The sequence below is a fragment of the Colias philodice genome, chromosome 28 (assembly GCF_061535455.1).
Source record: "Colias philodice isolate Cphi_HAF_F1 chromosome 28, ilColPhil1 Martin Lab GWU primary, whole genome shotgun sequence".
Taxonomy (NCBI): Eukaryota; Metazoa; Arthropoda; class Insecta; order Lepidoptera; family Pieridae; genus Colias; species Colias philodice.
Genome location: NC_143113.1, coordinates 489,687 through 757,675, shown reverse-complemented (window position 1 = coordinate 757,675; position 267,989 = coordinate 489,687). Strand labels below are relative to the sequence as shown.

Below are 267,989 nucleotides of genomic sequence, written 5' to 3'. Positions count from 1 at the left end.
AGCAATTAGTCGTAAAATCTAAAAACCTCGTTAGAACCAGAACTCAATAATCAAAACTTGGTTATTGTTCAAGTTTCGATTTCAACCCTTTATATTGTACCCTTGCGCTGTGTATTGCGATTTTATAAGACTAGACTACGCCCCGGTGTTGACTGAAAATCGTCACTATATGGCTTAGCTTAATCCTATGTAAGATATTTCTGAAAAGGGTTTAGTAGTTTCGGGGTTCATAGATTAAAACATATATGAATGAAATCTTTAGGTACATATTAAAGTATGATAAAAATTTGAAAAAAAAGCTACATTACTAAGGAATAAATAACTAAATATAGGTAGTTGCAAAGAAAAAGTGAATGTATGAAACGTACCTATGTTTAAATTACGACCTTTTTCACGCGTTTTTTGTCAGAGAGCATATCAAATTCTCTTCCGTTTACAGATAAATTATTAAATATTTTACATTGTTGAAGATGGAGAAACGTCCTGTCTCACACATGGGATACTTAATTGTAACTAAAACACCGGTTAAGTTACGTTCTGATTAGGCATATGAGTGACGTCTAGATAATTAATGGTCTTGTCCCGGGGGACTGGGGTATGGGGCAGAGCTTAAAAGATTTTGAATATTCTGAATTATGTTATGTATATATTATGTTATGTAAGGTGTAGTGTTTGTAATATAATGGTTAAGTTATCTATACTAATATTATAAAGCTGAAGAGTTTGTTTGTTTGAACGCGCTAATCTCAGGAACTACTGGTCCGATTTGAAAAATTCTTTCGGTATTAGATAGCCCATTTATCGAGGAAGGCTGTACTTCGCGGTTTCTCCCGCATTGCTCTGCTTTTGTTGGTCTTAGCGTGATGATATAATATAGCCTATAGCCTTCATCGATAAATGGGCTATCCAACACCGGAAGAATTTTTCAAATCGGACGAGTAGTTTCTGAGATTAGCGCGTTCAAACAAACAAACTCTTTAGCTTTATAATATTAGTATAGATGTATAACTATTTGAAGGAGGGTAGATATAGTAATATAGCCTATAAAACATAATATTTAAACAAATTACAAACTGCTCATGAATTAATCTCTAAAGATGGCTGTGGGATTAAAATAATCCGCTTTGCTATTCCATTCTTTGAGGGATTTTATAGAGCAAATTTTGTTATTTACTTTTAGGGTTCCGTGGCTATAAAATAAATATACCTAGTGCTTTATATTTTCTATAATCTATATCTGTATTATAGGTACTTATGTAAGTACATTAGTTTTAAAAAGAACCTCTCCTTCCAATTTTTATGATTTCATGGCTGAAATGTATCAATAATTAAAATAGCAATACATAGTCAATTACCGCTATTGAAATCCATACAAATATTATAAATGCGAAAGTAACTCTGTCTGTCTGTCTGTTACTCAATCACGCCTAAACTACTGAACCAATTTGCATGAAATTTGGTATGGAGATATTTTGATACCCGAGAAAGGACATAGGCTACCTTTTATTGCGAAATATGTACCACGGGCGAAGCCGGGGCGAGCCTCTAGTATCTTAATAAAATATTCGTTTATTGTTATCATTTTATTTCGAAACGAAGTAAAATTAGAGATAAGTATTTAAAATATGTAATTCAATTTATATTTTTTATTGTTTAAACTAAAATATAGAACACACAATACAAAACGAATCGTGTAGTTTTAAATTGGTAAAATTATTTTTAAAAGCGATTACAAAATAAACTTACTTATCTACAATTATTATTATTAAAGTACCTACCTACTATTTTAACAAAATATTAATCGACTACATATCAACTTTATACATGTTTTTAATAATACAATACAATGTACAAATATCCACAAATATTTTACTTCTAACTTACTATTTATAAATGTATTCAAACCATCTGGATATATCCGGTTTCAACCGGGTTAGTCGTAGGTATCAAACGGTAAAATGCGGTTTTGTTCGCGAATTCTGTTTGAGGTTAATATTTCAAGATAATTGAAATAATTTTCTGTAATATGTTCAGTAAAAATAACTCGTTGGTACAGAGGTTAGAATCCCGAGGTCTTGGATTCGATACCCGATTGAAAAATGTAGTCAGTATACTTTTACAGGTTTTCTCAAACTTTTAATTGGAATTTACTACGTAAAATATTGTAAAATGTAAATGTAAAAATAATATTTACAACATCGTTAATTAATAAATATCACATTGATTCATGAACACTTAAAATCTAGGTTTCGACTTTCGAGCTATCTCTATTTCTTTACCTGAATACGATAGGGTTCCTATAAAGACTAGAGATTCAGTAATTACAATATAATAAAAATATAAAATGAATGAGACTTGGTTTTTAATACACAACTAGCGGTCCGCCCTGGCTTCGCCCGTGGTACATATTTCGCAATAAATGGTAGCCTATGTTCTTTCTCAGGGTCTAAAGATTATCTGTGCCAAATTTCATCAAAATCGGTCCAGTAGTTTATGCGTGAATACCATACATACATAATTACAAACCTTTCTTCTTTATAATTAGTATAGTTAGATCATCAAATAAAAAGAAACACTATATGTATATAATATATAAAACATATGGAAACAGAAAAATGTAGCACAATTGGCGGCCTTATCACTAAGCAGATATCTCTGCCAGGCAACCACGGGGAGGAAGGTAAAAAAGCGAAACATTTACTCAGAAAAATTTCCTTTTTACATAAAAAATATTGGTAAACTTAGGATGTCTTAGTACTATTGATAACCTCGCACTATTTCAAATAAGATTTGAATATCTTAGAAACGTCTGTTATTAAATCAGACTCGACAAATTTTTTTCACATCAATAAATCCGCATATTTTTCATATTTTTCACAATTAATTCTGCGTACTTTTTAATAATTCACCTTCCCACAATCCAGCATAGCAGAATATTCTCTCACCGAGGAATATTCTAAAAAATAAACTTCCCACCTTGTTACGCCGCAAAAAATATATACTCCATAAAAAACAATATCGCCCGGCGCTCGGGAAAAAAACCAAACAGATATCATCATTAAAACTACAAATTAAAAGAAAACCTCGATAATTAAACATTCATTTTTGCCGCGTTTCATTATTTTAAACACAGACTAAAAATAACGTTGATTAAAAGAGGTAGCATAATGAAAAACAACCTCTTTTAAGCGTGGAGCGTCATTGACAGTTCGGGGCCGGATATAGCTGGTTGAAACCGGATAGCTGGCCGGATAAAACCGGTTCCCTTTGTTGGAATTTGCAAAGGTAATGTCGAATGTAAATGTGGATTTTAATCTTGGTTGTTTAAGGTACATTCGCGGGTTTTGCGTACATTTTCATAAATCTCAATTTGAATTGTGGATAGTGCGCGGTTTGTGCTATTTTATATGCATTTTGTAAAATAATATACCTAATATATGATGATTCATTTCGTTACTAAATGATATGGGGTTATTTATATAGGGATTGTTTTATTACTAAGAAAGAAAATACAAAAGAGTTCGCTTTAAAGTATTTTAGATTTCAGATTGAATAATATAATATTTTTATTACATTGAAAAGTGGTAAAATATTAGTATTATTCAGTATTCACATAGAGTGTGAACTGTGGTCTGTGAAGTATCTAAGATAATTTCTTATCTGTTACTAATGATTGTTTTTATTTATTTCAGGTACTGACCACCTGATCAAAATTGAAACGCAAGGTAAGTCTGCAACATATTTTTAATCTATATTGTCTAGATACCGAGTTTATTCTTCTAAGGACAAATATTACCTTTTGAATTTTCTAGGCTACAAAATATAGTGCTATTTTCTACGTAGGTAACATACTTATATTTTGCAATTTCAGGACTTTCTATGAAGATAATTTCACCCAAATTGATTCAATATTTTTTGCTTCAAATAACATAAGTTACATAATATTAACATCGATAAAAACTAAGATTTATTATATTAGTAAGTGTGTATGGTAGAATAAACTTACGTAAAAAGGAATTAAGGGTCTTGTATGTTTGAATGTATCCAAATGAATCAAAGGGAAAATTATATGCTTTATTTGGCTCGTTTATTTTTAGTGTCGTAATATTCTCGGCAATATCATAGTTATTTTTAACACCATTTCTCATAGAAAGGAAGCTTACCTACTTGGTAAAGAATAATAAAAAAAATCTGTTGGGTTTTATTCTCAACGTTCAGAAATTAAATATATTCTATAAATAGCTTTGAATATGTTTTATTCATTCTATACTATTATATTAATTACATTAAAAAGCTGAAGAGTTTGTTTGTTTGTTTAAACGCGCTAATCTCAGGAACTACTTGTCTGATTTGAGTTATTTCGGTGTTAGATAGCCCATTTATCGAGGAAAGCTATAGGCTATATATCATCACGCTAAGGCCAAAAGGAGCGAAGCACTGCGAGTAAAACTGCGGGGCACAGCCAGTTTACAATAAGATAGCAAATAGGTATAGATACTAGAGGAATACGAACCAAAAAGTTCCCTTTGCCAACTAACTAATACCTAACCACAACACATAGGTAAATACTAAAATAATCTACGAACCCACAAAATCGTATACACCCAATAAAACCCGTTTAAAATCAGTTAAAGCCACAATTTACTTAACGGCGACCATTGTTAAGCCGGAAGGGCCTATCCGCACGGGGCGTTTATAACCGGTATCTTCCTGCGTAATGTGGTCCGACCCTTATTAGTTTAAGCATTTATGGTTGAGATAAAATGAACATTGATTTTGTGTTTCTGTTTAATTTGATAATGGATACTGGATGATAAGGAAATTTCTCGTTTGTTTATAAAACTAGGCTTTTTACGTTATAAAAATAGGTGGTTGATTAAACGACTGGTTTTTCTATTTTACTGCGACATACGAATAAAATTTATGAAACGTACCTCTTTGTTGTGTATATTATTTGACAGCAAGAGGACTTTTTGAAATATTTTTCACGGAAATAAGAAAATTGTGGAAAACTTAACAGCCATTGTAGGCTTGTAATTTATTGATAAAAAGAAAGAAAATGGCTTAATTCAGGGAAAATGAAAAGTTTATTACGATTTAACTCAAAAACATATCCAATTTTTTAAATTCTCTCACCATTACAAAACCTCTCAACCGCATTACATATTTTTTTCTATAAGCAGCTAGTATCCACTAAAACAATACTTCCCTCAACGTAATAGGTAAAATTCCATCCATACTAATATTATAAATGCGAAAGTAACTCTGTCTGTCTGTCTGTTACTCAATCACGCCTAAACTACTGAACCAATTTGCATGAAATTTGATATGGAGATATTTTGATTCCCGAGAAAGGACATAGGCTACCTTTTATTGCGAAATATGTACCACGGGCAAAGCCGGGGCGGACCTCTAGTAACCAATAAAAACTAAAATACGCAAGATGGTTTCATACAAAGGTGGAATTTCATTATGCCTGTCTGCACTCTCGAGGCAAGAGGCCTTTGTTGGCTAATTAGTTAATTACATGGTAGTTATTTTAGCTATTTGTCTTCTTATTTTGGTGTGTAGACTTCCTCTGTCAATACTGTATGAATTATGAAGAAATTATGTTATTAAATCGAATGCTCTGTTGCCTCTGCTCCTGTTGGTCTTAGCGTGATGATAAATAGCCTATAGCCTTCCTCGATAAATGGGCTATGTAACACCGGAAGAATTTTTCAAATCGGACCAGTAGTTCCTGAGATTAGCGCGTTCAAACAAACAAACTCTTCAGATTTATAATAAGTATACATAGATTACTGAACATTTACACTGTAACCAAGCTCGTATACGCTAAAGCCTGTTTTAAGTCTTTATTCCTAGATTTAATGCTATTAAAAAATTCATAATACAAAATGGCGCCTTTTTTTTTCGCCACCAATGTAGATCCGCCTTTATTATCAAAATACAGGTATTTTAATATAACAGCTAGAAGTTAAATTAAATTTTCTCTGTAGGTGTAATGTGGCTTTTCACGAAAATGCTTTTAAACGCGGTTTCATATTATCGCTGTTATGTTATGTTTTTAACCGACTATAAAAAAGGAGGTGCTCAAATTTATAATATTACTTTTTATTTTAATTAATAAATCTGTCATGTGTTTGGAAAATTATCTTTCTCATTTGCGAGGTGTAGTAATTAATGTATTCACGTCACACGTGTAGGATAAAGAAGTTACCTTCCATACAAATTTTATCAAAAAAGGTAGAGCAGTTTTGTTGAAAGATGCGAAAGCAATTAGATCAGAATACAACAACTAGAAAAAATACTTTTCGTCGCGTAAAAACATCAAAGAAAATTATATATTATGCTCCTTCGTATTATAAAGTACAAGCGAAGCCATAGACAGAAAGCTAGTTTAAACGATAATATAGAAAAACCAAAAAACGTTAAAAATTACAAGGATAAATTTCCTACTATATTCCTCGTTCCCAGACGCGTCTGTCTTGCAGCATGCAGCTGAGATTTGCAATAAACGCATAACTCTTAGCCTATGCACAAATACCTAGCCTTTGATGTAAGCATATTGGCCGAACAATTACTGTACCACAGACTAAATAATATCTACATAGTCTGTGGCGCATAGATTAAATTGTCATAATGTTTTATACTCTGTACCCGTTATGATACAGGAGCCGATCGTCAATCTGTTATCTAATTGGAAATTGGTTCGGATTTAATTAAATATCTTGAATCAACTGCTTGTCTTTGGGGGATACAATATAATTGTATATTATTGTATAACTCACATATAGGTTTAATTAGGTTTTATTAATTGTAATTTAACACTTTAAAACTGTCAGATAATAACAATATTTAGTTTCATAAAGATACTCAAATATGTACTTGTAAAACCTTAAGGGAATATAATGTTCTCTGGCATATTATGATAATATACAGTTACATATTTTGTAAAATTAAATTGTAAAACTGAAATGATTTAAAAGAGCAACTATGGAGTTTCTTGCCGGTTCTTCTCCATAGATACTGCTTTTCGAATCGGTGGTAAATGTAAAAAATATGTATTGTATTGACGTTTCAAAAGTGCTTCTCCAAGAAGTCTAATTGAATAAATAAATGTTTGAGTTTTGAGTTTAATGTTTGACAAATTGATATCAAATAACTTTAATATAAATATAGACTTTATCCACTATAATAGATAATGATATTATACTTTTGTTACATCTCAGATCTCAGGCATGTATACAAGAAGTAGTATTATATCTGTGGCTAGGCAAAAGGCGTGGTTATGGAATAATAATAAATATAGTAAAAAACTCGATTTAATTAGATGAAAATTTTGTACAATCAGTGAGGCTGATCCTTCATAAGTGCAGCTTGAATTAAATCTGTCTGTAAGTGAATCGAAATCGAGTCAAGAAGTCGATTACATACAAACATGCAGGTAATGCTTATATATAACCGTGTAGAAAGGGCTTAAACGGTATATAGGACAGACCATAAACTAAAGAGTCATCACACCACTTCTATTTTAAATCTAGAACGTTTAAGCGTGCCATCAAATCAATAGACAAGCAATATCTAGAGTGGATACAGATTATAAACGATCTGAACATTATACTTTTACTCATCCATCGCTCCAGAAAACCTCTAAAGGTGCATTAATCCCCACACGGCACATTTGCGGAGACAAAGCTACTGTTAAAAGATCATATTCATTGTGGGGAAAGTAGGTCGAGCTGTGTACTCGGCTTAAAATGCTTTTTGTGATATGAGATAGGTACCGATTTTTATGTATACCAGATTCCTTTTAATGACGTTTCGTACTAGAAATGTGGGGCGCTTTGAATGGAGTAAATTAGAACGAGTTTTAGTTGTGCAGTTTAATTTATGGGGATATACTAGCATAGATTGTGACATGATGAAATGTATTAATTTTACTTCTACTTAGGGAAATAACCTTTTTAACTTCAAATCAGCAATACATTTACCATAGTATCACAGAATACTACCTATATAGTTGTATACTGATCGAATCTTCAAATCTACTTATACTATACTATCGTTTGTTTGAACGCGCTAATCTCAGGAACTACTAGTTAGTCCGATTTGAAAAATTTTTTCAGTGTTAGATAGCCCATTTATCGCGGAAGGCTATAGGCTATATATCATCACGCTAGGACGAACAGGAGCGAAGCACTGTGGGTAAAACCGCGGGGCACTGCTAGTTAGTAATACATTTACCATGTTTTACACATATATAATATGTTGGAAATAGCAAATTAAATACTTGATACTTGCTCAGATGGTCAGCTTTCCGCATCGCTCGTGCTACGGGCCCAAGAGCGTAATTACTACCTTTTAGCCGACACAGTATTTACATTACGCTGAGCATTGCGAACGCTGAAAATTTTTCACTTTACGCTGCGTTGGGTTTGGTTAATTATTTTTTTAATGCCGCTAGTTTTGATAATATGGGGATAAATAATGTTATGTAATTTTTCGCGGGCTCTCGTACTATAATGATATTAATGTATTTAATTGGATGCAATGTAGCGTGATGATTGATTTGATTAATATGGTGGTTTTTGATAATGGATGGGAAAACAAAATGAAGGATACACAGTCATATAAAATTATCGTTGCTTACATTAGAGTAGACAAATAATTAGTACCTATTTAATTTCGTGTTTCTAATAATCTAATAATATGTGAATTTATATTTGACTAGCTTTCCGCCCGCGGCTTTGCCCACTTTGCCTAATACCCAATAAATAGACTAAAACTTTCCTCTTGAAACAAAAAACTGCGTCAAAATCCATTTCGTAGTTTTAAACATTTAAGCATACAAAGGGATACAGGGACAGAGAAAGCGACTTTGTTTTATACTATGTATAGTGATAACATATAACATTAATAATTCAATTTTGAAAAATGTAACTCTATAAATTAGAACTAGAATAATTTCGAAGTATGGGTTATGTTGGGTGTTGAAATGTAAAGAAATTAACTGTTATTAATTTTATTTAGATTAAAAACTGTTCGATAAGGAAGCCGCGAAAAAAGTTCAAACAACTAGAGAGTAGAGTGAAACCTTTTCCTTGTTCCATGGGGCATTTGAAAGTGTTTCTATGTTCAACTTCCAAAAGTTTTCTGTGCTGGCAACCCCGTTTGTAATTTCGCGAATGTTGCCACTGTATACAATTTATTTCGAATTTAATGTAAAGGAAATGTTAGTGAATGTTAATTTGTATTGTGTTCTGATTATTTTTTGATGGATTTTTTATTTCGAAATCAATTTTTTATGAAAAATCACACAATCATTGTAGGGCTAGTAACCTACTATTCTATTTACTTACTGGTTATTATTCTGTGTTGTAGGTAACTATATGTATAAACGACACATTTACAATCACATATCGAGTCCCATTTTCCATTTATTTTACAATTATATAAGACTAGCTTTCCGCCCGCGGCTTCGCCCACGTTTTGAAAGAAAAACCCGCATAGTTCCCGTTACCGTGGGATTTCCGGGATGAAACCTATCCTATGTATTAATCCAAGTTACCCTCTATATGTGTGATAAATTTCATTGTAATCGGTTCAGTAGTATTTGCGTGAAAGAGTAACAAACACACACACACACACACACACACACATCCTCACAAACTTTCGCATTTATAATATTAGTAGGATAGGATGGGAAATGAGATTTTATTGAGGTAGGTAGGTATGTACATTGTACACTACTACATAAGGAATAGATAATAAATAAGTTAATATCACTGTTAATAATTATGAAAAAAACAACATACCTACTACTTACCGCTATAATACCGATCTTGAATGTGGCAAAAACAAAACTTTTTAAAAATTAACAAAAAAATATTGTTGGTATTGGTAACATAAATTGATAAAAATTCCATCTATCTCTCGGTCTATAATTTCCGAAACACATTATAAATTTCAAAATTCAAACAAGCACGTCTAACAAAATACGTCAACATGACAGAAGTATTTCAAAAATTTATTCAAAGACAAAACAATATGGCGGCTCGTTTTACACAGATTAAATATTATATTCGTTGGTATTTTACACATAAATTATTGTAATATTTTCCTATACACGTGTTGAAAGGATAATATTATGTAGGTAGGTAACTATTTTAAAATATAAATTATCATTTTTTATTTCGTTACAATTGTAAAAAAATAAGCTAATACAACTAAATATGTAGATAGCTATGAAACAAAGTCCTACTTTGTGTTCTGTTATTTTAATATTCAATAACTAAATTTAAAAATTTTCAAATAAATGTACCTAACACAGTAACACCCCTCCTGACAGCTGTTTTAGTGAAAATTATTTCAACAGACAGTCATGAAAATATGAACCGAACCAGACTAGTAAATTTCATATAATAGCTGTGTTTTACCTGAAAATAAAACACATATTAAATACTTACCTATATTTGAAGCTTACTTCATTGAGAAGGTACCTAGCTTTTTCCGCCTATTCTTCCCTCTCTTTCCGTTGTATGTATGCTATCTCTCTCGCACACCTCTCCACCAGGTGGCGGGGCGCACGATAATGTCGGGCGCTGGATGTTTTTCATTGAGTCGAAATCCACAACAGGTGGACGTTAAGTGTAAGCTTCAAATATAGGTAAGTATTTAATATGTGTTTTATTTTCAGGTAAAACACAGCTATTAAACACTTGACCGTAATTTGAAGCTTACTTCATTGAGACCTGCTTGTTACCCACCTGGTGTACAATATATGGACGCCAATGTGAATTTGAATACATATAAGTAATTACTTATTTCTTTATTTGAAAGAGTAAGGTGTGCAGATAGTATACCTACCAATAAATCACACAAATTTTTATATTATATAATATATTAACAATCCCAGATGAAAAGTTAATCAAATAAGAACCAAAAAGTTAATCATAATGATTAAAAGTATTAGAACTTATGAGATTGGTTCAAGCGTACCTTAGTTAACCTTTTGGGCTTGAAAAGTTAAAGTTACTACAATTTTCACTATCTTTAGCGTAAATCTGCGAAAGCGCCAGTAACGACTTTCAATTACGCATTTAGATGTTACTTACAAAATGAAGCAACAGCTGATCCCGACGAGGCAAAAATACCTCAAACTCAAACCTTTATTTATTCAATTAGAACTCTGTAGAAGCACAATTGAATCATCTTAACATAGAATTACCACCTGTCTCAACTCACACAGTTTTAACCCAACCTGCTACAAGCGGACAAGAAGAGAACTTGGTCCTTACTTTTGGGGTCAGAAATAAATTTAAAAGGTCACCCCTTGAATAAGGCAATAAAATATCAAAACAGGTAAACGGTTTTAATTATAATACAGATTTTTAACATCCAACCAAACCGTGCGGTATCTATTAATGTTTAGAGCCAACGCCACCAATCATAATCTAAACATGGCTAGTACTTTCAGTACAATGCATGAATTATTTATTTAAAACTGATAGGTCATAAACTCTGTACTGGAAACAAATATACTGAACTTAAGAGACTAAAATGATAAGGAGCTTATCTGTGTCCCAAAACTGCAATTACTACAGCCAAGTACGTTACTTTTAATCAATTCGGTTTTAAGATATAATTATGATTTACATCAGAACTTATATACCGAAAGCCTCGGGACTACATAACGTGACTTATCTTCTTATTCTTATACTTATATAAAAATGAATCGCAAAATGTGTTGGTAAGCGCATAACTCGAGAACGGCTGAACCGATTTCGATAATTCTTTTTATATTCCTTGAAGTACGAGGATGGTTTTTATGTAGAGAAAACGTAAGTACCACGAGCGAAGCCTGGGCGGACCGCTAGTTTATAATAATAGTGTTTGTGCACAACACTAGGCAGTCAACAGCTATATGAACGTCAGATAGGAAAAGAGCCAAATTTATCCAGTCAGTAACAAAGGATTTTAACTATAGTTACTTTATTCTAATTCAACCAACTACTACTAGCTACTCCGTATGTCTTTTGGATAGACGGAGGCAAATAGGATTTTTATTCCAACTATATCATTTGATATTTTGAAAATGTACTCCACATTTTCATACCGTCAGAGTCATTTTGCAGATTATAGTGGTGCAGCACTGAACACTGTCTATTAGGTGGCTGATGCTGCTGACCGGGCCTTCAGCTCCGCTTTCCAGAATACCTTCACCCTTCTAGGTGTTACTACTACTGAAATAGCGGTACTCTATCGCGTCGTTCAGGTCTAACTGACTAGGATTTCTCATATTATCGTAACAACCCTCGCTCGTTCTAACGAGGATAAATTATCGCCAAGGAATTCTGCTGCAGGATAATGGCAAGAGAGATTATAAGCTTAACTATGCATTATTATGTTAAGGAATATGGTGGGTTTTGAATACTATCGTCGTCTGAAAGTATCTCCTTTCGATTAACTGCATTAAGGATGCAGATCTGATCCCATCTTTGTTCCGTAGGAATGCTACGACAGTCTAAACGTTACACTGAACAAAGAAAATTGCCCTGAATATAGTCGGTTGTTCCAACATCCGTAATATGGCTAGCCTAAGGTTAGTTATCCCTTGATTGTAACTGCTACCAATGGAGGCATTGCTCTTGTGTTGTCCACAGTTGTGCGAGTGCAAAAATGAAGAACAGAGCTCGTGGGGAGCTATGTCCAATGAATCTGTGTTAAGATTATGACAGTATAGGACAGTTAGCTGTGGATGCGAAGACAGGACATTACTTTATTCATCCGTAAACACGCGAGGCAGCCACGGACAGCGATATAGCAAGAACTAAACTAGCAAAGTTTAGTTCGCTTACCAGACTTTGCCATGTTTTAAATGCAGTATATCCTCTGAATAGCATTGCATTTATGACTATTGATAAACTTAATTCACCCGTAAACACGAGAAGCAGGCACGGATAGCGATATAGCAAGAACTAAACCAGCAAAGTTTAGTTCGCTTACCAGACTTATATTTTAAAAGCCGTATAGCCTGTACATTTCATTTATTGCCCCCCCCCCCCCCCCCTTCAAAGCAAAGAAATGAGAAGTCATTTGGCAGAGCTTTCTCGTTAAGGGTAGGGGTTCCAAGTAATATCTAATAATAAGAGGCTTTTGTTTGGAAAGATTGACTTTCCGTTATTTATCCTCTATCCTATGTAAGTGTAACTCAACAGTCAGTATTCTCAGCATTCGTTGAGTACTTAAACGTTTTACGTTAATAGTTGTATATAACTTTATTATACAATATAATAATCCTGGTGGGATGACAAAAAACTTGTCTAACAAACGATTAACCTAATCCCTCAGCGATTTATTGTTTGAGCCCCGAAGAAAAATCTCATGGGTGCAATAATGAGGTCAAATGGGTTGAAAAACGAGTCAAATAAATTGCCTACAAGACCGGGCAACTAAAATAGGCCTATGAGAGGTCAACTATACGTAATCAATCGTCATTTGTTACATTCAATCGCTTTGCGATTAAAAAATCTCTTCCGATATTTGTATATGAAAATTGGTCGGCTAGTGCCATTTAATTACGATACCAAACATACCGTTGACACAAGGCTTGGTGACAATCCTCGAAACCACCGCCACAAATCATCTGCGAGATGATATTTGATCCGACTCGCCTTCCTTTGTTGTGATTAGGCTTTGCATTGGTAAATACAATTTGTTAAATTCCGATTTCCATAATTGGTAAACCAATGGTGGTTTCCTGATTCCTGAAGCGTAAACTTTTAGGATACGAAGTATCAATTTCATGCGCCCATTATTTGACGTATCTAACCTTTATTGTATTTATTAGGTCATTTACTATACTGCCCACTGTGAAGTAGATTTCAAAACCTTTTTCTACCTACCTTAGAAGAGTGAAGATCCGATACGGTCATATCCAAAACTTCTTTCGTGGGTCCTCGTTGACAAAAACAAATATCTATGATCATTTTAATGATCAATCCTTTGTATATTTGCACCAATCGCCATTAAAGCCCCGCGAGGGCTGATATATATTTGCACCATTTCCCCGTGGGGACGGTTGTTATCAAAGCCCCGCGAAGGCTGATATATATTTGCACCATGTCTCCGTGAGGTACTGTTGTAATCAAAGCCCCGCGAGGGCTGATATATATTTGCACCATTTCTCCATGAGGGACGGTTGTAATCAAAGCCCCGCGAGGGCTGATATATATTCGCACCATCTTTTCCGTGAGGGACGATTGTAATCAAAGCCCCGCGAGGGCCGATATATATTTGCACCATTTCCCTGCGAGCGACAGCTGCGCGAGGGATGTTTGTAACTAGAAATAAGTAGGGCCTGCCAAAAAAATGCTTAAGAGACACCCTGCGAGGGTGAATTTGACCTGGCTAACCCCTGCGAGGAGTAGTGGCCACATTTATGTATTCTGCTTCGAGCAAGAATACACCTTAGTGCTAATATAAAAATAGCAGTAAATAATCATTTAAATAATATAGCAATTAACAAGGTCCTTTAACTTATTTTCCAATGTTAGCGACATTTAATAAATTCATAATTCAAATCAATTCACTAAATTTTAAAATGAACTTCGATTCATATTTATTTTTGTTCATGCAATCGATGTAACATTTAGTTGCTTTATATCCGTTAACATTCCTTACGAACGCAACCATACCGTCGTAGGACGTTATATTTAATTGCACAAAATAATCTCCACTCACCCGCAATTTTTTACTTTTTGTCAAGGTGTACAAGTTTATAATATTATTCTAAAACGTTAGAAGTGAATTGTAAATCCTTTGAAATAAGTGTATCTAAATCTAATTTATATTAAGATATCTCGATAATTATTATACGATAACCCTTTCAGCACAAGTTCAGTAAACCAAAGAATTTAATTGTAAAATTTTTGGTACTTACTCGTTTTAACAAAAAAGTTGCATCATTTGAACATAGGAAACGTAATTTTCAATCAAATTAGCCGTGTGTAATATGTCTATTTTCACATAAAAACGGATCAGAATAATACTCATAAAAGGACACGTATAGACTACGGATAGTTTTGAATGTGTGGAACATTCATGGTACGTATCTACTATACATGAGCGAATTCCATCATTATTCAGTTGAGCGGTAACTCCCGTACGATTTATAAAATAATATCACAACGTGTTCTGACATGTCGTGACTTCTTGGAGCTGACTCATCTCGTTCGATAATTTTTAGTAATAAACTATGATAGGAATTCCGAACCGTTCCTAGCGATAACGACAATGTAATAAAGTCGTAGCAATGGATTGTATGCCTGTAAAGCTTTGAGTTGGCTCATATCCATACTAAGTATTAATTGTAATTTTTCCACGAAAAATTCACTTGTACCCTTGTAATAAAAACACATTATTAAAAATGAAATAAAATATTAAAAATATCTATATACAAGAGAGGGTATTTGATATATCTAGTAATATCAAATAATCACAAAAGTAATATTAACGATTCGAGTAAAGCCGAACGGTAACACCGTTAAAATATAGCTTTACTCACAGTATTAAAAATTCAAATATTAATTAGTACATATTGCATAATGAAATATTTCAAAAGAAAAGTTACTATTTCAAGTAAAATGTAACGGTTGTATCGTTAATTTTAAATATCTTTATTCATGCTATTAAGTATTTAAGCATATTGAAAAATAAATTATTGCTGAAGGATTAATTAAAAACCTCAGCATTTTAAATAAAGTCCAACGATTATACCGTTGACTTTAAAGATTTTTACTCAGTTTTAAGTAAAATATTATTAGAATAGATGTAAAAATAACTCACTGTACCGATCCGACGGGATACACTTTTTAACACTTTTAGCACTTGCTTTAAGCAATACTTAATACTTAATAGCACCAAGGTTGTAGTCTTGTAGACAACCTTCTCGCGGCGGAAGCTAGACGCCAATGAAAAACATCCAGCGCCCGACATTATCGTGCGCCCCGCCACCTGGTGGAGAGGTGTGCGAGAGAGATAGCATACATACAACGGAAAGAGAGGGAAGAATAGGCGGAAAAAGCTAGGTACCTTCTCAATGAAGTAAGCTTCAAATTACGGTCAAGTGTTTAATAGGTATTCTACTGATTTAAATTTATATCTAGTAAGCTTAGATTATGGATTGGTCTCCGCGCGCGCGCTACGACTAGATGCCGCTTGCGTACTTGAAAAATGCGGCAACTTTTAGTACGCCGAATTCGGCGTACCCGAGCCAGTCGTGTCACAAGCATTGTGTGGAGAGGGCATACCGATAGTTTTTGAAGATTTTGGACAAAACCCGAAGTAAAATGCCTGTTTGTGCCATAAAACTGTTTAAAAAAAATATAACAAAAAATAAGTGAGACACTGGGATCACGTACGATCAGGAATAATCGTATTATTCGAAATTTCACCTGTACTTTAAAAATGTTGTTTACGAAAAAACGACGCCATTCAGTGTTGCCGTACTGCATATCCCAAAAAATACACATGGTTAAGGAAATCTTTTAGCAATAATTTGAACTTTTCATAATGTTTTTTTCAATACTATTACTAACGCATATATAAAAAAGGATAATTATAACAATAATTTATTTCTGTTTAACCATGTTTAACTGACTCATATGTTATTTTTTTTATTACCACTGTTTACTTTTAAGTTTTAAACAACCTTTGTGGCATCGCAAGTGGATTTGAGTCGCATGTTCATGGGTTCGATTCCCGGCAAGGCCAAGATGAAAAAAAAATATTTTTCAAACTTCAGCCCATTACCCATTTATGAGGTAAAATTTATGCAGCTGGCAGTACAATTCTTCACACACACTAGCGTCCTTACAAATTGCCTTACACACACTACAGAACTGAGTTGCCGCACTCACGGAGCTATTGTTTTTAGGTGAGGCGGTATCTAGTCGTAGCGCGCGCGCGGAGACCAATCCTTAATCTATGCTAGTAAGCTAGGTAGGTACTAGGTAAAATGTTAGATATTCCCGTAAACTTGTAAACTGTAATGTTACCTAAGTAAGTAAGTAGGTATATAAAACTACTCATACAATATTACAATAGAAAACTACACATCCATAAAAACTCAAACGAACAATTCATCTAAAACCGAGAAACAATATTTCAGCTAATAAATTCCTATCGAAAGTCATGGCCGACACCTAGTTAATAATAAAAACATTACGTAATATCGTTCATAAAACACACGACGGCCATTGGTCGGACAGATATCGTAATCATTTCGGCGGGTAGCGCTTCAGCGCTTGCTAAATAAACTTTTTTAATGACGTGACCAAAGAGGTTTTGAACAAAAAGTTTTCACTGTGGATTTTTTGTGAAAAATATCTCACTCAATAATGTGACTTTTATTAATTGTGCTCTAATTAATATAATTTGGGTTGGTAGGTTTGTAATTCATTACGTAATAAGCGCAAATAATTCCAATTGTAACGCGCTGTACCTAATGTTCAAGCGTAGCCCGGGGTGGGCCCCTTCTCCTTCCCCCCCCCGCCTCAGCACCGCGCACCCCGCTCGCCGCAGGTAGCCCGGGGTGGGTCCCTTCTCCTTCCCCCCCCCGCCTCAGCACCGCGCACCCCGCTCGCCGCAGTGGCCGGCGCGGGCCAGAGAGTTATCTAGAAGGTTCCCTTGCGTAGTCGCCGCAGCGCGCACGCTGTTTGTTAATCGTATATTTCAGTATTTGTAAGACAATGTTATAATATTATGTCTTTGTTAATTTATATTCTTAATAACATATTGTGTTAAAGTGAATAAAGTACGTTTAACCAAAATAATGTTATAAGTGGCGTCCCAACTTGCGGCCGCGAACCAGTTTAAACAAGTTCGTGCCGGTCGACCGCTAACGGTTTTTTTGTTCCTTTGTTCCTGTTCTCTGGTACCTACGTATAGAGCGAAGATGCCTCCACGTAAAGTACGAACGGACACAAAGGCAAGTGACGCTGACGCGCAGTCCAGCTCGGATGAAGAAACCACTAGACCTTCGCCAGTGCTCATGTCTGGTGACCAGCTGACTTCATTTCTTACCGCCTTCGCGAAGACTCAGGCGGAAGCAAATCGGCAGCTCGTCGAATCCCTCATGGCATCGCACGCGGCAGGTGGGTTTTCCGCGCCGACGCCCTCACCGACACCGTCGTCGATTAACAAAACAGGGAACATGTCCAAGTGTACGGCACGCTTCGATGGTTCGAACCGTGATCCGGAAATCGTAGAAGCCTTCATCGACTCCGTCGAGATGTACAAAGAGTGTGCAGTGGTTACCGATGACCTTGCGCTTCGTGGTCTCCCGATGCTGCTCCATGGCGAGGCTGCAGTATGGTGGAGAGGGATCCGGACGGAAGTGTCCTCGTGGTCCGAAGCCGTCAGACGACTACGAAGTATGTATGGTACTCCGTGTCCTGCTCATAAGCTATATCGGAAGATATTCGCTAACGAACAAAGTGAAGAACTCGCAGACTCCTTCATCATACGTATACGAGGCATGATTGCTAAGTTTCCTTACGTATTACCCGAAGAAGCTAAGATAGATATGATATACGGATTATTACATAAACGCATTCGTAAGCGATTACCTCGAGGTACGGTTAGCAGTATTGAGTCGTTAATCGACAAAGCCCGAGATATAGAAGAATCCATTACGGAAAGTTCCAGTGCAAGTACTTCATCGCAGCCGGCGCCGGCGGGATCGACGCGCGAGCGGCACGTGCGGGAGGCCGGTACGCGGCCGCCGCGCGCCGCCGTTGCGGTCGCCGCCTCGGGCGTCAATTTGGCGGGAAACGGTGTGACGTCCCCGTCGCTCAGTGGTGCTCAGCAATCGGTCGCGCGTTCGCAAGTTCAATCCGTACGTAATAATATGTGTAACGAAGTGCAAAGTGTCGCTAAAAATAATAATATCGCGAGTGAAAAGTTATTCTGTGTATATTGCAGGGGTCGAGGGCATACGCGGGATTTGTGCCCAAAGAAAGACTCTAAATATAAATATAATCTATCGTCTAGTGATAATAAGTCCAGCCTGGTTTGTTATGGTTGTGGTGAAAGGGGATATGTGCGAGCAAGTTGTCCGACATGTAAAAATAATATTGTATCAAGTTTGACTTGTGACGTTAATAGTAATTCAAATGAACCACAACGTAATATGTTCTATTCAATAACTGAGACGCGGGATTGTTTTAATGTTAGTACATCGAATAATACCATCATGCGGGACCGCCCTATTTTGAATATTGAGATTTTTGGTTTTTGCGGATCAGCGCTTATAGATACTGCCGCCCGACGTAGTATCGCGGGTTCATCACTGTATGCACTACTTTTACGTTTAAATGTTAAATTTAAATCGCAGACTATGTCGATTAGATTGGCTGATGGTAGTATTCGTACGAATAATGTATTGTTAACATGTGTTAATGTGAATTGTATGTCTTTGTGTATTCCTGTTGAATTCGTTGTGTTTCCCGATGCGTCAAATAACGAAACGCTATTAGGGATAGATTTTATTACTAAATCTAAGTTGGTCTTGAATTTTTCTTCCATGACATGGTATACAGCTGATCGGCCTCAGTTCATTCACCCCCTACTGACGGAGAGTTCTCGCGAGGTGGTGGATTGTGCCTCTCTCAACCCACTGAGGGAAGATGAGGGCGCTTTGTTGACTGAGGAGGAGCGTGGTGGTTTGCAGAATCTTTTATGTGAGTACTCAGATATTTTCGATATAGTCGGAGAGCCGACTCCATTTGCGGAACATCACATCGATACCGGCGACCACCCGCCTATTGCTTTGCCCCCGTATCGCGTTACGCCTGCCAAGAAGGAGATCATGCGCGCCGAGTTGGACAAGATGTTGGCGGAGGACGTGATCGAAGAATGTGAATCCGCCTGGGCAGCACCATGTGTCTTGGTACCAAAACGTAATGGTACGTATAGGTTTTGTGTCGACTACCGAAAGTGAACGCGGTCACCAAGACGGACGCCTACCCTATGCCGCGTATTGACGAGCTCTTACAGTCAACCAAGAAGGGTTGTGTAATGAGTTCCCTGGATCTTCGCAGTGGGTACTGGCAGGTGAGCACCGCCGATCGTGACAAAACGGCGTTCGTCACGCCTTTCGGTACGTACCGCTTCAAACGTATGCCGTTTGGTCTTAAGAATTCGCCAGCGACGTTTCAGAGGCTTATAGATCGTTTCCGATCAGGGTCTACTCTTGGCGGTAAGACTATTTTAGGTTATTTGGATGACCTTTTGGTGATTTCGGAAGACCTGGAGTCCCACCTAGCAGATCTGCGTGCTGTATTCGAGCGTCTCCGTGTGTTCAAGCTTCGAGCAAACCGAGAGAAGTGTGTGTTTGCCAGAGACCGACTCAAATACCTTGGGCACGTGATATCTCGTGATGGTATATCACCAGACCAAGAGAAGGTAAGTGCTGTTATAGGAATGAAGGAACCGACAAACCTGCAGCAACTTCGCACCTTTCTCCAAACCTGCTCATGGTTCCGTAAGTTTATCCCAGAGTTCGCCAAGGTGGCTGAACCACTTACTCGCTTAACAAAAAAGTCTCAGGCGTGGGTATGGAATTTGGAGCAAGTTAAGTCTTTTGAAACTCTTAAGAAACTCCTGACCACGGCCCCGATTCTTGTTCAAGCAGATTATACGAAACCATTCGTATTGCGGACTGACGCCAGTAATTATGCACTCGGCGCAGCCTTACTCCAGGGGGAGTCACCGAATCAGGAACATCCAATTGAATATGCCAGCCGTCTGCTCACTCCGGCCGAGCAGAATTATTCCACCACGGAGAGGGAGGCTCTCGCAGTGGTGTGGGCAGTAGAACGATTCCGAGGTTACATCGATGGTCATCAGGTCAACGTGATAACAGATCACCAACCTTTGAAATGGCTCTTCACCCTCAAGTCCCCAAGTGGCAGATTAGTACGTTGGGCCTTGAAGTTGCAATCTTTCGACCTGCATATCGACTATGCCCCAGGTAAGGTTAATGTACTTGCCGATACGCTCAGCCGTCCCGTGACATCAGATGGTTCTGCATCTGAATCGGCTATCTGTCCTGTTGTTGTCGATGTACCGCGCTGGAATGCAACCTCCACTCGTGATGCGCAACTAGCCGATCCGGAAGTTGCAAAGATCATCCAAGACCTCGAAGGTAAGGATGAACTTAATATAAATCGCTGGTCTGAGAGAGGCTATCTCCTGAATCAAAGTGTTCTGTATCGGTATGTACCTGATACTGATTCCGAGGAGCCTCAACTCGTCGTACCGGAGAGCCTGCGGAAAGAAGTCATGATAGAAAGTCATGACTCGCCTACCGCCGCTCATGGTGGTATTGATAGAACAATACACCGTATCTCGCAACGTTTCTATTTTCCTGGGATGAGACGGTTTGTGACCGAGTATCTGAAGACCTGCATCGAGTGTCAACGCTACAAGCCATCAACACTCAAACCAGCCGGCTTGCTTCAAACTCCTGTCCCGTCTCAAAGGTTTGAAACTATCGCAACTGATCTTTTTGGTCCGTTGCCTAAAGGACCCCAAGGTGAGAGATGGATCCTCATAGTGGAGGACACCGCTAGTAAGTGGGTGGAAGTCTTCGCTCTCACCGAAGCCACAGCAGAGATGTGTGCTAAAACTCTGGTCAATGAGGTATTTATGAGATTTGGTCTTCCTAGACGGATGATTTCTGATAACGGAGTGCAATTTGTGGCAGACGTTATGCAGAAGGCGATGTTTGTTCTAGGTGTCAAACAGAGTCTGGTGCCGCTGTATCATCCCGAGGCGAATCCCGTTGAGCGGAAAAATAGGGATCTAAAGGCTCAGCTCGCCATCTTAGTGGAAGGTCGCCATCAAACTTGGCCAGAGGTACTACCGTTTGTACGGTTTGCTTTCAATAGCTCAGTAACTAAGTCTACGGATCATACTCCAGCTTACCTGACTTTCGGTCGTGAGCTACGGTCTCCCATTACTGCTCAGGCAGACCTCAGAGCAGTCGTGGAATCCGAGAACTTTGTTCCCCAAATTACGCCTTACCTGCTCAAGCTCGCAGATAGCGTCTCAGCAGCCAAAGAGACTCTAGAGCGGCAACAAGATGTCCGTAAGACATATGCCGATAAGGGTCGGACGTCTACCCATGAATACCTGGAAGGAGACTTAGTCCTAATGCGGACCCACACGCTTAGTAATGCCGCAAAGGGAGTCACCTCGAAGTTTAATCCAAAACAAGATGGACCGTACGTCGTTTCTAAAAAGGTGAGTCCTACTACCTACCTCCTAGCTCATGATAAGACGGGAGAAATCTTCGGTAAGTATCATGTGTCAGATTTGCGTCCTTACCATGCTAGGGAGGGTGAATGTCCTGAGCCGATTATGCCTAAACGTAATAGAGGTCGCCCACGGAAGGTGACCTAACTGCAGTGCGCTTGTCATTTTGTTTGACCTCTCGGGAGACCCTTCCCTGGTCAAAAGGGGGAGAGTGTAACGCGCTGTACCTAATGTTCAAGCGTAGCCCGGGGTGGGCCCCTTCTCCTTCCCCCCCCCGCCTCAGCACCGCGCACCCCGCTCGCCGCAGGTAGCCCGGGGTGGGTCCCTTCTCCTTCCCCCCCCCGCCTCAGCACCGCGCACCCCGCTCGCCGCAGTGGCCGGCGCGGGCCAGAGAGTTATCTAGAAGGTTCCCTTGCGTAGTCGCCGCAGCGCGCACGCTGTTTGTTAATCGTATATTTCAGTATTTGTAAGACAATGTTATAATATTATGTCTTTGTTAATTTATATTCTTAATAACATATTGTGTTAAAGTGAATAAAGTACGTTTAACCAAAATAATGTTATACAATTAGAATTTTCTATTTTGTGCAAACTGGAATTCTCTTAATAAGAACAATAATTAAGACTCGGTATTAAAATTTAGAACATTAAACTATTAGAGATCTATGACTTATGGTAGCATTTTTTTTTTATTTGTTGTTTGTTTGCTGTATTTACATTATGATCAAACATAAACCGTGATACAATTTATTCAAATATGTAATTTTTATCACAATTTGTAAAAAGTAGATAAAACTATCTACAGTCTATACAATTAAGCGTAACCTTATAATATTTAAACAGAAGAATTCGTCATGTAGGTAACAATTTTATCCTAAAAAGACCCTGCTCTTTTTTCATTGATGTAAAATTTAAAATTTGATAAATCTTACAGCGCTTAAATCGCTGCACGATACGTCCGCCATAACTCCCCTCGTTCTATTCTATTTTTATAATCTGTCAGTCATTGCGCGTACTTCATTGAGACGAGAAATTTTTCAGGCAAACGCTTTAAATTCACATTGTTACATGTTTTTTAGTGTTTATTTTGCGTTGTAAGCGTTTAAAATGAATATCGGTGATGATATTTTGTTGAAACAAGAACAGTGAAAAAATTTTGGCGGGAGGATCATGGCGCGTTGTTTTTTCGTACATTTTTTCGCGATTGAGGAAACGGTATGTGCTTTTAATTATGTAATTTGAAATCTATTTGTAGGGTTTGTGAGCTGTGTTATGTACTTTCGTAATAATTATCAGTTATCATGTTGTAAAACATACATAATGTACCTAACTACACTAAGTTGGTTCTGAATCTGTAGGTACCCATAATTCATATAATAGTACTCGCTATAGGTAGGTATGTATTGATTTTTCATCCTAAAAAAAATAGAAATAATCCTATAATCCTAACAACTGTAAGTAATAAGCTCCATGTTTAAAAAATCTTGTAGTTAGGTACCTCACTACCTAGTTACTAGGTATATCGCCAAAATGGCTTGGCAAAATTTGACGTGATTTTTACTCGTAGATAGGTTCACATGTACTTATGACAACGTTAATTTAATTTTCTACATTTTTAAGAAATGAATTAGGGTTCCTTCTTTACGAAAGTTTTTAAAAACATGGACAAAGACATGAGTTTAATATTATACCTACCTATCTTAACGTATACTCAGCATGCCCTTATCACTTATTGACTCTAGTTTTATCAACTTAATTATATTATTTATATTATTTCGTAATAACATGATAACATTGTACCTACGCGATCGAAAATTCGTTATTATATGAATGCGTTCAAATATTTCATAATAATGATGGTAGGTACAGCTACACCTAGTTGAATCTCACGCAAGAGAGTAGTTACATAAATGAATAAATATGATTAGAAATAACGATAAAATATATGAACAATAGTCAATCAACTTCATCAACTTCTCGAAAATTTGTTTTCAATGAAAGTGTGTTAAAAAATCCTTATATAAGTAGGTAGGTTATCCATAATGTTGCCAAGCGTAAACCTCGAGAACTGCTCAACCAATTCTGCAATTTTTTTAATAACGTTTTTGTTAATTCACATACTATCTAAGAGTCACATGGAAGGTTCTTATGCAGAGAAAACACGTAAAAAAGGCAAATAGGGCAGAACAGCGTCTACTAAAATTCAAGAATCGTGGATGTACAGTACTAGATAAACTCAATGTTATTGAAAAAATATACGTCACGTTAATTTTGAACCGACAACTTCTACAAATCGCTACGCCATTCGAATCAAACGCAAGCTAAATTATTGTAATCATGAACATATTTACATTGTCCCCAATTACGAACCTGTGACGTCACAATCCAAGATGGCCGCCAAGCGCTTAATTAGCATTGTTCTGTATTATACAGCACTAGAAACGTTAATTTAAATAATACTTTTTCGGTAGCGACGTGTAAGTGGCCACTTGGTTGTGAAAATGAAAAAAAAAACTCGGTCTTTGTTATATTATTGCTTCATAATTATTACTAGACTAGATTTCCGCCCGCGGCTTCGCCCGCGTTTGCAAAGGAAAACCCGCATAGTTCCCGTTCCCGTGGGATTTCCGGGATAAAAACTATCATATGTGTTAATCCAAGTTACCCTCTATATGTGTGCTAAATTTCATTGTAATCGGTTTAGTAGTTTTTACGTGAAAGAGTAACAAACATCCATACATCCATACATCCTTACAAACTTTCGCCTTTATAATATATTATATTATATTATTATATTAGATTAGATGTGATACGTGGTTTTGCTCGCTCTCTAGACGTAGGTATAGGTACTTAGGCTCGATATGAAAAGTTGCATTTAATAATAATCTATCTGTCTTTTAATTTTATTCCAAATCGGTTCAGTATTTTTGAGTGATAGAGTAAGAAACATCTTAAATATATTAAATCCATGCTGTGTTTTTTGAAGTGATCTGGTGGATCTAAATTCAAAATATAGAAATTAATAATTATTAATTATACTAAATATAGAATCGGTTCATGATAATGATGAAATTAGAACAGTTTAAAGTAATATAATAAACTTCTTCTAAGCTGATGAAGAAATGGCTTCTAAATTAATTAGTAGGAATTACAATAATTATAGTATTTATGGCCAATTTTAAATCAAATATCATCACATCTTTACAAACCCCCCCAGCAATACGTATTAATTTGTATGTATGTAATTGTAAAGACCGTGTATGAATGTGCCCGGATGGACTTACGTCTATCCGATTGGAATGGTGTTCGGCATGTTTGGAAAAGGGTGACACCGTTTCGGAGGTTTGTGGGACAGTCTCACAGATTGTTTTATTATGAGCATGATATTGCGATAAGATAGGCTGATTGAAAGGAATATATTAACTAATTAACTATGGTGTACTATTTTTCATCTTTAATTAAAATTAATAAATTATAAAACAATCGTTTATCTAGGTATATTAAAAAAATATAGTCACAACGTTTTTCTTCCACAACATCCACATCATCTCAGAGTATTCTATGCTTACTAATATTATGAATCTTAATAATATGTAGTTTGTTTGTTTGCTTTAATTGTTTGAATATCTCAGGAATTACTTACTGGCTTGAATTTATCGTCGTGTACTTGATTATTAAGATCACGCAGCAATGAAAAATGTTGTAAAACTTATTTTCAAGCATACTTATTTGCGTAGACAATATAAAACTAGTCCCGTTTATCCTACAACATCCACAAAGCTATACACTCGTGCACATCTGCTAACCACGTGCCCGAGAGACGTGGGAATCGGGGCCCCGACGGTTTTGGGGCGGGCCACGGGCGTGTATGTGTACTGTATAGGGTACATATTGTGTACGTGTGTGAGTACAGCTGGGTATAGTTGGGTAAAGTAGTCGAGAGATGTTGGTTTCGTAGTATTGTCCTAGGCCCTAGGCTAAATCTAAGATGTTTTTCATTAAAAAATTCAAGTATAAATTGCATATTGTGCTCTATGAATAAACAATTAAAAAATATTTAGTGTACCTAGTATCAATACACAGATGATTAACAAATAAAAAAAATTCAAAAGTCGTAATGAGTGAAGACATGGTGAAAAAGAAGCTATTTTTTACATTTTACGTGTACTATGCGCAGGCAGATTATAGTATCCACTCTAAATTCAATTAATAACAAATACTTTAACAACAATAAATTAATTTTCTGATTACATTTTTAGTCTTTTAGTCACATGAGCAGAGATAAATTCACTCAACTTGTGAGGGTACAAAGTCGGTTATCATACTTTATAGATATACCAACGCATGATATTCTAATTTGTGGTTGATAAAACAATGCAAAAAACGCACTTTATTGTGTTAAACTTCTTTGCTATGTGCACAAAGTTTGAACTAAATCTGTCCGTTTCAAGCGGGTCAAAATCGAGTCAAGAGTCTGTTGCATACAAACATACAGATGAAGCTAATAATATAAGCACAGTATTACAATATTATTTCCTACTAGAGGTCCGCCCCGGCTTCGCCCGTGGTACATATTTCGCAATAAAAGGTAGCCTATGTCCTTTCTCGGGTATCAAAATATTATCTCTATGCCAAATTTCATGCAAATTGGTTCAGTAGTTTAGGCGTGATTGAGTAACAGACAGACAGACAGAGTTACTTTCGCATTTATAATATTAGTATGGATAAGCGTGCTAAAGTATAATTCACTAGGAAAATCCTTGATGTTTCTACATCTTGACGTTACAACAAAAGGTTGGTAGCAAGGGCGGCCGTACACGGACCGCTTCAAGTGGTTGGGCTTGAAGCTGCAACCGCGCGCAGTGAACATTCATTCACTGCTCGAGCCGTGACCGCTTCAAGCCGTCAACTGCACGGTTTGAAGCGACAGGTCGAGCAGTCAAAGACCGACCGCTCGAGCAGTCCGTGTACGTCGCTCAAGCCGCCCGTGTACGGCCGCTCTAAGATCAACGGCCCTACTCTCGTCAGCTGTTATCAGCTACTATCGTTATCAGTAGGTTATCATATCAAGGTTGTGCCACGCGTGCAACGGAATGGGCACAGCCAGCAATTATTGTAGTTAGGTCCTGAAATTACTGTACATACTAATAATATCCAATCCTACGTCTGTGAGGATGGATGTGTATATGTATGTATGTTTGTTACGAAAATACTACTGAACCGATAGCAATGAAATTTAGCACACATATATATGTAGATCTTGGATTAATGGTTGGATTGGATAGGTTTTATACCGGAAATCCTACGGGAACGGGAACTATGCGGATTTTTCTTTGAAAACGTGGGTGAAGCCGCAGGTAGAAAGCTAGTTATAAATATGCGAAAGTTTGTATGTTTGTTTGTTCGTACTTTACGCAAAAACTGCAACTTCCAATAAGACTGGACTATATTTATGATGTTTCCTTCTATTTCCGTTGAATATTACAGAAAAAACATAAAAGTTCCATTGAACTTTATAATCTTTCTAGCTACATAATCTCAGTTAAATTCTAGTAGAAAAGCAGCAAATATCGGTCGTCAGAACATGAGCTATCTGCCACTGAATGTCATGTCAATAGTGGCTCTATCGTTTCGGAGATAAGCACGTGCAAGCAACAAAAAACATGTGTGTGATTGACATAGTTTTTTGTGTACATCCTGTTTGAAACAAGTAGTTAGTCATAGGGACAGACGATAGAAGCATCTTTATGCTATGATAGAAGTGAATTTAACTGACAAATCTATCTTCTTATACATATATAAAAATGAATCGCAAAATGTGTTGGTAAGCGCATAACTCGAGAACGGCTGAACCGATTTCGATAATTCTTTTTTTATTATATTCCTTGGAGTACGAGGATGGTTTTTATGTAGAGAAAACCTAAATATGTACCACGGGCGAAGCCGGGGCGGACCGCTAGTTTAGCATAAAAATGAATCGCCAAATGTGTTGCTAAGCGCAAAACTCGAAAACGGCTGAACCGATTTCGTTATATTTTATTATTTAATATTCCTTGAAGTACGAGGATGGTTCTTATGGAGAGAAAACGTAAACATGTACCACGGGCGATCCTGGGGCGGACCGCTAGTTTTACCATACAATTTTTTAATTTGATTGCATGTTGGTGACCCCATAACATTTTGTCGTACCAAAAAGTGCTCGACTAAAGTTTTTATCTTCAATACAATATTACATGTTTTTCATCAAACTTTAATTACAATTCTTTTCAACCGACTTTAAAAAAGAAGGAGATTGTCAATTTCACAGTATTTTTATGTGTTTGCTAAGAAGTATCGACTGGATGGAACGATTTTGATGAAATATATTTGATCTAATGCTGCCCATAAAAGGCGGTTAAGTTTTTTGTTACAATATTAATACATTTGTATTACTTACCTATTAGTTATTACTAGCTTACCGCCCGCGGCTTCGCCCGCTTTGTCTAAAACCTAATAAATTATATACTAAAACCTTCCTCTTGAATCACTCTATCTATTTAAAAAAATCGCGTCAAAATCCGTTGCGTAGTTTTAAAGATTTAAGCATACAAAGGGACATAGGGACAGAGAAAGCGACTTTGTTTTTAACCGACTTCAAAAAAAAGGAGGAGGTTATCAATTCGGCCGGTATGTTTTTTTTTTATGTATGTACACCGATTACTCCGAGGTTTCTGAACCGATTTACGTGATTCTTTTTTTGTTCGATGCGGGATGATGTCGAATTGGTCCCATAAAAATATTATTCGCATAGGCCCAGTAGTTTTTATTTTATGAGCATTTTTGTCTGTAATTGTAAATGTTGCAAGTGCAAGTTTGAAGTCGGTTGTTTTTAACGCAGTTATCACTTGTATACTATGTAGTGATACTACAACATTGTTAGGTACATCCTAAGGGCGTATTCAGAAAGAAAGCTTGAAACTTATAAGCGCTTATAAACGCTTATCGGCGCTTGTCAGTGCTGGTAACCCGCGCAGGAAAATATATGAACATGACAAGCGCCGATAAGCGCTTATAAGTTTCAAGCTTTCTTTCTGAATACGCCCTATGTTTATAATTTAAGATATCAATTAGCTTACGCAGCGACATTAGATACGGTCTCTCGTCACCTCTCGTGTTGATAGAATTCCTAGAAAGGCATGACGGAATGTGTAATGTGTATGTATGTTTGTGGACAGCTAGCGATAGCCATAACATAATTCTATAGTGTTTATTCTATTATATTATGTCTGCCATAATAAATAGAGTACAATTTTGTATGCAGTATGTTTGGTTTGATACGCTTTTACAACCTAATGCTATAAAACGATTTGTATTTTTTAATGTGTAGGTATGTATGTATCGTAAGGGCGCGTTCCCACTATGTCGTAACGACTAATTTATCGTTCGACGACTGTCGTCTCTACCTGTTCCCATTATAACGATTGTTTGTCGTCAACATTTTTTATCGTTTAGCGACTGTCGTATCTAGCTGTTCCCATTGGATCGCGACGACATTTTATCGTTTCCTGGCAGTCGCTTTGTCGTTTACACATCATCAGCAAGCTACAAATCTAGTCGCCTCTGCCTTCGCTTGGTGATTACTAGTGCGTTTACTCTCCTGAGTTCAATGGACGTCATAGAGTTGCCGTCCACGATTTTTTTATCGTTTTACGACTGTCGTGCTTGCCGTTCCCACTGTCACGACAAAGTGTCGTCACTGCAATAACTGTCGTAGACGACAGTAAATTGTGTCGTTCTAAATGTGAACACCTCCATTTAAACATATAAGCCACGACACATAAAACTACACGATTATCTGTCGTCACGACACAGTGGGAACGCGCCCTAACTCAAAAAATACTCATTCGATTCGTCGTTCTATAAGGTTTTTTATTAATAAATAGGTTTAAACTTTAAACCAAATTGGAATTGTATAATAATTAGAGAATAATACGTGTCTCATCTTCTCTTATATATAAAAATGAATCGCAAAATGTGTTGGTAAGCGCATAACTCGAGAACGGCTGAACCGATTTCGATAATTCTTTTTTTATTATATTCCTTGAAGTACGAGGATGGTTTTTATGTAGAGAAAACGTAAATATGTACCACGGGCGAAGCCGGGGCGGACCGCTAGTATGTATATAAAAATGAATCGCAAAATGTGTTGGTAAGCGCATAACTCGAGAACGGCTGAACCGATTTCGATAATTCTTTTTTTATTATATTCCTTGAAGTACCGCTAGTTTTTTCAATAAATTGAAGACGACAGTAACAATAAGGTGAAGCTATATTGTACCTAGGACGTTTAGAAGCAAAAATAATTTGCCTTTACACAGCGTGTTCTGCAAGCAATCATTATTTGCCATTTCACAAACGTGTAACCCTCTAGAAATCGATAATTTAGACGCTTTTTTGTTGTACACTGCATTGTTGTACACTACAGCTGCTGTAGCACTATTGTGATGGTTTCTAATAATAATTCCGTTGCTAGGCAACGCGGGATGGTCGGTTTGAATCCCGCCTGTGCTTCAGTACAGAAATGTGTGATTTCTTGCGATTTTATGGGTAGTGCGATGTAATTTTTTTTAAGGGATAAATGTGTTTTTTTTTTGTATTGATAAAGCGGTTATGAGGTAACGATTACGTTGGTAGTTTATTCAATAATTTATGATATTACCATTTGGCATGTTACCAAAATACGTGACAAAATAATAATATAATATGAAGGAGACTTTTAAATTATTTAACTTAATTTACAAGTAAGCCTAAATTGAAATCTAAATAACAAAAAATAGGTACCTAATTAATAAAAAAATATATTGTATATATTCTTATGTCACTCGGGCGCATACTCTCAATGGAATTCATTTTCAATAGCTATTGCTCGAAAGATTACTTGGGTCAATCAATTTTTAAAGGTCCCGATCATAATTTTCTCGTATTTTTTTTTTTTACTTAATTTTCAGCATTTTACTATTTCATTTAGAAGATAATTCTTCGTAGATTAAGATTATATAAGCAGCAGTGCAGTTGATTTAATACATTTGTGGATTTACCTTCACGAACCGATCTATTCACGGGAAATAATGTCCTTTGGACAACTTACACAATAGTACTTTTTTAAATGTTAAATTCCCTTAAGAATTAAAACAAATTCTTCTAATATTAAATAATAAATAATATTTTGATATTTGTTCTATTTACACCCAAAATACGAAATATTTTTATTAAAATTGAAACGAATGATGTCTTTTGAACAACCAAATAATGTTTCATATATAAAAAAGTTTCAGTAAAGCGGAAATAGTGATATTTTTTACAAAAAAACTATTAAGGCGAGGTTGTTACGTATCGCATTATTGATTTTACTTAATTAAAATGAACTGATTCTCGATATAACTAAATGAATGAAGTATAATGTGATTTTCATATGGGGACATCTTAGTTGTAGTAGTAGCGTCTTGATTTTTGAAATGTTAAAATTACAATTAAACTAGACATAAAATCGCGTAATAAAAATGTGTTCCCGAAACAGCCGAGTAATAAACAAAACATGAACTATTTAACTGTTAAAGTATAAGTTTTATATAATTATTGTCCTAGGTACAACCAAATTGTCCATGGTACAACCACTTTGGTTGGCCCAGTGACTGGTTGTCCGCGGGACATTTTTAACGTTTTGAGCCGCCAAGCAAATACTATTGTTATTTTATATATTAATCTCAGCTCACACTAAATTATAGACGAAAGCGCATCTCGTGTAGTATAATTGATAACAATGCATCAAGTACTTATGCTTTAATCACAGTTGTCTGACGGACTGACAATAAAGCCACCCCACACTCACCAACATCGCTCGGACGACTGTTGCCGTGATTTTATACAAATCAAAATGGCGTTTGAGCCCGACAGTTAATTGTTGTGTTTAGCTTGTTGTTTAGGAATCTACCGCGCCATTTGTGTTTTGTTTCCATAACTAAATTACGGTTGTCTGTGAGACCTGTGCCATGTAGATGATTTATGGGGACAAAAGTAAAATGCCCGAAAAACGTATTATATCCAATAAAAAAAAAATATTTGTATGTTTTTATGTCAATAATCATGAACTGAATCAAGAAGTCTATTTGGTATTTATGGTCGTGATAGTATGTGTTCGTGATGCGAAGTTTGTTTATGCATAGTAGCTTGGGGACAAATGTGATAGTACTGGAAAATTGCATTTAGTCTCTGGACAACCATGAAACTACGCACAAATTAATAAAGCAAGTAAAATATTGTTCACAATAATGTTAGAAAATAATAAATATTAAGAGGAATATAATTAAAACCAATTTAACTCTTTCTGATTTCATGTTTATTAATTATCGTTCAGGGACATGATGCGTGTACCGTCGGACCATTAAAAGTTGATCGACCCACTTCCTAAGTTCCTACATACTCAATTACTATAAAGTCAATCTCTTAATACACTTAAAACTACAAATATTATATAGCCCACCCGTATCAGCAATGTCGAGATACCCACGCTACTTCCTCGCTGATAACATATTGGCCCGCTCTTATCTGTGTAATTTAGGCTGCCTGTCATAATAGTACAAATGTGACAAAAAATATTTTTTGTGATTTTTCTGTTAACTAGCTTGAACGCTGTTTCACTCGAGTCCCGGGTATTATTCTAATCACGAATTTACCGCCATACATGACCATAGACAACATTTTCAAAACAAAATCCTTTTTTGCGTGGATTAGTGTACTAAATTAAATCTAACAAAGTAACTTCGTATCATTGATATCAACTATGGAAATTCCATTCAAAATCAGTCCATCATTTCCGGAGATAAGCCAAACAAATTGTATAGAATATAAAAAAAGTGAAGTCCCGTGTCCCCTAGTGGGGTAAGCATAAGGGGCAGATGCATTATTCATACATCTGTCTCACTGATCGATTTTCTTTAGGGACAAGTAGGTGATCAGCCTTCTGTGTCCTGCCAGACCGAGACATTTTTTTTTCTTCGTCTCCACCGGGAATCGAACCCAGGACCCCTCGGTTCTACGCTCACGCGTCAACCACTGTACCAAGGAGGCGGTCAAAATTAATTACGCAAATATAATCATTTATTTCAATTAACGACTAACGCCTGATATTCGCAAATAATTTGGAAAATCCAAAAGTGCACGCCTCATAATTTTTTTTAATAAATATTTATTAATTATTATTTTTGTTTATTTAATAACAATTAAACCACATCGAATCAGACCCTGAAAAATGAAAGGGTTCTATTCCTAAGCATACTCAAGCGTAAGAGAAAAAAAAAGACTCGATTAGTAAAGTATTTCGGTCGCTATCGTGTTAACAAGAAAAAGGATCCGCACATACAGACACACGGACGTCCAAGACAGAACTTTTTTAAACTGTTTTTTAACTAGTTTAAATAACAAAAATGACATCAAAAATATCATGAACGTTAAAAATAGTGTTTTTTCTTAATATGTGTGTGTATGTATTATCTTACAAGTGCAATGTATGATACATAAAGACATTTTAAGTTTGAAAAATCAGATGTTTTGCGCGAAGTGACAGTAGTACCCACCTCAACGCTTCGCTTATGAGGCGTGCAATATATAATTAATTTATTGAATGATATTCTCGTTTTGGAATGTTATTTAACTTGCTGTTAATCCGATTTCAGTATTATCATTTATCGATATAAAGATTAGTTTCCTAAACATTAAAACATGGCATTGTATCTGCAATTTATATTGAATCTAAATCTGTGCAAACGGCTGCAATATATTTCAATACATTTAATCAAATCTATTTATACTTATATCCTTATGGCTTATACACATTAATTTTAACAAAAACAGGACATGAGATGCAAAATATTCCTTAGTTATCTGTTAACTAAAGAGTAAAGACCTACTTTTATATCTTCAGGCTTTTTTCATGGCGATCAAACTAAGTCCTAAGTATAACAAAATAATAAGTTATGTTATCCTTTAAAATGTACACATTTTTTGACACCCCTCTCATCTATATCGAACCATGGATCTATTGAATTTGAATTTGATTTGAAAATCGTTTCCCGCGCGAATCGCGTTCCATTCGCGGCCATAACCGAATAATTTCAAAGATGGCCGTAACGAGGCAATGGGCAAACAACAATTGACCCCAATTCGTGGCTAATGGCGCCCCTAGTGGTGCTAGGGTTGCCACTTCGATGGCACAAGAGAAAAGTATATCCAGTAAGGTTTTCAAGCGGGAAATGCATTGAAATACTTGCATTTGGAACTTCGATACATTGCATATTTCCAGTGAGGTTTTAATGCGTGCAATATGTCTATACTAATATTATAAAGAGGAAAGGTTTGTATGTATGTATGTATGGGTTTCACGCATAAACTACTGGACCAATTTTGATGAAATTTGGCACAGACAATCTTTAGACCCTGAGAAAGAACATAGGCTACTTTTTATTGCGAAATATGTACCACGGGTGAAGCCGGGGCGGACCGCTAGTAGGTACATAAAAAGTTTTCATTTTCTAAAGTTTTCTCTTAGAATTATAGTAAAAATTGTCGCTTGAACACACTTCACTGACTTGTTGAATAAAATACGATGGCTACAACATACAAGGGTTATTTTGTAGTGTAATAATTCAATTTGTCTAGGACAAGGGAAAAAATATCGTTAAAATTATAGGTAACAATCAAATGTCTGAAACATCTGTACTTGTAGAGAAATCTTCATATTACATAATTTCAATAAAACGTTAGTAAATAATTAACACACGTAATAAAATTCCTGCAATAAACATGCGTATTAAAAATTATAATTGAAAAATTCAAAAAAAAATATGTATTCAAAAATGAGCATTTGCCAACCCTAGCCAATACACTGACATTGATACTGTAGATGGAACAACAAGAGTCCGTTGTAATATTATATTTCATGTCAAGCGAGATAACGAGCGGTCACATTTCGGATGGGTCGTCAAAACGTATGGTGCCATGATTTAGAATTGCCATGGTTATATGGAAAACATGGAATTACTTTTTACGATGGTGCGATTTGATAAATCTTATTTCTACTAATATAATAAACGTGAAATTGTGTATGTTTGTTACTATTTCACGCAAAATAGCGGATCAGATTTGTATGGAATTTGCTACGGAGATAGATTACCAGCAATACAGGGTGTCCCACTATCGGTATACTAAGCGCGAAGGGACGTAGTTTCGCATACATTGATCACGTAAAAAATACTTACCAAAAAAATTACATCAACATTTTTTTGCTAAAATTTTCCTTTAAATCCATGGTTTCTGCTCAAACTTCGCGCAGCCGGCATATACCGCTTCGCTAATGTGAGCATTTTGTCTATGAAAACATCTTTAAAGAAAGCTCACGTGCAAAGTTGGACGGGTTGCTTGTTATGGGTGTAGGTACTTTAAGAATTAATCTATTTGAAAAAAAAATGCTTCTGGAATTTTATAAGTATTTTTTACTCAGCGTATGCAAAACTATAACCTCCTTTGAGCTTAGTATACCCGGTAGTCTGCGGACGCGGTTCTACCGAATACCCGCGGCCCCGTCAATAAAGCGGCACGGCGGAACACAGTGGAGTTTAGTCGGTAGGACCCTGCACTCAGCAGGGTGAGTCCGACATAACCCAGGGCTCTTCCCCCGAGTGCCCTGGGTATGCCTAAATGCATTCTCTACTATAAAAAAAAAATAGTATACCCGGTATAGTCTTTATTGTCACATAGACCACTTTGTTCCCGAATACCACGCGTTGACGCCGCAGAATCCATCTAGTTATGAATATCTTTAATTACTATAATAAGATGACGAAGTATCCTACTATTACATACCTATTCTGTTTTATTAAATGTTATTTATCTTTGGTTTCAGATAACACATACACAGTAGAGTAGATGTTATGAACACAACTATGGAAACATATTCATGGTAAGTACCTACATTTAATTAAACGGTTAGTAATAGGTAATGAATAAGTAAAATGGTCGAAATTAAAAAATCTATATGAAACATTTCATCTCAGAAACTTTTTAAATAGCTACAAGCTACTTTACTATCTGACCATTGTAATATCCTTATCTAACGATACAATAAAACTACAATATAAAGAAATAACTCAAAGCCATGTTCGATACGGATTCAAAATGGCGGCCTGTCAAAAGCAAGCGGCTAATATCTAGACTCAGTTTTATATCTAGATATTGCGATCGACATGATGCGATATCTTTAATTTCGAGTTAATGGTTGGTAAGGAATCGGTTTTTTGTTTGTTTGAAATGTGTTATGGGGGAGATATGGCATTCAATACAACTATTATAATATCTTAATAGTAAAACTAATCAAAATTGATTCACCAGTTTCGACGTGAAAGGACAAATAAACAGACAGACTGTAATAGTTGATATTCGAATATACTTTGCAGTTATTGTATGTAGAATGGATTTTCATTAATACAGACACCATAAATTATTCAAATAATTTGGTTTAAAAACTATAAATTACTTCCTCGCACAATCTGATATTATAAGTAAATGTAAATATATTTACCCACATCTAATATAGAGCCCATACAATCAATCGATATTCAAAAAGGTTCATTAAAAAAAATGGACTCCGTCAATATGGCCGATGTCAACGGTCATCAGATTAGAACTGTGACCTTTTTAACGACGTTTTTCAAATTTCGAAATTCGCGGAATCGCTTTTGGTAGGGCTGGCACTTGATTGAAAATAAATATTTATTATTTGTGACAATATTTTAATTTAGGTTAGTTTTTGTTGCTATGTTAATATTATGACGTATTGATGAATGTTTAAAAATATTTTACAAAGATAATAATTGTTCATTACCTATGTAGTTATTATAATTACAAAATATTTGGTCCATTTGAGCTATAAGGAAATTATGATAGTGTTAATAATTAATTTTTAACAATATCCTATTCAGATAAGATATTTGGGTTAATATTTATTGTGGAATATAATACAACAATAGTAAACACTACAAATTATAAATGGATCAACATTTTAGATAACGTCACACAAATTTCTGTACTTCAAAGTTAAACTTTCATATGCAATTGACGATTTTGGTATATCTGAATCTTGCCAAAGAAGTTTCACTTCTGACACGTATGCTCGGCACACACGCTCTTTTTTTGAACATAATTCTACACAAGCACATTGCGACAGCATCCAATACCTATTCTATAATACAGTAGCAACCCTAACAAATATCGAACACGAAAAAAAAGAAACAAATTCAATATTTCACATCGTACGGGAAGTGACAACGATAAGTGCGGCCGCGGCGATAGGAAACGGTGACCCCGCGCGGCTCGATAGCGGTTAAAGCGGCCGTACACGGGCGGCTCCAGCAGTTAACGGCTGCTTCTGGAAGAAGTCTAATTGAATAAATAAATGTTTGAGTTTGAGTTTGAATGTTTGAGTTTGAGTTTGAGCGACATACACGGACTGCTCGAGCGGTCGGTTGTTGACTTCTCGAGCTGTCGCTACAAACCGCGCAGATGACGGCTTGAAGCGGTCGCGACGACTCGAGCAGTCATGTGTACGGCGGTGAATGAATCTCTATAGTTCAGTGCGGTCGCGGCTTTAAGCAGTCGGACTCAACTGCTTGAAGCGGTCCGTGTACGGCCGCCCTTAGTGTTGTGTGTGCGAGCGACGAGCGCCATCTTTGTTTGTCATCTGTGTTTTGGCGGGGATTTTTTGAATTTGGAATTTTACAAAAAATTTAGGATGTGGAATTAATAATAATTGTAAACTATATGATCCATTGAAATGTTACATTTTTTGGGCCTGACCTTGAGTTTTTTAGAGGACGCAATTTTATGTTTTTGATGTGTAGGGGGGGTCAGTGTGAAGCTAAAACCAAGTTTGTGGGGTCGCCACCCTTGTCCCATGGCCGCCATCTTGAAAATAGCGGTTGAAATGGTTTTAACGATATATCTCTTAAACTATTTATCTGATAATAAAACAATTTTAACATTATTTATTGCAAATTAAATTCTCTACAACTTTGATTCAGTAACTTTTTGTCGTAGAACTATAAATAAAAAAGTTATAAGCGAAAATGTTCAGAAATTAGAGCTATTTATATTTTTCAATAAAACTTTTTTTTATCATTTTACGAAGAAATGATATAAGACTATTTTTGTAGATTGTTTTTCGAGGAACAACTTTTATATACAACATTTTTTCATTACGTCAATAGCTAAGGTTTTACAGCGCTCAGAAGTGAGTACTATTTTTCAGTAGTAACTATACATAATAAATTGGCTATTGGCTCTTTTCCCAGACTCCACAACAATGGAAGCACACTGCAGAACATTTCAGCCCTGCCTTTCGACGTAAAAAAAAACGCACTTCCAGACTCTACCTCCTGGGTTGTGGGGATAAGATTCAATAATTAATTATTAATAATATTGTAAAATTAATTATTAAAAATATTATTATAACAAAAATAAAATAATTGCTGGTGACAAATTATTATTAGTACACACATAATATATCGTATTCTGTATAGTAAAGAGTACTTAAAATAGTACTCACTTCGGATGGCTGTAAAACCTTAGCTATTTACTTAATGAAAAAATGTTGTAAATAAAAGTTGTTCTACGAAAAACAATCTACAAAAATGGTCTGATATAATTTCTTCGTAAACTTATAAAAAAAAGTTTTATTGAAAAATATAAACATCTCTAATTTCTGAACATTTTCGCTTATAACTTTTTTTGTTTATAGTTCTACGACAAAAAGTTACTGAACCTAAGTTGTAGAGAATTTAATTTGCAACGAATAATGTTAACATTGTTTTATTATCAGATAAATAGTTTAAGAGATATATCGTAAAAACCATTTCAACCGCTATTTTCAAGATGGCGGCCGTGGGACAAGGGTGGCGACCCCACAAACTTGGTGATAGCTTCACACTGACCCCCCCTACACATCAAAAAAATAAAATTGCGTCCTCTAAAAAATACGACCCCAAATGTAACTTTTCAATGGACCAATAGTTTATTTGCGTAGTAGCTGTAATGTAGCATAATATCTACTTAAGGTTGATGTTCCGACCGTCCCTCCATACATTTTTGATTACCTCTAAACACTTAACACAGACACTATTTCTTTAAAACTAATCATTTTATCACTTCTCTATAATGAAATGTGTGCGCGTTCGACCTTTTTAATCAATAATTTACAATATTTACTTAGAAAAACAACAGTAAAATACCGGAAAAATTTGACACTTCTACAGTAGTGTGCGTGACTTTTGCCAAGCGAAACACGACATAAAGCACGACATCTAGCGCATAGACTATATACTTATTACAGATCTAGCGCGTCAATGTCTAAACGAAAGGCGATGTTTAGACATTGACGCGCTAGATGTCGTGCATTCGCGTTCGTTATCTTATGCATAATGAGCATAATTCTAATAAATCAAAGTTCTGTGTAAAAATTGAGTAATTTCATTTCCAATCGTTGAAAGAAAATAACAATAAAATAAAATAAAACTAATGACCTTAGAAACTATGTTTTTTTTTATTTATTACTCATTATTGTTCGTCCGTCGTAGGTCTGTAAACTGTATTGTACACTGAAGGTAAATGGTACTGTAGGTACTTTAGTTCGGCGTCGTCGCTCGTCGGCTTGATATAAAATTACATTCTTGATTTCATTGACACGCGCTATGATTTGCGCGCGGAATTTCTTGTGTTGTGAATTTATTTTTGTATGCTATGCATTTTAATTGATTCAAATTGCAATGTTTCTCTAGTATGCATTTGAGACTATATTGTAAATTGTAATAATTGATCGTGGGTATAGTAATTAATTATTCTAATAACGCAATTAGTAATATATGTATTTTCGGTGGGATTCAAAACAAAAAATTGGCCCGTGATTTTTATGAAATTTCACCACATTGCAAATCACATCAATCATAGTTCATACACATGTATGACGAAAGTGATTAGTATTGTGGCTAACATTGACTCATCAGTTCATCACTGAAACCAGTGATAAATCAGTACCTATATCATATTGTGTTTGAATATTTTTAAACAATGATATAAGTATACAATTATTATAAATCGGTAAACTATCAAAGTAATCACAAACTTGCAAACATTGGTAAAATGTCCAGTAGTTTATGAGCCTATTCATTACAATCAAACAAACAAACAAAGTTTTCCTCTTTATAATATTAGTGTAGACAAACACTATGAATACGATCACGAATGCAAATTCGGGGATTTTCTAATTATTGCTAAATAATAATTGAATTCGTTTTGAAATACTCTATAATTTTTAGTGTATAAATAGACATTTATAATTTGGTGCTCATTTTTTTTGTACTGCTAACGCTATTGTAGGTACCTATTTTCGTTGTTTTATTTCAAGTGAACACGGCCATACAATTTTGTCACGAGCCGCCTATGATTGTAGGTACTTTTGTTAGGCTCCTTCGTCGTCCGCGTCGGCTCGAAAGTTCTTGATTTCATTGTCACGCGCTATGATTTGCGCGCGGATTTTCTTGTGTTGTGAATTTATTTTTGTATTATTATTATTTTTTATTTTTTATTTTATTTTATTGATTCAAATAAAATATTTCACTAGTATGCATTTGAGACTATATTGTATTATGTATAATTTATCGTAGGTATAGTTATTCTTATAACGCAGTTATATTTTCGGTGGGACAATTTGACCCGTGATTTTTCTGAAATATCACCACGTTGCAAATCACATCAATCATACACACGTATGACGAAAGTATAGTGGCTATAATTGACTCATCAGTTCATCACTGAAACCAGTGATAAATCAGTACATATATCATATTTTATTGTGTTTGAATATTTTTTAAACAACGATATATACAATATTATTATAAATCGGTAAACTACCAAAGTACTTCCGAATTTTCAGACAGACAAACAAGTAGTTTGAACACGCAGTTTTCTTATACTAGTAGCAAAAATCAAAAATCAATCAAATCAATATGCTTTTCCGAATTTTCAGACAGACACACAATTTTATTAGTTTGTTTTAGCAAAGTAGGTACCTATACCTATACGCTTACGTCGCGCGTCGCGTCGTCGAAAACGGTGCGCCCAGAAACAAACATACCTAATTCAGTTACAATCCTTTTTTTGTTCCGTAATTTATTGTATTTATTCTAATACGATTTTTTTTATTCGTCGGCCAGTTCTACTAGGTATAAAAAGATAAAATTGAAATATAATTATTGTAGCGACAGCCATATTATGTTACTATGTTTTCGTAAATATGTTTTTCACCTTCCTGGTTATTTTCACATAATCTTATCTTATATATAAAAATGAATCGCAAAATGTGTTGGTAAGCGCATAACTCGAGAACGGCTGAACCGATTTCGATCATTCTTTTTTTATTATATTCCTTGAAGTACGAGGATGGTTTTTATGTAGAGAAAACGTAAATATTATGTACCACGGGCGAAGCCGGGGCGGACCGCTAGTCTTATATATAAAAATGAATCGCAAAATGTGTTGGTAAGCGCATAACTCGAGAACGGCTGAACCGATTTCGATAATTCTTTTTTCATTATATTCCTTGAAGTACGAGGATGGTTTTTATGTAGATAAAACGTAAATATGTACCACGGGCGAAGTCGGGGCGGACCGCTAGTCTTATATATAAAAATGAATCGCAAAATGTGTTGGTAAGCGCATAACTCGAGAACGGCTGAACCGATTTCGATAATTCTTTTTTTATTATATATCCCTTGAAGTACGAGGATGGTTCTTATAGCTAGAGAGCTAGTTAGTTTAGTTTTAGTGCAGTGGCAGTGTAAATGTTGTTGTTGAGGTTATGTAAATTTAACACTTTAGTTAACTACCAAGATATAAAGAAATGAGGATAGGACACAATAACTATTGGTTGAGGTATTTATAAACTCATAATATACTTTTAAAAAAATCACGTTTTAATAAATTTCTAGAATTAAATTAGAACAGCTGATTCAAAATAGCCTAAAAAATCTTAATAATAATAATTACGCTTCACAGCAAGAAGAAATGTACCATATGTACCCGCACAAAGTCGATATTGTGTTGCCTACCGTTCGACTCAATGGCTAGGGTTGTAACTACCTTTAATAATTATTACCAAACTAATAAACCGAGTGATGCGAAATAACCATAATTCTTTTAGAGTTTGATAAAATGATCAGGCAGGTATTTTCTTTAATCCTCTGAATTCTCGGTTACTAAATTGTATCGTTGAAATTATTCTTAATCGCGTAAATTTAATAAATAATCATATGGAAAACACTTTTCATTTGTTTTTTTACTTTCACGCCCAACTACTATACAATAATTACGTTGTTTCGGTATTTTGACGAGAAAACGCAGGAAACATCCGTTGTATCATTTTAGATAGATTGTATATTTTGTATCTGTAGAATTGAAATCAAAGCTATGTATATGTTGTCTCCATTCTTTTCTTATCGGATTGTTGATCCCAATGCGAATGCGTCACTTAAATTTTATAAAAGACAATTAAGAACATCAAAAATAAAGTGATACGTAAATATTTCACAGTGCAATATATTATGTAATTAATAATAATTATATATTTATGAAAAAATAATTACATCAGATTTAATAATAGCAATTGTTTTGAATGTACATAATATGAATAAATGATTACATCATAATAGTAATAATCACAATTGTTTTATTTCCCATTTGTTGCAACCCTAGCATATTTTCATGTAGCAGCAGAAGTACCTACACTGGCGGCGCGGCGGCATCGTGCGACATCAAAGGCATTGCCTTACTAGGTAAGTTTATAATGACTCATTTCTTTTATTATATAATTTACGTTTTACTTTTACAGAATCCGATTCAATGGATTATGAAGACGAGTCACACAACGCCATACGATAGTGATGATGAATGAACATTTCAATAAATGCATGCGTGTTTTTTTATGTTGTTTTGTAATTATTGTTAATTGTTTCTTAAATAAAGAAATAAACTAAATATTTAAATGATGATTTGTTATTTGCAACACAACTTTATATTTGAGATTCTTTACAAATGTATATTTAGTTTTGTATCATCAAATTTATAAATTTTATTCCATAGTTTTCAAAATTAAATGTAAATGACCATAAAAACATTAATAAAGTAAATCATTGATGTAAGGTCAGGGAACGTAATACATATATACATCTGACCATGTAGAAGCTAAGTCTTGTTGACTGCTGAAGTCTGTAAAGTTTTGTTGTCTGCTGAAGTCTGTACGCAATGAAAATGTCTGCCGTTTCGAAAATAAGTTTTTAAGACCCTAAAAATAAAATATATGAATGGCAGATCTGGTCAAATACTTTCAAAATTGTATTTTTTTCAGCACTTTCATAAGTGTCTGCCAGAATGTTATCCGCGTGATAATGGTCTGCCATTGTTATTTTCCGATAGTAATAATAATCTATTTTCAAATATCAAAATGGCAGACGTGGTCAAATGGTTTCAAAGTTCGCCAAAAATTTCCACCTGTCTTACCTAAGCGCGCGCCCCGTCCACCACTCTGGGCTTAGTGACTCCTCATCTCATGTATAGTAGGTATAGGGGAATCAACACACAAAAATCCAGGTCTGGTCAAATACATACAGGTAGCTTTGCGCTAGCTCTCTAGCTATTACTTCTTATGGAGAGAAAACGTAAACATGTACCACGGGCGAAGCCGGGGCGGACCGCTAGTAAATAATAAAATAATAAATAGTGTATTAGATTTGTTATTGTATCTTGTATACCTACGAATAATTATTCTTACGTCTTGTTGGGAAATGTTCAAATACCTACCTATTGAAATAATTTACTGTTATGCCGGGTCCAGACTGGTGAAACGTAACATGCAATGTAACATGCAATGAAAGAATTCACCGTCCACATTGCTGCAATGTATCATGAAAGGTAACACACTTTGTAACAATTTCTCATAGTTTGGACGTCTTGCGCGCGCGAATTGTGCATTACACGCGCATGCTACGAGCATTACAAGCCGCGCGCGGAGCGATCCGAAATTTGTCGGTTTTTCGACGAACACAAAGGGGCAAGGAACACGACTACGGGAGGTTCGTAGTGAATGCGCGTTATGAGCGCGCTATGCGTCCACACCAGCAGCGAACATGCAATGAAAGGCAGAATGTTACATTGCATGTTACGTTTCACCAGTCTGGACCCGGTATTACAAATCATTAGTGTTATTAGTTTTGAGTGAATAGGCATGGATCAGAAATTCAGAATATAATATGCTACTAACTACTCAAATACATACATGTTTACACAACAAACACCACTGACTTCTATAACTTATAGTTAGTCAGTGACAAACACTATGGATACCTACGCTCGCGAATGCAAATTCGGTGATTTACTAATTATTGATACCTAGTCATTGAATTCGTTTTGAAATAGCCTGTACTTTGTAATTTTTAGTGTTATAGACATTTATAAAATGTGGTGCTCATTTTTTTGTAATAAATCATCCCGAACGCTATTGTATTTTCGTTGTTTTATTTCAAGTGAACACCTATACAATTTTGTCACGAGCCGCCTCTGGCCTCTGGGTGAAATAAACAAGTCAAATGATTTTTGTTCTAATTGTATTTTGGTAGTAGTTTGTTTAGAATTTACATTACCATTGTTTAATTTTTATTTTGTATTTGCAGTAAAATAAAAAGATGAAAAACTTCATTAGGTATATTGTACGACACCTCACTCTGAATCGCGCTAGCGAAATTTTTTCGTTACAGAGCACATATACAACTTTCGGACAATCTTCATTGAGGCCGGCCGGCAAATCGAGTACCTATGTCGAGAAACTTCTCTTATTCGATGGAGGTATTCTACCTTCCTTCCTCCACAGTTGTGGGACCCCGACGTGCATTGAACACGCAGCTTTCTGATACTAGTAGCTAAAATCAAAACCACAGATATGTCTGTGATCAAAACCATAATAATATTTTTACCTATTATTTTACTAAAAGTCGAGTGCATCGAAATCGTAAATATGTTTTTCACCTTCCTGGTTTTTTTTCCATAGTAAATAGTGTTTTTGATTTGTTGTTGTATGAATAATTATTCTTACTTGTTGGTTATGAAATGTATTTTGAAATAATTTACTTTTACAAATCATTAGTGATATTAGTTTTGAGTGAAAATGCTTGGATCAGCATAATATCATATTTGCTACTTCAAATACATGTTTTGATAAAAAAAAAACAATAGTGTAATGTAGGTAATAAAATAAAACTGCGTTTTATTGTAGGTAATCAATTTTGACATTATTTATTTCCCAAAATTACAATAAAATAGTTTACGCCAACAAATATAACTTTTATTTTTATAACAATCCTACTTCCTACTAATGCGAAAGTTCATACATGTTTCAAAAGAAAAACTTTTACTTTTACTATTATTTCAATTTATCCGGTTTAATTAAGACTTAATATTGATACATATGATCATTATAAATACAAATAGGAATTAACAATATAACGAATACGTGGCACAACTAAAATTTTACCGATACCACCCGTGGTCATTCTCCTTTGTGGGTCATTTGTAACAGGATGGCGGTTCTACAGCGAAAAAAGAAAAATGATGGTCAGAACGCTGATACCGGATACCTTAAGATACTGTAATATAAAATATTACTAGATTAGATAAAATATTATAGGTAGTATCTTCACCGTGTGTGACGCGCTTTACATTCACGCCATCTAGAGTTAAATCTTTATCATTTTTGTATACGTCTGTGTGTGTAAACGACCCTGTATGCAATGACAGATGTTAAAACGCATAATTTTACCGAATTGGGTGGATTTTAAGGCAATGATATAACATATTTCAATAAAATATAATATTCAGTAACCGCCATGACTATTCCTAGGTTTGATGACTATTCCAATTACGCAAAAACTCAAATAAACTAGAAATGTAGAATTCAGCGCCATCTAGCGGGATATTGGCTGGGAACAGATCGTTGCAATCACCTTAATAATTTAGTCAATCACTGTCGAAAAATTTAATGCTTAGAGCATCATAATATGCGAACCTTCGTGATAACTTTTTAAAATATGTTATGTCGATTCAAAAGAGCTTCTAGAAGAAGTCTAATTGAATAATCAATAAATGAATGTTTGAGTTTTTTGTAAGAGAGAATGAATATTGTTGTTGAGATTTGTAAAAAAAAAATATTTGAAAACCCTTAAATTATTATTTAGGTACTTGGCCAAGTGTCAAAGCGACAGTATTTTTTGTTATTTTTATGTTATTCAATGATACCAGACTATACATTTAAATATATATAATTTATTAGATTTCCGCCCGCGGCTTCGCCCGCGTTTGCAAAGGAAAACCCGCATAGTTCCCGTTACCGTGGGATTTCCGGGATAAAAACTATCCTATGTGTTAATCCAAGTTACCATCTATATTGTACTAAATTTCATTTTAATCGGTTCAGTAGTTTTTACCTGAAAGAGTAACAAACATCCATACATCCTTACAAACTTTTGCCTTTATAATATATATTAGAAATATTAGAATATATTAGAATAGAATAGAATAGAATATTAGATACTGTCCTATTTTTGAATCACAGTTTTTGTTGACAAAGCCTTATCTGTAATATTAATGTTATCTCCAAAAGTTCAGAGAAAAAATGATCTAGTGAACAAAATACAGTTTTTTCGTAACAAATTGAAATGCATTGAATATATTCAATGTGTATTGTAACAGTTTATCGATGACGAAAATCTTGAATTTTAAATTTATCGAGCGATACGCGTTGTTTGTTTGTATTAGCTGTTGTTGAAATTAGGTTTAAATGCATTTTTATGAAGTCTCTATTTTCTTAAAAGAAAAATTCAATTTTTTTGTTAGTTTGTTACTTTAATAGGTAAGTGTAAAAAGAAATAACTTATTTTGATGAACCTTATTTAGGTATAGATAAAATAAGTCAATGGGCAACTTGTAGATTGTTCAGATGATTATTTTCTTGGTAATGTTTTAACAATGAACACTAAAACTAGTATAGTTAAATAAATAAAATAAGAAATATACGCCTATAAGTATAATAGAAAGGATTTATTCCTCTAAAACATTGAAAATTAAAATTCCACTATAACATACTTACAAAAAACATGACCCCTCTCCCCGCAGTCGGTTACAGTCGCAACGATCTATCGAGTGGCTCTCATGCTCTATGACGTCATTAAAATATAACGATTCGATGCAAGTTGCAACGGATTGTCTAACGAGATGAGATGGGATAGGATGGATGCATGATGGAATGGGGTATAATTATATTACCGGATTTTTTAAGTTTGACATCTTAATACTATTATAAAGGCGAAAGTTTGTATGGATGTATGGATGTATGGATGTTTGTTACTCTTTCACGTAAAAACTACTGAACCGATTACAATGAAATTTAGCACACATATAGAGGGTAACTTGGATTAACACATAGGATAGGTTTTATCCCGGAAATCCCACGGGAACGGGAACTATGCGGGTTTTCCTTTGAAAACGCGGGCGAAGCCGCGGGCGGAAATCTAGTTATATTCATAAATCGTAAATATGTTTGATATTTAGTTTTATATCATTCAAATCGCGATCGCAATAGCATTCAAAGACGTGTGTTTGAATCCTGCCTCGTGATTGAATTTTTTATATTCTCTAACATGTTCCGTAAATATGTAGCAAGTAAGTTATAGCTATGGTACTCTTACATTATTGGGATACTAGCTATCAAGGCAATCGTTTCATGAGAATTGGAAGGAGTTTAATTGCAAACACCGACACGATAATTTTAAAGAGGTACCTATTGGTTTAGATTAGGGATGTAACGATACCGATACCGATACCGATATATCGGCCGATATAATCGGCAAGCCGATATATCGGTATCGCCGATTATAAAACAACCGATACCGATATCAAACAATTCAAAAAACCGCACTCAATGAACGATGCGGGAGGCCGCCCGCGCGTGCACACTTTGTTTTTTCAAAAAACTACCAATAGTAAACTTTTATTAGGAACTGATTGTATGTGTATATACTTAAAGTTTAACTGACTTTGCAAAATAATAATACTAAAATAAATGGTTTTCTTGTTTTATGATTTGGAATTGTTATTTAAAAGAATGCGATTTACAGTTGAGTCTCTGTTAAATGTTGGTAACTTTTATGCATAATTCACTATTTATTTTTCTACCAAGCCATCGATATCGGTATCGGTATCGGTATCGGTATCGCCGATATTTTATTACAAATATCGGTATCGGTATCGTATCGGCAAAATCATGTATCGTTACATCCCTAGTTTAGATTATATTATTGCAAAGTATTGTCTAACTGTGATGAGGTAACATGTGATGAGATGGGATGATGGGATTGCGTTCGATGGGATGGGATGGAGTGTCATTAATCTATACTAATATTATAAAGCTGAAGAGTTTGTTTGTTTGTTTGAACGCACTAATCTCGGGAACTACTGGTCCGATTTGAAAAATTCTTTCGGTGTTAGATAGCCCATTTATCGAGGAAGGTTATACGCTATATTTCATCACGCTACGGGCAACAGGAGTGGAGCCACGGGGGTGAAACCGCGCGGAGCAGCTAGTTCACTATATACCGGTTTTATTTATTAACTTATGCTTTAAATATTAACTAATCGATGATTTTAATTAATCTTTATTATGGGATTGAAATTGCTAAGATATTTAAAAGCCAAAATGTTCATCGAACCTTTTAAATCTCTATAACAATCGATTTATTCTTCCCTTTGACCTACTTAAACGTAGGTAGGTATATGTACGGTATGAATGTATAAAATTTACATATAACAGTTTATCGGTGACGAAATCAAATCAAATTTAAAATTCAAATATGTAGGTATCGCCAGGTAATGCGGTGGTAACAGAAATTTACACATAGCACCTACCTATAAGTGATTTGTTTTTACTCGACGTTGTTTTTACTGTTTTTGAAATGTAGGTTCTTTTAGATGTGTAGTGTAAACGGCTTGTTAGGTTTTAGTATAAGAGCCAACTGGGAAAGTCGAATAAAAGTTTTTTGTCCCGCGAAATTACATGAATATCAGCTTACTTATTCTTCTCTTAAATTAGATATAAGCCTTATTATGTCGAAGCTTACTAAAAATGAATATCAACTATTAAGTATGCTTTGAAATATTTTCGTAAGGAGAAATATTATTCAAGCAAAATAGGGCTGTTCTACTAATCATAGAGACGTACGTATATAGGTTAAATCAACTAATTTTTTGTAAGTAATTAAAAATACATATATTTTCTAATGTGAAAAAAATACCATAACTTGAAAAAATAATATCACTCCCACGTCGCAACTCGCAACGTATCAATAGTTACTCACGATACAAAATATGTACACATGTATGTATATCTGTACACAGCGAACGTCTAGATCGTTAGCTCTCGATCCATTGTTTTTATAACCCCACAAACGTCCCCCTGACGTCATCGCGATTGCGACTTTTTTAATTCTACCCCCTTCATCCCGTAGGATTTCAATTTAGCGGTGCACGGTGGAGCGTTTGAACGTGATAGACGTCTGGCTTGTAGAGCGTTTGGTTGGGATAATAACTGGTATAGAAATGTCGTAGGTTTAATTTATTAATTTGGAAAAAGCAGTATCATTTATAATTATATTTTCTACGTTTAAATCGATTAAAAAATAGCTACAAAACATCAGATTAACTATTACTTCAAATTGTACACGAAAACAATGGTAACAACGCCTTCTAATGTTCTTGGTGATTTTATATTATTGCCATAGTAAATGTTATTATTTCATTAATAATTAAGCAATAATGATTTACACGAAACTCGACGTTTTTGTTATAAATATTTATCTATATGTAACCTACGCTAACAGCAAAGCTTTATCATTATGTGTTTGTTTGTGTATTTATTTAATGCTTTATTGTTATTTCGGTCGTCTCAATTCGTTGATACTGTTTAAACAGTGGTGTTATTGACATGACAATTAATGTTATCGCATTGTAGGCGAACATTTATTTTCGGATTTTAAAGTAAACTTAAATATTAAATATGGTATTTGCGAGTAGTTTGTAAAAATATATCAACACTTTATAGGCACTAACACTAAAAAAGTGGAAAGATTTTTTGTTACTACGATTTGAACTATTTGACCTAACAAAGTAATCTTTACCACAAGGAAGAACATCTTTTTCTAGTTACATAGGCTACTTATCTAGTACGGGTCAACCCGGGTGAAGTTATTAGTCTCTAACATGTTACATTGAAATTCGCACATCAGTTTAGTGCTGATTGACAGTTGACATACAATATTGGCATGACGATGACGGTATGAGATTATTAAACACAATAATTGGGTTTGTGCATGTGTGCGTGCGTGCGACATTTGAGAATTCCATCAGCAAGCTCGGCTCGGTAATCAACATTCCACGGGATGATATCAGGCGTTTACAGTAGAGGCAGGCTTTGCTAGTAGAGTAGATTGAGATAGGCAAATTGGGGGGATTGTGTCTTATAGATATTGAATGCGTGCAGTAAATAAGTGTAACGTGCATCTACTCAATCTTACTGTAGCAAAGTATAGTACTGTACGACGTACGTGCTGCTGTATAAGTACTGTTTGAATTGGCCCTGAAAATTAAAAATTATTAAGTTCATTATTATTGAAATCAGACAAGCTTATCTCAAGTGTAACGTGCTTCTTTATTTTTCTTCTGTACTGGCTACATATTTTTAAGTACATATACAAAAGCTGTAAAGCTCGTATTATATCACATATTATTCGAAAAGAGATTGGGCAATAACTGCTTGAAATCTGCCACTGAATATAAGTACAATAAACTACAATATGCAGTCACGTTGCGAGGCAAACGTGAACTTTGATTGGTTTTGCTTCAAAATTGTAACGATCGTTATCATCTAAATTACCCTTCTTACTTCACTTGTATTCAGTAGCTGATTTAAACTGGAACGTATGATCTGCCACTCAATACAAGTAACGTACGTTGTACACTACAATCTACAATATTGAGTCATTACGCGCTGCCAATGTGAACGCGGCACGAGATCCAAGATGGCGGCCGCGTGTCGCTCTCTGTTCCTGAAACTCGCAACGAGGGGAGTAGGTATATCGAGTCTGTAGTGACTAGTGAGTACGCGTGCGTCACGCGGCGCGGGAAGCGAGCCGATTGGACGCATCCCGTCGCAAATTGTGTATGGCGGACGTGCGTCGCGCACGCGTGTGCCGTGTGTTCATGGTGTAGAGCGCGGCGCGGGCGGTTTGAATTTCGAAATTTCGAACGCGAGTTCGATTCTTTTTTTGAATTTTCATTTGTTTTTAATTTTGTGTGCGGTGTAGTTTTTAATTTTTTGTTCGTTTGGCATTTGTTGGTAGTGTACGGTGTAGATGTTTGAGTGATGTGTTTGACGGTTGGCCACGTGATTGGTGGGTAGTGACTGATGTGTAAGTTTTGATATTTGGTATTGTTTTAGCTCGTACCACAACTATTATTACACTATTACATGTAAAAGTGTAAAGTAGGCAAATAATGGACGTGACGCTATTGTCAATTCAGTTATCGTCGTGGAAAATTTTATCCGAAACTGTTCAGCCAATTTTGCAAGGATTGTTTAGTGGAAAATAGCCGACATCCGTTCAAAGTTCATAATGCATAGTAAAGTTCATAAAACAGTAACGATTGGACTTTGATTTATGTATTAAATAATATTCATAGAATTAATTTAAAATAATTCACGTAACGATGTTTCTCTCAACGCCATCTAGTCGCAAACTATGTAATCTTTGTAATTTGTAAATGAATTTAGACCCTTACACATAGTACCTATAGGTATTTTTCTAAATGAATACCTTCTACATAATATCATCATCTATGAACACCTAGAAATAAGAAAACCACAATTTTCATCACTCAGTTTTTCAATCATCGGGAACTGAACCCACAGTCAACCCATGCACCATGTAGTTACTTAAATCTTATTCAGTAATATGTTTCGATACTTACATTGTCTTAAATCATTATATTTTGCATAAAAGGTTTATCGAATAGCTCTAGTTATTACATAGATCGCACTCTACAAACACACAACCGACCACATGATAAATTTATTAGGTATATACCTAGTTAACGATTACTATAAAGAATAATAAAAATAAACAGCAGTTAAATGAAACAGGAAAATATTCAATGAGGAAATAGGGTCGGAGGTTCAATCAATTTGTATATTTGATGCACTCGTTGCTAGTTGAGGGAGATGAGGGTTAAGTAACGTCTGGCGCGGTCAGTGTATTGATGGGTAACCACGTGATTGAAAGTTCATAGTTTATGTGCTCGTGAGCTTAATAATTAGGTATAGAATTTAAACCGAAACAAAATCAATAAATATTAAATTCGCATTGTGATACAGAAATAACTTTCATAATCCACATAATCATCATCGCTTACACTTGGCCAGTGGTGTGATGGTGGTGGTAAAAAAACTCTCAAACATTTTGTTCAATCAATTAGATTTTTCACACGATCGGTGACATTATTGCACGCCTCATAAGCGAAGCGTTGAGGTGGGTACTACTGTCACTTCGCGCAAAACATCTGATTTTTCAAACTTAAAATGTCTTTATGTATCATACATTGCACTTGTAAGATAATAAATACACACACATATTAAGAAAAAACACTATTTTTAACGTTCATGATATTTTTGATGTCATTTTTGTTATTTAAACTAGTTAAAAAACAGTTTAAAAAAGTTCTGTCTTGGACGTCCGTGTGTCTGTATGTGCGGATCCTTTTTCTTGTTAACACGATAGCGACCGAAATACTTTACTAATCGAGTCTTTTTTTTCTCTTACGCTTGAGTATGCTCAGGAATAGAACCCTTTCATTTTTCAGGGTCTGATTCGATGTGGTTTAATTGTTATTAAATAAACAAAAATAATAATTAATAAATATTTATTAAAAAAAAATTATGAGGCGTGCACTTTTGGATTTTCCAAATTATTTTTATCTACCCTCACTAATATACTACACTTATAGAAGCCTTTTTGAATCGGTTCTTGCCCAGGTCAATTACTTGCATGCAAACATTTGTACGAATCTGCGAATGTTGGCCATCATGTAGTGCAATGGGTCCTCTACACAATGGGCAGCGTTGGCCCAACAAATGATCTACGTTTGCCGCCATTAGGGCAATTAAACACAAACTCAAGCATGCATTCAATTAGACTTCTTCTAGAAGCACTTTTGAATCGTCTTTACATATTTTTAACATTTACATTATGAAAAACATTTACAATGACGGCCGATCATAACCATTTACTGTCTTACCACAAAAAACTTTAGACAGGGTTTAACTTTAAGCGCGGGTTCTCTTTAATCTGGTTTTGTCGTATTTCACATAGACAACTATTAAAGTGACAGATCCTTGGTTAAAGGTTAGACTGTGTTTAAATTGTTTTGTGATAAGACCATTTGGCTCTACACTATCGTGATTGCCTCTACTCACCCAACGCTGCTGTAAAGGGACATAAAACATTTGCAAACGTTGTCCTACACTTGTGGGTTTTCGCATTCGCGCGAATGTGAGTGACTACCATTGTAAGGGTCCATGTCCACTGTCCATATGTATAAATCATTAAATATTTCCTACACGTAACAAAACCAGACTGATATATAACACAACTAGCTTTCCACCCGCAGCTTCGCCCGCGCAGTAAAAACCCGCATAGTTCCCGTTCCCGTGGGTTTTTCGGGATAAAACCTATCCTATTTCCCGGTGTAAAAAGTAGCCTATGTCCTTTCTGGGGTATCAAAATATCTCTATACCAAATTTCATGCAAATTGGTTTAGTAGTTAAGGCGTGATTGAGTAACAGACAGACAGACAGAGTTACTTTCGCATTTATAATGTTAGTATGGATAGAGTGTCGATAACGTTAAATTTTGCATCCATCGAGAATCGTTCAACGCAACAAATACACTTCAAGCTAGAATTATTTCACTTTTGAGATTGATAAACCGCCGCCGCAGTGGGACCTCTTAGCTTTAATTAAAAATAAAAATTAAAAAAGAAACTCGACTTTATTTGCATTCCTTTTGGCGCCCGTAATTATGCTTTTTAAAGGAATAGGTACGAAAATTGTCCGTTGTGCCGCATTCAAAATGGCCGCCGTATCTCCGCGAGTGGGCTATTATGCTCCATTATTATATTTTTTTATTTTTAATCAACATCAGCAACAGACGTAGTCGTCTGATTTTTCTCTTTCAGTCACCTGGCTGATGTTTAGATAGTAGATGCGCGGGATAGTGATGTTTTTTCTTTTTTTTTTTAGAATTCGCTCGCGCGTTTTGCGTTTAGAAATTACTATTTGACATAGACTAGGTACTGCAATGTGTTTCTATTAATCCTTTTTTCTCTTAAATTAATGAGAAAAGCATTAAGCAGCAAATCAGGATAGCGGAAATGTTTGTAGCTTGTCTTTTCAAATAGTATTCTTTCATTACATAAGTTAATCAGGACCTAAGCAGAATTATGTATATTCAAATAATCATCTACACACTTATCAGTTCATATAAATTAATATTACGTTATACAAAGAAAGAATCTGAAGATTGATTGAGATTGAGAGCAACTTCATGAGATTCAAGTTGCACTAGTTCCAACTTTCCAATTTGTATTTTTTGCTCGAATATCCCTTTACACAAATACCGTCTAAGAAAACAATTCGTTCCGTTAGCTATTTATATTTTTTCACATAAACAATACGGTAGAATCGGTTTCGGTACAGTCGGTAAGAAAGCGTACATTTCCTTAAATACTTGCTAAGAAATAAAAGGTTTTTTTTAGTTTTTACTCTGTATTCGGTTGCACATGTCAAAATCAAACGTACCAAACGCGTCGTGCTCGTGCGATGTACAAAGGTCCTAATACCAAAATTACACATGGAGTAAACAAAAAAACGTTCTTATTCTCATATGTATAAAGCTTAAAATGACTTGTTGCGGTCGAATCTCTTAAAAATAATTACAATCCAAATTCGTACTTATTGCTATATGTGTTAAGATCACAATCATGTGTCGCAGTTGAGATTCGAATCCTTTAAAAAAGTAGTAATCAATATACGCACTTATTTCTTTAAGTATTAAGTCCAGAATGACGTGTCGTAGTCGAATTCTTAAAAAAATCGTTCCATTCATAGCTACATCTGCAGATTTGAAAATAGAATTTGTTTTTGAATACGCTTTTGTTCGGTCGCAGATGTGCGCGTATGCCGTATTCGCAGTTGGTGTTCGGAATTTGATTTTTTTTTTATAAATATTGTGTTTGCATTTTTTTTCTATGTGGCCAGTAATTTGCTAAGAACTAAATAGGTTTTATACTTAGATTACAAAATAAAATACAGATGGAGCATGTCAATCATTCATCGCCCTTGTCAAAGAAAATACGAAATCAAAAACGAATACGTTCCTCCGCTAGTGCTATTGGTACGGGAGCTATTAACGTTAAAAAAAAAGTCATTTTAGTATAGTTGGTTCTTTGATATACTGTTCCTCTTGCTATTTCGGTTAGAGTCCGGGCTGTCTGGCTGGTCGCAGTGGTTGCGTTTTTTAGTGCGCATCTCATCTGCACAGGATAATTTCCTTAATTTAAAGTCATTTTTTAACGCGTAATTTTTAATATTTTGCCTTTATATAGATCCATCAGACATAATTTTTTTATTGCAAGACGTTTTTTTCGTTGTTAAATAGGTGCCAGACGCAATTTTTTATTTCGTTTTTATAAAAAATTCAAATTATTTTAGAATGTCTGTAAATTTCATATTATGTTCTTCAAACATAATATAATCTAAAATTAATTAGCCAGACGCTAATTCGATTGTTAAGTATTAAATATGTACAAATAAAAACGTAGTGAAAGTAGGTAAATATAACAATTTGATGATTGTGTATATGGAGAGATAGTTTAAAGTGCAAGAGAGATAGAAAGGGTCGGCCGCGAAAATTAAATAACAATAAAAAATAACTTCTTTTTTTCGAAAATATACCTAAGATGCATAGAAATTGAATTGTTCCTACTCTAGGATTCCCTGTGTTGTGGAAACAAGTACCTTCCATTGGTACATTTTATTCCTTAGGCTAAAAAATAAACTATTAGGGTACATCAACAATCTTCTATACAAAACAATTTTTTTATTACTTAACTATTAAGTTATGGGTTTAAATGAAAACAGCGATTACATAAACTTATGTATATTGTTTCCAATAGCACATTGCCTAATACCACACATTACACACCGCGTACAAGAAGAAAAAGAACCACAAACAAAATACAGTGTTGCCAATACAAGTTAAATTTTCTAATATAATATCTAATATTAACTAGCGACCCACACGGCCCTGGCTTCGCACGGGTGCAATGCTGATACTAAATACACTACAGAAAAACTGTGAACGTTGAATATAAAAACATAGCGGCCCGCTCCGGCTTCGCACGGGTATAAAATATATAGCCGGGCGGCCGGCTGGTACCGCCGCAAACGCTACGTCCCGCAATTTTTAAATCTGTAATATCTTCGAAAATATTCACTTAAATCATACGGTGTAAAAGGCCATATAGATCTATATTAAATGAACAGTGTATTCAAGGTCTTTAATTGGTTAAGGATTAATGCTGTATTGGTTAAAATCGCTTCGAAAATTAGCCATTATTTGTCGTAAAAAGTAAATGACAAAAAAAGTTATTGTGGGTTATCCATAAGAGATAGACATATACCATCACGGACTTTTCTATAGACCTTTTCAATGTAGTTAGTACATTATTTTGATAAAACTCGTAGGGTGCCTCCGTTTGCACTGTAAGTGGAAAAATTGTAATTATTTACGAAATCACATTAGAAACCTCAAAAATAACAGTAGGTACTTCTCCACTATTTAATGGATGTTATTATACATATAAACCTCCCACTTGAATCACTCTATATATTAAAAAAAAACACATCAAAATCAATTGCGTAGTTTCAAAGATTTAAAGAGACATAGGGACAGAGAAAGCGACTTTTTTTTATACTATGTAGTGATGATGATAACAATATTAATTCATTAATCTTAATTCTTAATATATATATATATACATAAATCTCGTGTCATAATGTTTGTCCTCAATGGACTCCTAAACCACTTAACCGATTATAATAAAATTCGCACACCATGTGCAGTTCGATCCAACTTGAGAGATAGGATAGTTTATACATGTAGGTACCACGGGCGAAGCCGGGGCGGACCGCTAGTATACCTACCTATATAAATTCATGCTAACTACTTTAGTTAAATTCAATACAAACTTAAACATACGAGTGTGTGTGTGTTCACGTGTGTGTGTCGTGTGTGGTGTGGTGTGTGTGTATTGTGTGTGTGTATGTGTGTACATCAATATTGAAACAAACTTTCTAGTTGTTTACAGATGATGGAATATTGGAAAACAATAACAATTCCTTAGACGATAACATAAATAATTCTGACAGTGTGAGGAAAGATGATGATGATGATGATTATGAAGATGGCTTTTTAAATTTAACAATGTAATTGTTTAACCTTCATTGATATAGTTTTTATTCCATTCTTTTCAATGTATGGTAACTTTTATTTATTTTTCACTTTTATGTTTTTTTTTTTCATTTTAACTTTTATTTATAAGAACAAGTGTAAATAATATTGTATTCTTGCAATTATTTCCTGTCGCATAGTTAAAATACACTAGCTGATGAGCTGCATGCTTCATTACTTTTTTTTATTTATACACATTATTTAATACTTAACAATCGAATTAGCGTCTGGCTAATTAATTTTAGATTATATTATGTTTGAAGAACATAATATGAAATTTACAGACATTCTAAAATAATTTGAATTTTTTATAAAAACGAAATAAAAAATTGCGTCTGGCACCTATTTAACAACGAAAAAAACGTCTTGCAATAAAAAAATTATGTCTGATGGATCTATCTAAAGGTAAAATATTAAAAATTACGCGTTAAAAAATGACTTCAAATTAGGGAAATTATCCTGTGCAGATGAGATGCGCACTAAAAAACGCAACCACTGCGACCAGCCAGACAGCCCGGACTCTAACCGAAATGGCAAGAGGAACAGTATATCAAAGAACCAACTATACTAAAATGCTCTCTTGTCAACGTTGGTAGCTCCTATACGATATGGCGATTCTAGTGTCATGCAATACGTCAAAAGGGGTTTGATATTTTAGTAAAAAAATGCTGTCTTGTGATATTAAAACGCTGTAAAACTTGTTCCCGAAAACAAACAAAAAGATAAAACATCGTTTTACAGATTTTCTGTAGATTATTTGGCTTATTTAATTTTGTATACGAATAATAATTTTACAAATACGAAGGAATTCAAAACTTCAACGTATGCTGCCAGTATTTTGAAAATGAATTTGCCATTTTTAGGGGTAAAATGGTTAAAAGATATTCGGGGCTGTTGGATTTTTCGATCGTGAATGTGATTATTTGTATAGTGCAATAAAAGTTCATGGTCATTATTAGATTATTTTAAAAAGCATTATACATTTTTTGTTACTTTTATAAAAAGCGTCGTTTTCGCTTGCGATTTAATTCATGTGAACACATGATGGATAGGTATGATGAAAATAAAATGTCCCGCATTCTCGACTAAAAACTACCGCTATTCGCATTCATACGTTTTGAAAAATAAAAACTTTTTTTAATGTAATTTATTTAATAAATTTAATGTAATTTATTTAATAAAAATTGAATAAAATTATTTTGTGATTTGTCCATGTATAACTTTAGTAGATACAAGATAGGTGATAAAATAATTTTTACAATATTATAAAATAATATCAAAAACCCGAATTTATATTAAAATAAAAATTAAAACATGACTGCTAATAATTTATGTAGCCTACGTCACTACCACCACAGCTACCTTCATAATTCAGATGATTGCAATGACACCTCACAAGTCACAACTCAAAATCGATCCAACAGTTTATACTGCAGGGCGTGTCAAAGAAATATTATACATACATACCTACACTCGAAAAACATAACCCTCTTTCTTCCGTAGTCGGGCAAAAATTTGGGAAATTTTTCATTATCTGGTAACATAACACGCACACAGAAGCACCGTGTACGTACAGTGCAACGGCGAAATGACAGCACACATAGCTTTATGGAAATGACGATAAATTATTCGGTTTAGTTCGGCAACGCTCCATCTGTCTTTTATTTTGTAATCTAAGGTTTTATATATGTATATTTTTGTAATTATTTATTGATTTACGTTTCATTTTTCACCTGAGACTCCGTTCCCAGGTTCAGGTCACATTGCATACGAGTGGGATAGGTTTTATCCCGGCAATCCCATAAACAAGAGAATCCTTTGAAAAGCAATGTAAATTATTTTAATGTAGATATAGTTACTGTAGATAAATTTGCTATTTCTAGTTAAATACATGACATTATTAACTTGCGGTTGTGCGGTTGCTCCGGTGGGATCGGGAAGTGGGATTAGAACGGTAGTGGTAGGGTCTTGCTAAATACGATGGGATTGTTTTTATGATTTAGATACCTTCTTGTTTCTGGGTGAATATGTTGATACCAATATATTGACATCTAGGTTATATTTATTAGTGATGCAACGAATATGTTCTACTTTTACGAATACGAATATCAAACCAACTATTCGGCGAATACGATTACGAATATTCGTATTCGTTGCAATACTAATATTTATCTCTAAACAACGGCAGATAATTCTAAGAAATACGTTGCTCGCTACACAGTTTATAGTTTACATTGCATATATATATATATTTCACTCGTTATCCAGTTATAGGTATTGGTAGCGAATTCACCATAATTTATTAAGCAGCTTGTAGCAAAGCTTGAAAGCTTTAAAATTTAATTTGCTAGAGCTTGTAGAGCAATAATTAAAAAATTAAAAAACATGTAATTTATAAGTATGTATACTAAAACCTCTCTCTTGCTAACAAAATAAGCAAAACTGTTATTTTTATGCAAAAAAATCGGTCGTCCATTCGTTCACTGACCGCGCGCTTCATCGTTTGCCTTTAAAAATCGCAGAGCCTAAAGATCAATTTAAAAAATCATATAATTTTTAGGCCCTTTACACTTAAACCTCTTGGCAAAAATGATGTACATAATAAAATTGTACTTTATATATTATTTTGGCAAAAATTCGCTTGCCCATCCGTTCACTGACCGCGCGCGCCAACGCTTGCCCTCGCGAATCGCCAAGCAACGTAATCGCGCGACAAAATGTTGGGGGGGTGACCAATTTGGTTTATCGTCCCGCTAACTGCTAACTTGAAATTTGATGTTTCCTGTTTGGTTTATTATGTGTGTGTGTGGTAGATGTGTCACGTTGTAATATGTGATACCTATGTTAATAATTCAAACTAACAAATTCAAATAAGAATTTATTCAATAAGACTTCTTCTGGAAGCACTTTTGAACCGTCGTAACATAGATTTATCATTTACCACTGCAGCACTGGTAATATAATAGCTTTGGAAAATTTAACAAATTTTACATTGGTGAAAAATGAAAATAGAATTATGAAGTAGAAGTTTTTGAGTTTATCGCGAACACACAGACATACAGATTACAGACAGACGTGGCGGAGGACTTTGTCTGAAGAAATACTAATTATTATGTAAAAAAAAATGTAAATATGTATGAAATTCGGCACACTTACATTGAACAGTTTAAATACATGAATCTCCTTAGTAAAAATTGCAAATGCGATTATGTGTTAGAATCTATAGATGTATGTTACTATTTCACATGAATGCCATTGATCGGATTTTTATGATATTTGGCACTTGGAATTGGATGTAGCAAAAGTACCAGAATAGTACTTACATAGGCTATAGAAATACATTGCTTTTGCCTGCGGATTCAGGTGCAAAGTCAATAACGTAGCTTATGTACAAGAATAACATATAGAAATACTAGTTTCTGCCAGCGGGTTCAGCTCGCATTTCCATATAGAAAAAAATTTAAAAAAATTAAATTCACACATCACATCCAATAATGAACTTCACAACCCCAGGTCGGAGGGTGAGGGTGTTGACCTCCGGTCATCGTTGTATATGTGTCAACAAGTGTCCTTTGTTTGTAGGCGGGCGATAATGCGGGAAAAGCGGTGCTGCGAGCGGTGGAACGGTGGATGGGTCGATGGTGGTGCAGTCTGATGCTCTGATCTCTGTGATGGTGAGTCTTTTTAAATATAATACGATATATGCCATTGGAATGGCATCAATGTAATTATGTATTATGTAATATGTTTGGTAGGTACTTCAATTTAAATTACCTATAACTACTAACTGTAATCTGTAAAGTCTACCCATATTTTAGCTGAAAAAATTATTTTAGCAGAAAAATCAAAAATTATCATTTTTGTCAACAGAGATTGTTTGGGTCAAAGAGGCGATCTAATCTTTATTTTTATTACCTATCTTTTGCATTTATATGTAAAATTATTTTACAGAATTTGAAGTAAATTTGTACTGTGCAGCATTCATAAATTACATTGAATTCAATTTCATGATTATTCATTTCCTAGCTATATCTCGATTTTTTTTTCAAACTGATAAACTCAGTCCAAACTTGAAAACTCCTATATCACTTACAATATATTAATTATCTCACTGTAAAGTGTAAACTAATAACTGTTGTATAATTTGTCTATCAGTGTGTTCATTAGTCAATGTCGGCGGGTCATTATTTAAACAGAAACTAATATTATCTATAGGCCGTGCGTTGAGTGACGGGCGAGCAAAATTTGTAATTATTACTATGCTAAGTGACGGCAATGAAGGGCTGTTTGGCGCTAGATGTACTTGGCTTCACTTGTATATGTAGACTGAATAGCTGTGCCCCGCGGTTTTACCCGCATGGCTCAGCTCCTATTGGTCTTGGCATAATGATATATAGCCTATATGTTGACCCGTCATGTTGGTAATATTCATGCAAAATTTGAAGTAAATTCATGCGATAGTTTTTGAGTTCAGCCCGGACATACATACAGATAAACAATTATGCTAAAAAATATATTTGACAATTATGCTAAAAAATATATTTGACTTCGATGTCGAGGGTAGATCACGAAACAAGTATTATTTAAAAAAATATGAAATGTAAAGTTCTGACTTTCCTATTGCACGCCTCATAAGCGAAGCGTTGAGGTGGGTACTACTGTCACTTCGCGCAAAACATCTGATTTTTCAAACTTAAAATGTCTTTATGTATCATACATTGCACTTGTAAGATAATACATACACACACATATTAAGAAAAAACACTATTTTTAACGTTCATGATATTTTTGATGTCATTTTTGTTATTTAAACTAGTTAAAAAACAGTTTAAAAAAGTTCTGTCTTGGACGTCCGTGTGTCTGTATGTGCGGATCCTTTTTCTTGTTAACACGATAGCGACCGAAATACTTTACTTATCGAGTCTTTTTTTTTCTCTTACGCTTGAGTATGCTCAGGAATAGAACCCTTTCATTTTTCAGGGTCTGATTCGATGTGGTTTAATTGTTATTAAATAAACAAAAATAATAATTAATAAATATTTATTTAAAAAAATTATGAGGCGTGCACTTTTGGATTTTCCAAATTATTTGAGTTTAGCCTGGACATACATACAGATAAAAAGACAATAATGCTAAAAAATATATTTGGCTTCGATGCCGAGGGTAGATCACGAACCAAGTATTATTTAAAAAAATATGAAATGTAAAGTTCTGACTTTCCTATTTCACTATTATAATTTTGTTACATCTATATGTTACATCTATATCTACTCGTATATTACCAGCTTCCCGCCAGCATTGTCTAAAACTTAATAAATTATGTGCCATCTTTCTCGACAACTATGATATACATTGGTGATAAAATAATTATTACCGGTGCAGTTGTTTTTGTGTTTATCGCGAAAAGATAGACGGTTGCGGATATGTATGTCTGGAGATCTTATAGGTGGTGAGGTTTTAATTTAACTTGTATGAGAGTATTTTTGAAATCGGTCCATTAGTTCCCGAGATATCACATACAAACATACTCTTCAATCTACATTATTAGTACAGATTGTATCTGCCATCTCCCCTCGCATCGATTGGCATACGCTGACGATATGGGCATGCGGGTTCGGTTTTGGGGTCGATTCCCGGCTGTGGTATTATTATTTGACCCCCTTCGTTGTATACGGGATAGTATGGGCCAATGAGTTGACGGATTTGAACTGGTTTTATTGGTCAGAAACGTTGTAAATGAAAAGCTGGTTTGAACGTCTAAAATATAAAAAATCGTTTATTTTCTACTTAACTGTTAGTTACATAAAATGAGTTTAAATATTTATTTTAGACATTCATAGTTACTTTGAAAGTACTTAAAGCTAGAATAACGTCTTTTGAAGGATATTTAACAAGATGGAGCATTATTATGATGGTTTTGCTCGATAAAAGACATTCTAGATCATTGGTGAAATAGAACATATTCATTAATACTTTCAAAACTCTATGAAAACTTAAATATTACACTCTTGTTCCTGCAAAATGGTAAATGCTTAAAACAGTATCAGTATGTATGAAAAGTAAATAGCCAGAGGTGTCCTAAATAGAAATGGCCAACGTAACGTGTGAAACGGGGTGTAGGGTGTGTTCATGGTAGCAGCGATTCGCTAGAAATCTTTTTATTGGGCGACCTGATACAAATTCGCTAGGAAATAGGATTGGTATGGTATTTGTACAGAGTATTTTCTTGTTTGAAATTATTTACGACTTATTTATTATTATACCTATTTTTCCTGAGTTTTCGAACGCTTACAGCGCGTGCGGCGTGACGTCATAGGGAGATTGACTAATTACACGTATTCAAACATATTCTTCTGTTGTTTATACATTCCATACAATTGAATTATGTATATTCGTAGATTATTATATAGTTCATTAGTAAGCTAAATTATAATCGAATAGGTATAATATTTCCTACTTGGCCTACCTCATTCAAAGTTCAAACGCACATTTTAAAACCTGTACCTGTTTTAATCAGACATGTGATTATATGAAAAAGAATAAGCAATAATAATGTAACCAGTAACAGCAAATAATAATGATAACACTTCCGCTTCCGCTACCACTCCGCTCGTCGCCATTTCATCTTACATGAGCACAGTACAAACAAAAGCACAGTTAAATAAGTATTTGTTTGGGACGGGACACAGCGGGGTACTTAGACTGTTTGCGGGTAGTTGTGATCAAAGGATCATGCTTTTGGTACTGTTTATGCAGGTTTTCGAGTTATTTGCGTGTTTTTTAATGAATAAGTTCTGATAGGTTTTGGCGAATTTTTTTTTCAAACTCAAACTCAAACTCAAACATTTATTCATTCAATTAGACTTCTTATAGAAGCACTTTTGAAACGTCATTACATATTTTAAAATTTACCACCGATTCGGAAAGCAGTATCTACGGAGAAGAACCGGCAAGAAACTCCATAGTTGCTCTTTTAAATCATGTCAGTTTTACAATTTTACAAAATACATATGTAACATCATAATATATTATAATAACATATTTTACATGTTGAGAAATAGTGCAAGCAGTAAATTCCCTAGTAGTGCACACTAGAAATTTAATAAAACCAATGGATACTTCAACTTGTTTCTAATGTTATTTGTTAGTGTCAAAAATAAAACACAAACGTTTAATTATTTTTAACTAGACTACAGATTACTAAATACTTACTAACTGTAGAACCAACACATAATATAATAAACTAGCTTTCCGCCCGCGGCTTCGCCCGCGTTTCCAGAGAAAAACCCGTTCCCGTAGGATTTCAGGGATAAAACCTATCCTATGTCCTTTCTCGGGTATCAAAATATATCTATACCAAATTTCATGCAAATTGGTTCAGTAGTTCAGGCGTGATTGAGTAACAGACAGACAGACAGAGTTACTTTCGCATTTATAATATTAGTATGGATTAAAATAAACGTCTATCCCATCACTCCACATCATTCGTACACGATTAAACAAAACAACCTGGAAATTGCGATACAAAACGCAAAAACTACAATCCGACAGATCCCGCAAGCTATTAGCGGATGATTTCACAGATCAAAGCGATGGGATCGGTGGGATTCGGGTGGGATAGTAGGTGCGGGGTGGGATAGATACATTACGCTGATGGCTTTGGTTTTAGACTAGTGCATACTGTGGGATAGGTTCTAAATTTTCGTACGAATATTTTGCAATCCTTGTTTGTACGACCAATAGTTTTACGCAAACAATTTAAAATGTCACTTGTGTTTGGTCGAAAGAATTTAAATCGGTCGAGTAGTTCAAAAAAATTTTATAAAGAATTTTAATGTACTAAACTAAGTATTAAATTAAAAATATTATTGAGATTATCAAGATTTCAAGCGAAACCGCATTACAAAGCAAGTATACAACATTTTTTAACCCGAAAATGTGCAACACATAATCAACTTCGCGCCAAGCTTTTTAACCCTTGTAGTTTTGGCACATTTCAATGATCCCTCAGGCATTTTAGGGTTGCCGTAATTTAATTAACGTTTTCACTACGTTTTGGTACTTTAGATTCGACCTAGATTTCTAATGTTAGCGTAGGGTTTACACTTTTTCTTTATTTTGCACAAAATAAGATTCAAATAAGATTAGGATCGATGTAGCGCCATCTTGTGAGGTCATAGGTCATAATGGAAACGGAATAATGATGTAAGTGAAGGTTAACGTTTGTATTTAAATTTTAAGGAAGAGTCAGGCAGTAAAATAAATGGATTTGACTATGTACATCTCTTATATATAAAATTCTCGTGTCACAATGTTAGTCTGCATAATCCTCCGAAACGGGTGGACCGATTCTCATGAAATTTTCTGTGCATATCGGGTAAGTCTGAGAATCGGCCAACATCTATTTTTCATATGTACCACGGGCGAAGCCGGGGCGGGCCGCTAGTATTTATATAGATTTTGTTAGTCACATTTTTCAAATTACATATGAAGTGAAGGTTTGTATACGTTTAACTCAATCCCACAAGTCATACAACAAAGCAATTTTTACAATACCTTATTTTTGATCTGTATTTTACAATTTTACAAAACTTCAAAGCTCTTCAAACAAATCAACACTACAAGCTTCTAAAAATTACCACCGCCCGCCGCTAGATGGCGCTGAAACTAAAACGCATAACACAACAGAGTCAATACGTAGGTACACAACCATGCATTTTTGATCCCCACAGCTTCATAACGGTCCCATAGTGGGATATACGGACAAATTGCTAGACGGGATTGTGTGTTAATAATTTAAAGGTACGAGTTAACCGGTTTCGGGGGTAATGAAGGACGGACTGACATACATGTGTGTTGTGTTTATGATGTGGGGCGGGCGGTGGAGTTATGAATTTTGTAGGTTAAGCTTGTCTATACGTGTGTGAAGCTGGAGTTTGTGTGTTTGAACGCGCCAAGCTAAGGAACTAGAGGACGGAGGTCAAAAATTCTTTAATTTCTTAAATGTAGGTAAGCTTATGGTTTCATTCTAATGGTAAAGCTGTTGTAAAAATCTAAAAAAACTTATCTTAGAATAACATCTTAACATTATAAGGAAAAATCTCTATATATACCTAATGTGTTCAGTATAGTCGTAAATAACATCATAATCGATTCAGGCATTAAAACGTACTAAACCCTAATTTTATTTAATATTAAAATGCAGTTAGAATGTATTCATATATTTTTATACCAAAATATTTATCATCATAAAAATATAATCGTAAAAATTGTAACACCACCCAAAAGCCATTTGCGAAATCATCTCGCGATAACAATCTATTCGCCGTTAAATAATCATTTAAATTGATAAAAATGGTGATTTTATGATACGCTCGTTACTAGCTGTGCCTCGCGGTTTTACCCGCATTGCTCCGTTCTAGAGTCTTAGCGTGATGATATAACTTAGTATTAAAATTTATTCGTGAAGATATTAAATAGGCATTTAACGGATTTTAAACGCGATTTATTAATTATATTATGTATTATCTTGACACAAATTATATTTCAATCCCTATATACATATTTGAATACTTTTTATAATTATTTTATAAGCTGCCAAATTAAGAGTAGTTATTTCTGTATCATAATAATTCAAAAATATAATTCCACGTACAGTAAATAGTTTGAAATCGTCCACTAAATTGATCGTTAAAAATCCACCGACACAACAGCACAAACGGCTGTATCGGTAAGCAATAAACAATAGTGTCGGTGGCACGCTATGCCGGTCGCTACCGACAGACCGACCGTGTTCACAACTTCGGATTTATGGTATGGGTCTAAGTGTATAGTACAATGTGTGCTCTATGGATTGAGTGTAGTGTTTACTAGGCTTTGATTTTGAAGCCTATGTCTAAAAATATTAATCAACAGTGTTGGTGCTACGCCAATTGTTTCCTAGTTAGACCGGACTCTCAGTGGAGTTTCGTTTGCAAAAATAGCGGACCTAAATCTGACTTCTGATATATATTGTATAGATCCCAGACATCCTATAGACAGATGTTGCCAACCAGTTTTGTGGTCCTCCTCTCCCCACCTCGGTAATTAAATATGGTATACAAAGAAAAAAATAAAAATTTTCAAAACATGCCGTGTGGGGTATCAAATGAAAGAACTTATTGAGTAGATCACGAATATATAGCATACTATAACATTTCTTACACTTTCTCTAAGATTTTTTAGAAAATTTACGAAAATGCTCCATTTTTGAGTTAACTTTAAACCACTATAGATTGAAAACTCATGAATATATTTTTTAAATTATTATTTTAAATAATTAACAATAGTCCATGTGTAAGGGCCAAGTGTATAGTGGTCTAAGTGCATTATAGGCCAATGCAGTTTGTACTGTGTGTACAATGACTAAGTGTAGTGTGCACTAGGCTTATGTCTGTCTAGAAAATAAATAAAGGTATTAATAATAATCTTCATTAACATACAATACAAAACACTTTCTTTAACACACACGTTAATTCATAAAACCATTTTAAATTCAACATTATACACTGTCGCTTGTGCTATCTCGTATATATAATATAACGGCGCGGGCACACGATGCGTTGCGGCGCCGCACCGCAAAGATTTCACCGTGTCAGTGGGCACACGAGCGGTGCGGCGCCGTAACGTTGTTCTGTCGCAGCGGCGTCGTAGCAGCGTTGCACAGCGTGTCCTTCCTTGTGATGCAAAACAACTGAGCGGTGCCGCTCCGACGTCGCACCGCATTCACCCCTCCCCGCCTCGTCTCGGTGGTTGCAAGTCCGGTGCGGCGCCGGAGCGCATCGTGTGACATGCCACAGATATTTGTATGTAAGACGACGCAGCGACACCGCTCCGGCGCCGCACCGCCGCCGCAACGCATCGTGTGCCTCCGCCGTTACGTAGTAGAAAAAAAATAGAATTTAACTCAACAAATTGATAAAAAACAATAGTTACCGCTCATTATAACAATTAATAACGTAAGGCGCTTAACTTGACAGCAAAGAGGGTACAAGTAGCAATTTATAACTGGGAATGGCCCACACGGGTCATAATTGGGACATTATTGGGGACATTCTCAATTATACAGTTTTTATTTTATCGTACCTATGTAGGTGTAAACAAATGGGTCACCTGAATGTGTGTGAAAATAATGAATGATGTAAGTTGTAACTAAGACATGCAAAAGTTTTGACATGAATGTGAAATAAAATATATGATAAATTACTCCAAAAAAAAGATTTCACTTGATTGATCAAGTAGTTGTACAAAACAAAATGATTTTATTCGCTAGCATTAAGATTATCAATGTAGCATTAAGATTATTAATTAATGATCGTTTATTTTTCGTCTACGAGGGACCTTAGGGCGCGTTCCCACTCTGTCGTAACGACTAATTTATCGTTCGACGACTGTCGTCTCTACCTGTTCCCATTATAACGATTGTTTGTCGTCAACATTTTTTTATCGTGTAGCGACTGTCGTATCTAGCTGTTCCCATTGGATCGCGACGACATTTTATCGTTTCCTGGCAGTCGCTTTGTCGTTTACACATCATCAGCAAGCTACAAATCTAGTCGCCTCTGCGTTCGCTTGGTGATTACCAGTGCGTTTACTCTCCTGAGTTCAATGGACGTCATAGAGTTGCCGTCCACAATTTTTTATCGTTTTACGACTGTCGTGCTTGCCGTTCCCACTGTCACGACAAAGTGTCGTCACTGCAAAAACTGTCGTAGACGACAGTAAATTGTGTCGTTCTAAATGTGAACACCTCCATTTAAACATATAAGCCACGACACTTAAAACTACACGATTATCTGTCGTCACGACACGGTGGGAACGCGCCCTTATTGTTGAAATCACTAAAAAAACACGAAAAAATTTAGCCTATAGGGTAACAATCACAAGAAATTGTACCTTAAAATCGCCAATCACATGTAATAAATTATAACAACCACTAATACCCAAAAACTTGTAAATAAAACACACAACGATAAAACTCCCTAACTACATACAATAATTCTATTGTTAAATTGCCTAACAATACGCACCGTGAAAAATTCACGAAAGACGAAACTCAAACAGAACTAGTGTATTGTAATAAAGATGAAAAATTAGCGAACGAAAAACTATTTGCCATAAAGGACTAACGTTAATTAAAAAATTTTGTCCGTCAACAATATGTGGGTACAACTTTTTAATAGTTTAGCAATGGCCAAACATACGAAATCGGCTTAACGTTGCGGACGCTAATTTAGGTATTATATCGAGTAGGGTGGTGGTATACCGGGTTTTAGCAAGGGGATTAAAAATATAGAAAATAATTTTTAGGTAGGGAAATAAAAGCTATTGAAAATGTTATGTCGCAAATGTAAAGGTTTTGGAGATAGGCATACGTAAAAACATAACTGACCTAACTCGTGGCTTTCATGTTCTTATCTATCTATATTCTATATGTAACTATATCGGTATTTATCGAAATCCATACATCGGTTACGTGTGATAACGTATCAAGTAGACGAGACAAATTGTATTATTTTATCATTAACGGAACTTGTTCATTCTTATATATTATTATTAAAATAAAAATAGTAAGTATGTAATTATTAAACATACCTATACAGTTAAGAAACAATATCATCGTCGATTATGAAGGTTTCAGTTTCTCCTTAAGTGAAGAGCAAATATAAATGCATAAACATTTACAAAAATGTCTCATTAGAATTAATATTTTTAATAAAAACTACACAAGAAGTTACAAAAAGCTACTAAATACGTTTCCAGCGTGTCCCACATGGGAAAGTTTCGAACTAGAGCCGTATCAGAGCGAAGTTTGCTCAAAGCAATTAAAAACTTGGCTCTTTTTAAAAGTGCATAATCAAGCTAGTTACACGTGCAATTGTGGGAATTAAAATGGTGAGATAGATTCGTTTATCTTCTGTTTTTGTTGAGTCATGGGTAAATTAATTGTTCGTGCTGTTGCTGAATCGTGTTTTGCAAGTTTTAAATGGAATGAATTTAATAATATAAATAACAATATCTCTATGTATTACACAGATATAATATATTGTACCTTATAGGTTCAGTTGTTTTCCAGTTGTTGTAAAACATAATACTTTTTTATTATTGGTGTAGAATTTAGATAAATATAACCACTTATTAGACTTGAAATTGGAAGAAAACACATATCGCAATTGATAGATTTTAAATCTGAAGTAGATATTTATTCAGTAATCCTCTTCAAGGGAAATGGAGTCATCCTCGGACCCTATAATAAATAAATAAATAAAACATTAAATAACAAAATTAGGCGTCTCTACCCATTGTACATCCAGCCTTAACTAAACTTACTAAACGCAGCAACAACCGCTGAAACGGAGCAAAGAAAGCCGTTTAAAGTGGAATTCAATTATTTTCGCCGTCCGCTGGCCGGCTCGTAAATCAAGATCGGCTCATTTGGCCCAGCTGACGACGGTTCACGGGCCACGGTACACGGCCTCCGCCCCCCGGCCTGCGCTCCCGGGCCCGTGTGTGTGATTGCGTTTGATTGATTCTTTCGGCTTGGACCGTGGATGTAATGTACCTAGTCGTGTTTCAGTTTGGTCCATAAGTTGTGAGGAATGTACTGCAGTTTTAGTTTGGTCCAAAAGGGGTCAAAAATGTGTGGTAACGAAGTGATGTACTGCAGTTTCAGATCGGTCTATAAATGGTCAGAAATGACCAGAGGAATGACAGGCTTGGCTTTGACGCGTGATCAAAAATGACCAGCGGAATGATGTTTTGACCCAGTAAAAAGTAACCTATGTCACTCTCTAGACTATCTCTAGACATAAAAATCATCCCATAAAATTGCTCAGTATCGACGTGAAGGACAAACAACTTACTAAGAATAATATTGGTATCGAGAAGCTGACGCATATGCTTTCTCAAGGAATATTTTTGCAATATGTTGCATATCTGTTCTGCTCCTTTTGCTTGTAGCGTTATGCTATATGGCCTGTAGTTTTCCTCGATAAATGGGCTGTCCAACACACAACAAATTTTTCAATTCGAACCAGTAATTACTGACAAGCGCACATTCAATGAAACATACTACAGCTTTATCATTTTAGAAAAGTGCAATACTTATAAAATTAATTTGACAATTTGTTTATCTGCATGGTGTTTTATCCGTTCATTTGCAAGATATTTGCTATAAGAAAGGACGAAAAAAAATATTTTAAACGATGATTCGAAAAGCTTAAGTAAGGTGATAATTGTTTGCAATCTATCTCATATTCAACACTCTGGTCAGCTGTGAGACACCCCATCAAGAGAGATACTTTCCAAAAATATAAACCATTGACGAAATTTTTATTATCTGCATCATCCATTATTGTTTGCTTTTGAAGAGCTTCGTTTATTTCCATACTTGTCGATTGTAATACTGCCTTGGAACGTTTCCTTTGTTGCGATGCGATTGTGTCGGAAGATTAAAAAAACCGTTTTAATTTCATTAATAGGTGTTCGAATTGATGCTGGGTGATAGCGATTCTTATAACAAAACGTAACGTGAATTATCGTTTGCATATATTGTTATTGCTATCTATATAAAATGTATCGCCAAATGTGTTGCTAAGCGTAAAACTCGACTCATTCGTCTTTTTTTAACGTTTTTGTTAATGCATAAGGAGCGTTCTTACGGAGAGAAAACACGAAAAAAGGGCAATGAGGCAGAAAAACGTATGCCGGGGCAGTTTAATATAAAAATGAGTAACACGCCTCCGTAATAGCATCTGCGATAATGGCTTTCCACCGCCCCGTATGAGCGGGGGCACACGATGCGTTGCGGCGGCGGTGCGGCGCCGGAGCGGTGTCGCTGCGTCGTCTTACATAGAAATATCTGTGGCATGTCACACGATGCGCTCCGGCGCCGCACCGGACTTGTAACCACCAAGACGAGGCGGGGAGGGGTGAATGCGGTGCGACGTCGGAGCGGCACCGCTCAGTTGTTTTGCGTCACAAGGAAGGACACTGGACACTGCGACAGAACAACGTTACGGCGCCGCACCGCTCGTGTGCCCACTGACACGGTGAAATCTTTGCGGTGCGGCGCCGCAACGCATCGTGTGCCCGCGCCCTTAATAAGGCGCTCGTAATACGAAGGTGAGCCGACTGTCAAACGTCACGATACGTCATTACACTACGTACATCCGTCCGCAGAATTCCGTAACAAATTCATCCACACACAATCAAAAACCGCCCCCCCAGCATCCACATAACTTATTCAGCGCCCCCACCACTGCGCCCCGCCGATAACAGCGCGAGCAAACAATTTCGCGTTGTACCTAATGCAATTAGTCGTAATTGAGCACAGCGCCATCTAGTTGCGCGCCGCCCGAGCGTAACTTATTGGCGTGAGTGCGCAGAACGCCAGTCGCCGTCGGGACAGCGGCGCAGGCGGGCGTGTCCCGAGTTATGCGTTGGTCGTGTTGCAAATTTGGTGCCCACCGTTGCATGGGCTGTTTGATTTTCATTACGTCTAAGCGCTTAATATCCCATCCATTTGCAAGGCATTTTCGCGTAGTTGTGTTCGTTTCGTATATGTACCATTTCGTCGCGTGCATCCCTCTCGGAAAGGGATGAAATCTTGATTTTTATACAGATTTCGCTCGGTGCTTTGAACGATACCTTTTTCTGACGTTTCAATGGGGTGTACCGTATCTGACGGTGGATTTCAAGCATTTTGTTTTAATATAATGAACTTGGCTCGGGCCTCGCGAATGTCTAAATGGTACCCCGCCTCCCTCGTTAAGTGTTTTATGATTTTGCTAATGCTCCCTCATAGTACATTACATTTTAAACGATGTAGTTATTATACATAGTTTTTCTCATTCCTTTAACACATTTTCGTGCGGTATTTCAAATATAAAGACTCTATTATAATTGATACTATATGAATCTTATATGTTTCTATTACAATAAGGTTCAAGGTGATATTGTATACGAAATATTAATAAAAATTGCGAAATATTTAGTGGATATTGAAGGAATAATCTCCAAGTCTAGATCTAACTAAGTAGGCTTACTTGTTGCGTTTTTACTCACAAGCTGGGGCGCCAAATCGATCGATGTTTTAAAATTAAAAATGTCTATATTCTGTATATATTTTTATTTTATATTCCTTATTCATTCGGGAAGTAAAACTTGCTTTAGTAATGCATAAGTCTTATTGTATCGAAATGGGATTTGCCTAATATATGGGACTCTAGGGATATAATCTCTCGGAGATGTGATGTTCTTCTTGAAATATTTCTGTGGGTGTGGTGGCGTGGGGATGGCGTGACCTAATTTGCATACCGAGGCATGCTTAAACTTGTGCTTTTAAATATATTTAAAAGCTTAACTATAATATTTCAATAATGACCTGTCTTATCTTACTCAGTAGTAATGCATTAAGTTTTATGTATTTTTTTAAGTAACTTATTTTGTGTGAGATTATATCGATAGGCATATTTTGTTATACAGGGTGTGAAACAATTACGACCATAAAAATTAATGGCATGAATATCGGTACAGCCGTTCCTGAGTTGCAAAATAGCGCAACTAACTCTAATTTTACCGTAATATTAAAAATGCAAACATTAAACAGTGTATTTCTATTTTTTCAGATTCCAATCAATCAGCAGGGGACTGACGTTTGCAGACGCAACAACAGAGAAGCAAGCAAAAATTCCGTATCGTATACACATTATATATTTATTACATTATTATAGTTTCGATTAAACTTGACCAGGGGTAAGAGATTCGTCTCCCCTGGGGACGGAGGGGTGGGGGAGGAACGCGGGGGGTTGATATAATAATTGTTATTAACGAGGTTTCTTTAGTGGTGGCGGTTATTGGCAATCTATTTCAATTTGCTTGCTTTCTTTTAAGATGATAGCTTGTAAAAAAATAATAATAATGTGTGGATGTTGTGTTAAAATAAAAATGGATTATTAAATTAATAAATTTTCTGGTAACCTTAAGTACTTTGCGATATTAACACTGGTAACTAAATATGATAAAATGCTACATTCTCATTCTTCTGTGATAATTTCATAATAAATACATATATATTTTTCTCAATTTCAGATAGTTGCCGGTGAAAATAAATAGTTTCTTGCGTTTTGAATGTTTTCTCATAACATTTAGAACGCAGGGGACTGAGTTTCTACTACAAGACAGAAGACTCAATGATTTATGTTTGTTTATAAACTTTGTAAAATTATTTTCGTTGTAGAAATTGTAAATATGAATCAATTTTTAAATAATAATTGTAATAGGTATAACATTGTTAATTGGAGTTATTGCGAATAATTTAGTTCCATTTATCATTTTATTTTTAGAATCATAAATTAATATAATAGTAAATTAATATAGTTTTAATAAATAACAAGAATCATTTTTTTTATCTACTGTATTAAAAATTATCCTGCCATTCGCAATAACACATAGATCTACAAATACATTAAAATTTATTATTTAACTATAAAACACCAAAAATCACAAAAAGAAGAGATAAGAAGAGTGAACAAGAGATATGATATAGCGTCGTGCCCTTGTCATTCTTCCTGCCCTGTGTGTTATACAACTGGACGGAGAACTGATAAGGGCACGTCCTGTATATGAGCGTCGGTAAGAAGAGATTAGAAGAGATAAAGATAAGGGCACGTCCTGTATATGAGCGTCGGTAAGAAGAGATTAGAAGAGATAAAGATAAGGGCACGTCCTGTATATGAGCGTCGGTAAGAAGAGATAAGAAGAGATAAAAGAAGAATATATTTTAACAATATATAAGGCAGTAGAAATGTTTGTTGTTTGTGTTGTAAAAATAAATGTAATATTTTTAAGTATTTTAAAGGTAAAAATGACATTGGTAAAATGAGATGGTTGGATTGATAAAGAAACGTCCTGTATATGCAGTTAAGTTATTTAACATAAAAGTAAAAATTTATATGTGATCGTCATCACACATTTGTCATAATTTAAGAGATTAGAAGAGTTGGAAAAAAAATGTGTGCGTGTACTAGTGAACACACGTAAGAAATGAAACTTCTTAATGACCTTATTTTTCAAAAAATTATTTACTATATGCATTTACAGAAATACGTCGAATCACGCGTGGTAGGGATAAGAAAAAGATGGCGCGTAACGGAAAAATGTCACGCGTAGCGAAAAAATGTTACACTAAATTTTTTTCCAACCCCGATAAAGAAGTTTCACTTCAATAATCTTATATATAAAAATGGATCGCAAAATGTGTTGGTAAGCGCATAACTCGAGAACGGCTGAACCGATTTCGATAATTCTTTTTTTATTATATTCCTTGAAGTACGAGGATGGTTCTTATGTAGAGAAAACGTAAACATGTACCACGGGCGAAGCCGGGGCGGACCGCTAGTCTTATATATATAAAAATGAATCGCAAAATGTGTTGGTAAGCGCATAACTCGAGAACGGCTGAACCGATTTCGATAATTCTTTTTTTATTATATTCCTTGAAGTACGAGGATGGTTCTTATGTAGAGAAAACGTAAACATGTACCACGGGCGAAGCCGGGGTGGACCGCTAGTTGAAAATAAATATGTATATGGTTCGGTTATGTTAGTATACAAATAAATTCGAAAACCATACATACACATTTATTTAATTAAAAAATAAGCTTTAAAAAGCTTCCAAGATGTCCAGCAGCCGAAGAAATAATATTTATCTGTATAATTAGTTATAAGTTTTTATATTTAAATAAATTTGAGATTGAGGATGCTGATGTTCCTGTTTTTATACACGAGAATATATTTTTTACAATGAACATTGCAGTTTTTATTTGATTAATCCCATCAAATCAAGATTGAATATTTCGAAATAGCTCGAAATTTATTATTATAAAATACTGAAAACCTTACTAGTAAAAGGTTGCACCTGAGTAATTTATTCAAAAGCAGCTCAAAATAAAACTATTAGCATATGATAAGCTTTTTTAATAAATATTGTGACAGCTGTAATATTTAATGTAGAATTAAGAAGTACCTTATTTTAAAAATGTAATAATGTTTTATTGAAATAAATAATTACATACTACATCCTGTTTTTTATTATAACCAGTTAGAAATGAAGATTATCCTTATTGAGTTTAGTAAAAAAAAATTAAGAATTACCTTTAAAGATCATGTTGATGATAATTAATATAATATGTTGTGCAAAACTCAGGGCTACCCGATATGCATAAAATTTCATGAGAATCGGTCAAGCCATTTTGGAGGAGTTCAACTTCAAACACGAGAATTTATATATTAGATACATACTGCCTAAAATCATTACTCTTTTTGGTTTAACAAAGTTGGATAGTCAATTAATATCTAGACAGTGGAGCTAAGCTAAAACTGAAAATATTTATACTTATCTATACATACAATTATTAATATTGTAAAGCCAAAGAGTTTGTTTGAACGCGCTTATCTCAGTAACTACTTGGTCCGATTTGAAAAATTATTTCAGTGTTCGATAGCTCATTTATGCTATTGCTAAGCTAAGACCAACAGGAGCGAAGCATTGCGGGTAAATCCGCAGGGCACAGCTAGTGTATTATAAATGGTATTAAACTCACTTGGCTTGTGGTTGTGACTTGTGACCATATTTTGTCTCAAAATGTTCAAAGGATTTTGGGTTCGATCCCCAATACCATTTTAGAGACTTTTGAACTTTCAAACAACGCCATCTAGTATCGAATTAAAATAGTATTTACTTTGGAAACTAAACATTTAGATTTCTATGGAAATTATATTACAATTTGCTGATTGTATTAGAAATATATTATACATAATATGTACAAACATCTAACTAACTACTCGGTAGGTTTTAATAATTGTATAACTATATTTTATTGAAAAAAAATCTTATTTATGCAGATAGATAGGTACTTAATCAAGTTCTTTGAAAGCATAACATACCTAGTGTTAAAAAAGACTGTTATTTCTCTTACCTTTTCATAATATAGAGACCGGCATTTACAACAGGTAAAAATAGAGAAAAATATAATATGAGAGCAACATTTCGAAATTATAATATCACGATATAAGACGTTGGACGAGAGCATACCTATGCAGTATGCTTCTTTCTGCTGTTTCTGTAAATAATTATTATCAACTCAACGACACACAAACATAAACACACGCACGCGTGATCACGAACATCCTTTGATTCGACCATCCTTTTAAAACAGAGCAGCATTTGCAACGTCTAGTATTTTTGTTATTAAAAATACTTTTTAAGTACCAAATAGGTACTTATTTTTTGTTACTATTTATGGATAACTCAACAGATAAAAAAAGAAGAGCCATCAATAAATTAAATTAAATAAAATACGATATTACATTTAATCACTGCGGTAAATATAAAGTGCATAACGTAATTTGAACAATGAAAGGTTTCGCCAAAGGCAGTATTCGGTATTTAACACGATTCCTCAATCAAGTGGAATATTTATTTTGGATAGTTTCATTTCAACCAATTGCTTTGTGCATTTACATCAATACAGATAGATAAATAAAAATGTGTTTTCAACATCATAAAAATCGTTATTTATTTATATAATACGTTATTGCACATACAGGAGGTAGAGGAATACAAAAAGATCATAAAAAAAGAAAAACATGTAAAAATTGCAATCTTATCGCTAATTAGCGATCTCTTCTAGCCTAGAAGAGATAGCTTCTTTATTTTCTATCTACTTTATATATGAAAAAAATAAGTCCTACTATAATTAAAATATCAACGCACATTTCAAACTACGAGCAACAGAATGAAGAACTTTTGTTTAAATTCGCTGCTTATGGATTAAAACTGAGCGGAGGATGAAGAATATATCAGTACCTATACAGATCGAAATTCGAGTTATTCTTTCTGAAAAACAAATGAAAATTGAAAAAACCCACTTCATATTGATATAATTAGTTAACATCCTGATTTTTTCGTTACGTGCCTATTTTAATATCAATTTTAATACGTTTGTGCAATGTCTATTCAAACAGTCAAAATTCAAAACATAAAACTAAACACGTTACATAGATATTTTATTAAATTGTAGGTAAACCAAGATTTAAGGATTAGTTTAGATAGCACAGAAAATATACTGTTATGTACACTAACGAGGTCTACAAAATTGAATAAATTTTGCAGAATATTTAATAACTTTCAACTTTCTTACAATATAAGTGTGTTCGTTTAAACTTTCTTAGCCCCATTTCATAGCGCCTGCAGATTTTTACTAGCAAATACGCGTAGCTTAGTTTTTGACAACAATAACACAGGCTGTAGATATGATGAATATATTTCTGTTTTTTGAAAAGAAAACATAACTAGTAAGATTTTAAAGAACAGACGCGGCATGGAGCTGCCTTGAATCACAAAATGCGAATTTAACTGAACTATTGTTACATATACTCGCGTCTTAATCTAAGGTAGGTAATAAAAATAAAATTTGCATTTTATTGATTTATCCTTTTTACGAAATATGTAATACCATGGATCAATATAATATTGGTCCATGGTAATACTTAAAACATATAAAAAAATAATTCATTAAAACTTGTTATCTTACAACACATGCGAAAACTAGATAATTTATTAAATTAGTATGAATTAATTTTTAAGATTGACAGTTTCTTGTGATTTTAATCACGCTTTACTCATAATTTAGTACTTTTATTAGGTTACAAATTTTAAAACATATTATTACCACGACCATTCTGAAAAAAAAGATATAAGTAAGTACCTACAAATAAAAGTATCACGCTATTATTGCCGAACCTAAAACCTAACCCTAACAAACTAAATGAAAACTCCAAATAAATACAAGACCGTCTCCGAAGTTAAGAAATCTAGAAAAAATGAACATCCGTTGACTCGAAACGCCTAGGGCTGTACCAATTAGCGTCATCCGGCCCCACGATCCATTGTGCCAACCCTAGCGACATCGATACCTATACATACATAAATATCACGATTTTAGACGTAAAATTCATTTTTATGGCACCTGAAATATTGTGATTATAAATGTTTGATGTGAGTTGCTTGAATAGACCGTTTTTGTAGAGTTTAATCTATACTAATATTATAAAGCTGAAGAGTTTGTTTGTTTGAACGCGCTCATCTCCGAAATTACTGGTCCGATTTGAAAATTTTTTTCGGTGTTAGATAGTCCATTTATCGAGGAAGGTTATAGGCTATATATCATCACGCTACGACCACCAGGAGTGGAGCCACGGGGGTGAAACCGCGCGGAGCAGCTAGGTAGCTACCTATATTAAAATTTAAACTTCACATCTAACTTTAAATAAGATGAATAATAATATTAAAATAATACATCTAAATAATATTTATTAAAAACATCGATATTTTTATTTTTTATCCATCGACGTATTAACTAAAATAATACAGATGAGTCCCTCTTAGAGAATTTTTAAAGAGTTGAATGCAAGTATGCAGTTGCAAATATGAGCTAAAAAATATATTTTTTGTGAATCAGCCTATTCCATGGACTGGCTTTGAGTGCTTTAAAAAGTACTAGTGATGCGCTGTGTCGATGATTTTTATCGATAACTAGCGGTCCGCCCCGGCTTCGCCCGTGGTACATATTTCGCAATAAAAAGTGGCCTATGTCCTTTCTCGGGTATCAAAATATCTCTATACCAAATTTCATGCAAATTGGTTCAGTAGTTAAGGCGTGATTGAGTAACAGACAGACAGACAGAGTTACTTTCGCATTTATAATATTAGTATGGATTTATATGTAGAGCACATTGATTTCAGATTGTTAGATTTTGATATTTACAATTATGGTAATGTAAAATTAATTGTAGTTAGAAACAAATTAGAAATATATTTCAGCCAATATTGATGTTTATTATGTAGGTACTGCAGATATTGATTGCTTTATATAACTGTTCTGAATAATTCGTTGATGATCACATCAACGAATTATGATGTAGGTATTTAAATAGTAAGATTTTTCAATTGTGTAGATATTGGAAATGCACGTGTTTCAAGCACGTTTGTGTCGTTTAACTTTGTTTAATGTCTAATTTATAAACATAACATTTCAAATCATATATGAATATATTCGTTACGTTAACTATTTATTTATTATTAACTTTCAATATTATATTCATGTAAAAGTTTAATATGCCTTTGTATAACATGTTAAGACTTTTTTGCCAATATCATCGACAGATAATTTAATAAAATATCGATATCCGCACGCACATCACTACGCTAATATGAAGTGAATACGTGAATTCCGTATTTGTATATTTTCAGTAAAGTATTTGAAACTGGACCTAGCTCTGTATTAATGTATCAAATAAATACGGCCAGAATATTTTTTAATTCGTTTCGTGACCAGTGGTTTAGTGGTTATACTCCTCATTTCCTCAAATATGTCGTGGGTTCGATAAATTTACATTTACATACTTACTTGTTTAAAAATATAAGTACCTATAACTACATAGTATAAAACAAAGTCTGTCTCTATGTTCCTATGTATCCTTTATCTTTAAAACTACGCATCGGATTTTGATGCGGTTTTTTTAATAGATAGTGATTGAAAAGGAAGACACAGCGGGCGAAGCCGCGGGCGGAAAACTAGTAATATTATAATGCTGAAGAATTTATTTGTTTGTTAGCTTGAACACGCTAATCTCAGGATTTGAAGAATTATTTCACTATTTGAGAGCCCTTTTATCGAGGAAGGCTACAAATCATCACGGCAACAGCAGCGGGGCAATGCGGGTAAAACCGCGGGGCACAGCTAATTACTAATTACTAATTTAAGTGTCAACTGTCAATATGCGAAAAAAAGAAAAGAAAGAAAATAAAAATGTGTGCGTGTGTACACACGTAAGCAGTGAAACTTCTTTATGACCTTATTTTTCAAAAAATAATTTACTATATGCAACTTTACAGAAATACGTCGAATCACGTGTGGTAGGGATAAGAAAAAGATGGCGCGTAACGGAAAATGTCACGCGTAACGAAAAAATGTTACACTAAATTTTTTTCCAACCCCGTTTCACTTCCAAAAAATATTTCTAAAGAAATCGTAACATAACAGTATAAAAACAAAATTTCAATATGAATAGCATAGAATGTTACGAGGCAATAATGTTCTTTTCTTATAATAGATTCGAAAACAATGGAGTAATTTTAAAATTTCGCAAAACAAACATAAACTCCACCCTTATTTCAATTGACGTCATAGTTACGATTTCTCAAAGTGTACGTAGGTCGAGCCATGAGTTATTACCACATTTAACTGGATTTGTTTGTTACTCCTTCACGCAAAAACTGCTGAACCGATTTTCATTAAATTTGGCACACATATAGCAGTAACTTGGGCCAAATCCATCTAGCCGTTTCTACTATACTGTGACGCACAAACATACAAATAACATAAACCTTACAGTCACAAACACCTTCAAAACATATTTTTCCTTACTAAAAACTGTATACATATTAATTATTGTATGTATATATAAAATATAAGTTACAAGCTAAAAGGACGAGTCACTCAGGCCATGGGACAAACACCTGAGCCGATGAGTGACACCATATTGTTAAAACGAAGGATAAACGAGTGTTTAAACTGTGGTTAAAAAGTGTTAACATAACAGACGATTTTATTTCGTATATTCTGTTCTATTGCTCATATTAAGATGACAATTATAAAAATCTATAAGTTAAAAATAAGGTTAAAAAAGACAAATGTTATATTATTTTGATATGAATGATATGAATTAAATTAAAAAAATTCCCTATGTCGCCGTTTAAATTAGTCACACAATCACATACGATTAGGTATCATATTTATCTGTACAGATCGAAAGTGCAATAGTCAACAATATACATACTTAAGGTATACATAGATTACGCTTTGCAACAACTTAACAAGTCAAAAATAGATAATGGAACTTTTTATTCAAAATCACATTTAGTTTTAAATCTATACTAATATTATAAAGCTGAAGAGTTTGTTTGTTTGTTTGTTTGTTTGAACGCGCTAATCTCGGGAACTACTGGTCCGATTTGAAAAATTCTTTCGGTGTTAGATAGCTCATTTATCGAGGAAGGCTATAGGCTATATATCATCACGCTACGAGCAACAGGAGAGGAGCCACGGGGGTGAAACCGCGCGGAGCGGCTAGTATACAATAAAGTAACCTAAAAATAATATCCATCTACAAACAAATATTTTATTTAAACCTTAGTTTAAACTCGCTTCAAACATCTCCACACCGGCCCCTCAAAAAGTCGTTCACACTTAAAATGGAAAAAGTTTTCTAACTTCCCCGTGCAATATTTATTTAGGTCATTAATTAAGAATAAATAAAAATAGGAAAGTGTATATTTAAATCACTTTAATTATAATTAATTTGAAGTGTTATATAATGAGTGATTTCTCAATTATTAATTCATAACAAAAACTACTAGAATATGAAACATAGAACATTATACAGGGTGTCCCAAAAAGTAGTGATGAACGGAAGCTGGGAGGTAGAGGACCTAGAGAGCTATCCGAATCACCCCCATATATGTTATGCGATTTTTCGTATTTTCGGAGTTATGACATTTTTTTCAATTTTTCATCTATCGCTGAGTACGATGAGATTTTTATTTATGGTGACGTGACTTATTGCGCTAGATGCTTGATTTTTTTTGTGTGGTAAGCTGAAAGATAGGCCAATTCAGTATGGTAACATTTACTATCGTTAGATCTTCGAATGGAATAAAAAAAGAATTAAATGCCAAGAAAGATAAAATTACCCAGTATGTTCACAACTTCAAGGGCCCATAAAAAAATAAAATCACATAAAAAAAGTTTTCCATTTGGCTTTTAAAAACTCGCTCTATCTATCAGGTAGCTACCCTAAAAATTTCATTTTATTATTCAGAAGGCTTCAATCGAAAAATTGAAATCTAAATGTGGTAAGTGCAAAAATTTTATTAACATGATGATCATTAAAACCAAATTAAAACCCATAAATAGGTGTTTAATTACCAGAAATTTTTAAAATAACCCCGCTGTTGCTCAATGCAAGTGCGACATCACCGTAAAAAGTTGTCTTTTAAATGTCTGAATGCCCTTTTATCATTTATAATGGTTTCTTCTGCTACTATGAATTTCCGGGTTATTTCGTCCAAATTGTAGCATTCTCTCAAGTAGCCGAGGTCTTTTTAGTATCCCCATTGAAACAAATCAATGGGGTTTAGGTCGAGGGACCGTGCAGGCCAGGCTTTAAGGCAGGCGTCACCAGCGCATGCGCAGGCTGCAACGACCAATCCATCTTTCAGGGTATCTTTGCCCTTTAGCCTGGCCTCGACGGTCCCCGGACATAAACCCTATTGATTTTTTTCCGTGGGGATACTACAAAGACGAGAGACTGCCACAATTTGAACGAAATAACCTGGAAATTCATAGTAGCAGAAGAAACCATTAAAAATGATAAAAGGGCATTCAGACATTTAAAAGACAACTTTTTACGGTGATGTCGCACTTGCACTGAGCAATAGCGGGGTCATTTTAAAAATTTCTGGTAATTAAACACCTTGTTATTGGTTTTAATTTGTTTTTATTAATCATCATGTTAATTCAATTTTTGCACTTACCTCATTTAGATTTCAATTTTTCGATTGAAGCCTTCTGAATAATAAAATGAAATTTTCAGGGTAGCTACCTGATAGATAGAGCAAGTTTTTAAAAGCCAAATGGAAAACTTTTTTATGTGATTTTATTTTTTTACGGGCCCTTGAAGTGGAGAACATACTGGGTAATTTTATCTTTCTTGGCATTTTAATTCTTTTTTTTATTCCATTCAAAGATCTAACGATAGTAAATGTTACCATACTGAATTGGCCTATCTTTCAGCTTAGCACACAAAAAAAATCAAGCACCTTCCGCAATAATTGACGTCACCATGAGTGAAAATATCACCGTACTCGGCGATAGGTGAAAAATTGAAAAAAACGTCATAACTCCGAAAATACGAAAAATCGCATAACATACATGGGGGTGATTCGGATAGCCCTTTAGGTCCTCTACCTCCCAGCTTCCGTTCATCACTACTTTTTGGGACACCCTGTATATTATACTAGCTGCGCTCCGCGGTTTCACCCGCGTGGCTCCGGTCCTGTTGGTCTTAGCGTGATGATATATAGCCTATAGCCTTCCTCGATGATGGGCTATCTAACACCGAAACAATTTTTCAAATCGGACCAGTAGTTCCAGAGATTAGCGCGTTCAAACAAACGAACAACCTCTTCAACTTTATAATATTGGTATATATTATCTGTGATAAAGCTGACATACATATTCTATCATAATCTACTATCAAAAAGGCTACAAATCCTACTAATATTATAAATGCGTAAGTTTGAAAGGATGGATGGATGTTTGTTACTCTTTCACACACATACTACTGAACCGATTACAATGAAATTTGGTATTTAGGTAGCCGAAGACCCAGAAAAAATCTTGTTATCCCGGAAATCTCACAGGAACGGGAACTATGCGGGTTTTTCTTTGAAAACCCGAGCCACGGGCGGAAATCTAGTTCTTTATAAGTTTGTTTTTCCCTCCCGCAAAAACGGCTTATCCTATCTACATAAATTTTAACACAAACATACATTATAATCTACACTACAATGTAGCCTATTTTTTACCTAAATACCACGCGAATCCGCGGTAAAAAGCTAGTATTTCTAAATATAACGTGACCTAGGCCAGGTGGTTCGTGCTAACGCATGTCGCGCGTGCCAAATGAGCTGTCATAACATGCCTTCTTTTTAAACATGTAAGATGCTATCAAATTAATGAAAATATTAATAAATAGCTACATATTATAGGCAGTTTCAAACACAACAATACATAGTATAAAACAATGTCGCTGTCGCTGTCTGTCCGTTTCTATGAAACTAAAAAACTACGCGAAGTATTTGTAACTTCGAGTTTTTTTAAATAGATAGAATGATTCCAGATTAAGGTTTTAGTATAATATAATATAATTTGTAAAATTTTACACTACGCGGACGAAGCAGCGGGCGGAAAGCTAGTAGGTACCTAGATAATCTATAGATATCAAAATGAATCAAAATGAAACCCGTTTTCCTTGGTCACGACTCACGGCATCACGCGTGAACGGGTGGACCTATAATTCTTTTTTTTTATTATATTTCTTGAAGTACGAGGATGGTTCTTATGTCGAGAAAACGTAAATATGTACCACGGGCGAAGCCGGGGCGGACCGCTAGTAAATAAATAATGTTCACTGGTTGTTTTTCACTTTAAAGCTATTTCTTTCGGGTTTCCGTAGTTTATAATATTCAAACGGAAAATTAAATGGATATTTATTTTTGTATGAAAATAAAATCTAACAAATTATCAAAAGTTGTAGAACAAATATGTTGTTACAGATGTTAGCTATCTTGTCCTGCGAGGTTGCTGGTGTTTTACAAGTAACCCTGTATATAATATCATTGAGCTACATACATTTCTACATTAAACAAGAACATTTAAAACAAAATATGTCTATAACTAAAAAGTACTTCAATTTACAAGCATAACCGATAACAATAGCCAGTATTTTCATTAAGGCTTCCCTAAAAGCCCCATTGTAACATACTCAATCTCACAATCTAGATTTTTTGTTCCCCACGCTACTGAGCCGCGGTAGAAATGAACGTTTCCAATAATGCCTAGATTTGGATTAGCGTATGTTGTAGGCAAAGTTACTGTAATATAAGCGACTAGCAAACCGGTCGAACTCCGTTTCGCCACCAGAGAGACCTTTTCTTTGCTATAAACCTCACGGAGCCCGAGACCTTTCCAACGAATGCAAAACCGTGGAAATCGGTTCGTGCATTCAGGAGTTATAGCGTCAGGAAGGAAAACCCGACTTATTTTTATATAGTAGATTAAAAATACATCGGTAATTGTAAGAAAATATTCGACTTAGTGTAGGTACTTAGCGCTGAACTCGTGAACGGCTGAACCGATTTCGTTAATTATTTTTTATTATATTCCTTCAAGTACGGGGATGTTTCTTATGGAGACAAAACGAAAACATGTACTTAAACATATGATTTTTAAGTGCCAGGAGATATTAATTTATGCTACTTTTTACCGCAGTGCTCATTCCTATGGGAATTGACGAAGGAAGCCGTGAAATAAACGATAGTAGATAAATTAAAAAACGACGTATAAAAATATCCGAGATCTCAATTCGTTCTGTTTTTTACTACTCTACATGATGACTTCTTTCTAACTCCTAGACTAACTCCTTTCCTTATTTATAAGGTCATACCAGCCATCGCCACAGAATAATAACTATAGTAGCATAGCATGATTTATCTGATAGATTGCGATAGAGCCATTACTGCTACATTTTTTCGTATTTTCTCACTAAAATGCACATTTTACGAAGTTAAAATCATATAAGGGCGAAAGCAAATATTTCTATGTCTTATGTGTTATTCTAGTTCGTTTATGAATTCATAAGCTACATTATTGTCAAGCAAAACACGTTCAGTAGTTTCCGTGTGAGAGACAAACCAACAAAATTCGTTTAAAAGTATTTAGTTTCTAAATAAGTATATAATTTTCACGTAAAATGAAAAATCAAACACCAGAAAAGAAGAAATACATTTATTTGTTAATATGGATGAAGCACAATATTATAAAGATATAAACATTAATTTAGTAATAAATATTTTTAAAAATGTGGGTAAAACATAAAACCGGATAGTTGTAGTTAAGCCGGATTTCCCGACTTGCCCGTGGCGCGGATAGATCTCGCAAATCCAGACTTATTGCGGGCTGACTGAAGTGGCGAGAATCAACCGCGGTTGCATTTACTTTTATAGAGCTGTTATTACCACCCTACCATAGGGATAAGGGTATTTAACATGCTAAAACCAATATGTATGTCTCTCTCTTTTCTTCTGTATGTGTGTTAATTAAAATATTTTGTATTATGCACCTGACTATTCAGGTACACAAAATCCTTTATTAAAATTAGCTATACACCCCGCTTTGTCATGTTTGGCATGTATGGATGCGTAAGTTTTATTCATCAAAATGGATACAGCGCTGCAAACATGATAATAATAAAGTATATTTCAACATTTATATTAGTGTTATGGACAAGACATTATAAATAAGACTAAAATAAATATTATATCACGGTATTAACAGCTCCATAAATATATGAAATAGTAATAATTTAGGATTAAAATTTGCATCAGTAGGTTGTGCGTTTTCTTTCACGGTGTCTACTTGAACTGAACCTTCAGAATATTAAAATATATTCATTAAATCTTACATTTATTGTACCTGCCGGTCTTAGGTTCGATTCTTGTAGAATACTTGAGACAAGATAAATAATTTAAGATTAGTTCATTTGGCATATATTTAAATCATGTTTAATCTGTTTTTATATAAAAAGTAACATTCCGCGCTTTGTTGGACACTTCACAAATAATATACTAAAACCTTTCTCAAGAACCACTTCATCAATTGACAAAAACCTCAAAAAACCGCTTTAAAATCCGTTGCATAGTTTTAAAGATTTAGGGCCGATTCTTCAATGCTTGGATAAAACTTATCCGTCCAATAAAGTATTACACGATAATATTAAAATGTCACGTAAACTGTCAAATACGGGCAATTAGAATACGTTTTCAAAATGGTAGTTTTATACATTATTCGATGAATAAGTTTTATCCAAGCATTGAAAAATCGCCCTAAAGCATACATAGGGACGAGACACATCGACTGCGACTATGTTTTATATCAAACATCGAGTATGTTAAAAAATCGAGTCTTAAATAGTCGTTACATACAAACAGGTGAATTTAATAAAAGCGTGTTACATAATAAATTGAAATTGAATTCCTTTTCAAGTACATCAATATTAATAATTATTTTTCTATCCACAAATCGAACCTGCATCCTACTCTACCACTGCACCATAGGTGTTAAAAATAAGTTTTTTTGCACAAAGCCTTATTACGCAATCACAAATTGTGTGTCTAACTGTACTGTGAATGTGTTGGGACCTGTTTGTGTGTGTGGCCACTAAAACCGCTGGAAATGCGAAAAGTGGAAGCGAACTTTCACCGCCTTAAAAAGCCTATGTCAATGTCTAGCCTCTTAACTATTTCCAAACATGATAATAATCATAAAATAGTTCAAAGAACGACAAGAGGTGGCTTAGAACCAGGAGACGGATATAAGATACTTTTTTCGTTTAAATTTTGAAAAGAATAGAAATTTTATTTTGTTATTTTCTATAGTGTTTAAGAGTGCTTTTGTTATTGTTTTTTTTATGTGGTGGTGGTACTTTGGTGATGCTAATAAATGTATTTTATTCTTTATTCTTATTCTATTCTTAAATCAATTAGTGTAATATAATTATTGATTTCGTTACATCATCATTTCCCATATAGTTTCAAAATAAAATCAAATGTTTATTGAAGTGAAACTTCTTTATCGGGGTTGGAAAAAATTTAGTGTAACATTTTTTCGTTACGCGTGACATTTTTCCGTTACGCGCCATCTTTTTCTTATCCCTACCCCGTGTGATTCGACGTATTTCTGTAAAGTTGCATATAGTAAATTATTTTTTGAAAAATAAGGTCATAAAGAAGTTTCACTTCTTACGTGTGTACACTAGTACACGCACATATTTTTTTTTATAATTTAATAAACTGCCTTTCTTTTGGATATAATTAAAACGCGAGTGTAATGGCCAAAAGGTAATTCATAATATTGAGATGATGACCGGCGGGTCGTTGCCTCGTTTCGTCATAGATTCGATCACGTTGCAATGACCGTCATTTGATAAGGGTTTATGCTGTTTGTGCACGAGCGTTTTATCTCAAACTTACATGAAAGTTGAAACTTGACTAGTTTTCAACTCTGTTTCATACCGAGAAGAAAGATTTGTTGTTTGTTGTTGTTGCAAAATTAAATTATAACGGTAAACCTAAAAACCACTTAACAGGAGCTCAGAATAGATCAGTCATTCGTTTGTAAAAACTGAAATGAAAAGTTTAGAAGAAATGCAAATCCAAAAGTGTATAGGCTCTATATTTCTTTGCAGTGTAGCAGGCATGCTCAACATTTGACTGCTTCTATACCTCTATAAGGCGTGATCGTGGTCATAATATTATGTTTAGTAGAATTACAAGATTATTTCATGCTTCTCTATAAATATAAAAATAATTTGGAAAATCCAAAAGTGCACGCCTCATAATTTTTTTTTAATAAATATTTTTAATTATTATTTTTGTTTATTTAATAACAATTAAACCACATCGAATCAGACCCTGAAAAATGAAAGGGTTCTATTCCTGACCATACTCAAGCGTAAGAGAAAAAAAAAGACTCGATTAGTAAAGTATTTCGGTCGCTATCGTGTTAACAAGAAAAAGGATCCGCACATACAGACACACGGACGTCCAAGACAGAACTTTTTTAAACTGTTTTTTAACTAGTTTAAATAACAAAAATGACATCAAAAATATCATGAACGTTAAAAGTAGTGTTTTTTCTTAATATGTGTGTGTATGTATTATCTTACAAGTGCAATGTATGATACATAAAGACATTTTAAGTTTGAAAAATCAGATGTTTTGCGCGAAGCGACAGTAGTACCCACCTCAACGCTTCGCTTATGAGGCGTGCAATAATAGAATTCCATAACTTTATAGCACATTTACAATATTGTAATTTGTATCAATAAAAGAAAAGCCGCGTCATAGAAGTTAGTGTATAAGCAAACCTAACAGTTAGAATCATCGAGAAAACATACTGTTTCTAATTTAAAATGATTATGTACCTGTATATACTTGCATTCATCTTATGTTTTACAATGAATGATGGACTTTGTGTTTACGCGCATTGTGCATCTCCTGTGCAATGGTCAGTCTGGAGATTGGATATCAAAAATCTATTTGGGGACTATTTTGCATAATATTATGTATGTTTATTGAAGCAGTCATATATTAAACTAGCTTCCGCCCACGACTTTGTACGTGCATCCCCGTTTTTCCCCGTTCCCGCAAGAATTTCGGGAAATCCTTTCTTAGCGGATGCCTACATCCTAACATCTACCTGCATGCCAAATTTCAGCCCGATACGTCCAGTGGTTTGGGCTGTGCGTTGATAGATCACTATATCAGTCACTTTTGAGTTTTATATATATAGATTAGCCATTCTACGCATTTTCGTTTCTGGTATATAATTTTAATGTGCATGTGTATCAATGAAAATTTCAGGTCAAGCGGTTTAGTAGTTTTTGTGTTATTTTGGGAAACAACAATACAAATGTTCGTATTTTCCTATAATACTCGAATATAAAATTCCTTCAATATATTTTATTCATAAAAATGCATAATAAAAGATATAAGTAGGTATATATTATCTGCATTTTCGTTTATTTTAATACTAGCTTTCCACCCGCGGCTTCGCCCGCATTTTCAAAGATAAACCCGCATAGTTCCCGTTCGAGTGGGATTTCCGGGATAAAACCTATCCTATGTGTTAATCCTAGTTAGGGTAACTATATGTGTGCTAAAATTCATTGTAATCGGTTCAGTAGTTTTTGCGTGAAAGAGTAACAAAACATTTATAATATTAATAGGAAGTATCTGAGACAACAAGAGATAGTTCATGTTACAAATAATCCGCTAAAAATGAATCTATAAGTAACAACACAGACAAAGACACGGTTGATACCTAGTTAAAATTTTCTTCAAATATGGTCAAAGACCCATTCAAGAAATTATTGAATATTTTCTATAAGTCAATGTCTTAAAAAGTTGTTTGTAAATACTCCACCATAGGCCAATGGCTCTACAAACACACACACATTCTTTTTATAGGTATATAAATAATTGATGAGCGAAAAAAACTGGCATACCAAATATGTATTATTATAAAAAATTGAACGGTAATCGATATTATACCTGTACTTATTATAATATTCAATTAAGAATATCAAGACATAGTATAAAACAGTCGCTTCCCACTGTCTGTCTGTCCCTATGTATGCTTGGATCGTTAAATCTAGGCTATGGATTTTGATGCGGTTTTGTTTAATTAATAGCTTAGTTATCGAGGAATGTTTTACTTAATGCAAGAAAAAGTCGGGGACGGAAAGCTAGTACATAGGTATATGAAGGTAGTAGTTATTGTTACATACTCCCGATTTTTTCTATATCCTTAGCTCTGAGAAAAAAAAAGTGTGTGCGTGTAACCTTTACGCGCGATTGAAGTAAAACTTCTTTGGCGTTGACGACATATATCACTGAAATGATTAAATATTAACTTAAATAAATAAATATTATATTATAATTTAATTATATTTATTATTCATGTGCTTTACAAAGATTATTTAAATGTTATATTAATATTATTCATTCGAAACAGGTAATTGAATGTCATCATAATTTCTTACGTACGAAATTATAGGTTTGTGGTAACTATAATGTGAAACATAAATTTTACTCTCTAAATTTACTACTTTTCTTGAAAATACAGCATCTATCGTTGTACCGAAACGCGTTGTTGAATGAAGTCGAGAAGTATTCATAGATAAATCAAATTTTTCTTCTAAAAAATCAATTAACGGCTGAGATTCCTGAGAGCGAAAATTAACATTAAAATCTCTAGTTAGAATCATCGGTAATTCATGATATTTACTATTTAAAAGTCGAGAACCTTCAATTGTGAAGTGAAGTAATTGCTGATGAATAAATTTTATGATATTTGTCAGGCTAGTATTTGTAGAAATATAAATAACAACGATAATCACAGGTTGGTCATTCGTATTAACACATCGAACCAAGGCGATGTCACCAATTTGTGAAACCTCATCGGAAATTTGTGATAATATAGTTGGTGAAATATTTTGAATTGGTGTTACATTGTTCAGTGTATCTGTAGATGAATGATATACAGCTACTCCACCAGCAGTTGAGTTGGGTCGTTTGTATTGGGTAACGCAATAAAAATTTTCAATAAGAATTTGTTCGTCATTTTTCATCCAAGTTTCGGAAAATAACAGCAATGTGGACCTTTTTAATACTTTAAATCATTCAGATCAGAAACATGAGCACGTAAACTTTGGCAGTTGAAGGAAAATAGTGTAATGTTACTCTCATTTACAAGGTTATATAATTCTTCCTGTTGTGTTATTAGGCGAGAATTTGAAAGTCTTTCAAATTCACACTGTAAATCAACTATTCCCCCTGGACGCTTTCTTCCATGATAAAATTTGTTGTCATCGGTGTTTGAGACAATGAACAATCCATTTATATCAGTTACTCGTGATAATGCTACATATAACAGCTGCTGACTGTGACTTTTATTGTATTCATAAACGATTTGATCAAAAGTACCACCTTGAGACTTATGTATTGTAAGCGCACAAGCAGATACTAATGGAAAGTGATTTCTCTTTGAAAATATTGTCTTATTTCTATTCATTGGTACAGATGACGATCTTCGTAAAATTGGGACTGCTGTTCTACTAATGTTTAGAGTTTGAATATGATGGGCAGCTTTTTTCCTAATTTTCTCTCCTATCTTACCAGGAAACTCAAGCCATAAGTCATCACGTTCAATATACACTAACTTTCCAACACAACCGTTGGCTAAGCCATCAGATACATCAATATTGGTTGTAATAATGTAAAATTTGTTAAGAACTAATATGATTTCATAAGGCGATCCTCCTGTATCAATAACTGACATTTTATGAAATTGTTGGCGTACATATGCTTCTTGTTCAACTGAATGACAACCTATATACATATCTGTTGCTATGGATACTACTTTGTCTTCAGCAATATTTAAAATAGATTGATTATAATCCGCAACATGTTTATTTTTATTTTTAATTTACTTATTTTAAAAGTAATAATTAATAAATAATCAAGTATATTTAGAGATTTTCAAAAAATTTTGCAATTTAAAATAATGTTTTTTAAACTGTTGAATTTTTCATTCACTTTGCTATTCACTAATAATCCTAATTGATTATGATATTTGCCACTAGCTGGCGTATAAGTCAAGAAGCGTGTAGTATATGACATATACTTACAACCAATCAGAACTATTATTTTTAAATGGCGGAAACTACACAGACTATAGTAAGCGTTACTTCCGTCAGAAAAAAAATCTGAGTTACTCCCTAGTCGCGCCTAAAGAAGTTTTACTTCAAAAAAAATGTTATCTATGCTTAATACTATATGATAATGATGTCCTGAAACAACAATGTGTTTCTGCTCTTTAAATATACCTAGACAATTTAATTGTTACAACGTAATATAGTTTCTTTCGCACTAGGATTGATTTGGGGTTGATATTCGACCATCTCCCAGTGTTCCACTGCACGCGATGTAATAAATCTTCTTATATATAAAATTCTCGTGTCACAATGTTAGTCTGCATACTCCTCCGAAACGGGTGGACCGATTCTCATGAAATTTTCTGTGCATATCGGGTAAGTCTGAGAATCGGCCAACATCTATTTTTCATATGTACCACGGGCGAAGCCGGGGCGGACCGCTAGTGATAATACATAATTACACACTCGACACCCGCATTGTGCTGCGGGATACCACACTTTGATAATATGTTACTAAAGATCCACTGTTTACTGATAAGTAGTATCACTACATAGTAAAAAACAAAGTCGCTTTCTCAGTCCCTATGCCCCTTTGTATGCTTAAATCTTTTTAATTACGCAACGGATTTTGATGCGCTTTTTAATAGATAGAGTGATTCGCAACGAATGTTTTAGCACAGTATTATAATATCTGTTTTAGTGTGTAATTTATTAGATTTAGGACAAAGCGGCACTATCTTAATCGGTTAACTTTATTCTGCCACCCATATTACCTAGCAGTGTGAAATAATATGCTCTGATATAGTCGCAGAATATGCACAAAAAAATACATAAAAATCAAACTTGCCACAAAATTTCGCTTCAAATACTGTGACAAGCGTATTTTATTCATATAATAAGGAAAACATTTCATTAAAAACATAAGCTTAAATAAGGAATAAGGCTTAGAGATAGAATCTCCACAAAACAAGCTGTTCATTGGTTTCTATGCAAACACTACGTTAAAATAACTACTATACTGAACGTATAGTACGAGAGACCGCGAGCAATTATGAATCAAAAACTGTTTAACAATAAAACAAACTATTATTAAAATAGAGACGTTTAATGTGCACATAATAAATGTAAAACAATTTTATCAAATAAATATTCATACTAACCTTCTTATGTTTAATTAATCCCACAGTTCAACAGATTAATGGATATCACTGTAATATAATCATGAAATTGTTTCATTAAAGCTTTATAATAAATATCAAGCCGTACAAAACACAATATTATATACGTAGAAATCAATGTCTTCCTAAGTACCTACTCTAAGCTTTTTTATCGCATCACTAACTTTTTCATTATAAGTTTCGTCATAAACAGTTATCTTTATTACTGCTTTTAGGAACGTGATTAAAGTAATATCAATCATCGACATCGTACAATTAACAACTATTATTTTTGTATAACTTGTTTTTTCATACAATCGTCGAAAGAGTGAATCAGATAATACCGTTGTAAAAGATGTTTATGTTGAATGATCATTGCTGGAATCATAGACAGTATTTTATTAAGCTGTCTAGCTACACACGTATCATACTGTTATAAAATAAAAAAAAAAACAGTAAATAAAAAAAAAACATTATTTATTTATTTTTAAGAAGTTTTCGTCTTGGACTTGAGGTAAGTGCCTTTAGTAAAGTTAACATTACGATATTCGTTTTGATAATAATTATAATTTACACATTTTGAAATACAATGTATTTACATGCTACATAATAATATTAATAACATTATTTTCTCATAAATCGAATTGAATCGGAATTTATTAAAAATAAATACTTTTTCTAGGAACCACTATTTATACCTAATATATTTTTATTTATGTATAGTAACTATATTCTGGTATTGTCTTACATTCATAGTAAAATAACAATTTTATACTCACTGTCCCTTAAAATAAAAAAATAAAGTGTAAAAAATAGAAAATAGGATATACAAGAAAAGCTCGCAGCCGTCTCTCGGACTACAAAAAGCGGTAAGGGCAAGGTATATAATAACTTCCTACTAACATAACCTACACAAACGCCGACACCACCACGCCAAACGTACGTATTTCATTTATTATTTTTTTTATAATTAGCTAACGATATCAAAATATTATATTTTAAAAGTGAAGAAAATATTATCTTATCTAAAAAATCTTACATGTACTTCATAGCAAATTAAAAAAAAATTATACCGGCTAAATTGATAACCTCCTCCTTTTTTTAGAAGTCGGTTAAAAAAGGTTTCTAATTTGTATTACAAAATTAAAAATAAAAATTAATATAATTTTTTTTCCCTCAATATAAAAATTAGCATAGGTAGATATTTAATTTTGTCAAATGTTTTATTTATATTTTGCGGAACATTATCTTGTTGTATCGAATAAAATCTAATTAATTTAAAAATGAGTAATAAAAAAACTAACAATGTAAACCTAAACGTGTTATTAGTTTTTTTTATATAATAAGTGAGTCCCTTTATTTATTGAAAAAGTAAGTTTCATAAATATATTTTCCGTACTAAGAATATAATTATAGTCATATTAATTTTTTTTCTTCCTTCGATTCTAATATTAACTAAAATACAAATAAATTCATCAATTTATTATCAAAATATCGTATAAAATTTCAGCTGAAAATAATAATTGCAATAACTATACAAAAGCAGTCAAAATATAAATCACAAAACTCGTATCTCCTTTCATATTAATAAATACATAAAGAAAATTGTTAATTTTATAAAGGAAACAAAATAATATATTTTTCGTCTAGTTAATATTGTCATAACAATACCCAATTAAAAATATATAGTTTCATATGTAGACATCAGTATTATATTTTAGTATATAAGTACAAATTTCTTATAAAAACTAGTATAAAAATACGTACGAAAAAACAACAAACATACAGATACATTTTGCATTTTATAAGTATGGAATTAATTAGCAGAATTTCATAACTAAATAACAATTGAGTTAACGAAACACTAATTAAAATAACAATTATGTACTTGTATTTGAGTTTTAGTTTTTTCAAAAGTACTTTAGTGGCATATTTTGGAATTGGAATTATAACTTTAAATAATTAGAGACTATTCAAAGTTCAAAAAGTTGGTTAAAATGGGGAATTTTATATTCTGTTATTTATGCAGATTTTGTGATGAAACGAAAATTTAAATATAACGCACATCCTCCATAAAGAAAATATATCTACATAAATATTACCTATATAATACAAAAATCTAAATCCGGCAAAAAGTTCCAAGTCACAAATGTCTTGATTTATTCCTACAGAAAAATATAATAAAGAAACATCATAGAAAATTAAGTACATACAAAATAATCATATTTTGAAAAGCTCTAAAACCTGGATAAGTTCTTACCACTAAAAGCTCTTAACTGTTCAGCCTATAAAATATTTTTTTTAATTCATCCACATGTCATCCACTATGTTTTAATTTAATACTTTTGCAATAATACAAACGATCATAATATATTATTAATAATATAGGAAAATTATTTATTAAAGCGTTATTATTAATAATAATAAAGCTTTAAAAATAATTTTCCTATTTCAACACACTAACAATTTAATTATATATTATTACTTGCAATAAAGCTAAACATTTCGTCAACATAATTGTTAACTTTACGATCATAACGCGAACGGTATCTAAAATAGCTTTTCCTAACCTCAAAAACGATGCGTTATCTTCGATAAACAAACACTGACAGGTTTTCGTTTAGAAATAACGGCATTTACAGTCTATAGATGAGTGCCACTTATGTGTTGAGACATTCTAATAAACTGATGTATGAATAGCCGATAAAGTACATTGTTTATTTCGGAAATATTTTAATGACTTGGCTTCTCATTTGGAATTGTTAAATAAATGCGAAGTTTTGGTTTTGGATAATAGATAGGCATTCGGTAATAATGTAAGAAGCTTTTAAGAAGGTGGAAGAATGAAGCTATTTACTTTTGAATAACGGTCAACAAATTAATTATCTGATTACACACAATATTGATATTTGATTGATGACCATAGTATTTTATTTTTGAAGTGAAACTTCTTTATCGGGGTTGGAAAAAAATTTAGTGTAACATTTTTTCGTTACGAGTGACATTTTTCCGTTACGCGCCATCTTTTTCTTATCCCTACCACGCGTGATTCGACGTATTTCTGTAAAGTTGCATATAGTAAATTATTTTTTGAAAAATAAGGTCGTAAAGAAGTTTCACTTCTTACGTGTGTACACTTGTACACGCACACATTTTTTTTATAACTTAATTAATGGGTTCTTTATAATTATACCTAACTATTTTAAACGTAGTGTAAATCTTTTTTAAGTTTACACCTTGCTTTATTCAGTAGTCTTAGTAAATTTAAAATTTTATAAAATTTTCTTTCAGAATTTTAAAAAATGGCGGCAAATTTGTGCACAGTGCTGCTCCTTTTTGCAGCGGCGAGTAGCGGTACTGCGACGAGTTTAATTCGAAGTAAGTAGTACTGCCAGTTGCCGCTAGATGGTGGTGTTTTAAAAAAGTTTTTATAATTTTATTTTTTATTTTTTAGCTGCAAGACAGGCAGGCCCTGGAAGCATATTTACAGTTGGAAATGGAGAACAGTGTCTAGGTTCGGATAGATCTACAGGAGGTGTGTGTTTGTCGAGAAACCAATGTAATACTCAAGGCGGGAAAGCTATTGGTTTTTGCGGGGTTTTCGCTACGTGTTGTTCGTGTAAGTTTAAATATTGGAATTATTTCGAAAAGTTGGTTTTATTCGTTTTATTATTTATTATTTTAGAATATTATCTTACCAAATTTTAACGCGTTTTGTATACGAATTATTGACCAACATTATATTCAACATTATTAGGATATATTATAATCTCATTTTATCGATTGAGAGAATTTTATTTCTAATATTAAATTCAAATTAAACAAGGTTTAATTACAATTGTAAATAACGACATCTTTGTGTAAAAAAACGCAACATTTTAAATGTAAAGTTATAAAATGAGTTTATTATGATATTCACAAATTAAACTAGATGACGCTGTAATATATTTTCGTTTTACAGTAAACGCCTGCGATATCAGAACAAATACAAAAGTAGCGGTTTTCATCAATCCTCCATTGAATAGAGAATCGTCTGGTTTGGAATGTTCCTACAACGTGGAAATAAATAACAACAATGTTTGTCAAATTCGTATTGACTTTGAAACGTTCAATTTAGCACCACCAACTACAGTAAGTAAATAAAAAGTTCTCTTCTTAAAGGAAGATACTACTTTTACGTTACGTACGACTAAAACTAATGCCATACCATTTTTAATATACCGATTTTTTTAAATATTTATCATTCATAGGAAGCGGGAATAAAGCAAATATAAGTTACTACGTTCAAACAACTCATTTATTTAAACAAATATAGTTATGTACATGTTTATTTCAATAAAATAACAAAGAAGATTGTTATTCTAATGTAATTAATTTAATTTAATATTATCTATTGTAATTGTTCTAGTTAGTATTTACATTTAATATTTCATAGATGGCGCTCTAATCAAAATTATTTTCAGGTTGATACAGTTGAAAATGTGACCCACCGACCGGGCTACACTTGCAGAAACGATATCTTCCAAGTAACGAATCTTCACGCAAATTCGGATATCCTCCCTCCACTCTGTGGTGATAATAATGGACAGCATAGTGAGTAATTATATACTTTTTGTGACATCAAATGTCTGTCATGTTATACTAATTAATTGTCATGTTTAGTACAATCTAGGTGAAAGGATGATGAAAGGTGAAGTGTGGTCCAGGAATAATTTGGCTTTTTTTTAGTTGTGATTGTGTTTTCCTTTTAGAATCGATTTTTTTTTATTATATGAATAATGAATGGGTTGACTGAGCCGACATCCTTTTTACCTTAGAGCATTAAATGCTTTTAAGTTTTTTACATAATAAAAAGTATCCTTCAAACTTGTATGTTAATTTAAAAACTAATTGTTTAGATTAAATATCCACCATAAGAATATGTAAAATGTTTATTACTTCATATTATACCAACATTTCCCATTTTTCCACTATAGTGTACGTAAGAGTAAACGCATCTACCAACAGTCGCTCTATCCGTCTTAACTTCAAGATCGCAGACCGCAGCACACAGCCCAACCTGCCGCAGGCTACTTGGAAGATAAAAGTCACACAATTGGAGTGTTTTAATACTTTAGGGTGAGTGGTAATAGTGTTAAATGTGACAAAAAAAAAAAAACAAAAAATCTGAAAAAATATAAAAATACGTCCTTTTTTGTAGATTTTTGGCCCAATTCTATATCCCAGGCTTCGTATGTTAGGAAAAGTTGTTCTCTACCAATTAAAATTGATTAAGAACTATAAAAAAAATATTTTACACACTTTTTATCATATTGTATATTTTCATCAAGTAATGGACACTAATGGACAACACAAAACTAATGATTACAACACAACATTCCATACATCAATGCAGATAAACGAAAAGCAATATCACTAATTTTTTTTTTATTTTGTTCACAGAAAATACCGCGATGGATTCTTCGAAGCTATCACGTCTTCGCTTCCTTCAACACCACTGACATCTTCAGCAGATAGAGATGAATATCTTATTGGTAAATTATATATTCATTTTTATTACCTATTGTGACAATTTTAGGCACATTTTAAAGATAAATTAATTTAGCGCCAAAAAATTTAGCCATGTCAACTTTTTCGTCATTTCCAGCACTCATACAATAACAATTTGTTTTTTACTATAATTTAAGTTTATTAATAATTAAGAACTAGGTATATCACTACATAGTATAAAACAAAGTCGCTTTCTCTGTCCCTTTGTATGCTTAAATCTTTAAAACTACGCAACGGATTTTGATGCGGTTTTTTTTAATAGAACGAGTGATTCAAGAGGAAGGTATATATTTTATTAGGTTTTAGTCATAGCGGGCGAAGCCGCGGGCGGTAAGCTAGTGATTTGATATGTTAGAAAAATGGTTTAAGTCGTTTAATTTTAACATTATAAGTTATACTGATTTGGACACGAGATGGCGCTGTTCTAAAATATCCAAAAATATTATTCATTTTTACTTTTTTGTCTTTAGCTCCCCCTGGCTGTTTGCAATACTACCCTGATCGCACGGGTTTCTTCGAGTCGTTTAATTATAATCGAGGAGCTGGGCCGTATATAGCAAATTTGGCTTATGCTACTTGCTTCAAAAGAACTTCTGATGTTTGTGGTATCAAGTAAGTAGTTTTAGAATTTATAGCAACACATATTTAGAAATGCACTGATTTTTTTCTTTTTCCAAAACAATTTTTGAGTTTTAGATAAACCATTACACAGCAAAAAAAATCCTTTAGATACGTCTCAACTTCAAGATAGCGTGAAAAAAAATACTATCGTAAAATTTAAAAAAGAAATACTATCGTTTGTTGTTAATTCAAAGTTTGGGGTGACAATAATTATGATAAATTATTGACCATATTATACCTACTAATATAAATTAATCTCTGACTTGCGGTTACAAAATATTTTACCTACTTATTTCATTAAAATCAACGAAATTTAAACTTAATTTTTAACTTTTTCCTTACCTTAATTATGAACTATATTTTCTCCCAGACTAACAGCAGCTAGTTTCGAAATGGCCTACCGTACGGAAGACAACATGTACTTAGACACAGACTGTCAAATGAACCCAGTGACACAAGGGTCGAGCCAGTCGGAGGATTATCTGTTCATACCTGAAGCTGAGACCGCTGATGGTCTGAGAGGGTCCAAGTATTGTGGGGTCAGCGCTTCTAATCAGATTATTGCTTGTGAGTATTCCAGGAGTCCCATGAATGTTATAGCTTCAACTCTAATATTTGAGAAAGGAACAAATAAAATCGGTATTGTCTCAGTCACCATTTTTCAATTATTGAGTCGTCAATTTATTATTTATATTAGAAAATGAAGCGATTGTTTGTTTTACCATTTTATTTAAAAAAACTGCATTTATTAATCATTATTTATTTTTTGCAGCAACCCCACCCGGCCCCCTCTACGTACATTTCCACAGCGACAATTTAGTCACCAACGACGTTCCAGAATCAGGCTATAGATTCAACTACAATGTACTGAACAATTGCTACCTTAGAACTAACACTTTTCCCTAATAGATGGCGCTGATATTGTGTAACAAGTTTTTAAGACGCTCAATAGATGGCGCTGATATTATATAACAAGTTTTTAAAACGATCAATAGATGGCGCTCTAATAAAAATGTTGAGTTTTTTAAAGTAAATATATAATACTCCGCCTCGAGATGGCGTGCATATTAATTTATATTTTATGATGTTTTTATAGCAATATAATTTTTTAGTTATTTTTGCTCAGAATGTCAATGTGCCAGTATTGCCATAACTTTTTTTATGATTTTGTAATAGTATAACCCGTATCAATTTAATAAAGATGTTATCATGCCGTCTCTTTTATACATAGGCGGTCGATCTATTGCTATCTTTTATAAGCCATTTATATTGAAACGGGTTATATTAACTTATGACTGATCCCAGGTGTGCATTTATAGTTTTAAGGGTTTTGTATTTTTATATAAATTGTAAGAAATAAATGATTAAACATACTTCTTGGGTTTTATTTTAATACTAGCGGTCCGCCCCGGCTTCGCCCGTGGTACATATTTCGCAATAAAAGGTAGCCTATGTTCTTTCTCAGGTTCTAAAGATTGTCTGTGCCAAATTTAAAATCGGTTGATAGGTTTAAGCGGGAAAGCGTAACAGACAGACAGACAGAGTTACTTTCGCATTTATAATATTACTAGAGGTCCGCCCCGGCTTCGCCCGTGGTACATATTATTTCGCAATAAAAGGTAGCCTATGTCCTTTCTCGGGTATCAAAATATCTCCATACCAAATTTCATGCAAATTGGGTCAGTAGTTTAGGCGTGATTGAGTAACAGACAGACAGACAGAGTTACTTTCGCATTTATAATATTAGTAGGGATATATGAGCGTCTATTATCATCTTTACGGTTGCTTTTCCACCAATAATGTGCGAGGATGTGTATCGAGGAATATGTTTGTAAAGAACCAATAGTATCGCTTCATTTAGTTTGAAGTTGGAAGCGCTTAGCGTTTGAAGCGATACTATTGGTTATTTACAAACACATTCCTCGCTGCACATCCTCGCACATTATTGGTGGAAAAGCACGCTTGATGACGTAAATATGATAATAGACGCTCATATATCCCTACTAATATTATAAATGCGAAAGTAACTCTGTCTGTCTGTCTGTCTGTTACTCAATCACGCCTTAACTACTGAACCAATTTGCATGAACTTTGGTATAGAGATATTTTGATATCCGAGGAAGGACATAGGCTACTTTTTATCCCGGGAAAATGACTCAATCCCGGAAATCCCACGGGAACGGGAACTATGCGGGTTTTTCTTTGACTGCGCGGGCGATGCCGCGGGTGGAAAGCTAGTTAGGAATACAAATGGTTCATTTTTTTTAAATAAAACACAAAATACTCAACAATATATTTATTTGATATACATATTAACTTAAACTATACAAATAAATGCATATTTCTATATCTAAAATGACTATATTGTATGTGATGAAGTTTTTAAGCAATTCAGGGACGGAATTCAAGTATAAAGATATTTCTTACATTTTATAATTGTAAAATGTATACAAAATATTGATTTTATTTGGCAATGGATACATTTTTCTTATACATATGTACAAAAAGGGTAAATAATTAAAAATAAACCTTAATTTAAAACAATCACAAAAATAAAAAATCGTTGTAAACAGTCTTATGTACATATCCTAAATAATATAATATAATCTATATAATAAAAATGAATCGATAAATGTGTTGGTAAGCGCAAAACTCGAGAACGGCTGAACCAATTTCGATAATTCTTTTTTTATCATATTCCTTTAAGTATGAGGATAGTTCTTGTTGAGAAAACGTAAATATGTACCGCTAGCTAATAGATTTTAATTCGCTCTTTAAAAAGTAAATTATTTAAAAAAAAAAGAGAAAGGTGAATTACAAAGTTATAATTAAAATTTAAATTCATAAAATAAAATACCTGTAAAAAAGACAATTTTTCGTTGTGAAATTCCTTTAAAAACTTTATTACTAAACTACAACATAATATAAAAATTATGTTAATTTCTTCAATCGTTGTTCCCATTTATTTTAAAACACTCATAAAAACCTTTATAAATCTCTCTAAAGTGAGTTATATCTAATGCATCAATAGACTTAATATTAAACCAGTTGATGCATTAATTGTGAATCCAGTTAAAGTTTATTCACTCGATTCATTTGCATTTTTACATATTTATTCAAATGTAATATAATAAACATAATTTTAATTTAATTGTCAAAATCACAACTGAAATAAATTCACAAAACGTTATATAAATCGATTCATTTAACCAATCATGATGTATAAATCATTTGGACACATAAATCATAACGTTTATAATGGTGATAACGTTTTGATGTATATTATAAATCATGTTGTATAAAATAGCGATTTTTTAAATAAATTCGATGCATAATCTTTAAAATAGCGATGTAAAAATCATTTTGATGCATAAATCAAGATTTATGAAATAATTTTGATGCATCATGGTCTATTTTATAATGGCTGTGTTATCCTTCTGATGTAAATATAAATCATTGCGACGTATAGATCATAGATCATGATCTATAAAACGGAGGTCCTCGGCTCACAGTGTAAGTGGATAGAGGTATTCCTTTTGATCCATAGATCGGTTCTGGCGCGTTTTCGTAGTCAACGTCGTAGTAAATGCCCGTTTGATTCTGAAAATATCCACAATATTTATTAAAAAAAATATTGTAAAACTTTTACATACAATTATAATCTTAATTTTAATGAAATAATTTCAGTGGTTCTTATGATAGAGGAACGAACATTCACAATTCCTACATATGAAAACTTTAAACTAAAAAAAAACACGCTGTAAATCAGTATATTTATAATCAAATCATTGTATTTAGATAGCTCTAAGCCACACTTTTACATTTCAACTTTGTTAAAATCTAAATCGATTTGCAATAAACATAATATATTATATGCTGCAATATGTTTTCTATACAACATTTATTTAAAAGAAATATATATAATTTATGATAAAAGAAGACACAGCACAGATGGCAGCCTTATCATTTACAAGTTATTTCTTCCAGGCAACCAACTGAAGGTGTGATAACAAAACAGAAAAAGGAGGTAAAAAGTTTACGAAATTACTTATGTAATATACTTATGAACAAATAAAAAAAAGACGTGTGTCACTCGGGGACTGCTGCGGTAAAGCTATTGCATGCTATGCCTTCAAGCCACACCTCCGCGCCCGTCCCCGTGGGGAGCGTGAGGTTTTTTCGTTACGGAATTTCTCGATTCAGTCTCCGCGCTCAAGGCGGGATAGAAGCTATGCAATAGCTTAATAACATAAATAATAGTAAATTATTTCAATTCAATATAGTTCTACTCACATGCATACTCCGAGCCCTAGATTTAGGTCTAGGTACTAAAAGATCAGCTCTATCTTGCACATGACTGGATGCTTCAGAACTTGTTGAATCTGCTGCTAAGTGACTTGTATATCCTGAAACAACATATTTTTTTTTCAAACTTAAACTCAAACATTTATTTATTCAATTAGACTTCTTCTAGAAGCACTTTCGAAACGTCATTACATATTTTTAACATTTACCACCGATTCGGAAAGCAGTATCTACGGAGAAGAATCGGCAAGAAACTCCATAGTTGCTCTTTTTAATCATGTCAGTTTTACAATTTTACAAATTACATATGCAACAACATTGTATTTATTATTTATAAATATTTTTTTACGTAAGTAATGATAAATTTATTTTAAATATTAGCAATGAAAGATAAGTATAAAAATTAAAACGCCTAATAAAAATTAAAATACAATTAAAACGCCTGAGGATAAGTTTTATATTAGAAAATTGGTGGTAAATTATTATTTTTATGTATTTTGTCGATTCAAAATCGCTTCCAGAAGTCTAGATGTGTGATATTAGTAATGGCTCAACACATTGTTATGTGAGAAATACACACAGGTTTTCTTTCTGAGTTATTAAAAACAGAATAATGGCGATGAATACGAAGATTTATTATTATCTATATGATATAAAACTCAAAGGTGACTGATATAGTGATCTATCAACGCACAGCCCAAACCACTGGACGTATCGGGCTGAAATTTGGCATACAGGTAGATGTTAGGACGTAGGCATCCGCTAAGAAAGGATTTCCCGAAATTCTTGCGGGAACGGGGAAAAACGGGGATGCACGTACAAAGTCGTGGGCGGAAGCTAGTTTAATATAATTTAGTCAAAATATATATTTCTGTTTGATGAACTATAGGAATATTCAACTTACCATACAAATTATGATGAGAATTAGCTCTCGAGTTCATCGTGTTCAGTGTTCCTGTGTGTGGGCCGTGCAGACCCATCCTGTTATAAAAATATACATTAATTTATAATCTATATTAATATAATAAAAGCTAAAATAGATATGTTTGTCTTTTAAACTTTACGTCTGTCTACTGCACCGAATTCAATTAAATATTTGGATAAGTGATAGACAATGTCTTGGGAAGGAAGTAGGAACATAGTGTACATCTTAATCTTAATACTATTATAAAGGCGAAAGTTTGTAAGGATGTATGGATGTATGGATGTATGGATGTTTGTTACTCTTTCACGTAAAAACTACTGAACCGATTACAATGAAATTTAGCACACATATAGAGGGTAACTTGGATTAACACATAGGATAGGTTTTATCCCGGAAATCCCACGGGAAAGGGAACTATGCGGGTTTTCCTTTGAAAACGCGGCGAAGCCGCGGGCGGAAATCTAGTTGAATATAAATAAATAAATTCTTATAAAAAAGGTAAATATGCTAAAAAGAATCAATTGTTATTTGTTAATTTGTGGTCAAAACTATAAAGTTTTTTTTCTTATGCACTATTATTTCTCACCCATAAAAATGAATGAAAAATTATAAATTTGGGTTAGTTAATCTATCTCAAATAAGAGGGTCAATCAATTTTTAAAGGTCCCGATCATAATTTTCTCGTATTTTTTTTTTTAACTTAATTTTCAGCATTTTACTATTTCATTTAGAAGATAATTCTTCGTAGATTAAGATTATATAGGCAGCAGTGATGTTGATTACATACATTTGTGGATTTAACTTCACGAACCGATCTATTCACGGGAAATAATGTCCTTTGGACAACTTACACAATAGTACTTTTTTAAATGTTAAATTCCCTTCAGAATTAAAATAAATTCTTCTAATATTAAATAATACATAATATTTTGATATTTGTTCTATTTACACCCAAAATACGAAATATTTTTATTAAAATTGAAACGAATGATGTCTTTTGAACAACCAAACAATGTTTCATATATAAAAAAGTTTCAGTAAAGCGGAAATAGTGATATTTTTTACAAAAAAACTATTAAGGCGAGCTTGTTACGTATCGTATTATTGATTTTACTTAATTAAAATGAACTGATTCTCGATATAACTGAATGAATGAAGTATAATGTGATTTTCATATGGGGACATCTTAGTCGTCTTGATTTTTGAAATGTTAAAATTACAATTAAACTAGACATAAAATTGCGTAATAAAAATGTGTTCCCGAAACAGCCGAGTAATAAACAAATCATGAACTATTTAACTGTTAAAGTATAAGTTTTATATAATTATTGTCCTAGGGACAACCAAATTGTCCATGGTACAACCACTTTGGTTGGCCAAGTGACTGGTTGTCCGCGGGACATTTTTAAAATTTTGACCCGCCAAGCAAATACTATTGTTATTTTATATATTAATCTCAGCTCACACTAAATTATAGACGAAAGCGCATCTCGTGTAGTATAATTGATAACAATGCATCAAGTACTTATGTTTTAATCACAGTTGTCTGACGGACTGACAATAAAGCCACCCCACACTCACCAACGTTGCTCGGACGACTGTTGCCGTGATTTTATACATATCAAAATGGCGTTTGAGCCCGACAGTTAATTATTGTGTTTAGCTTGTTGTTTAGGAATCTACCGCGCCATCTGTGTTTTGTTTTCATAACTAAATTACGGTTGTCTGTGAGACCTGTGCCATGTAGATGATTTATGGGGACAAAAGTAAAATGCCTGAAAATCGTATTATATCCAATAAAAAAAAAAATTATTTGTATGTTTTTATGTCAATAATCATTAACTGAAACAAGAAGTGTATTTGGTATTTATGGTCGTGATAGTATGTGTTCGTGATGCGAAGTTTGTTAATGCATTGTAGCTTGGGGACAAATGTGATAGTACTGGAAAATTGCATTTAGTCTCTTGACAACCATGAAACTACGCACAAATTAATAAAACAATTAAAATTTTGTTTACAATAATGTTAGAAAATATTAAAAAGAATATAATTAAAACCAATTTAACTCTTTATGATTTCATGTTTATTAATTATCGTTCAGGGACATGATGCGTGTACCGTCGGACCATTAAAAGTTGATCGACCCAAGAACTAGAGGCCCTATAAATAAATACAATACATTTTGCAATTCAAACTAGTTGTTCCCGAGATTCGCACGGTCAACCAAACAAACAAACTCATATTCACAACTATCTTACCTAGGTAACGGTACAGGAGGTAGTGTGGGATATCCGAACATAGCCGAAGACGGTCTTGTTGCCATTTGAGCTGGTTCCGGTTGCTGGACATACAAACATACAAACAAAAATTTAGATTTTGGTAATTAAATGTTTGAACCTGCGTAAGGAGAGTTATGGTTTGTAATTTGTATGTTCTTTGACTGAAATATAAAAAGAAACAATTTTATAGATTTAGTATTAAAATGTTTTAACCAACTGTGTAAGGAGGGTTATAGTGTATTTGTTCTTTGATACGGTTTGTAGTTTTATATGATTTGATTGATTCAATTTATATTAGTTAACTTTTCTTGAGTGTGACAACAGTAATATCAAAAATAAAACAAAATCATTCAAAACTTAGGCAATTAACATTATTTATTTGTTAAATACAATTACTTACAGCATAATGATTCGCCTGCGCCATTGCTTCAGCTATTTGCGCCCAACGCATTCTCTCTTCTAGTGTCACCTAATAAAAAACATTAAAATTAAGTTACTAAATAATTTATATATTGATATAAATAAATATGATGTTTATTTTCAACCGACTTAAAAAAGTAGGTTTTTAATTCCAGTAGTATAGCTTTGGCTTTGTTACTTAAAAACTTTCACGGTAATGTTTATTTTTATTTGAAAGCTGGTGCCTCCCATGTGGACCTATCTAAATTTTAGTTCTTTATCAAAAATAATTATTACTTATTGTTTTATTTTTACTCCATTTATCAATAACTCATCATCCCACTAACCATATTTTATTACAAAGCAATACCATACTTTTCTATCTTTTGTACTATCTTTCTTTCTATCTTTCTGTCTTTTCTTACCTGATAAGGCGGTTGTCCAACGGGTGGAGTTTTCACAGTATTAGCTGCCATGTAGTTGAACACTGGTGAACCCATGCCCATTGCTTTTTGTTCGCGATTCCATTTACGACTGAAATATAATAAATTATATATTATTTTACGGGTCATTATTTCCTACCTACCTCTATTTATACTATTTATTAACTGAAATCTATTTATTAAAAAAAATTAATCAAGTCCGTTGCGTAGTTTTTTAGGCATATATAAAGACGTAGGGACAGAGTTTTGTTTTATACTATGTTGTGATAATTATTAATTTATATACGAATTATATAATTTAATGCATAAATGAATCATATTACTAAAAATAAATCAACCAATCAATAGACTAAACAAACAATCGATTATTACTAAATACACAATTTATACAGATTGATGCATAAATGCATCATGTTACTAACAGATGAATCAAACATTTAATGAATGAATCAAGCGAAATACAATCATGATGTAAATTACATTAAAAAAATGTGTTATTCTGTGTATTTATGTGTGGATTTCTTCCTTCTGGTATTTCATGTCTAAAGTCCGGTCGCGGAGCAGAAAGAATTTCGTACTATGACCTCTTTACCTACTGACAGTGGTCACAAACATTTTTGAATGAAGTGCAGTTTACATGAAATATTTTGAGGAGAAAATGTTTTTTACTAATTTATTAAATAATTAATGTCCTTTATTCATTTACAATACTTATTAGTTAGTTACATTTTAACTTTTTCAATAACAACGATATATTATATAAAAAAAAGTGTGCGTGTACACATATAAGAAAAGAAACTTCTTTATGACCTTATTTTTCAAAAAATAATTTACTAAAAATATTTTAATGTCCAATATTACAGAAATACGTTAGTCTAACACGCGATTTCGACTTAGGCGGATTTTGATTGGACATAAAGAGTTTGAGGTTTATTCTTATAAATTTTAAATTCACAAAATCATAATTGAACACCGACACCAATCAAGCAAACACAAACCTTACGCTCTCAGGTTAAAGGTTTACAATCCCTAAGGACGGCGGTCATTGCCCCTGTGCGAGCAAGACACATTATCTTTTTACAAGGGAGTGACAGTGACAGGTAATAACAGGTTAATGTACGAAATTCTTCCTGCTCCGCGACCGGACTTTAGCTGTCTGTATGTTAGTTATATGTGCCCTTCATGAATGACATCGTCGTTTGTATGTATGTATGCTTTTTTTGCATGTATGTATAGGGAATCCTAGTGTGGAGATTAGTACATTGTACTTTTGACGTGACAACGTCTTATAATTCGATAGCGCCGGCTGCACGCACGAAAAAACATGACTCATGCGGCGTTACCTCGCTCTGAGGCGTTCCATGTAAGGCTTGAAGTGCGAGCGAGAGCGCGGAACGAGCGACAAAGAAGCACAATCGGACGTTGTCACGTTCAACTATCGTCAGTAAACCGACTTTACAGACAACCAATTTTTTTGTTATATTATGTACCCTAGCTATAAGCATTGTTGTGATTAATGTTGGATGACCTAAATAAATAAAAAAAAATCGAATTATAAGACGTTGTCACGTCAAAAATATTTTATTACTAAATATACGAATTATACAAATTGATGCATAAATGATATAAATAATAATTAACTAAATGTTATTATGTGTGTTTCTCTCTTCCAACCTATATTTGGCTGTTTGTATTTACGTTATATGTGTGCCCGTCATTGTATATGTATATGTATGTATATGTGTATGTATGTCCCTCACCTCCAAGCAGTAAGCGCGGCGAGTGTGAGCGCTATAACGAGCGCTGCCGCAAGCGACGCGCCGACCGCCACGCCCACAACCTCGCCGTCAACCTCGCAAGTGGACCCGTAGTATCCGCTTGTACAGCTGGAAGGTTTGTTAATTTATAACATTTTATTGTATAAGGGCCGATTTTTCAATCCATGGTTAAAACTTATCCGCCCAATAAAGTATTACACGATAATATTAAAATGTCACCCGTAAACTGTCAAAGACGGGCAAAGAATACATTTTTGAAATGGTAGTTTAATACGTTATTCGACGAATAAGTACTAACCAAGGATTGAAAAATCAGCCCTAAACTAAATTATAACAAATATAACATTAATCCTATCCTATCCCACTAATATTATAAATGCAAAAGTTTGTGAGGATGTGTGTGTGTTTGTTACTCTTTCACGTAAAAACTACTGAACCGATTACAATGAAATTAAGCACACATATAGAGGGTAACTTGGAGTAGGGTCTAGTGTTGTGTGTTGTGTAATATTATACACATTATACACTAACCTACAATACGGCTGTCCATTGTGATACTTGCAAACGCCCCGCTCACTGCAGTGCGACGAACTGCACTGTTTGCAGTCTCGGCCCGCTCTAGCTAGTGTTGTGGCCGTGTCTAGTGTTGTATCCGGGCACGAGCATCTGGGGAGAACATACTGTATAGTTGCAGTGTGACACAAATTCAAATTACATTTATTCGCAAGAATGTAGTTACAAAAAAGGTGTTATTACAATGTTAAGGCGCTAATCGCGCACTCGCGCAAGAGATCTTAAACATATTGACGTAATTTAACAGATACTGGGTAGGAATTACCCAGTATCTGTTAAATTACGTCAATATGTTAAAGATCTCTTGGAATGGTATCCCAGGGAAGGAAATACGAATAGAGGGAGACAAAAAATTAGATGGGAGGATGATTTAAAAGAAATTGTAGGAGGAGTGACCTGAAGAAAAATAGCACTTCAAAGGCAATCGTGGAAGAGATTGGAGGCGGCTTTTGTCGAAAGGCAAGCAAGATACCCAGAAGAAACCTAGTTAAGCTATTAAATTATTGTTACTTGTAAATTTCTTGCAAAAAAGGCTTTCATTCATTCATTTATTCAAGTTGAATTACACTTCACTAATTCTTCGCGTCACAATAATTCTTATTACATTCAAAGTTCAAACTAATATTTAACTCGGCCTCGCGTGTAATTTCTTACAATAATATACTCACTTAAAAGCTCCCCAAGTATTAGTGCAAGTTGCGAGCTTGTGACAGTCATTTAAGTCTGGGGAAGTACACTCATCGACATCTGAAAGAATAGAAATTATCTTTTAGAATCTATCTACATTGAAAATATTTTATTTTCCTTGCAATTATGATAATTACACAAACAAACAATATTTAAGATTTTATTTGACTTAATTGTTATATAAAAATAATTATTTAAAATTACAATATTCAAATATTGGGTCAAGATGCTTATCACCAATCTTCTTATATATAAAAATGAATCGCAAAATGTGTTGGTAAGCGCATAACTCGAGAACGGCTGAACCGATTTCGATAATTCTTTTTTTATTATATTCCTTGAAGTACGAGGATGGTTTTTATGTAGAGAAAACGTAAATATGTACCACGGGCGAAGCCGGGGCGGACCGCTAGTTATTTATAAAAATACTGTATAGGACAGTTTATTATTGATTGGAAAAAGAAAGAGAACAAAAATTTTATTAAATTGTGAGGTCACAGTTAGCGTTTAGAATATGTATTCTGTGTCACAGTGTTAAAGACATATATTTTTCCTGTTACTCAGTACTATGAACTTTCTTTATTATGTACACAAAATTACTGTATTTTTGTAACCAAACTCCTTCAAAACGGCTCGACTGATTTTTAATTATTTTTATATATTTATTAAGTAGATCTGGGAATTTTCTAGACTCCTAAGTTATAATATTATATGTGTTCTAGCAGAACAACGTTTGTCAGACAACTTTATATTTTTTATTGTATGTAGGTACATACATAAAACGATACATACTACATAATATTAGAACCTTATTTTCAATATAAAAAGTATCGCCTCTTTAGCTCAGTGGTAGAGCACTGGTCTCGTAAACCAGGGGTCGTGAGTTCAAACCTCACAGGAGGCAATACAATAATTTAGTTTTTAATAATATTTTTGATATTTATCTTAATTTTTCTGCTAACTTTATTTAGAACTAGGTTTCCGCCCGCGGCTTCGCCCGCGCAGTCAAAGAAAAACCCGCATAGTTCCCGTTCCCGTGGGATTTCCGGGATTGCGTCATTTTTTCGGGATAAAAAGTAGCCTATGTCCTTTCTCGGGTATCAAAATATCTCCATACCAAATTTCATGAAAATTGGTTCAGTAGTTTAGGCGTTGAGTAACAGACAGACAGACAGAGTTACTTTCGCATTTATAATATTAGTATGGATAATATTGTTTTTAAATGTGTTGTAATGTAATGTAGTGTAGTGTAGTGTGCTCTAGTGTCACATTCACCTCTCAAAGGCAGCACACTGCCCGCGGGCGAGTCGACCCACAGCGCGGAAGCGCCCACGTTGTTCGAGCGACGTCTGATCACGCCGAGCAAGTGTTTCTGTATGTCTGTCGCTACGGAGCCACGTAACGTTTCCGGAGTTTCTTGCATCTGTTTGGAAAGATAAATGAATGAAGATAGTTAAGAAAACTTGTATGTATAAAATCTAAGAAAGATATAATGTTTTATTTGGATTAAAAATTTAAATTTTGCACATTTGATGTGCAATAAATATAAAAATGAATCCATATTTCATTTGGTCACGGCATCACGCGTGTGTTGGACTGTTTTCGATAATTTTTATTTTGATGTGTTTGTTATTGTCAAGGGAAGGATCTTATGAAAGAATAACTAGAAATTTGCGCCAAAAATTAAGAAAAATTTGCGCGAAATCAGGATAACGTGTGTAAGGTTAGCTAGTTTATATTATTAGTAAGACAAGCATAGAGTAGAATACGGGAAGTATTTCCAATTTATTTATAAAAGTTGGATGAAAAATTTGAGTTTGATTTCAGTTCTGTTTAATGTATAATTGACGCAATTTATAGTTAAAATAGCTGTGCCGCGCGGTTTCACCCGCATTACTCCGCTTATGTTGGTCTTAGCATGATGATATATAGCCTTTATTACTCGTGGATAATGTAGCTTTCGAATGGTAAAAGAATTTTTAAAATCGGTCCAGTAGTTTATGAGCCTATTCATTACAATCAAACAAACAAAGTTTTCCTCTTTATAATATTAGTGTAGATGTAGATTTACTAGTCAAAATTTAATAAATTTTGTCTACGTCTCACTTGAATACAATTTTATTATATTATTTTCTCTTATATAAATTCTATTCTCGACTGACCGGTTGGCTTGGTTGGTAGTGGCCCTGCCTTCCAAGCCAGAGGTCGTGGGTTCGATTCCCACCCGGGGCAAATATTTGTGTGATGAACATAGATGTTTGCTCTGTGTCTGGGTGTTAATTATCTATATAAGTATTTATTTAAAATTATATATGTATGTTTATCAGCCATCTGGTTTCCATAACACAAGCGAAAGCTTAGTATGGGATCAGATCGTGCCGTGTGAAAAATTGTCCTGAAACATTTATTTTAAATTTATTATTTATCTCAACTCACCAACACAGTATAATTAACAAACACCCCCTTATTATTTTCATCCCCATGGTGAATGGAGTTAACAGAACCGGACACGAAGTCATCGGAAAATGGCGTCATTGAGAACGCTGAGTCTATCTGAAATTGAAACAAAAATATATTAGAAAATTGTAATTTATATTTTTGAAGTGAAACTTCTATAAGCGCGTTGAGAGTAAAATTTCAAGGCAATACCGTCACATAATGGAATAACGCGACGTTTTTGGTAATTTTGAATCTTGCCAAAGAAGTTTCACTTCTCAAACGTGTGCTAAGCATAGTACACGCTCTTATTTAATTAAGTTTTTGTCACACTTATTGAAATCAATAGGTTATGGTAAAAAAAGGTTTAAGTATAATTATGTATATGTTACAGTCAAAACCCTTATTGGCCGGTAAAATCAGTCAATAAGGTTATTGACTGAGGGTGTCGGTCAATAACCAAAATAAAATCCTTATTGACTGATTTTGTCAGATAAAATCAGTCAATAAGGATTTTAACCGACGCCCCTAGTCAGTAATAACCTTATTGACTGATTTTACCGGCCAATAAGGTTATTTATTGCCTGTAACATATATAAATAATTAGATACTCACTGCTCTAACAGCTTCATAACTTAATTGGTGATACGGATCTGAATCTTTATCCATCAACTTGACGTCCCATGCAACCTGTAATAAATTATTTCTTAATAAAGAGTAGAAAAAAAAGACGTGTGTCACTCAGGGACTGCCGCGGTAAAGCTATTGCATGCTATGCCTTCAACACACCTCCGCGCCCGTCGGAGTGGGGAGCGTGAGGTTTTTTCGTTACGGAATTTCTCGATTCGGTCCCAGCGCTCAAGGCCCGCGATAGTAGCTATGCAATAGCTTAAAAATAGAGTACATAATATAGTGTAGTGTGGTGTGGTATAGTGTAGTTTAGTCACGAATCTGCGTTTCATGAATTATTGCACGCCTCATAAGCGAAGCGTTGAGGTGGGTACTACTGTCACTTCGCGCAAAACATCTGATTTTTCAAACTTAAAATGTCTTTATGTATCATACATTGCACTTGTAAGATAATACATACACACACATATTAAGAAAAAACACTATTTTTAACGTTCATGATATTTTTGATGTCATTTTTGTTATTTAAACTAGTTAAAAAACAGTTTAAAAAAGTTCTGTCTTGGACGTCCGTGTGTCTGTATGTGCGGATCCTTTTTCTTGTTAACACGATAGCGACCGAAATACTTTACTAATCGAGTCTTTTTTTTTCTCTTACGCTTGAGTATGCTCAGGAATAGAACCCTTTCATTTTTCAGGGTCTGATTCGATTTGGTTTAATTGTTATTAAATAAACAAAAATAATAATTAAAAATATTTATTAAAAAAAAATTATGAGGCGTGCACTTTTGGATTTTCCAAATTATTTTAATAATTGCTAATGTACTTCATTGAAAAGATAAAAAAGTACAGTGTTGCGTGACCTAGTGAAGTGCAGTGTAGTGCAAATTGGTGACATAAGAAAAATGCGTTAAATAAATTATTTAAATAATTAATTATTAGCATAAATGATAACATAAAAATGGTGTTGTGTTGTTGTTTGGAATAATTTGAGTGTTTTTTGTTTCTCTGCATTCACAAGTATATTCTTTAGATCTGTAACATTACTGATATTCTTCTTGTTTATATATTTTATACTAGTGGTCCGCCCCAGCTTCGCCTGTGGTACCTACATGTTTAAACTATCCTATATCTCAAGTTGGATCCAACTGCACATGGTGTGCGAATTTAATTATAATCGGTTAAGTGGTTTAGGAGTGAATTGAGGACAAACATTGTGATACGAGATTTATATATATTATGATTTCACTCACCTTCCTATCATACAATCTATCTACCCTCAGGTTCAATAATAACGACACGACTCGTCTGCACGGATCGCGGTGGGTCCGTCTTGCATAACCGGGCCGGCATTGACAGCTTGATATACCTGGAAATTTGAGATTTTTTGTTATTTTTGTAATTTTTTTTGGGTAAATTTTAGAAATTAAGTACAAAAATGTAGAATTGTGAAGTTGGAATTAGGTCGAGGCTGATTTTTATATAAAATAAATAAATAAAAATAAAATAACATTTATTTGCCAAAAACATGGTACAGAGAGGTGTGAAGAGATAATTGTTCAACATGTTTCGCTTTGTATAAAGCATGCAAATATATGCGTAAAACAGATAAGTACTAGATCTAATACACTACACATGCATATTATACAATCGATTTAGCAATTATCATTTAAGGTCAAAAAATTCTTTTAGGCTATAAAAACAATTAATAATCAGCCATTTCTTTAACTTATTTTTAAACACATTCAATGTTTGGTTTCTTATGCATTTAGGAACATGGTTAAATATTTTTATAAGCATAATAGGTCCACTTTTAGAGAAAAGCGCAGTTTTACAACGAGGCATAATTAGTTATAATGAACAAAAAATATGTAGCTTGAATAGTTCTGATTCTGGACTCGTGGGAGTTGTCAAAATCATCAAAACTTTATGTTTAAAAGTTTATTTTCGTGTTAAACCCCAAAAAACTACAACCTTATTTCAACGGTACCTACTGTGAAAAATTACAATACCGTAACAAAAAAAAACAGAACTTTTTTTATGTTTTACATATTGTATATAATCGTATTACAAAAAAAATATCAAATCCATAGTATTAAAAAAAACATACAAAAAATACTAACCAGCTTCAGTCCTACATTTCTCATTCTGCGCCTGATCGCACGTAGAATCATCTCCCACTATACAAGTGTCAATTCTGGAAAAATATTCATAAAAATAGCGTTTAATCTTTGGTATACAATATTTTTTACTTTTTTGCGATTTTTGGTGTTGTTTAACTATTCTAATTTTGGTATTTCAATAAAATGTGTATCTATATTTAACTTTACTGTGACTACACTGAATAAATTGTAATTTTTATAATAATTATAACTGTGTTTAAATAACTTAAAAGTGAACAGAACCGATGTTGGAATGTTTTTCATATTAATTTTTCCAATGAGTTCTAAAAAATTTCAATGTGTACATATAATCAAGATTTAAAGTTTGTTCGTTTGTCCTCCTTTCACGTTGTAACGGCTAGCTAGATGTCTATAAAAACGTGGAAATACATATTATTTAATACATTTAAATACAGTTAAGTACATATTTTATACATTTAAGTACAGTTAAATTATTATTTTTTCCAATGAGTTCTAAAAAATTTCAATGTGTACATATAATAAAAGTTTAAAATATAATAATTTTTTTCGTTTGTTTGTCCCTCTGTCACGTGGCCACAGCTAGTTAGTTTTCTATAAAAACGTGGAAATACATATTTTATACATTTAAGTACATATTAGTAGTTTAACTTACCGTACAGTAGGTTGCGGTCGTCTATACGGTTGCTGGGGTCTATTGGGCCTAGGTAGTGGCCGAGGGGGGGTTGGGACGTCATCTGTTGGTATCGCCACCCCCGTGCCTATAGAGGGGCTTGGGGGTAGTTGTGCGGGCGCTAAAATGAAATGAAATGAATTTATTCGCAAGAAAAGTGGTAATACATACATTGGTGTTATGAGAGACAGCTGGCATGCGAATGGTTTTACAGTGCTTGTTAAATTTTAAATTTTAATATAAATTATAAACATTTTATTAACGATGATGACAGAACAAATCAAATTAAAATAAATTACATATTTGCATCAAAAAATTCATTTAAATTATAATGGCATTTGTCAATTAACCAGTTTTTGAGTCTAAAAGAAAAACGATGTTTTTGTTATACGATAGTGTGTACTAAAATGTGCTGTTTATATGTACGTAGGTACATATAATATCACATTTTGAAGTAAAACTTCTTTAGGCGCGTTGAGAGTAAAATTACAAGTTCTTTCTTTTAATACTTACTAATATGTACCGGTGTTTGCACTCTAGTGGGACTTATACTACTTGTAGTATCAAATAAATTGAGATACGTCCGTTTTCCATCTATTGAGACGAATCCCTGTTCCCCGGACGGTGACACGATTATGTCGTCGTGGTGTTCGTTTATGTTTATGTTTTCTATGTGCACTGAAATTATAAATGTTATCTATACTAATATTATAAAGCTGAAGAGTTTGTTTGTTTGAACGTGCTAATCACAGGAACTACTAATCCGATTAAAAAAATTGTTTCGGTGTCAGATAGCCCATTTATCGAGGAAGGCTATATGCTATAATATATATCATCACGCTAAGACCAACAGCTAAGCCACGCGGGTGAAACCGCGAAGCGCAGCTAGTTATAGATAAAACATATAGTTAATTAGTTAGTATGAAGTAAATTATTTCAACTTATAACATAATATTGTAATGCAATTTTTTCTCTCTTTAATTAATAATAAAAAGTAATTAATATTTTTTTTTATCTAAATAATGAGAAGGACTATTTTTTAATATCATTGTAATTTTATTCAATATTCCTGTATACTAATCCTGTATATTATCGACTCTATTTCATATTAAATTGTTTACACTTAAAAATAACGAAATCAAAGTACAAAAAATTGCCAAAAAATCTCACCTGCCCCTTTCTCCCCCGGCCCTTGTATAGCAGATACAGTGACATCAAATATCTCCCCATATCCGGGCAAGCGTGTGTCGGCAGTGATAACCGACGCTTCCGGTCTGAACCTTGTACCGTGCGGTTTGAAGTCGGTATCGTCTAATACTATACCTGGTCGCGGGCGGTATGGAGAGTACGGTATGGAGGGGGACGCTAGAATTTAAAAAAATGTGAAAATAGTTAAGCTTAAATAATCGTGATTAAAAATTACATCAGAAATTGATTTTGGTTGGACAATCGGTGGAGTAATTTCGTAGATTAGTAAAAGGAGACGGACAAACAAAATTGTTTCTGCTTTAAATTATTATACTTATAGATGTTGGAAATTAATTGCCAAGTTATTAGTTTCTTTTTTGGCAAAAATGTAGGTACTTAATTTTTTATAGTTCTTCAACGTATAAGTAGTACTAATTATTTAAAAATAAATTAAATATGTATGTACCTTACAATGTATCAAACTATCAACTTATCAACTAATTGTCATTAACTTTTGATGTTAACTTTATTGTTTATTAAAAGAAATAACACAAATTATAAATTATTGTCCTACAAAATAACATAAAATAAAAACTTACTCGGTATAGGTTGCGTATTGATCGATGTTTTCTCTATAGCTACAGAAATAGACGACTCAGAGGCCGTACTACCCCCCAAAGTATCAGTCGGAGTGGGGACAATAAAGCCTGGCGTAACTTCACTCATAGATGGCTCTATTAAATCTATTATAGTTTCATTTTTAATCGGTTTCTCCGTAACCTCATTCAATTTGAATTTATCTTTCTTTTCCTTATCGAACGTATCTTTTTTCTTATCTTTTGGCTTCTCTGTTTTCGGTTTCTCCGTTGTTTTAAAAGTTGTTTCAGTTTTCTCTGTTGTTCTTGGTGTTGTTGGCGTTGTTTTTTCTGTTGTTTTCGTTGTTGGTTCCGTTTGCTTTTCTGTTGTCGCTTTCGGAGTTGTTTCCGTAACTTTTTCTGTTGTTTTTTTTGTTGCTTCTGTGCTTGTTGTCGTCGATTCTGTTGTTGTTGTTGAAGTGGTTGTTGTTTCAGTTGTTGGCTCGTTATCGCTATTTTCTGTAACATTTTTCAGTTCTGTTGTTGTTTCTACGGGTATATGTGGTAAAAATTCATCGTGATGTATTTTATTTTCTAAATGACTCTCATTTTCGCTTGCTATTTCTTCTTTCTCATCTATATCTGGTATATCAGGGAGTGGTGGTAGAGTAGGCTTGTACATTGGAAGTCCAGGGTTTGGACGTCTGTTCGGAGGTCGTGGCCGCCTCTGCCAAGGCGGTATTGGTCTGTGGAAAGGTCGATTCATTGGTGGACCAATTTGATCTGGTAAATTGACACCATGAGGTCGATCGAAAGGGTAGGGAGGTGGTGTTTTGGTTGGAAGGAAAGAATGTGAAGGTGGCGTGATGGGTTTATCGAAATCAGGCATGGGTGGCACGTCAGATATGCGAGGCGGACCACGGTTGTTTATCCTAGACGCCATCGGTCGAGGCCTTCCATTTAGCAGCTGTGAATTCGCTTGAACGTTCACATTACCGTTCAATAACTTGACTATACCAGTTATTATGTTTTGTATTTCCGTGTTTTGTCTGCCCTGTTCTTTAAGGGTGGCTGTCGCGAAGATAGGTTGCACTGCACTCGCCCGTATTTTGGGCTCCGACGGTGCTAGTGCACGCCCCTTCGGAGCCCTCTTGCCTTCCCCCGGAAACTTAAAGTCTAACTTATCGCCGAAGCCGGATGATAGAAGCATAGCTCCATCATCCCTGTAGTAATCTATAGTTTTCGTTGGTAATATTTCGTAGTACTTTCTCTTATTGTGCGATTGTATTTCGTTGTCGATTTCGTTGTTGTTCGTTGATGGTATCTCTTCAACATTTATTGACCTTGAACCTCTACTAGGTTCGACGACCTTTTCTTTCTCTTCATCATCGATGATGTTTTCTGGCGTGAAATCCAATTGGTCGTCGTACTTAGCGCTAGGTTCTATTCTAAATGCAATGTTTTCTACTTGTGTTCGGACGACATCTTGGTGTGATCTCTCGTCTGATGCTGATTTAGGTGACAATTGCGATATGGTGTAGATCTCTTCGTAACCTGGAAATAAGAACAAGGTCATTTATTCATTGTAGCATAATAGTGGCGCGTTTATTAAAGTGTACATAGATTTACATAAATAATAGAGTACGACAGTGTAATTCACTGTATTATACCGTAATATGTATATGACTGAATAAATAATAATAATTAAACACAATTAACTCATAAATAATAAAAAAATGTTCAATTCTATTAATTGGATCGTGGTGTAATAAATTGTTATTTCTAATATTATTTGTGGGTACCTAACCTTTAATTTAAATTCATATCTACAGTAAAGTAAGCTTGAATGAGTGAACAAAACACGTGTACAAAAACCGAAATACAACCGCTAAACAGTAGTTGTATAAATAAATAAAATCGTTTATTTGGAAACAACACATAAATATAAAACAAATTAGACACGACGATCGCCTCAACTAGGAACATTACTGTGCTAGAGACGATCGACGCCTTCCTCTCCAGACAAAGCCAACAGACGTATAATAAAATTCACATAATATATAACTATCACACAAAAACAAAATACACACGCGAAGCCACATTACCAAACTAGTATTCAGCCATACAATCCAACATCCAATTAAACAATTATCCCAACGGGACACTATAGCAAAGAAAAGTCCCGTATAACATCCGCGCTACACTTACCCACGGCGGGAATCGAACCCGGAACTATGATATAATGACTGTAACAATAACTGCGCTTTCACTTGAGTGTCGCATCTGTTGTGTGATTATTCTATGCTAATCTAGCATTGTTGGTTATAGATAATAAATAAAATACTGAACCAGTATAGTAAGTGGTGGTATAGGGTGGTATTGATTGTAACGAATAAATAATATGTTTGTTGTGATATGGAATGAAATACGACTTAAGAAATAAATATTTATTTGTTTTGATTATTATCCGTTAAAATGGTTTTATTTCAGAATAAAAATAAGATTTACTATCAACGTTAATTTTGAATATTTAGCCACAAGTTCTTCTATATGAAAGCATGGAACTGTTTTAGTTTTAGATTTTAACGGATTTTAAACGCGATTTATTCTTCTTTATTATCCCGACGTTTCGCACACTTTGCGGCGAATATAAAGTTAATGAATAAATCGCGTTTAAAATCCGTTATAATGTTTATTTTCTAAAATATGTACTTGCGTTAAATCAAACACAAGAAACTACTACTATGTTTAGTTTAGTCTTATTTTTCAGGCAAACCTTATTAGCAAAAATCCCATTAAAACCCGTTAAAACAGCATACATCTCGATAAATCCATTCTTATAGGACCACGCCTAGCTCATAAATACTCTAAATACCGTTACTTCATCATTGTAGTACAGTTATACCATGTTATACGATGTCTTCGCATTTCTTTTAGCATTCTTTATTGGATACACTTGTTTGTAGAATACTGTGGGTTGCTGATCTTCACAAATCTCTCTATTATACTAGCTTTTCGCCGGGTTTCAGCCGCTTTGTTCAAAACCTAATCACTGCATATCTAGTCCATACTAATATTATAAATGCGAAAGTAACTCTGTCTGTCTGTCTGTTACTCACTACTTAACAACTAACTACTTAACAAATTTTCATGAAATTTGGTATAGAGATATTTTGATACCCGAGAAAGGATAAAAAGTAGACATAGGCTACTTTTTATCCCGGGAAATAGGATAGGTTTTATCCCGGAAATCCCACGGGAACGGGAACTATACGAGTTTTTCGTTTGACTGCGCGGGCGAAGCTGCGGGTGGAAAGCTAGTATACAATAAAACAAAGTCTTTTTCGCTGTCCCTCTTCTTTGAAACTACGCAACGGATTTTGATATGCCCCAGCACCACTTCTTCCCTTCTCCTTCTTTTTCTTCTAATATTTATAAAAAGAATTGGAATGGATTTATCATAATTGATTTACTAGTTCCAGATGTTACTTACATTGTTAAATCTACTATATAAAAATAAGTCGGGTTTTCCTTCCTGACGCTATAACTCCAGAACGCATGAACCGATTTCCACAGTTTTGCATTCGTTGGAAAGGTCTCGGGCTCCGTGAGGTTTATAGCAAAGAAAAGGTGTCTCTGGTGGCGAAACGGAGTTCACCCGGTTTGCTAGTTACACATATAAATATGATCCATATTACGAGTTACGACAGTTTTAAATATTAATCCGTATCACTAAATGGATCACCGAAATATTTCAACGCTCATAACTTCAGCTTCGTAACGACCGCGACTAGGACTGTATCAAATTGGATAAAACACTTTTGATGTGAAACTTCTTTCGGCGCGTTGAGAGTAAAATTTCAAGGTCTCGTCATGGCAATACCGTCACGTCATTGAGTAAGGCGACTTTGGTATCTTTGAATCTTGCCAATGAAGTTTCACATCTGACACGTGTGCTCGGCATACACGCTCTTTTCAATCCGGCCATGCCATTTATCATAAATATAAATAACGTGAACAACGAGCGACATAATTACAATTGCATACACATAAAATACTTCAAAATCTTACGCAAGCACGCGTACAGCTCAAATGAAATTAGACGGCCGCCATCTTACTTTCACCGGCTTTCGTTTTCCAAATACTCTGCGCACGCGCATGGTGGATTAATATCTTGTGGATTTAATTGTAATCCGATGTATTTATTACTTGTCCCCAACGAAATTTAAAAATATAAATGATAATTAAGTAAATAAGTGTAAATAAGTTATTATTTATCCAGGATTGGCAGTTGGCACGTGACAATGTAGCTAATTAGCCACAAATTAAATTTTGTCTCTTTTTTGCTCACGATTATTGAATCATGCCATCTCACTTTGACATCTTTCAAATTCAAATCATTTATTGGATACAAACATACAAAATTTTGTTTATGCTTATCAAATAATTTAAAAAAGGAAGGATCTTTTCGAAATGACGTTACCTAAAAATTTCGCAGGTGCTCAATCTGTAGCGTATTTTTTTTTTTTTGTTTTTGAGAGTCATACTTCAACAGTTTCGTGTATCAAAATAAAAATAAATAAGTACCTTCTTACATAATAAAATCAACTATCGTGACTGAGTCACAAAAAGCCGAAAACGGCTCAATCACTTAGGTATAGTTTTTGTTGTTTTGTTCGCTTCACTGAGATGGTAAAATATTATAAAACGATAATAAGGTACCCGTTATAGCTAATTAGCCACATTTGGACGTGCCACTTCCGGAGCGCTAATAACTATCTACACCACAGACATACCTGTGATCTACACCTATTTGCTAATCTCTACTAATACTAGCTGCTCCGCGCGGTTTCACCCCCGTGGCTCCACTCCTGGGCCCTGGCTAGGTATATATCATTACGCTAAGACCAACAGGAGCGCAGCCACGCAGGTAAAACCGCGAAGCGCAGCTAGTTTTTTTTTTTTTTTTTTGAAGTGAAAACTTCTTTAGCGGCGTTGGGTATAAAATCTTAAACTCGCGTCAGGACACGTGGCCTGATCGAAAAAGCGTAAGACGGATTTTTTTTTATAGCCCTTATATTCCATGCGTAAGACGGATACCATTTCAAAATATCAATAATGCTGAACGTTAATAATCAAGTTTTCACTTCTGCCGGCACTCCCGGAGTGCAACCCGTCTTTTTTTTTATTGGTAACTAATAGGGAAGCGCTTGACCACATCTCGCCTGATGTTAAGCTGATAATATCATTGACATTGCATAAACAATCGTAATGTGAGCTATATCGGCAAAAAGCAAATTTCATCTCGCTCACCTGTATTCAGGCAATTACCTGACTCGTCCGTTTTGCACACATCGTATGTATAACTTTAAAAAGTCTTAAATTCTAACAAAATGAATGAAACAAAATGGCGGATCAGGTCATTGGCACAGTCCTTGAACGTGTCAGCGGCTATTACAACTAAATTTGATACGGTATAGCATTTGGTCGAGCACGAATTTGAGTAATGAGGTGCGGGTTCTGTATATTTCTTTTTATTAGAAGATCAAACGTAGCCAGATATAGACTATATACATAATATAATATATGTGTGTATTAATTGCAGTTATTTACTTGCATATCTACCACGCGATTATCAGTTACCAATAAATATGTTATCGACTTGTAGGAACTTGTTGATTTTAGAATTTAAATAGCGCTACATAAAAATTGAAAAACTTTCATTTTGCATATTCAAATTGATTCAAAGTATGTATATTACTGGAAAGAGTAAAGCCACTTCAATCTAAAAGCTTGAATGCGGAACCCCAAAACGAGAAAAGATATTATACCAATAACATTTTAAACGATCATTTTTCGATCGCTGTAAGATGTTTTAATAGGTTTTTTGACTCTGCTGTGTGGATGCAAAAAATTGCGAAATCATTTATTTTTTTCCTTTTAAAAATATATGAAGGTAGATATATTTAAATTTTTGAAAAAATAGAGGTCATTGACCTTCCTACAGTTGGATCGCATTGAAAACTACCTACTATTTACGCGGGTAGGTTGTTCGAGATTGAAGTCGCAGATGCAGCTAAAGTTAAAAAAAAATATATCATTTAAAAATTAATTAACACTCACCATTTATAACCTGTATAAGTATAGCGAACAAAACCGCGCCAATCCCGCCCCGCGCCCGCCATTTCCCAGCGGCCATCTTGTTTTAACTGTCAAACGCGAGTTTGACACATCTGTCATGTGCATCCACGTTCATTCGCTGTTACATTTGTGTGTGTTATCTGTAAACAAAAATTACAATTAGAATTGTTATGTAGCGAGTGTTTGTAAACAATGTTTATCAGAAGAACTTACTACTTTATCACTAATCTTAATATTTCTACGATAGTCATCGTGATAAATTAAACAACTTATTTCTTTTTATGTTAACACAAACACAACTTTGTAGCTATTGGTAAATCTTATATTTAAGTGAAATAAGATATAGCAAAATCTTATATTGATAAATTAAATATTTTTTCATTTTCATTTCATTTAGAAAAATACACGTGAATTCAATTATGCTAAAAGAACATAATCGTAAACAAAAATATTACAATTAAAATGTAAAGAAGCCTTATTAATGAAGCTATCTCTACCAGACAACACGCGAACACAAAATATTTTCTCAAATTATCACACCCCTTACAGCCCAAACAAAAATTCACACATAACTTACATATCAAATACAGTTAATTTATACTACAAATTAATATGCAGGGTTTGTCCGCAGTCCGCAGGTGCGAATCAATTTATTATTCGGTCACCGTCTGACCCATCATTATGTTTGGTTATCGAACCGTTTGGTTACGTACTAAATACATAACTGTGACATAAATTGAATAACTTTATATACAGGGTGTCCCAAAAAGTAGTGATGAACGGAAGCTGGGAGGTAGAGGACCTAGAGGGCTATCCGAATCACCCCCATGTATGTTATGCGATTTTTCGTATTTTCGGAGTTATGACGTTTTTTTCAATTTTTCACCTATCGCCGAGTACGATGATATTTTCACTCATGGTGACGTCAATTGTTGCGCTAGATGCTTGATTTTTTTTGTTTGCTAAGCTGAAAGACCCAATTCAGTATGGTAACATTTACTATCGTTAGATCTTCGAATGGAATAAAAAAAAGAATTAAATGCCAAGAAAGATAAAATTACCCAGTATGTTCACCACTTCAAGGGCCCGTAAAAAAATAAAATCACATAAAAAAACGTGCCCGGGTGACGTATCTATACTTTAAAAAAATCATTGCAAGCGTTCCTACAGCTACATGATATTTCATAGCGTTACATCTGGCCATCGTGAAAGGCCATAAGCAGCCTTTCACGATACTTCTGAATGAATTCATATACCTACTTGAGTTTGGACATTATAAATAAGCATATAGTTTAGTAAAATATGACCATCACGTAATATAACTCTCTGCTACGCACAACTGTAAGCCAAATGTCACTTATCGAAAATCTGTGCCTGTCGCGAGCGCAGTCGCGAGCGACAGGCACAGATTTTCACACAGAGATTTTCACACAGAGATTTTCACACAGAGATTTTCACACAGAGATTTTCACACAGAGATTTTCACACAGAGATTTTCACACAGAGATTTTCACACAGAGATTTTCACACAGAGATTTTCACACAGAGATTTTCACACAGAGATTTTCACACAGAGATTTTCACACAGAGATTTTCACACAGAGATTTTCACACAGAGATTTTCACACAGAGATTTTCACACAGAGATTTTCACACAGAGATTTTCACACAGAGATTTTCACACAGAGATTTTCACACAGAGATTTTCACACAGAGATTTTCACACAGAGATTTTCACACAGAGATTTTCACACAGAGATTTTCACACAGAGATTTTCACACAGAGATTTTCACACAGAGATTTTCACACAGAGATTTTCACACAGAGATTTTCACACAGAGATTTTCACACAGAGATTTTCACACAGAGATTTTCACACAGAGATTTTCACACAGAGATTTTCACACAGAGATTTTCACACAGAGATTTTCACACAGAGATTTTCACACAGAGATTTTCACACAGAGATTTTCACACAGAGATTTTCACACAGAGATTTTCACACAGAGATTATCACACAGATATTTTCACACAGAGATTTTCACACAGAGATTTTCACACAGAGATTTTCACACAGAGATGTTCACACAGAGATTTTCACACAGAGATTTTCACACGGAGATTTTCACACAGAGATTTTCACACAGAGATTTTCACACAGAGATTTTCACACAGATTTTCACACAGAGATTTTCACACAGAGATTTTCACACAGATTTTCACACAGATTTTCACACAGAGATTTTCACAGATTTTCACAGAGATTTTTACACAGAGATTTTCACACAGAGATTTTCACAGAGATTTACACAGATTTTCACACAGAGATTTTCACACAGAGATTTACACAGATTTTCACACAGATTTTCACACATATATTTTCACACAGATATTTTCAGACAGAGATTTTCACACAGAGATTTTCACACCGAGATTTAAACAGAGATTTTCACTAATAGATTTTCACACAGAGATTTTCATGCAGGTTTGCTAAGCTGAAAGCTAGGCCAATTCAGTATGGTAATATTTACTATCGTTAGATCTTCGAATGGAATAAAAAAAAAGAATTAAATGCCAAGAAAGATAAACTTACCCAGTGGTGAACATCACCACTTCAAGGGTCCGTAAAAAAATAAAATCACAAAAAAAAGTTTTCCGTTTGGCTTTTAAAAACTTGCTCTATCTATAAGGTAGCTACCCCGCTGTTGCTCAGTGCAAGTGCGACATCATCGTGAAAAGTACACTTTTAAATGTCTGAATGCCCTTTTATCATTTTTAATGGTTTCTTTTGCTACTATGAATTTCCGGGTTATTTCGTCCAAATTGTGGCAGTCTGTGGGTCATTATAAAAATTTCTGGTAATAATTAAACACCTTGTTATTGGTTTTAATTTGATTTTATTGATCATCATGTTAATTCAATTTTTGCACTTACCACATTTAGATTAAAATTTTTCGATTGAAGCCTTCTGAATAATAAAATGAAATTTTCAGGGTAGCTACCTGATAGATAGAGCAAGTTTTTAAAAGCCAAACGGAAAACTTTTTTTTTGTGATTTTATTTTTTTACGGGCCCTTGAAGTGGTGAACATACTGGGTAATTTTATCTTTCTTGGCATTTAATTCTTTTTTTTATTCCATTCGAAGATCTAAATGTTACCATACTGAATTGGATCTTTCAGCTTAGCAAACAAAAAAAATCAAGCATCTAGCGCAACAATTGACGTCACCATGAGTGAAAATATCATCGTACTCGGCGATAGGTGAAAAATTGAAAAAAACGTCATAACTCCGAAAATACGAAAAATCGCATAACATACATGGGGGTGATTCGGATAGCCCTCTAGGTCCTCTACCTCCCAGCTTCCGTTCATCACTACTTTTTGGGACACCCTGTATACTAAAGGTGAAGGGTTTGTTTGCACGCGCGACTAGGAACTATTTGAAATCTTATTTCAGTGTTAGATAGCCCATTTATTGAGGAAGCCTTATTATAAAGTTATAATATCATCACGCTATATTTATTGGTATTATTGGTAAAATGAAGTTACGCTAAGTTAAGCTACAGTTAAAAATGTATTCTTCTTGTCATTTTGAATAATATGGCGGCTCTACATTTGTGCCCTGAAGCTCTGTTGACATGTTTTCTAGAAAAGCTCAAATTCTTTCAGGCCAAAGAAGCGTTTACCGTCATCTTTATAAAAGTAATTCAGTATTTCTGAGATAGTATTCAATTATTTTAAAATTAAAATGCATTATTTATTCCAATAACATTGTGGATGTTTTTCTGAAAATGATTATCTGTTTTATAAATTGCAGCGATTGCAGCCTTATTCGCATGAATTTCGAAATATACGCTGTACTACAACGTCCTTCGTTTATCTATAGTAATATTATCATGGGTAATATTATAAAACTGAAGAGTTTGTTTGATTGACCGCGCTTATCTCAGGAACTACTAGTCCGAATCGAAAAATTCTTTCGGTATTAGCTATATTCATCGAGGATGGCTTATAGGCTATAAACTGTGGCTATAAATCATACGCTAAGACCTTAGATGCTAAGACCAACAGGAGCGGAGCATTGCGGGTGAAACCGCGTAGCGTAACTAGTAAAGAATAAAAATTGTACACATGGCAACACTAAAATAATGTCCTAGCTATTCAGGTCAGCATACCAGGACATACGCATCACAAATATTTGATCGAAACCGCTATGTTTAACTGTAGGTATCTATCGTGATTGACTAATGTATAAACAGAGTAAGTACATATTTATAAAGTTTTCTTATGTACAGTCTTATATATTACTAGCTGTGCCGCGCGGTTTCATCCGCATTACTCCGCTCCTGTTGGTATAGCCTATATTACTCGTGGATAATGTAGCTTTCGAATGGTGAAAGAATTTTTAAAATCGGTCCAGTAGTTTATGAGCCTATTCATTACAATCAAACAAACAAACAAAGTTTTCCTCTTTATAATATTAGTGTAGATAGTCAGAACTCATTGCCGGTCATATCGTGAGCGAAAGAGACAACTTAAGCAAATTGTGGCTAATTACTAATTAGCCACATTTCGACTTCGAGCGCTAACTTTTACACTTTCTACTTATTTTATCATTGCAGATTATTATCTCAATTACCAAATAGGCTACTATTTACGCGAGTGACGCCATGGGTTCCAGCTAGTTATAAGTCCAGTTTACACACGTAACTAAACTATGTAGGTCACACGTCACCTGTCGTACCGTTAGAGACGTACCTTCCAACTGTTGATTATAAATGTTTATTTAGTACTAAATGTGTTTAGATTGGAAATGTAGCTAGATTGTGCTAGACTAGGCTAGGAGGTCGAATAAATATAAATATATAAATATTTTAGGACAATTTTCACACACGGCACGATCTGATCTCATACTAAGCTATCGCTTATGTTATGGACAACAATTTTTAGTATTAGCGGGACGTCAAGGGACTCGTACGCCCCCGCACTCCTACCTGCACCTAACTACCGAACCTCCATTAAGTTTGAATCGAATTATACCTATTGAAAAAAAAATATAGAGAAGCGACCAAATAAATTTTTCGTTCAAAACCGTCACCTACCATCGTCAGCTAGGCTGTCACACTCGGGTGGTGTTACAAAATACGGATACAGTGAATCATTTGACATTACATTCGAGCTTACGTAAACTTTGTGACGTCACACGGGTTTTACGGTTTTGCAAACGGGCGGGAGGATGTTTTGTAATTTGTACTAGTTATGTGTGTTGTAGTGTTTAATTGTTTATGCATTTTACTATCTATAGCACAGACTAATAACTAGTAGCTAGCTATCTATAGTCACTACATAGTATAAAAAAAGACCGACGTCATCTATACTAATATTATAAAGCTGAGTTTGTTTGTTTGTTTACACGCGCTAATCTCAGGAACTACTGGTCCGATTTGAAAAATTCTTTCAGTGTTAAGGCTATAGGCTATATACGTATATCAAGTATCTCTGGCCGTATTTTCTTTATTGTAATACTGACATGATTTAAAAGAGCAACTAGGTAGGTATATGGCAACTATGGAGTTTCTTGCCGGTTCTTTTCTTCTCCATAGATACTGCTTTCCGAATCGGTGGCAAATGTTAAAATTATGTAATGACGAATCAAAAGTGCTTCTAGAAGTCTAATTGAATAAATAAATGTTTGAGTTTGAGCACAGTATTACAAATATTGTAATACTGTGGTTTGAGTTTGAAAAGTTCGCGTTATCTACCTGTATGTTTTGCATTTGCAATAGAAAGTTCTATATAGTGTTTCACAGTCATTTCGATTTTATAAAAGGAGGTTATCAGTGCAGTGTATACTAATAAAATATAAAAAATGCGAAAGTCTATCTGTTGGTTACACTTTCAGGCTAAACCACAACTTGTATTTGTGTAGCCATCTTGGTGTGATTGATAAAATATTCAACAAAAACATTTCCTTCATATAAAACCTGCAGTTCCTGATATTAGCGCGTCCAAACAAACAAACTCTTCACCTTCTTAAAAGTAATTGATTATGATGTATCACATTATGTTATTTACTATCTATGCAATAAGCATGTTTAAATCTTTAAAAAACGTAACGGATTTTAAAGCGGTTTTTATAATAGATGGAGTGGAAAGCGGACGAAGTCGCGGGCGGATAGCATAATATTTTTTAATCTATTTATCATATATTGCAACTAATAATATTGTAAATAAAGACATATTAATTGAAACGGAATTACGCGTGAACGGTGATGCGTCTACTGCCGGTGTTAAACCGGTTCCCAGGTATTTGGGTTACAGACACACGCCCTTGTGGATCTATCTATGTATATAGCATAGGGCCATAGGATATATAGGTCCCTTGTAGCCTTTAGCACTGGAAGAATATATAGGGTGGGAATATTAAATAGGCTCTGAAGTCTGAAGGAAAAGTTCTTGAAAACTGGAGATAGCAAGCTTTGCTGAATTTCTTTCAGTTTTTAGTGTTCCGTACCCAAAGGGAACGGGACCCTATTACTAAGCCTTCGCTGTTTGTCTGTCTGTCTCCAGGCTGTATCTCATACACCGTGATAACTAGAAAGCTAAAATATTCACAAATAATGTATTTCCGTTGCCGCTATAACAACAAATATACAAAAATTTAAATATTAAGGGGTGTGCGCATAGTACGGCATCCTTCGTAAGCGAGTACGATTCGCACTTAGCTGGTTTTTATTATTAGTCTTGTATCGAATTGAATAATGAAATACCTACCTAAGGATTTTGTTTTTTTTAGCTAGTTCGATTCTCCTTCATGGTATAAGTGAATTCGAAAATCTTTAAATGCAGTTCTATTTCTTTCCTTTCAGCAAAATTTTCTTTATCCAGTATTTCAAGTACTTTTGCTATTTTGATCAATTCTACCGCCAAGGCCCAAGTTGTGTTGCGGCCTGCGGGCTATAACAGGTGCTACAGCTTATAGTCAATACAATTCTACTAATATACTTAATATTATAAACGCGAAAGTTTGTAAGAATGTCTGTTTGTTGATCGGGTCTGTATGAAATTTGGTACAGAGATAGGTATATAGATTATAGTCTCGATTCGGGCTAATTTTTATATGGCTAATTTTTACCACGCGAGTGACGCCGCGGGTTCGGCTCATTCAATGCATATCGAAGACATAACTATCTAAGTTGTAACTTAACTATAGCAAGTAAACCGATAACTAAGTTATCTTCACGCATAGATGGAAACATGGGTCACGCCAATGATTATCTAGGTAGGTATGGTAATTAGAAATCCTAACGTGCCGCCATTTTCTTTTTGAATCTATACTTTGGCGTGTTATTTTAATTTCGTTGTAATTAGCTATTACGGTTAATAAGTGGGTTTAATTATGGTGATACAAAAGTGCTTTTATTTGATTTACTATAAAACTTTATAGGTAAGTACTTACCTACTTAGGTATGTACCTATCTATATATTTTATCACTAAAAAAAGAGCGTGTGTGCTGAGCACACGTGTCAGAAGTGAAACTTCTTTGGCAATATTCAAAGGTACCAATATCGTCGCCTTGATCCATGACGTGACGGCATTGCCATGACGCCACCTTGAAATTTTACTCCGAACGCACGGCCGGCGCACCTAAAGAAGTTCCACTTCAGAAAAACTAGGTAACCAAGTGTTGCGTTTTACAGGTAGGTAACTACTCATATATTGCAGTGGTATTATTCAGAAAAAAAAACAAATTACGATAATTATACGTTTTTTCAAATCGGGACCGTGTTTCCTGAGATTAGCGGGTTCTAGCAAACAAACATACTGTTCACCTTTTATACATATTATGCAATATTACCTAAGTAGGATGTATACAATTTATAATCTAAAAAGCAATACTGTGCAATAAGATTGAGAAGAGACTACCTATGTACTTTTTATTAAATTAGGTACATATTTAATAAAAAGTACATAAAGCATAGCTACCTAAAGCTGCCTTCGGTACGAAGATTTATTAAAATACCTAATTACCTACCTAGGTAGGTACTAATGTATAATTATCTGAAAATGAGCTTTCTTGTAGATATAAAAAATTAATTAGGTACCTACCTGTGTTGTGTAAATACTTTGATTGGCAGCGAACCGCGGTGAAAATTGCAATTAGGTGGTCTTATGGAATATGATTCATTCGTAATTCTATGTCAAATACCTATATACTTAGATCCGTTTCACATCCGTATGTATTCTTTTTATTTCATTTGTCTTTATGATGAAAATTTAACAAATTTTATGTTATTTAAATTCTTCATAATCTTTTTCTACTGTAATAGAATGGTAGGTAATAGAGTACCTAATGTAATATAATATGTAGGGATTTGCTTGAAAAATTCTAGCACATTTTTATGATTACAAAAATAACTCAGAACCTGTGCTCAGAACAAATCTAATTAGGAATATTAATGACTTCTTTCTGTTTTTAAAAATGATGGTTTTGAAATTTGAATGCCTTCGTCGTTACCCGGAAAAGGAAATTGTAGTAGTAATTCCAATTAGATTATGTTTATTACTCAAATATTATATTATAATTATATTTTAAGGATAAAATATACAGTAAAAATACTTACTTGAGCAATGGTAAATAAATGATTTTAAAAAACAAATCAAAAGTATGTTAAATGTAGCAAAAAACGTCACACATTTTCTTATTTCTCACTAGTAACTTTCACCACACCATCACAAAGTTCCGCTTACACAAACTGATAATTGTTAAATAATATTTCACTTATTTTAATACAAATATATTTTGATTACATTCAACGTTTCTTTTCATTTATTAAAAAAGTTTTCAAACTGTTTTCTGTCGTATACAATCCGCCATATTACGAATACCGGCGCGCGCAACACAACTCGAAGTAAACTGACTCGATTCAATGAATCCGTATAAGCCTGAGAGACAGAGACAACAATGGCGATTCAGGAATGAAAGACAAGGATAGATATAGGGTGTCATATAGCGGTAATTTTTTTCTCCTTTCGTGAACAACTTTCTAAAAACAGCTAGGTGTTTTCTTATTTACTACAAAATTGTGGTAATATTAATTTTTATTTCATGCATTTTATCGATCTAAGGAATAAATTCAAAGCGGGATTTTTTAAATGAATAACAAAAAAATTTTTACCCATTTGTGAAAATTAAGAGAAAATTATTTTAGTTATGGTAATAAAAATAGCCTTAACTCCTGAAATTAAGAATTAAATAAATGTAATAAATTAACTATGCATTAAAAAAATAATTTGTCCAAATAATTCTATACGTCATATGTATTATCAAATGATCTTTAATTTCAACTTCTTTACATGTGGCTCGTTGGTCTAGGGGTATGATTCTCGCTTCGGGTGCGAGAGGTCCCGGGTTCAAATCCCGGACGAGCCCGTGAAAATCCTTTTTGCTATTTTAATTTTATTATTATTGGTGTTTTTGAATCTTTATTTGTTTGTGGCAATTTTTTGCATTCTTAATGTTTTAAAATATTTACTACCAACCCATACATTAATTATTGTTTTATTGATAAAAAATGCTACCACTCTGAAATGTTCTTTGTATGTATTCCACAATAATGTTATTGTAAATTCAAAATTAGTTAGAATTAAAAATTAGTTAGAAATTAGTTAGTAGGTAGAATATCTAGTTTTTGTTTCTCTGATGTTACAGATATGCTTCATGCTACTTGTAGACGCTGTACGTATAATTTTTATATCAATGACATCTAGTGTGCATTTATAAAAGTAAATAAAAATTTATACATTAGTAGGGCAATATTTGCTCGATTGTTAAAAAATAAAAATTCAAAATTTTAGTATTATATGTAAGTACGTAGTATATTATTATTAGTCTGTGACCCTACACACTACTTTTTTCTTGTTTAATTCAAATACAAATACTTCAGTAGATATAAACTAGATGGCGTTATTTAAAACAAAAACGTGTTATAACACTGTCTGTGAAGCAGGGCAATTTAACTAGTGTCCGACCGAAACTGGTTTCCAGGCCGAAACCGAAACCGAAACCGAATGTTCGGCCGTGGCTTCAGTTTCGGCCGAAACCGAAACCGAAACCGAAACTCACGTGGTCAAGTATGAAATTTTTAAAAATACTGATCTTTGGTGCATTTTACCTATTATTTTGCCTTAATTAGGGCATGAAATGAAAACACAGTATATTAAATTAGTTGTAATCATTTATCCATACTAATATTATAAATGCGAAAGTAACTCTGTCTGTCTGTCTGTTACTCAATCACGCCTTAACTACTGAACCAATTTGCATGAAATTTGGTATAGAGATACTTTGATACTCGAGAAAGGACATAGGATAGGTTTATCCCGAAAATCCTACGGGAACGGGTTTTTCTTTGAAAACGTGGGCGAAGCCGCGGGCGGAAAGCTAGTTTAATATAAAATAAAAAAATAATATTTTTAAAATATTAATAATTACAATTTTAATTTTTATTATTTTTTCAAATTAAGTTCTCAGTAAAATCAGTCATCTAAATCAAATCAGTAATTGTTACTGTTACTTTAAATACTAAGTTTTGGTATTTTGAGATCTTTCTCTTTATTAAAGAGTCTTTAATACTTTGGATTGGTACTTAGAAGAATAATCAGTCTCTTTAAGGTACCTCACATATAAAAATAATAATTATAAATTACTATTACACCCAGTTCCAATCTCAACATAGATAATCAAAAATTGTTTCCACCAGCGTGGGTCAACTTGCCAAGGGATAAAAAAACATACAGGCGTCATTCAACATCATATTTTCTTGTTACAAGTTAATGGTCATAGTGCAATCTCCAGTGTTCTTGGGGACAACCAACGCTTTGACAGCGTCCTTCAAAGCGTTGCAGAGGAAAACGAAGTTAGGCGAGCGTGAACGTGTGTGAAGTAAGTTCACTGAACTTGCGAAATAAGTTTCGGTTTCGGCAAAAGTTTCGGCCGATTTTGGCCGAAACCGAAACTGCGGCCGAAACTTGATTTTTGGCCGAAACTCGGCCGAAACCGAAACCGAAACCGAAAGTTCGGTCGGACACTAAATTTAACATAATACTACCACAGACTACTGTTCGCTCCCTTAGATGTGACTTTTCATTTATCCGGGTTATACGCCAGGTGTTTTTGGAATAACTTTGAGAACCCACCCGTTTCCCCGCACCCCTCAAAAGTTTTAACGACAGTTTGTCCTTGTAAAACTTTGTGTTCATGATAACTTGTTTATTAACAATGTAAAGACGGGAAGACGTTGTGTTTGAGTGTTGTTGTTCTGAAATATAGTTTAGATAAGCGCTAAAGATAAAAGTGTTTAAAAATGTCTAGTTCAAGTAGTAGCAGTACACCCCCGACGATGGCATCAATTAACGATGTCAGTGCATTATTTCAAACGGCTAAGAAATATGAGGAATTGAACGTTATAGGAACAGGTATTTGTAAAAGTGCATTATTTAAATTTAATCATAACCTATTACCTAGTACGCCATGTGCCGGTCAAATATTTCGCGCATTTTTTAGTGTACAATGCATTTTTTTTATTTATACATTGTTTGCATAAAAATTATCTATATTTTGGCATGCTATAAACATAGAACATAGTTCGTAAGGTTATAAGCAGTAAAAATTATTATAAAAACAAAAACCCGGATTTTGGTTAATCCGACAAGTTATAAGAGCGAGATGCACACATTACTTGATACCTCCGTCCCACTCTTTCAAGGGAGTGTTTATTGTGTTAAATGATTATATTTTATTCAAATTTATGCCCTATCCACTCGTTTTAAGGCTTAGAATCCATTGCATTTTTAAAGAAACTGGTTCCCTTGTTTTAAACATACTTGAATCTATGTTGAATCTTGAGAATTTTTATTTTTATAATTGAAACTTTCAAATTAAGTTTAAAACCGCTTTTCTAAATAAATAACACATGAAATCAAATTACTACTATCCAGATTCAAGTTTATTCTTACCATCTCATAAAAATGTTTTTTTTTTCTACAATGTAGGTAACTATATTTTACTTTTAAACTTTCTTAAAAATACTTTCAACATTCTTATAGAGTAGTAATATTATAAAACTTTAGAGTTTGTTTGTTTGTTTGAACGCACTAATCTCAGAAAATACTGGTCCGATTAAAATAATTTGTTCGGTGTTAGATAGCCGATTTATCGAGGAAGGCTATAGTGTGGCTATAGGCTATATATCCACTATTACTCCAAGACTACCAGGAGCAGAGCAATGTGGGTAAAACCGCAGGTTACAGCTATACATTATAAATTCACATCACTATCACTACATAGTATAAAACAAAGTCGCTTTCTCTGTCCCTTGTATGCTTAAATATTTAAAACTACGCAACGGATTTTGACGCGGTTTTTTTAAATAGATAGAGTGATTCAATAGGAAGGTTTTAGTATATAATTTATTAGGTTTGAGACAAAGCGGGCAAAGCCGCGGGCGATGAGCTAGTATTTTATAAACAAAAACTTTATAATTAATTTAGTCCATTTATAATGTTTTATTTTGAAGCTTTCATCCTTATAATTACTTTCACATACACAATAACAATTACTTATAGGAGCATATGGCACAGTATACAAAGCAAGAGACTTACATAACGGAGGTCAAATAGTCGCTATGAAGAAGGTTAAAGTGGCCCTCACAGAGGATGGCATCCCGCTGTCTACGTTACGAGAAATAGCACTCCTGCGGCAACTGGAGGCTTATAGACATCCTAATATTGTCAGGTATGACTTTGATCTATCTAATCTTCTAATATTATATTATAAAGGCGAAAGTTTGTTTGGATGTATGGATGTTTGTTACTCTTTCACGTAAAAACTACTGAACCGATTACAATGAAATTTAGCACACATATAGAGGGTAACTTGGATTAACACATAGGATAGGTTTTATCCCGGAAATCCCACGGGAACGGGAACTATGCGGGTTTTCCTTTGAAAACGCGGGCGAAGCCGCGGGCGGAAATCTAGTACTTCATATTATACAGCTGAAGAATTTGTTTGTTTGAACGCGCCTATCTCAGGAACTACTGGTCTGATTTGAAAAATTCTTTTGATGTTGGATAGCTCATTTTTCGAGAAAGGTTATTATAGGCTATAATATATTATCATCACACTAAGACCAATAGAAACGGAGCAATGCAGGTAAACTGCGGGTAGTGGGCAGCAGCTAGAGAAATAATATAATGTGTGTAAATATATACTTTATGTACTTTTTTTCATGCACAATAAAATGTTTAATAATTGCTTATGAATGAATGAATGAATGAAAGCTTTATTGTACACACCAAAATAATGAAATAACATTAAGTAAAATATACATAAATTGCACAATAGGCGACCTTATGGCTACAGAGCCATCTCTTCCAGGTAACCCAACCAAGGAGAACAGTAACAAAGAACGAATACAAGTAGGTGGTGCATACCAAAGCAATATATACAATATAACATGTTCAACATGCTTATAATACTATATAACATGTTCTCATTTCTAATTATCAAAATTTCATAACAATTTGTCTTCAATTTGTTGAGGTAGGAGTACATAAATTTTATAGTTTATTTTTAAAATACTGCCATACATTTAAAACTCTTCAGGTATCTTGGTAAATCATGGTAAAATGCTTTCTTCTAGATTGCCATCATCTGTATAACTTAGATATAGTTTCACCAACATGTATAGGGAAAAAAAAGAAATTGTGTTTGTGTTTTCATCAAACATCATATTATATTCAAATTTTATAGTCTATACTAATATTATAAAGCTGAAGAGTTTGTTTGTTTGAACGCGCTAATCTCGGGAACTACTGGTCCGATTTGAAAAATTCTTTCTGTGTTTTTATCGAGGAAGGCTATAGAATATATATCATCTCGCTAAGACCAACAGGAACGGAACAGTGCGGGTGAAACCGCGGGGCACAGCTAGTCTCTTATAAAGTATTTATAAAGTCTGTTCTTTCATTTCAGATTGCTAGACGTCTGCCACGGAGGTCAGTCCCTTGAACGGGAGCACCAATTAGTCCTTTTCCTGGTCTTCGAGCATGTGGAACAGGATCTGGAGTCATATTTGAAGAGAGCACCTGGTCCATTGAGCGAGAATCGGATTAGAGTAAGTTTATGTGTTTATTCAGTTAGTTATAATATTTTTGGAGATAATGAAAGTTATAGTCATTTAGAATCCCGAGCGGCCCGATCGGTCCACGACACAATAGATTTTCTATTGTGTCTGTGATTCCGGGGCCCGAGTTATTAAATCAATTTTAACTAATGCTTACTGGCCGTTCTATGACTGTGTATTTTAAATATTGCTTATTAAGATCGCTTGGGTTGATAAACCTTGACACAGGAATTACGTAATGTGGAAGAGTATACCTATCTACAAATTTTTTTCACCCGTTTGGCTTCGCTCCTGTTGGTGATGATATATAGCAATATAGCCTATAGCCTTCATCGAATGGACTATCTTAAAACATAATTATTTTTTATTTTTTATTGTTCAAATCAGACCAGTAGTTCCTGAGATTTGCGCTTTCAAACAATCTCTTCAGCTTCATAATATTAGTATAGATGTAAATAAATTATCTGAACTAACTAGTTCATGCAACAATTTTTTTTGGATAATTTCATTTTCTCGGTGAAGTACGGTGAAACACGCTGTATCAAAACCCATGATTTTAACTCACAATAAAAAAAAAGGTTAAATAAATTCGTTGTTATTGTATTTAACTATTTATGTTATTCTTTCCAATTTCCAGAGCATGTCCTACGACATTCTCTCCGGCGTGGACTTCCTCCACTCTCACAGGATAGTTCACCGAGATCTGAAGCCACATAACCTATTGGTGACTTCTGCGGGACGAGTGAAACTGGCTGACTTTGGGCTGGCTAAAACATATGATACGGAAATGAAATTGACTAGTGTGGTAAGTTTATTAGAGACTAGCTTTCTTCCCGCAGCTTCGCCCGCTTTGTCTAAAACCTAATAATTTATTTACTAAAACCTTCCTCTTGAATCACCCTATCCTTTTAAAAAAAACCTCATCATAGAGATGGATTTTAAAGCGATTTTTTAATAAATAGTGTTTTTCTAGAAAGGTCAATAATTATATAATAACTAGCTGTGCTCCGCGGTTTCACCCGCTCCGCTCCTGTTGGGGTTAGCGTGATGATATATAGCCTATAGCCTTCCTCGATAAATGGGCTATCTAACACCGAAAGCATTTTTTCAAATCGAACCAGTAGTTCCCGAGATTAGCGCGTTTAAACAAACAAACAAACTCTTCAGCTTTATAATCAATATATAAATTCAAATTATTTATTGCGTACCAATACATTTTTACATTATTGCAATATAGTCATATTATATTTAAATTACATCATATATTTATAATTTACAATAATCAGATTAAAAAATAACAATAATGATAATATATAATTTAGATCTGTCCGGAACTATATATATAATAAAGTGGGTTTTTAGAATCATAGGATAAGTTAGTTCAAGACGTAAATAAATATAATTATAGATATACAGGGTGTCCCACTGTTGGTATACTAAGCTCAAAGGAGGTTATAGTTTTGCATACACTGAGTACGTAAACAATACTTATCAAATTCCAGATGCGTTTTTTTTCGAATAGATGAATTCTTAAAACTCAATGTGTACACCCATAACAAGCAACCCGCCCAACTTTGCTACCAGCACGTGACCTATCGTTTAAGAGTATGTTTTCATAGACAAAATGTTCACATTAGCGAAGCGGTATAGGCCGGCTGTGCGAAGCTAGAGAAGTAAACATGGATTTTCAGGAAAAGTTTAGCAAACATTTTTTGGTGTAATTTTGTTGTTTAAGTATTTTTTACGTGATCAGTGAATGCAAAACTACAAGTCCCTTCGCGCTTAGTATACCAATAGTGGGACACCCTGTATAATTATTGAAGTATAAAGTAATACACACATATTATAAAACCCTTCAAGGTGGTGACCCTCTGGTACCGTCCCCCCGAAGTCCTGCTCGGTGTGACATACAACACCGCAGTGGATGTATGGTCCTGTGGATGTGTGCTCGCTCAGTTGCATACAAGAACACCGTTGTTACCCGGCTCCTGTGATTCTGAACAACTGCATTGTATATTTAGGTGAGTTAATTCATTTTTGTTTTCTTTTAAAATCTGTCTTTTTAGTTTAGAAATGGTAGAAGAAGAGATTGCTACCAAGCGACTGCCATTTGTACATACATTTCGTTCAGAAATTAAAGATTTTAACATTGAGATAATATTACTACGTATGGAGGAGACACCACGAACAAAATCTGTGCGCCATTTTTTTGCTCTAACTAAGGGCCGATTTTTCAATGCCCAGATAAACAGCTAGATAGACTTTATTCTTCAGTTAACAAAAAATTCAATTTTTCAATAGACGAATAGGACTTATCTATCAAATAACTACGTTATTTGAGGAATAAATCTATTTGCCGCTCCAACGGCCAGATAGCGCGCTATTCGACGGTTAGTCGTTTGAGTTGACAACTGACGCATCAAATTTGGGATATTTTCGTATGTCATAACATAGAGCGTAGAGTTATTAACAATTAAACGTCTTTCTATATAATTATTATCAATTAAAATCATATTGAAATTGATGTTTTTGATAGTACTGATGACCATGCCATTGAAAATTTGCCGAACGCTGCCTTTAAGTATGTCGTTTCCATCGTAAAATATATAAATTGAAATACAAACTTAACCAAACTCTTTACTCGAATCAAAACAACAATCAACAATCATAGAAGACAAGAGCAATACAAGAATGCACTCCTGACGTGAGTCATAATGACGGTTGTTGACAAATTGCAAGAGTTGACTCTATCCCGCTCTAACCTGACTAATTTAATATGTTTGTTTCGCCACTCCGAGAGCAGAGCTGCCAATATGGAAATATTTGGTCAGATAGTTATTCATCAAATAAATCACGATTGAAAAATAGGCGAGCCGTTATGAGTAAAATAAATAATTGAATAAATCTATTCGAGGGGTAGTTATTAGACTGTTTATCTCGGGATTGAAAAATCGGCCCTAAGTTTTAAAAATTATTATCTAGTTAGGTACTTACCGATGAAAGTTATTCCTTTGCACTTTTCCGTATTATTTGTGCAATATCGTAACATACACGAAGGCATATTCGATTCGTTTCACTTTAAAACAAATAAAAAATGAGCGTGCAGTTACGCCATATGGCGTATGTTGAGCGGAACATAAGTGATGTAGGCAGTGTCGTCTCCATATGTATATCTCAATGGATTTTAACGGATTTTAAACGTTTTTTATTGTTTGTGTGTAACCGACTTTATTTACAAACTAGAGGTCCGCCCCGGCTTCGCCCGTGGTACATATTTCGCAATAAGAGGTAGCCTATGTCCTTTCTCCGGTATCAAAATATCTCAATACCAAATTTCATGCAAATTGGTTCAGTAGTTTAGGCGTGATTGAGTAACAGACAGACAGACAGAGTTACTTTCGCATTTATAATATTAGTAGGGATATATGTATTTTTTTTACTTTTCAGGCTAATAGGCAGACCACCACGTCACGAATGGCCAGATAACGTGTCCATAGTAGCGGATAGTTTCCCGGACTATCCTCCCCAGGATTTAGCCGATGTATTGCCCAGGATACATCCGCAAGCTTTGGATCTTATTAAGGTTAGTTTTATTTGAATTTTGTAGGAGATGTAGTTTGGTGCCAGAATAAAAAAAAAAGACGTGTGTCACTCGGGGACTGCCGCGGTAAAGCTATTGAAATGAAATGAAATAACTTTATTATGGACATATTATGAAAAAAAAGATACAATTTAGATGAAAAAAAAAGGAACTTAAAAAAAATACATATGCCATAATTAGGCCAACCACTCAGCAATGCCTTCAAGCCACACCTCCGTGTCCGTCCCCGTGGGGAGCGTGAGGTTTTTCGTTACGGAATTTCTCGATTGGGTCCCCGCGCTAGAAGCTATGCAATATGCTTAAAATGAAATTTATATATAATAATGACGAAATTTATGTATAACTAGCGGTCCGCCCCGGCTTCGCCCGTGGTACGTATATGAAAAAATAGATGTTGGCCGATTCTCAGACTTACCCGATATGCACAGAAAATTTCATGAGAATCGGTCCACCCGTTTCGGAGGAGTATGCAGACTAACATTGTGACACGAGAATTTTATATATAAGAAGATATATAATAATGACGATTCAAAAGTGCTTCTAGAAGAAGTCTAATTGAATAAATAAACTGGCTAAAATATTTATTTTCAATATTAATACATATAATATAAATCTCGTGTCACAATGTTGGTCCTCAATGGACTCCTAAACCACTTAACCGATTATAATAAAATTCGCACACCATGTGCAGTTCGATCCAACTTGAGAGATGGATAGTTTAAACATGTACCACGGGCGAAGCCGGGGCGAACCACTAGTATTAATATATATTTTTATTTATTTTCAGGGCATGCTAGTATTTGATCCAGCGAAACGACTCACAGCATTGGATTGTCTCGAACACCCATATTTTACGGATGAACCTCTATCGTAATAATGTGAAATAATAGTATGGAGAAAGTAATTTAATGAGAAATGTATTGAAAAGTGATTTTTTTAAGTGTTATCGTGAAAAAAAGACTCCAAAGTAATTTAGCTTTTTGAAAGGAATGTATTGAAAAGTGTAAAACTACAAGATTTTTTTTTAAGATTTATTGTTTAAAAGAACATGGTGAGATTACAAAATGATATTTTTTAAAACACGTTTAAAAACTAGCTTCCGCCCACGACTTTGTACGTGCATCCCCGTTTTTCGCCGTTCCCGCAAGAATTTCGGGAAATCCTTTCTTAGCGGATGCCTACGTCCTAACATCTACCTGCATGCCAAATTTCAGCCCGATACGTCCAGTGGTTTGGGCTGTGCGTTGATAGATCACTATATCAGTCACCTTTGAGTTTTATATATTAGAAATAATAACCTAAAAGGATGTTAGTACCATTTGTATAAGATAATTATTTGAAAATTGAAAAGCTTTTGCTTTATTTAAAAAGGTAAACAAATGAGACGAGAGATTTTTCCACAATATTAGTGCAATAAACATAAAAATTGAAAAAATTTGATCGCCTCCATGGTACACTGGTTGACGCGTGAGCGTAATACCGAGGGGTTCTGGGTTCGATTCCCGGTGGAGACGAGGAAAAAAAATGTCTCGGTCTGGCAGGACACAGAAGGCTGATCACCTACTTGTCCCTAAGGTAAATCGATCAGTGAAACAGATGTATAATGCATCTGCCCCTTACCCCACTTGGGGACATGGGACTTCATTTTATACATAAAAATTATAAAATTTTTTGTTAAGTTACTTTCTCCATACCATTTAATATTCGTTGTGGTTAAGTGTTAAGTCTAAAATAACAAAACCCACCATTTTTTGTTCCGCATTTTAGTATTAACAACCTAGTTTTTAGAATTTAGATTATGTTCATGATCTTAGATTTAAATAATAATTATAATCGTAAGATTGATTCCTTTTAAACGTTTTTTTTTACAATTTCAATGTTGATTTGTATTTGTATTTCTCGTAGTATAAAAACAATTTTTTGTGAATATCAAAATCTCACGATAAAACTGCTCAACTGAACAGCGTAAAATTTTGTTACATAGATAGTCTGGAATAGAGTAATATAGGCTTTTTTCTAACGCAAAAAAATATAATACAATGCAAGTAAAATTCACATATTTTTATTGAAATAAAGGCATTTTCCAATTTATTAAATAAAAAAAATCTATCATAATTAATATTTTTTGAAAACCTTTACAAATATAAATCACAACTATAGTTATATAGTTTTTATAATATTGTTTTGAGAAATTTTTACAACTTGCTGATAAAGTTACTGATAGCCTATTCAACACTGGGCCGATATTTCAATGCTTGGATAAAACTTATCCGTCCAATAAAGTATAATACAGAATAATATTAAAATGTCACGTAAACTGTCAAATACGGGCAATTAGAATACGTTTTTAAAATGGTAGTTTTATACATTATTCGACGAATAAGTTTTAACCAAGCATTGAAAAATCAGCCCTAAAAGCAGTATTGAAATAGTATGACACAGATGCCGTACTTATAATTAGACCATAGTTTTAATACTATTTGTGTGTAATAAGACGGAATATATAGAAATTGACAAATAACTTTCCGGTATTACATAAATATCTATATTCTATATCAATAATGTAAAATAAGAAATAATTTAGTTAAGTTGTCGATGTTTTTATAAGCTGTCGTTCCTCGCCAAATAAAATTATTTTTACATATGCTTTTGTTTTATTTAAGTCATTTAATGTTAAGTTTAATAAATTATTATTGCTTTGTATAAAAATAAGCGGAGATAACCACGGGCAAAAGCTAGTATTTCTATAACTTATGTGATATTATGGTAACATAAATACATAGCCTCTCTCACTCTGCAAAATTTCTACAAAATGGTTCAATAATTTTGACGTGATTGAGTTACAAACAAAACTTTCGAATTTATAAAAGTTAGTGAGTGAGTGTTTCTTACTCATTCACGCAAAAACAACTAAACGGATTTTGATGATACTTGGCAGTGGTGTTATGAACCAGAATAACACTTAAGCTATAGAAATATGTGCTTGCTTTTGTAAAATATGATTGTATTTTATTCAACAGTAACGACTAATTGGCTTTGTATGAAATTTGTCACAAAGTTTATAATCGAAGTTTAAGATCTTGTAAAAAATCAAGCCAAATAACTATTATAAATACTTAAAATAAGGTGAAGGAATAAAACACGTGAATATTGTAAAAATGGTTTATTATAAAAATACAAAATTATAGCATATTATAATTATTTTAAAGTGCATAATATACAAACACATTGAGTATTTTTCAAAGTGAGATCTACATATACAGAAAAATATAATATTGTTATGGTTTTTATGATTTTTCTTGCAGATGAAAACGCGGCCTTAATCCATGACGTGACGGCATTGCCATGACGCGACCTTGATATTTTACTCTCAACGCGCCAAGAAGTTTCACTTCAAAAAAAAAGACGGGTTGCACTGGGGGAGTGCCAGCAGAAGTGAAAACTTGATTATTAACGTTGAGCATGTTTGATATTTTGGAATGGTATCCGTCTTACGCTTTTTCGATCAGGTCACGTGTCCTGACGCGAGTTTAAGATTTTATACCCAACGCCGCTAAAGAAGTTTTCACTTCAAAATATATAAAGCCGACTTCAATGAACTTACAAAGAGAATTTGCTTTATTGAATAGGAGTGAAGATTGACCTTATTTGGGATCTTGTATTTTTTACATAGTTAATTGTTTCCATTTTAATGTTTAATTTTTCTCATTTCGGCTTGACCAGCACCTGTATTTCATAGTTATACTATTAAATGTCGTACACTAAGGCCCTGCGCAGACGACAGACTATCCGTGACGCACTTTTTAGTCTGTGAAAATAGAACCTATGAAATTATATGCAGTAACGCACACGACGCGCAAAAAGTCCGGCGCACAAAAAATCCGTGTAATTCGGGCAGACCGCACCGCGCCGCTCCGCACAAAAGTGTGTGAAAAGAATTGAACGTTTGCTTCAACGCGCGCTAACGCAGACGGCGCACACTTTACACGATTTCCATAGCGTCTACGTCCCTACAGCTCTGCCGACAAAATGATCGAAGATGTGCGTCGTGTGCGTTGAGTCTGTGAAAAATCCGCGACCGACTTTTTGCGCGCCATGCAGACTTTTTGTGCGCCGCAGACTCGATCGCACAAAAAGTGTGCCGTCTGCGCAGGGCCTTATAATTATTATTGTGATTGTCTGTTTATCACGGTTCATTTTACATCAAAAGAACATAGAGCTAAAGCAAGAGCATTCGTACTCAGTGTTGTTCAGTATTAGAACATTGCATAGAATCTTTTCGAACGCACTAAGAACAACGAAAGAATGCTCTACGCCTGTTTAGTGTTTACACTAAGAGAATTTGACATAGTGGGGTAAGAAAAGGTTAGAATGAGGATTCGCTTGTTCATAATAAAAGAAAAAAACTGTTTTAAATTTCCCGCTTTATTTTTTATGGCAGTACAAACAAAGGAACATTTGGGCTACCTTCATTAATTTTAAACGGTCTCCACTAATTTTAAATGGTCTCTTCCTTATTTTCTGCCTCCATAATTGAACGCAATTCAAAAAGTTATTTACGAATTGCGTATTTTTTTTTAAATACGGCCGACATTATATATGATGTAAAAATTTATTATTGACATGATTTTAAAAGAGCAACTATGGAGTTTCTTGCCGGTTCTTCTCCATAGATACTGCTTTCCGAATCGGTGGTAAATGTTAAAAATATGTAATGACGATTCAAAAGTGCTTCTAGAAGAAGTCTAATTGAATAAATAAATAAATGTTGATGGAGGTTTTCCCGATAAATATGTTCGGTGTTTGATCTTTTTTGAAGGAAAAACCTACGTTTATTAAAATAATATGTATTTACTTGCTTTCCACCTGCGTATTCGTGCACTTTATACTATAATCGCGTGACAGCCCATGATTTTATATACGTACTAGCGGTCCGCCCCGGCTTCGCCCGTAGTACATATTTTGTTGTTTTCTTCAAAATTGGTTCAGTGGTTTAAGCCTGCAAGCGTAACGGACTGACGGATTACTTTCGCATTTAAATTATTTCTGGAATATTGCGTTTTAATTAGTTGTTTTTTATTTAGAAATATTTCCTTATAAATACATTGTTAAATGGCGACAAAGTCAATTATAATATCAGGAAATGTATTTTTCCGCTTTCATGTTCGTTCATAGAAATTGAATTGAACGTATCAATATCTGATACCTATCTATCATACATACGAAAGTCTGCATGTCGGTTTGTCACGCTTTCGTAGCTAACCAACTGCATCGATTTAGATGAAATTTTGAATGAAAATACTTTGGGTATAATAGGCCCAGGTCAATAATATTAGTTTTTCTTACGGTTTTCCGGTTAAAACCGCAGGGCACACCTTGGTATGTACTTCATATGTATGTACATATATAAAACAACTTAATTATTCTATAAATTATTATATAATGCGTAATTCAAGTATATACCTTTGATAATATATGAATGAGTTTGAATTAAAATTATAGGATGTTTTAAGTATATTATCTAAACATATACCTAGGTACAAAATATAAATACTTCTTAATTACAATTAAGTCCATAAATTCTAAGTATTACGTAATATCACAAAAAACTAAAAATACACGGTCCATCTAATCCTTTGTATCCGTAGTTTCATTGTCCTCTTTTTTACGAAAATTAAAGATCTTCTCCAAATTTAATGTGTTTTGATTATAAACCGTGTGATCAGAGTCGCCCCAACTAACTGGCGTGACTCTAGTATCTTTTGGTTGATTTTCTACATTTTCAGGTGTTATTTCAGGTATAGGATTCAATATTACCTCTGATTGTATACTCGGTGTTTGCTCCGGGTTCGACACACCGTCCAACGATGCGCATCGATTCAAAAAATTCATCATTCTCTCTTTGTAAAATTCCGAACTCGTTTCTGTATTTTTTGCTTTGTTATTTTGATTTTTCAAATAGAATCCATTATCGTTTTGCGCCAAAAAGATCCTCTTTATTTTCCTACTCGGATAATGGTCTATCAAATTGGATTTTAACGGTACCAACTTGCCATTTCTCGGTAGCCTTTTCATGTCTCCTTTGATAGTTGTTACTACCTGAATGCAATTGCCGCGTCTCTCTTCACCGTCTTTATAATTATTTCTCATGCCCTTATACGATATTTTTACACTTAAAATCGACCAGAGTAGCTCTAGAAACGCAGCAATCATTATATTTATCGACAGCACACGTTTCGTAAACAAGTTTGAATTATCTTCCTTGAATTCCGTCGCGTTCCGCGCGATTACGAAGTGGGATTCGTTTCTATCTAGAATCTGCGTGTGTTCTATTATAAACACGTCCTTCAACAGTATTTTATCTTTAAATTCCTTTAAAGTATCGTCTGAAGACAGCGTCCAAACGGCAATCATGATAAACGAAGACAAAGATACAATAGTGGAGAGTACGGACATGATGAATAACCAAGTTATATTCCTGTCGATGTACCATCGTACAGAGGCTAATATCGCAGCCAACCCTGCCGCTAGCGCGAAAATAGTTAACAAACTTGGTGCTAAAACTAATATGTATGAATAATCGTGCGTGTTTGTCGATGTATCCGTTGAATTAGACGTTTCTGTGGCATTTTTGTCAAGCGAGTTATCTTCTTGAATGTTTGGGTTGACCAGCGCTAGACAAGCTAATAAAAACGAAGTAGCAGCTAATGCAATGTGTACCCAAGCCAGGCCGGACACAGTGGACGCCGAATAGCGCCTCTCGGACGGATACAAGTTCCTTGTATCTGGCTTTGTTTTCACTTTTATCGTATAAACGTCCTCCATGTTGTAATTACGACATGCACAAAACAATCGACACTACACGTTTTTTCAAACACTCGCACATATCGTTTACAGGAACCGTTAGGTTGAATTTTATTATGTAAACATACGCACTGTTAAGTGGTTTGACAGTTTTTAACGGAATTTGATGAAAAAATTACGAATACAGGCGCGTCTCGCGCGCACGAATGCCACAGACTGACTAAAGTGAAGTTTTCAAATCACAAATGTTAGTTGTCAGTTGTTTGAGCATTTGCAATGAATGGAATATTGTTTCCAAAGCTAATACGATAATATGTTAATAGTAACCTTATATGCTTACTTATACCTTGGAATTTGCATTGAAATTATATTCTTCGTTAAGCTTTTTTTAAATAACATGTTTATTGTCTGTTCTTGTATATCTACTTATAATAGTAATAATAGTAAGTATGTACTGAGTTAAATCTGAGTAAATGAGATCTTAATTTTTTTTAGATTTATAATATTTTTCATTTAAAATATTAGCTGTATTCCGCGGTTTTAACCGCAGTGCTCCGCTCCTGTTGGTTATGCGAGATGATATAATATAGCCTATATAGCCTTCCTCGATAAATGGATCCTATCTAACACTGAAATAATTTTTCAAATCGGACCAGTAGTTTCCGAGATTAGCGCGTTCAAACAAAACAAACTCTTCAGCTTTTTAATATTAAGATTATTAAGTCTAGAGTAGTAGTAGTATAAATATGCATACTTAGTAATTTTTCAGCTATCGAATTAATCCTCATTATGTTCTAAATCAATCAATATTATTCTTTACACAAATTGAATCTGTATTATTTTATATGCATTTCTTTCCAAAATAGGTACACGATCGTAATATTGAGCCTTTGAACTTTAAAATCAGTCGAAGGACACTTAAAATGCACATAATAATTGATAGACGCTAGATGCAATTATTATAAATGGCATACATAGGTAATCATAAAATAAATCCATACTAATATTCTATCCATACTAATATTATAAATGCGAAAGTAACTCTGTCTGTCTGTCTGTTACTCAATCACGCCTTAACTACTGAACCAATTTGCATGAAATTTGGTATAGAGATATTTTGATATCCGAGAAAGGACATAGGATAGGTTTTATCCCGGAAATCCTACGGGAACGGGTTTTTCTCTGAAAACGGGCAAAGCCGCGGGCGGAAAGCTAGTATAACATAAATTAAATGCTATGCTTAGTAGATTAATTGCTGACATTTTGAAGTGAAACTTCTTGAGAGTAAAATTTCAAGGTCGCGTCAGGACATGAGGACAATACCGACACGTCATGGAGCAGGGACGACGTTTGGTATCTTCAAATCATGTCAAAGAAGTTCCACTTCTGAAGCGTGTGCCCACGCTCTTTTTATAAAAAAAGGAAGTGTCATTTAAAAAAAACCGTTAAAAATAACCGATCGTTTATTGTTGATTTAAGCTTGACCTCAACAATATAACGGTTTCCTTTATCTCAATTGATAGGCCAATGTATGAAACGGTCGTGACAATTTAATTATTATTTGCTTATTATTAGGAAAGTAAGTAGGTTTGTGTGTTATTTTGAAGGTATGACGTTAGTTTCAGTGGTTACGACTTACGTATTTAATTACAAACTCAAACTCAAACTCAAACATTTATTTATTCAATTAGACTTCTTCTAGAAGCACTTTTGAAACGTCATTAGGTACATATTTTTAACATTTACCACAGATTCGGAAAGCAGTAGGTATCTACGGAGAAGAATCGACAAGAAACTCCATAGTTGCTCTTTTTAATTCCAATAATATTATGTACTTAAGTACATAATAATATTTAAACAATAAAAAAGATTTGACAGTAATCTTTCGTACAGTAGGAAATTTTTTAATTATGTATTTTCAGTAAAATAAGTAGGTAGACTATTTTCATGACATAATGCATCTGCACTCTGCAGTATTAACATGAAAACCGGTTAAAAAAATTTATTCAGTAATTTTTGCCAATGCATACAATCTTATGCGTATATAGATATAGGTATTTAGGGAATAAAAAAAACAAATGACTCTTCTATAAACTTTTCATATCAAATGCACAAATTCGGTCCAAAGGTTCACATAGACAACAAATGAAAAGTAGGTAAATTAGACTTCATATAGCATCCTTATAAAATACTCAAGCTGTAATATTTTTATATAAAAATCCTTACTATTAATATTATAAATGCAAAAGTAACTCTGTCTGTCTGTTACGCTTTCCCACTTAAACCTCTCAACCGATTTTGATGAAATTTGGCACAGACAATCTATAGACCCTGAGAAAGAACATAGGCAACCTTTTAATGCGAAATATGTACCACGGGCGAAGCCGGGGCGGACCACTAGTAATATATAAAGCAACTTGAACTACTCGTTTAATAATTATGACGAACTTTTAACGCAATAAACATACATACAAACAAAAACTTATAATAATTACTGGCTAAATAATCACACGTATTCAGTCCAAAAACTTAAATAACAATACATACAAAACAATTGTATTTATAAGTGTAAGTATTCACATAAAACCGTAAAGAAGATTGCCTTGATAGAACTCGTGTGGTCGAATAACCTTGTTTAAACTTTATATTGTATCATTTATGTAATTTACATATTATGTTTTATAATGTTTGTTTGTTGCAATTTGTTGCATTGAATGTAATGAAATATGACGTCATAAATCATAATACTGCTTTTAGTATTTATTTCGAAACTAGCTTTCCGCCCGCGGCTCCGGCCGCGTTGTATAAATCACTAGCTGTGCTCCGCGGTTTCACCCGCATTGCTCCGCTCCTGTTGGTCTAAGCGTGATGATATATAGCCCGCGATGAATGGGCTATCTAACATCGAAAGAATTTTTCAAATCGGATCAGTAGTTCCCGAGATTAGCGCGTTCAAACATACAAACTCTTCAGCTTAATAATATTAAAGTATAGATATTATGTTGTATGATAATATATTTATTGTATGACAAGAAATCAAATTAACGGTCTCTTAAAAAAATATATCTTTTTTTTTTCAATAGGTACGCTTTTCAGGGTTTCAGTCAATGGTTTCAGTTTTTATTATAACTAGCGAATTTATATTACAATAGCGAACGATTACTTAGGAGTAGGTAAGTAGGTAAAATTAATTAATATGCTAGGTACACAGACATACATATTGTCTAGGTACGTACTATGATTGACAAAGAAAACAAAATCTGTTTACTTCAACTGAAACGGAAGCAAAAACCTAATTTCGAATGATGACTTCATTATTATCCAACAAGCTATTTAATTATTCAATAAATTATTACAAAAAGGCGTAATACATTTTACGGTTTACCTAATCGCTACGATAAATCAATTGAATGAATAACAATTTCATGGTTAACTTTAAGAAACGCGCGAAAAATTTTGGCGGCCATGTTGCGAAATGTCAGATTTCGCGCCAATTATTTTTTTTAAACCATTCAAGTTGACATTGTTTTTTTTTATAATTTCTAGGCTTAGGCACGTAGCCTTTAACTTTTGTATACAATTAATAAAAACTGAATATATTTTCCTATGCAATAACCAGTTATGAAGTCGATCGTATCAGGCAGCTCAATGTTATATAAAAAATGTTTTTAAAATGTCTTGTACAGAAATTGTAAAAAAATGGTAATTGTTAACTTTTAACTAGATTTTGAACAGCTTTTTATGGAAAATAGAAAATATTTGTCACAGGTCCGGAAAGCAGTTTCTACAGAAGTAAGCGATCAAGAAACTATAATTTCTACGTACTTGCTATTTCAAAACATGTATACTATATTAATACTATTCAATGTATACTATATTATCGCAATATGAGATATTCATATGACTAAGCTTTTACCCATCATAAAGCTGACTGCGCTTAAAGTTACTTAACCTATGTTAGACCGTACACCTAGCATCGACTAGCTTAATAAAATTACTGGAATAAATACTTTTTAAAGAGTAATTAAAAGAAGAATTCTAACACGAATAATAGGTATGTCAGAAAAATGACAGATTTCAACCAAATTGCAAAATTGTTAACAGTATTGTAAGTTTTACATAAATTGAATCAAAATTGTTTCGTTGTATTATATACCATGTAAGTTGAACTTTTATGCCATATTATGTTAACAATTTTTTTATAGTCATCACATGGTCATCAGATATTTTTATCTTTGTATCAATAATTAAGTTCGAAAATGCTCTAATTATTATAAAAACCCATTGAAGGTAAGTATAATATATAACGTAGGTAAGTAGTATAAAACACTTTATTTAACACAGATATTTTAATAAACGTTATCTTAGAATCTTTAAATATATTTTTAATGTTTAGAAAAAAAAATCAGATGATAAACCTATTCGCTCAGTAATCTTCAAAGCTGCTGATACTGTGACCTACATTTGTAAATATTCTTAGAATTATCGCAAATTGCTGAACTTTTGTTTATAAATTAACACTATTATCTATAACTAACACTTAACAGACATATTTACATGGTTTATGTTACAGTTCATTAATTTAATAAAAATAAAATAGATTGTATATGAACATTCCTAATAGAACAATTATTGTTCAAATCTACATATCTATCTATCTATCTATCTATGTACTTTAGAAATAAACTAATGTTTAGTTACCATGGTCCACCTTATTTATAAATTCAAAATAAATCAAGTACATAAGAGTTTACAGGCCAAGTGAAACCTGGCGCCAATGTCATAGGTCTGATTTCTGTCAGACCGTTTTTCGACTTCTGAAGGGAAAAATGCTTGTAAGTTATAATATAATTATCTGTGATTTTACTCCTACACAATAACAGACCGCCTCGTTGACATAGCATGCGCTGCGTAGATCCTGGGTTCGATTCCCGGTGGTCACTAACAAAAAGGAGTATTTTGGCAGAACACATAAGGCTGAGGCATTTTATATTAAGTATTTATTGATCGATTTATCGGTCGATTCAATTTTTATGGATTGATTCATCGATCAACTAAATTATTTATGGACCGATTCATCGATTTATCGCTTGATTCACGAAACTTGTAACAACCACAGAAAATACTAGTTTAAACCATATTTGATACAGTTTGTACCTCTTGGAGATTAACAATGGAGGGCGGTGGAGAAAGGGTGGTAGTGGTGCGAGGTCTGCGTGATGCAGGGGTTGCTATCACATTGATAAATGATGTGCCGTTCAAGGGGAGATGTAGTTTTGGCGGTAAATATTTATTTAATATTGACACATAAAAATATACTGAAGTATTATATATATAGGTAAATGTAAGTATTATCCACAGATATAAAAACATTACATTTAGATGTCTGTGGTATTATCATAGTATACGTATTATACCTAATCATCATCATAAGGCAACCATCATTAAAATAGAGCATAGTAGAGCATGTCAGAAATGAAACTTCTTTGGTAAGATTCAAAGATACTAAAATCGTCGCCTTATTCCGTGACGTGACGTGACCTCGCGCCTAAAGAAGTTTCACTTCAAAAACAAAAAGCTTATTTTATTGTACCTAGTTACTAATAAGTAATTATTTTTGCATGTACGTAGTTACATAAACGTGTGCCTAAATATACATTTGGATTATTTCGATTACCTATAGGTTCCAGATCACCAACAAGAATAGTATCAAATGTAGAAACGAACACGGATCAATTTTATCACGACAGTGCTGTGCAGATTGATGGCTGTAGGATCGTTGACCAGGTTGGTAAATATATTTTTATTTAAAAGATCTAAAAAAGATAAAAAAAATATTGTACATAGAGCGCAGTGCCGCTAAACCTTTCTTATTTTCTAAAGAACAGAATGGTTAATATGTGTACGTAATACGTATACGTTCTATAAAATGCATAAAAATGTCACTATAAAATATTATTGAACATTGTCAGACTCTTTCTGTGGACAATAACATCCGCCAGACGCTTTAAACTTTAAAGCAATGTCTGGTTTTAATACATTTTAAACATAAAAAGGACAATCTTAACATACTATATTAAATCTTATATTAATTAAATAATATTATTTTTATTTTCAGGATGGCTACTACATGTCGCCAACATTTCGCAATGAGCATCCACAAAGATCCCCCGTTCTATCTCGTAAGTAATTTAGCACGTTGTACATACTCACATACATACGCAAACGCAGGCACACATCCATCACAAACCCGTACGTACACGCACGCACACACGCAGGCACTCATCCGGGACAAACACACACACGTGCTCGCACACGTCCTCACACACGCGCAACCACACATCCATCACAAACACACTTCTAACATACACACACACATAAATTAAATAATTAATTTTTGAGTGCCTGGTGACCCGTAACACAAGTATTTTTTAGCATTTACTTGCATAATATTTTAAAGAATAAAAATAGCTAGCATATTTCATAATTTTCAGGCATGTTCCACAGTGTGGATGCATTTGCTGGTTCCCTCAGAAAATATCCGATAACTAGTAATTTGGAAAAGTCGCAATCAGCTGAAATTGTTCAGAGAATTCTAACGTATGCACAAGGACGAAATTGTTAGTATATCTTTATTCTATAATAAATAATAATATTATTAATATGAAGTGTGTTTGTTTGTCTTTCACGTCGCAATGGAGTGATTCTTAGTTATAATTTTTGTGTTACTTTTGTGTCAAATTTTATTAATTACGGTCGATGGCGCTATTTTTGAGCGTAACAGATAGTAACTTTCATATATTGTAGCTTGTAGCATAGAATAAATTCCTTTAGTAAGTAAGTACATACATAATAAAAGTCATATCAATCGAAATTAATGTGAGATTATAAAAATATACATAGGTACTTGTTGTATATGTTATTAGTTTTAAACTAACTAACCAGGACAATTTGTTAGTGTAAAAATAAACAATAGTAATCACTCAAGTTTTTTCTTTCTTTCTCACTTTAAAACAGTCGGTAAGAAATCAAAGTCAAAAAGCATGCGTTCGCTGTTACGACGTTGTTCAACGCACCGTCATGTGGGGAAAAGGAAATGTGGCAACAGTTCATCTTGTAACCTGTGGCCAGGGAATAGACAGGATGTGGATGATAGGTATGTATTTGTGAAGTAGCAAATAATATTTATAAAAGGAAACATTTTTTGTATGTACGTGTGTTATGTTCACAAAAACTACAGTAACGATTTCATAAATTGTTTCATTATCAGAAATCTACATCTTCTAGGTTCAAAGTCACTTAAATACCTGTATGTTCATTTAGTTTTTAGTTTAGTTTTTAATTTAATTACAGGACGATTGGCTAGTTATTGATACACACTACTCATAATTTGATATTAAACATAAACAATTAATTTTTCAACTTTATTATACTTTTAATGTAGTTTCCAAGTAAAGTAGTTTCTTTCAAAAATAGTTATCTATAACCTAGGTACCTAGGACGACGCGGTTGGCGCAGTGGTAAAGTAACTGCCTACTGAGCCGACGGTCCCGGGTTCGATCCCCGGTCAGGGCAAATATTTGTGTGATGAACTCAATTATTTGTTCTTGGGTCTGGGTGTAATTATCTATATATGTATTTATTAAATATTATATTTATTGTCGCCTAGTACCCACAACACAAGCCTTAATTGAGCTTACTGTGGGACTAGGTCGATTTGTGTAATAATGTCCTATAATATTTATTTATTATTATTATTTATTTATTATACCTAATAATGTGAGTTAGAAATTATATTTAAATGAGAATTTGTAATACGCAATAACAATATTATTTTAAATATTATAGACAGGACGACTGTGATCTCAGATACAATTATCTAAATGCAACGATGTCCAAGCCGGGAATCGAAGTGAGGTACCTCACGGGAGTGAAGAGAGCCCTCTGTGAGAAACTACGAGACATGTGTGATGATTCACCAAAGGTTAATAATAAGATAAGACGATCCAAATAAGAATAGGATTGATTTAGCGACATCTTGTGACGTCATAGACTGTAATTCCAAAACAATTAATAGTTAGACAAAGATTTTCCCATTCTAAGTTATAACGCATTCATGTTGCCTGGTGGAGATAGCTTATTGTTAAATCTTTTCTTTGTATAACTTTTAATTGTGTTTCTGCACGCTAGGTTACGTGTTTTCATTCTATTTCAGATATGTCCACGAATGCAAGCTCGATACAATCACCATAAAAAGCACTGCAACCAAGGTGTAGCATTTGCGCCGGTAAAAGTGAAATTAATATATTAAATTTTCAAAATAATATGTTGTATAACATAATATTTTGTAAAGTTTCAGTTTTAGTGTGTTTATTGTGCATAAAAAAAAAAACAATAATATTACTTAAATCTTAAATATTTTTTTAGTACTTAGTAACTAGCATATAATAATCTTTTTTTTTTCAGTCATCAGGCGTCAAGCGTGATACAGAAGTACAAGGTATAATAAAAATAATTATATGTTACTAGCGGTCCGCCCCGGCTTCGCCCGTGGTACATGTTTACGTTTTCTCTACATAAAAACCATCCTCGTACCTCAAGGAATATAATAAAAAAAGAATTATCGAAATCGGTTCAGCCGTTCTCGAGTTATGCGCTTACCAACACATTTTGCGATTCATTTTTATATATAAGAAGATTATATTATGTTCGAATATTCGTCAGTCAGTTGTGTATTTGTGTTTTAAATTCTACTAGCAAACCGGGCGAACTCCGTTTCGCCACCGGAGACATCTTTTCTTTGCTATAAACCTCACGGAGCCCGAGACCTTTCCAACGTATGCAAAACCGTGGAAATCGGTTCGTGCATTCTGGAGTTATAGCGTCAGGAAGGAAAACCCGACTTATTTTTATATAGTAGATAAATTATTTCCTTACAGCTTCGCGTCCAACGGAGACTAAAGAAACTAATTTAGGAGGAAGAACATCATCTGTAAGTTATTATAAATTATAAATTCCCTAAAATATCGCATGCTTTTTGTTTAAAAAAATCTTATAAACCTATTGATAACCTGTATTTTTTATTTTTTCATCATGTTACTTTTGTTATAGTTTTTTCCGAATACTGTAATTCTTGAAATCATTTTAGTTTAACAGTAAGCTTACGTCTATAATGCGATATGTTATTTTTCAGGTCATACAAAAACCTAGCAAAGCCTGCTTCTGTCACAGTCCACGGCAGTGCGTGTGTGAAAAAAACACAGATAAATTAGAAACACACAAGCAAATAGAAGATGAACTACTCAAAATGTTTCCAGATTTAGTTCACACGTCACATTTACCGTTTAATAAAAAGAAAGATCTAGAAACAGTTGTGGAAGATGAAGTAACAAGTTGGGTCAATAATATTCTACCATTTTATAATGTTACACTCATGAGTGATGATGAAAAGAATCAACTTATTGATAATTTAGTTCGAGGTTTACATAATATAGATAGAACTGATTCTGTAGAAGCTATTAATAGAATTAAAAACTGTCTTAACGGTCTACCTGCGCTCCGAGATTATGAACATCGAGATACACTAATAAACGAACTGAGTGATAACCTTTTAAAGAAACTAAGGTTTGCGGTAGACGAACATAAAGTTCAAGATAACGTTGACAAATTAGTGGATAAAATACTATCAAAATCTAATATTTCTGATCACAATAAAGATATGATTAAGAAGGCTGTTGTTCATAAATTAAAACCTATGCTGATGAATCGAGCGTTACCTGAAAAAGACTTAGAGGGGTTTCTTACGGAAGAGATTTTGGATGTTGTTCAAAAATTACCTCTCGATCCTACAGAAATTAGTGAAGAGTTTCGAGAAAAACTAAATAGTATTCAACAGAAGCACGAGTTGTCCCCAAATTTAAAAGAGAAGGAAGAAATGGTTCTCGATTGGATGAAATCACTTCCAGAATTAGAAGATTTACCTCTTGCTGAAAAGAAAAAGCTCATCGCTCCATTAGTGGCCTCCCTTGCTAAAGAAGAACGACCAGAGAAAATGAAAACGGTGATTAATGACTGGTTAAACGACGTTGTGAATAAAGGCGATAAACGGCTCAGTGCAAAATCGATGAACAAATTGAGTAAAAAACTTATGGCAAAGCTATTACCTGCTGATGGTGATAAAATCGAAATATCCCCTCACGATAGTTATGATGACAAGATTCCACAAGCAAAAGATACAGTGGATACCGTTATGTCTTGGTTTCAAGATATCCCTGAATTAGCGTTTAAAAATACACCAGAAAACAAAAGAGCTGTTGAGGATTTGGCTAGTAAATTAAAAAATATTCAACAACGATATTCAAATGCAGATGACGTTCAAATAGAATCGCGAAAAGAAATTGGTAATTGGTTGAAAGACATGATGAAAAAGAATAATACATATTTACACCCCGAAACAGTGGACAATTTAGTTAATAGATTGGTTAATGATTTACAAGAAAGCGAACAGCCTAAACGGTTTAAATCACGACTGCGTAAAAACAAATTTTATAAAGAAATTTGGACATGGCTCACTCAATTACCCTATGTTGATTTGCAAAAAGTGGACAAGTATAAAAAATACGTAGCTAAGCTCGCAAGCAACTTAGAAAATATCGAAAGCACTAAATACGATGCACAGTCTCTTGAGCAAGTAGTTAACAATGAAGTGAGTAAAACTCTCAATATATTGAGCGAAACTGGTTTAGAAATTTATGAAAACGATAAACAGAATTTAATAAAAATAATTTTAAATAAATTGGAATCTACGCCAAGAGGTAGAAAGAAATGGCATAAAACAAAAACATTAAAGAAAGGAATACAAGACGCAGTCGCTAATACTCTTGATCGTTTTCCATCAACTCTTCTTAATAAAGACACTATCACTAATGGTTTATCAGATTTACTGCATAAACATGTTAAATCAGATAAAATGGATCCCAAGAAAACCAAAGCGCAAATAGTTAAATATTTAGAAAAAAATACAAAGCTTCCTTCCAGTGATATTGATAATATAGCTAATGATATAATGCATAAAGTCAAACAAATACCAAAAGCAGGGTTTCAAAAGAAAAGATCTGCATTATCCCCCAAATTAAGCGACCAAGAATATTATAAAAGTGGGTCCATAAGTGATGAAGTTATTGAAGAAGAATTGGAAGAAGATGGCTATGACAATATCAGTGAAAAATCTGACAGGCCATTGACCTATGGACTAAGAGGAGATCGTAAGCGTTTCGTTACTTCTACCCCAGAAAGGGAAATAAATACATCGTTAGATTCAACACTTTCTGTCCCTCCCATTCGAGATGAAACATATAAAAATAAAGACGATGTCGATGAGAGTATTTCACAGCAAGAAAAGATAAAAGATGTTCTCAAGGATTGGCTTCACGATTTAGATATTGATGATGATATGAAAAGTAAAATAATAGATGATTTAACTGAAGATATAATAGACAGGCAAAGATACTTAAAGCTATCCAATACTAAAACATCCAGTATCATTGAATTGGAACATCTAAAGTTCCAAATTTTCAAACGATTGAACAAAGTTGTGAGTGATAAAGATTTATCAAAATGTATGGCAAAAATCAGACATTTAAAAACACGGTTAAATGCTATACAACCGAATGAAGATTCAAACTACGAAACTGTAGAATCACTATTGTATAAACAACAGTTACAATTAATTATATCTCAATCAGTTCCAGCCACTGTAAATGATGATTCATTTGAAGAATTAAAAAACAATTTAGCAGATGCATTTGTAAGTTTACACTATGTTTCGGAAGACGAAGGAGAGAGAAGTAAATACAAGAGAGTAATTTATGAAGAAATCAATAAATATTGTCACGAATATTTGAAACGATACCCTGCATCGAAATTGGACCCACAGAAGCTAAATAGAGACCTTTATAGTGCTTTAATAAAAGTGCCAGCGCCACAAAAAGAATTATTAGAACCGTCCTTTCACATCACAAAAATTCAAAACGAAATAAGGAATTGGCTCACAGAAATTTCAACTGATAAATCACCACTAAAAACAGAAAGCACAAGAAGTAGTATATCACTTCTAGCTAATCATCTTTACAGCATAAAAGAGAAACATAAATCTCAACCAAACGTTAACATGAAAGAAGAAATGTTAAAAGCTATTTTAGATTGGTTAGAACAGTTTCCGATGACATCCGGACACAAAGTCGATATAAAGAATGGTGTAAAGATATTGTACAATAACATCACTAAGACTCCAAATATAAAGCAGCCACAGGAAAATATATTTTATAGATCGGGACAAAATAAAGAAAACGATTCAGTTAATATAAATATCACAGCACACAACGCTCCAGTTACTAGTTCTACCATGAAAAGAGTTAATAATGGTACACAATACACACCATACATACCACCGCCCAGTATGTTAAGTGCAGAAGACAGGGCTCATTTAGATATGATAAGAGCGCGTAGTCCTACATCAGTGAGAAGAGAAACACATTATCATATACACAAAGATGCGTCTAACGATCCTCAGCCAATCAACATAAGCACACAAACAGATGTAGCAATTAATGCAAATGAAAAACAAACACGCGATAGTGCTGTGACACAAACGGTACATGAACCAAATGTGACTACTAGAGAAGCCAATTTCAATGTAGATGTTTCTCCACATGTTATAGTCAAGGAGTATCTGTGGAATTCAACTGATTCGCGACAAGGTTCTACTATTTACACACCACGTAATAATACTATAAATATTTCTACACCACCAGCGCCGCCGATAAATACAGGCGCACCAGTTAATGTAGTCACACATAACCAATATCCTCCACCTCCTTCCTTTCAACCCTTAATTCCTCCTGTCAATAAGCAAAGAAATGTTATGGCTCAGTCTACAAACGTCTCCACGCAAAACAATTCTGGCCAATATCAAGAACAAGCGCCGTCTATGCATATTACTAAACGAACATACACGTATAATCCTGAATTTAACAGACGTGAACGACCGCCTATAATACATGAAAAAATATCACAAACTCATATAGAAAGACAACAGCAAAGAGGCTATTTCATAAATACGCCAAATTACGAGAATTTTAGTCGCAACCAGCGTCCAGTTTTATCAGGATACTTAACTCCAAATGAACAAGCGAAACATCTAGAAAGAACGCGTCAGTTTGGAGATAGATTTGAACATGTCAGAGGCTATAGGGAGCCGTTTATTGAAGAACAGGAAGTACCTGGTAGAATGTATAGAAGACATGATAGGTATGAAATGAATCATTTAGGACAAAAGTGTTGCAAATGTGGTGGCAGAGTAATGACAAAGTGTAGAGCTTCCAGACCAAATTATCGTCATGGAGACGACTTTAAAATGTGTTCCAAGTGTTTTGGTAGGCATTGTCCACACCCCAGTCCTTTGTATTTTAATAATGAATTTTAGTATTGGTTTTTGTGTGTTATTTGTGAAATAAATGTTGTAATAATGATAATGGTTTTATTTTTTCCCTTATTATGCAAATTTACATACTTACGTAGGTGCTTTTTATTTATTTTAACTATGTTTGCAGATCAGGGACATAGACGCCCTTTAACTAGACTCTCAATTGTCATACTGACCGATTTTAGTGAACCTAATTATGGTACGGGAGCTATTAACGTTAAAAAAAAAGTCATTTTAGTATAGTTGGTTTTTTGATATACTGTTCCTCTTGCTATTTCGGTTAGAGTCCGGGCTGTCTGGCTGGTCGCAGTGGTTGCGTTTTTTAGTGCGCATCTTATCTGCACAGGATAATTTCCTTAATTTTAAGTCATTTTTTAACGCGTAATTTTGAATATTTTGCCTTTAGATAGATCCATCAGACATAATTTTTTTATTGCAAGACGTTTTTTTCGCTGTTAAATAGGTGCCAGACGCAATTTTTTATTTCGTTTTTATAAAAAATTCAAATTATTTTAGAATGTCTGTAAATTTCATATTATGTTCTTCAAACATAATATAATCTAAAATTAATTAGCCAGACGCTAATTCGATTGTTAAGTATTAAATATGTACAAATAAAAACGTAGTGAAAGTAGGTAAGTATAACAATTTGGTGATTGTGTATATGGAGAGATAGTTTAAAGTGCAAGAGAGATAGAAAGGGTCGGCCGCGAAAATTAAATAACAATAAAAAATAACTTTTATTTTCGAAAATATACGATGCATAGAAATTGAATTGTTCCTACTCTAGGATTCCCTGTGTTGTGGGAACAAGTACCTTCCATTGGTACATTTTATTCCTTAGGCTAAAAAATAAACTATTAGGGTACATCAACAATCTTCTATACAAAACAATTTTTTTTTATAACTAACTAGCGACCCGCCTGGCCCTGGCTTCGCACGGGTGCAATGCTGATACTAAATACACTACAGAAAAACTGTGAACGTTGAATATAAAAACATAGCGGCCCGCTCCGGCTTCGCACGGGTATAAAATATATAGCCGGGCGGCCGGCCGGTACCGCCGCAAACGCTACGTCCCGCAATTTTTAAATCTGTAATAATATCTTCGAAAATATTCACTTAAATCATACGGTGTAAAGGGCCATATAGATCTATATTAAATGAACAATGTATTCAAGGTCTTTAATTGGTTAAGGATTAATGCTGTACCTATTGGTTAAAATCGCTTCGAAAATTAGTCATTATTATTTGTCGTAAAAAGTAAATGACAAAAAAAAGTTATTGTGGGTTATCCATAAGAGATAGACATATTATACCATCACGGACTTTTCTGTAGACCTTTTCAATGTGTACTATTATAGTTAGTACATTATTTTGATAAAACTCGTACAGCCGTACAAATAAAAACTTGCTTATTCAAACCTTATGCAATGCATAGATATGATAAGAATAAATAAAGAATAAGGATGTCATAATTTCTTACAAATAAATTTGGAATAACGTCGATGTAACTATGCTCACGCTATGCAATAGGCGCGAAGCGGCAACGTCGCAATTCATTCACAAAATTATGAAAAACATTGAAATTGTCTACGGTTAAGCCTTGGTGCTGTCATTTTGCTGACGCTCGTTTGACTTCGTCGAATTTGTTGTGAAGTTTCATCATACGATGTTCTGTTTATTTATTTTTTAAATATTTATTGGAAATAATTTAAATATATCATTAAATATGCAAGCAAATGATAGATAACGCTATCCAATATCTGGAGAACAGAAGATAAACCCACCTTGAGATAGAGAGTTTCCAAATAACTGGTACTCAAAATATAGGTACAACTCGAGGCTTAGAAGATTTATATTTTCAACGAAAGTGTATATTATTGTGATAAGTTTAGAAATAAGTTTTATGTATGTATGGTTTGACGCATGTCGTAAATAAATAAATCATTATAAATATCAAAAGGGTTTTTCATAATTTCGTATATTTTGACATTTCATACAAAATTTTCCATTTCAATAGGTACGTAAAGAAATTATTAATTTGCTCAACTTTTTCTACTTCTCGTGTTACTCTCATTGCTATTATCTCAAATTTAGATTGAAAATTGCTTCTAAAACTTGTAAAACACAGCACAATGTACTAAAAGATATGTTATAACTCGGTTATGTCAGACTTATACTAGGGTGGTAGCCGTAATAAGGACGGAATAGCATTAGTATGAATACTTATTACGAAGTTATACTAGGTTACATTTATTTCGTGTTTATTTGTATGATTTTTCTTTATTCTTAGTTTATTCTTTGCATAAAATGTTATAACTCGTTTATTTGTACGGCTGGTAGGGTTCAGCCTGCGTTTGCACTGTATGTGGAAAAAATGTAATTATTTACGACATCACATTAGAAACCTCAAAAATAACAGTACTTTTCCACTATTTAATGGGTGTAATTATACATATAAACCTTCCTCTTGAATCACTCTATCTATTAAAAAAACCGCATCAAAATCCGTTGCGTAGTTTCAAAGATTTAAAGGGACATAGGGACAGAGAAAGCGACTTTGTTTTATACCATGTAGTGATGATGATAACAATATTAATTCATTAATCTTAATATATATATGTTACGGCTAAAGGTAGGTGAGAACATAAACTTAAGATTAGCCGGCTAAACTTAGGTTTATTTTCGACGAGGTGTTAATGTTAGTTTGTTCTATCTTTAGCCGGCTAAACTTAAGTGTAACCGCAGGCCCGTGGCTAAAAATGTCGGGGTGGGTAGATTTGGTTACTATAATACATGTAAGGAACAGGGCGAGTGTTTTCTGGCACTTCGCCGGCTGCTGCCGCAGCACGCTCGCTGCGCTCGCTCGGCTCGTGCGGGTCTTAAGAGTTCTAACCTAACCTAACCTAGCCACCAGCTTTCTGCCCTGAGTCGGGGTGGGTAGATTTGGTTACTATAATACATGTAAGGAACAGGGCGAGTGTTTTCTGGCACTGTGCGGGCCCCTCAAGCCCTCCACCGGCCCGGCGCTAACCAAATCTACCCACCCCGACATTTTTAGCCACGGGCCTGCGGTTACACTTAAGTTTAGCCGGCTAAAGATAGAACAAACTAACATTAACACCTCGTCGAAAATAAACCTAAGTTTAGCCGGCTAATCTTAAGTTTATGTTCTCACCTACCTTTAGCCGTGACATATACATAAATCTCGTGTCATAATGTTTGTCCTCAATGGACTCCTAAACCACTTAACCGATTATAATAAAATTTGCACACCATGTGCAGTTCGATCCAACTTGAGAGATAGGATAGTTTAAACATGTAGGTACCACGGGCGAAGCCGGGGCGGACCGCTAGTATACTAGCTATATAAATTCATGCTAACTACTTTAGTTAAATTCAATACAAACTTAAACATGCGAGTGTGTACTGTGTGTGTGTTCACGTGTGTGTCTTGTGTGGTGTGGTGTGTGTGTGTTGTGTGTGTGTATGTGTGTACATCATTATTGAAACTAATTTTCTAGTTGTTTACAGATGATGGAATATTGGAAAACAATAACAATTCCTTAGATGATAACATAAATAATTCTGACAGTGTGAGGGAAGATGATGATGATTATGAAGATGGCTTTTTAAATTTAACAATGTAATTGTTTAACCTTCATTGATATAGATTTTATTCTATTTTCAATGTATGGTAACTTTAATATTTTATTTTTCACTTAAATTATGTTTTTTTTTTCATTTTAGCTTTTATTTATAAGAACAAGTGTAAATAATATTGTATTCTTGCAATTATTTCCTGTCGCATAATTAAAATACACTAGCTGATGAGCTGCATGCTTCATTACTTTTTTTTATTTATACACATTATTTAATACTTAACAATCGAATTAGCGTCTGGCTAATTAATTTTAGATTTTATTATGTTTGAAGAACATAATATGAAATTTACAGACATTCTAAAATAATTTGAATTTTTTATAAAAACGAAATAAAAAATTGCGTCTGGCACCTATTTAACAACGAAAAAAACGTCTTGCAATAAAAAAACTATGTCTGATGGATCTATCTAAAAGCAAAATATTAAAAATTACGCGTTAAAAAATGACTTAAAATTAAGGAAATTATCCTGTACAGATAAGATGCGCACTACTAAACGCAACCACTGCGACCAGCCAGACAGCCCGGACTCTAACCGAAATAGCAAGAGGAACAGTATACCAAAGAACCAACTATACTAAAATTCTCACTTGTCAACGTCGGTAGCTCCTATACGATTATATGGTAGAAAGTTATTTAGTAATTAAAAAAGGTAAATGAAAGTGCATTATAACTTGTGAACGAATTTAGCGGTTCACACCTTTCTGAGAATGAAGCTTTCTTTATAGTGCAAAATTACCTAAATCGGTTTAGTAAATTTTGGAACATATCCATACAAGCGAAAACTATATTTTCTGTTAATAATGTGTCAGGGAAAGGTATAGATAGCTCTATACTGTGTGTAGGATAGGTATAAAATATTATCTAGAAATAGTATAAATAAAACAACTTTTAAACACAACCCTTTATTTCAAAACATGTTACCAAACAATAATAATTACATTACGCTAACATTTACAAACTAGAAACTAACAAAATACAATTATGTATAATAATTTCAATAAGGTAGGGAGGGTAGTTGTGAACCTAGCAACATCAAATTTTAACTGCTCTACTAAAATTATATTTTTAAATATTTTTTACTTGATTTCTCAGTGTAAAGTTATGATTGTGTAAAAACTATACCTTCCAGCATCATTCTCCTGTATTTTTCACTCTTATCTTCAACTAACAAGTTTTATTTCAAATCACTATTACCATGGAGTCACTTAAGCACACTTTGTCAGAGATGACTGTTAATTTCAACACTAAGGGTGCACTCACACACATCAGTCACCGTCACGGCACGTCACCGGACAGGATTAAAAAAAAATATGTATCAATAGTTCTAGTATGACTCTGTTCCCACACGACAGTCGCCGGCACGAAATCTATCAGTGACGTCACCGGTCAGGCACGTCAAATAATCTTTCCATACATGTATCATACTTTTATCCCCACTCACCCGGTGCCGTCACGTCTCAGTTCAGTCAGCGTCGTGCTACCGTCAATTGCTACATGTTCTCTAGCGTGACACACGTCTAATCACTGACTAACCTGATGTATGTGTTCAATGATTCAGTCAAACCGGCGACGTGACTGACGGACAACATGACGGTGACTGGTGTTTGTGGATACGTACACGAACCGTCACCGATCAGTCATCGGTGACTTGACGGTGACTGATGTGTGTGAGTGCACCCTAAAATGGCAGAATTTGAAAGGAAGCTACTCAACAATGAAACAACTTCGGGTGAGAACACAACTGATTTTAATTTGTTTCGCACATTTGTAACTTCCTCACTCAAAACGCTACATGCACAAGTGGAGTTATTGTTGAAAATCTCGGACCAGCAGGAAACCCGCTCTCGTCGCAAGATGCTCCTCTTTCATGGTATTGCCGAAGAGAAGAAGGAGAACACCGCTGATCTTGTGGCTAAAGTTATTGTTGAGCACCTTGAACTGCCAGATGTTAATGCCGAGTCATTTAGTCATTGCCACCGCTTGGGCCATTACTCAGCTGATAGAAACAGGCCAATTGTTGTCAAATTTGACCGGGTGCCAGTCCGTGATCGGGTATGGTTCTCCAAGACTTGCCTTAAAAATACGGGAATTACTATTTCCGAATTTCTCACAAAATCTCGGCATGATACATTTATGTTGGCTCGTAAGAAATTTGGAGTTTCTAACTGCTGGACTCAAGAGGGAAATATTATTGTGAGATCTGCCGATGGTGTAAGACACCGGGTCACAAGTTCTGATGAACTCGACGTTATCGTCAGCGATCCAGCAGCTGTGCCTGCAAACACTGTATCCGGTGCTGCCCCAGCGTCTAAGGGTTCGGGTAACACCCGGCCCAAAAGAGTCGGACGAAAGTGAGCCCTTCTTTATAATATGAGTATCCATAATATTTATCTTTGTTGTAATTTTCTTCCTGTTGTAATTGTAATTTATATATTTTCTGTGTCACTTTTTTATCTGTGCGCTCGGCAAGTTAAATTACCCCCGTATTCAATTAATTATATAATTTCTACACTTCACACGTTTTTAGAGGTCACTCTTGTTTTGATTTATTATTGTGTTGACAGTTGACTTGTCGTAATATGTCTAATGTCAAATGTCAGTGAATCAATGTCAACCTCGGAGATGTCAACTTAGTTTGACTCGTTTGTAATGTTTCAGTACGTTCCGTTTTATGTTTTTGCGTATTTACTTGTTTGTTGAATTTTTATTTTCTATGTAGCTGGCGGGTATAGGAAAAGTTTATATATATTTTTATATTTGATATTATTAATTATCTATATATATACATATATTATATACAAATTTCTTTCATATATTAATATTTAATATATAAGTATTACATTTAGTCCACCATTTCGTTTTCGAATGATAGTGACTGTGATTCCTTCGTAAGCGCTCATAATAGTTGTGATGATAGTTTTCAGAGTTTTGACAGCCCACCTCTTGATATATGTTTGACTTCTACCTTTTCTGATGTTTTAAAAAATTTTAACGTTATCCACATCAACGCACAGAGTATTCCGGCACACTTTACCGATATGCATGCATCATTTAATTCCAACTCCATTCACGCTATCCTTATTTCCGAAACCTGGCTCAAGCCTTGTCTTTCCTCTACCTCTTACTCCTTACCTGGCTTCAATTTGGTACGTAACGACCGTACCGGTCGGGTGGGTGGTGGAGTTGCTATATACTTACGCTCCGACTTACCTTTCACCGTTATCAGCACATCTCCACAACCGCCACCTGCCGACGAGGCCGAACACTTGCTAATTGAAGTCATGATTTCCTGCACTAAACTTCTTTTAGGTGTTTTCTATGTCCCCTCCCTTCTTATTAACTATTTTCCGGCGTTTGAAAAAACGTTAGAGAATTTACGTCCTCTCTATGACCATGTCATTCTTATGGGAGACTTTAACACCTGTCTTCTTAAAAATGACATCCGGAGTGACAAGCTTTCAACAATCGTATCCTCCTGTAACCTCAATATCCTTCCCCTTAATCCTACTCACTTCTCTCCTGGCTGTTGTCCTTCTCTCCTAGATTTGATTATTGTTTCCTCTCCTAATCTTGTCTCTAAGCACGGTCAGTGCACTGCCGATGCCTTTTCTTACCACGACCTTGTCTTCCTTTCTTATCGTGTTCGTCCTCCCAAAAGAAAGCACAAAGTATTGTTACAGCGCAGTTTCCGTGGAATGGACGTTGAGCGTCTGTGTGATGATGCTCAAAAAATCGATTGGTCACCTGTCTCATCTGCCAATTGTATAGACTCCAAAGTTGCAGCCTTTAATTTACTACTTACTAAACTGTACGATACTCATGCGCCAATTAAAGCAGTTAAAATGAAGCATGTTCCAGCTCCTTGGTTGACAGATGAACTTAGATCTATTGTTCACAAGAAAAATCTGGCGAAAGCCAAATTTAAACTGAATAACTCGGACTCCAATCGTGAAAAATATAAAGCAATTCGCAATCGCTGCAATACGATGTGTAGAGATGCACAACGACGCCACATTCACAAATCCGTTGAGAGCGGCAACACTGCAGACACTTGGAAATTTTTAAAAACACTTGGAGTTGGTAAATCTCAGAATATCTCCTTTCCTGTAAATATTAATTTAGATCTTATTAACAAACATTTCTCCTCGTCAAAGTCTACTCTGGACTGTAACACTAAAACTGATACCATTTCTCTTCTTTCTACCATGCAAACTCCTGACTCTCCTCCGTTCATTCTTGTACCTTTCACTGCCAGTGACGTTAAGAAGAATACATTGGCCATCGCTTCGAATGCTCTCGGCTGTGATGGTATAGGCCGTGCTATGATTCTGCCCATTCTTGATATTATCCTTCCCATCCTCACACACATCCTTAATTTCTCCCTATCTTCGAGTTCTTTTCCCCAGATCTGGAAAGATGCATTCATCATTCCACTCCCTAAAAAAAACAATCCATCCAATTTCTCCGATTATCGCCCTATTTCCATCCTACCATTCCTATCTAAAGTTCTTGAAAGGCTAGTGCAACAACAGCTGTGCTCCTTTCTTAACTATAATTCCCTTCTAGATCCTTTACAATCTGGTTTTCGTACGGGCCATAGCACGGTCACTGCTCTTGTCAAAGTTACAGAGGATATTCGTATGGCAATGGACAATAAGCAGCTAACTATCCTTGCTCTCCTCGATTTTTCCAATGCCTTCAACACCGTTGACTTTGATATCCTGTTAGCTTTGCTTAGTTCTCTTAACGTATCTCCTGCGGTGGTTGGTTGGTTTCGTAGTTACTTGCAGGGTCGTCGGCAGCGCGTCCGGGTGGATGAATCCTATTCCTCATGGTGTGATGTTTCTGCTGGCGTCCCTCAAGGCGGCGTGTTGTCACCCCTCCTTTTTAGTATCTTCATTAACTCTATTTCTTCTAAACTTTCCTCTCTCTACCATCTGTACGCAGACGATCTACAAATTTACACCCATTCGTCAATGGAAAATCTTGAAGAAGCGATTACTCGCATCAACACTGACCTTCAATCCATTGTCGACTGGACTCATGCTTATGGTCTCACATTAAATCCTGGAAAGACTCAAGTTATTATTTTAGGCAGTTCTTATTTGCTTTCTAAGATTTCTTTTCCGGATTTAACTCTTATTTCGATCGATGGAGTCCCAGTTCCATATAGTACATCGGTTAAAAACCTTGGTATTTATATCGATCAAACCCTATCCTGGACCGAACACATAAAACAAGTAAGCCGTAAGGTTTTTGGCGTTACGTCATCTTTACGTCGATTGCGCAACTTTTTACCTGTTCCTACGAAAACTGTTTTGGCGCAGTCTTTGTTGCTTTCTATCCTTGATTATGGTGATGCATGCTTTCCAGACCTTAATGAGGAGCTACTTAACAAATTAGAACGACTTCAAAATTTTGCTATCAGATTCATCTTTGGCTTGCGCAAATATGATCATATCTCAGAATATCGCTCGAAACTCAATTGGCTGCCCATCCGACTTCGCCGGAATACTCACATCCTTTCCCTCCTGTACAATATCCTTTTTGATCCTAGATCCCCATCCTACCTTAAAAATAGATTCGTGTTCTTGGGCTCTTCCCATGAACTCGATCTACGCTCCTTGGACAACCTTACGCTTCGCATGCCCGCTCACAAAACTCGTTTTTACGATGCTTCCTTTACCGTGCAAGCTGTAAGGTTGTGGAACTCGCTCCCGTTAAACATCAGGAAAGCTCAATCTATCAGCTCTTTCAAGTATCTGGTCAAACAGCATTTTCTATTTACTTATATCCTGTTATTTTCTTTATTTATCTTTATTCGCTATATATAATATATATTATATTATGTATTAATATTTGTATTTATGTAACTATTTCCTACTTTTATTTGCACTTTTTATAATGCTTCGCTATGCTCCTTCTACTATCCAATTGTTCATTTTCTTCTAACTTTTCCTATATCCTAAGGTTGCCTGGAAGATATCGCTTTTTAGCGATAAGGCCGCCTATTTGTACCGCTCCAGTGTATATTATTATTGTTTGATTTTGTTATGTTTTGTGTGTGCAAATAAAGTGTTTTTTATTTTTATTTTTTTTTTTATTTATTTAATTTCTAATATTCTTCAGAATCATTATATTCGTCGCTAGTGTCATCTTCTTCAATTAATGATCTACATTTTTGACAAAACACTCGTTTTTCTTGATAATTTTCACTACAATCAATAGATGTTTGTGAATATTTGTCTGTAACGCTTATCATTTCTCCGTATAAAAATTTATATCTAGTTGCATTTGAATCGACTTCATCGCATAATTGTACACCATTAGGTACTAATTTAGCCTTATTAGCGGGAATGAACAAATGTTCTGTATTAGTACCTTCATTGATTGGGAAATCTATTTGAAATGATTCTGACTTATAATTCGGTAGGTTTTCAATTATTGTAATACTATCATCACTATCATCTAATCTTATATTTTCTTGATAATTAATAACATTTGGATTACATCCAGAACAAATAGATTTTGAGCTTTGAGGTTCTTCGAAATCGACATTATTTTCTGATGTATATTTATTGTATTTTTTGGTATCTTTGAGAATACCAGTTTTCTTATTTACCGCAGGTTTGTATTGAACACGTTTAGAATTACAATTTGTTATTGTATCTTCAAATCGAACGCGTGACTCTACTTTTTGTACTGCATTATTTTGTGTTTGCTCTACGCTATCATAATGTTCATTAGTTTTAATGCATGTTGAACATTTAGGACCATCCATCGCATTTTTACTATCTTGTACAAAATTCAGTTTCTCCAAAAAGTTCTTAACCATACATAGACATTCAGAATACGTTACGTTATCTGAAATTTGAGTTTGCAAAAACTGTGTCATTTCTTTCTCTATTTCCTTTTCTCTAACTGCTTTATCGTTGTGAATTTTTGTTATAATGTTAACGTTTTTAGCTAGTACTGTTATTATTTTAATTCTAGATATTTCTTCATCACTTTGTGTGCTGTTTTCAAGTGGTAAAGCTTTTAACCAAGTATCTAGCTTTTCTCTAAAAGTTATTTCACTTGCTTCATCATTTATAATGTCCTCACTTAATTGAATTTTATCTAATGTTTTAAATACTTTATTTAATAAATTAACTATATCCTCATTAATGTGTGTTTTAATGTGACCGTTATTATTAAAAAGAACCTCTACTGTAGTAGTTAAGCGTTGTTTGTAAATGTATGCTTTGAATACGTCATTTTCCTTAAATTTAGAATACATTACAAAATAATCACATAATCTCATTAACACCATCAGTTGATTTTGTTGTAAACTCAATTTAAATTCTTTACAAAATACATCTTGGAATGATCTTCTGAATAAGAGGCCATTTTTAGTTTCTTGGATGCGTCTATACATATTATTTACATGTAACGATAAATTAGCCTTCCATATTCTTCGCATTTCTAACATATTTTCAAGTTCAGGAAGATATTTGCTATTGGACAGAGATTCTTCAAATTGTTCTTCAAATAATGTTTTGAAATTTGAACTATCTGTTCCTGGATCAGATATAAGCCTGTAGTAAATCTTCCAAACATTATTTAGAATACTGTTTCTTATAATTTCCATCTTATCTGCATTTACATTAAATTCAAGCTCATAGCAATGTGTTTTTAAAATTTCACTATATTGATTATAGATACATTGAATTGGTTTATATTCTGATGGATTTGCTTTATTTAAAAATACACAAACATTGTAGTCCAGTATACTTTTTAAGTTCCATGGATTGATATTTATTTCTTCGGGGTCTGTTTGGAGAGATACATCTTTAAAGACCTTCCTTTTAAAACTGTTTGCACATGCCTTAATAAATGGTATATTATTATCAGTATTATTCATTAAGGTTAAAGATTTTTGACGATTAGAAACGTTAATGTTTGATTTGGGTGTAAGGAAGTTTTCTTCTTCAGTATTGTGATTATCGATTCCTGTAGGTACACCGCAAATTACATTTCTCAGATACTCCGAATTTTTCTTAAGCAGAACATTTTTGTCTAATCTTTTTTCTCTATGATACAATTCTTCACTTCTAGCGACTTTAAGCTTGAAGCGATTTTGAAACGAAATTATTTTGTTAAGTAGGGTATTCACATTTTTCAATACATGCGTATTATCTCCACCTAGTACTTTATTTATCCAAATTATAATCAGGTATTTGAGAAACTCCATTTCACTTTCACAAGATATTCGATGTGGGTAGCATTGTAGAAACTTATACCTCGCTACTATAGAACTGGACAAATCTTTAGCAGCAATAGTGACAAAATCTTTTTCCTGTAGCACTTGACAATTTAAACTTTCTAACCATTCTACGATTTGGTCTGTTAATAGTTTTTTATACGCATTAACATCTTCTATATAATCTGTTCTTGCGTTATCTTCTGTTTTAATGTTAGTTTCAGAGTTACACGCATTCATTATAACTTCAATCCAATCAGATTTATTATTATCTACAAGAAATCCATCGAATACAAATTCTAAGTAAGTCATTATTGTATTTGTATACTTATTCACTTGCCACTGAACTAACTGAACGACGTTTCTCAATAGGTCAAAAATATGTTCTTTTAAATGACTTTTTTGAAGTCTACCATATGTCAATTTTGTGGAAATTGTATTTAGTAAATTTAGTTTGATATAATTTATTTGCGCTTGATCAATAGGCAGTTTAAATACATGAAAACTTTCTTCTATTTTGCTGGCTATAAAACTTTTTAAATCTAGTTCACTGTTATAATATTGCTTTTCTTGCAATAGTGATGTATAATGTGTTGTTGTCTGTGTTAAACATTCATCATCAGCATCTATAAGATTTTTAATCAACTTATTTACATGCTTATTAAAAAATATTTCGTTTTCGTTATAATTAATGTCAATAGGTATTTTTGATAAGACATTATGTATAATATTTTTCAAGTGACTCAATGCATTTTTGTTAAACTTATTTACTTCTGGTAGTAGTATATTTGTTGCCTGATTTGATATATAATTTATATCTATAGCTTTTCCGAAGTAGTTTGCTTCTTTTAAAGGCAATTCCATAATCCAGTTTTTAATTAAAGTTTTAAAGTGTTCTATTTCTGACCTATGACACGATGTACTAACGTGTAAAACATTAAGGTTCCTTCTCTCACTAAAATTAACTCTGATATTTTTAATAGCTTCTATAATGTAATCAACTAGAAAGTTCCTATCATCTTGTATATAATAATGATCTATTGTGTACAAGAAACGTTTGATATCTTGTCGCAATTTAATTTCTCCATCTGGATTATTTATTTTTTTCACTATTTTCAGTAGCTTTTTATTCCAAATTTTGCGTTTATGCTCATTATGAAATATGTCGTCGATCCATTTTAACATTGCGTCTCGCCTGTCTAGTTTTGATTTGTCTTTTAATGTTCTTTGGGAAATACATATTCTTTGATCGAGTCTTTGAGATACACCTCTTTTAACATCAATATAACTAACACTTGATTCTATTGACGCATCATTCTGAAGCTGGTTGTGTAGTTGATATAAAATTATCTGTAACAGAAAAATCTAAAATCATTGTTGAGTATAAAATGCTATTCCAAAAGCATATAATTTCTAAAGCTTACATTTTTACGACACACATTTTCAGCGGTGGAGTTAACGGATATCTCAGCTGTAAATAAAAACACATATTAAAGCCCTGTGCAAATATAGTAACTGATTTGATTATCACTACAGATATTAAAAATATAGGAAAAGAATAAGACAAAAATATTGGTGGGTATAGTTTTATTGCTCCAATAAATGAGAAAAACACATCACATTGGCCAAAACATATCACAAAACGTATTCACAACACTTAATATTTATTTGTATTAGGTTTCACTTTTCATAATTCGGACCATTTAATATATTATGTACACAATTTTATAAAAAGCATGGACATGTAAACATAAGTGGAAGGCAAGAAGGCATATCCGCGTCTAAACCATCGCAAGCAAATCGTCGTAATTGTTTCTTGCATCTTAAAAATCTTTCAATACATCTGCATCGAATTTCACTATCGTCAGCATTGTCTACATCCAACAACTTCGCGATATCATCTCCCAAGCAGAGAATTCGTTTTCTAGGTGTATTTGTAGCTATTGTTCTATAATTTCCATCTTGACTTAAGTGTATATCGCTTACTTCCTCTTGAGGCTGTCCAGATGTTTGACATTCCACTGAATTTCCTCTTATGGGATCATTCGGTGTCAATCTTGGAGTCGCGCTTAAATCGTCTCTATCTTTAAATATGATGCCTTTGGAGACACCATGTTGACCTTTCTGAAATCTACCTGGTTGCGGGGTTGCTATGTGTTGTCCACTAGAACCTGCTTCATGACTCAAACGTTCTTTCGTTCCTAAAACAGTATGTGGTTTACAGCATTCTGGAACTGCACCGCTCCTTTCACTGCTCATTTGCGCTCCTTGATCTACAGTATTTCGATCTATTTTCTTATTAGAAGGTTTCGGTGTTGGTTTCAATGTTTTATATTGATCAGACGATTGTCTTTCTTTGCGGGATTGTGAAAGAGAGTGACGTGGCGTTCCTGGAGTGGATTGTATTGAATCTTTGCCATTAGTCGACGTCACTGGTATAGTATAACCATCATGTTTATTTTTAACTGTTGAACTTAATGGTTGTCTTTCTGCAGTGCCTAAATTCAATCCATGTGTGTTGCCACCTATGCTTTCTTTTTGATCTGTACCAAGCGATCGATCTGGTATATTTTTAAAAGTGGAACTAATCGGTCTTCTATTAGAAAATCCTTGATAAGATATATCAGATGCATCGTGAGCTTTGCTTTCATCATGTATTGTTGGTAATGGTTCTTGTGGTTTGTCTCTATGTTCCCCAACAGAGGCACCTTGAATAAAGCTTGGTGGAGCAGGCGGTATGGTAATAAAACCTTCTTCTTTATCCTTAAAAGTAGAACTGGCGGGTTGTCTTCCAGAAAACCCTCTATATGATATCTGAGATTCGTCACGGTCTTTAAATGATGAACTTTTCGGTTGCTTTTGGTCGAAGCCTTCGTAGTCAACGTCAGATGCATTTCCACGAAAACTTTCTTTTTGTCCAAACGACTGGTTAGGTTTACTTTTAAAAGTCGAACTTAAAGGCTGTCTACCAGAAAACCCTTGGTATGAAATATCAGATTCATCTTCATCTTTGAAAGGGGAATCTTTAGGTTTTCCCTGAGAGAAAGCTTCATAATTGATATCTGTTCCACTATGTTGGTGGCCTTCGTTTCTAAGAGCAAGAGAATTTCGTGTTTGGTTTTGTTCACTAGATGGAGTAATGGGATGAGGTTTTTCTATATAACTAGATGATAATGGTACGTTTGAACGAAAATCATGGTATGACCCAGGTTCATTGAAAGCAACGCGTTTCGATTGATTCAGTTGATCTCTATTCTTTATTCTATTAACAAGCTGCTCTGCCATGAAATCTTTATTGATGTTTTCACCTTGCAAAGGAGCTTTTTCTAAGAATTTTAATATTTCATTTCTAATACTTCTTTCACGTAGATCTGCAGGACTTACCCTATTTTCTAAATCACGTACTTTTTGTGTTAAGTTATCAAGTTTTCTTTTCCATTGTAATATTTCAATAGTATCATTTTCATTCAACACTATCGGTAAATCTGTAAACCACTTTTCGATTTCAAATTCCAAAAGTATATTATTGGCTTCTTCTTTAATAGTGTCCTCACCAGGCAAGGGCACTTGATGCAAAGCGTTTAAAATATCTGTTATATACATAGCATAGTTTATGTTCGCTTGGTCTGAATTATTTTTCTTTATTTCATCAATGAGCTCCTTAATTTCTTTAAGTAGCCTTTTTCTGTACACTTCTGATTTAAGTGGGTCTTCGTCTTTGTAGTTTGAATATAAAATAAATTGTTCCACGATCCTCATTATTTCTAATTCTTCTCGAGCTTTAGCATTATTATCACTAGGTGTATGCAGATCCTGTCTTTGCAAACTGTTATCAACATTTCTTATAAGTTCTTGTCTAAACGACCTCGCTAGTTCAGCTTTATTTTGTTCAATCGTATCTATCGTTCTTTTAATTAATTCTACTTTCAATATACGCTTCTTGGCTTGAAGTTCAGGCGTTTGTGGTAGACAATTTAATAAATCCTCTACTTCATCATCTAAGACATCTTCAAAATAAAATCTCTCTCTGTATATAGATGGATCACATCGAATCTTTGTGAGTGCTTTCCAAATACCATTATGAATTCCCAATCTAGCTTTTTCGGCTAGAGCCTCTTCTTCAGGCGAAGATGTTCTTATAGGTATCTTTTGAACCCAATTTTTAACAAATTCCTCATATTCATCATTCAATCGTTCTGTGGATGATGATGCTGGTGGAACAAGATTTTCATCAGGGCAACATGCCCCGTGGCTCTGATTTTGACTACACGTCGCTTTACCACAAGCTCTTGGTGGCGTGCAAGCTGTTTTCGGAGTATTAACTGTGGAATTTTGAATAGTGTTATCTCGATTACTAGTCCCGCCTGTGTATTGTTCAATAGTTTTAACGTCATTCATATTTCCTATTCTCGGTTGACTATTTGGTATTGTTAGCATTGGAACGGGAATACTACGTATTCTTCTCATCAACTCTGGTGCGTGTTCTCCCGGTTGCAAAGTGTCCTCACCAGCCAGTTTATTTATCCATTTAAATATTTGGTACTTCAAATGTTCTAGCTCAGCTTCATCCGTTCCTCTGCTTCCTGGATTCATTTCCAAATATTTATGTCTATCGATGATATCTCCCGCTAAATCATTAACAACTACTTGTCTAAAACCTCTTTCATTGATTCTTGGTAAAAGCGTTTCAATCGATGTCAACCATTCATTGATTTGTTCACATAATTGCCTCATATATGTTTCCATTAGCGAATTTAAGTCTGACTCGTTTATCGCACTGATACTGTAATCATTTGCATTGGAATTTTTTGTTGTATATGGATTTTGTGATTGCATACTAGGAAGCACAACTAATGCTTCTCCTTTACTTTGCCTTGTAATATTCGAGTCGTCTAAAAATGCCTCTCTTAGATGTTTGATTAAAATATGTACAAAATGCGAGGCTTGATGGTCCAAGAAGCCATAATCTATTAAAATATTAATTAAATCATCTCCAAGCAGATCATTATTGCTTGTGTGTATGTTTTCCATGAAAAGCATAACTACATCGACTAATTCTTCTTCTAATTCAAGTAAGGAATGACGACGATACACTAATCCAAACTTTCTAATAAATGTAACGAGCTCATCAGAAATAAAAATTCTTAGTTCATTTTCTGTTGGTGGAATATATCTATGCATCGTGAAATCGTTAAAATTACTGACATTATTTGTTCTTCTTTTACTATTTGTATCGTGGCCAAGGTTTTTAATTCTTTCTATGAGAATATCAGCTAATTTGCCTAAATAAACATCTCTATTGCCTTTTACATCCACAGGGAATTCATTTAAAAGTCCCATAATATCTTCCTTTATCTTATCTCTTCTATTATGTTCTGGCAAATGACAAGCAGTGTGCTTCAGTTTGTCTAGCAAGTCATAAAACAAATATTCCTTTTCAATGGGTCTTCCAAAATAGTTCGCTGGTTTTAGAGGTATAATGCTAAGCCAGTCTTGCAATAATTCTGCTAAATCGTCTTCATCGATTGCTTTACATGGATTTACTTGTGTATGAAACACATGAGCTTGATCTGAATAAGGTTTGAAATCAAAACTATCCAAATCATCAAGAAAATCAACTTCATTAATTCTAAAACTTGCACGTTTTGTGGGTGTTTTATTTTTACCATTCTTAGATACTTTACATACACATTTGGCTTTACGTAGACCTTTTAGTTTATCTATTTTCTGACCATCATTTACATTAGTTAAATTATTGTTTCTTTCCAATCTAATTTCTTCGTCAGATTTACTGCGTCTATTATTTCGTCTTTTACGTTTACGTAAATTATTAAAGCTTGATATAGTTTTCAGGTTAATGTTCATTTGTCTTGTTTGAATGGATTTAGAGGATGGTTCAAAATTGATAATATCTGTACTTCTGAATGATACTGCACCTGAACTTCGAGCCGCTGACGGTGGTGGTGTTATGGATATTGCTACCTGAAAAAATAAAGTATAGAATAGAGAAGAATTGTACAATAACAGCAAGGCATGTTAGTAAAAGATGAACACTGTACAAATTATGTAGTAAATCCTATTTATATCTGCTGTGAAATAAATGAAATAAATAAGTGTTTTTATGACACCCAAAGTTTTTGTATTTGGTATATATAAAAAAAAATATATTCAATTGTTAGTGTAAATAATTATACACAAAAATTATTTACTTCAATATAACTTTAATTTTTTATTTATTTCACTTACATTCCTCTGTGAGGGCATGACTTTCGGTGACGTCACCATTTCTCTGGACACCATTTGCACCGCAGCTGTGGAAAAATACAGGAAAATTTTGATAATAATATAAATAAGCACCTACACATTTTAGAACAGATTTTATTTTATACATTTAAGTAGGTATTCACATTTTTGTATATTTTGCTTATAACAGTTATTCTGTTATTTTTATTCAACGCAAAGTTTCAAGTTAAAAGTGCAAATAAAGAAAACAATATTGGAAAAAAAATCTTAATCTTAATCTTTCTTAATACTATTATAAAGGCGAAAGTTTGTAAGGATGTATGGATGTATGGATGTATGGATGTTTGTTACTCTTTCACGTTAAAACTACTGAACCGATTACAATGAAATTTAGCACACATATAGAGGGTAACTTGGATTAACACATAGGATAGGTTTTATCCCGGAAATCCCACGGGAACGGGAACTATGCGGGTTTTCCTTTGAAAACGCGGGCGAAGCCGCGGGCGGAAATGTAGTGTGTTTATATATTACCTTGTATTTCCATATTCACTGAGTTGCAACTCTGAAAACAAAAATAAATTGTAAATTAGAACTAGCAGTGAATATAGACATACAAGAAAGTACCTACCTATAAATGAAGTTAAAATAGACGTTTAGGATGATATCAATCTTTTAAGAAAAAAAGAGCGTGTGTGCCTAGCACACGTGTCAGAAGTGAAACTTCTTTGGCAAGATACCAAAATCGTCGCCTTACTCCATGACGTGACGGTATTGCCTTGAAATTTTACTCTCAACGCGCCTTTTTTAATTAAAATGATAAAATACTTGAGATGATGAAGGAATAGATTAAATAATAAATAATATAAATTATTACCTTTTGTGCGTGTGTTCGTCTCTCTGGTGATGGACTCTCGTGCCTTGGAAGTTTTTCTGGCTGATTATAAGCCTGTAAATAGGTAATATAATATTTAATACAATAATATTAATTTTAAGAAACACTGTAGAAATTAATAGAATATAAATATATGGCACAAATAAAGAAAAGTAAAAATGTAGCTTTATAACTTCTTTCTTCTTTTCGATTATAACTTTACATGTACAAAAACGTCGAGTTTATTTATTTATTTATTTAAATAGGTACACATCACAGCTGACAATTTTGACTAATTATACACAAATTTAATCACATGTTGCGGTAAAATGCCAGCCAAATTGTATGTACACAGCACAATTGAGGTTAAAAAAAAAATATTAAAAATTACATTATTTAGCACAATTCATAGATCAAGTAAAATATTTTTTTAAATACATGTCATAAAATAAATTGAATCTAAATCATAGTACAGATAAATATCACATCAGCTACAATGCATGCGAGTTTACAATTTTACATGTTTAAAAACATTGAGCTTACAACTGTAAGTGTACAAAAGAATATAATTTTACATGTACATACATGTTGTGCTTACAAATTATCACGTTTAAATACCTACCGCCATACTACGTATGCTTTCCTTAACCACTCTGGTGACATCTTTCAAATATCTAACATCTGTGGTTTTGCAGAAGGTCCCTCGTCTCCAAGATTCGACTTCAGAATCGAGAGGCTTTTTAGATCTTTCGCGTGTTGGTGATTCTTCTATTCTGGATTTTAAGGAAAATTTATTGGAAGAGATAAATTATATGTAAATTCATCATCATTCTCATCTATATTTTTTCTGTAATATATATATTTTTTAATTAAAAAATAAGCGTTTGTTTGAACGCGCTAATCACAGTAACTACTGGTCCGATTTGAAAAATCATTGTGTCAGATAGTGTAAAATGTTAAAGTAAATTTATTTATTATCTGTGTTATTCTAAATTGCGTGCCTTCCATTGCGGTGCATAATCTATGGTCTCTCTCTGCTCCGTGACATTATAGCGACTGTATGTGTTCCCGGTATTTTTACTTAGAAATAAAGTTAATTTAAAGTAATCAGTGTTTGTGACTCATTAACCCCATCATAAAACATAACAAACACATAATTAAATGTAGCTTTATAACTTCGGTCAGTAAATCCAAACTAATAAAAAATATTATAAAGCTGAAGAGTTTGTTTGTTTGTTTGAACGCGCTAATCTCGGGAACAACTGGTCCGATGCGAAAAATTTTTTCGGTGTTAGATAGCCCATTTATCGAGTAAGCCTATAGGCATTAGGCTATCATCACGCTAAGACCAACAGGAGCGGAGCAAAGCGGGGAAAACCGCGGGGCACAGCTAGTTAGTAATAATAATGATATAAAAATATAAGTTTTTTCGAACGCGCAAATCTCGAGACATACTGGTCCGGTTCTTCAGTGTAAGACAGTGTAAAAACATAACAAAGTTATAATTTACTAGCTTTCCGCCTGCGGCTTCGCCCGCGTTTTCAAAAAAAAACCCGCATAGTTCCCGTTCCCGTGGGATTTCCGGGATAAAACCTAGCCTATGTCACTCAGAAATGATGTAGCTTTCCAACAGTGAAAGAATTTTTCAAATCTGCCAAGTAGTTTCGGAGCCTATTCAATTCATACAAACAAACAAACAAACAAAAAATCAAACCTTTCCTCTTTATAATATTTGTATAGATGTATAGACAATCAAATTTGAATTCAAAAATCAAATGAATCAAAATATTTATACTGTCTGTAGATAATAAGTCTGTAGATAAATCAGTAAATCAATAAAAAATGTGTGCGTGTACTAGTGTACACACGTCAGAAGTGAAACTTCTTTATGACCTTATTTTTCAAAAAATAATTTACTATAATATGCAACATTACAGAAATACGTCGAATCACGCGTGGTAGGGATAAGAAAAAGATGGCGCGTAACGGAAAAATGTCACGCTAAATTTATTTCCAACCCCGATAAAGAAGTAAAGTTTCCTGAAAATAAATTAAACCACCTCTAATATACTTACCTTTTATTCCTAAGATTTATATCAGGTTCATGAATTCTATATTGTTTAGAGTTAGTATTTCTCAACGCTTCTAAACAAAATGTGGATGTATCAGATTCGATGGTACGAGTCGGCGATGGAGATTTTGTTTTTGATGAAACTGCAATAGAACGTGATAATCTAAATGAAAAATCTAACAAAAAGGTTGACGAAAAAATACTCTTCTTAAGATTAAATGTACTTGTTAAAGAACATGAATTTACAGTCAAGCTAACAAATGATTGTCCGAAGCGCAAGATATTGTAAATATTTATATTTTACCAAAAAAACTCTGCCTGTACGTTAATAAGGCAGACTTTTCTAATGAAGGATACAATAGACTTTGAACATTACTATCACGAACTAAGGTGTTAATTTCAATGAATGTCTCAACGCCACTCGGACAAATTCAACCTGTTAATTTGCGAGTCGACTTATTGAATGTTATTCAATATTTAAAACACTCACTACTCCGACTCTGAGCATACGAAATCAATCTTTCCATAATTTCCGCTGATCTTTCTGGAGACATGTTTGGATATTTGCGAAGAGAGCTTGCGAACGCGTCCGGTTGGACAGACGGACGGGATGTGAATACTGCACCTGATGTTATAGTTGTTATCATTTGTGGCACAATAGAAGAGAATAATAATAAATTGTAATAATAAATTGTAATTGTAAAAGATAGAGAAATAGTTAAAGAAAGGTAAAGACGCAGACACAGTTTAGACACCGATATATACATTTTTATATAGATTAGAAAAGAAAGAACGGCACATGACAGATGGAGAAACAAGTTTCATGTTGATAGTAATTTAATTTATTGAATGACACTTTCGCAATTATGATGTAGGATATTTTTATATACCTACTAGATTATAAAATATATTATCATGTTGTTTATTACAAACCTAAAGAAATAATGTCGTCCACGATGTTATACTATACCTTTATCAGGCCAACATAGACCACCTTTGTAACTGTTAGACTTTGTTGCTTTATATTTCTCGCAACTCCCAGGCCCACCAATTTCAAAGTTTCCTTGACCTGTAAGTTACAGGTTACAGGCTGTAACAATATTAATTTTTCTACCAATTTAAATTTACTTTATGCTCAGAAGAAATTTGTTAACACTTGGATCGGCTTTTGATCAATTATTATTGACCTTCCTAATCATTACATTTTAGTAGACTTACATTTTAGTTCACATATCGCGATGAAACATGCATTTGATAAATTAACACTATGATACGGAAACAAAGATATTATATTTATTTAAATCGAAACATGTGGAAAGGATGCTGAAATATCTAAGATTACAAGTCACATATTAGTATAAAGTAACTGCATTAGTATGGATTTCTGTGATACTTTAAAGTTTGGGGTCGTCCAAGGGTGTATACAAGGTCCTCGATTTTATATTATTTATATTAACCATATTTATAAACAAGGAGCAAATTAGCACAATTACAATAATAAACATTAATTACCTGGACACAATTCCGCTCTCTGTGGTGGAAATTCCGTGACTTCAGTGTGTGGTGATGTTGGCGTCATGTGACAGTGCATCATCTGTTAAAGGATATACAGCATGTAGTTTTTGTTTGCTTTATTTCGCTTGTGTAGATTAAAATGTATGTCGAAATATCCAGCTCCTTCAAACGACCACTGCTTTCGGTTTTTGTATACATATAGCAAGAAACAAATATAAAATAATTATCAATATTTTGGATTTAAAGCACTTTGGGACCGTTAATTACTCAAATTACAATTTACTTTATTCTCATCGTTTCTACTTATCTACCTTTTGCTACTAACGGCCGGTTTTTGAATTCAGTATTTGACTTAAATATATTGTCGTACTTATGTGATAGTAGGTTTTTCAAACCCTTATCTAATCAATTCTTAATCCTGAAACTGGCCTTAAGTATTATTTAAGACATTCAACAATTCACCTACCTTATAAGTACTAGCATATCTGCCATCAGTAGCTTGCACCCCGCTCTCCCGTCGGACTACATCCGCGGCACATTGAGAACCTGACGCATGGTTCACATACGTTGGAGGTACTGTAGATATAGATATAGATCTAGACATAGATATAGAGACAGAAACAGATCTTTGTTTAAGCAGATACAGATAAAGAAACAGACAAAGTCAAAAAAGTCGAAACAGATAGGTACACATAATATTAGACTTTGAAACAAACACACTTTGAAACGAAAACATTTACACAGACATCGACACAGACACAGAAACACGTCACACAGATCATACGTTTCGGATTTCGGATCGAAAAAATTCGATCACGAGGCGGGATTCGAACCCGCGTCTTTCCACCAATCCGCCGCGTGATCGAATTTTATCTACCTACTTATTCTTTAAAAAAATATATTAAGAAAAAAACAGCATTTAAACGCCATAAAACCAAAATATCAAATTCAAGTATTTCAATGCTTTAAAACTAAATAAAAAACAGTTATTGTTAACTATTACCATCAGGCTGCAACGTATAATGCTTCCCCCCGTCCAACAGTGTGACAGCTAGCGCGGAGTCTTTGAGCCCCCTCACGACGGCGATCATACCTTCACCGCACTCCATCAGAATAAATGATTTGCTATGGGGATGTGCTGTGGAGCAGAGAAAAAATAATAAATACACAAAAAATCTTTATAAAACTGTTAAAATGGTACAAATAATATTGGAGAAACGAAAGCCTAATAGAATACATAACATAGATTCCTGTTTTAAAGTTAGACTGTGATTAAATTGTTTTGTGGTAAGCCGTAAGACCAATTTTTTCTGCTTGTGTTTGTCACCGAACTCATCCTAAATACTGGACCGATTGAATAAAAAAAATGTGTCTTAATGTGGATTTGAGAATAATTACCTCGCGTTTAAAAACATTCAAACGCAAGGGAAACCGCGGGCATTATATAGCTAAAATATAATGGTATTGATGGTCTACTTACGGTCATTTTCATCATACGAGACACGGAGTAGCAGGAGTCAGGGCGGTGTCCACCCAGATAGTTAAGGCTGTCAGGTTCAGGCCTAAAAGAAGTTTATTTTATAAAGAACCCGCGCGGTAATATGAACTACTGGAAGGATTTGAAAAATTATTTGACTGGCCCTGCCTTCCAAGCCAGAGGTCGTGGGTTCGATTCCCACCCGGGGCAAATATTTATGTGATGAACATAGATGTTTGCTCTGTGTCTGGCTGTTAATTATCTATCTATTGCTGAGAATTATTGTTTAACTCAACCTTTACATAAAAACTCAAAAAAAACCCAGACCAAATAATTAAAATTAAAAATTAAACGCTAAATGCGAAGATAAAGTGGCATATTCAAGAAAAAAATTAAAATTGCAATAACTCTTCAACGGCTAACTTTTGGATATGGTATTATAAGATCAAATCAGTTTGTTTTGACCCCTACTACACGCTCTTAACAGGAATAGGTCGACTTAACCTGTAACCCTGTATAACCGTTCCGTGTTCTGGTGTTTCTTGTGATAGAGTATAGCCTTCCTACCCAAAATTTGAATTTTCGAAGGAGATCATGAAATTTAGTATCGATCGATGCTATAAAAAATAAGTACTTACATTTCCTGCAGGAATTTGAATAAAATTTCAATTATTTTATTATAATTTTACAGAAATTTAGAATTTTGTTCCATCAAGGGTCTACTTTAAAATAAAAGTCAATTGTCTTTTTGAAAGATCATCGTTTATTCTTTTTCTATAATCATTCTTTTAATTCTGCTTAAGTTTTAATGTAAAAATAATAAAATCAAATCTTTAGAAGTATGTACATAAAATAATTATTCAGTACAAATAAAAATTGTGTAGGTACTTTATTTTTTACGTGTTTTTAACTTTCTAGTTAAATATTTTGTAAAATGTTCAATTAAATTAAATTAATTTTATTCTTTGTGAAATTGTCACATTGTAACTGTTATCTGCTAAACATGTCAGAAGTAATTATTATTTACAAACAAACAATAAAATGTATAAATAAAATAATTGTACACCGTTAACTTTCCTATAAGGTTCTAAATTCTTATTTAAAAATTAGCAGCGATTAAAATAATGATGTTACTATAATGCATTTTCCTAATAAATAATAATTTCAACATCTACTCGCACGCATCGCTTTAGCTTCGCTAAAATTATATCTTGTCGTATTCGCATCAATATTTATTACAATATGAATGAACAGAAAGATAGTAAAATAACAAATAAAGAATCAATTATTGTTAATATAGAAGAAATATCCATCGCTGCAAATATTGATAAAGGTTTGTGAAGAAGCTATATCGTTTTAGATAGGTATAATATAACTACATCAGACTGTATCAAACTTTGGCCACGATTTTGCAGGGGAATACAAAAATAAATAAAATCTATTCAATAACTCTCCTTTCCATATTATAAAAAAGTCCTCTGTGTCTCTTTTTCACAATACTTACTTACTTACTTACTTCAACGGCGCAACGACCCAAAGAGGATCTTGGCCTCCGACACCAAAAGTTTCCAGGTTTCGCGCCTTAGCGCCCTGGTGTTGAGGTCTTCTACTTGAAGGATGTCCAGATCTTTTTGGACTTCGTCTCTCCAACGGCTTGCTCATGTGTTCGCTTTTTCACAATAAACTCCAAAACTACTACAACCATTTTTATTCTATTTTCACCAACGGATAGCACTGCTCTCGTAGTATAATTTATTCAGTTTTAGACAACGCGGTTGTAAAGCTAGTAATAAATATTTTAACTTATAATTTAAACTTATAGATATTGAAGAAATCAACGAAGAGCCAGAATTGGACGTACCTTACCTTCCAGAGGGTCGTTCCACGTTCATAGATGCAGTTCTCTTGGAGACTGAGGATAATCCAAATGATTTCGGTGGCACCATAGACGTGAGATACCTGAAGGGTATCCGAAGCTTTAAGGATAGGATTAAAGCCTGCATTGTGAGTGAAAATGGTTGATACACAAATACCAATTAATTTATAGATGAGGATAACTCAATTAAAGAAAAAAGTAGTGAATAGGTAGAATTGAATAGTGTTACTTTCTTATTACCAATAACAATTATCCTAAAAATTGGTTAAGAATAAAGATAAATCATGAGATGATGCTGCTTGTGTTAAATTTTAAAAATTACTAGCTGTCCCGGCAAACGTTGTTCTACCTTAGGCACTCTTTCATCACTTAGGGGTATGAAAAATAGATGTTAGCCGATTCTCCGACCTACCCGATATGCACACAAAATTTCATGAGAATCGGTCCAGCGGTTTTGGAGGAGTATGGTAGCTAACATTGTGACAGGGGAATTTTATATATTAGATAGTGTTCTGCCTCAGCTTCGCCCGTAGCACATATTATATTATATCCTATAGCAATCAGTGATCATAATAATTATATATCCAACTGTGAAAGAATTTTTAAAATCGGTCCAGTAATATCTGAATTTTTTACAAATTAAGATCATTAGTTAATAGAATACATACTTCCTTGGCATTTATATTGCAGTCTTGTTCCGAAAACGAATGTCCAGTTATAAAAGAACGTCTGGACCGTCACATGATACAGCATCATTCGTCATCGAGTAATCAAAGGGACTCGCAGGTAAAAAGGGACTCACATAAAAGGTTTTTTTCACTGAAAAAGTACTTGACAGAGTGGAATTTTGTAACACCACGTGAAGGGAAAGTGGTATTAATACTGTAGATGGACAATTTAACATATGTAATAGTTATTTTATAACGATCTTATTGGGTATTTCTTTGGCTTGATCTTATATTAATTTACTCAAGTATGTAATATACATTTTATTATTATTCTGGCTAATGGCTGGTACAGCAGTACAGCAAATAAAGCAAATAAAGATATTTATTTAGTAATAACTAATGTTTTGATAACCCAATTTCTTCTCTTTTCAGAGTGGTTCTTCCTCATATTTAAGCGGAAATTCAAGTTTAACATCAGATGGACAAACTTCTTCAATAGACGTTATAAAAGACACAAGAAAATATAAGAAATTCTTACGTAAAGAGATATTGGAATGGGCTAAAGAAATACCTCGATATCCCGACCATACCGTCGAGCAGAAAAAAGATAAATTAATAAACAAATTCATTGATAAAGTCTTCGATTTGATCAATGATATTAACAGTAATAATTATAATTTTCTACTACGGAAAAAAGCTAATAATGTTCTTAATTCTTTACCTGGACTAGATAAGGAAAAGATGCTTAAAGAAGAATTAAAAGACAATCTTTTATGTAGAATCAATCGATTGAACAGGAAGTTCACGAAGGTTTCTTACAGAAAGCAAAAATTCCCAGAGAAACCTGAGGTCAGAGAGGCAGCTACAAGTACGCTTATTGATAAACTACTAGATTCTACTAGAATACAGCACATTTCCACAAATACTGTACAAGAGTATTACAATGAAATCATCGGTTCAGATACACCGTATGATCAGGTTTACGTTCATGAAAAGAGAGAAACAGTTAATGCTAAAGTTCAAGTTCAACAAAGCATAAATATCATCTCCAATGAAGAAGAGAATCTACAGAATGAACAAGAAGAGTTCAAAGATATGAAATTATTATTCAAACAAAAAGTATTTGATTGGATGAAGAATATCATGGAAAATACGAATTATAAATTTGTTAACACCAATGTCGATAAAAACTTCATTTCTAACATTTTGTGGGATCAGTTAAAGCAACATATAGTTAAAAAAACAACCACAAGAAGTGACAAGTTAATTTTAAAAGTTAAAATATTGGATATGATTGATAATTTACCACTTAGTACATCTATGATAGATCCTATCCATAGAGATACAATTGCTGACGACTTAAATAAAAGACTTCAAAGTATACAAAACAACAATCAAAACAGCAACACAATTTTAAACTTCAATGTAATAGCAAACAATAAAGAAAATATTAAACATATGGTAAAAGATATCCTTAAAAAGGCAAAATTTGAAGATAAAGAAAGTATATCTGAAGATATTACTAATATTTTACTCAAGAATTTTAATGATATAAGAATTGGTGAAAGAAGACTAGTAAAACAAGAATTAAATACTTTGATAAATAATGTAACAAACTTATCTGATCTAGAAACATTTGACCTTATAAATAACATAATTGAAGCAACTAAAGGTAAAGAAATAAACCATTCTGCTGCACCGTCGCCAATCAAAATAATAGATTTACCTCCTCTGGTGGGTACTCTATCGGTATTTAAATCTGAACATAAAATTCGAACTAAACATAAAACACCACAAAAGGAAAAGTCTGTTCCAAATGAACTTCTTAAATTAAATTCTTCTGAAATAATTTTTATAAACGAAATAGTCGAAATTATCAACACATGGTTGGATACTTTGCCAAAAGAATTTAAAGATACCGAATTGAAATATGACAACATTAAATATTTAGCTAGAGAAATATACGACCAAATTAAACTAGAAGAAGAAGGTGAAGCTACTGCTTCAGAGAATGAGAAATTTAAATACTTTATAGTACGTAAATGGTTAAACAGATTCGATTTTTTTGAAGATAGCAATGACGCTAAACCTCACATTGTTCGTTTATTAAAGGAACTAAAAGATATACCCAAAACATATTTAGAACAAACGAAAGATACTACTAGTCTATGTTGTGGATCAAAACCTGAATCATATGAACCGGAAATTCTTATGAAAAATATAATACTAAAATACTTAGAATACAATTATTCAGAAGATAATGTTGCTACACGTCATTTATTTTCTCATTTATTAAAATCAGAACTTCCAAATTTGTGTTTGCCATCGAGAAAAGAAGTCTACGACAGTTTAGAGCAATGTGTATCCGGGGGTATACTTTCATTTAAAAAATTAGACAAGGAACTACAATATATAATGATGATATCGGATTTGTTAGACGAAGTACCTCTCCGTGAAAGCTTTACCAACAAACAGCGTATTGAGTTTATAAACAATCTTGCACAAAATATTTTCGTGATTGAAAATAATAATGCAAGTCCAAATATAACAGAACTTCAAGTTGTAATAAAGAAACTGATTGAAGAGCTTCCAATTTCGATTATAACCGATTACAATGAGAATATTAATACTATAGTTGATGATATCATCGGAAATATTTTAAAAACTCGATCCTCCAAGCCTTGTTGCCTGTTTGCTAATAGCAATCAAGTTAATCTTCCTATAGATAGTAAAACTTTAAGCGATTTTATTGAATCATTTATACGTGATAATCATACAAGTTTAACAGAAAACGAATCCAAATTAGAAGCATGCTCTTTACGTTTGGTCAGAGAAATCAATAAGTTAATAGTAGAAAAACCAGACGCATTCGCTACAAGTGAAGTGTATAAAAGATTAGCCAATAAAACATTATTAGGAGACGAAACGGTTCGAAGATTTAGCACTGAATTAAATAATGCTAAAGAAATATCTGATTGGTTAAATAATTTGCCGTTATTGCCCATAGAAAGCGCAGGTGATGCTGACAGTAGAGCTCAAAAAATAGGTGAACTAGTTCACAAAATGTGTGAATACCAAGAGGCTAAGAAAACTGAACCTCAAAATCCTACTATCAATGTTCATTTTAACGAGTATTTAGAAAAATGGTTGATATCGTTCCCATTTGATTCTCAGAGAGAAATTATAGTTCCTGTTGTTATTCAACAACTATTAAACAGAATAGAAAGAGTGTCGAAAGAAAAAATGAAGCAAAAACAGATCATTGCTCAACCTAATACCACAAAAAGTATGGGTTGTAAAACACCTGGTCCCTGTTGTAGTAAAAGTAGAAATGAGAAGAAACAAGATCCTGCAAAAACTATAGTCGAAACCATTGAAATGTGGTGTGCTGATTTACCTATTCAAGGCGAGGAGAAAAAAGTCAAAGAATTTAAGGAGAATATTGCGACAAAACTTTTTCAAAAACTTGGTGACATAAATACAGATCCTATTTTTAATAATAACGATAACCTTTACGCTACTGCATTGAGAAAGGAAATTGATGAATTATTAAAAATTATCCCAGCTAATCTCAAACTTAACGAAAATAAAGAAGCTTTAAAAAAAGTTTTATTGAAGAAAATTATAGAGAATAGAAAAATTATTAACCAAAAAATATCAGGTGATCAATACAAACAGAAACTAGAAGATACTATTTCAATGTCGATTCCAGAACCTAAGTTAGCACTCAATTTCGATCCAGGCTTTGAAATATACAAAGATAGATTAGTGACAATGTTTATTTTGGATAATTTTGATTACAGTCATAATGCAGTGAAGTTAAAATACGAAAAACAGGTGCGTGACAAAATTAATAAATATTTTGAGAATGCTCAAAAAAGAACGACTGCGTCACTTACTCGGGACCAATTATACAATGAATTATATAGTACTTTATTCCGAGTGCCAATACCAAATGAAGAATCTATAACAGATAAAGTCGAAGAAATAAAAACGCGTTGCGAAATTGAAATATGGTTTGATAAATTACCTCTAATTAAACCTGCTGGGTTAAACGAAATATTAGAATGCGACAAAATTCTCACTATGCTTGCAAAGCGATTGCATGAAATCGAAAAATATGAAAATGATCCAGATCAAAAAATGCATAAAGAAATCGTAAAATACCTTCGTAAACTGCCTTTAGTACCGGGAAAGGAAGATTTTGTTGATCAATTTGCTAGCGAATTGCAAGCCAGATTAAAATCAACATTTGCAATGAGAAAATGTGTCTCTCAAGTTGATATTACAAAATTTATAGATAAGGTCCAACATCCACATTTAGTTCCTAATTATGAAGCTCATACTCAAACTCCGTTACCCAGATGTTGCCGAGTTCGCCCTTTACAGTCTAAAAAACCAGCAGATACTATAATTGACATGGTGGAGTCATGGTGCAGAGATTTACCGATCCCAGCTAACACACAAGAGGAAAAAGATAATGTTAAATTATTCAAAGACAACATGGTTATTAAAATAATTATCAAAATTAGCGAACTCAATATGAATCCTGAAATATTTAATGACAATAACTTGTACGATGCTTTACTGGATGATGAATTAGAGAACATTTTTGCTACTATGCCATCGTGCTGTGACTACGTTCGAAATAAAAATATTTTGAAACAGAAGTTGATAGAAGCGATTAATTCTGTTAAGCCGTTGATAGCGGAAGAAAATACTCGTTACAAATACAAACAGGAATTAAAAACAGTTGTGAATCATGTTCTAGAAAAACCGGAAAATTTAGATGAACAAAGAACTGCTGCCGTAAATGAGATTAAAAATGACATAGTCGATAATTTTGTTGTATATTATTATTACAAAGACGATATCGATGGTAAACAAATGTATAAATATATGATAAATGAAGCAGTGGCAAAATATATTAAAACTGGAAACCGGGAAGGTACAAGTTGTTCTGCTGATACTCTACTTAAAAGTAATCAACTGTTATGTGAAATGAGTAAGGTTCCAGGACCAAATGAGAATGCTCTCATGGATGAGGTTGAAGAAATAAGAATGAAGTACGAAGTAACAGAATTTCTAAACGAGTTGCCATTGAACTTAAGTGATGATTCTGCACAAATAAGGAACCAAATTAAATCAACATTAACAAGGCGTTTGAGTGACTTGGAAAAATCTGGCCATAGCAATGAAATAGAGCAAAAAATGAAGGAAGAAGTTAAGAAATGTCTCAAGAAGATAGACGAAAGTATAGACAATATGAAAATTGAATCATTTATTGAGAAGTTAAGGAACCACTGCGAAAATCTCATCCACCACAAATTTATTGTAACAATCAGAATATAAACGATGCAACATTTATGACACCTCCAATGTATCATACATTTCAAACCCCTCTTCCTTATCATTCAGATCCTAGCATGAGTATAACTCAAAATAATCCCCAAAATATGGCAGATGATCAGTGGATATCTCTCTTGCCGATCACACCTCAGAATTACAACCAAGCTCTTCATATAAATGAACCGCCGTTAAAAATCGGTTCATCTCAAACTGATTTTGAAGATTTCGGCCAAGGGACAAGCTTTAGACCCGTACCATTACCTATACAACAGGGAATGCAAATGCAAAATGATATCAATGCCAATAATTATAGAGGCTACCCTTTCACACTTCAAGCACCTAACGCTGATATAACGACGCCCATCCAAAATTCGCAGAATAACAAACAAAGTCAATATAACGAAACTCACGATTTCGAAGCTGGAATTAAAATAACGTCTACACCTTTAAATCAAGACGATATGAGAGACGAATCTGTGAATTGTCAATTGTACGGAAGAATTCAAAATAGATCAGTAAGCCAACAAAGTTATAGACGACCACACTCCAAACATTTTAGTCACGTACCCATCCAAGAACAGTCGTACGAAAGCCAAAAAATGTGTACTTCACGTCAAAATTCCTTGCAAAACGGTCAAAATGTACCAGGAGTCTCAACCATGAATCCACAAACGAGTAGGTATTACAGATCACTGCAACAGCAATTTGAGCAATATTCCCGACGTCAGTTTGAAGACATGAATCAACCGCAACAGTACAATAATACAGGATTGGATCAGAGTTATAGAAACCAATTTTATACTTACCCGCCTGTCATTCCTTTAACGTCTGCTTCGTCAAACAGTCAGGTACCGTCTGTAGCTATACCAGGGTACTTCAGACCGTTTCTACCTCCCACCAGACACCAAAAATCTCCATGCAAACCTTGCAGAAGATCATCCACAGCAATGTTAGATTCAGAATCGTGTCTCAGAAAAATAGTGAAGAGTCAAAAACAAGCGCAGAATCGTATTGAAAACCAATTGGCTGATGATGAAGATTGTGCGTGTACAAGAAAAAGACGTAACTCTAAAACGTGTAATGTTCACAAGAAAAAACATTGCAAGATTTGCAATCATATAAATTATTTGACTACAGTACCCGCGTGTCGGTATCCCGGTTTTTATTATTATTAACTTAGCTATTTTTATGAATTAAAACTGATTTTGTTTAGATTAAAGGATGCTGTGAAATATTTGTAATACATAATATAAAAAAAGAGGCGCCGATAATTTACACATACAATTTTAATTGACTAAATAGGTAATTTTTCATTTGCTAATAAAAACTATTACCAAAAACCTTTCTGTTGTTCGATTGTTTCATTTAGGACATGGTCTGTGTCACAGTCTGTGTTCATTTTATTTTCTTTGTCTCCAACGCAAAACAAAACCGGAGTTTTTCGCATTCTTTGAGAAGTTTTCTCCGCCTTTCACTGTACTGTAGTCTGTAATTCAAAATTTAATCTAAGTATTAAACCATATTAAACATTAGTTTATAGTTTTAAATATTATTTACTAACAACTTGAAAAGTAAAAACTTCATAAAAAAAACTGCCGAATTGCCGATTGCATCTTTTAAAAATTAACGATTTGTCCACAGTTTAATATTAATATTTTTTCAAGTGGCGACATCTACTGTAAGGTTTAGTACTATCTTCACTTACTGAAGTTTTCACTTTAATTATATACAATATTTTGCATTAAAGAATTAAAAACTGTTTAAATTTTCAAAAAGGATAAATTGAAATGTATATTATAAATTATTATAAAAATGTATTATTTGGCTGTATGATTAGTAGCCTTGAACATATTGCGAAAAAATTAAAAAAGTAAGTATGACGCCATGACAGATCACGTGACGTAAATTTTTGTTGGGCATGCGCGAGTACCGAATATTTTCCAAGTGATTTTGAAACGGTGAGATTTTCTTGGAAAGAAAATACGAGTTTAAATTATTTTCTGTGTTATTTATCAGTTGTTGTTACAAAAAATTGAAAAGTGATTGTGTTTATGCAAATTTGTGATGTTGGAAAGGTCACATCTTTAGAAGGCAATGTCTCCGATGCTTACTTTTCCTTGAATTACTAATTTACTGTATTTTTTACGGCCCTCATCATCTAATCAGGTAGGATACACGAGATAACCGCATTCCGCAATATTTACATACATATTGTTTATGAAATTTATGACAAATGGTGAGATGGAGAAATTTGACAGTGCTTTGTTAGTCCGATGTCATTTTCGCGTATAAAATTACGCTATCGCTTCACTGTAGCAATAATTACATCTCTGACATTCTAATTTGTTGTGAAATCGCAATAAAAACGGTACAAATATTGATGTAAACTGTCAGGAGGTTGGGCTTATCAACGAATGTCCGACGTCAAGTTGTACATAAATATATTGTGTAGGATCATATGCAGGCATCCTCAATTGGATAGGATGACATCACCGATGTTGGTATAAATAATACATCGTTTAGGGCATTCTAGTGCTTAACTGTTAGCCTAAACAAGAACTACAAAGGCTTAGATAGTTTTATATTAGTGCTTTCATAAAAAAAGACATGGGAGTGGACTAGTATTTTCACTCATGTGTAGTGTTGAATTTTAATATTATTCCTTTCAATGCAGTTCATATTTGCTTATTTATAACATTTTATTTAGATTTCCATTTAAATTTAAAGCAACTTAACAGTACCTTTTATGTAGTAAATTTTAAATTAAAAATAATTGTAATTTCACATAAAATAACAATATACTTAAAAACAAGTCTTTATCTTCTATACTTATATTATAAAGCTGAAATGCTGTTTGTTTGTTTCAACGCGCTAATCTCAGGAACTACTGGTCCATTTTGAAAAATTCTTTCAGTGTTAGATAGCCCATTTATCAAGGAAGGCTATAGGCTATATATCATCATGCTAAGAACAACAGGAGCGGAGGCATGCGGGTGAAACCGCGGGGCGCAGCTAGTAATTTTTTTTTTCAAAAAATAACAATACATGTATACTTAAAAACACTTTATCTTTCAAAATATAATATCAATATGTACAATTGAAGTATGTAAATTTAACTTATCATTATTGATAACACATGACTTAAAAGCAATTACACGAAAATTGTTATGAAGATAAGTAAGTTATATCATCAGTAATAGTATTAAAAATATTGCAATCTATTCTCATCATCACTACATAGTATAAAACAGTCGCTTTCTCTGTCCCTTTGTATGCTTAAATCTTTAAAACTATGCAACGGATTTTAATGCGGTTTTTAATAGATAGAGTGATTCAAGAGGAAGGTTTTAGTATATAATTTATTAGGTTTCAGATAAAGTGGGCAAAGCCGCGGATGGAAAGCTAGTGTAGGTATAATCTTGCGCAAAATCAAACTCGAGAACATACTTTACATATTTTTTTTCATTTGAATGTACTTAGATATTTAATTAATATGAAAATTTTGTGCCAAAACATAAGTTTCTTAAGATAATCTGTTGAAATCAATTGAAAGTTTAAGCAGAATGTAGGGTATCCAATTCTCACCATTGTTGAAAATGGAAAGCTGTGTGAACCATCATTTAAGATATATTTATAGTTTTAATTATTTATTATTTAGCCCGCATGCCGGTTCTCGATGCATTGATCAGGCATCGTGTTGCTAGATTTAGGAATATTCTTTTTACTTCTCGATTATAAATGCTTTAACGAATTTTGGTAGCAGCATCTTGGCATTTTATGCCCGGCTTCTGCGTTAATATTTATAAATACTAAACTTTTCTACTTTTGTATTATTTCAATAACTGTGTAATGTAATGTAACTCTTGTATTTTTTTATTTTTGCCTAACGGATCTTAGTCGTCCATTAATGTACAAAATAATTCAATAAAGGATATTTTATTTTTTTTATTTGTTTGTAATATTTGCTAGGAGGATATGGATGCAAATTTGGTCTGCAATATTTTTTTAACTATTCAATAACTGTGTAAAACACCGAAAATAAAATTTGACCTATCGTTAACATACATGCAAATTTTGAAATCAAATATCAATATTAGTACTAACACAGTAATTCAACCAATTTATCATAATTTAGTACTTGCTCTCCTGTAAAAAATAGCAATTTTCACTTACTGAATTATAATTAAATATACATAGGCTATGTCAATATAGTATTTTAGGTAGAGATACATACAATAGTTGCTGTAGTTTTATAATATTTTACAATATAACATTGTTTTGTTTTTATAATAAAGTATTATATTCTGAACGAAAGACTTATCAGAGAAGCACTCTATCGATAAAAAAACTGATTCAAAATCAATTCCATTGTTTTAGAGATCTAAGCGTACATGGGAATGGACTGACAGTAAGAAGCGATTTTGGTTCATACAATGTAAGGATTATGTTGCTAGTATCCAATTAGGGACCTTCATTTCTTCAAAGTTGGTTGAAAGCTCATTGATACAATTATGTCAAATGACCTCACTCCAAGAGGTCATTGCTGATAATAAAACATTTGTCTAGTCTAGAACATTACCTCATCCTAATAAAGGTTACTCTAGTTTTTATGGATTTTCTATAAAAATTATACTTTTATCTGTAAACTATGCTATAATTTTTGTATTAGGAAAAAATTTAACATAAAATGTAAAATTTTATAACAAAACTAGCTGCTCCGCGCGGTTTCACCCCCTTAGCCCCACTCCTGTTGGTTGTAGCGTGATGATATATAACCTATAACCTTCCTCGATAAATGGGCTATCTAACACCGAAAGAATTTTTCAAATCGGACCAGTAGTTCCCGAGATTAGCGCGTTCAAACAAACAAACTCTTCAGATTTATAATATGTATTAGTATAGATTTAATCACTTCTTTGCTTTGCTTGCATAGCTTTGCAATGGTTCATTAATTAAAAAAACAGTTACAAATTAAAATGTATTTTACTTTATTATTTATGTGGTGTTTGTATTACATTTAAATCTCTATCTTTACAAAGTGTATTCAAATTGATATAGTTTTGCTATTTCAGTTACAGAGTGAACCAATCAAAATCAATCATTCTATTTCAGCCTACAAAGTATAAATAAAAACTCAGTCTTGAAGAATCTGTTCAGGTCAGAGGTCAAATGTACATAGATTATTTAGCCAGGTGTTATTCAAATGTATATAAAAGTAATGAAGCTATTTATCTTTAATACAGATGTTAATTGACCAATTACTTCTATAATATGGAAAACATGATTGCAGTTTTTTTGCACTAGGTATATTTAATACAACCATCTCACCATTGCATGTATTATTAATAACAGATAAATAAATAATAGTACATATATATAATAAAATTCACTTCGTAATCTTACAAAAATATAGTTTTTGTGATTTTGTCACAAAGGAATAATGTATTTTTTAATTATTAATGCATCAGAATTATGGGAATTGGTTTCGTAGTACAGAATTTTTTCTTTGGAGACTTTTACTTTTAAAACTATTTAGTATTTACCTTTTGTACAATAAAATGTAGATATTTTAGAATTTCATCTTATTCTGCAATCATTCTATTCAATGTTGGTACATAAAATTAATTTAATTTGCTTAAATACAGATACAAAATACCCAGTGTAAAAACGGCAGTTCAAAGTATGCCTTCACCAAAACTAGTGTTTGTGTACAGTGTAGTGTAGTGTCCAAAGTGGCTAAGTGCAATGAAAGTGTCATTGATTCGGACACTTTGTGATGTGCTAAGTGGCGTTTTGGATTTGCAAAAGGAGTAATAAGGATTAACGGTGAGTTTTATTTTGTATATTTTAGAAGTTCAAAAGTAAGGGATGGGATAAAATATAGAAGTGAAAAAAGAGAAACTGGGAATAAATTGTTATATAAAACACAGCATTGACATGATTAGATAAGATTTATGTTTCAATAATTTAGGCTGTTAATTGTTACATACAGATACAACTTTTTTCATCAATTCTTTAGTTTTATGTACGTGACATACTGTGTAGTAGGTAAAAGCTTCTTTTTTATTTCAAATTCAAATTCGTTTATTCAATCAAAATTTTGCATGACTCGATAGTATTAGTCCGGGATACATCGCCCATTTTTGCAAGTGATTACTATCAAGCTAATTTTTCGTGAGTAGCTTTATTTTGATGAGATGCCCAATAATTTCATGTACGAAACTCTCGATTGTGGTAGCTTACAGAGGTAACAAGGATAAAAATTTTTGATTTGACGGTTCTCAAATATTTATTACGCAATTTGTAGGACAATATGTCTGTTGAATTATATAAGTATTAAATAAGTGAAAATAAAAAAATCAGCTGGTTAGTAATCATTTATGATGACTTCGTTATCGATACACATTGGAAAGGGGGACTCTTTGATCAAACCATAGATTTTGTAGGACAAATATTTTTTCGAATAATTTAGATAATTATCTTGAGATTGAACAAAAAAAAAACATTCAGTTAGTAATTAATATTTGAGAACCATCAAATCAAAATATTTTATCCTTGTTTCCTCTGGTAGCTACCACAATCGAGAGTTTTGTACATGAAATTATTGGGCATCTCATCAAAATGAAGCTACTCACGAAAAATTAGCTTGATAGTAATCACTTGCAAAAATGGGCGATGTATCCCGGACTATATAAAAATGGCTTACTTCATTATTTATGTACTGTGTAAATATTTTGTTTGGAGTGATAAACATCGCACATTAGTCATAAGAACAGGCTAGCATATTGATATCGTTTGAGGAAGGTAGACGCTCTTATTAGCTTCACCTGTGTAGGGACACACATATGCAATTCGCTGATCGAGCTTTTTGTATATGTGTGCGTCCACATTGTTTCCCCGACGCTTTCTACATTTATTAGAATTATTATTCAGTAGTGCATAACGGCTAGATTAAAAGTGATTAAAGTAAAGGCTCTATTATTTAACAACCTTGGGGGCAGAAGCACTACTCTACAACCTGTATGTTTGTAACTGACTCCTTAACAATTGATTTGAATCCAATTTAAATGGGAATACAATAATATCATGAGTTTACCTTATTCAAGCTTGTGTTTAAAACTATACACTAAGACCTTATTATCGTAACATTTTGGAAAGAACCCCATCGGGAATTCAACTGAAATTTGTACAATCAAGGGCACAGCTTTTGACATTCGTGCTTAAATAAAATGACCTGTTATTTAAGCCGCGAGCTATAGGTATGCCGTGTGCGTAAGGTCAGGAAAACGAGTAGGTACTAGCAAAAACTAGGCTCTGTTATGTGTACTTGAAAGTTGAATTCAGACCTTTTTTTCGTGTACAACTTTATATAAACGCAAATATTTGTAAGAATGTATATTTAATTAATAAAAATTTAATTGATGTAGGTATTTGGTATTCTTTCACTCGAAAACAACTGAAATAATTTTGATGAGACTTGGCAGCAATGAAGTTTATGTACCGGTATAACATAGGAATAAGCTATAGAAATATTTTCTTTCGCCTGCGGTTTCGTCCACGGGTGAAACTGCGCGGTACAGCTATTTGCAATTTATTTAAAAAATATTTTTAATGAACGATTTTTTGATCTTCCATCTGTTCATTTCACATTTATAAGATGTATTTCAAGGTCTGATAGTTAGCGGTAGTATTATAAATATTATGCAACTGTCAAGACAATGCTCTTTTGCGAAGGTGTGATAATTTTTTGATAACACTAATAAAAAACTACCTACTCTTCTCATCAATACGTGTCTATGTGTGCGTAAGGCTTTAGATACAGTGAGCGTATGTGGGTGCAGATACAGTGTCAAGTACGTTTTTTTACGAAAAAATATACGTCGAAGTCATGCATATTGTATAAATTCGACTTTATGATAAAAACTTTTTAAATTGATAGGTAGGTACGTAAGTTGTAAAAAGTGGATGTAATAAGTGACCGATAAATAGGTAGGTACCTATAAAAGTACAGAGAAATAGATATGATCACAAATAAAAATAAAATAGGTAGAAAGGCAAATGGTAGACACACCAACTGCATCGATGTTTTCGATTGCGTGTACAAACATAAACAAACGAACGCCGCTCGTTTTCGACAACACCGATAGTTATCTGCGGCTAAATTATGTTGAACGCATTATTTGTAAACATTTTTATGATCTACTAGCGGTCCGCCCCGGCTTCGCCCGTGGTACATGTTTACGTTTTCTCTACATAAGAACCATCCTCGTACTTCAAGGAATATAATAAAAAAAGGATTATCGAAATCGGTTCAGCCGTTCTCGAGTTATGCGCTTACCAACACATTTTAATAATAATAAATAATAAATTATTTATTTAAGAGTAACAGAGACTCATTTTACACACAATTTTGCGATTCATTTTTATATATAAGATCATTAACTTTACCTTCATAATAATATTACGGACACATAGGTACTTAGGTATACGATGACTGCTCGTTAATCGTCACAGAAATTCTTTAATACTGTAAAATCTTCTGCAAACTATCTTTATAATTAGGTACCTATACAAGATGAAACCCGCGGCGTAACTCGCGTGGTATCCGCATGAAAAGTAATTTATGTAATCCTATATCAAATTTCATACAGATCCGATCAGTTGTTTTCGAGTGAAATAGTAACAAATATGTGTTAAAAATATAAATTATTACAAGTAATCGCGTTTATCTTAATCTTAATCACTACATAGTATAAAACAAAGTCGATTTCCCTGTCCCTATGTCCCTATGTCCCTTTGTACGCTTAAATCTTTGAAACTACGCAACGGATTTTGATGCGGTTTTTTTTAATAGATAGAGTGATTCAAGAGGAAGGTTTATATGTATAATAACATCCATTAAATAGTGGAGAAGTACTGTTATTTTTGAGGTTTCTAAAGTGATGTCGTAAAAAATTACATTTTTTCCGCTTACATTGCAAACGCAGGCTGAAATCAATCCCTACGAGTTTTATCAAAATAATGTACTAAGTATTAAACACATTGAAAAGGTCTATAGAAAAGTCCGCGATGGTATATATGTCTATCTCTTATGGATAACCCACAATAACATTTTTTTGTCATTTACTTTTTACGAAAAATAATGGCTAATTTTCGATGCGATTTTAACCAATACAGCATTAATCCTTAACCAATTAAATACCTTGAATACATTGTTCGTTTAATATAGATCTATATGGCCCTTTACACCGTATGATTTAAGTGAATATTTTCGAAGATATTACAGATTTAAAAATTGCGGGACGTAGCGTTTGCGGCGGTACCGGCCGGCCGCCAGGCTATCTATACGAAGTCTGACGAAGTCGGAGCGGGCGCCGGGCCGCTATGTTTTTATATACATTTTATATACAACGTTCACAGTTTTTCTGTAGTGTATTTAGTATCAGCATTGCACCCTTGCGAAGCCGGGGCGGGTCGCTAGTACTATTATAAAGGCGAAAGTTTGTATGGATGTATGGATGTTTGGATGTATGGATGTATGGATGTTTGTTACTCTTTCACGTAAAAACTACTGAACCGATTACAATGAAATTTAGCACACATATAGAGGGTAACTTGGATTAACACATAGGATAGGTTTTATCCCGGAAATCCCACGGGAACGGGAACTATGCGGGTTTTCCTTTGAAAACGCGGGCGAAGCCGCGGGCGGAAATCTAGTAAGTAATATTATTAGGATGAAGCTTAATTCCTATTTCTTATACTAACCTTAGACCGGGAGATACTGACACAAAATTTCGAGTCATTTGTAACAGGATGGCGGTTCTACAGGGGTCTTAGTACGCAATGACAAAAAGAAAAACGATGGCGTGAACGCTGGTACCGGTGGCTTAGTCGCGTGGGCGTTAGTCGAACTCGTCGGAAAATAGCGAAAGTCAAACGATTTGTAACAGTATGGCACTTATTTTTCCTGTAAGTTTGAGGATCAACAAATATAAATACAAAATTTCAAAGATCTATGTGTTGGAAATCTTCACTTATATAAATTAATAATAAATTAAGTTTTCAAGTATGACAGCACTTTTTCCCCCTACTAGAAGTATGGCAAATATAATAATGGTCACATTTTATCAAATACTCTCCAAAAATCCAAATGCAATACTGGTACAAAAAGTTTGGCGAAATAAAAATTTTTTGCAGATTTTCGGCGGTATGGCGACCATTTGGAATCGTCCGAAAAGTATGGCATGGCGATTTTCGTAAATGGCTGCACGACGATAGTTACCTGTGCAAAAGTTAGCCTGGTACAAATGGTTGAATGATTGTTTTATTTAAATCAACACATTCGCGTCGGTATGGCGGGTTGTAAGTCACACCGGAAAAGTATGGCATGACACTACCGCCTACTACTTTTTTATGGGCTATCGGTAAATTCTAAAATTTTTATGTTACAAATCGTTTGACTTTCGCTATTTTTCCGACGAGTTCGACAAACGCCCACGCGACTAAGCCACCGGTACCAGCGTTCACACCATCATTTTTCTTTTTGTCATTGCGTACTAAGACCCCTGTAGAACCGCCATCCTTGTTACAAATGACTCGAAATTTTGTGTCAGTATCTCCCGGTCTACCTGGTGCGATCGTAACTTTGTTATTTGTCAGATTAAACTAGGATCACTACTTTTTCCCTTCGATATAAGTTAGCAAGTTTCTTCGTCAAGTGATTTTTATTCTTCATTACCACTACAGATGGCGCACTACCCGCAACCGGCGACGCTAGAGGACGCGCTGCCGCTTCTCGGCAAGCCGGACCTGCGCATGCGCCAGCAGCTCGGCGAGCGGCTCGTCGCGCTTGTTCGCCGTGAGGAGATCACGCACGAGATCGCCGCGCCGCTGCTCGACTCGCTTGTTGCTTGGCTCAACGGGGGCAACTTTAAGGTGAGAACAATTGGTTGGTGTTCGTGTTCGAGCAGCTCGGCGAGCGGCTCGTTGCGCTTGTGCGCAGAGGGGCAACTTTAAGATGTGATAGAGTAAAAAGAATGAGAAAGTGTTCATCGAAAGTCTCATCTGTTGAATAGGAAAGATTATTTTGTAACAATATATCAAAAACATTCTCCAAATCGTGTTTTAAATACATATGTAAGTAAACTATATTATTATGAAGCGAATGATTTTTCTGTACGATTTAACTCGATAATTATTAATTTCCCGAATGATTTTAATAATGATACATTTCATATTAATAAATCGATAATTTTAATTCATGTACGCTGAAAGAAGCCCGCAATAAGTCGGAAGTCTTTACCGCTCCAACTTGCAATTAATAAAAACTGTACGAAATGTAAGATTTAACCCGTTAATGTATAATCATGTATAATCCGATAAGTTAATAAATTATATTAATACATACTAGATTTCCGCCCGCGGCTTCGCCCGCGTTTTCAAAGGAAAACCCGCATAGTTCCCGTTCCCGTGGGATTTTCGGGATAAAACCTATCCTATGTGTTAATCCAAGTTACCCTCTATATGTGTGCTAAATTTCATTGTAATCGGTTCAGTAGTTTTTACGTGAAAGAGTAACAAACATCCATACATCCATTCATCCATACATCCATACATCCATACATCCATACAAACTTTCGCCTTTATAATAGTATTAAGATTAAGATTAAGATTAAGATATAAACAATTCTCAAATCTCATAATAACTTCCTTGCCGTTTAACAATAGAATATGACATGCATCATACACAGTCTAATTCACAATGGGCCTGCGCGTGTCCGCTTGAATGCGTGCGCGCCGTTATTCTGAATTGAGACGAAAATATATTAATTACTAGAGAGTAGAGGTCCGCCCCGGCTTCGCCCGTGGTACATATTTCGCAATAAAAGGTAGCCTATGTCCTTTCTCGGGGATCAAAATATCTCCATACCAAATTTCATGCAAATTGGTTCAGTAGTTTAGGCGTGATTGAGTAACAGACAGACAGACAGAGTTACTTTCGCATTTATAATATTAGTATGGATTACTAGTGATACTAGATAGTGTTTGATATTTCATTGAACGGATGGAGTGTAGAGTCGACAATTATAATATTAAATTAATGTTAAAGAATTTCTGTTTTGAAATTGAAATTCGTTGGTAAACTTATTGATGTTGGGAGTTGGGGATGTGTAGCAACATAATTGAAAGTCGTCTATTAGAGCTTTTACAGTCAGAATTCATAATATTATTTTCTTGAAATATAACGATAAATATTATAAAATGTTAGTGACTTTAGACTACCTGATTTTGTGATAACAGGCGTATTAGTAAACTATAATAATTCACAATCTAACAAATCTTGTTTGTAGATAAAAAAACCTATGCTGTTAATAACTAAGAAATGCATGTAAAAAAGAGATATCCATATTATATTCCATTTAAATTCAAAGTAAAACGATATCATAACGATATCGCATTGTCAAACCAGAATAACACCTCAATAATTTGCGGACATCTCAAGACATCAAGATAGATCAGTGTTACCGTACCATTGGGCAATAAGCATCGCTTCCTGCATTGTGATTCAAAAACACGAGTTGTTGTTGTTTTAGTGAGTAATGTGACGTCATCGTACGTGGATACACAGGGGGTTAACTAAGAGTGTGAAAACAAAATAAAAAGTTGTATAAAATAACGAATCACTATAGAAATAGTAATTCTGTTTGTACATATTTTGGTTGTATACTCATAAATAGGAGATATAATATTATGTGCTGGGAAAAATGAATAAAAGACCACTATGAATTGATTTGAAAATAAACACCATACTAAAATATAAAATAGCGTGCCACAAAGGAATAACGCAGCCTTGTACTGGTCCAAAATTTACAAAATTTAACAAACATTACTGCATATTAGGCAAAGTCTGCGTCACTAGGTATTGACGTATCAACTGAATTATATTTATAACTTTTAGGGCCGATTTTTCAATCCATGGTTAAAATTTATCCGTCCAATAAAGTATTACACGAACATTTTAAAATGTCACTTGAAAACTGTCAAATACAGACAATTAGAATACATTTTTGAAATGGTAGTTTAATACGTTATTCGATGAATAAGTTTTAACCAAGGATTGAAAAATCAGCCCTTAAGTAATTAAAATAAATGTTGGAATATGATATATTTGTTTTATATTTCATGAAAACTTTGAAAAATAACACGGTACCTACCTACTTACTTATTTCTTTTTCAAACTCCTTCTACATCAAAATACGATTTCTATATTGTCAAAATTTTTATTAATATATCCTTCATAATATTCCAGGTAGCCCAAAACGGTTTGGAGGTGCTATGCGCGGTCGCGGAGCGCATGGGACCGGAGTTCTCGCATTATGTGCCCACCGTGTTGCCGCATATTATTGACAGGTGAGTGTTTAACAGATTTTAACACGATTTAAATCCTATAAAATGCTGACTGTACATATAAAAGTTGACAGATAAAAAATGCGTACTGTAGTGTCTCAAAAATTAAAAAATTTTGTGTCTCATATTATGTTAAGGATAATGGTGCTTTTCCACCAAATAATGTGCGAGGATGTGTAGCGAGGAGTGTGTTTGTATGTAACCAATAGTATCGCTTCAAACGCTAAAAGCTTCAAAGTGCATGAAGCGATATGATTGGTTCTTTACAAACACATTCCTCGCTACATTATAAGTTATAGGTGGAAAAGCATCCTTAAAATCCTCAAAACCATCCAATAAAATCAGTCAGGTAAGCACTTGATGCAATGGGAATTATAATTTTTAACTGATTTTAAATTGTTTGAAAAGTGTAAAAATTGTAAATGAGTTGAATTTGAGATACACTTAATACATATACAAAATAATGTCTGTCTGCTTTTATTATGAAAGGTTACTTATGATAATGATAATAGATATAATTAAAATCTTGCACATTATAAATTTTTCGTTAATTGGAAACTAATCTGATCTTTTAATGTTTATTTCTAATTTATAAATGTGGTATAACATTTTGGTACAATCAAAACCATAGCCAAATTGAGTTTTTGGTCACACATAACTTATTTTACGATGCAAGATGCTCAAATAGGAAATGGCAGTCATAATCGCGATGGGGCGTTAAATGAGTCATTTTCCTTGCTATTGTTTTATATTGGCATATGAATTATGTGTAAATAACAAACAAGTATGTTCCCTTTATAATATTCTTGTTAAATATATTGTCATAGGCGCTTGCCCAGGATTTTCCTGAATATAGCCTATTTAGGAAAATCCTGGGCTAACTGATAGTTTAGAAAAACGAATCCATAAATACTTTTAAAAATTTACATGAATAAAAAGGGCTTGTGTAAAAGAATTTTCACGGTAGGATCTATCGATATTGCAATTATTATGTATTATTCTATTGCAAATATTAGTTAAGAACATACGAAGTTAGAAATTCGAACCACTTGTATTATACTAGCTGCTCCGCGCGGTTTCACCCCCGTGGCTCCACTCCTGTTGGCCGTAGCGTAAAGATATATTATAGCCTCCTCGATAAATGGGCTACTTATCTAACACCGAAAAAAATTTTCAAATCGTACCAGTAATTCCCGAGATTACCACGTTCAAACAAACAAACTCTTCAGCTTTATAATATTAGTATAGATTAGTATAGATATTCACTGCTGTTACAAATCGGGTTAAAAAGTTCTCTTTTAGTAAATCCCCGTTGAAAATTGTGAACGAAAAAATGGTCTAGTTTATATGAATTATGCAAATCATTTTTAGGCATATAATATGACTTATGAATGACTCAGTTAAAAATCAATGATTCATAAATGTTACAACTTTACGTTGGGGTTCAACCACAGATGATATAATATATCATTCACCAACATGACAATAAAATAAATATTATTTATTATATATTATTATAAATAATATTTATTTTATTGTCATGTAGGTAAATATGCTTTTATAAACAACCTTAGTAAACAAGGTGACTTTATAGTTTATACTAGCTTTCCACCCGCGGCATCGCCCGCGCAGTCAAAGTAAAACCAGCATAATTCCCGTTCCCGTGGGATTTCCGGGATAAAACCTATCCTATGTCCTTTCTCGGGTATCAAAATATCTCTATACAAAATTTCATGCAAATTGGTTCAGTAATTAAGGCGTGATTGAGTAACATACAGACAGACAGAGTTAATGTCGCATTTATAATATTAGTATGGATTTATAATATGTATCTATTAAGTTATAAGTTCATCTATAATTGTATATTAGCTAATTATTTATGCGTCATCAGCTAATAAAATATTTGAAATATTGTATTACATGCATTTTCAAATTATTTATCAAATAGACACATTAATTGTTCAATTCCAATTACAGACTAGCGGACACAAAAGAGGGCGTTCGCGTATCAGCGCGCGCCTGCCTCACAACACTCGGCGAGTGTAGAGCGGCCGCACCGCGCGCTTTACTCGCTCGTCTGACGCCAGCCTTACAGCATAAAGCGGCGCACGCTAGGGAGGAGGCGTTGAAGTGTATAGCGGCGCTGTTGCATACGTAAGTTGTGATAATAGTGCGTTAAACGCGCGGTTATAGTGCGGTTAACGCTCGTAAGGTGCGTTAGACGCGCTGTTAACGCTCGTCTGTAGCTCGCCTTACAGCATAAAGCGGCACACGCTAGGGAGGAAGCGTTGAAGTGTATAGCGGTGTTTTTGCATACGTGAGTTGTGATAATAGTGCGTTAAACGCGCGGTTAACGCTCGTCTGTCAGGCTCAGCTTTCGTTTCATGAGCTTCTGATAAGTGAATAAATACTACCAGTCATTTATTCACGCATACTTCAGTTGTTGTTGTAATAACTCGTTATGTACGTGCGGTTAACGCACTGTTAACGCGCGGTAAATGTTTGTGATTAGTTGGTTTATTTGTATGGATGCGCAGCTATATGATTTACTCGATTTTGTATTAAAATGACTTCAATAAACAATCTACTCAACTCTGCATGGAATCTATTTTAACAAGTAACTATATAATCTTACTAGCGGTCCGCCCCGGCTTCGCCCGTGGTACCTACATGTTTAAACTATCCTATCTCTCAAGTTGGATCGAACTGCACATGGTGTGCAAATTTTATAATAATCGGTTAAATGGTTTAGGAGTCCATTGAGGACAAACATTGTGACACGAGATTTATATATGTTATGGACCAAGTGATAAATTGGGCAGTATACATAATGCACGGGCATTATGAAAAATGCCCAATATGAGAGTGCAATTTGATAATAATTATTCAAATAATCAAATTGACCGGGCATTATACATATTGCCCATCACCTTTTGGGCAGAGTAATACAAACATATTTAATTACAATTTTTTTATTGTTATTGTCATTTAACTTAAAATAAACTAAATATTAAACCGCTTAAACAATCAGGCTCATTATTTGGATTAATTACCAAGGACTTCTACCTTAAAAATCCACTAGTTTTTGCATTTAAAACTCAAGGAAAGTCATATTAAAAATATAACATAAAATATAATTAAATTTAAAACAAAAATTTCACAACGTACCTTTGTTTTATAGAAATGACTTATTATTATGAAACATAAAATAAACTAAAGTTTAAGCAATCAGACTCATTGTTTGGCATACCTAATTAGCAATTACTCTTAATAAACGAAATGTGAAGAAGTAAAATAGAACATAACTAAAATTGAAAACAATAATTATACAATGTGTAGCCTGTTACTTGCTACATTTTATTTATTTATAAATAAAATAAATAAATAAAATGTAGCAAGTAACAGGTTTATTTATTAGAACAACTGCCACTGTGATGGCATTTTGAGGTACACAACTTTTTGGCTTTGCGACAACTACATTTATCCGACTTGCAACCACCTTTACAACCACATCTATTATAACCTTGCCCTCCGCATCTAGATGACATTCTACAACACTCTCTCAGCGAAATCTGTGTCTCTGGAACATCTTCAGGCGAAACAAATCTTTCCTTGCAGACAGTAAATTGGTTTCTTGAATATAGTTGGTTTAAAACACCTTGTTTTGTTCCCAGTTTATAAAGGTTATTGGCTGTTAATTCAATAACTGTAGCAAGCATATTTCTTCCATCGCTACGAGCGCGATCAACATCGGGAACTCGGACTCTTACAGTGTCACCAATTGCAGCCATGGGATATTTAGCGCTTGATACATCCAACATTTTATTTGCTTGTTTCTGCAAATTTTGTAAAGCTAGTTTCCTAACTGCCATAACATTTTCTTTTTTGCGCTCTAGGTTTTCGTTTTCGTTTGTGGGTATTGGGTTTGAATCATTTTGAGTGGACTCCACTTGGTCAGTTTCGATGGGCTCGAGTTTATCATTTTCGGCGGACTCTACTTGATCGTTTTCGGCGGACTCTACTTGATCATTTTCGGCGGACTCTACTTGATCATTTTCGGCGGACTCTACTTGATCATTTTTGGCGGACTCTACTTGATCATTTTTGGCGGACTCTTCTTGATCATTTTCGTTGACAACCACTTGATTCCTTTCAGTAATAGTGCTCTCAGTAGATAATAGTTTGTCTAAGTCTTCTTCAGAATTAATATCAAGCAGAGCCTCATGTGGTATAGAAGAACTTTTAAGCCCTACTTTCAACTTCGTTCCAAACATGGCTTCATATGGAGTACAGTTAATACCTGTGTGATGGGCTCTATTTTTCATTAATTGTACAAAACGTAATCCTTCCGACCATTTCTTAGTGTTGTTATCCTCCAACCACGTACTCAGCATATTCTCTATGACCTATGTCCTGGTTAAATATAGCTTTATTATCAAATTGCCCAATTGTCATGTAGCATTATAATAATGACCGTGCAATGTGATAAATAATGAAGTTAAGATAGTAATTAATCACTTAGCCCAATAAAGCTAGACATTATTCATAATGCTCGGGCATTATAAATAATGCCCGCATTAATCACCTGGTCCATAACATATATATAACTAATTAACTAGGTTTCCGCCCGCGGCTTCGCCCGCGTTTTCAAAGGAAAACCCGCATAGTTCCCGTTCCCGTGGGATTTCCGGGATAAAACCTATCCTATGTGTTAATCCAAGTTACCCTCTATATGTGTGCTAAATTTCATAGTAATCAGTTCAGTAGTTTTTACATGAAAGAGTAACAAACATCCATACATCCATACATCCATACTTACAAACTTTCGCCTTTATAATAGTATTAAGATAAGATTAAGATTATATTTATCGTCGCCTAGTACCCACAACACAAGCCTTAATTGAGCTTACTGTGGGACTAGGTCGATTTGTGTAATAATGTCCTATAATATTTATATTTATTTATTTATTTATTGTGACACGAGATTTATATAATCTTATACGTTACAGGCACGGCGCCGCAGAACTACAATTACGCGCGGCTGTGCCTGCGCTTGCTGCACTAGTAGCCGATCCAAACGGGGCCGTGCGGGATGCCGCTCAGCTACTACTAGTGGATGTTTACCGGCATGTCGGTGAGTATACACAGACATACATACACACACAATAGAAATAGGCTTGTGACAGAAGGCTCGACGTCACGCACTTAACACGTCACGTCACGTAACAACACGTCAGGTATCAACACGTCACAACATGTCACGTAACAACATGTCCCGTCACATTAACAAAACGTCACGTCACATAATTTTAAATAACAAAACACAGGGGATTACATTCCACACGGAAGCAAGTTATTTCTTTTATGTTTTAATGGCAAAATTATTACGGCAAAATTTATAAAAAAAATACAGCCGCCATTGTCATCAGGACAGCTGTTGCCATAGTGTTGCCATTATTTCAAAATTTCATTCTCCCAAAAGTCGGGGAGTTGATGTAAAGCATGTGAAGTTAATTAATTTTAAAATTACGATAAAATAATTTGATACAAAATGCAAATTTGTTCTTGCATTTTCTTCTCACAAAAACATGTATACTATGCTAACCCTTATACATATAACAACCATATTTAAAAAAATATCACAGCCAATTATAGGTAAACCAGAATCTGATGGCAAATTGGGAAATCAAAATTTTGAGTGTGCAACCCTAGGGAAAATGGACTGAACGATCTTGATACTGCTTATTTTTTATTTTGTCCTCAACATCATTAGTCACATTACATAAGTGAACAATACGGTACTTAATAATGAGATATCCACTTAATATTATGTAGGTACATACTTACATGTATAATATACATATTACTTTTATCTATGTAATACATACTATTATTTACACATACCTATATTTGTATATTCATTATCATTATGCCATGTAAAAACATGTAAAAGTAATGATAATGTAGATCAAAACAAGATTGCTAATAATTTTTTATAATATAAAATAAAAATAAAATAAAACTATGTTTATTTTCGTAAGTATTAAAGATACACACATTATAAAATTGACTTGGACAGCTTGGACTTGACGAATAGCCGTATTGGAAACTCCTGTAATAAGTTTTCATAAAATTATATTGTAATCAACAAACAATATTATAGTTAATATTTTTTATTTTAAGTATCAAAACGGGTAAGTCCAACTTACCAATAAAATATTCAAAATTGAAAATTGTGATGTATTTGACCCTTCTTCATCGAATGTTTTTCTATACACATTATAAACAACACCTCTTGCTTGTGATCGCAGCGGCTTTTTCGACATTTTCGAAGATTTTTTAGACAAAATCCTAAAAATTATTCATCAATTGCAAAGAAGACAAATAATTTGACAACCAATTTGATAGTTGTCAAATAAAATTGCCATATGAAAATCTTTTATTTCGTAAATATAAATATGCCATCAGATTCTGGTAGACCTATAACACTGTCTTCGACATTTTGTTATAAGGCAGTTAATTTCAAAATTACATATTTATGTATACTGAAATCGTATGAAGCATGTTTTCTATTTGTTTGGTTATAAACTGACATTTTATTTATTTAATAATAATTATTGGTTGAACCCCCCCTTATTGGTTGAACAAGTTTTCATACATTTTCCTTTGGTTTCGAGTCCAGTGGTTGATTCGTCAAAGCTAAAATATAGTAATTGTATTTATGCATAGGTTCTAATCACAGACATGTATCAAGATAGACTAAGCGAGTGTATGTACTTCCCGTGTCCAAACTAAGATTATGAAACTTACTTGACGCTGGCCTACACTCAGTCCGCGCTTGCAGTTCGCCAAGGAAAGACGTGAAGCTGAATAAAGTAAAATGCCGCATTACGCCGTTATAAACTGTAGAAACTCCACAGCTGTGAGTGGCCGAGTTAGCAGAGATGTTTCCTTCCACCGGTAAGTAATTTTCTAATCAGAATATGCACTATTTATTTTAAAATCAAATAAAGAATATCTGTGGAAAACGATCGTGACAAACACGGATACCAAATCATACGAAATGATTCGGAATACATTGCGGCTTTTACTTGGCACGGTAAAGATCGAGTCGTATGATAACAAGCAATGAATAGCGTCTTCTCATTTTTCTGTTCTCATTTTTCTGTCCAATTTTGTGGTTAGTGATGTTCATTTGATGCAACAGTTCTCGATTCTAATCGATTTTATAATCGAACAGAAAAATGATAATTTGAAGGAGCAATTTTTCAGAAAAAGAGGAATAGATTTTTTTTGTCATTTAATACGACTTGACCTAGAACTTTTAAGTATTTTAATACAAAGGTACTAAAAAATTATGACATGGACGCCATTAGTTAAAGTGTCATCTTGGGAGTTTTTTAAGAAAACTCCTTATTGCTTAGACTATGTTTGTTTTTTCAGTTTTCCAAGTAACCCGAACATAAAAGAAAAATGGATTGATGCAACGGGACATAAAGATTGATTGATTGGCAGTTTCATTACTTTCTTTCGATGGCCTCTCTAGTACGTAGTACACGGTAACTCAATGGGCATGTGTAAGAAAAAGCTAAAACACATTAGTTTACTTGTTAGAATATTAAAAGGTTTATAAATTTATTTTATCATTCCTCTGTCTATGGTAATTATCATTTTTCTGTCTTGAATCGATTTAGTAATCGATTACGATTCATTTATTTAATTACCTCTTAGACATAGATCTAGTTTGATCTGATTTCTTTCGATTTACTTCGATGGGATAGGACGATACTAGAATCGCCGCGCGAGTGGCGTCCTAATCGATTTAGTGTAAAATGAAATTACCATCACTAAAAAGCGCTCGTGACGTCATAACGCGTCAAGGTCAGTACAAAAAATATGACACGCTTGGTTTTCATACAGATCGCGGTACTTGCGTAGTCTATCTATGTCTGTGAATATAGTAATTGTATTTATGCATAGGTTCTAATAGTTAGAGTACACATAAAAAGTATAACAAATTGAAAAATAAAAATACTAAAGTGTGGGGTAATTTTATTGCATCTGGTAATCAACCTGGCACAAACACATGGATGTGTCGCCGCCATTACTAGGCTTCACTCAATGTGTAGGCGATACTCCGTCCGTCTTTTTTTATACGTCCATGCATGCATGTTTATCAGCCATCTGGTTTAACACAAGCGAAAGCTTAGTATGGGATCAGATCGTGCCGTGTGTGAAAATTGTCCTGAAATATTTATTTATTTGTATTTATTATTACAGGTGAAAGATTAAGACAAGACTTGAAGAAGAAGGAACTCGTGCCGGCGCAAAAGTTGGCACTATTGGAACAGAAGTTCGACGAGGCGAGAGAAGCCGGGTTGTTATTACCCTCAGGTAATAATTTGTTTGGAAATTTATTACGAAATTAAAAAAAAAATTGAGGTATTATTATAGAGAGGACAAGCGCGGCGGCGCGGGGCGGCTAGTGAGTCATACACTTTGTAGATATTCTGCCTCTTATTACATAAAAATTATAACCAATCAATGAAACAAATAAATATTGTTTATCTTATTAAAAAAATATGAATAAACTTATCAATTAAAACCAATCAATATAACAAAAAAAAATAGTTTGAGACGATTGACTCTAACTAGTGTTACGAATAGTGCAGTAGCGATGGCCTCTCTAGTACGCAGTACATGTAACTCAATGAAAAAAATGATTATTTTTTTCTGTTCTGAACAGATTTCCAAATGTAGTATTATTTGTTTTCTGATTTTTGGATTTGTAAACTACGAATAAACTTCTAATTAATACAAATCTTTCTATACTTGAAAAAATGTGTGCGTGTACTAGTGTACACACGTAAGAAGTGAAACTTCTTTATGACCTTATTTTTCAAAAAATAATTTACTACTTATATGCAACTTTACAGAAATACGTCGAATCACGCGTGGTAGGGATAAGAACAAGATGGCGCGTAGCGGAAAAATGTCACGCGTAACGAAAAAATGTTACACTAAATTTTTTTCCAACCCCGATAAAGAAGTTTCACTTCAATAATAAACTTATTTTGAATAATTGAATTTCACAGCAACCGTAGGCACGGACGAAGCGGACTTTGTGTCGCGGACGATAAAACGTACCATGACTATACCGACCAGTAGGAGCAGAGATGGCGATAGTGGGGCTTCCACACCAGGTAAATTATCACTATCACTATCTCTATCACTATCAGTATCACTACCTATATGGCTATCACCATCTGAATAACTATCTATTATAATATAGCAATCAAAAATAATTTCAAGCATGTTCAAAGTCAATGTATAATCTTATAATTTCTCGATGAAATAGAAACGATCACACTCTTTTTTAATTCACTTATTAAAAACTTTCACATTACATATCGTTAATCACATGTCACAATAATTTTCAACAGACATTTTTAACTGATAAAACTATTTAATATCGAAAAAAAAAACATTTTCATCAATTAAACACGACAACTGCATTGTTTCGTTATAGAAGCTTCGAGAATGTTCTAGAACGTCACGATTAACCTCTCTAGAACGCCTACTCATTACGTATATCTATACATATAATAAATTAAGAATAAGTGTTCTAGAACCTCGTCGCATTCTTTCCAAAGCATTATAGAAGCTTCCAGAATGTTCTAGAACGTTTGATATAATTCTACGACTTCACTAGAGAACATTTACGCATTATATTTAAAGTGTTCTGAACGTCCACATTCGAAAGCGTTCTAGAACCTTCTAGAATGTTCTAGAAATTCTTCAAGAAAGCCATTATTTCAAAATTGTTCTAGAACGCCCGCGTATTATAATAAAAGCTATTCATAAATACGTTTTAGAACATTCGTTTACAAAGCGCGTTCTAGAACATTCTAGAAGCTTCGAGAACGTTCTAGAACATTCTAGAACACGATTAACCCTCATCTAACAAACATTGTAGCGTGTGAAGTGAAGAAGACGATCGGCGGATTGTATGGAGCGCCGTCGGCTAGTAGGAAACCGCCGACGGCTAAATTAACTAGTTCTAGTGGTGAGTTTTCATTGTAACAATCATTTTTATTCATTTTAATTAAAACTAATGATATTATTAGAAAAAAGGTGTACATTGAAATTAAGACTTTTTTAAACGCGATTTATTCTTTATATTATTTACCAGACGTTTCGCACACTTTATTTCTAAACTAGCTTTCCGCCTGCGGCCTCGCCCGCGTTTTCAAAGAAAAACCCGCATAGTTCCCGTTCCCGTGGGATTTCCGGGATAAAACCTAGCCTATATTACTCGTGGATAATGTAGCTTTCGAATGGTGAAAGAATTTTTAAAAATGGTCTAGTAGTTTATTAGCCTATTCATTACAATCAAACAAACAAAGTTTTCCTCTTTATAATATTAGTGTAGATGTATAGTCTGGTGTTAAATCAAACACGAGATAATAACGTCGAGATGTGGCTAATTAGCCACAATTTACTTTTGTCTCTTTTTTGTTTACGATATTTAAATCATGCCATCTCACTTTAATCGTGCGTGCGTTAGTGTGCCGTGTTTGAAGATCGAATGTTGTGTTAACTTATCTACACCTTTTTACTTGTAATATCGTTACTTATTCACATTAATTTGAAAAAATATCATATTTCTTTTTTTTTTCATTCAAAATAAAAATTAATTGTTGAAATTTTTTGTGCTTCGTAATTTATTTTCCTGAATTTTTTAAGGTTTAATACTTTGTTTGTAACTTGAGTTTAAACCGTTTGTTTTATTAAATATTCTGTTTTTAAAATGTAAATAATTTTGAATTGCAATGGTTACACGTTTATATTACTGCTATTTCGTGTTCGAATAATTATAGCGATTTTATTGCTATGATTTACCAAAGAGTTAATAATTATTGTTCGAGTTTTCTTGCAAAATTTTACTAACTTACAATTAATTTATGTTTTGTTTCAAGTTTTTTGATATTATTTTTCTCTATGTTGATTTTAATTTCAATTTTTTTTAGCTTGCATAAGCTTTTTTGTATGTTCAACTATATTGTAGATTTTTACTGGTGAAACCATTTTTAAAATCTGTTTTTTTACATATTTGGTATAAATACTACATTACATACGGCTGTCTGTCTATTCGTTTTTACGTTGTTTACAATTCTTCTGTTATTTTTCGCGTTGTCTTCGTATCCACATGAATATACATTACATCGTTTTAGCGAGCGAAGCGGGCGTGGGCACGGTATATAGCGTAGCATTCACCTCTTTGTGTCCATGTTGCATTATTTGGTTTTCCATTTTCCATTTTTATTGTCATTTTTGGCTCTTGAGACACAGTATTTTACAGATTCCTAAGCCTATGGATTCATCTATACTAATACTATAAAGCTGAAGAGTTTGTTTGTTTGAACGCGCTAATCTCGGGAACTACTGGTCCGATTTGAAAAATTCTTTCGGTGTTAGATAGCTCATTTATCGAGGAAGGCTATAGGCTATATATCATCACGCTACGACCAACAGGAGAGGAGCCACGGGGGTGAAACCGCGCGGAGCAGCTAGTATACATATAAGCTGTACCTATTTTTTATGTCAATAAAGTGTTTATTTATAATAGCGAGTCATTGCATAAGCTGTACCAATTTTTTATGTCAATTTATTTATAATAGCGAGCGAAGCGGGCGCGGGTGCAGTGTCGAGCGAAGCGTTCGAAGCTGCGTTCTCGCACGCTCCGCCCGCCGCGGTGTACGGGGCGCGCGGGCTGGACGACCTGTGCCGGCACGCGGCCGCGCTGCTCGGCGACCGCGCCGCCGACTGGGAGCGGCGGGTGGACGCGGTGAGATAAATCAATAAATATTTCGGGACAATTTTCACACACGGCACGATCTGATCCCATACTAAGCTTTCGCTTGTGTTATGGAAACCAGATGGCTGATAAACATACATATATAATTTTAAATAAATACTTATATACATAATTAACACCCAGACATAGAGCAAACATCTATGTACATCACACAAATATTTGCCCCGGGTGGGGATCGAACCCACAACCTCTGTCTTGGAAGGCAGAGCCACTACCAACCAAGCCAACCGGCCAGTCTATACAGACTGATTATACAGGGTTAAACAATGGGGTTAAATAATTAATTCAAACACCATGTTTTAGCTTCACTTACCTTTATTAGAGAAAAGAACAGTTTACACTTTTACATAATTAACATGGTAGGGATAAGAAAAAGATGGCGCGTAACGGAATAATGTCACGCGTAACGAAAAAATGTTACACTAAATTTTTTTCTAAGCCCGATAAAGAAGTTTCACTTCAACTAGCTCTCCGCCCGCGTTTTCAAAGAAAAACCCGCACAGTTCCCGCTCAGTTCATCCAAGTTACCCTCTATATGTGTGCTTAATTTCATTGTAATCGGTTCAGTAGTAGCGTGAAAGAGTAACGAACACACATACACACACACATCCTCACAAACTTTCGCATTTATAATATTGTCACTTTCAGTGAATCCATAACGTGATCATAAAAAAAACGGGGCAAAAATGGACACGTTTTACAAAAGACAAGAAAAAGAAGTTAAAAGGACACGTTTTTGTCTTTTTAACACGCTTTTAAAAGCAAAATCTAATAAAATAATATAATTTGCAGCTGAAAAAAATACGTTCGCTGTTAGCTGCAAATGCGCACACGCAGTACCCGGTCGAGTTTGCGGCGCACTTGAAGGATCTGTCGGTGCCTTTTCTAGTCGTTATCAAGGATCTTAGGAGCCAGGTGAGTTTGATTTTTTATTGATTATATGAGTAAATGTAGAAAATGGTGTTTTGGAAAAAAACTAGGGTAAATACTAAATATGTAAAAAAAGACGTGTGTCACTCGAAGACTGCCGCGATAAAGCTATTGCATGCTATGCCTTCAAGCCACACCTCCGCGCCCGTCGGAGTGGGGAGCGTCAGGTTTTTCGTTACGCAATTTCTGGATTCGGTCCCCGCGCTCAAGGCCCGTGATATTATTGTTAAATTTCAATATCACGCATGAATTTCGACTTTACTTTTTAAAAACAAATAGCAAAAAAAACACATATTAAACACACATAACTGTTTTTTAAATAATCGCAGGATAACTATTTTATTTTAGTTAAAAATATTTATTTTTATGTTAGTCAACGAATTCTACATTAAATTACAAAAAGTCATTTAAAGTAATTATGACGATGTTTTTGCTAACCGTACATTTATTTTACAGGTTGTACGCGAAGCGTGCATAACAATAGCCCATATGGCGAAGGTGCTAAAGAACAAATTGGAACAATTCAGTCTCTATATATTGCAAGAGTTAATAAACTTGATACAGAACGCCGCTAAGGTAAGAAATTAATTAATATTAAATAATTAGTTGGGAATTTATCAGTAAATCCGGCTCGAAGGACCAGAAATTTGATTTGTTTGATAATTTGTTTCGAATTTATGTTGTACGGTGCAACCGTACAGAGCGCATCATCATCATTTTTTGTATGTCACATCATTTTCATTTTCATATAGCATTAGTTCACGTTGAAACGTCGCGAGCCGCTTACGTGTGTAACTCTTATCATCATAGCATAGCAATAAAGCATATTATCTTAGCAGCTTAGTTTTAATTATTATCAGCAGCAGCATCCCTAGGTGTACGAACCGTACATATGTCTCAAATAATTAATATTATATCCAAATATTCATATATCTAAATACTATAATAGATAATAAATCCTGTTAAAACCCGTTAAAAAGTAAGTAAGTATATGTTTCTTTCTTTCTATCATAACCAGAACCAATAGCTACAAAATAATAAATTGCGTTTAAAATCCGTTAAAATATATTTATCAAGTAGAGAATCTTCGAGTATGAGTTTTCAAAACTCGGCGACCTTTTTTTTAGATAATCGTGTTTTAAATCCGTTTAAATATATTTATCAAACAGAGAATGTTCAAGTTTGAGTTATCAAAGCCGTGACGAACAGCTAGTAATTAAGTAATCGCGTTTTAAACCCGTTAAAAAGTTTTTATTTACTATATTTTTTCTTCTACAGGTTGTTTCCTCAGCGGGCACAGTGTGTGTACGCTACATAGTGGTGCATGTACACTCACCGCGACTCATACCCGTGTTAACTACAAACTTGACTACCAATAAGAGCAAGGAGATACGGTCTACACTCAGGTTAGTTAAAAGTAGTATTTTAGTAAATATTTAGTAGTACCGCCATAACGTAGAATATCATTATTCATTAATCATACCAACCACCATCACCATCCCCACTTACTCCCTTGGCGTATCGTCATCATTTTCATTATCATCATCATCATCATTACGATGTTTTTTTTTTTAAAGTGCAATAACTAATAAATAAACCCCATATTCCAGTGAGGTGCTAGTGCTGGTGTTAGAAAGGTGGTCGACCACCGCGATAGAGAAGCAGCAGCAAGTTATACACGAAGCTATACGACGAGCGTGTGTGGACGCTGATAGTGTAGCGAGGAATAATGGACGGAGGTGAGATATCTATTTATTCTTAGAAATGTTATTTATTTTTTAACAAAAAAAAGTATTTTAAGGGTGCTATTTCACGAATAATGTGCGAGCAAGTGAAGGGAGGAATGTGTTTGTGAATAACCAATCATATCGCTTCATTTAGTTCGAAATTTGAATGTGACCAGTCTATCTAGTTTTATTGCTATTTTTTTGATGATATTATGTGCTTATTTTTATGTAAGAATTAATTATTGACACAAGCCCACGTTATGATTGTTATTTATTTGTAAAAGCTATGCTTGTATTTTCTTGCGTTTGATTTAACCAGAATATTATAGGTACATTTAGAAATGAAAGATTTCAACGGATTTTACTTTCTAAGTTAGTTAATAATAATAATTTTTAAAATCTTCAATTTCTAAAGCTATTTGAAAAAACTGTCTCTTAAATTGCCTGTTTTAACGTTTTTCAAAAACGTTGGATGCGTAAATCGAGACGTTTCTGTTAATTTAAATTGGTTATAAATTTAATTATACTACAATGTCGCAGAGCGTACTGGGCTTACAAGCGTCACTTCCCGGATCAAGCTGAACAATTGTTCGCTCGGCTCGATTCGGCTGCGCAGAAACAGATAGAACGAGAACGTCTGGGTAGCGTGGATAGCTTGCAACATATTGGCACAGGTGAGTTTATAAATAAATAAAAATAAAAAAGAGCGTGTGTGCCGAGCACACGTGTCAGCAGTGAAACTTTTTTGGCTAGATTTGAAGATATCAAAATCATTGCCTTAATCCATGACGTGATGGTATTGACATGACGTGAAATTTTACTCTCAACGCGCGTTTTATAACTCTTAATAAAAATTATATTATTATGTATTACAGAAAGGAGAATGCTGACAAGTCCAAGAAGTCCATCTGCTAGTGTATCAGGTAAAATCCTTTGTTTATTATATTATTTATTCACATATATCTTTCAAAAACTTGCCAATACTGATGTTTAAAAATTCAATTTGTTGTATCTTCTTAGTAGCCAATAACAAAAACCTCCAGCATATTCTTGAAATTTTCTTATTAAGTACCCTGTAAATCTCGCATGTAATATTAGAAAATATGCAACTACCCGCAAAAAATTAAACAAAAATTTCATTTACACGCTGCCCTGGATCGGTTTGTGCCCAATCATCATATATTTATATATAAAACATATATGAAAAATGTAAAAAATCAACAGCTTCAACGGAAAACCTTTCGGTGCATAGAACGAACTCGTTGCGTAGACGCAGAGCGTCGCAAGAGAGACCGCCGATATCGCATATACCTGTTGCTATGAGAGGTCGAAATTGTGCAAATTTATTTATTTTTGGGTTTTTAAATAGGGTTTTTAGATGTGGGGGGAGGGCTAGAATTCCTGGTGGGGGGGGAGATAAAGTCATATTTTGTATTTTAAAGATAATTTTTCTGAGGAAAACATCTTTAATGCCCTTTGAAGTCTTACAATTTAGATTATTATGTTGATGGTTGTGTGAGGGTTCGATTCCCGCTGTAAGAAAGCTTTTTTTTACAAAAAAATAACACCAATGTTTTTGCCACAATGTTTAAAACATGGCCACCGGTTTAATGTTATTTAAACAATCAATATGAAGCACCGATTTCGCCTGGAAATATATTTTGGGAACGTCGGTTAAATAAAATCAAGGTTCTCTTGTGACCCGGTGGTTTATTTATTTTTAAAAATGTGTATAATATTAAGAATATATATATTGCTGTTTTTATTGAGTTATCTCGCTTTACCTACCTTATGTTATTTGCTTACAAAACGTTATTCGCTGTCCTATGTCCAACACCGCACAGATCCCAAGCCGTCCCACTCGTCCCACACGTGGCCACGTGCTCCGTCCCACGCCCAGAACGGGGACAATTGATCCAGATTACAACCAACATTGAAATCCGATCATTTTCATATACATTCCATTCACAGGCTCCTGAAAAACAGTTTATCTATAGTATCTATAGTAATAGTCGTATATATAGTAATAGTTTATCTTAGGAGCCTGGGTCGCTCTAATTTGTAAAATGTTTTAAGGGCCGATTTTTCAATGCTTGGATAAAACTAATTCGTCGAATAATGTATAAAACTACCATTTTAAAAACGTATTCCAATTGCCCGTATTTGACAGTTTACGTGACATTTTAATATTATCGTGTAATACTTTATTGGACGGATAAGTTTTATCCAAGCATTGAAAAATTGGCCCTAAGTGAAATAAATTATTTATATGATAAATGATTCCAATAGATCATTATCTTTACAAGTAGTGTAGCTATTATTTACCGTTATTGACGTAAATAAAAATTATTAATATTTCGAGTTGGTTAAAACTGCACACAAAGTGTGCAAAATTTATTAAATTCCTTTAATATTTTATCCCAAAAGCGGTAAAACAATGTGAATCGCAATTTTCTTTAAGATATCCAACATGACCAGACAGGTCTTTCTCCGACACATATTTCTCATTTACATTTAGAAATTACAATATTCCTTACAAATAAAAAAAAATATACCAGAATTATTATTATATTTTTATCGTTTTTTATTTATTTTATTGACCTTTTAACAAACCCCATTCCCATACTGGAACTTAATTTTTATCGTTTTTTATTTATTTTTATCAACCTTAACATACCCTTTCTACGTACCGTATTTCCCATTGGTCCTGCTTTTAAATGTATTCATCCTACACCCCATCCCTTCCATCCCACACGGGGTCCAAACACCCCCTCACCCCACACGGGGTAAAACTAACCCCCTCACCCCACACGGGGTCGTCACTAACCCCCACACCCCACACGGGGTACAACTAACCCCCAAACTAAAACAACAGACCGGTCCCCAGCGGGGGTCAGTGCGAGGTCAGTCAGCGCAGTGGACGCGGCCGCGGCTCAGCGCGCTAAAGCGAGGGCCATGTATTCGCATCTCGCTAGGAATAAAGTGGCTGCCGGGACCGCTAGTTTGCGTGAGTATAGACATACATACAAAATATACAGACATACACACAAAGTATACATACACACTCGTAATTATACATATGATAAACAGACTGCATATACAAATTATAGGTAAACACGAACTAAAAGTTATACACATGACACACAAAGTATACACACACACACATACAGTCCCACAAAGTAATTTTACAGTTGACATATACACTAACTAAACATTATACAGATGACAAGCAAACTAATAGTTGCATAGATAACACGCAAGCACGCGTATGAATGCTATACAGATTAAACAACAACACATTAAGTTAAAGTTATTCCAATGACACAAAATCTAACAATTATACAAACACACACACATATATACAGTGTCATACAATTCAATATTTGTAAAAATGACACATAATATTCTCACAATATTATACAATTGACACACAAACTATTAATTATACAGATATGACACTTTAAGCACTTTTTAAATTGAATGCTATTGCATTCTTGTAAAATATATAAAAGTCATAAAATTAATTCTAGCCAATAGTTATTTTAAATCTCTTTATGTATGTACAAGATACAATCAGACTCAAGTTTAATTGATGTATATGTTAAAATGTTATATATTATCGTATTATATATGTAAATAATATTTTATATGCAATCCTGAAGAGGGGGAAATGGCCCAGCAAGGTATTTCTATAATATAGGTTCAATTTTCAATGTTTCGTATCGCTAATACATTTTTTTAGTATATTTCACATTAAGTATTATCCATATCTGTTTGTCTCTTTCATTCTGACGGTATTTGACATTGGAAAGAATGCGACAAAACATTATAATACTGTTAAATTAGGTTGACATAACGTTGTTTAGTTTAGAATGTGCGAGTGAGATAGTATTCTATTAATAATGAAAGTGCAAGAGAGATGCAATGCGATTTTATAGTATGAAAAATATATGCACTGTCGTCACTTTCTTTTTAATGTAAATGTTTTAAGAGTGAATGAGACAAAATATTTCTTTATCAGTTCAGAGGTTTTATAAGTACTTTGTCTATAATTTCGATTTTCGAGTTGAAATTTATTTACTATCATTTGTGTAAATTTATGTATTTTATAAATTTACGTTTCTTTATGTATTTATTCTTTATTATTTAATTTATTCACATACATATTCCGAACCTGTTTTATTCGCTAGTAAATTGTTACATGTATTTCGCACAAGTGATGTGGTTTCTTTTTCACTGCTTTTGTAAAGTGTCAAGCTAAAATATAGTATGTGTGTATAATATTAAAATATGTTTATTGTGTAGGCTTCAAAGCTCCTGTAAGATATACTGTAAAAGTTCGAATTTTGCTGCTACTGTATCACTTTTTTTTAATTGTTACACAAATAAACACCAATAGGTAGTCTTTTATTGAAATAATAATAATTAAAAAGTTTCATTTCCTATTATTTTGCATTAATCTTCTAAGTTCCTAGATTCAACTTAAAAATATACTAACTTTTCAAAAACATATTTTTTTATCCATTTACAATAAAGTTAGTTATCTGCCATTTACATATAATAGTTTTTTTCCCTCATTTGCATTGATCAATAAAACTGCACATTAATATATCTTCACCATCACAAAACTCGTTTTACAAAAATTTGATTTGAATTTGAAATCAAATTTGATTTGCAGCCCGCGCAAAACGTTCACCCGTGAGTGGTACAGTCGCGCCAAGTCCCGAACGAACTGTGAGTCGCTCGAGATCGAGGCCCGGAGTGTCGCAGTCACAACGTGAGTTTTTTTATTTAGGCTTTTTTTATTACGCTTTATTTTGTGTGTGTGTGTGTGTGGGGGGGGGAATTGATTAAATATGTTATGTATAAAATTGTTACTACATATATACTATACATATTGCAATTTGTAATATGTATCACCATTTTAATAAGGCTGGCTCAAACGGGTCTCCAGTGTCTGTGGTCGGCGGCCCGTTTGCGCCGACCCTTATTTTAAAATTATGTTCATAGCTACTTCCCGTCACTTACTTATTTCATTGACACGTGCTACTTCGTCACATTGATTTAACTTACTGTGAAATATCTCGGTTATCTAAGAGTTGAAATTTATTTGACTTGGGGCCGATTTTTCAATGCTTGGATATTATTTATCCGTCCAATAAAGTATTACACGATAATATTAAAATGTCACGTAAACTGTCAAATACGGGCAATTAGAATACGTTTTTAAAATGGTAGTTGTATACATTATTCGACGAATAAGTTTTATCCAAGCATTGAAAAATCGGCCCTTAATGATGAAATTGATTAAATAGACCTTTTAATTAAATTTGATCACCACAGCGACATCCCGTTCATCATCACCATCATCCCGTGCGGGTCCGGTGTCACTAACGGGCGCCAGACGCAGACCGTCCGGGATCCCGCGCTCTTTGGCCGGATCCCGGGAGACTAGTCCCACTAGGTAAGAATATCTCTATATACAAAAACGTCCTGTTGGTCTTAGCGTGATGATATATAGCCTATAGCCCTCCTCGATAAATGGGCTATCTAAAACCGAAAGAATTTTTCAAATCGGGCCAGCAGTTCATAAGATTAGCGCGTTCAAACAAACATACTCTTCAGCTTTATAATATTAAGTATATGTACTAGATTTCCGCCTACGACTTTGCCCGCAATTTCAAACAATAATTTTAATTTATAATGAAAGGATGAAGTAATTGAACTTTTCTTTCAACTTTAAATTATTCTTTAACTTGATAGAATCGTTTTTAGAGCTTTATTTCAACTAATTTGGAATTGATTTTGAATAATTTTTAGCGTCATTATAATGTAATATCAGTATGTAATCTGTTTAATTTCTTCTTAACTATATTTTTTTTTTTGTGAATCACTACATAGTATGTATAAAAAAAAACAAAGTCGCTTTCTCTGTCCCTATGTCCCTTTGTATGCAAATCTTTAAAACTACGCAACGGATTTTGATGCGGTTTTTTGTTAATATAGTAAAGTGATTCAAGAGGAAGGTTTTAGTGTATAATTTATTAGGTTTTTGACAAAGCGGGCGGTAAGCTAGTAAAAAATTTCTTTGTCTATTTTAAACTTGAGTTTTATTTTCAGAACTGGTCGCTCGAGCAGTGTGGTGGGTCGTCGTAGGGAATCCATGGAGAGAAGTACTCGACCTCCAGCGGCTAGCTTACGATTGTTACAGCAGTCTAGAGATGCCGAACAGACTTTAAGAGTAAGTTTTTATTCATTATTATTATTTATTCTTGGACAATTTTCACACACGGCACGATCTGATCCCATTATAAAATTTCGCTTGTGTTATGGAAACCAGATGGCTGATAAACATACATATATAATTTTAAATAAACACTTATACTTACACAAATATTTGTCCCGGGTGGGAATGGAACCCACGACCTCTGTCTTGGAAGGCAGGGCAACTACCAACCAAGCCAACCGGTCAGTCAATGATTGTAAGAAACTTTTTTTTACTGTACACATACAAACAAACAAATAACGTTTAAAATAATTATTATATTTTAATTCCAGAGTCCAGAAGACAATTCGACATGCGAAGGCAGAAGGGACGACGATTCGGAAGCTTCGAGCGTTTGCTCTGAACGGAGTCTTGATTCGTACAGACGGCATGATGTGAGTTTTATATATGTTACGGCTAAAGGTAGGTGAGAACATAAACTTAAGATTAGCCGGCTAAACTTAGGTTTATTTTCGACGAGGTGTTAATGTTAGTTTGTTCTATCTTTAGCCGGCTAAACTTAAGTGTAACCGCAGGCCCGTGGCTAAAAATGTCGGGGTGGGTAGATTTGGTTACTATAATACATGTAAGGAACAGGGCGAGTGTTTTCTGGCACTTCGCCGGCTGCTGCCGCAGCACGCTCGCTGCGCTCGCTCGGCTCGTGCGGGTCTTAAGAGTTCTAACCTAACCTAACCTAGCCACCAGCTTTCTGCCCTGAGTCGGGGTGGGTAGATTTGGTTACTATAATACATGTAAGGAACAGGGCGAGTGTTTTCTGGCACTGTGCGGGCCCCTCAAGCCCTCCACCGGCCCGGCGCTAACCAAATCTACCCACCCCGACATTTTTAGCCACGGGCCTGCGGTTACACTTAAGTTTAGCCGGCTAAAGATAGAACAAACTAACATTAACACCTCGTCGAAAATAAACCTAAGTTTAGCCGGCTAATCTTAAGTTTATGTTCTCACCTACCTTTAGCCGTGACATATACATATTAATTATTTATTTTAAAGTCTTCGTGCAAATTGTCAAATCCGTGAAGTTATATAGTCTTGTATGACTTCGCATTTTCTTAATTTTCTGGCGCAAATTTCTTGATTTACTTTCTTAAGATCCTTCTCCTGACAATAACGAACACATTGTCAAAAATAAAGTGTTAAATAAAAATAAAATAATATATAGTTATTAATCATACGTGATTGAGTGGTTTGATTTGTTACTATAATGTCATAAATAAAAACCCATGGAGGGTTGTCGCGTGAAAACCACAGGACAGTTCTTTGGCATGTTATTATAATAACATGCCAAATTTATATTAGTTATATTATAATAACATGTCATGTAAAATTAAATTGTAAAACTGACATAATTTAAAAGAGCAACTATGGAGTTTCTTGCCGGTTCTTCTCCGTAGATACTGCTTTCCGAATCGGTGGTAAATGTTAAAAATATGTAATGACGATTCAAAAGTGCTTCTATAAGAAGTCTAATTGAATAAATAAATGTTTGAGTTTGAGTTTAAAGTAAGAGTAATAAACAGGACATGTAACTTAACCAAAAGACCTGGGTTGGCCGAAAGATGGATTTTATTTATTTATGTAAAGTCATCACTTCCCTACCGGTCTTTGTTTTTTTTTCTGTACCGATTTATTATCTACCGAAATGTCAAAGTCATGTCAGTGACATCGACCCTCTGTATTGTAAATGTTTTTGGTTATTACAAAAAACGCAATTTCGTCTTTATTTCGAACCCATAATCCATACTAATATTATAAATGCGAAAGTAACTTTGTCTGTCTGTCTGTTACTCAATCACGCCTAAACTACTGAACCAATTTGCATGAAATTTGGTATGGAGATATTTTGATACCCGAGAAAGGACAAAGGCTACCTTTTATTGCGAAATATGTACCACGGGCGAAGCCGGGGTGGACCTCTAGTATCACTATATTTTTTTATTAAAAAAAATATATTAAATAAATATATATAAATAAATATATATTTATTTATCTCCACAGAGATAATAATAATAAATAAAAATAAATAAAATAAATATTTAATATATATTTATAAAAATATATATATATATATATATTTATTTATCTCCACAGAGTATATCCTGGTCATCGTCCGGTCGTCTCGGGTGGGAGGGTTCACCCCCCCCACCCCCACCACCCGACGATATTATAGCATTGTGTGCGTGTACGCATTGGACTGAGAGGAAAGATGGCTTGACACATTTGGTGAGTTAAACCCGTATAATTGACTCAAGTTGATAAAAATAACAACCAAATAAATAAATTCAGTAAAATAAATAAATAAATATTTCAGGACAATTTTCACACGCGGCACGATCTGATCCCATACTAAGCTTTCGCTTGTATTATGGAAACCAGATGGCTGATAAACATACATATATAATTTAACATTATTAAACATACATATAAATATTTGCCTCGGGTGGGAATCGAACCCACGAAGGCATGGCCACTACCAACCAAGCCAACCGGTCAGTCAAGTTGCCATTAAAATTACGAGTACATCACTAGTGATAGCATTTGGAAGACACACACTATACAAAAAATTGGTTGTCTGTAAAGTCGGTTTACTGACGATAGTTGAACGTGACAACGTCCGATTGTGCTTCTTTGTCGCTCGTTCCGCGCTCTCGCTCGCACTTCAAGCCTTACATGGAACGCCTCAGAGCGAGGTAACGCCGCATGAGTCATGTTTTTTCGTGCGTGCAGCCGGCTCTATCGAATTATAAGACGTTGTCACGTCAAAAACTCAAAATATCACAAACTTTACTCAAATGTAAAAAGGAATTCAACTCAACACAAACTCACATATTTAAAAATTAATATATACATTCTTTTCAATGTCTGAAGTGTTTTTGATGACATCATAGTGCTGTGTGCGTATACGCATTAGATCGAACGGACATAGGCATCCGCTAAGAAAGGATTTTGATCGATTCTACCCCCATGGGGATAATATAGGGGATTCATCCCCTATGAAAATTTTGTACCATGAAAATTTATCTTTTCCAAGTAGATGAAGCTGCGGGCAACATCTAGTATATAAAAGTTTTGATACTCTATTTGCCTTAGGGCCGATTTTTCAATGCTTGGATAAAACTTATCCGTCCAATAAAGTATTACACGATAATATTAAAATGTCACGTAAACTGTCAAATGCGGGCAATAAGAATACGTTTTTAAAGTGGTAGTTTTATACATTATTCAACGAATTCGAAATTGAAAAATCGGCCCTTAATATTATTTTTAACTAATTTCCAGGCCAATTACCTAAACAGCGGTCGGCTCCTAAACGAAGATCAGCTCCGACGCCTCACAGAACTATTGAACAAGATGTTCGTCGACGCGCATACGAAAGTGTTTTCATTATTATTGGACGCAGTTTGTGAGTTGCTGCTCGTGCATTGGCAACACTTGAAGGACTGGCTGTATCAGCTTATGTTCAGGTGAGGGTAGACGAGGAAATTACGAAAAATCATGAAAAAATATGAAAAAGTCAACAAAAATCTGTGTAAATACCTCAAAAGCCACAAATTATCACTGAAAATACCAAGAAAGTTATAAAAAATCGACGAAAATAACAAAAAAATAGGTAAAAACTACCAAAAAGTTACAAAAAAGTGTTCTCACTACTAATACACTAATTGGACGCAGTTTGCGAACTCATTCATTCCTCACACACTCATTCCATCATTCACTCATTCGTCATTAATTAATTCATATTTCAAAAAAAACTAGCTATGCCGCGCGGTTTCACCCGCGTGGCTCCGCTCCTGTTGGTCTTAGCGTGATGATATACAGGGTGTCCCAAAACTCAACGTCAAGCCAAAACGGGGCGACAGGATTGATTGTAACCATCATGAGAAAAATCTAAAAAAAAATCTATCCCATGCATTTTGAAAATTATGGGCATTTAAGAAAAACCTAAAAATTTGGTCAACCTGTAACTATTTTTCGGTTATTGTGGTTAATTTTTATTATTTTTGTTCATTTAAACCTTGGAACCGTAACCCTAAATAACATTTCTAGAATTACAGTAAAAAATAATGACACAATTGCCCCAAGTTTCCTTGAATTGAAGACTATTTGTTAAACTATGAATTTAAAATTTTCTAAATTTGTCGACTTTGACGGCCCCTCCTTTAAAAAAAATGTACTAGAGTGCCTTGGCAAGTGCCATTAAAAGTTGGCGCATTTAATCAGGATTGTAAAATAGTACAATATTTGTTAGTTTCATACAAAAAAAAATGAATAAAAAAATAAAAACCTCAAGTAACCCGATTTTTGCTAACCCATTTTACTCAATTAAAATGTTTTTTATTCGCAAAAACTCTAGGTAGGTTCTTAATTTTACGGCAAAATGATGAGAGAGATAGACAGTGGACATGTTTGCCATGAGTGAGCGAGACAGATAGTGACGCCACGCAGTGAGACGAAGATGCGTCGTTTAAACGAGTGCGAATGAAATAGATACAGACGCCATACCAAGCAAATGGCTACGCTACCAGTTTGACATCAGTTAGTACGTTTCGCTCATTCGTCTACTGCGCACCTTTCCGTATTCGCTTGTGTTGATTTAGTACTGACAACTTTGGCTTCTCTTTTTGGACTTGGATTATTGTGAATTGGACTTGTTGATTACATACCGGCAACTTTGGCTTCTTTCTTTTGGAATTGGACTTTGGTATTAGCATAATACCCTTGTTATCTACGATGCCTACTCGCTATACTTCACAAGAATATGCAAACATGCACCTCATTTATGGGGAATGCAGATGCAACGCAAGTGCCGCCGCTAGACTTTATCGTGAAAGATATCCAAATTTAGAGCGCTATCCGGATCACCGCGTGTTTGTTAATGTGCACCGTTCACTCACGGAGAGCGGCCATTTCCCGAATCAAATGCGGGCTGGAGGTAGACCTCGCATTCCTTACGAGGAAGAAGTGTTGCAAGAGGTCGCAGATGACCGAAGTATTTCAGTTCGTGGAATTGAAGAAAGAACGGGAATACCCAAAAGCACAGCACATCGTGTTTTACAAAGAGCCGAAATGCATCCGTTTCACGTACAACGAGTTCAAAGTCTTCTCCCTCGAGATTATCCTGAAAGGATTTCATTTTGTAGAACAATGCTACAGAGGCATAATGAAAATCCCCAATTCATCCAAAAAATTCTCTGGTCAGATGAATGTACATTTAAAAAAGATGGCTACATAAACTTACACAATTTTCACGAGTGGCATGTGGAGAATCCACATTTAATGCGAGAAGACAGATCCCAGTATCGCTTTAAAGTAAACCTGTGGACCGGAATTTTAAACGGCAAAATTGTTGGGCCTTTTGAGCTGCCTGAGAACTTGAATGGCACGAATTACCTACATTTTTTACGAGAAAATTTACCAACTTTGTTAGAGGACGTACCACTAGCAGATCTTCGCCACATGTGGTATCAACAAGATGGCTGCCCAGCGCATTACGCAGTGCAAGTAAAAAATTTCCTTGACCAGAAATATCCGGGAAGGTGGATTGGACGTTCAGGCACTATCTCGTGGCCAGCCCGTTCCCCAGATTTAAATCCCCTGGATTTTTTTTATTGGGGCGTTCTCAAAGAAAAAATTTATTCAAAGCCCATTGAGAGTGTAGCCGATCTGCGAGAACGAATTTCTCAAGCTGCTGAGGACATCAACACTCGAGGATATGCCCGGCAAATAAGTAGATCTTTTTTAAGAAGATGTAGGGCGTGTATTGAGGCTGATGGCAAACAATTTGAACATTTGTTGTAATAAATAATGTTATTTCCCTATCTGACTTTTATTTCAATAAACCTAAAGTAAACTAGGTCAAGATTTTTAATTATTTTTTTAATTTTACTTACTTTTGTTGACTTTGGTAAAAGTGGCGTCACTATCTGTCTCGCTCACTCATGGCAAACATGTCCACTATCCATCTCTCTCATCATTTTACCGTAAAACTAAGAACCTACCAAGAGTTTGTGCGAATAAAAAACATTTTAACTGAATAAAAAGGGTTAGCAAAAATCGGGTTACTTGAGGTTTTTATTTTTCATTCATTTTTTTTAGTATGAAACTAACAAGTATTGTACTATTTTACAATCCTGATTAAATGCGCCAACTTTTAATGGCACTTGCCAAGGCACTCTAGTACATTTTTTTTAAAGGAGGGGCCGTCAAAGTCGACAAATTTAGAAAATTTTAAATTCATAGTTTAACAAATAGTCTTCAATTCAAGGAAACTTGGGGCAATTGTGTCATTATTTTTGACTGTGATTCTAGAAATGATATTTAGGGTTACGGTTCCAAAGTTTAAATGAACAAAAATAATAAAAATTAACCACAATAACCGAAAAATAGTTACAGGTTGACCAAATTTTTAGGTTTTTCTTAAATGCCCATAATTTTCAAAATGCATGGGATAGATTTTTTTTTAGATTTTTCTCATGATGGTTACAATCAATCCTGTCGCCCCGTTTTGGCTTGACGTTGAGTTTTGGGACACCCTGTATAGCCTATATTACTCGTGGATATAGCTTTCGAGTGGTGAAAGAATTTTTAAAATCGGTCCAGTAGTTTATGAGCCTATTCATTACAAACAAACAAACAAACAAAGTTTTCCTCTTTATAATATTAGTGTAGATTTAAAAAATTAATGCAATAATTTTCCAGGCTACTAATGAAACTCGGCACGGACATACTCGGCTCAGTGCAAAGCAAAATTATGAAGACATTAGACGTTATACACGAATGTTTCCCCGCTGAGTTGCAACTGCACAACATATTCAGGTGAGTTGAGTAGCACTTGAGTTTGAGTTTGATACATAAATTTCTTTATTTGCATAATGTGTGTACAAAGATAACAAAATTACATTATAGTTCGAATCAACACATTTGCCATAAATGGCGTGCAAATTATATCAGCTCCGCAACATTATTTTATATAAAAAGTACATTATTTCATTGTCACATCATAAAAGGTACACATTATATATATTATTCATTGGTCAAAATTAAACGTAATATCATTGAGTTGGCCCACTGTGGGGCAAGGGACGGGGGAATATCGTTGGCGAATAAAAGGGGTTTCAAAACTGTTGGTAACTTATTTCTATGTAATAGTTTAAGTAAATGCGATAGTATGTTTGTTCGTTTGTTTTCACGTCTGAACAGAGCGATTTTATGGTATTTTTTTTTGTATCTGTATACAGATAACTATCTAGTTAGTGTTAAATAGTGAAATAGGATAAGATTTTTTCTTCAAGAATAACTATTAATGCGAAAAATTATATTGCATTCAAAATATAAAATATATGAAAGATTTACTTACTTACGACTGCTTTAAATTTAATTTTCTATAAATAAAACCGGCCAAGTGCGAGTTGGACTCGCGCACGAAGGTTTTTTTTTAATTTTTAGTATTTGTTGTTATAGCTGCAACGGAAATACATCATTTGTGAATATTTCAGCTTTCTATCTATCACGGCTTATGAGATACAGCCTGGACACAGACAGACAGACAACGAAGTCTCAGTAATAGGGTCCCGTGTTACCATTTCGGTACGGAACCCTAAAAACAAATTACAAATATTTAATTATTTAAATAAATTTTAACAGGTTTTTAGCAGACGGTGCTACAGCGCCCACGGCTAAAACAAAAGCGGCTGCGCTAAGATTCTTAGCAGATTTGGCGCATGACTATTGTACGCCCAATAGTTTAGCAGTCGCTTTACAAGGTATGTAAATAAATAAATATTTCAGGACAATTGACAACATTTCAAAATTTTAACCTACTTATTTTTTTATTTTAATCAAAACTAGATCAAAAATTATTATACACGTATTTTTTGCTTTTTCAAAATATTAAAGTTTTCATTCATCTTTTTGAGTTTGAAAATCATCTCATTCTAAAATGTCGTAAACGCCAAATGACGTCATACATACGGAGGAATAGATTTTTTCCTTTGCGACGTAATTTAGATTAAAAAAAAAAACTCGACAGTTGACATTTAACATTTTATCACTCTTGACAGTTGACACTAAAATAAACCGCCAGGCGCCATTCGCCAAGCTTTGTAATTAACTACACACCGTTATTTGCAAGTCTTTTCGAGTATCTTAAATTTTGATAGCTAACATAGATTGTTGTAATTTTATACTACACAATGAAAGTTTCCGAAGGATTTCAGTCTGCTGATAATAGAAACCTACCTTCAGTTAGTTATCTGATGATAATGGAATATATGTATGAAAACGATTGCTACAATGCTGCGGAAACTCGTAGTGCTAAAGCATTACTTGCATCTCGAGAATCTTACGTCGAAACAGCAGTAGGATACGTCGAAGTTAAGCGGGAAGGAAATTTGTGTATAATTAAATGCCGTGTAACACCAGAACACAAAGTTAAAGGGAAACTATACGTCGTGTCTGCTACAATAGATGAGACTGCAGGAAAAATCATAAAAGTTGAATGTAACGACTGCGCAGCAGCAGCAGGAGGGTGCAAACACGCCATTTGTTTTGTAATTTGGCTTGTTAAACGATCAGATGAGCCATCGGTTACATCAACTGTTTGCTATTGGACTAAACCCAGACTTGCCGCAGCTGTTACAGATAAGCAGTTTGTTTTGGCTAAAAATTTGGGAAGAAAAAGGAAAGTTCCTGAAGATATAAATGTGAATGTAACATTATCCACATTTACTAATGAGTGTAATCTGCGCAATATATCTGAAGGAATGATTTTAAAATATTGCCAAGAACAGCAGCCTGCACTGATTGATTTAACCGTTTTTAATTTAATGCTCCAGTTTATTCAAGATGTCCAATATGATCACAGTTACATGGCATTTAAATCATGGTATGCAAACATCATTACAGACAACCTCAAAAACCAAATAGCTGAAAAAACTAAAAAACAGGCTGACTCTAAATTGTGGCATGCAATGCGTCAGGGTAGAGTGACTGGCTCCAAAATTTATGAGGCAGTGAAATGCAAAACTACAGATGGTGCATTAGTCAACAGTATTTTAGGGGGATATAAAGTGCCAGAGACTCAAGCTATTAAAAGAGGCAAAACATTAGAAAATCTAGTTATTCAGGAGCTTGAAATACAACTAAATATCCACATCGAAAAACAAGGCTTAATTTTACTATCCCCTATAATTGGAGTATCCCCAGATGGCATTTGCAAGGACTTTGTCATTGAAGTAAAAAGTCCAATGAGTCAAAAAGCAATGAAAAGGTACATAAACGAAAATGAAATAAACGAAAAGTTTAAAGCACAAATTATGCTTCAGATGTTTGCTGCTAAAAAGAAAAAAGGATTATTTTGTGTAGCTGATCCACATTTTGAACAAAACAAAATCATCCTTTATGATGATGATTATATGCAACATTTGTTAAGGGGTGCTGAAAATTTCTGGGAAACATATATTTTCCCAAAAATGTTGGAAAGTGTTAAATAAATAGAACTTTATAAAAAACAGTCTTTTATTTATAGGAAATTATGAAAATCATAGGCATATTAAGATTAAATAAAATAAGTATTTTACAAAACTACATACATATACATAAGTTTAAGTTTGAACTTAATAATTTCTTAGTAAATTTAACCTAAATGTCCTTACGTACAGAAATGACACTGTTTAAAATTATTTTTACAGAATATTCATTATTTATATTTACTATAGAACTTTATAAATTAATCAAACCACATACTATGGTCACCACTTCATCTATCTGTTGAATTAACTTATTTTAACAATTTTTCACTATGGAACTTTGTAAATTAATCAAACCACATGCTATTGTTACCACTTCATCGATGTATTGAATTAACTTATTATTAATAACAGAATGTGGTTTTAACAATTTAAATAATCTTATTCTCCTAATAACCCTCTCTATATGAATGCGTAGACTGGCAATAACTTTACTTTGAATGGCTTCTTTTTTTGTTAATTTTACATTTTTTGCAACACTTGGTGGACGAAGAAGCTTTATGCCTTTTTTAGTCAATAAAGTATCAATATGTTTGAATCCCCGATCTGCTAATATTGAGCAGTTAGGTGGTAACACATCTAAAAATCTAGATACTTCCACTATGTTTGTATCAGATATCCTGCCACCATGGCCAGCTGATACAAAAACAATGAAACCATCAGGTGTTGAAGCCAATAAATATTTTAGTGTGTTAGCATTTTTATACTGAGACCAGGTCAGTGATTGCTCTATGGGTTTGGATGGTTTTTCTATTTCTATTTCAAAACAATCTATTATGCAATATATATTTGAGTATTCTTTATTTGTTTTAAAAGAAGATGGTAAGTTTCGTTTTACAGTCAAAATAGGGGGACAAAAAATCAATTGTTTAAAAAAATTAGATAGTACATAAAGAGCTTTATAAAATATACGCCATAAAGTGCTTAGAGATATACAAAACATGTCTGATATTTGCCTGAATGATAAATTATTTTTAATTTTGTATAATGTTATTATAATATGTATAGATTTTAATTTTAAATGAGACACAAAAAAGTTTATTAACCAATAATAATTTTGTGGTAATCCTATGTAATCTAATGGCCTTTTTTCAATTATTTCTAGCATGAAGGATTTTTGTATGTTTTCGTTTGTAATGTCAGAAACATCTACAGAAGTTGTAGTAGTAGTGCTACCCTGTGTTGATGGTATGGCATCATCAATATCAATTTGTTCACTATTAAAGTCATCATCATCTTGACAAAAAGATAATGGAGCTGTCTTAATTTTACTCAAAGAACAGTTAGTGGTGCGATCTGCCATTTTTGGTTTCACTTGCACACCTTTATTACAAAATAAAATCATCTTATTTTCTGTGACACTATCTATCTCCATTGGAATTGCTGCTGATGATGTGCTAGGCTGAGGTTCCCTTAATGGAGATATATTAGGTAGGAGGGACTGCGGTAAAGAAGCTTTGAGTTTGGGTCGTCCTCTCATAGTTGACCAATACATGTAGTTAGTTATATCTTCTTTTAACTGCAACAAATATTGATGTAAATAATGGATTGAAAGAAATCTAAGTTTGTAAATATATTGCCAGAAAAATATTCAAGTATACTATAATAGTTTTAATTAGTTTAATGAGAACACAAATATTGATTTGAGAATCAAAATCTATGTAAACAAATTTATTCAAAAAAACAATTCTGCTATTCTAAAATCTGAATAATGTTACATTGAGATGATCTTCACATATGTAAAGGCTACGCTTAGGGCAATCAACACCCACTGCTTTACACCAGTCTTGCTTAGACGCACTGGGCACCACAAAAAACATTTTTTCTTTATGTTTAATAGAATTGTTCTTGCAGGAAGGAACAAAACAATATTTGGCCTCTTTAAAAGGTGTATATTTTTCATTTAGATTCATCGTGAGATTAAAATCCAAAACAAAAACAAAATAACACGTTCTAACAATACTTCGTTAGCTTGAAATTTGAATAATCACAAACAGTAAACAGTAAACACTACAACTATTGACATTAGAAATATGACACAGGTGACAGGACATGCCATTGCCATGTTAACGTCAAATTGATAGTTTTTTTTTTAACATAGAAAATTAGGCTAGGGCGCGTTTTTATTCCTCCGTATGTATGACGTCATCATAACATTTTTCGTTTTTATTTAATTTCTCCTAAAATATGCGATAAAAAAATTAAATAATTTTTTTTCTGTAATCGCAATAGCAAAATAAAGAAACGGTTTTTTTCTTTCATGACCTTATAAAAAATGAAATGTTGTCAATTTTCACACACGGCACGATCTGATCCCATACTAAGCTTTCGCTTGTGTTATGGAAACCAGATGGCTGATAAACATACATATATATATTTTTTAAATAAATACTTGTATAGATAATTAACACCCAGACACAGAGAAAACTTCTATGTACATTTTGTACTAAGTGAAATACAATAAATAGTGGGAGCTCGCGTTCCATAAATCAGCATTCCTTTTCTGCGCACTTTTTATCTGTTCTGTGGTTGATATCAAATTATTGCTGGAAAAAAATATAAAAGCGTGTGTGTCGAGCACACGTATCAGAAGTGAAATTTCTTTGGCAAGATTTAAAGATATTACTGCCTGTATTGCCATGACGCGACCGTGAAATTTTACTCTCAACGCGCCTAAAGAAGTTTCACTTCAATTGCACGCCTCATAAGCGAAGCGTTGAGGTGGGTACTACTGTCACTTCGCGCAAAACATCTGATTTTTCAAACTTAAAATGTCTTTATGTATCATACATTGCACTTGTAAGATAATACATACACACACATATTAAGAAAAAACACTATTTTTAACGTTCATGATATTTTTGATGTCATTTTTGTTATTTAAACTAGTTAAAAAACAGTTTAAAAAAGTTCTGTCTTGGACGTCCGTGTGTCTGTATGTGCGGATCCTTTTTCTTGTTAACACGATAGCGACCGAAATACTTTACTAATCGAGTCTTTTTTTTTCTCTTACGCTTGAGTATGCTCAGGAATAGAACCCTTTCATTTTTCAGGGTCTGATTCGATGTGGTTTAATTGTTATTAAATAAACAAAAATAATAATTAATAAATATTTATTAAAAAAAAATTATGAGGCGTGCACTTTTGGATTTTCCAAATTATTTTTTTTCTATTTTTGAGTTTTTTTAAGCTCTATTAATATTAATTTTAATTTATCCGCTAGGTGGTAGCACAGGAGTAGCAGGTCGTGCGTTAACCAAAGTCGCGTATTTAGCAAGTGAGCCGCGAGCTGGCGACGTGCGGCAGGCGGCCCGCCGGGCGCTGGCGCACCTGTACGACTGCAACCCGCCGCCCGTGAGTGCACACATACATACACATAGATATACACATGTGTACACCCACAGATACAAACATTCAACATACACAAAATAACAACGACAATATTGATACACAAAATAATACAACGATCTTGTTAATAACTACGATACACAACATATAACACACAAACACACAGATGTGTACACCCACAGATACAAACATTCAAGATACACAAAATAACAACGACAATATTGATACAAAACCTCCCTGACCGGTAAAAGCACCTGTTCCAGCTCCCTGACCGGTAAAAGCACCTGTTCCAGCTCCCTGACCGGTAAAAGAACCTGTTCCAGCTCCCTGACCGGTGAAAGCACCTGTTCCAGCTCCCTGACCGGTAAAAGCACCTGTTCCAGCTCCCTGACCGGTAAAAGAACCTGTTCCAGCTCCCTGACCGGTAAAAGCACCTGTTCCAGCTCCCTGACCGGTAAAAGCACCTGTTCCAGCTCCCTGACCGGTAAAAGCACCTGTTCCAGCTCCCTGACCGGTAAAAGCACCTGTTCCAGCTCCCTGACCGGTAAAAGCACCTGTTCCAGCTCCCTGACCGGTAAAAGCACCTGTTCCAGCTCCCTGACCTGTAAAAGCACCTGTTCCAGCTCCCTGACCTGTAAAAATACCTGTTCCAGCTCCCTGACCGGTAAAAGCACCTGTTCCAGCTCCCTGACCGGTAAGAGCACCTGTTCCAGCTCCCTGACCGGTAAAAGCACCTGTTCCAGCTCCCTGACCGGTAAAAGCACCTGTTCCAGCTCCCTGACCGGTAAAAGCACCTGTTCCAGCTCCCTGACCGGTAAAAGCACCTGTTCCAGCTCCCTGACCGGTAAAAGCACCTGTTCCAGCTCCCTGACCGGTAAGAGCACCTGTTCCAGCTCCCTGACCGGTAAAAGCACCTGTTCCAGCTCCCTGACCGGTAAAAGCACCTGTTCCAGCTCCCTGACCGGTGAAAGCACCTGTTCCAGCTCCCTGACCGGTAAAAGCACCTGTTCCAGCTCCCTGACCGGTAAAAGAACCTGTTCCAGCTCCCTGACCGGTAAAAGCACCTGTTCCAGCTCCCTGACCGGTAAAAGCACCTGTTCCAGCTCCCTGACCTGTAAAAGCACCTGTTCCAGCTCCCTGACCGGTAAGAGCACCTGTTCCAGCTCCCTGACCGGTAAAAGCACCTGTTCCAGCTCCCTGACCGGTAAAAGCACCTGTTCCAGCTCCCTGACCGGTAAAAATACCTGTTCCAGCTCCCTGACCGGTAAAAGCACCTGTTCCAGCTCCCTGACCGGTAAGAGCACCTGTTCCAGCTCCCTGACCGGTAAAAGCACCTGTTCCAGCTCCCTGACCGGTAAAAGAACCTGTTCCAGCTCCCTGACCTGTAAAAGCACCTGTTCCAGCTCCCTGACCGGTAAAAGCTCCCTGACTGGTAAAAGCTCCCTGACTGGTAAAAGCTCCCTGACTGGTTAAAGCACCTCGCACTGTACGACTGCAATCCGCCGCCCGTGAGTGCAGACATACATACACATAGATATACACATGTGTACACCCACAGATACAAACATTCAACATACACAAAATAACAACGACAATATTGATACACAAAATAATACAACGATCTTGTTAATAACTACGATACACACCATATACAAAGACAAAGTATACACACTCGGAGATAACATTCACGTCGTACACTTGTAATCACTACATCATAGTTATAGATAAACCGGTAAAAGCCCCCTGACCGTTAAAAGCTCCCTGACCGGTAAAATCTCCCCGACGGGTAAAAGCTCCCCGACCGGTAAAAGGTCCCCGACCGGTAAAAGCTCCCTGACCGGTAAAATCTCGCCGACCGGTAAAAGCTCCCTGACCGGTAAAAGCTCCCCGACCGGTAAAAGCTCCCTGACCGGTAAAAGCTCCCCGACCGGTAAAAGCTCCCCGACAGGTAAAAGCTCCCCGACCGGTAAAAGCTCCCTGACCGGTAAAAGCTCCCCGACCGGTAAAAGCTCCTTGACTGGTAAAAGCTCCCCGACCTGTAAAAGCTCCCCGACCGGTAAAAGCTCCCTGACCGGTAAAAGCTCCCCGACCGGTATAAGCTCCCTGACCGGTAAAAGCTCCCCGACCGGTAAAAGCTCCCTGACCGGTAAAAGCACCTGTAACAACTCCTTGACCTGTTAAAGCATCTGTTATAGCTTCCTGACCTTTAATTACATCATAGTTACATCCCGCAAAAAACACTATCTATTTACACCAATGTGCAAAGGGTATACAAATTATAATAATGCTGGTTCTACTCCATAATAATAATAATTCATAATTCTTTATTTACGTTAAACATGGTATTTTTAGATGTTACATTTTTACTTATAGTAGGTACAACATGTTTAGCCGTCATTAAAAAACAGCATGCAAATTTTATAATTTTATATAAAACAATGGGTCCAATTAAATTATCAAATGTTAATTACAAAATTATTACTTATATCATATAAATTAGCTTGTCAATTATAATGTTATTTCTCGTCATCAAAAAATTCTTTAATACTGTAGAAGGACCGATTAGTTAGCCATTCTCCTAATGCTTTTTTACATAATTTGCCATTATTATTTTTAAATTTATTAGGTACGTGATTATAAATTTTAATACACATAAAAATACAATTTTTGTTATACAACTTTAGTCGAGGATTTTCATCTAAAATAAGTTTATTAGGATCCCTACGACTACGATCATTTATATAAGAAGCCTTTTTGAAAAGATGCAGATTTTTTGATACAAACACACAAACATCGTAAATGTAGAGTGACGGAAGCGGCAATAGACCAAGTTTTTTAAACATTGGTCTACAGGATTCATCGGGAGCTCTGCTACATATGGCTCTTATGCATTTCTTCTGTGCAATAAACACCCTCTGTACATCTGTGCTATTACCCCAAAAAATAAGTCCATAATGAAGTACTGATTCTACACAGGCGTGGTAAAATGTAACAGCCGTTTCTATATTTGTGACAATTTTAATTTTTCTAAGAGCGTAAACAAATTTATTAATTTTTTCACAAACTATTTCAACGTGTGATTTCCAATCTAAACGTTGATTGATATTAAGTCCAAGAAATTTTAGGTCATCTGTTGCTACTAATTTCGGAATGTCAATAGAATATTTATTAAATTGTACATACATTGATTTACTTAAATTAATTTTTAGATTATTAAAAGTCAGCCATTCTATGATTTTGTCAACAGTTACATTAATCTCATTAACATGATTCTTTAGCGTATTATTTTTCTTTTCAGATGTCACAATTATTGATATATCGTCAGCATATAAAATAACCTTATGGTTTGTTACATTCAGAATATCATTAATATATAGAATGAAAAGGATAGGGCCTAGTATGCTGCCCTGTGGAACGCCACATTTTGAATATTTGTATTCCGACTTATAAGTTTCAACTTCATTCATTTTATTAATGTTAGAAATCATAACACATTGCTGTCTGTTATATAGATAAGAGGCTAACCAATTAAATGCTGGACCTCTTATACCATAGTTTTCTAATTTTTTCAGTAAACATTCGTGAGATACAAAATCAAATGCTTTTGTTAAGTCAAAGAAAAGTCCTGTAGTTATTTTATTTTTATTTATACTATGTAGAATTGTATTGATTAGGGAATGTAAAGCGAGAACCGTGGATTTATCTTTTTGAAATGCAAATTGTTCCTGTCTTATAATGTTAAATTTATCACAGAAGCTTATTAAACGTTTGTACATACATTTTTCAAAAATCTTTGAGATGATGGGTATTAATGTAATTGGACGATAGTTATTAATATCTTCTTTGCTCCCTTTTTTGAATAATGGTTTGATAATAGATTTTTTTAGTCTTTCAGGAAAAATTCCTTCAGAAAATGAGGCGTTCACAAGATGTGTCAAAACATTAACTATCTCCATGCTACATGCTTTTATTATTTTTGTGTTAATATTATCGTAGCCTACTGAGCTTGTGTTTTTTAATGATAAAATTATAGTTTTTACTTCATCTACAGACATTGGAGCTAAAAACATAGAATTTTTATTTAAGAATGAAGTTTGTGTTAGGGCAGAAATAGTATTTTTAGTGAAATTTATATAATAATTATTAAATGCATTAGCTATTTGTATAGGTTCATTTAAATATTTTTCGTCAGATTTAATAACATGTATAATATCTTTTTCTTTTAAATTATAGATCTCGTTTTTTATAACATTCCATACTGCTTTACTCTTATTTTCACATTTATTTATGAATTTAATGTTACTGTGTCTTTTGGATTTAAATATACATCTTTTTAATACATTAGAGTATTTTATGTACTTAAGTTTATTATCTACGTTTTTATTTTGATAGTATTTATATCGAAGAAGTCTCTTTGTTTTACAACTCTTTCGAATTCCTTTACTTATCCAGTTATTGTCAATCCTATTACATAGTTTTAATTTAATTTTTACGTTTGGAAAACATAGATCATAAAAAAGACACATTAGGTCATGAAATATATTAAATGATTTGTTAAAGTTTAATTCATCGTACACATCTAACCATGAAAGATTCCGCAAGCATTCTCTAAATTTTCTAACATTAGCATCACTATAATCTCTTTTATAGATATATTGGGGTCGTGACAATTTAACATTTTTTATGGGAAAAGATAATAGCTGTGCAGTCTCGTGGTCAGAAAGGTGAAGCGGTAGCACTGATCCCGAAGCGTCAGATATGTTACTTATGATATGATCAATACATGCGGTATTGCGAGTGGGAACGTTTATATGCATTGTAAAATTATAATTGTGGCATAAGAATTTAAAGTCGTCACTTATTTTACCTTTCTTAAGCGTATTTATATTAATAGACCGGGAGATACTGACACAAAATTTCGAGTCATTTGTAACAGGATGGCGGTTCTACAGGGGTCTTAGTACGCAATGACAAAAAGAAAAATGATGGTGTGAACGCTGGTACCGGTGGGTTAGTCGCGTGGGCGTTAGTCGAACTCGTCGGAAAAATAGCGAAAGTCAAACGATTTGTAACACAAAAATTTTAGAATTTACCGATAGCCCATAAAAAAGAAGTAGGCGGTAGTGTCATGCCATACTTTTCCGGTATGACTTACAGCCCGCCATACCGACGCGAATGTGTTGATTTAAAAAAAACAATTATTCAACCATTTGTACCAAGCTAACTTTTGCACAGGTAACCATCGTCGTGCAGCCATTTACGAAAATCGCCATGCCATACTTTTCGGACGATTCCAAATGGTCGCCATACCGCCGAAAATCTGCAATTTTTTTTTATTTCGCCTATCTTTTTGTACCAGTATTGCATTTGGCTTTTTGGAGAGTATTTGATAAAATGTGACCATTATTATATTTGTCATACTTCTAGTAGGGGGAAAAAGTGCTGTCATACTTGAAAAATAAATTTATTATTAATTTATATAAGTGAAGATTTCCAACACCTAGATCTCTGAAATTTTGTATTTATATTCGTTGATCCTCAAACTTACAGGAAAAATAAGTGCCATACTGTTACAAATCGTTTGACTTTCGCTATTTTCCGATGAGTTCGACTAACGCCCACGCGACTAAGCCGCCGGTACCAGCGTTCACACCATCATTTTTCTTTTTGTCATTGCGTACTAAGAACCCTGTAGAACCGCCATCCTGTTACAAATGACTCGAAATTTTGTGTCAGTATCTCCCGGTCTATAATATCCCCAGCTAGAATTATTTTTGTTTTAGAGTTAAATTTTTTAATAAAATCATGTAAGAGTTTATCCAGAGTATTTAAAAAAAGAAAAGGGTCCGATAATGGTGTTCTATAAACACAAATAATTATTGTTCTAATCTTAGGTAGTTCTACACTGCATACTTCAAATATGTTTTGTGATGCATATTCTTTGACAAAATGCAACTCTTTAAATAATATATTCTTTTTAATTAATATACACGAGCCACCACGTTGTTTGTCTCTGCAAAAACAAGCTGCCATTATAAAATTATTGATTTTGATAAAATTTTCATGACCTTTTTTTAAAAACGTTTCTGTTAAGCATATAACATCCGGATAACAATCTATATCCTCCAGATCTCTTAAAGTTAATTCCAAAATTTCTTTTTTAGATGAGATGCTGGCTATATTTTGATGAAGGATTTTAAATGTTGAATTTAATTTATTTAGTTCTTGCGTTTTAGATACGAAAAAATGTACTTTCTTGAATTGTGGAATTATCAGAATAATTATAATTGTTATTTTTGTCATGATGTTGATACCGGGTCCAATAATAAGGAAGCGTCCCCTTTTTAGGAATATTACGCAAATACGATTCATTTGTGTGTCTGTTATTAAACATAATTTTTTTGAGATTAGTCGGATTGACAAATTGTTCATCGTAGTCATAAGAATCAATACAATAGTTTACAGATTTACAGATATCAAGAAGAACATTACCGCAATGGACATATTTACAATGTTTGTACCACCTACATAACTTTTTAATACTGTCATTTAATTTAAATGTATTTAGAAAGTTATTTTTATTAACGTTTAAGATTATAATACAATTTTGATCAAACTTTTGCAGAATAGTGCGTAAACAAGAAAGAACAGCATTTGGATTATTGTCATTTTCACCTAGGCATAGTACTAATTTGTCTTGTGATGATAGTTTGACGTTTTGACAGTTTTGTACAATATCTATACTGCGGGAGTTTGGTCGCGTTTCACCATATACACGATACGTTTCATATGTTGTATTGTATCTAGACCGAGAAAGAGCTGCAGCCAAACCTGAACATCGTTGTGCGCCATAAATAAGAATTTTCTTTCTCTCTGCTAAATTTGTAGAACTCTTCAGTTTATCGCATCTATCTATGGTTGTAGTCAGTAAACTTCTTGAGATTATCTCCAATCGTTTAGTGAGTGACTCAATTTCTTTATTTGTAAGGTCTTGCTTTTGCTGTAATTGTTCCATTTGTTGTTTGAGGTATTGTGTATTGATAGTAGGAGGGCGCACGATTATTGGTTGTGTAACAGGAGAGGATGGTACTGACATACTGGAAAAAGAGCTGATTTGTTTGTCGGAACAAGGTGTTATTGAATGAATTTTCGATGAAATATGAAATGACTTCAGCGTATTTATTTCAGTGTTCATATTATTAAGCTGTTGACGAAGTTCAATATTATCTGCTTTTATGCCCGACAGAGTGGTTTCCATATTTCTAAGGTCATTTTTTAACTGACTTATTAGCTTGTTTATGTCCTCTATTGTAGGTTGATTATTGTTTATAATTTTGTTTTGAGGTTGGGTTAATTTTAAAGGAGAGCTGCAGAAAAGTTCATCCGATGAGTCAGTTAGTATGTGAGAATCTACAATTTGAGATTCTTCAGGTTCATCTATATCTTGCTGATTTGTGGATGTAATTGTATGTTTGTACTGTTCTTTGCGCATTGTTATATTATTTGTTAGTTCTTGATCATTAGATTGTAGACGGGAAACGCATTTTTTACACGCCCATTTATCTCTAGACTCCTTCGACATTAAAAAGTACATTTTCTGTGATATTCCAGCACAATCAAATTGTAGTATTTGCTTACAATGTGAACATTTTAAACAGCGTTTTATATCTACAACATCTTTACACTTGGAACAAATTGTTTTATCCGCCATCTTTCGGGTGAATTTGCACGTATTTAATAGACGATTCGGTACAGCTTAATCAGTCACAAATTGTATTTTCTACAAACATGTTAATTTATAATATTTGTAAATATTCAAATAAGAAGAAAAAAACTTGAAAATAATTAATCTTAGAGTAGCCCCCGTCCAGGATCGATCTCCAATCTCTCAGTGCACAAACGTACGTTCGTCCTCAGAGCCGTCAATGCTTTAATAGATTAGTTGAAAATAAGCAACTTAATGTAACTATTGCGACTCGGTTGCTTTTTATGAGACTTGGTTCAATGACCGCCGTGAAATAGTCAACCAATCAGCTGTTGATTGTTGACATCTTATAATCTTAGTCTAATTGTCAACGGTTTTCAAACAAAGAACGTAATTTGTTTTTGATTTTTAGTCCCTTTTGAGCAGTTATTATCACTTTTATCACATAGCCATCAATTTATTGTTCGTTTTGGCATAGCACAAAAACTATTAACACTATAATTTTGTAATTATTTTACTTTTGTGTTTGTTTTGGTAGCACTTATTGTCACACTGTTTTTGATGCACTTATTCACGTCGGATTATCTCGTAAACAATTTCGAATAAACTTTGATATATAATGTTCCTTTTAAATCACTTTTTATCACACTGAGTTTACTTTTACTATTTTTAAATAATTTTTATTTACGGAGCCGAAGTGATCGTTGGCTGTCACGGCTGTCATTCCCATGCCATAGATATACATTATACATATCTGTTTCCAAATCGGTGGTAAATGTTAAAAGTATGTTACGACGATTCAAAAGTGCTTCAAGAAGAAGAGTTTGAATATTATTCAAAACTACCTGCGCGGTTTCACCCGCGTGGCTCCGCTCCGGTCTTAGCGTGATGATATATAGCCTATAGCCTTCCTCGTTAAATGGGCTATCCAACACCGAAAGAATTTTTCAAATCGGATCAGTAGTTCCTAAGATTAGTGCGTTCAAACAAACAAACATACACACTCTTAAGCTTTATAATATCATATTTTAGATATCTTATCTTCTTCTTCTTCTTCTTCTTCTTTATATATAAAAATGAATCGCAAAATGTGTTGGTAAGCGCATAACTCGAGAACGGCTGAACCGATTTCGATAATTCTTTTTTTATTATATTCCTTGAAGTACGAGGATGGTTTTTATGTAGAGAAAACGTAAATATGTACCACGGGCGAAGCCGGGGTGGCCCGCTAGTTCAATATAAATACATATTTAAACTTAATTTATGTTTCCACAGTTCACGGCGCTAATGAGCGAGTTACCGGAAGACACGCAGAAGCTTGTCAACGGAGTGTTACAGCAGCACGTCCGGAGAACGTCGAGCAGTGAGTTGATTATTCATTCGTTCGTTCATTTGTTCATTGATGCATTCATTCATTTCTTCGATAGTTTATATATTGGTTCGTTCGTACATTCATTCAATCGTTCATTAGTTTATTCGATCGTTTGTTCGTTCATTCGATTATATATTGTCGTTTCAGTATTAAAAGACTGAGATCTGATGACAATTTAAAACCACTATCTTGATAGTTTAAAGTAAAGATGACATATAATAATAGCTTGCTACTAGATAGACTTATAATTTTTCCTTTAGTAAAGTATTAGTGAGTTTTTTTATAAACATACAGAATAGCGATAGTAGTATAGATATTACTGGCCGCGCCCCGCGGTTTGACGTGCATTGCTCCGCTCCTATTGGTCTTAGCGTGATGATATAGCCTTATAGCCTTCCTCGATAAATGCGCTATCTAATACCGTATTTTTCAAATCGGACCAGTAGGTCCTGAGATTAGCGCTTTCAAACAAACAAACTTTTCAGCTTTGTAGTTTATTTATACTAAGAAAATCGAATATCTATACTAAATAGATATTCGATTTTCTTAGTATAAATAATAATTGTCGTATTTTTTTCAAGCCGGCAGCGATAGCCCGCTCCGTACAAACAGCACTGCGTCCAACTCGGCAACAGCTGAAGATGTTTATTCGAGAATTAGAAAAACAACATCCGAGATACACACGTACACCGCGCAACATGCGAATGGTGAGTGAGTTTGTTAGTGAGTGAGTTGGTTAGTGAGTGAGTGAGTTGGTTAGTGGGTGAGTGGGTTGGTTAGTGAGTGAGTGAGTTGACTAGTGAGTGAGTTGGTTAGTGAGTGAGTGAGTTGGTTAGTGGGTGAGTTGGTGAGTGAGTGGGTTGGTGAGTGAGTGAGGTGGTTAGTGAGTGAGTGAGTTGGTTAGTGAGTGAGTGGGTTAAAATGAGTTGGTGGAAATACGACTAACCGAAATGAAATGAAAATTAATTTGTCAGAATTGTGGTTACAAAGTTTTTATTATAAATTTCACGTCCGTAGAATTCGCCAAAAAAATTGGCATACAAATATTTATATTAGGGATGTAACGATACCGATACCGATACCGATATATCGGCCGATATATCGGCTTGCCGATATATCGGTATCGCCGATAATAAATCAACCGATACCGATATTTTTTTATTAAATTCTTTCTTTTCTTTTATGTTTTTGCATTGTATTCATTCATATTGTTTTATTTCTGTTTCTGTAATAGTGTTAAGGAAGAGCGGAACCTCCTGACACAAGCATTTTATTTGCTTACTAGGAGTGTTCCAATCACAAATTTGTTTATGTAAAGGAAAGAAATAGATAATTTTGAATTTTTTTAATTTTTAACGTGATAACGTTTTTAAAATCGTTTTAGTCGGGTGACATGTTCATAAACTTGTGTCACACCAAAACCTCACGAGCGCGATCGCAGGTATAACGAGAGAGAGACGGACCGATCTCCCGTTTCATCTCGAGCGCTGCCACTGCATTATGTTATCACGTAAACATCTCGATCGTAAACCTACTTTACAAACAACCAATTTTTTTGATATCAAATAATTCAAAAAATCCGCGCCCAATGAACGATGCGGGAGGCCGCCCGCGCGTGCGCACTTTGTGTTCTGAAAAAACTCTACCAATACTGCCGTCCTTTAACTAAAAAGCCGTTAACCCTCAAATGGTCAATTTTCAGTTTTAAATGTAGGGTGATAGAGTTCAGAATTCTCTATCTTTCTGTCTAAGAATCATTAATAGTTATAAATATATGAAAATATTGTAAGCCGTTAAGTAACACAATTTTCAGCGATTCCATAACTTGAAAGCGTCTAACCAACACTACTTCGCTAAATTTCCTTTAAAGTACCTTAACCGCCAGATTTAATAATTATTTTTTAGCTTTTTACTTGACTAAAAGTACGTTATCAGATTATACTTGACTATAGGGACGCAAAAGGACTATAACTGCTTTATGATATGCTTTCATATAACGATTCCAATGGAAATCCTTACCTTATTTGCAGTTACTCGCCCTTAACGCTTTTTTAGTTAAGTAATTTTATTTAGGAAAAATTCTAATAACACTTTTTTGCTTAGCTACAAAGCAGCTAACCCTCATTTTTAGCTAAAAGGCAGTTATCCGATTCTGGTGATGCATCAGTTTTGGGGATGAGAGTGATGATGAAATAATGTCGCTCCCAAGCAGAGTACCGATTGTTTTTGATTTTCTTTTATAAGACGTATTGTTTCTGATCAGGTTTACTAAGTTTTAAACAATCTAGCAGCTAAATTACGGAAAATATAACAAGTCAAAGTTACGAAAATTTGGTAGGTAATGGTTACGACAGTGCGAACTTTCAATCGTACTTCTCTGTTTAGACTCTGATTTGTCACTGTAACCGAGAAAGAGAAGAAAGACAGTCTGTACTATTTAATTTTTAAAACTATTTATTAATTATGTAATTTACCCCTTGGGTGGAATTAGTAATCGACTGTCAAGCAATGTACTAGAGATGGTGATACAAAAATTGTTAGGAGTACACTACCTTTGACCCGCTGACGGGGAGTCCATTTTGCAACTATTGCTATTTTTTCTTATCTTTATATGTATTAGATTATTAAGATTTGTATTTTTTACATTGTAGCAAATAAAAAGTTTTCTACCTCCTGCTATTTTCCACATATTCTGGTATATTATATTTTCTGAATGTGGATGAAAGAGTCTTCTAATCATTTGATAAGCGGTTCTACATTATTTATTAAGAGCATCCCACATGTAAGAGCTTGAAGCCCTATTGAAACCAGGGTGTATTTTTTCAAAAACCTTGTGCACAAGTCTTAATTTTTTTTTCAGGAAACGATTTATGTTTACATTGTTTGTGGTTCTATATGTACTCAATATCCGTGACTCGCATGATGGCTTCGCAGAAGAATATTTATAAAATAACGTTAAAATTGCAATTCTAAATTAATATACGGTTCCAAAAAAGAAAAGCGAGAAGATTTATCTCAATCTTAACCCATTAATGAGCCACTGTAATGAAATAAACGTGAACATGACGAGAAATAAAGGTTAATTTTATCGAAAACTTAAAAGAGTAATTTAGTAAAAGAGTTTAAAATACTTGTTACTCACAATAAGACGCTAAAACCATTAATTTAGATAGTGTTTAAATCCTTAATACTTAAACCTAAAAGCTTTTGATCCTTTTCCTTTCCATTGGTTGACCTAGAGGATGTAATTCCCGAGAGCAAAGCCTCAGACAGCAGCAAATTTTTAACATTAGTAAGATTAAAATTTAGTATAACTATATAGAATCATAGTACAAAAGCATCCAAAAGCCCTTAAACGCTGATTATAAAGTTTTTGAAATTTAAATTAAAACGAAAGTCTTAGCTTAAAAGTAGTTATAGTAGCTTAAAGACGTTTTAGGTAAGCATTTTATTAATAAATAAAAAAAAATCACAAAATGAAAATAAAAATACTACATGTATGGATGTATGGATGTATGGATGTTTGTTACTCTTTCACGTAAAAACTACTGAACCGATTACAATGAAATTTAGCACACATATAGAGGGTAACTTTGATTAACACATAGGATAGTTTTTATCCCGGAAATCCCACGGGAACGGGAACTATGCGGGTTTTCCTTTGCAAACGCGGGCGAAGCCGCGGGCGGAAATCTAGTGCTGAACTAAACGAGAAAAAGTGAATTCAAAAATAAATTATAACAGTTTTTGGGTAAAAACTAATATTTATATATAATATAATTAAATGTCGATCGATGTATCTCACAATAATTATTGTAAGTGTCATAATTTTTTAAGAAATAACAATTTCCGTGTTTTTTGCCATTTACTCGAAACTCACTTCGTGCGCTTAACGGCTTTCTAGTTAAAGGACGGCAGAATAGTAAACTTTTATTAGGTACTGATTGTATGTGTATTACTTAAAGTTTAACTGACTTCGTAAAATAATTATACCTACTAAAATAAATGGTTTTGTTGTTTTTTGATTTGGCATTTTTATTTAAAAGAATACGATTAACAGTTGTCTCTGTTAAATGTTGGTAACTTTTTATGCATAATTCACTATTTATTTTTCTACCAAGCCATCGATATCGGTATCGGTATCGGTATCGCCGATACATTACTACAAATATCGGTATCGGTATCGTATCGGCAAAATCATGTATCGTTACATCCCTAGTTCCAATCATAAATTTGTTTATGTAAAGGAAAGAAATAAATAATTTTGAATTTTTTTAATTTTTAACGTGATAACGTTTTTAAAATCGTTTTAGTCGGGTGGTTCATAAACTTGTGTCACACCAAAACCTCACGAGCGCGATCGCAGGTATAACGAGAGAGAGACGGACCGATCTCCCGTTTCATCTCGAGCGCTGCCACTGCATTATGTTATCACGTAAACATCTCGATCGTAAACCTACTTTACAAACAACCAATTTTTTTAATATCAAATAATTCAAAAACCCGCGCCCAATGAACGATGCGGGAGGCCGCCCGCGCGTGCGCACTTTGTTTTCTGAAAAAACTCTACCAATAGTAAACTTTTATTAGGTACTGATTGTATGTGTATTACTTAAAGTTTAACTGACTTCGTAAAATAATAATACTAAAATAAATGGTTTTGTTGTTTTTTGATTTGGCATTTTTATTTAAAAGAATACGATTAACAGTTGTCTCTGTTAAATGTTGGTAACTTTTTATGCATAATTCACTATTTATTTTTCTACCAAGCCATCGATATCGGTATCGGTATCGGTATCGCCGATACATTACTACAAATATCGGTATCGGTATCGTATCGGCAAAATCATGTATCGTTACATCCCTAATTTATATGTTTATTTAATTTTATAATTTAAACAATATATTATTTACATTAGTTCATTTTACATTTATATAATACACATTATGAATTATAATATAGCATTATTACAATTTGATTATTTGATTATTACAATATAATTGATTCCTTACGTCATTATTTTGTCAAGTTCACCTATCGTTTATTGTTTCGTTGATAATTATCTAAAAAATTCGTTTAAGGACTAGAAACAGTGCTTAATAAGCCACGCTTCTAAATTTAGCATTAAATTTTTATTTTTTGAAGAAAATTTCAACAAGTCCATGAGTGAGTTAGTGAACGATTGAGTGAATGAAATAGAATGAGTTGGTTTTTGATATTCTTACTGCAAGACTAGCCCAATGTATATGACGTAATAAATATTGTTTATAACACACTTTTATTAGCTTCACCTGTATGTTTGTATGTAATCGACTCGCTTAAACTCGATTTTGACCCACTTTAAACGGACAGATTGAATTGAAACTTTGCACACTTATCAAGGATCGATGATGATACAATATTAACATTAGTTTTAGTATTTTTGAAGTGAAAACTTCTTTAGCGGCGTTGGGTATAAAATCTTAAACTCGCGTCAGGACACGTGGCCTGATCGAAAAAGCGTAAGACGGATGGACATCAAACATGCTGAACGTTAATAATTAAGTTTTCACTTCTGCCGGCACTCCCCCAGTGCAACCCGTCTTTTTTTTCATTGATATTTTGGTTTATTTCTAGCAGAATGCGGCAACCACATGTCTAGCAAAGATTCCGGTATAAGCCAAATGTCTGACGTCACACTGTCAGCGCGTGGACCGAACGCTGTTCCTAATGGACATTATAATAGGTAACAATTATTATTATTTACTAGCTTACTGCCCGCGGCTTCGCCCGCTTTGTCTAAAACCTAATAAATTATATACTAAAATCTTCCTCTTGAATCACTTTATCTAATAAAAAAAACCGCATCACAATCCGTTGCGTAGTTTTAAAGATTTAAACCATACAAAGGGACATAGGGACAGAGAAAGCGACTTTGTTTTATACTATGTAGTGATTGTACGTAGAAATGAAAAACATAAAATACTACGTGAGAAGTTAAAGTTTTGTATATAATAGTGTATATAGTGGGTAGTTACATAATAAAATCGAAAAATTTCAATCAAAATAAAATGTTATCTAGTATTTGATTTTACACGAGTAGAAATTAAGATTTTAACGGATTTTAAACGCGATTTATTCATTATTTTATTTCATTCTATTGTTACTAGTGTGGTCACGCTCGCTGCAAAGTGTGCGAAACGTCGGGATAATAATATAACGAATAAATCGCGTTTAAAATCCGTTAAAATCTTAATTTCAATATGTTACCTATTATTTTTATGTTTTCATATTATAAAAATTGGAAAAATATAAATCCTTCATCTTTATATTCAATGCTGTTATCCATCTACACTAATATTATAAAGAGGAAAACTTTGCTTGTTTGTTTGTTTGATTGTTATGAATAGGCTCATAAACTACTGGACCGATTTTGATGAAATTTGGCACAGATAATCTTTAGACCCTGAGAAAGAACATAGGCTACCTTTTATTGCGCAATATGTACCACGGGCGAAGCCGGGGCGGACCGCTAGTATTCTATAATAACCTATAACAAGATTGATTTTCTTTTTCTTTTTTTAATGTCTTTGATATTTGTAAGTAAATAATAAATATGTATCCCTACAAATGATAAAAACTTATAATAATATAATGATAATGTTTCAGTGAAATGATAGGCCGTGCGGCGTCAGCGGATAGTTCAGAGGAAGCGAATAGTACCAAAGAGTCTTCGCCCGTTCCGCATAGAGATTGCGCTCATGGCCATGGGTGAGTTAAATATATATTAATATTTTAATATATGAATATAAATTTCGTGTCACAATGTTTGTCCTCAATGAACTCCTAAACCACTTAACCGATTATAATAAAATTCGCACACCATGTGCAGTTCGATCCAACTTGAGAGATAGGATAAGTAGTTTAAACATGTAGGTACCACTGGCGAAGCCGGGGCGGACCGCTAGTATGTATATAAAATTCTCGTGTCACAATGTTAGTTACCATACTCCTCCAAAACGGCTGGACCGATTCTCATGAAATTTTGTGTATTACGTAGATCGGAGAGTCGGCCAATATGTTTTATAACCCTTTAGTAGAGCCATTTTAATAGTTGCCATTTGACAGTTCAACAAAATTCAACAACGTAACCTAGTAACGATGACATAAAATAATTTATTATTTCGTTTTGTTATAACTGTACATTAGCTGAACTTTTTTCAATTACGATTACATAATATATTTTATAGTAATAATGAACCGATACAAGTAATTTTAAGATTTGATTTTAGTGACCATTCCAAACCATTCTAAATATAATAAACAATTTCATGACATGTGTTTCAAGTTCGATTGACAAATATTTAAAGTCCGTATCGATTAATTTACTTTAATCGATGATTTTCTGCAGGTTAATGATTGGTCGAGCCGTTCTCGAGTTGTGCGCTTAACAATACTTTTTGCGGTACAATTATATAAATATAAATGGTTCTTTTACAGTGATTTCGGCGCAAGTCATTTGGGACGGGATAAAGTGAAACCCTATGAGATGGATGAGAATGGACTTATCATTACCAAATGTATGTATAAAAATAATATATTTATTTAGTTATCGAAGTCTAATCACTCTTTAGTTCATATTTTTATGAAGATACTTTACAAAGATGTAGATTTTTAAATTTAGTTATGAAATGTTATATGCAAATCATAAAAATATATATGGAATAAATCATGAAATTGAATATCCAAACATTGTAATCGAATATGATAAACGTCAATTAAACGTTATAATTCAATATATTTTAATTAAATTTTTTTAGTCAGCGACGAAAATAATATAACATTAATTTTCCTTTGACATGTTTTTAGACAATATCCAAAACTAACAAAATAGTCTACAAGTTTAAGACGACAACATAAACGAACCAAATTTTTATTTTTATTGTGATTTTTTTTGACGTGATAACGTCTTTAAAATCGTTTTAGTCGGGAGACATGTTCAGAAACTTGTGTCACACCAAAACCTCACGAGCGCGATCGCAGGTATAACGAGAGAGAGACGGACCGATCTCCCGTCTCATCTCGAGCGCTGCCACTGCATTATGTTATCACGTAAACATCTCGATCGTAAACCTACTTTACAAAACAACCAATTTTTTTTCTCTAAAGCTGGTCTCCGCGAAACGGAAGTGCTCGAAGCGCTCAGCCAATTAGACGTCGAGAAAGCGTCACCGGAAACGTGCGAACGGCTGCTATTGGCTGCGCACGAGTTGCTCAAGTACGGCACTTGCAAGAAGCCCTGCGAGTACTTCAAGTGAGTGTCAACCTTTATAATATCACTATGTCAGCTATTTATTTATAAAACTAGCTGTGCTGTATGGTATTACCAACATTGCTCCGCTCCTATTAGTCTTAGCGTGATGATATATCCTACTAATATTATAAACTAGATTTCCGCCCGCGGCTTCGCCCGCGTTTTCAAAGGAAAACCCGCATAGTTCCCGTTCCCGTGGGATTTCCGACCTATCCTATATTACTCGTGGATAATGTAGCTTTCGAATGGTGAAAGAATTTTTAAAATCGGTCCAGTAGTTTATGAGCCCATTCATTACAATCAAACAAACAAACAAAGTTTTCCTCTATAATATTAGTGTAGACTAGCTGTGCCGCGAGGTTTCACTCGCGTGGCTCCGCTCCTGTTGGTCTTAGCGTGATGATATATCCTATCCCACTATCCTACTAATATTATAAATGCGTTTGTGAGGATGGATGTTTGTTACTCTTTCACGCAAATACTACTGAACCAATTACTATGAAATTAAACACAATTGTATTATTATGAAATGAAGCGTGCGAATTGCACGCACTACGCGTCGAAATCACAAGTCATGCAGACGTCGGTACATCCGATTGTGATATAACTTTTGAACGGAATGATATTAGTTCGCTTATAATACACACTATTTAATAATATTTTTGATGTAATTCACTGCAGCACTGGTTTATTGTCAAGTTATGAAAGTACTTGTTGTAATTTAAACGTAAATAACTTTAAGAAATAGTAATTCTTCACAGAGCAAAAACTAACGTATGCTAGCCGTTTGAGTGCACGGTCAAAGATGTCTTTTTAACCAATCGTTTTCAAAACTTGGATTAACACATAGGATAAGTTTTATCCCGGAAATCCCACGAAACTATGCGGATTTTTCTTTGGAATGTATCCCAAAGTTTAGGTGTATACATATCAAAAATTGTATAGATTATATACGGGTAGTTTTAATGTTATTGTTTTTATTCCAGAAACATAGTACGAGTCGCCTTAGCGGCGTTATCAGTTGAAGAAAACTCAGCTGATAAGGAAAACACGGAAAACGCGTCGAACGCACAGACTTCAGGTAATTATATTTTATAGATATCAGTCTTCAGGTAGTTATATTTTATAGATATTTAGATAGATCCGGCTCGAAGGACCATGTTAAGTGTGTGTTAAGTTGATTTACAAATATAATATGTATTTTATGTTGCTCTCGTAATGGAATTGAATTTTAAACGTTTGGATAGTTAAAAAAGAGCATGTGTGTTGAGCACATGTGTCATAAGTGAAATTTCGTTGGTAACAATGAAAGAGACCTTAAAATTTTACTCTCAACTCGCCTGAAGAAGTTTCACTTGAAAAAAAAAAATATTTATTGACAATAAATACACCTTAAAATAATATTTATTTATCACCTCAAGTCAATCAGAACGCAATAAATATAATTTATAGTAAAACATAGAAGGAGTAATGCAGCACAACAAATACACCAAAGAAGTTTCACTTCTGACACGTGTGCTTGGCACACACGCTTTTTTTCATAATTATATTTAACAGCATTATATGAGCATTATTTTTTTTTTCTCCAGGCTGGGGCACAGCACACGAGCGAGCGGCCGCTGAAGCGGTTAAAGTGTTAATCTGGCTGTGCAGACGTCCGGAAACGAGGCCACAGTGGCTGGACTACTTTGATCTAATTCTACTGAAACTGATAAACGCGTATGGAGCGAGTAGCAAGGAAGTTATGAGGGCTGTGGATGCTGGCATGCCGCATATTGCACATGCATTGCCGGCACAACAGGTAATTTATTTATTTATTATCTTTATTACATAAAAAAAAACGGAATATACAAATCCTATCCTATCCTATATATATATAAACTAGCTGTGCCCCGCGGTTTCACCCGCATTGCTCCGTTCCTGTTGGTCTTAGCGTAATGTTATATAGCCTTCCTCGATAAATGGGCTATCTATCACCGAAATAATTTTTCAAACCGTACCAGTAGTACCCGAGATTAGCGCGTTCAAACAAACTCTTCAGCTTTATAATATTAGTATAGATGTGAAAGTTTGTGAGGCTGGATGTATGTGTATGTTTGTTATTATTTCACGCAAAAATTATTGAACCGATTTCAATGAAATTTAGAAGGTAACTTGGATATAGGATCGGTTCTGGAAATGTCACGGGTACGGAAACTATGGTATTTCTTTGAAAATTCGGGCGGAAATATAGTTTTAGCAATCTTTAGTTATCTTTTTATATGTATCTTTATTTATATTTATTTATTTTTAATTCTTGACTGATCGGTTGGCTTGGTTGGTAGAGACCCTGCCTTCCAAGCCAGAGTTCGTAGGTTCAAAATTTCGAATACCGGGGCAAATATTTGTGTGATGAACATAAATGTTTGTTCTGTCTGGGTGTTAATTATCTATTTAGGTATATATTTATAAAAATATTGTCATCAGCCATCTGGTTTCCATAACACAAGCGAAAATCGTGTGAAAAATGTCCTAAATTTTTAAAAAATAAATATTTATTTCAGGACAATATTCGCACACGACACGATCTGACCCCATACTAAGCTTTCGCTTGTGTTATGAAAACGCGATGGCTGCTAAACATACATGTGTTAAATAAATACGTATATAGATAATTAACACCCAGACACAGAGCATCTATGTTCATCACACAAATATTTCCCAAGGGTGGGAATCGGACCCACGACCAATAGCTTGGAAGGCAGGGCCACTACCAACCAAGCCAACCGGTCATTCAATTCTCCTACATCTTATATTTATTTATTTATTTATTAATTCCCACAGGTGTTAGCGCTCCTAAAACCAGTGATACGAACTAGAGGCTATCCAACATCTCTATGCGCTTTGAAACTCGCCGGTGAAGTGGCCAAAGCTAGAGGCCCAGAATTAGCTGACGATATCGTCGCACAGCTCATGGAGGGGGTCGGGCAGGTTAGTGTATACACACAGACAGACATACAGACACACAATATAGCCTATAGCCTTCCCCGATGAATGGGCTATCTAACACCGAAATAATTTGTCAAATCGGACCAGTAGTTCCTGAGATTAGCAAACAAAGAAGCTGATATTAGTATAGATTTCTATCAAAACTTCACAATATCAGTATTTCGTTTTCCAAATATTAATAAAATTAATATTATTTTTCTTATCCTTAGCTCGCCGACCACCAAAACTCGGCAGTACGGAAAGCGGCAGTTTTCTGTATGGTAGCCTTCACCTTTGCGCTCGGTGAAGAGAGAATGCAACCGCACCTGCGGCACTTGTCCGTCAGCAAGTATAGGCTTTTGCAGGTATGTCACTCAAACTCAAACTCAAACTCAATGTTTTTAAATTCATGAAAAATATGAGTTATAGATAGTTTCTTAAGAAATGGGCTTTATTACTTTGAAATTCAGATGAAAGTGTTCAATTGCAATGTCTTAAAAGTAACTTCTATAAAGGTTTTTTTTGTTTGTCTTTTTGTCCCGACAATTTTCTGAGACGATTGGACAGATTTGTCTGGAGTTAAAATGTTATTTTAAATGACTTACCTACTGTTTTTTATTTCGTAGTTATTTAATTTTTTAAATTCTTATAGTTATTTTTAAGGAAAATTACCTACATAGTATTATACAAAGTCGGATTTTGAGGCGATTTTTTGATAGAAAGAGTGATTCTGTAGGAATGACAAAAATATTTATCAATCACTGTTTTTATCATATTTATCGCGTACATTCCCTAATTAATTTCAACTTAGAATTCAAATTCAAATTTGAATTTGATTCCCAGGTGTACATAAGCAAGCAGAAGGAAGAAGCAAACAAAGGCGGCGGTTCGTAGCGAAGACAACGCTTCGCTTCGCGCGCCACGCAGACAGACTGACGGCGAATATATATACATACATACATAATTACTGTGTATATACATACATACATGTGTATGTGATTCTATGCCGTTATTACGAAAAAATTCAATAGATTCCATGGCCGAAACAATGTGGGGGAATTTGAGGGTAGTTGCATAAAAGTGGGGTCTATATGACGTTGGGCGAGAGAAATTTAATTGTAACGCTGCAACTAATACTTTAACAAGTTTTATCCATTTTAGAAAATTGAGTGTAGATGGAAAAAAATTCTCTCCACATTACTAAGTTTTATCAATGAAATTAGAAAATTGAGGGTAGTTCGTGAAAATTGCGATTTACCTACCCGTTGTTGTATTAAATCCCAAATAACATGAATTTTATTCATAAAAAATTAAGGTAGTTGATGAAAAATGTAATTTTACCACCCTTAGGTGCAATAACACATCATCAAGTAATAACCTATTAATAAATCATGTCCTTAAAACCTATTTAGTTGCAATTAATCCAAATTACCTGAGTTTCCATGACCCTTAAATTTAAAAAGTGAGGGTAGATAGAGGCGGTATACTTGTCATTAAACTGCGATAAATTAATAAATCAACCCCGTTATTCTGAAATAATAAATACTATAAAATTGACGGTAGTTATATAAAATACATATTACCGTCAAGTAGAGACATAAATCCATATCACAACCTTTTAAATTGTGTTTTTAAACTTTTTAATCAAATGTTTAAAAAATATCGAAAATGAATGCAAATCATGTTCCCAAACTAAAAATATTGAAAATTGTGGGTAGTTGGACAAAATTATCTCCTAGCCATTGATGCAAAAATCGATATTGTTTTCAAACGTTAATTCATATAATAACTATAATGAAAATACATACATACAGAATTGAGGGTAGTTATAAAAACAAAAAAAGAATCACGTAAATCGGTTCAGAAACCTCGGTGTTATCGGTGTACATACATAAAAAAAATACCGGCCGAATTGATAACCTCCTCCTTTTTTTTAAAGTCGGTTAAAAAGTAAGATCTACCTGCCATTTTGTGACAGTAAATTGACGCAAAACTAACTGCTCTTTTTTTATTTATTTTTATTGACCTTTTAAATATTTAGAGTAACATTATGTCGCATATGAGAAAATTAACATTATTATAAAATTATGGTCCTTCAATTTCCACATTTGCAGGTAGATCGAAAAAATATATAAATCAGATGAAAATGTATTCTACCTACAAACTATTACGCTTTTGGAACTACCCTCATTTCTTACTAGTCCCAAGCCCGACGCCTATCCATAAATTAAATCTTCCCATTTTCATAAAAATCCATTAAAATTTACTCACGAACTTATATTTTTAACATAACTATGAACAAAAAGTATTATAACATGAATTTATAAATACCCCCTATTTGACATCTAAATTACGAAAAAAAAACATCATGGCATGGATTTTACAAAAAATGGCGGTCGCGAAAAATGTCTGCGTACGCGCATAGCGATGTGTGAAAAATGATTTAATCGAATTTTTTTTTTCGTAAAAATTAATATTTTTCAACAATCGTTCGGAAATGAAATAGCGCTAGGTCTAAAGTGTACGGTCAGCAAAGAAATTACAATTTTTCTAAGTTTACTTGAAGTTATTTCTTTGTTGACGGTACACGTAACGTACAATGTAATATAAATTTATCGTATTGTATTGTGTAGAGTCGGCAAAGAAAGTTGGATTTTTTTTTTACATTTAAAAACCGGTTGTTATATTTGAGATATTGGAAGTTTTATTAAAGTTATTTGTAAAATATTTCTTCCAAAATTAAAGCAGAAAACACAATTGCTGGTCACAAACATAAAAATTAAAAATAAATACAAATATTAATGAAGAAAACTTTCTCTAATATTATATTGAAATTTTTACATAGATCGAATATAAAAACCGGTTTTTAAATAGGTCCAAACGTAGCTTTCCCCTTATCTATAGATAGGTTAACATAAACAAACTTATACACTTGAAAATAGTAACTTGCATTTAAAATATTTAGATTGTAAAACCTTTTTTTTTGCCGACCGTACATATTAGATGTCATTTATTATATGTGCCGCTAGTTGCATTCTTATTCGTTTAAGCTCTGAGTGAGATTGAGTGCGTGGTTAAGCGACGGTAGGTAGGTTTTGTATTGGGATGGGTGACCGCTTTAATGCGCCGTGGCATAACGTTAACTATGATATTCAAAACGCTGAAATCACATATTAAAAAAAATATATTGTGATAGTGTTGTCGGTTAAAATGGGATTTTTTATACTTTTAATGATTCATGATACGAAATAACTTGACAAAAAATGATAATAATACTAACCAAAAAGAAACTAGGTTTTATTTAGTAGCGTAAAAAGACAAAAAAAAATAATTTTTCTTCAAACACAGCGGTGTTTAAATGTATATAACTTACCTTAAAATATGTGAAAATACTTCTCTAAATTATTCACCAGACTATTTATTATTAGTAATATTAATTCAAATATGACATCTTAAAACTTTATCACAGTGTTAAAATACAAAATTGTATAAAAAATACGACTTCTACAACTTGACCCGACTATTCCTAAAACAATTAACAAAAAGGGGTTCGCGTCAGTGGCGTGCCTAGGGTGTAAGGACTGGGCAAGCCCAAAGTTTTCAAAGTTTTTGCTGGGTACCCTTTTCTTGAATTAGA

At 33.9% G+C, this 267,989-nt stretch overlaps 10 protein-coding genes and 2 non-coding genes across 23 annotated transcripts; 8 read left to right on the top strand and 4 right to left on the bottom strand.

The window, feature by feature from the left end:
* The first annotated feature begins 96,365 nt into the window (after window positions 1-96,365).
* Window positions 96,366-103,047, top strand: LOC149476151 (uncharacterized). Its single transcript, XM_089712096.1, has 10 exons — window positions 96,366-96,442; window positions 98,795-98,881; window positions 98,958-99,122; window positions 99,465-99,634; window positions 99,967-100,096; window positions 100,480-100,621; window positions 100,946-101,037; window positions 101,524-101,665; window positions 102,045-102,241; window positions 102,447-103,047. Exons 2-10 carry the CDS (start codon window positions 98,806-98,808, stop codon window positions 102,578-102,580), a joined length of 1,248 nt encoding a protein of 415 aa, XP_089568222.1. The 5' UTR covers window positions 96,366-96,442; window positions 98,795-98,805; the 3' UTR covers window positions 102,581-103,047.
* Window positions 103,048-103,955: 908 nt separating this feature from the next.
* Window positions 103,956-135,776, bottom strand: pwn (calcium-binding EGF-like domain-containing protein pawn). 2 transcript variants are annotated; one of them, XR_016317859.1, is made up of 21 exons: window positions 135,475-135,776; window positions 126,830-126,987; window positions 120,731-122,260; window positions 120,114-120,308; window positions 119,457-119,621; window positions 118,926-119,064; window positions 118,253-118,326; window positions 117,383-117,498; window positions 116,115-116,189; window positions 115,500-115,616; window positions 114,339-114,486; window positions 113,045-113,123; window positions 112,335-112,469; window positions 111,786-111,911; window positions 110,008-110,116; window positions 109,584-109,652; window positions 109,163-109,245; window positions 106,884-106,960; window positions 105,968-106,080; window positions 105,097-105,274; window positions 103,956-104,563 (listed from the first exon to the last, which is right to left on the bottom strand). XR_016317859.1 is itself a non-coding variant. In XM_089712080.1 (20 exons), exons 2-20 carry the CDS (start codon window positions 126,903-126,905, stop codon window positions 105,152-105,154), a joined length of 3,549 nt encoding a protein of 1,182 aa, XP_089568206.1. In that variant the 5' UTR covers window positions 126,906-126,987; window positions 135,475-135,776; the 3' UTR covers window positions 103,956-105,151. The 2 variants fall into 2 exon arrangements, 1 of the variants encoding a protein (XP_089568206.1); XM_089712080.1 differs by having other exon boundaries at window positions 103,956-105,274.
* Window positions 113,896-113,967, top strand: TRNAT-CGU (transfer RNA threonine (anticodon CGU)). The gene has a single exon. It is a non-coding gene; the product is annotated as a tRNA-Thr (tRNA).
* Window positions 135,777-136,211: 435 nt separating the features above from the next.
* Window positions 136,212-136,283, top strand: TRNAP-CGG (transfer RNA proline (anticodon CGG)). Its single transcript has one exon. It is a non-coding gene; the product is annotated as a tRNA-Pro (tRNA).
* Window positions 136,284-138,004: 1,721 nt separating this feature from the next.
* Cdk4 (Cyclin-dependent kinase 4) lies at window positions 138,005-147,278 on the top strand. Its single transcript, XM_089712313.1, has 7 exons — window positions 138,005-138,328; window positions 139,478-139,646; window positions 140,889-141,030; window positions 141,677-141,844; window positions 142,900-143,060; window positions 144,487-144,622; window positions 145,428-147,278. Exons 1-7 carry the CDS (start codon window positions 138,217-138,219, stop codon window positions 145,512-145,514), a joined length of 975 nt encoding a protein of 324 aa, XP_089568439.1. The 5' UTR covers window positions 138,005-138,216; the 3' UTR covers window positions 145,515-147,278.
* A 1,551-nt stretch (window positions 147,279-148,829) lies between these two features.
* Window positions 148,830-151,662, bottom strand: LOC149476146 (uncharacterized). The gene has a single exon (XM_089712022.1). The coding sequence runs from the start codon at window positions 151,463-151,465 to the stop codon at window positions 150,269-150,271; it is 1,197 nt and encodes a 398-aa protein (XP_089568148.1). The 5' UTR covers window positions 151,466-151,662; the 3' UTR covers window positions 148,830-150,268.
* Window positions 151,663-157,560: 5,898 nt separating this feature from the next.
* Window positions 157,561-164,959, top strand: LOC149476145 (uncharacterized). 3 transcript variants are annotated; one of them, XM_089712108.1, is made up of 8 exons: window positions 157,567-157,626; window positions 157,939-158,064; window positions 158,462-158,600; window positions 159,293-159,428; window positions 159,660-159,731; window positions 159,911-159,944; window positions 160,384-160,436; window positions 160,638-164,959. In XM_089712108.1, exons 1-8 carry the CDS (start codon window positions 157,575-157,577, stop codon window positions 164,925-164,927), a joined length of 4,902 nt encoding a protein of 1,633 aa, XP_089568234.1. In that variant the 5' UTR covers window positions 157,567-157,574; the 3' UTR covers window positions 164,928-164,959. The 3 variants fall into 3 exon arrangements, with proteins under 3 accessions (XP_089568235.1, XP_089568234.1, XP_089568236.1); XM_089712109.1 differs by lacking the exons at window positions 158,462-158,600; window positions 159,293-159,428 and having other exon boundaries at window positions 157,561-157,626; XM_089712110.1 differs by lacking the exons at window positions 157,567-157,626; window positions 157,939-158,064; window positions 159,293-159,428 and having other exon boundaries at window positions 158,494-158,600.
* Window positions 164,960-170,277: 5,318 nt separating this feature from the next.
* Window positions 170,278-171,132, top strand: LOC149476144 (uncharacterized). Its single transcript, XM_089712343.1, has one exon. It carries the CDS (start codon window positions 170,280-170,282, stop codon window positions 170,949-170,951), a length of 672 nt encoding a protein of 223 aa, XP_089568469.1. The 5' UTR covers window positions 170,278-170,279; the 3' UTR covers window positions 170,952-171,132.
* Window positions 171,133-178,437: 7,305 nt separating this feature from the next.
* Window positions 178,438-189,089, bottom strand: LOC149476143 (uncharacterized). Its single transcript, XM_089712015.1, has 13 exons — window positions 189,022-189,089; window positions 188,545-188,679; window positions 188,008-188,117; window positions 187,539-187,620; window positions 186,997-187,095; window positions 186,520-186,651; window positions 186,031-186,169; window positions 184,578-184,728; window positions 183,959-184,030; window positions 183,616-183,646; window positions 183,085-183,149; window positions 181,122-182,820; window positions 178,438-181,049 (listed from the first exon to the last, which is right to left on the bottom strand). The coding sequence occupies exons 2-13, from the start codon at window positions 188,648-188,650 to the stop codon at window positions 178,564-178,566; spliced, it is 5,172 nt and encodes a 1,723-aa protein (XP_089568141.1). The 5' UTR covers window positions 188,651-188,679; window positions 189,022-189,089; the 3' UTR covers window positions 178,438-178,563.
* Window positions 189,090-190,260: 1,171 nt separating this feature from the next.
* Window positions 190,261-198,557, top strand: LOC149476142 (uncharacterized). The gene is given in 6 exon segments (XM_089712014.1): window positions 190,261-190,351; window positions 190,841-191,022; window positions 191,585-191,680; window positions 191,995-196,864; window positions 196,867-197,952; window positions 198,553-198,557. Coding segments are annotated over 6 exon segments (6,330 nt in total).
* A 231-nt stretch (window positions 198,558-198,788) lies between these two features.
* Window positions 198,789-267,689, top strand: chb (CLIP-associating protein). Of its 6 annotated transcripts, XM_089712116.1 has the most exons (38): window positions 198,808-199,077; window positions 202,557-202,737; window positions 207,661-207,849; window positions 210,224-210,324; window positions 212,299-212,475; window positions 215,331-215,455; window positions 218,602-218,715; window positions 219,417-219,524; window positions 220,298-220,387; window positions 222,003-222,169; window positions 222,992-223,114; window positions 223,586-223,705; window positions 224,408-224,535; window positions 224,740-224,868; window positions 225,397-225,530; window positions 225,732-225,779; window positions 226,081-226,182; window positions 227,732-227,863; window positions 229,535-229,633; window positions 230,200-230,320; window positions 230,977-231,097; window positions 231,415-231,516; window positions 233,231-233,362; window positions 234,419-234,603; window positions 237,839-237,955; window positions 238,784-238,902; window positions 243,890-244,020; window positions 252,995-253,082; window positions 253,673-253,798; window positions 258,709-258,817; window positions 259,741-259,842; window positions 260,572-260,651; window positions 261,241-261,385; window positions 262,372-262,466; window positions 262,975-263,186; window positions 264,209-264,355; window positions 264,583-264,717; window positions 265,196-267,689. In XM_089712116.1, exons 3-38 carry the CDS (start codon window positions 207,661-207,663, stop codon window positions 265,244-265,246), a joined length of 4,404 nt encoding a protein of 1,467 aa, XP_089568242.1. In that variant the 5' UTR covers window positions 198,808-199,077; window positions 202,557-202,737; the 3' UTR covers window positions 265,247-267,689. The 6 variants fall into 6 exon arrangements, with proteins under 6 accessions (XP_089568240.1, XP_089568239.1, XP_089568237.1 ...); XM_089712114.1 differs by lacking the exon at window positions 226,081-226,182 and having other exon boundaries at window positions 198,789-198,869; window positions 227,744-227,863; XM_089712113.1 differs by lacking the exon at window positions 226,081-226,182 and having other exon boundaries at window positions 198,789-198,869; window positions 258,712-258,817.
* On the bottom strand, window positions 240,800-242,744 carry LOC149476141 (uncharacterized). 4 transcript variants are annotated; one of them, XM_089712257.1, is made up of 2 exons: window positions 242,439-242,744; window positions 240,800-242,185 (listed from the first exon to the last, which is right to left on the bottom strand). In XM_089712257.1, exons 1-2 carry the CDS (start codon window positions 242,577-242,579, stop codon window positions 240,923-240,925), a joined length of 1,404 nt encoding a protein of 467 aa, XP_089568383.1. In that variant the 5' UTR covers window positions 242,580-242,744; the 3' UTR covers window positions 240,800-240,922. The 4 variants fall into 4 exon arrangements, with proteins under 4 accessions (XP_089568383.1, XP_089568381.1, XP_089568384.1 ...); XM_089712255.1 differs by having other exon boundaries at window positions 242,385-242,743; XM_089712258.1 differs by having other exon boundaries at window positions 242,268-242,574.
* Window positions 267,690-267,989: the final 300 nt, after the last annotated feature.

What these genes read in the sequence shown, in the direction of transcription:
- LOC149476144 (XM_089712343.1), top strand. Translation starts at nt 170,280, where the DNA reads ATGGCAGAATTTGAAAGGAAGCTACTCAACAATGAAACAACTTCGGGT.
- LOC149476141 (XM_089712255.1), bottom strand. Translation starts at nt 242,579, where the DNA reads ATGAATCTAAATGAAAAATATACACCTTTTAAAGAGGCCAAATATTGT. An exon ending in TATGTGAAGATCATCTCAAT is followed by an intron (nt 242,186 to 242,384) that starts GTAACATTATTC and finishes TATTTGTTGCAG; the next exon opens with TTAAAAGAAGATATAACTAA.
- LOC149476145 (XM_089712108.1), top strand. Translation starts at nt 157,575, where the DNA reads ATGTCGCCAACATTTCGCAATGAGCATCCACAAAGATCCCCCGTTCTA. An exon ending in AAGATCCCCCGTTCTATCTC is followed by an intron (nt 157,627 to 157,938) that starts GTAAGTAATTTA and finishes CATAATTTTCAG; the next exon opens with GCATGTTCCACAGTGTGGAT. An exon ending in AAGGTGTAGCATTTGCGCCG is followed by an intron (nt 159,732 to 159,910) that starts GTAAAAGTGAAA and finishes TTTTTTTTTCAG; the next exon opens with TCATCAGGCGTCAAGCGTGA.
- pwn (XM_089712080.1), bottom strand. Translation starts at nt 126,905, where the DNA reads ATGGCCGCTGGGAAATGGCGGGCGCGGGGCGGGATTGGCGCGGTTTTG. An exon ending in CAATACGCAACCTATACCGA is followed by an intron (nt 120,309 to 120,730) that starts GTAAGTTTTTAT and finishes TTTAAATTCTAG; the next exon opens with CGTCCCCCTCCATACCGTAC. An exon ending in CAGTGTGCTGCCTTTGAGAG is followed by an intron (nt 113,124 to 114,338) that starts GTGAATGTGACA and finishes CTATTCTTTCAG; the next exon opens with ATGTCGATGAGTGTACTTCC.
- LOC149476151 (XM_089712096.1), top strand. Translation starts at nt 98,806, where the DNA reads ATGGCGGCAAATTTGTGCACAGTGCTGCTCCTTTTTGCAGCGGCGAGT. An exon ending in TAGAGATGAATATCTTATTG is followed by an intron (nt 101,038 to 101,523) that starts GTAAATTATATA and finishes TTTTGTCTTTAG; the next exon opens with CTCCCCCTGGCTGTTTGCAA. An exon ending in TTCTAATCAGATTATTGCTT is followed by an intron (nt 102,242 to 102,446) that starts GTGAGTATTCCA and finishes TATTTTTTGCAG; the next exon opens with CAACCCCACCCGGCCCCCTC.
- LOC149476143 (XM_089712015.1), bottom strand. Translation starts at nt 188,650, where the DNA reads ATGGAGTGCGGTGAAGGTATGATCGCCGTCGTGAGGGGGCTCAAAGAC. An exon ending in TCTATGTTGGCCTGATAAAG is followed by an intron (nt 186,652 to 186,996) that starts GTATAGTATAAC and finishes CTATAACATCAG; the next exon opens with GTGCAGTATTCACATCCCGT. An exon ending in GACGAACACACGCACAAAAG is followed by an intron (nt 183,647 to 183,958) that starts GTAATAATTTAT and finishes TTTTGTTTTCAG; the next exon opens with AGTTGCAACTCAGTGAATAT.
- LOC149476146 (XM_089712022.1), bottom strand. Translation starts at nt 151,465, where the DNA reads ATGGAGGACGTTTATACGATAAAAGTGAAAACAAAGCCAGATACAAGG.
- chb (XM_089712116.1), top strand. Translation starts at nt 207,661, where the DNA reads ATGGCGCACTACCCGCAACCGGCGACGCTAGAGGACGCGCTGCCGCTT. An exon ending in TCCATCTGCTAGTGTATCAG is followed by an intron (nt 225,780 to 226,080) that starts GTAAAATCCTTT and finishes AAAAATCAACAG; the next exon opens with CTTCAACGGAAAACCTTTCG. An exon ending in GATTGCGCTCATGGCCATGG is followed by an intron (nt 259,843 to 260,571) that starts GTGAGTTAAATA and finishes GTTCTTTTACAG; the next exon opens with TGATTTCGGCGCAAGTCATT.
- Cdk4 (XM_089712313.1), top strand. Translation starts at nt 138,217, where the DNA reads ATGTCTAGTTCAAGTAGTAGCAGTACACCCCCGACGATGGCATCAATT. An exon ending in ATTGAACGTTATAGGAACAG is followed by an intron (nt 138,329 to 139,477) that starts GTATTTGTAAAA and finishes AATTACTTATAG; the next exon opens with GAGCATATGGCACAGTATAC. An exon ending in TGAGCGAGAATCGGATTAGA is followed by an intron (nt 141,031 to 141,676) that starts GTAAGTTTATGT and finishes TCCAATTTCCAG; the next exon opens with AGCATGTCCTACGACATTCT.